General features: G+C 38.5%; 9 protein-coding genes and 1 long non-coding RNA gene across 43 annotated transcripts; 6 read left to right on the forward strand and 4 right to left on the reverse strand.

Moving 5' to 3' along the window:
• Positions 1-22549: 22549 nt before the first annotated feature.
• zbtb7c (zinc finger and BTB domain containing 7C) lies at positions 22550-58978 on the forward strand. Of its 4 annotated transcripts, XM_023792104.2 has the most exons (4): positions 22550-22680; positions 32203-34552; positions 53986-55218; positions 55746-58978. In XM_023792104.2, exons 3-4 carry the CDS (start codon positions 54002-54004, stop codon positions 56344-56346), a joined length of 1818 nt encoding a protein of 605 aa, XP_023647872.1. In that variant the 5' UTR covers positions 22550-22680; positions 32203-34552; positions 53986-54001; the 3' UTR covers positions 56347-58978. The 4 variants fall into 4 exon arrangements, with proteins under 4 accessions (XP_023647872.1, XP_023647873.1, XP_023647874.1 ...); XM_023792105.2 differs by lacking the exon at positions 22550-22680 and having other exon boundaries at positions 32201-34552; XM_023792106.2 differs by lacking the exons at positions 22550-22680; positions 32203-34552 and adding an exon at positions 41034-43055.
• An 18880-nt stretch (positions 58979-77858) lies between these two features.
• Positions 77859-80140, forward strand: LOC140592027 (uncharacterized). The gene is made up of 2 exons (XR_011992251.1): positions 77859-78794; positions 79055-80140. It is a non-coding gene; the product is annotated as an uncharacterized lncRNA (long non-coding RNA).
• Positions 80141-84734: 4594 nt separating this feature from the next.
• On the forward strand, positions 84735-88901 carry s1pr3b (sphingosine-1-phosphate receptor 3b). The gene is made up of 2 exons (XM_023792087.1): positions 84735-84968; positions 85613-88901. Exon 2 carries the CDS (start codon positions 85838-85840, stop codon positions 86894-86896), a length of 1059 nt encoding a protein of 352 aa, XP_023647855.1. The 5' UTR covers positions 84735-84968; positions 85613-85837; the 3' UTR covers positions 86897-88901.
• A 1164-nt stretch (positions 88902-90065) lies between these two features.
• shc3 (SHC (Src homology 2 domain containing) transforming protein 3) lies at positions 90066-137855 on the reverse strand. Of its 12 annotated transcripts, XM_023792079.2 has the most exons (16): positions 134560-134984; positions 134009-134159; positions 133176-133229; positions 125598-125762; positions 124811-125272; positions 120284-120354; positions 119230-119293; positions 118768-118887; positions 117055-117108; positions 115503-115554; positions 114915-115044; positions 105918-106074; positions 102050-102146; positions 99639-99830; positions 98554-98849; positions 90066-92016 (listed from the first exon to the last, which is right to left on the reverse strand). In XM_023792079.2, exons 3-16 carry the CDS (start codon positions 133191-133193, stop codon positions 91888-91890), a joined length of 2007 nt encoding a protein of 668 aa, XP_023647847.1. In that variant the 5' UTR covers positions 133194-133229; positions 134009-134159; positions 134560-134984; the 3' UTR covers positions 90066-91887. The 12 variants fall into 12 exon arrangements, with proteins under 12 accessions (XP_023647847.1, XP_023647845.1, XP_023647843.1 ...); XM_023792077.2 differs by lacking the exons at positions 133176-133229; positions 134560-134984 and adding an exon at positions 137722-137855; XM_023792075.1 differs by lacking the exons at positions 133176-133229; positions 134560-134984 and adding an exon at positions 135012-135111 and having other exon boundaries at positions 99669-99830.
• Positions 137845-181870, reverse strand: sema4d (sema domain, immunoglobulin domain (Ig), transmembrane domain (TM) and short cytoplasmic domain, (semaphorin) 4D). Of its 14 annotated transcripts, XM_072714617.1 has the most exons (22): positions 180793-180932; positions 168623-168713; positions 160816-160885; positions 156244-156345; positions 153567-153700; positions 152603-152748; positions 152292-152354; positions 151919-152017; positions 151739-151832; positions 151434-151550; positions 151089-151240; positions 150377-150552; positions 150128-150284; positions 148555-148777; positions 148075-148190; positions 147516-147685; positions 147278-147324; positions 145722-146075; positions 143540-143725; positions 141173-141385; positions 140897-140988; positions 137845-140345 (listed from the first exon to the last, which is right to left on the reverse strand). In XM_072714617.1, exons 4-22 carry the CDS (start codon positions 156252-156254, stop codon positions 140316-140318), a joined length of 2580 nt encoding a protein of 859 aa, XP_072570718.1. In that variant the 5' UTR covers positions 156255-156345; positions 160816-160885; positions 168623-168713; positions 180793-180932; the 3' UTR covers positions 137845-140315. The 14 variants fall into 14 exon arrangements, 13 of the variants coding, with proteins under 13 accessions (XP_072570718.1, XP_072570720.1, XP_072570714.1 ...); XR_011992412.1 differs by lacking the exons at positions 137845-140345; positions 140897-140988 and adding an exon at positions 143259-143381 and having other exon boundaries at positions 141253-141385; XM_072714619.1 differs by lacking the exons at positions 137845-140345; positions 140897-140988; positions 141173-141385 and adding an exon at positions 143051-143381.
• rad1 (RAD1 homolog (S. pombe)) lies at positions 180901-188628 on the forward strand. 2 transcript variants are annotated; one of them, XM_023828743.2, is made up of 6 exons: positions 185704-185817; positions 186276-186503; positions 186611-186719; positions 187376-187634; positions 187986-188084; positions 188199-188628. In XM_023828743.2, the coding sequence occupies exons 2-6, from the start codon at positions 186309-186311 to the stop codon at positions 188374-188376; spliced, it is 840 nt and encodes a 279-aa protein (XP_023684511.1). In that variant the 5' UTR covers positions 185704-185817; positions 186276-186308; the 3' UTR covers positions 188377-188628. The 2 variants fall into 2 exon arrangements, with proteins under 2 accessions (XP_072570722.1, XP_023684511.1); XM_072714621.1 differs by lacking the exons at positions 185704-185817; positions 186276-186503 and adding an exon at positions 180901-181031.
• A 330-nt stretch (positions 188629-188958) lies between these two features.
• Positions 188959-195714, forward strand: bxdc2 (brix domain containing 2). Its single transcript, XM_023828742.2, has 10 exons — positions 188959-189153; positions 189650-189761; positions 191683-191726; positions 191802-191872; positions 192713-192762; positions 192902-192975; positions 193292-193342; positions 193691-193792; positions 194902-195030; positions 195174-195714. The coding sequence occupies exons 1-10, from the start codon at positions 189007-189009 to the stop codon at positions 195414-195416; spliced, it is 1023 nt and encodes a 340-aa protein (XP_023684510.1). The 5' UTR covers positions 188959-189006; the 3' UTR covers positions 195417-195714.
• Positions 195715-197414: 1700 nt separating this feature from the next.
• dnajc21 (DnaJ heat shock protein family (Hsp40) member C21) lies at positions 197415-206619 on the forward strand. Of its 3 annotated transcripts, none has more exons than XM_072714623.1 (13): positions 197415-197870; positions 198277-198370; positions 199526-199649; positions 200549-200677; positions 201355-201659; positions 202247-202389; positions 203149-203239; positions 203340-203507; positions 203924-203972; positions 204088-204242; positions 204352-204436; positions 204586-204782; positions 206296-206619. In XM_072714623.1, the coding sequence occupies exons 1-12, from the start codon at positions 197774-197776 to the stop codon at positions 204736-204738; spliced, it is 1593 nt and encodes a 530-aa protein (XP_072570724.1). In that variant the 5' UTR covers positions 197415-197773; the 3' UTR covers positions 204739-204782; positions 206296-206619. The 3 variants fall into 3 exon arrangements, with proteins under 3 accessions (XP_072570724.1, XP_072570723.1, XP_023684412.2); XM_072714622.1 differs by having other exon boundaries at positions 206306-206619; XM_023828644.2 differs by lacking the exon at positions 206296-206619 and having other exon boundaries at positions 204586-205855.
• A 1605-nt stretch (positions 206620-208224) lies between these two features.
• agxt2 (alanine--glyoxylate aminotransferase 2) lies at positions 208225-219142 on the reverse strand. The gene is made up of 14 exons (XM_023828645.2): positions 218949-219142; positions 217504-217592; positions 217226-217416; positions 216240-216363; positions 215436-215530; positions 215154-215247; positions 214349-214442; positions 213476-213576; positions 213163-213255; positions 212711-212843; positions 211546-211634; positions 211218-211367; positions 210720-210818; positions 208225-208748 (listed from the first exon to the last, which is right to left on the reverse strand). Exons 1-14 carry the CDS (start codon positions 219046-219048, stop codon positions 208644-208646), a joined length of 1557 nt encoding a protein of 518 aa, XP_023684413.1. The 5' UTR covers positions 219049-219142; the 3' UTR covers positions 208225-208643.
• A 5020-nt stretch (positions 219143-224162) lies between these two features.
• prlra (prolactin receptor a) lies at positions 224163-241772 on the reverse strand. Of its 4 annotated transcripts, XM_023828650.2 has the most exons (10): positions 241583-241772; positions 233541-233623; positions 232795-232927; positions 232256-232425; positions 230244-230410; positions 229639-229780; positions 228131-228227; positions 227586-227655; positions 226721-227387; positions 226473-226640 (listed from the first exon to the last, which is right to left on the reverse strand). In XM_023828650.2, exons 2-10 carry the CDS (start codon positions 233605-233607, stop codon positions 226612-226614), a joined length of 1542 nt encoding a protein of 513 aa, XP_023684418.2. In that variant the 5' UTR covers positions 233608-233623; positions 241583-241772; the 3' UTR covers positions 226473-226611. The 4 variants fall into 4 exon arrangements, with proteins under 4 accessions (XP_023684416.2, XP_023684415.2, XP_023684417.2 ...); XM_023828648.2 differs by having other exon boundaries at positions 224163-227387; positions 241592-241772; XM_023828647.2 differs by having other exon boundaries at positions 224163-227387.
• Between the last annotated feature and the right edge of the window lie 11818 nt (positions 241773-253590).

The raw sequence follows: 253590 nt of genomic DNA on the forward strand, positions 1-253590 counted from the left end.
TTTCTTTGTTTGACAATAAGTCAGAGATTTATAAAGATGAGTGTTTATAGTGCAGCATTAATTTCACCTGTGACTCACACACTGCAGCCCATTCATGCCCAAAGCACTCCCAGCTTTGCCCGTGGTAGATACATCAGTCAGAAATGTCTCTGTAGATGACACTGCCAACTAATTAGGGTAAGTAGGTCCCAGAAGCTTCTTGAACACTTCACAGTGCTGTACAGGAACATGACGAGTTTGCTGCTCTTCTATAACAATGCTGACACAAAGCTGAAAAAGTCCTTTTATTTTAGTAGTTTGCATGCTATTGTATATTGAAATAAATGGGCAGAGAAAAGGCCGGGAATAATGGGCAGAGAAAAGGCCGGGAATAATGGGCAGAGAAAAGGCCGGGAATAACGGTCCAAAGAAATCCATTGCACATATACTACAAATTTGAAAAACATAGAGCAAGAATCTAGGCAGCTACTTTTTCATCCAGCCGTGTTACTGACACCTTGTGGTCAGACATTGTATGTCCAACATACCCATCCTAGAGTTCTCTATTGTAGAGTTCCTTTTTTACTTATGACCCAGACAAGGATAATCAGTTAGAAGATGGATGGATGGATGGATGGGTTGTTTTTCAAACACAGTCCAGTTTCAAAGATCAGCTATGAATGGATTCCAGTTGACTCTGGCTGGGCTGAATACCAAGGGATAAATAATTATTTTGGTTGAGTCTGGAGATACTGTATATAAGCCATGTTTCCAGTGTTTTCCAGTGTTTTCCAGTATATAAGCCATGTTTCCAGTGATGTGAGGTCTGTTTACGGAAAGGTACTCTGCACTCTTCTGTTTCTTTAATTGAACATGAAAATAAATTTGAAGATAAAAAAGCAATCCGAAATACCGGCCACATACACGGTGGGGTGACGGTATGCACTGGTGCCTCACGCCTCTGGGACCTGGGTTAAAGTCTCTACCACAGTTCCATGTGTGTAGGTTGCATGTTCTCCCTGTGCCGTTGTGGGGTTTCCTCTGGGTACTCTGCCCCCCCCCCTCCCCCCACAGTCCAAAGACATGCTGAGGCTAATTGGAGCTACCAAGTAGCCCATGTGTGAGTGATTGGCGTGTGTGTGTGTGTGTGTGTGTGTGTGTGTGTGATTGTGCCCTGCGATGGGTTGGCGTCCCTTCCTGGGTTGCTCCCTGCCTTGTGCCCATAGGCTCTCGACCCCCATAACCCTGAATAGGACAAGCAGTTACAGAAAATGGATGGATAAAGCGTAAGCAAGAAGCTTACATATATTTTGGCTAATTGCTTATAAAATGTTTGGCAATAGCAGAAACCTAACAGGCCCACATAAATATTGAATCTAACTCCTTATAATACGTTCATAAATAAAGTCTAGTAGGGCTTGATTGCAAAAATACTGGTGAAAACTGCAAGTAGACATTGTGGGTAAAATGTTTTTGCAAATGTCACAATAATGACCAGTGAATAAACTTGTAATTTAGTATGTAGTATGTTGACTTCCAGTGCAGTGAAATATTCTGGAAATCTGTTGAAGACCATTCTGGAGTCGCTGATATGAACTTGTTGTAAAGTGTACCCCCCCAGCTAAAAAGGAGAAGATGATAGCCCTTCTTCAGCAGTGCCCTCTAGGGGAGTCACAAATGTTGCTGAGGGAACTGAGTCAGTGAGGTGGGGGCCAGTTTCCGAGCAGCCCTGGAAAAGGTCATGGTGGTGCGACGTGAACAAGCGTGGGGGGAGTACTGCGACGCCCAAGGACGCCTGCCACCCACCCGAGGGCAGCCGTCTGATCTCCAGGAAGTGGCTTGAGATTCTGCACCCAATTTAGAAAGTAGGAGAACACAGCACCACATCCCGTCTGCCAGAAGTCCCTTAGCGTGAGCCCAACCCATGCTGTTCTCCAGCAGGGAGGGGCAGGTACAGCAGTTTATTCATTTTTTACTTGAAATAGGTGCTTTTCTGTTTTCCACAGAGACCAAAGGATTGTGGACTCAAAACACAACCTCAAAAGTATGAGCTATTCTTAGACTGATCCGTTGCCTGGGCCAAGTCAGTCACCAAGAGGTGGTCATGAACTCTGACCACAACTGTGCAGGAACAGCCAGTGCTCACGGCACGACGAGGGGTCTGCTCCTCCCTGGGATTGATGGGATATTATAAGATACACATTTGGCTGGGCTCAGGACGCTGAAGGGTCCACAGACAGAACGCGCCAGGCAGAATGGCAGGTCCAAAAGGTGGAACTGCAGAAAATGTGGGAGCAGAAGGCTATGGGGGTCTTGACAAGAGTACAAACCTTGACAACAACAAGGCAGGAACTGCTCCGGGTAAGGGACTGGCTGCTGATTTGATGGGATGCCGGTTTGATGGTGGCATCTGGCTGAGGGTGGTCCACAGGCATGGCTATTGTGGTCCTTATAGCTGCCACGCACCAGCCAATGGGAAGAACACTGTCAGGCTCTGGGCTGTGAACAACTGATGTCCCTGCAGGGGGGATTTTTCTTGGACCCATAGTGATAGTCAAGGGGCGTTCCCAGTGCCTTAATGGTGTGAGCAGATCCTGAGGCTGGGGGTGAGGTTTGACTATTATTTAGCTGCTGCTGCTTTTTAGGAGCCCTTTCCACTCTCTATCACTAGGTCATCAAAATGATTTAAATATTCGTTATCCTGTTTAATGGAAGCATTAGTGGATTCAAACCAGGAGCGCACGGCTAGGAAGACAGCTGAGATGTTGTTATCCAACTGGATTCCACGTCCGAGCAACCCAAAACGTATCCTACCTGAATAACGAAGGCCTTTGCAGTTGAACGAGCCTTTTAAACGTGTTAAAACACAAGAAAACCTCATTATATTTTAACTACATAATTTTGACTATGCAATTAATTTATTGATGCTGTTGACACTACATCTACATTTAATTTGAACGCTGCTTTCATTAATACGAGTTCCACGGAGCTTGAAGTGTCAGGGAGTAACACACGGCAGATGGCCTGATACTTTGGTTTTAAGTGTCAGATTCTAATTAGCCTTCATGGTGCGATCCACCTTCCTACAAGCACTTGCAGTCAGAAGCAACTGCTGAGCTCCCCATCACATGCCAGCAGCTCCCTAAATTACGGAACACCAGGAAACCCTCTGACCAGGTGTCACAATACAAGGCTGTTCTGAGACGTGCCTGCCTGTCTTGTGTAAGCTCAGGCCGTTCTTTATCGATCTATTAACAATCCTCTTAATCACTGGAGCTGAGATTTATGCTGCATGTTACGTCAAAATAGATCACGTCGGAAACAGTTACTGAAGTAAGTGCACTCATGTTTCCTTCCTCTTTAACTTCATTTAAATTTATCAGCTAACTGGGTTTCCCTTCATTTGTTTACTAGGGTGTAGAGTCATTTATTTTTAATAAAGAATTTTGCTTAATTTTTAGCAACCTAGAAATCAGAGGCAGTTCAGATATGGAACTATTTTCTATTTTCAAGTTTTCAAGATTTCCAGCTAGCCCCCTCAAAATTCGTAATCACTACTCCAGCTAACATATACTACAGATTTTTACTTCAGCTTTAATGTGATCTATAGCTCAGTTGGTTTTAAAAAATATGTTTGTAAAGACTTGCAGATGTTATCATTAAGCAAAATTCACTCCTGTAGGTGTGCAAAGAGTGAACTGCATTGGACTGGCTTTATAGCCTGAATATTCCTTATTTCATACACCTAAGTTAAAAACCGAACAAAACTGAAGTTACTCAAGTGCTTAATTTCACTGCTTGCAATTAAAAAAAATGACTGACAAGGGCTTCCAACATGCAAGAAAACTAAGGCTGAGAATCTGAAGACTTGTATGACCAAGCAGTTAACTAAAGAGGGGAGGTAACTGCTATGATTAAGCTGCTGACTTACAATCAGCATAGAGGATGTTAACAGTATATATAGTTAGTTATACAGAGGATATATTGAGTATATATAGCTATACAGAGCAGCCCAAATGTTCATCCCAGAATGCAATTCAGCGCACACTGTTATTCATCTGCTGGTATTTATTTGTTGTGCTGAGCAGTCAGAGTAGTGCTATGCAATACATTCAGTTTAACAAACCATAGTAAAAATTAATTTCTAGGGTGTATTTTATATTAGAGTAGTTTTACACTATTATGTACTAGGTGCAGAGTAAGTAAGAGGACACTACATGCAGCGCTTACAGAAAGTGGGACGCTTGCTTAATTCGGGAATAATATTGCAGATTTATTGGTCTCATAACAGAAGTACGTCGACAAGCAATGCGAATCTGCACATATCTTCCACACAGACATTTTCTTTTTATTAAGTGTCATAATTTTTTGACTGACTCATTCAGCGCTGCTGCCATTTTGCTATTCATTGCTCCCAAAGGGATACTAAACGCAAGTGTTTGGAGATTTATGTTTTTGCAAAGGTGTTACTAATTAAAATGCACCCAATGAGACTGCATATCAGTGAACTTTTTAATTCAGAACAGCTCTTTAAAACTATAATTAGGGTTTCAAGCTTGAATTGAATGGTTTACTGAAAACTATTGGTGATGTAATGTGATGTATATTTTTTGTAAACAAAAATTAATAAAGGAATGATTTTTATTATAAGATAAAAGAAATTTGCAATATTTTTGCTGAATCAAGCAAGCATCCCCAGGCTTTTGGTGAACACTGTAAACTGTGTTGTCAATTGGAAAAAAAAAAAACTAAAAACAATAAGATTATTTATGTCAAATCACAGGAAATTTTTTAATTCAGCTCAATTCATTTTATTTACATTACATCATCTCAAAGTGCTTCACATCATCCCTGTTCAAAGCCCACAAGACCAGCACATTCTGGACATACCAAAATCATATTTAATGTATTTCCGAGAATCACTCCCTGGGGCTGTCATTTTCATTGATTTTCCTTGATTTAAGTTACGACACTGCCGTAGCGTCTAAATCTCCAGATATTTCATAAGGGTCTTGAGCTACGAGGTACAAGTATATAACAAGTCATCAAATTACATGATCAAATTTAATAAAGCACAAGTAGCTTGTAGCTATATAGTTTAATGTTTCACAGTATGTAATCTTCTGGATGCTATTCAAGGTGTTAAAACCACTTTCCTTCAGACGCTGGGATAGCACCTCTCCATATGAGTGCTATGATTGAAATTAGACTCAACATCCTTAACTTGAGTCTTTCACTACTGTGCTGCAATATCCAGGCTAGAACCTCCATATAAAATCATAGCAGATGACTGGGGTAACTAAAGAGCTGTCCTGGTCTTGTTCATGTTCATGGATGCTTAGATGACATACTGCCTCGGCTGCAACAATGACACTCGAATCCACGTCTTAATCCATAGATGACAGGCTGGATATTCCATCGGCGGCGTAATGGATAGCTTGGCTTGAATTTATTCACTGTTCATGTTAGTCACAGGGGTGTATTGTCAGGGTTTACTGCATGGAGACACCATTAACGATGAACTTGTGACATCCAGTGTCAAAAAGAGTGGCAAGGGTGGAAAGGGCAACCATGGTAATAATGCTGTCATGGGTAATGTTGGTAAGGAAGAAGATCTGAAGACTTGTCTCTGGGCTCATGTACAGAGACAGGGCGCAGCAACTAAGCAGTGTCTTGTCACCATCTCATCTCATGTATTTGGGTTTCAGGTTTTGTAAACAGGCATCCATTGCCGAGCTGTTGCTTGAGGAATCAAGTGGCGGAGAGAGCTAATCCTCTGCTGTGCTTCTGCTCACTTCTCTGTCTCGAAAGTTCTTGAAATCCACCGAGATACAATTTTGGAGAAAGTTCTGCTTCCAGGATTGTTATCAGAGGAGGAATATTTTAGGCCATGTTAATGCCCCTTGCCTTCGAAAAGAAAGGCTAGATGTTTTTGACTGCTGATACTAGAGATCAGTGTTCCACATCTCTTTGCCTGACCCATGGCTGACACATTTAGCAGTGAGGAAATACCTTAGCAGGAACCTGCTCTGGAGAGCAAATTTAGCAACAACATCTAGGGTTCTGCATCCAGGCAGATATGGTACAAGCAGCATCAAACATATAAATAATATATATTTTATATGATATATAATGAATAGATAAACAAACAAATGACAGGTGAAGTTGACGCTCTAGATAATGGACATTCATAAAACAACCACTAGGATTATAGTTCATGTTTTAAAGACCACATGACTTATAGAATATAGAATATTTTAGGGAGACTTTTGTTATGTCTTAGCTCCCCAACAAGTATAGCATATCTCATCATTGAAATGTTTTTTATAATATTATGTTGCTCTCAGGCTCCAAGTGCATGGTGCTGTGCGATCTAGCCTAAGAATTCTCTGGTTACATACGAGTTGCTCAGGTTCCGAGAGAAACACTTGGAAGTTCATCCTTTGCCATGTGTAGTTTTTTCCTTCAGCAAAGCACTACTCCAGCATGTCTTTGTAGTAGCAAAAGACTGCTGTCTCTTCTCTGCTGTGTGCACTGACATTATCCCTGCTAACAATTTTTCATTCTAGAAATGTTTAGAAACGTTCAAAGTGTCCAATTTTCCCACCATTGTACCATTATTACAACTACTAATACAATAACTAAGACTTATAATGCATGAACTAGTCCAGTGTTTCCCAACCCAGACCTCGGGGAACCTTGGACACTCCACGTTTTTGCTTTCTCTCAGCTCCCAGCACACCTGTACCAGGTATTCAGTGTTCCTGATTGGCTGGGAGCTGGGAAGGAGCAAAAACCCGGAGTGTCCGAGGTTCCCGAGAACTGGGTTGGGAAACACTGAACTAGTGATGGACAAAATGAAGCTTCATGAACCATATGCTGTATTTTTTGACCCCACTAGATGGTGCTCTATGTTTAAAAAACACAGTGCAAATAATGCCCCATAGCAAACCAAGAGCGCCAGCGATTAAATTTGACACAAAAGGTGTCGTATACTGCTGGAATTAAGACTGACTTAGATAAAGTGCTTGTTATTATATATGTATATATATATATATATAGTACCCCTCAGATGTGTACATTCTTTTGTTACATTTGTCCCTCTTGCTAGTCTGGAGTTACTTTCATATAATTTAGTTTCATATTCTCTGGTCTCCCTCCACAGTGCAAAAACTTTCTAAGGTAAACTGGAGTTGTCAAAATTGCCTGGAGTTGTGACTGGTGAGTGTGACTGGAGAGTATGACTGGCGTGTGTGCCCTGCGATGGGTTGGCACCCTGTCCTGGGTTATTCCCTGCCTTGCGCCCGCTGTTTCTGGGATAGGTTCTGGACGCCCACAACCCTGCGTATGACAAGTGGGTTTGACAAACAGATGTATGGAAAGTGTGTTTGGAAAGTGGATGGATATACTGTAGTACTAAGATCATTTATAATTAGTGGCCAGTTTATCAGGTACACCTGACTGTTAATGCAGACAGCCTCCTCCTTCGAAACAGAGGATTACATTAGAAGATCTGGGTCCAGCACCTCGGAAACTGCCTCCATTCTGAGATTTTCACTGACTACGGTGTGTAGAGTTTACAGAGAATGGTGCAATAAACAAGAAACATCCAGTCAGAGATAGTACTGTAGGTGAAACACCTTGTTAATGAAACAGGTCAGAGGAAAATGGCCAGACTCGTTAAAGCTAACAGGAAGGTTACAAGTGCAAAAATAATAGCTCAGTACAGTAATGGTGTGCAGTGGTGCAGGGGGGACATGATCCTATCTGGTACTATAGTTATGTGCATCTAATATACTGGCTGCCAAATGTGTACCCTGAGATGAAAACCACAGTTCTTACTTGGCGGGTTTTAAACCTTGTGTTAAGAAGGCCTGCCAGCGTTTCTCTTAAAACAGGATTAAATCGTTTTGAAATATTTAAAACATTTCAATAGTGCTTATCATTCATCATATACCTTTCAATTGCATTGAACTAAGAAGTAAAGTCCCGCTGACTTTGAATGAAATACATTTTAATGATATTTTGACAATATTACTGTGATCATTTAAAAAGCGATATCATTACATTGATGTAATAAGCGTCAAAAGTGGTAAAAATCTATATTTATCCCCGTCTGCTTATGCCTCAATTAGTGCAAACTGTTTACTGCCACGTGCTCCCGCACTTAAAAAATGACACAAAAAAGACTTATACGGCACGTACTGTTATCAACAGTATAGGCTGTTTTGACCACAGTGATGTTATGATAATTGACTGAACACACTAGCGGAAATTATGGGGGTTGTAATCCCCACAATAATCAAAACTAGCCAATACAACCACCCCTCCCAGTGCTTACCCCAAAATAATTATGCCCTTGACTGAACATAAGCTACAATTCAGTGCTTGAACTGGGCCGGTACTTACCAGTACTCAGTACCAGTACCTCTTTGTGTTTCCCTTCAGAGCACTGTGATCGTTCTCTGCAATACTGACACCTCTCACAACAATCTAGTGAATAACGAGATGAGCATACGGGCCGACACCTGCTTTTTTGCACTTAAAGCACCGCTATGAAATTAACTGTAGTCCCTCCTACCGACAGAGCTTTCTTCCATTCTCTGCATAACGCTTTGTATTTACGTATATATTTAGCCTATATTACAGTCACACGGAAAAAAAAAACACTTATTGTAGGATTGAAATGTTTTAATACTTCACTTAATTCATGTTTAACACTGTTAATAACATTCATTTTCTGTTGAATTTTACTTTAGATACCGTGCAACAAATGAAAGTGTCGGTTCTATCCAAAAGCGGGGGAGTGAGTGGTCTGAATGCACTGGATTAAAAATAAACCTTAAAAGCACAGTACGTGGGCTGCTGAGGTCGTGGCAATTATAACATGCAGTGGGCATTAAAATCTGGCAGCGAGGGTGGGTCCCACCATGACACACAACTGGCAAATACAAAAGTGGATGAGCCAGCCGTGGGTGCAAGAGAGCGTTCCCATCACGAGAAGCTGGGGCCTTTTTGGTTGAGCAGACAAATGGGGTAATTCTCTGTCCTTGTGTTCTTAGACTTTAACTGTAAAACTGGCAACAGTGAATTCTGCTGTTCTTTTTTTCAAAAAATAAACATGAGACAAACCCCTGTAAAGCATAATGCTAATCATAATAGTAATATAGTTAAGAAGAAACATCCCTTCACTTAGCTTCTTCACAGTAATTAAAGAAAGCAAACACAATAAGTTCAGAACTTTCCAAAATTGTGAAGATTGTCTCTTTATAGTCACAGGGCATATAGAGCAAAATGATGGTTCTGCATTTCTAGCATGAAATTTTCTTTGCATAAACTTAAAACTCATCTCTGTTTTGATCCTTGTCACAATGACAAAGATAGTTAAAGCCTACTGTAGGGTACAGTGACAAAAGTATGAAGTGTAAAGCGGCAGTGATGAGAATCCAAATGTGAGACTATGGTACTCTCCAGAAAAGAGCAGGATGATCCTATCAGCTCAGGGGAAGAGTCTGTGAAAGTGAAAAGGAGTAAATAGCTTGTGGCCTTGTTCACGACTGATGATACAGTAAGAGTAAGTATTACACTGACAGGAGGATCTGGTCAATGACTGCACTTCTGGGGTTTATCAGTCAAACTAAATCCCTACCCTGCCAATGAAACTCATTAAGCCTTCTTGTACCCCGTCTTGCTCTCCTTTGAAACATACACATATGCACAGGTGAGAATGAAGCTTGGTGTGATAGCACAGGGTCCACCATTTATGCAGAAGCCCTGGAGTCAGTGGCCCAATGGCAATGTAACTATTCAAGGAAATACACAGCCTTCCGAATGACACCGGCAACCGCAAACCAGCTGAAAGATCTAGTTCTTTGGCAAAATGCATAATTCATGTTCCTGCCTGGTTTGGAAACAGGGCGTTTGCACATGTTTGGGAAACAAACAACTACTATAGTATAGAAACTCATGGTGCATGATACTGAAAGTCATTTTGTATGATTTTTTTTGTATGAGTTAAATAATAGAGTAAATGAAAATCAATTGAAATGTATTTGTTTACCTTTGATCAAACAATGCTACAATATAATGAAAAATTGAGTCAGTTTTATATTTTAGAAAGGGTGCTTTGGGCACTTAGTGGGGAGAATGACCAATTTTTAGTTAAGTATGGTCTCAGTTTTATAATTTGGTACTGTAATTTGGTAATGTAGGCCAGTAATTTGTGAGAAGGAGAAGATAAACAATCTTCTGTATCTGTGTGTGTATGTGTGTGTCTGTTCATGCAAGCACAAAAATATGTTTCTTTCAATAAAATAGTGCATGCGCCATAATTTATAAGTTCCATGTTCTGCTTTGATGAATTTACTGACTTTACTGAAAATGCTTTTTGTTTTTTTGGATGAGACAGTTAGAGGCAACTTGCGAGTGGGCTCCCTCATGTGGTGATTTTCAGGTACTGTCAAGGGCTCCGCAAGCATAAGTGTCCGTGCATGTGTGAGCACCAGTCGAGCGAGTAGGACAGTGAACTGGAAGGAAGTGGGAGTGGTGTGAAGAGGAGCCAGATGGACAGCAGAAGGAAGTTCTTTGACTGTTCAGGAGAGAAGAGCGTGAGTGTCAGGTGCACGGAAGGAAAGGGGCGGGGCACCCGTCACTGCGGAAACAAGAAAGGCTTCCTCTTAAGTTACAGTATCCAAGAAACTGCTGTATTCCCACGACTGTCACTGTGTTCCTTCTGTTTCCTGTCTCAGTTTCATTCTAACAATTGCTGGTAGTATGATACGCAGGACACCACTTTACCTCTGAAGGGAGGTCACCCACTTTTAATGTTTCCCATTAACCTCATTTCTGTTAAATAATAATGAAACTAATGCTTATGCTAATCATCGTCACCATCGTCATCATCATCATCATTACAGCCACTGTTTTGCATGCGTAAAGTTCTTAAGTTGTGAAAGGGCCCCCTCTACCACGTAAATCTGTAAATTCCTTGACTTTTGTCAATGGAAAACTAATTTCAATTATTTCAAGGAAGACAATTATCAAGATTTACAATTTCTCATTTTTCCATTTCTCCAAATAAGTCTGATTATTTAAACACCTGTTAAGTGACTTGTTTAGGCCTACATTAAATATTTTATTATCAATTGAATGCAATTGTAATAAAATAGGAAAAAGTTTTAGGTTTGTGTTCTACAACAATGAAACATAATAAACTATGTAACATTTAATGTTTGTAAATTCTGTTCTCGTGTAATTAGTTTCACCCATCGGACTATGATACAATGACATTTTAAGCTTTTATAAAGGAATCGGTTCTATCTCTTAACTTCAACATAGATCTTCTATGATCAGTTTAATAATGTGATAAAATGTTGATACATCATTTTGGAGATTGGGTATCTGGTTTAAGCAGTACTAAGACAGAAGATCATAAATCTGGCAAGGCAGTTTATAATATTAAGTATGATTATGTAAAACCTTGCGAGGTTGGGGGGGGTGGGGGGGGGGGTTAGTCATCAGAGAATGATCAAATGGAATATTATACTGAAACCACAATTATGTGGAGGAGATGTTTAATTAAACATTAGAAAGATCCCCTTAGATTCAGATTTGTGCCAGTTAGTCTAACTCAGTGGTTCTCAATCAATGTTCCAAGTAACCCCCCACCCCCCACCAGAATGTTTTTATTCCATCCCACACTGCTTTCAACTTGCTACATTCATTTTTAGCCTATTAAGCACCACGTGGGCCTGATTAAAGTAGGGTTGGAATGAAAACATTCTGGTGGGGGGGGGGGGAGCTCCAGGAACAGAGGGGTGTTCCACGAAGCAGGATCTCTCAGTTAGTTGGATTAAATTAAGATAGAAGTCATGATTGTCCTATAAGATTTCAGGCAGGGAGCATTCCTATTGGACAACCACGATCCTTAAGTTATCTCAGCTAACTGAGAAATCCTGCTTTGGGGAACAGCCCCCCCCCCCCCCCCCCCAAACTGGGCAGCACTGGTCTAACTGCATATTTCTGAACCGCGAGTACCCAGAGGAAATCCAGGTGACACAGGGAAAACATGCAATTCCCCCCCCCCCCACACACTCCACACACACACACACACACACACTTAGACATGTTTGTACTCATATCCTTGTGGGGACTTCCCATTCATCTCTATGGGCATAACCCTAATCCCAACAATGACAACCTTAACCCCTACCCAGCCCTAACCTTAACTATAAGTAACCACAAGACTTTTAGCATTTTTAGTTTTTTGTTTGCAGTCACAGATTTTTAGAAAATTGACCGTTGGTCATCACAGCGTTAAAATAACAGGTTTTTTTATCACATTGTGGGGACATTACATAAGCCCCCCAACACACACACACACACACACACACACATATAAACACACATAGAGGAGGGATTCAACCCACCCAGCCCTGGAAGTGTCAAGCAGCAGTGATGAACACTGCGCCCCCTGTTCTATTCGTATTTGCTACGTTTATTTTCAGTATCAGGATGTGTCCTGTAATGATTCTGCCAAAAGATGAAACTTGAGAAAAAAAGTCATGTTAACTATAATACATTTTATAAACAAAAAGGTATAATTAAATGTCACTTGATTTTAAATCATGATGGTTTGCCCATACATTGTCAGAGTTCTACAGAACAGAAGTGTTCACACTTTTATATAATTTTTGTTTTATTATCTATTGAATACACTGAATAAATAGTTGAGGTGTTAATGGAAACATTTATTGCACAATATGTACATTGTATGCACCACTCTGGCAGCATTTGACTCTGAGCACAATTATAATCTAAAAATACTTCCATATTCCACTTCCATATAGCTTATCTACTACAGGGTTGTGGTGAAAATGTTTATCTGTTTTGCAAAAAAAAAGATGTCCAGTCCATTATAGCTTACTGGTTTGTCCTTTTAAATAATTAAATGTTTCATAAATATGACTGTGATTGTCTGGTTTGCAAAATGCCTTTAGCAGATTTACCCAAAGAAAAGATGTTAAGTGTTATTCAATTACAATACAGCTTTCTCAAAGACTTGATGTTATTTCATCACATGGCATGATTCTGCAAACCAGAACAGGGTGTCTTGAATTAGTGGGTCTGCAACACTACTTTACCAATATTTTGTGGTCCAGACGAGACAGGGGAGGAGCCGTAGCATAATCAGGGTGGGGGCCAACACGGCCGTATTGGGGGGGGGGGGGCTCCACATCCATTTACACAGAGTTTAGTCATGATGCTTTTTACAACATGTCTTTGTTTGCAAAGTCTTCAAAATAATACAAGACTTCTGTGAAGAGTTCTTCACATCTTAGGCCAAAGGACATCCCACACGAATCTGAGTCTAAGGGGATCTTTCTAATGTTTAATTAAATCTCTCCTCCATATAATTGTGGTTTCAGTATAATATTCCATTTGATCATTCTCTGATGAATTACTGCGGCCGGGTGAAAGCTCTGAATATAAAATTATACGTGTGCATCTGTTGTACACTACTTTTGTGACAGCATCATTCTTGTTTGGTTTGTTGTTGATTTTTTTGTTTAATTTTGTGGTTTGAATCTATGAAAACTGCGCACTTCATTTCCCTTTAAAATAAATTTAATGCTTTCGTGATTCATTACTGACATGTTTGTCAGGCCTGATACTTGGACATGTCATTAGTCATGGAAAAATTAAGCTTTTGAAACTGCCTACTTTAACCAATGGGAACCAATAAAATAATAATTGAGAAGTCGTTGAAGTGATTCATTGAAAGAATAATTAACCCTTGTGTGGTTTTACATTTGTCTTATAGTGCCATTTTGTACATTTCTCATTGAAAACTCTGCGATCATCTGACATGCACTTTAAATTTACCTAGCAAGAGGCTTATATGGGAAACTGAAAATAAGGAGCCATGAGAAACTGTGTATTAACAAATCCACTGAAGACTAACACTAAAACGTAAAAAAAAATAAACAAATGTAATATAATGTAATATAAGAGGACTATCTCCTGACCATATGATAGAATGTAGTACCTTCCAGACCATACAGATGGCTTTTCATCATAGGGTTGTGTTTCTATAAGTTACAAACAGAAGGCTTTTAAAAGAAGCACCGGGGTGACAGTTTATGAGGCGCGTGAGCATGTGGTGCTGTGTTACATCAGCACGACATCATGTGCTCACTCCCCACGTCAGGACGCAGCAGTGCCCTGCCTACAAGGTGTAATCGAGCGGGAAACTACATACACACCTAAAACGTAAATGTGATATTTTGACTTAAAAGGCAATAACAAAATGATATAACAGTATTCCAAAATATATATGTGTTTTAGGCAAAGAGACTGACATTTTTAAGAAATACCCACTTAAACCAAAGAAAAATACATATAAAAGTATAAACTAACTTATAACCTGGCTTATGAAACAATTAAAATAGCTTTCACACCATTAATGTACCGTAGAATTTCCACAGCTCTCACCTCAGCTCATGTCCTGAGGGCAAAGCAACAGGTATCAGCCCTGAATCAGCCCTCACTGACATTCTATTAGAGAACAGGAGTCTGCGGACAGTGCATTATAATCCCCTCTGCGCCTGATTTACTGCCGTGCCACAAGGCCAGCACTGTGTAATTACCCACCACTGTTTAGATTTATTTATAAAAGACCTATCCTTCCTGCACTGTTTCCTGCTTTGCCCGTGTCCTCAGCTGAAACTGACCCTGGCTCATTTGCTGCTCGCAACCTGCAATTGTATTTAGGGCCAAATATAGGAGCTGGAATTCTAGGGTGGGCTGTGCATGTGTCACACAACAAAGCTCGCAAAAGGGTGTTGCCTGCTTTCTGACATCCTCCCCCACAACCGCCTATGCTGTTTGCATGGAAACGCAGCGATTGTGCCCCGTCCAGCTCCCCACCCTCCCTGAAAGAAAAAAAAGAGAGAAAAAAAAGTCAGCTCAATTTAGAGGTTTTCTTAAGCCTGGGTCCAGTGTGGGATAGCAGTCTGCATGCCTCGCAGTTTGCCAGTCACCCCAGGCAGGGAAGCAGGGGAAACTAAACTCCCAATTACTGCAACACGGGTCCTGGGCTGCAGTCCATTCCAATGCCTAAACTGACCATTCGGTGGCACTGTTCCATGGACAAGGACGTGTGCTGGACATATGCACCCAAACACAATAGAATTCATTAGAGCATCGTGTAAAAAAACACAAGGACCCACCATGGCAATACAACCTCTGGAAGAATATCACTTGTATGATATATTTGTATGGAATTAAAGTATACTGATAATTATTCATGTGATTACAATATTTATGACAGAATGCAGCTTTTCATATTTTTATTATTATTATTATTATCCAAATGTTTTATTTCAGAGCTTTGGAAGAAAACCAAAGGCAGTTTTCTTTTTCTAAACAAATTGCTTGATAATATTAGTTAGTATAAGTTATATATTATATATTAGACTCGTAATAGATGAGGACCAGATAATTATAGTATACTGAATGTACGTTTGTAATCCTTCTACTGCATTTAAGAGATAATAGTAAGATGAGTCATAGAGAGGACAGGCAGGCTTATTAGAGTGACACTGTATCTTGCAGACTGATGGCATTCCAAAACAACACAACCAGCAAAGAGAAGTTTTCATCTTCATTCAGAGAAATTTATGGAAAAGACAGTGATATACAGTATCTGGACAGTGACCAGAAAGCCAGCTCGGGTTCTAGAAGGATCTTTGCCATTGTGATCTCAATGAAGGCTCTTTATAAACACTCATGGTAACGTAAATAATGACTGTGTTCTACGTCCTTAGAGCTGTGTGTCTGTGAGTGTTTTGGATGATTTCACATACTTTAAATAAAAAAGTAAATGCATATTCCGTTCATACAGCCTTCAGTGAATATTTTCTTGTGTAGCAGTTGTAAAATTGAGTTGATAATGAAAATAAATAATAGTAAACAAAATAATGTAATTTAATATGATTATTGGTTTTAATACATTGGGAGTCTATTCAATGTAATCATTACTACTGCAAAATGTACTAATATTCAAAAATAATTTGAATTTAGTCAGGGTGAAGGACGTGTTTATGTAACCTTAGAATGTATCTTGTGGTTGTGCTTGTCTGTTTTACAATAGATAGAAAATTCTTTTTCAGTGGCACTCACATTTAGCATTTTTAACGGTAAAAGACAGCGTTAACTTTGATGTGGAACACTGGGCTGCACGGTTTTTTAAAAGAAAACTGTCAACAATAAAGTGGCGCCCGAGTCACATGTTATGCGGAGACTTTGGGAGCGTGCAGGTATGTTCGGGCCGCGAGATTCAGCGTCCAGGAGCAGCCAGCTGGTGCTGGAGCCCCAGAGATGTCTATCATGCGTGCGACCCTCGGCGACTCCTCTCGGGAGACGCGACCGGGCAAAGCGCGAGACGCCACCCACCGTCATTAATTTTCACCTTTTCCGCACTCTCCTGTCACAGCTGCTGGGGAGCGGTACTGCCTGTGCCACTAGCCCCCCCACCCCCACCCCCGTTGTAAAGAGAGCCGTTGCACGGCGGATGAAAAAGCATGAGAAACTTTGAACCCCAAGGTTGTAGTTTAGTTTCTGAAACAGAGGCCCTGCACTTCCACTGCGAGGTTAGCGCATCTTCATATATGCGCCGCATTTTAATCCTGAGAGTCACCAGCTGCAAAGCTAAGCCTGCGCTGGGACTAGCCGCGAAGATAATAAGTAAGTGCGGCTGAAGCAGCGCCTGTCTGCCTCATCAGCTGATGAAGTGTTTACAGCGGGCTAAGCTGCCTGGAGGGTGCTGGAACGCGGCTTGCTGCAGTAGGTCAGGGCGAGCGGTAATTGGGCGCACCAGAGAAAAGGCTTCATTACAATAACACATGCGCGAAACTGAATGTTTTATTACTGCTGTGCATTCGAATCCTCACTTAACTCTGGAGGCACATCGTGGCAAGGTGAGCCACTATTCAGATTCCTGAATTATAGAATCATTAGTGAGGTTAACTGTACGGCAAATTAGCATATATGCAGCAATTTTTGCAAGGTGGGAACAGGAGTAATTACTGTCACGGCTAAATATAAGGGAAAGTCAGCTAGGAAAATATGTTATGATTGGTAATAGCTTGTCTTGCTAATCCCTTTAATATTGTTACCTATTTCCTATATTTAAATGCTAAAAAAAAATGGTGCTCAGGTTTTTGATGAGTAAATAGACTTTTAAAATGATGTGGCATTAACTTTATGTCATATTGTTCTATTTTAAAAGCTTCTAGTGCAAATACAGTATTTGTAAAAAAAATCTTTGTTTGGGGGAACCGTATTTCAAATAGTGCAGTATTATGCTAAATATTATTTAAAATTTTCAAAATAATGTCATATAAATCACAATCTTTTTACATTAATTGCTCCTATGAGTAAGTTTTACTTTTTGTTAGTACCTGTAATTAATACTTGTTTTACAATGTTTAGCTTTATCTGGATGGACAAAACTTGAAATATTTATACAAATTTGTTACCAAAAAATCTGTTCTTGCATAACTTGAATACATGTTATTCTTGTAGTGAACACACACTTAAATTTGGTAATTGGGTCAAATACAAAATGTAGAATTATTCCCTCGTTACTGGATTCTTTGTCACTGTGGAACGCTTCCCTTGTTGTCGTGCCAGTTTTACAATAACGTCAGTATTCAGTGTTTTACAATGAGAGCTTATGTCATCTCTGTGTAAACCTGAGCCGTACAGTACACAACAAACAAAGGAGTCGCTGCTTTTCCTTCATTTCCTGAACACAATTAATTGTGGGGTTTTAAAAAAAATCATACAATCCCTCAATGTATATTAGATCCAATATAGAATAAATAATTTATCAAGTGACTAATTCAGGGAATGCCTCTTTAAATATTTTGGGTTTTAATAAATTTAAGTCCTGGAAATTCTTTAAATACCAAAAGCGTAACATTTTGCTAATTTTGCTTACAGCTTCACTTTTCTCAGAAATCTGAATTTCTGCATGATTAACAGCGAGTTGGTTCTTTTTAAAGATATTTTTGGGAGTTTGTGTCAGGAGTATCTTTCCTTTGGGGTCATTTCTAAACTCAGTTCACTGTCTTTCTTTCCCACAAGTGCTCAGGAAGTTGGAGCATGAAAACATGGAAATTTGGTGAGAGGTTTTGTTTTGTTAGTAGGTGAGTCTCAGGATGGTTTCCATTATTAGGAACTTTTTCTGAAAACTTGAAATATACCATTTAAATCACAACTGGGGAAGCTTTCAGTGATACTGATAATTTATGTGATTAATTTCTGGCAAGGAAAAAATATTGGCATCCATCTTAGAACTGTGCTGGTAAATTTGATCCATATAGTGTTTGTTTAAACAAAGCATTTTCCGTAAAGCAACAGTCAACTGAGTCAAGTGACCTCTAAACCGGTCATAAGACACAGGAAACAACAGAGCAAGTTTTTATCATTTTTGTTCCAATTCAAAATATAAACAAAAGAAATACCTGAAGCACAAAAGACTGGCAGTACTTTCAATGTAATCCCCAGTGCAGGAACTCAGAAAAACAGTATTCGCTGACACATCACGGCTTTTGATTGGTTGTAACCTGTGTTAACTTTGACAAGTTTAAGGGGAAGTTGTAGGGAAGTGTTTCTGTGACCCGTGTGTCATGATGACATTTTAAATAAAAGGATTAAAGATTAAAATGAGGGTGGGGTGTGGTGAAATGATATCTTACAGTGTATATGTCCAAAGAAAAACAGGGCAGCTGCTTTCAAAACATCTTATTAAAGACCACAAATTACATCAGCAGAAACAAAATGGTTAAAAAGAGATGGATCTTCAAAATTAATTTTTCCAGATAAATGCCTCCCAAAAGGAAACGTGCAAAGATATTCTAAGTTGGATGCATTCTCTAGCAAACTGAATACAAATAAAATATTAACATGCAATTTCAAAACTCTATTATGAACTTACACTAATCTACATATGACTTTAATTGTGGTAACAGCACACGATGTTTGTAAGATTTAGGAATATTTTTCAAAGTATGTAATGTAAATTTAATAAAATATTAATAGGAATTTTAAATATTTTAATACAGAGAAAAACGAAATATTTGCATGTTCAGTCAGTTTTGGTATTTTTATTTAAATTGCCTGCCCTGCACTTGTTTGCAAATATGACTTTGAATTTTACTGAATAACTGAATTTCATTAATAAGGACCCTCTATTTCATCTATGTTCCTGTTTAATCAAAGCACTTTTAATGAACAGTTAGATTTATTTATAAAAGTTAATATAGGCATGAAAATGTAAGTTTTCTAAGCATATCGGGTGATTTAGGTCTGTTAATAATGTTACTGTGAAGGTCTGGCGTGTCGTCCAGACTGTATCCGAGCCTCAGACTCTGTGCTGTCTGGGACAGGCTTCAGGCCCCCGTGGCCATGACCAGGATAAGCAGGTGGAAGATGGATGAATGGATAGGTGGAATAATATTAATGAAGTATTAAACAATAAACTGAAATGGCCTTTTACTTTTTGTACTTTACATTAAACACAAACATTAATATTAATGTGGTTATCATTTTCAGAATTATGTTAGTTCTCAGTGTTGCTTAAAATAATTGCCATTCTGTAGAGTTCCTTGAATAAAATTACGCACTTCTAGTTTGGCTAAATCATTTTTACAAATATCCTTAGCGTACCCTTTAGTGTACAATTTGACCAGAGTGTGCCGATGCAGTTTAATGAGGTCTTAGAACCCGAAATACTCCCGCCTAACATCTCACCTTTAAGAATAATCTAAAGAGGTCATCTCACAGAGTCACCTCATCAGCACTCTGTCTGTGTTTATTCTATGGAAACAAGCACTTTGGCTGTGGACAGACCATGTACGCCAAGATGACCTAAAAACCTTGTCTGCTTTCATCATCAAAGTCTACACATCCTGTAACCCAGCTGGGCATGTCACAGCTACTTCAGGCGGGCATTTTTAGGACTTTTATATGTACTGTATGGGTAGACGAGGGCAAATAATTGTCTAAACACTCCTAAACAAAACAATAAGCGTCTCTTTAAAATTTTGTCTCCACCACATAAACCATCTTTCTAAAACTTTTTTGTTCTTTAGAAAATGACGAAACCACTAAAATACACTGTATAAACGGTAAATAAATCTTTCCAACAGTCATGCTACAGGGGCAATTGGATTGTCGCAATTTGAGTGATATGAATACTGTAGCCACTTTTTTTCTATCAATTCTTAAGGATAAATAAATTCATTTACGTATTTTAGGCCTTTAACATTTAATTCCAGCAGGTCAGATTACCAAAACTCATTTTTAATCTATACAAATAAACAAAGGGTTAAAATCAGTCTCCATTCATCAGTTAAGCTCTGTATCCAGTTTTTGTGCTTGTGGCAGAGATAACGGTCTGCCCCTCCAGATAAGCCTAAATGCATTATCTGCTTCTGTTCATGATATGGGTGCTTTGTCAGCTCCAGCTTCTGACACAAACAGCATCTTTGATAAGTGGTCAGATCTGCAGAGTGCGATGTCAAACCAGCACTGTTCTGTTCATCTTTGTGTGCCTAAAATTAGCATCTTTGTTACCCATACATGTCGCCATGCGCAGTCTAAATAAAATGATGTCGACTGTGATTTTATCGTTATTTTCCCTGATATAATGGAATGCTTATCATGATCGTGTACTGGATAAGCAGTACAGAAGATAGATTATATGCGCCGCATTATTTAATTATAATTAAAGTATTTATTTTATTTTACATTTAGCAGAAGTTATCATTATTCTGTTTTTCTTGACTATTAAAAAGAAAGAAATGCAGGATATACACTGTTTTATTTTAACTGGATGGATTGATTGTGTCTGTGTGACTTTTTCTCTTAAATGTATAGCTGTTAATTAAAACTAATTAATCTGTTGATCTTTGCTTTATGCAAAATCCATGAATAAAAGGAAATATTATTTAAAATACTATATACAGTATGTGTCCTTTTAAATTTTTATTAAGCTTCTCGATTATATACAAATATCACCATCAAATTATTTCTTATGCTTAAAGTGTCGCAGTCTTTAACTTCCTTTTACATTTTCTGTCAGTAATAATTGGCTATGATTACGCCAAGGGGCAGCGGAGGTAGCTCGTAATCCTGAGCGGCTTTAAGTAAACAGAGCCGTAAGTTGGCTCATTAGCAGTAGTGTGTGAGTAAAGTTCCTCAGTGCAGGTAAACACGGAGAGAGGTGGTCCCAGGGAGCCAGGCAGGCCGCCTGAGCTTCAGCACAGCCCAAGGAGCCAAACTGATTACAGTCAGATCCCTGTAGCCAAATCCCAGTCTGCTATTTGTGGAGTTAAACAGGGTTAAAACAATGAAGAGTTAGATAAACAGTAGCAAAGGACAAGTATGAGTTTGCAACTAAATGTACACTTCAGTTTCTCCGCGTCAGATTTATGCCAGTTTTCAATCTTCCTATATTTAACGGAAATAAGCTCATCTTGTCATAATATAGTGAAAAAAATCACATTATTTTAGATTAGTTTTTCGTTTTGTTTTCACAATGGTGAAACGAAATGTATATCAACAATTTGAAATGTATAACCTCATGTGCATGTATATGGACCCTCTAAATGAGGTACCTAATATGTTTTAATACAGGTATTGAGACTGTTCCACTGTACAGTTCCGGGTGCACTGCGTTAGTCCAGTGTAATATGCATCATGTCCTTTAGAACAGGTCTCAGCTTTCCTGCAAAGTGACACAAAGTGAGACAATAAGCTCAAGTTATGTAAATATTCTTATTGCATGGCTTCCAATGTTTGCTAAGTCTGTTTACCAAGGATGTTGCCTTGGTCTCTTTTTCTTTTCTTTTTTTTACATAAGGCTGCAAGATTGTATTTCCATCATCATACACACTGATATATGCTGCGTTGCGGAATTGCCAGTGGTATAAGAACAAAGAGAAAACACCAAGTGAGCTGATTTTCAGGCAAAACTAGCTCACTGATATAATCGGCACAATTTTTCAGCATTATCTATTGTTTGCTTTGCAGGAACCCTGAATGCAACCCATAGGTTGGTATGATAAATCAAACCTGAATATTTTATTCATTTGAAGTTCCTTCCATTCTATTTCAGGTATTGTCCGAAAACCACAAATGTTAGAGGATCACATTAGTCATTTTACAGTTTTCGATATAGAACATAATCTTTAATAAGTACGTAAAGTTGACCATTGACAGCATCAATGAAAGCATCACAGAGATTTACATGTCTGGATGATTGCCGTTAAATATTAGTACTGCCAAACCAGCGACATATCCCCAGTATGAAAGATGATCTATCCTGAGTATGCAACACATTGGACTCACTGCAGAATTACAGATCAGTTTGCATAGGGCACATTGAGGAAGTAATATGCAAATATGATCTTAGCGCTCTAATGTCAGAAGCCCTCCCACTGCATTTCCTGTAAAGACAACCATAAGATAGCTGAGTGGGAGTTGTTTGTAAGATGGCGTCAAGGTGATTATCATCATTTATCATTGTGATCAAATTATTGACACTTTTTTTCCCTGTAAAATGCTTATCACCTCGTCAGTCAGAATTTTCTAGAACACCACTGCTACAGGCGTCCACTGATGACAAGACATGTAAGTAGCTTGTAAGAAACTAAGTAGCAAAATAAAGGGTGTAGTTACGGAAACACAAACGTCCTCTAATGGGTTAGAGTGAGGGCACATGCAGTAGGTGGACGATGACATTTAATTTAATCCTTTTTAATAAACGAGGGAAAGATTAGTTTGCGCTAAAATACTTCATCGCATGTAGGCCTCCTTTGTAGGTTTCACTAGCAGTTTTGATACATACAGGTCACCTGCATTACATTCATTTTCTTTAAAAATGCTAAGCATCATAGCCAGACAGCGATTAAAGACATTTTGGCTACAATCTGTTAAATACTGGTGCTACTGAACCCAGAAAAAAATACAGTATTTGCGTGTGCATGTGTGGGAATATACAGTACATCCTGTGAATACTGAGCACACAAATGTCATTATAATAGTTAATACTATATAACTTCTGATAGTTAAGTACTGAGACTGGAGACTTTGATTGTGATTTTCAAATATGTTTGACTGGAATTTTGTTAAATACTGTACAGTCTTGGCAGTGTTATTGTACTTTTACAACTGAGTCAGTTTTTAAAAGCACCAAATTTAGACAGGTAAAAACTGAATACTGCTGAGAAATAGCAATTACATTCATAAATCAAAAGAAAAATGGAAATATATGTGTAATATTATAACATGCATGGAAAATGGTAAGCCATATTACTAATTACCTTTGCTAGCTATTTGCTAAAGCTTTAATTAGCGAGATTTCATTCTTAGTTACACTTGTGTACTGTGCTCCGTTGGGTCCTTAGACTCCAGCTTCAAAAACATCTGAAACAAAGCATTTTTTCACTTATCTCAAATTTGATATCAAGTTCCCTGCTAGGCCACCTTGTAGTAAGCTTTGTCTGTGCTGGACACAATACTGCCAGCCCATGATATGGCTTGTGAGGAGGCTCAAGGGTGAATATATTTTCATTTCCATCTTTGCAGAATTATCTTAATGTTACTCGATACAACTGCTTTATTGCATTTAATATATAATTATAAATCGAGTTATAAATGTACATTTATTATTTAAGGTGTTGGATCCACAGCCTAGATGGGCCTCATTTGCATGCGCGTGTCCTAAAGAATGGATTGTGGAACAGAGGGCAGAACGATGAAGGGAGAAAGAAAGGAGAAGAGAGGGTGAGGGATGGGGAGCGAGCGAGTGAGGCGCGAGGTTGCCTCAGTGAGAGCAGCTGTACGAAGGACATGGTGGGCGGAAGTGGTGCAGCTCGTGGGAGAGCTCTGACTTCAGCTGCCAGCCGTCCACACAAACTTATGGACAGTCCATAAAAAATAGCAACATTTTACCACTATCTTTAAGACCGTTAACAAAATAGCTAAATTGTAGCTGATTTTCCCTCTACTGAGCATGGCCTGTGAGGACTTACCCTACATACATACAGTACACATGGCCTGTGAGGACTTACCCTACATACATACAGTACACATGGCCTGTGAGGACTTACCCTACATACATACAGTACACATGGCCTGTGAGGACTTACCCTACATACATACAGTACACATGGCCTGTGAGGACTTACCCTACATACATACAGTACACATGGCCTGTGAGGACTTACCCTACATACATACAGTACACATGGCCTGTGAGGACTTACCCTACATACATACAGTACACATGGCCTGTGAGGACTTACCCTACATACATACAGTACACATGGCCTGTGAGGACTTACCCTACATACATACAGTACACATGGTCTGTGAGGACTTACCCTACATACATACAGTACACATGGCCTGTGAGGACTTACCCTACATACATACAGTACACATGGCCTGTGAGGACTTACCCTACATATATACAGTACACATGGCCTGTGAGGACTTACCCTACATACATACAGTACACATGACCTGTTAGGACTTACCCTACATACATACAGTACACATGGCCTGTGAGGACTTACCCTACATACATACAGTACACATGGCCTGTGAGGACTTACCCTACATACATACAGTACACATGGCCTGTGAGGACTTACCCTACATACATACAGTACACATGGCCTGTGAGGACTTACCCTACAGACATACAGTACACATGGCCTGTGAGGACTTACCCTACATACATACAGTACACATGGCCTGTGAGGACTTACCAATTACAAAATTACTTCCCACTCATTTGTATATGGAACTTTTTGTAAACAAGTCAGGGATTATCCCTGAACAATGTAGCTTACTTTGTTGATTATTATAAGAGTATTTGATCACTACAGTACTTGATCACTACATTACTTTAAGATTACTTGATTACTACACTGTTGCAGGTGAATACTAGGGTGCAAGTGTTTTAGCAAAGTATGTTACAATGTTAGTAACATCATAATCTAATCGTTTACTTATTGAGTGAGGAACTGAGTGACTTGTATATTTGACAATGTTTACTTTAATAGTACATAATAATGCTAATATAATGCATAAGAATAATGATAGACATTTTTACATTCCCATTTCCTGCACTGCTTTTATTCAATCATTTTAGAGTCAATTACTGTATGCATATGCGGCAGGTCACCCTGCATTGGTGACGAACCAGAGCATCTGTCACTGCTAACAACTGGCATCGCCGCACAGTTGTCTCAGTTGAAATTTTTTAGCATCACAAAATTGCTACGTGGTACACGGAATCAGCAGTGTGTGTCCCCACTTGGTCATGATAACCGTAAACTAATGATGTAAGCTAAAGTAGACAGATGGAAGATTCAGAAAAAGAGTGCAGGCACATTTAGCTATTCTGCGAAATGTTCAGCAATCTGATAAAACAGCGGAATGCAAAATACTTGCTGTGAGTTTCCTTCAAAAATGCAAAGTTTTAATTTTCCTGCTCTGGGGCAGAATAATCCCTGTGTAGCTGTGCTAATTATGCTCTGTCTGGTTGTTAGTCTTTCCTTGTTGATAAAAATTATGGACCTTCACTGTGGTAAAACTGCCTAAACGTAACAATTAAAACCACAAGCTTTATTTCTTTGTGTTTTTTAAATATAATCTGATAAAAATTTCAGCACCACACTTTTCTTTTTTGATCATTAATGAAACCACTCTGGAAAAATCACAGGTCTGTTAAAAACAAAAAGAATACGACTTTGTATGATGTCAGGTACCTCTGTAAATTTAAGGGGAAATTTATTACACAGCTAGAATAATTTTTCATTTCCAAGTTCCGAGTTTATCAGTCCTGGAGCACTGCAGTAATGTTATTGATTGCAGTTTCCTATATCATAAAAAAGTTCTAATGCTGTTATGGAGATGGCAGTGGACAAAATAACAGAAAAAACTAAAATACATGATAACAATTAAAGCACTCATGTATAATGCATTATAGATACCTTCATAATGCTTTATAATGCATTCCGAAAGTATTACAAACATGGCAATAACTATTTATAAAATGTCATAACACATTATAACCATGTGTAATACTTATTATGCTTTATGAAGCTCTCATCTATATACTGCACTATAAATACATAATGCATCATACTGACCATTAAGGCGGGGGAGTGAGTAGTTGTCAGTGTTGACACACCACAGCACACAGTACACAACAACAAAATATGCCCTTTGCAATTAACCCATATGTGACATTGTGACATAGCAGAGGGCAGCTAATTCAGTACCTGGGGAGCAGCGCTTGGGGGCGGCATCTTGCTCAGGGCACCTCCGTGGTACTTTGCTGGTTAGGGAATCAAACCAGCACTTGTTCAATTACTGTACAAGTGTGTGTCCCTAGCCATTAGGCCACCACTGGCAATGTACCAATGCATTATGATGGTATCTATAGTGCATTATAGATAAGAGCTTCATTGAGCATTCATAATATATTATAAAAATGGTTATAGTATGTTATGCCTTTTTATAAATATAAATAGCTGTGTTTATAATACTTTATAAACGCATTATAAAGTATTACGACAGTATGTATAATGCATTATGATGACTGCCATAAGTAAAGCATTGCCAAATACATTAATATCAAGGAGTAGGGTCATCCTTGACCTCCTGAACGACTTAAAACCTTCTTAGAATGCTGTCATACAAATCCTCACACCATATTTATTGAAATATTGAACAATTCCTCGTATGTTGTTTGAGGGATGAAGAAGAAGGACCCCTACATTGTGCTCTGCACTTCTCAACTTCTTTAAGGCTTCAGTAATGTTCACATTTAGTAACTGGGATGGTCATGGAAGGTAGCTGACTTCTTGGTGTTCATAGAACCATGGGGAACAATGCGTGAAGCGAATGACTCCCATGAATTGGCTGCCCATACCATTATGGACCCCTCAGTTCTCCTAACATAAAGCTCTCCAAGTATGTTAAAAATGGTGAAAGGTGCCTCAAAAAGCTACAATACTGTTCTTCATTGCTCTTGTCTTTTTCTGCATTGGCCTTGGATGCAAGTGGATTCCGAATGGAAGCCATGCCATAAATTTCAGCTTTGTGAATCTCACGACAAACTGTTTTTCTCAAGAATGGGTAACAGATGTGCTGAGTCAGTTTGGGGGTAATATTTGAGGCTGTACTTTTGTGCTGTTTAGCAAGTATCATGTTAGGTATCCGTCTACCCTGTGTGTGAGCTTCAAATCTAAAGCACTGTTCCTGTGGCTTTTTTCCATGTGTGTCATATGTTATTACGGTTTTTGAGGCTGTTCTCTTTAACACGTTAAATAATTTTGTGCTTTTGTGACAAATGCACCTGCAGTCTCTGTGAAGCTTGGTCAGATGCATCAAGTTGCTTCGGGATACTCAGCTCTCTGAGTGGCGATATGTGCATTCGAATTAACATGACGAATTTTCATGCATTTTCCCCATTATTTATAGCTATAAAAACTGCCTTTTCATTCACTGATTTAAGGTTATATGATACTTCACCATTCTCAATGCTGTTGAGTTTATTTTTTAGCAACCATTATATGGTACAAAGGACAATTCACTATTAAATCTGAAAGTCCAGCAATCCTCCGCACGTCGTAATGTAAATGTGGCCTTCTCAGAGAAAGCGATGTCTTAGATCACAAATGGAACATCTGTAAGAATTTGTAAGTGAGAATTTACATGAGTGTCATAAAGAACAGAGCTTCCTGAAATAGTCTTACAGAGGTGTTCTGCATCTCCAGGTGGGTGAATGTAAGGTGTGGGGATCTGGCACAGTCCCCGATATAGTCCAGGAGTATGCCTTCCTACATGCCAAGAATTGCAGGTTACCGCCGCTCAGTGTGGAGACTGAAAGTATGATAAATAATGAGGGCGGCAGATCCTGAAATAGCGACCCCCTTCTTTTCTGTGGTCTGCTTTTGTGAAGCTTTCGTCCACCCGTGACTTTCCAAGTGAAGCAGCCCTTCTGCCTCCTCCGTTTTGGTTAACATCTCAGCTAAATTTGCCACAGTGCTCCTGTAATTAAGCTGTGCTGGGAGGCACCATACATTCTGGCAGCTGGATTTTTTTTTTCATTCTCACTGCTTCTGAAATGCAGTTAAAGATAATTTTGCCAATTATTTAGAGCCATTGACCCTAATAAGACAGCAGATTTTATACAAATGTGCAAAACATTAAAAAGTGTATATATATATAATTTTTCTCCCATTTACAGTATGGGTGAACTTAAGAGCAGAATTGCCGTGCAATTAGTATTAGTTGTTTCACGCATTATTGTTATTTGACCGTCTTACTAAATATGCCCAGAAGTAGAGGCTCGTGGTTACTGCATTGGATCCTTTTATTTTTCTCCCTACTACAATGAGTCATAATACTGAATTACATAATTGACCTTGTATTACACCAGACCTTACATGGGTGGCTGTTAAATCTTTTTTTGTCATACCTGTGAGGGGGGCCTTTTATTTCCTTAGTGCCTACCAGACCCTGGAGGCTTCCCTCAGTCCAGGCTGAGTCACATGAGCCTAGCTTGGAGAAATCAGCAGTTTCAGTCATATTGATTATATAAGACTATACACAGCATGGACCTAGATGACTGGGATCTGAATTAGAAAGGTCAACATCAATCTTAGCTTCCTATGAAAATAATCTATATGACACAGTGTTGATATCAAAGCCGTGCTGAAAGGATACTTCTTGACATACTCAAGACAAACAAGATACAATCTACTTTTTCAAGCTTGCTGTTTTCATCTGGTTAGTACTTAGAAGTAATCGTCCCCTGAAAAAAAAATCTTGTCTTTTCAATGGACTTGACCACTAGAAATTATGTGTCAAAGACCTATGGCAATGATGTACGCCCTTTGATTCTTCAGTGAGATAAAAGGGGCGAAAGCAGACATTTGTGTCAACAGGTGGTTAAGCAGCTCTTGCCCACAGCAATAGCCGTCTATGTTTTCAAACCCTTTTACAAAGGGCCAGCTATTTTAACAAATCCCACAGAAACCCACAAACACCCAACAACTGATCATTTAAACTTCTGTATAATTATTTTTGGATGCAAGCGGAGATGATTATGCACGATATTCATTATGCTATTGACACACACAGTTACTACAGCTTAAAATTTGTAAACAAGTAACCATGGTTGCAATCCAGAATCTCTTTCAAATTTTGAATTGTTTCCTTTGGAAAATTTTGCCCTTAAACACTGTACATTACGCATTTTATTCAGTCAACTCTTTTACTGAATAATAATAAAATAAATAAAATGTAACTAATGAGAAAAGTATCATGTTACTTAGAATTATGTATATATTGTTACTTAATTACCTATATAAATGTGATCAATCATTTAAAAAATAACTTTGCAAAGTAAATTAGTAAAATGTGAGGAGTTCACATGTCCTGTCCATCTTATGTGGGTTTTCTCTGGGTACACTGGTTTCCAGAGGCATGTATTTAGGCTAACTGGTATCTGTGAATTTCCGGCAGAGTGTGCCTGTGTGCCCCGTGACTGACAGGTGTCCCGGCCTGGTGTCCCTCAGTCCTGCTCCCAGTGCTGTCTGGGTTAGGCTCTGGCCCCTGCGTCGCCCTGACCAAGCTAAGATTGGTTGGTCACACTGTTTATGCCACAATTGATAAGATGCTCATTATAAAATTTTACATTTCCTTTAATGTTTAACATCTCCTTCCATATATGCAAACTGGACACACAGAGTTGGGGTGGGAAATTAGCGTCAGCTTATTAATTTCAGAAATATTATACATACTAATCAGTAAATAACTGGTGACATTTTTGCTGAGCCTATCTGTAATGGATTTTTAACTTTTTTAATGTCCATACCTTTACTGGGCAATCCTACTCCAGTGAAATTCTTTTTTGAGGGAAACACCTTTAATGGGGAGGTAGAATTCTTGCAGTTTACTCTTACAAGAAAACTACAATGAGACATTTATATAATAAAAAGCAGATTAATTATCATAACATTTTATGTGTTTTCAGATCAAATAATAACTTTCCATTTTCAGTGCTTAAAAATAAAAAAACTACTTGACATCAAACAGATACAAGGGAAACAACCAACAGAAGAATATTTTAAAAGAATGCAAACATAGTTACATTTAAAAATCATACAGAAAAAGCCATGATGAGCCAAAATGTGTATGTGTGTGTGCGCGCGCGCACGCATGTATGTGTGAGATTGTATGTGCGTGTGTCATGTATATATTTACTGTATATACTGTATTTACATGTATATATGGTTAAGGTTAGGGCTGGGTAGGGGTTAAGGTTGTCATGGTTGGGATTTGGGTTTTGTCCATAGAAATGAATGGATGGTCCCCACACAGTGTGTGTGTGTGTGTGTGTGTGTGTGTGTGTCTGTGTGTGTGTGTGTGTGGATTATGTTTATATTACATCGTGGGCACCAAATGTACCTCACAATGTGATAAAAACCTGTTATTTTGACTTTGTTAGGTCCATTTTCCAGGTCCCCACAATTATCTGTGAATGCAATCAAAAAACGAAAAATGCCAAAACTCTCGTATTTTGTTTGGTTACTTATGGTTAAGGTTAGGGCTGGGTAGGGGTTAAGGTCATTTTGTTAGGATTCGACTTTACGCCATAGAAATAATTGGAGAGTCCCCACAAAGATATAATTACAAACGTGTGTGTGTGTGTGCGGTTTAGGTTTGTATTACATTGTGGGAACCAAATGTCCCCCACAAGGTAATAAAAACCTGTTATTTTGACATTTTCGGGTCCGTTTTTCAGGTCCCCATAAAGATTTGCGAATGCAATCACAAAAGTAAAAATGCCAAATGTCGCGTAAAGAGTTTTCCCCATAGAGCCATAATGTACAATGAAAGACAATGGGCCGCCACAATTGGCTAGTTTGCCTATAAATGAGGTCGAATGTGTAAGTTTGTTTCAATCCTGTGCCGAACAGGTTAAATCCATAAGAGTAATAAAGCAGCTGCCCACCCCCACCTCCAGCTACCAGGGTGGGTAGGATGTATGTTGAGCGCGAGCTGTGTGAAACTGTGTAGGAGAGGCTAAGAAAAACATTCCGGCCTGGCAGCAATATTGTTGGAGGGGAGGCAGGGGGACAGGGAGAGAGAGAAGGGAGAGGTGAGGTAATATCTCTGGGAAAGTGTGGCTGGATCGCATTCTTCTCTCTGTCTCCGAATGTAGTGAGATGTGGAGGCTTGGCAGGGAGAACCGGAGGGTGGGGGGTGGGGGAGGGGGCGAGCCTGTACTAACCAGCCTGACAGCTCAAGGGGGTGTAGGCTTTGGCACTAAGAACCACCATTATTTAATCCCCCAACCTTTCCACCACGCACTTTCCGAAACACACACGCACGCTGGCTCGCTTTCGGCATGGCTTTGAGTGTTTGTTGGCGAAACCTCTTGGGATTATGGACGCTCTCGTGTCTCAGACTCCCTTTGTGGAAGGTAGACTCGTACCTCCACCACTGGCTTCCAACTCATCGCCTTACATGTCTGGGTACATTCTCCGGTCTTTGGCATCATATGTTTAAGACCAAAGACAAAGTGTCTTTCTAACTGCCCTAACGCCAAGTATCAAGGTTGGTCTGGTCACAGCTGTAAGGAACCAATGCTCAGATGCAAACTTGGGATTTAAAATGAACGTGCCAGATGAAAACAGCACCTTGACTGTGGTCCATGTGCGCATTATGTGACAGGACAGAGATTTTTAGCAATGATAAGTGCAGATAAAGTGTCCAAAATAGCTGGTCAGTATAGACCCTAGTTACTCTATATTGTTCAAAATAATTTCGGCCTAGATAATACTTCACAACTGCAACAATGTTACATGCATGTACTGCTAAATACTTCACAGATACTTTTCTCATTCAAGTAAGTGATGTATACCTACTGAATGCATCTATTCAACAGTGTATGACGTTTCCTCACAGTCTACATATAAGCCATAAAAAAAAGAGCTGCTAAAATTCTTAGCTTTAACAGTGATTAGGTTAATTAGCAGAAGTAGAAACCTGTGTAAAAGTCTATGGCAAAAAGATATCCAATTGGTTTTCAGTAATACTATTGTCTGATGCTTTCACCCGCAGATATGATGCAAAAGACAGGTAATGTTGTGATACTGCCGACGTACATTCAGAAGGAACAATGTTGCCCAATCAGTACGCCCAATGCTCAGAGTCAAAGGCAAGGGGAATGGCAGGTATGGTATATAGACATGGATAAGACATTCATTGAAAAGACCTGAGAAATACGACAGAAACATTGCTTATGGACAGAGCAGGTAGGTGTTTGTTTTGTCTGAAAGTGTCCAGATGTTCGGCTGAAGACAATAGCAGAGTTTACTTTAACAACCTATTATAGCAATAGAGATGACCTGACCATTATTAGAAAAAAAGATAGTGGTCTGTTATATACGCAGGAAGTAGCTGACTTCTGTGACAGCGGGAATTTTGTCCTGATATGAATTTCGTGCGTCTAACATTTGCCCGTTTTCTTGCTCGGATGTTTATATGCTAGAACCTAAGCATGCTCTGGGGATGATGTGAAGTCTTGGGCTCAAACTGGGAGTCACAGAGCAAGAGCAAAGATACAGAAAAGTGTGGGTGTAGTCTATGGTATTTGTCAAGTCAGCTAGAAAATAAAAGTTGTTCTCAAAAGATCCTGAAGAAAAAAAAAACTTTCCAAAATTTTCATTGTATCATTGTGCATCAGTATTTCTGTTTAGCATTAAGACCACTGTTTGTAGCACTTAGGAAAATTGTAGGAAAATTACAGAACTGACAGTCAGGTTGCAATTATTTCTCAGCAGCATATAATTGTTACTTGTTTGGTGAATATAGTAACTGATGGCCCTGTTTTTTCTGTTCTAATTTGAGAAGTATTTTACATATAGTAATGTTGCAAGAGAGGTGAGTATTTAAGCTCTCTATTAAGTTAAAGGTCTTTATACTGGCCTGTGTAATATCTGAAATTTTAAAGCGCCTTTTTTCTTCTATTTGATAAATTTGAATTGTGCCAACGAATTACCAGTTTTACAAACAGGATGGTACCTTTTCCAGTTGCTGTAATTATTTCAACTAACTTTGGAACTTTCATGGATTGGAAATACTACACTTTATAATCAACAGCAGGCAACAAATTTACTCTCAGTCAGGTCTACTGATAAAGATTAAGAAAAAGTAATGCTGTGTATATCGTGGCAGATGTTTATGGGTCCATTTGAGTTCTTATGTTATGTGGTACAGTGTATTATATGCCATATTAAACATTATGGACGCCTTCGAGTGGTCAGAGATCATGTATGTTGTGTTGTATATCGTATCATTTGACTTCCCCTGCCGGCCCCTGGAGGATGGGCTCCCCCTTTGAGTTTGGTTCCTTCCTTCTAGGGAGTTCTTCCTTGCCACTGTCGCCTCTGGCTTGCTCACTAGGGGCTTTGGGTGGAGATTCTATGAAGCGCTTTGAGACAATGTAATGTTATACCATAGATGAGTTACATACAGGAAATAATTTACTGTAGTTATAAAGATTGCACCCATAGCTTCCAGGATAGGCACTGGAACCCCGTGACCCTGAATAGGACAAGCGGGTAAAGAAAATGGATGGGTGGATGGATGGATGGATGGTCTTAAACATGAACTTAATCTGAATTATATGTATTTATAGCTGCCTCTGAAACTTGGATTGAAAAGTAACTTAAGATTGATAAATCAATTAAAAGACACAACAACACAAAACTGTACAGAATACGCTTTTAATATGTCAGTTTAATGTCAGAGTACACCAATATAATATTTACTGTTTTGTAATGTTACTTTTCAGATTTGAATTACTGATTCTCTGGCACGCTATTTTATTAAAATGTCTGCAGTCACTTATTGTTTGAACAGCAAAATATCGGTACATAAAAAGCATCACAAAAAGAGATCATGCATACTGCTAGTAACTTTTCCGTTTCATTTGATTGTGCCGGCATTTCGTGACAGAAATCACACCTTTAAACGGTCTTGTAGTTGTACAGCACCTGCTAACAGGTACAGAGTTGTAGGCCAGCGCACACTCCCTCCCACACAGCTCTGATAGCCTGTTAGCCTCTTCACACAGAAGTAGTACTGAACAGCCCAGAAGCAGCTTCACGGGCTCATCTGTGAGCTACATCATTATCTGTGCAGCAGCACAGGTGAATGTGCAGGGACCGCTGCCAAATAGTTTTGGTTAGGAGGGAGGGGTGCTCGGTGGTGGGTGTGTACTCTTTTCATATATAACCATTTGGTGGAACAGTTTGTTTCCCTCTTACGGGTAACTGACACACCTCCGGCAGGAAAATTGAGCTCTTCTGTCTTTCTCTCTCATTTTCACATGCCGCAAAGGATAAGACTCTGCTTCCTGACAAGAACTGGGGGCGAGGCGATTTGAAAAACGGCTATCTACTGAAAGGTCAGCAGTATTTATCAAAACATGATTCTTTTCCTGTGTTTTTACGAAGTATGACTCTATGAAGGGGTCAAAGGGTTTAAAGAGTTACTGTGTGCATGACATCTCAGGTTGTCTTTGGTGTTGAGATAAGGTCTCCAGATTGTTTCTGGATTGGGTGGGGCTAAAGACCACTGCAACACATTGTTAATGCCGTCTTTTTGCATTCCCAAAGGGGCTATCTGCACTTAACACCAGGTACAATGTGGGTAACCAAGATTACTGTAAACTTGGTTTGGGGCAGTTACATATTGGGAATTGTGCAGCAGTTGGGAAGACACAGCAGAGATATTTATAAGGATTTATTTATATATGTATTAATGGAAAGTTGTGTTTTTTTGCTATATTTCATATCACATTACAGTGTCATTTGTATATTTTATATGATGTTTTAGTTTAACAACACATATGATTAATATGTATAATATAGGATCACTTATATATGTAAACATTCACCAGGTCAATAATAATCATCATCCCCGCTGCATATCTTATCATCCTTGACATCATACATGGAAATGCCTTTTTAATGCACTAAAATATGATTCAATACATTTTCAGTATAGTTTAATTACAGCAGAATTATCATTCATAAAATCTACTTACAATGATAACAACCTTACATTTGCCATGAAGTACTCCTAATTAATTACAAATATATAATGCAAAAAATACAACTGTATGGTGAATGTGTGCTTCTTGCAGAATGTCAAGGCATTTAAGATTATTTCACAAAATCCTGTGAAGCATTGTTGGCTAATAATGTTTGGTATTTGATACGCAGGACTAAATATATACCACTAACCCACATACTGCTTTTATAGCATTTATCATGAGACATTTCAATGCAGAAATAATTTTTTTCATTGCTTGTCATTTAGACTAAGTTTGGGGCAGACTTTGTATTATGAGGATGATTACTAGGTCCTGGAATCTCATTTGTATTTTATCATGTGTGGCCATCGTAGTGAAATCACAGGGGATCACAGGTGCCTTTCTAGAGCTTTCAGCAGGCGATAATATTACAGTGCTGTAGTCATTCTTTTTTAACCAGGTGAAAATGAATTGATTTTAAATCAGAACACTGTGTTTGCATGTTGGGCATTTCTGTAAATAATTGACAAATAATGGTGAATTTTGTTCTGTTCATTTGAGCTTGTTCAAAGGGTTATTTGGGGATAATAGCCACACCCTAGTCTATTTAGTCAAAGGTTTCATTACCTTTGGTTCAGACATAGTTTATCAATGTTGAACCTGTTCCTGGGAGCTCCTTTGTTTCCACCAGGATATTTTTACATTGGCATATTCACAAGTATTTCTGCCGTAATTCCTATTATTTACTGTGAGTGAGAACACTTTAAGCACTGTGGTATTTAGGTTAGTCTGTACAAATAACACAAAAACCTGTTACATGTATACAAAATTTGTTCATACAGTATATATGCAATGTATATATATTTCAAAAAATGAGATTAAATTGAAATACAATTTTCAATCATGTAATGTTGTGTTTTGCATATATAACACAGTACCGATAACTATTTAAATACAAGTGCTTAGTATATATAATTAGTATGCATAATTTACTAAATATAGTTAAAATGTGACGCAGCAGAGGCCTCTTCGAGGGGTGCGACAACAAAAGAATGGCTGAACTGGTCACCTGAGCGGGCAGCTCAGCGTTTCTGCCGATCCTCTGCAGCTAAGCTGCCCCACTGCCGTGGTGTGTTCGTCCGTGCAAACGACATGGTCTATGTGTGCACACAATCCTCCTCCGTAGCAGCAGAAGCACAGGTTCAATGAGTAAGCGTTAGGCCATGGGTGGCGGAGCACAGATGAATAGAGGGTGGGAGGAAGGCCTGAAGAGGCTTTTCAGGGTGGGAGGCAAGATCCGTGCCAAAAAAACAAGTTTGGGGATTTGTGTACTTTGTGTTACTCACAACTCTTTTTGAAAGCTGTCAGGTACATACTAACACACCCAGAGGTCTTTCTGCTTAATATCAAGGCTGTAAAGAACACACGTCATTGTGCTAGGATCTCCACAAGCATGAGACCCACTATGTTCCAATCGCTACACACATCGTATCAATAATAGGAAATTGTAACTGTCATAGGCAAAGTGGTCTGTAATATTTAAGGTGAATGCATTTGTAAAATTAAACATCAACAAGCTACTACCTTCATACTAACAATATATATTGTGTGGCACGTACCAAACAGAGCCTGCAACTGAAATGGATGAATACCCATCAGCGGATACCTAGAAATATCATTGGACATTAAGTTCAAATGAAAGGCAAGGATCATTCAAGCCAGTGCAAATCAATGGAAGCCCTCAGATCGCGGTCTGTTCCACATGTGAACAAGCGATAGAGGCGGGGCCAATGAAATAGGCCGTTACAGCCATCATGTATTTCTGAATGAACGCATGTAGAGCTTTGAAAACAGGTCTGGGGGATGCATATTAATCTCAGAAATGTATTTTGTATTTTCTTCTAAAGATCATAGTTTTGAAAACTGGGTCCACCCACTGGTGTGAAGAGAAGAGGGATCTCACCATAAGAGAGAACTGTGTGGGTCCTATCTCTGAAAAGGAGGCCGCATTGATCCGCCTACGTGCTGAGGCACAGATCACTTTTGATGCGTGAGAACTGCTGTTGCTCATGCCGGACAGATATCAGGTACAGCCGTGACACGGAGACGGGAGAGAGCAGGAAGGGAATCCGGGCGAATGTCTGCCATTTGGCGCCCCAGCCTTTGCATGAGGCTGTCTTGACAGGCGTCTGTAGCCTCTGCCCTCCAGCCTGGCTGGTTTTAATTAGTAGGTGTTGGACTGCCGGAGGGCAGGCAGAGCCGATCTGACCGTCATCTGCTGGCCCTCATTATCACAGAGAGAAGGTGTCCTTGCTCACCCCGAGGTCCTAACCCAAACAGGGTAAACACATTAAATCACCCTCAAGGCTCTACTATAAATGTGGCTGATCAACTTGTTAAAGTAGCTACACTAAACAATCAGTACTTTACGCTCGTATAGCGAGAACATCAGTCACACAGATCTGGGGGTAATTAACAAACTTTTTTTTGTTGGTCTAATGCGTAAAGATCAGCCCTCCCCACTTCCCAAGAGAAAACCGTATATTGGAATTTGAAAACCTACTAAACAAAAAAAAAAAATAATAATATATTTGTCAGCTAAAAGTATTGTGACCCCTTCCTCCTCTCACCATGCGGAGTGTGTGCAGAGGAGCAATAATGACCTTGCTTCTGGAAGATTTGGAGTCGTGGGGGGTTGTCCTTGGAGGCCTGAGTGGAAGGTTTTCCCACCTAAGGAGGTCTGAGAAGCGTGGGCCTATCTGCAGAGGGATTTATTGGCAGGCGAGCAGCCGTGGGGGTGCCAGAAGCTTTCCCACAACCTCAGTCTTCCCAAACACCAGGAGAGGAGAAGGTGAGGACAGCAGACTTAGCTTACAGTACATGAGCTGCAACAGATACCAGTAGAACCTACAGCACAGGTGTCTAACTCCATTTCTAGCTGTCCATGTCTATGCAGCCTTTTGTTTCAAGATCCCATAATTATTTAATTTGTGCATTTTTTATAGATATTTTAGCCTGTTTTCAGGAACTACGCACTTAGGCGATATGCTAAGCTAGTATTTTAAGGTTTTTTTGTCCGCGTGCAATGAGCAAATTTAAGATAATGAGCTCCAACATGACCAAATAATTTCAATGCATGTAGAGTGTTCAGTTCTGTAGTTAATGTACTAGTTGTTCTGAGAGTCCCCAATTTTATTCTTCAGAATCGTAATGCTAGAGGTAACCCTCAGGTCCGACTGCTCAATGCCTTCCAACCAGAGCTTGTCCTTGTGCTGGGATACACATAACAGCGTTCAAAGTCCATTCTCAACATGGAGAGGTTTACTTGACCAAGGTTATGTGTCATCTTCATGTACTGTAGGAGAATCTTGACATATCTCCTAGGGTAAGGACTAATGTGATTGAACACAATCACATTAGCTTGCACTCGTTTTTAAGAAAATTTGTCTTGGCTAGATAAGCTGAGCAAATAGTATCAGGGAAACAACATGTTTTTAATATATACAGTTACGAAGGGGTTCTGTTCCCTAAGTCTGCCTTTACATCTGAACAATAATGATACAGTCATGTCTGCATCTACCATTGAGGGCATTTTGGTTTTTTGCATTTTTTTCCACTATCTTTTGTCATTGAAATTATTTTTCAAAATTATTATTGGCGCTCTCAGAAAGAGGCAAAAATTCACAAGTTACACTATAGTTTGAAAAAAAATTCTCGGGGGGGGGGTCATGCTCCTGAACACCCCTAGGAAGGGGTAACACTTTTGACCTCGGTATTTTTAAAGTCTTGGCAGCGGCCCTGAATACAGTCCATAATAATAATTACTATGTAGTAATAATAAAGTAACTATATACTGTAGTGTAGTGTATGGCGAGCCAACAAACCACTGAAGCCATTCAATGCTGTCATCAGCATCTCAAAGTAGTGCATGCATTCGCTATTACAAACCATTGTATTTAACCTAAATTTTTTATATAATAGGTAATAGTGATACAGAGTAGATAGTAAGGATTTTGGGTCCATTGTAGTGGTGGAAGCCTTTAAATTAGGGAGCAGGTTATAATGTGACTAAACATTTATGGTAATTTTAAAAGAATACAGAACTAAAGGTGCTTGACAGAGCACAGATCTAGTTGGATGCAGTGTTTTCTCTGGTTGAAAAATTGTAGGACAGGATGCAGCTGGCCTGACAGATTTCCTGTAAACTTGTTCCCAAATAGCGAAAAGATGTAGCTGGAGGTATCTTGTCGTACCCTGTCGAGAGGAGAGGAAGGCTATGGCGACACTCTGAGATTGTAACTAAGACCCTATAATTGACTTTTTAGATATACACTGGTCTCCACTCCATTCATCTTCGATAAAAACCTAACAGAGCAGGAAATTGGATATGGAGATGAATGCATGCTGGGAGACCCTGGCAGGAACAGCATGTGTGACAGCAAACAGGTACTGCAGAACTCAACACTTACTCAGCGTTCGCTTACAGGGTGCGACCGGGGCGCGAACAGACTGCACATAAACTTCTTTTAAGTAAAAGTTGAAAGATGTTAATGTAGAAGACTACATACTTGTAAAAGAAAACATGGCCAGCGATACCTTTTACAGTGAAAAAGTACTCTGGAAAATGGAAAGCAAATAGTCTGAAATAGTTGTTCTCTTATTTAAACTAGCGAACAGTGAAGCAAAGAAAAAAAAACAAACACTACGAAGGTATACATCATACTGAAAATATTTGGAAATATGAAAATATAAATATAACATAAGAAAACTTCTAAACGACAAATTTTAACGGCATAAACATAAAAGTACTATTATCAAAACACAAAGCTGAGTGAATGTTTACTTCATTCCTTTCCTCCGCAGGAGTGGAAACATGGTCATTTACTCTTAAAAGTATTCCAAATGCAGTTGGGGCTACTGAAACTGAATTATGGAAATAAGGAAATTGTTTTTTTTTTTTGGTTAAGATTCCAAGGTGGAAAGTCCATTAAATACATTGGGTACTTTACCTGCTAGAGGTCTTTATGACAACAAGCAGAACACAGTCCTGCAGTACTGAGGGCTTGTCTGGTCAACGACTGTTTAGCGGCTTTCTTGTTTGTATGTTCTCTATAAAATCTAATATAAAACTTTTAAATATAAAATCTTGCGCTTTTATATTAATAATATCAGATTATATATGTTTAAGAAGAAACCTGGAAGCTTTAAATGGAAATAATTCAATTATAATATTAATCCAATGTTCATAGCAGAATTCAAAGTAACAGATATTTGTATTGAATCCAAGGTGTGTGTGTGCTTTGTGCCTGCGTATCTGTTGTGTGTGGGAGTATGTAAAAGTACACACACACACACACACGCTCACACACATGCTTCTATATATGGAAGTTATATAATATGAATGGTACGGCGGTGCAGTAGGTACCATTGTTGCCAGGGTTCATAGTTAAAATTTGGCTCATAGAATTAGCGTATTCACAGGAGTTTCCTCCGGGTACTTCAAGTTTGTTTCATAATCCAGAGACTCGCACCTAAAGTGAAGAGATGAGTCTAAATCACCTGATTACAGTATGTGTCAGTGCCTAGTAATGGACCAGCGTCCTTTCCAGGGTTTGCCCTGCCTTCCACTCCATGAACTGAAGCACCATGGCTATAGTCACTAAAAGTACCTGATACGCAATAAATGCAAAAAGTGTACATCTCTTGGTATGTGTGCTGTATGAGGCAGTTGAATGAACGCATTACCCCTGTTGGTTTAATTTCAGTATTGCTATTCAGTAACATTGATACAAATGTATAACTTTTATTGCTGTGCATTATTTTCCCGTTTTTTTCCATTTCTGCCATAAATATATATTTTGGTAGACATAACACAACACTGGAGCTTGTAAAATGAGTTAAAAATCAGCGCAGCGTAACTAGGTCACTTCTTTACAGGGCCTGATCTACTTACTCCTCTAATTACTGCTGCTGTTAATTTTTTTGATGTTCTGTCCATATTGTTCCTGCTAGGTTCTTAATTAAATTTATTACATTTACATTTATCTTTATTTAGCAGCTGCTTTTGTCCAAAGCGACTTGCATTTAAGATTAATAGTACAAAACACACACAGAGTCGACTATGGATAAGTGCAGCCAGGCTGATCTTCTGAACGCCCAGTTATTAAAGCTTGTTTCTTCCTAATACCTAAAATGTGAAGAATATCCTGGTGGTTCTGTGTCATGCAATTTTATTAGTGTTTAATATTTTGTTTTGAATGTTTTTGTTATTTTATGACATTCAGCATCACTGCCATCACATTTCCTTATACTGAAAAGCATCAAGAAAATATGATTGTGTATTACAATTACTTTACATAAAAATTTCATACATTAATGCAAAAAGGGAATTCGCTAAAGCTGAAGTATTGAGCAGTGGGGTCTCACCATCTTTTTGGAAATAACAATACCTATGTATTATTTATATATTTAAAAAAAACTGATCACACCCAATGCAAGCCTTTAAGCCGAGTCTAAGGTTAATGAAAGTTCCTGTGGTCTTTTCAGGCCTCAGAATTGAAGCATGTGTGAAGCTGTTTTATAAAAAACGGGGATGTTATGCATTTTACCTGTTTTGTGCGGAATGTTGTTCATAATCCGGACTGAGAACCTATTTATCCATAGTGTTTACTGAGCAGTATGTGACTGTGTGTAGTAAATTGTGTGGTTATTGTCAAGTTTGTTTGGCTTTATTAACTTATCAATGAGGTTCAAGAAACCCACATGTGGCTCAGTAACCAGGCACTCTCTCCCTGTCCAAATTCAATGGTGATGTTTCACTTTCAACATTTCAGATGGTTTGGTTTTCGGTGACACACACAGACATGGTATCAGTACAGTCTATTCATTCTACATCATTAAATGAAAAATATGTTCACATTGCGCTTTTTCACAATTTTTAGCTTGTTTTTAAGGTACTCTTAGAAAATTACACAACAGAAATGATACATTATATTTACTGAATATAAAATGTATTGCTTTCCATAAGAATATTTAAATAAAAATATCATAGCTTCACTGACCCTAACCATCCAATAGGAAAAGCAGCTAGATGCAAATAAATTTAAAGCCATTTTCCACAAGAACAAAATCCAGCCTTTATTCAATGTTCTTAAACCTGGTAGAAACTAAAGTGCTTTTTATTTATCTGTTCTACTCTTGTGTAAAAATGATTTCATTATTCACAGTGACTCTGAAGTACATTCGTCAGCAGTACATATGTTCAGAAGCTACAGTACATCCATTGTTAACCTCAATGAATTTAATGAGGCCCAGTTTTTTTTTTAAATTATCAGTCAAAAGTGGTGGAGGGTATGTAACTAGTGTATCTAGATTTTATTTATTGTCTGTTTTCCATTACAAAATAACTCCTCCAACTGCAAGTAAATCTAACAAAACTAAAAATTCATTTCGTCTGACCTAAATCAAAGGATGTCTGTGCTATGAGCTTATTACACACTGTGCTTAACTTGTGTTGTGGAGGTGGATGGGTATTATTATCTCTCAGCTACCCACCCTGCTATAAAAACTAGCGGTGCGACATCGCAACAGTGCAGAGCTGCCGCTCTCCCTCCCGTGGTGCTACAGACAAGCCTGCCTCTCCAGAACACCAGCGTTCCTCATAAGCACATTTCCTAAAGGGGGGAGATTCAGAAGACCTCAGCACCTCCTCTCATTCCTGTTGTTTTCTGGATATCTCCGTGGCTCCTGAACGGGTGGCTGATAAAACGTGACTGTGAATGGAAAGACAGTTTCGTCTTGGTGGCGTGAGGAGATGAGAGAGGTCACTGCACATTGCCCCTTTGCCTCGGGATAAAACGTGAGGAATCACAAGGTGGGTGCTGATTACTGTGTAAGGATTTACTGTACCTGGTGGAACATTCAGGTGTGAGTACGGACATGTGTACAGAGTGTGGGAGGTCTTTCTGCATATATTTTGCTTTGTGCTAAGATATTCTCAATAGTTCTGAATGTAGAGGCAAATTTGATAAGTTATGTATCACAAAGTATCGAAAATGTAGGAGTTATATATAGATTATAGAGCAAAAAGTGTTTTTTAACATAAGGAAACAAAACCTTGTGCACTATTAGGTGCTTTAAGAAATGCAGTTAAACGTTGAAAGTTTTCTTCAGTTCTTTTTTTTTGCAGTGTGGATTTTTTTGGCTTGATTTACATTTGTGTGATGCATGAGCGGAGAGTTTTATTGGGTTTTGGCTATTTGGGATCATAGCATTGCACATAGAAAGTAAAATAATGGATTTTATAAATTGTATGTGATTTTCATAAAGTATTATCATAAGTGTAATGTAAATTTCATAATGTCGTAAGTGTAACATAAACTGCAGTTTCTATCAATCTATTTTGCCAGTTAACAAGAACTAAGAATAGCTACCCAATAGACAAAACATTACAAACCATTTTAAATCCAAATCTCTGAGCATGTGGGTTTGTTTACATGCCTTAAACTTTGGGTGAGGTGCCTTTTCCCCTCATTTATGATGAGTATGTCACCACACCACAGCAATGACCTCATGTCTGCTCACAATGCAGAAAAACAAATTAGCTTCTTTTAAAACCCTTTCCAATTCCATACTCAGATTTTTATCATATCTGAGACCTCTGTGTCTGCCTCTGGCTTTGCTGCTGCTGAGCATTCAGCACAAAAAGCAGTTTCATTAAGGGCAGTCAGTGTGGTGGCATTTCGCCTTACTACTAAATATACCTCTGCAAATCTATCCAATGCAGCTTATTGTCTTTACTTGTTTATGGAAGTGGGTGGTTTACTGTGGGACTGTAAATTAAAGCAGGACCCCCCCCTGGCATATGAACGTGTAACATCTGGATTACACGTCCAGGAATTTAACCATTATATCACTTTTTATATTACTGTACTTTGGCCCAAGCAGTATGAACTTGCATTATTTATGAATGATTTTGTGCAAATTTAATGTAAAACAGACAGCAGTGAAGGGTTACTTTACACTACACGATTAGCTAGAGATCTGGTATAGCGGTAATTAAAAATGACATTCTGTTGTTATTCATGGGACTCAGCCGACTTTGTTTTGTCTATACTGAAAATTTGTTTTCTTTAAGCAGGAGTTTAAAGGAGCTGTGTAGATGCTTTATATGTTCAGCCAAAATATGTTTGATAGTTCTTCATTGCGTTCTACAATTTAAAATTTTAATTAGTCTTGAACAGCAAATGAATGGAGATTGAAAAAATCTAATTCTGACTGCAGTGTACTGACCACATAGCAAATTGTAGATATTGATTTGGATATGTTAGATGCACAAAATAATTTGTCTATTAAAAGCATGCCATATTAATAGTATATTTTCATTTTTGTATAATTAGTTATTTTTTTCTATAAAGAAATTAAGATAATCTATTAAGATAATAGTCTGCATATGTGCTATATATTGTGCTATATATTATACATACTTACTCACACATTAAACAAGCAGAAATACAAGGACAGATGCAGAGGGTTTTCTGTCTAACCAAAGGTGGCTCTATAATTCAGTGCTTGGTGGCAGAAGTGCTAAACAGCACTGTTTTAGCCTGAGGCCTATAATGATTGTATTGTGACTGGGCTCAAGGCAAAGATGCAGTTTTCACAGATTTCTTGTGGGTGAAAAGTGAGTAAATTATGACTGAACTGAAGGATTTGGAGAGCTGAGCAATGGACAGTGAGGGCTGAAACTCTGCACTGCAGTACTTAATATTTTACCTCGAGGGTAAAGACAAGCAAACAGAAATATCACTCTACAATTATGTTGAGCCTTGACGCCCTTAATGCTGTCAAAAGTTGACGGAGAAAATTAGGTAAAAATCACATGTCAACCATGTCATGTGCAAGACAACAAAAATGTCAATGCTCAGTTTTCTGTTTTGGTTTATGAACGTATTGACTGAGTATTTTATATAACATTTTATAATGTTATGTATTTAAAGTTTCACAAATGTTTTATATTTGTATTAATTCCATTTGATTATATAATATTTGCATGTGTTACTTTTGCTGTTAGTACAACCTATACCAGTTTTTGTATGTAACGAAATTTGGATTTTGTTTTGTCACATGTTCATTATTCTAGGCTTTATCGGTTTCCTAGTAATCATTTTGCCACTAAACTTTTCCTTTTTCACTGGGGATTGCTCATATAAAAATGCCATTTTGTAGTACTTTAACACATCAGTAGATATAACTGATATTAAGAATACATGTGATTAATGCATGAACACAGAGGTCAGAAAATGCTTACAAATTGCAGCAGAGTCCACTGATGTTCAGCACATATTGTGACGAATGGTTCCCAATGAATTCAAAATGCTCAGGGCATGAATAGTTTCTGAGTCTTTTGTGGAGCACTTAAAGGTGATAAAGTAATCCATTAGCTGAAAGGTGACAGAGTAATTAATTACTTCATTCATTCAGTCAAGTATCTTCTAACTGCTTTTCCAGTGCAGGTTCATGCAAAGAATTATCTTCAGTGGTTTTGCGTGGTATTCCACATTTTAAATGATCCATTTTGTTGAAATAAACTTATACTCACAATTGCAGGGGAACATAGTGACTGTAAGCACTCAGCGTCTAAAGCAGAACAAGTTACAGCCTAAGTCACAACCCAGAAACTTGCGGTGGGAAACCAGTGCCCTCCTCCCCCTCTGTCTATGGCATATCCTCTTCAGATGGTCTCCACATTATAATTAAGAGTGCATTTAAGCCAACTAGGCAGTGAGTCTTCCCAGGGTGGGTGACTGACCACCATATAGCTGACCCCTCTTATCAAGGCTGTTGTTTTAGCCCAGCAGCTGTTTGACTTGGCTGAAGTTTCAAGGGAGGGGCTGCCTTGTTTACTCAGCTAGACATTAAAATGGGGAACTTTTTGGGCGGAGGATCCTTTTCTCAAGATCTGTCACTCTGTAGGACATCTGTGCCTTCACCAACTTTTTTAAAAATGATTATTTCCACAATACAAATGCACTTCTCAGCATTATTTTGCTCCTACTATCCTCCAGCTGTCACAGACACTGGGAGAATCACTCTGAATGGTGCTGTGGGGGTCAGATTCAGATACAGAGATGGCTGACTCAATGGAACAGTGCTAAAAGACTGAGCCCAAAACAAAATATGAGGTAGGTGAGATTATGGAAAACCACCCACAAAGGGCCTTTAGATGACAACCACGAATGCTTGACTTGAGGCAAAGAGCTACTCTAAGAGTGCCTCAGAGCTCTTTATCTCTTTACCTTAGATTGATCAAAGGTCATCTAAGTTGATTACAACTTTGCAACTCCCCTTTCAGGACCAGAGAGGTCGTAACAGCACTCCTTTGGGGCAATACTAGACACCAGCCTTGAAGGGTAAGATTGGGCCAAGGAATCTTAGGTTGTACTCACACTTGGCCCTGTTACCTCGTATCATGCCCGAAGATGACTGTCCCCCCTCTCCACTCCCCTGCTGGCCTGCGTTCACGTTGCTCTTAACATTGCGGCCTGAGCACGCTTTCATCATCATTTGCAGCTTCTTTGGAGTCGTTTTGGGTGCAATGACACACGACTCTCTCATAGATTTAACAAGACTGCAATGCAGCAATTTTAATTTAATCCTGTTTCACGTAAAAGAAGTCTTGTATTTTACCAAATATCTCTGAGTTACTGTGTGTTGCGTTCAGTTATTCCTGGATTCTCGTCAGCTGAAATTTCCAACAAACGCTGCAGATCTGCCATAGCCCAAAGTGATCCATTTGCCATAATGTTAAATGTTTGTTGCTACCTCATCTGTGCAATCTACCCAATCCGTTCCTTCTGGGTCCAGTTCACGGATAGTGTACATGTGCACACGTGTGGGCCATTCGCATCATTGACGTCATGTCTGTGTTTCATGCTCGCGCACGTTTACCGATCACACTAGACACATACCGTGCCCGAGTCCAACTGATTCGTGGCCAGGGCCACCTCTTCGAGTGCTACTACTCTAGTCAAACAAACTAGACTTTGGGGGTCAAACGTGCTTGGGCACAGTATGTATCTCATAGAGTGAGTACACCCTTAACATCTAGCAGGGCATCCCTTAGGCCTAAGACCAGCTTAAGGGGGTTAGGTGGTGGAGCTCAACGTCAAGTAATTCTTTAGTTCACAAGCGACACAATTTCTTAGCAGTGTTAATTCTGACAGCGATTGTTGATTTAGTTTTAGTCGTTTGTGGTACAATTAGTTTTAGTCTAGTTTTAGTTAACGAAAATGACAGGATATTTAGCTGGCTAAATCTACACTTCGTGGAGTCAATGAAGTTAACAGGTTTAGTCATAGTCTAACACATCGTTTCACATTTCTGTGAAAATTTCACTTAATTTCCTCTCTAGAAAAATAATATAATTTAGTGTCAAACAAAATACTTGCATGTTTTGCATTTTCATTCATATTATAAGAAAAAACACCAGTGCACAGAAGTCTAATAAAGAACTCAAGTGTCCTCTCTTAAAAATATAAACAAGTATCGGATCAGTGAATACCAACTGGGTTCTGCTTATTTGTACATCAAGTATAATTCATGACAGTGAACTTTTCAAACACATTAAAAGAAACATCAGCTGTTTGTCTCTATTCATTTAATTTGCTTCAAGTTTGTGGTGTTTTTCTTCCTTATTGCCATTGCACATGGGTTGCACTGAGTCTTGCCGTCTTTTGCAAAAAATGTTTAATCTATCTACATTTCTTCCTAGCTAAAGCTGGCTGTGGCATAGACTAAGCTTGGGAAGTATCTAATTTTTCACACCGTCATACTGTCCAGATATTACACAGAGGTAAATTGTATTTTGATGGTATTTGCAAAAACAAGGCTATTCCAGTATTTTTAAATTTTACTGATAAAATTCACCAAGCTGGGAGAGTCTCCCCATGGTAAAATGCACAAGCCGGTGGGGGGGCATAAATAATACAACTTGACCAAGTCTAGCACAAATGTAAGGAGTTTACAGACAGCCTTTAGAGATAGAACTGCATGGTTTACACACTTGAAAGCAGTTAGATGAACATTATCCAATCATGCGCACCTACAGTCAACACTCACTAAAGATACTACTTCTGATTGGATAAAATCTCTCTTCCTGACATTTGTTTCATTTTATTCATTGACAAAAGTGTCAGTACCTTTCATCATAGTTTTTGGCTTCACAAATTAATTATTTTATCATTGTCTCATTTTTGTCAGTTAAAAATCTTTGTTGTTGACAAATTTTTGCCACAGTTTTCTGCAACAAGATTAACACTGATTATTAGGCTGATTCCCCTTCCACGAAAGACTGCGTGTGGCTGATACTCCCTTAGAATTCAGAGGCCGATTGGCAGTATATACCAGGTGGCTCTTAATGATACAAGAAGCTGTAGGAACGGCCAGGGATGCCAGGGGTCTATGGACACTGGCCTTAAGAAGAACATTTCAAAAGTGGGCTTGATGCCGAAATGCAAGAGCAACTCAGCAGGTATGTAACCTGGTTCTCTCTTCGCTCCACTGCGAAGGAGCGATATTCCCAAGTGTCAGCTTACCCGATGAAACAATTCAGTTACATGAAGGCAGGTCCATTGGCTGGGACAGTAAATAGGTGCAGGTTTACCAAAACGTCTGGCCTGCTATTTTTGCACATGGTTGTACTGGGAAATCTGGCAGTGGGCACTTTGATTGAGCCAGTAGTCCATGGAGGGTATGATTGTAGTTGATAAACTCAAAGGGGAATAAGTGTGGTTGATACATCAAACAGCATTGAAATGTAGTAAGGCCTGTGGCTGGACCCAACATAAAATTGTGGAAATACTTCAAAGGAAGACAATCTTGCTGACTGCCCAAAATATATGTCTACAAAACTAGCTAGATTTCCTTGCTATTTCATTCAATCTAGCCATTTGTCTGAGGTTGATACATGGAAGAAAAACTGAGTCATAAAAGGTCTTCCAAACTCAATGTAAAAATGAGGATTTCATTCAGACACCGTGCCTTTTGGGATGCAGCAGACATGAAAAACGTGGTGGAACAGGAGGTCTGCCAGTAGGCTTGGCCGGTATTTATTGTTTCATAGTGTTATACCTTCTAGAGATTTCAGCCTGGTATATGATGGTATTTTAAAAATTAATAACTAAAAATCATATCAGCTATGGTAAACTCTAGAATCAGAGAGAGCCTGATCAGTGTGGAAATTAAATGCTAGAAAAGAGGAGACAACTCCGGAGCTTTAGATAATAGGCGTAAAAATATATCCAGACACTGGCTTTTTGGTATTATACAGACGTTTACTTACACCCACAATTTGATAAGCAGATTAATAGTATGCTTAAAATATTAATCAGAGGTGTATTATGATGCTAAAAAGTGAAGGGTTAAAAAAAATCATCCCAGGGTATGAACAAGATCTGGTCACTAAATCTGTTTTTAAGTCAAATTTGTAGGTAAGTCGGAAAATTAATAATGCGGTACATAATAATTCTAGTGTAATAAGAAAAGTAGCTACATACGGTACTATACTGTACGTCATGTCAACAAACTGCTGAAATCATGCAATGTTTTCATGTGCATCACAAAGTAGTGCATGTGTTCATTATTACAAACCATTGTATTTAACCCAAATTTTTTATATAATAGGTTTATGGCAGTACATTCGTAAGTACGAGTTGTCCAGAAGTTGGACGGCCTTAACCTGGGTACTGCCGGTATTGACCCCAATGTCAGTGCAGATCTGTGGCACCTGGCTGGTCTCCTGCTACATGTGCACTAGGTGTCACGTATGCTGCAGATGTTTCCAGCAGTTTATTGTGCATTTTGTTTTTATGGCATTAACCCATGCATGCATGCTATTCTTTGACTTTTTATCTTTTTAAGTGAGGCTCCAATTACTGCTAACGCTGTGCATTACAATATGTTCTCTCAATGCAGCATCTCCATATCACTTCAATAGAAAGTGGACCGTCCGTATTTTTGATGGTATTAAATATAATACCTTTGGGAATTCTAAATACCAGGGTAAATACCAGGGTATACTATAAAACTGTCATACCACCAAAGCCTACATTCCAGGTCTCGAACCGTGAGAAGCCTCTTGAGGGTTAAGACATGGAACCTCCCAGTCTTTGTCATAGATGCTATATAGTGCATCTCCTTTTCTGTCTTCTGTATCAGCTGGAAACGGAAATGGGTAAAGTATAAATCCCAGTGCACTTGCTTGGGGTTCAGTTGCTTAGCAATTTGGCGAAATTCCAGGTTCTTATGGTCGATAATTACTAAAATTGGGTATTTGGTGCCCTCTAACCAGTGTTTCCACACTTCTCAGGATAATTTCAGAGCCTGGTTTCATTTCCTCATTACAAATGTCATAATTAGCCTCTTTTGGGGTCAACTTGTGTGAGTAATAGTCACCCAAATGGAATTTCTCTGGGTTTCCATTGAATCAAAACGGCTCCTACCCCCACCTTCAGCGTATCTCAGAAGGTTAGTCCAGATCAGAGTGAACCAACATAGGAAATACCTTTGGCGAGCAAGTGATGTGCCAAAGGGGAAACCATCATGTAAATAGTAAGAGGGGACACCACAGTGCTGAAGCTCCTGATGAAACTGCCATTAATTAATGAAGTGGATGGATTTGTTGTACCATGGTAACAATAATTCACTGCAGCCAATGCATAAAGTTTTGGACCTTCTTACAATCCATATCGACTTTGGATAGGGACAAAACATACCCTAAAAATAAAACTGAGTAGGTATGAAACTCAAACTTCTGAAATATGCAGCCTTTCCTACCATATTCCATGGGTCCTAACCCAGCATGCTGTATGTGGGAGGTTACTTCCAAAGAATACACAAGTATATTACAACAATAGCATGTGTGGAGGCACATCATTAAGAAATGCTTGGAATTCCATAGGCACATCCACCAAGCTAAATAGCATAACCAAGAGCCCACATTTCCATTGGCTGTTTGGAAGGTTGTTTTACAATCATTTGCTTCCAAAATCCTGTGGGGTTCCGAGGCAGTAGCCCCCTCCCACATACCGAAGACCTCCTGGAGGTCCTGATATAGAGCTAGAATGATTCTCTCCCCCCCACCACGTACGGGCTGTGCATGACATTACTCTATAGCGTGAGGTTCTGGCACAAAGCACAACACACATCACTTCAGGGTACAGTTGACTATGGAATACTGGGGTTGTGGAGGTGAAGTCATGGCCAGCTTAACATAAGCAGGGTTTGAGGCAATCATAAACTATCTGCTAAACATGAGATCCATATATATCACCACAACTGGTTAGTAATTTTAGTAATGTTCTGGTATGAGTCTACTGTCAATAGCCCCCTTAGAGTTGTGGGAAGGCAAGGTCATAGAGGAATTCCCCACTGCAATGCTACGTGCCAGCGAAGTTACCTGCTTAGCTGGACTTTATTAGGTTGACAGAGAAATTTTCTCACCTTCCCAGGATACCTCCACCTGATGGGCAAGTGGGAAACTTGATTAAAAGGGAAAATAGTCTGACTCTTAAAGGCCTCGCCTTCACCTTCAATGTTAGAATTACGGGGCAATCTCAACAATCATGACTAGCTTTCCTGCAGAAAATGCTCCTGACTGGATAACTCCCATGCATATTTATGGGCTTCAGATCTTCAAAGTGGAAAGGACCTGGATTAGCTAGCCGAGTCATTTCCTAGGATGCTTTCTGTCTCGAATTTTGCATGTCACTGCCACGTTAAATGACAGATTCCAGATCATCCCTGCGTGCTAATTCCCTCTTCATAGATTCCAATAAGCTCTGCTAGTATGCAGTGATCGGGGAGACTTCACTGCAGTATCCCTTCCCTGCTAGAATGTGACACTGGACACATAATCACCAGTCAAACACCAGCCATCAATGCAAAGAGAGCAGGTGTGCTCTGGTATAGAGTCCAGATGCAGGGTGGTTAAAGATGGCCAAGAACTACTGTTAATAAGAGACCTCAATCCTGTTTCTCCAGACCTTCTAGGTCCCAGATGGTCATTGCAAATGCTATTCCTGAAAGGATGGAGATTATGAAGGAGAGTTTTGACCGGACCAAAGCCTACTTTTAGGGTCGGCTGGCAAACCCCAATGAACACTGCAGCAAAAATCATTGACGGCAGTCTCAGTGCTCATTGTATCTTTTGGGTACTACGACCAATGTTTCTGAGAAGGAACTGAACATCTGCAGAGGATCGGGTGATGGGAGGAACACTTCCCGTAGTGGAGATGTGACCTACATGTCTGGATGAAATGGAATTAAATCGTGCAAATTACTGTAGAAATCCTCACTGAAAATCTGAAGACTGATAGACATGTACTTTCTGAGTTTAGTATTTCAAATTATTTTGTGTATTGTCCTCATATGGAAGACAAAAACATTTTTATTCCGTTTCGATAATGCTAGTTATTTTTTAATCAAAATGTCAGAAACATTCAATAGTTCTACTACATGTAAAGTGAATGCTGTTACAAATTTGATTTCATACTATGCTGTGTAACATTCAGCAAATATATTCTTATCTAGTAGTATTTTCTGTTTATAAAGGCTTTAATTACAAATTTTCAAAATGGGTATCAGCTGATTTTTTAGCATGCTAGCAAGTCTTTGCACCATCTACGTAAACAGTAAATCAACGTTATTTTAATAACCTCTGGTGAACTCCAGTTACACAGCAAACCACAATTTCCAGAATACCACATGCTTGTTTAATTTCTTTAATCACCACTGTTTTTGCAGAAATCCGTGGTTTTAGAAGAAATAATAAGACCCCAGTTAACCTCGTCTGATATACAAAAACCGTGGATAATTTGGCGAAGACTTTCACTCTTCACATGACAGGCCCCCTCGGTGCTGTGATCTGCTGCTGTGTGAAGCTAACAGCCTGAGCCACAGCTGTAAAGCGTGGCCATCAAAATCACTGTATGAGGCAGCTGGTGTCGTACTTACACCAAATCAACAAATGGTCAGTCATGTGGAGTCAGGACATCGATATCCCAAAAGCTTGCCTATATAACCAAAATTTAAAAGAGAGTTTCAGTAGTACTGTTTCTTATATCTGGAACAAATTATTGTGAGTGATCCTTAAGAAGAAGGCGTATCTAGAGAGAAGCCTGGGGAAGGAAGGAGTGTGACAAAGAATGCAAGGTGACAAGGCTGCATCTTTTAGCTGGTTTGTTTATTGACCTTAACATGCTCAAATTCTTAGGGAGTAATGGACTGTAAGTAAGTGAACCATCTGTCTCCCAAAAATTTGTTCTACAGCTATTTTTCTATTAATGAACACAAAATTATTAAAAATTACATAAATAATTAAATATATATATATATTTTAACTGTGTTATGAATATATATATACACGTGTGTGTGTGTGTCTTGATTTGTATTTAATAATTAATAGATATTGTTATTGTTACTTTAGTGTTTAAAATTTATCAATATTGCTTTTTAATTGTAATGCTTTTAAATCCTATATTTTGCAATCTAATGCTAATTTTCATGTTACAAAAGTAGTTTTAGTGCAGTAATTTCTTAAACTGGTAACATGCCCCTGCCAAATAATGTTAGTCAGAATAAACTGCATAGATAATATTTTGTTTCCAGAACAAGTGCTTGATAAAGAAATGAGAGTTGAATTTGATCAGAAAAAAATGATTCTGAGTAACAGCATTTAAGAGCATATATATTATGCTGTTCGGGGAAATTTATTGAATCTTGGTTTTTATGCATCCTTTTGGCAGAGTCACTGGTGAGAAAATGGCCAACAGAGAAGACGACTTAATTGGGATCCCATTCCCCAACCACAGCAGCGATGTTTTATGCAGTCTAAACGAACAGCGCCGGGATGGTCTTCTGTGCGATGTCGTACTCATTGTTCGGGACCAGGAGTACCACACACATCGTTCTGTCTTGGCCGCCTGCAGCCAGTACTTCAAAAAACTCTTCACTGTAGGAATGGACTGTGATCAACACAGTGTCTATGAAATTGACTTTGTTGCACCTGAATCGCTTACTGCAATCCTGGAATTCGCTTACACCTCCACTCTCACAATCACCACTTCTAATGTGAAAGAGATCTTAAATGCTGCACAAATGCTGGAGATTCCCTGCATTATCCGAGTGTGCCTGGAGATTATGGACACGGGAAGGGAAGATGAGGAGGAAGATGAAGACGAGGAGGATGAGGACGATGTGGAGGAAGAAGGTGAAGAGTCAAAGGAGGAAGAACACGATGATAATGAAGCTGCTGAACAATCGATACAATCTTCTGCAGGTCAAGACCAAGATTGTTCTCCGAGTACCTCCCAGCAGGAAATAATTTCAAACAGACTGAGAACTGAGGTCACAGAGGTTTTCAATGAGAAACCCAGAAACAATGAAAATTTAGAAGGCAGAGCCCTGAAAGATTTTTCCATTGAATCCTTACTACAAGAAGGATTGTACCCAAAGTTAACAGGTATAGACAGACGGTCAGCTCTTCCCCCACTCCTTCCAGGGTTATTCCCACCCATGTGGCCCGGGGATTTCCCAAGCTTTCCTCAAATCCAGAAACCTAACCCTAGCCCCCTCCCATACTGCCAAGAACTTGAAAGCAGGCCACTGGACCTAGCAGTTAAGAAGGAGGGCATTAAGGAAGAGCTGAACGATGAGATCACCAGTAGCCTTTTTCACAGTGACTTTTTAAAAGACTTTATGGGCGCAGGTCTTGGTATGATACCTGAATCCCACCTCGGAACTATTAAGGATGAGTCAGATTTTAGGTCATACTTGAACTTCCTTAGTGCCACTCACCTTGAAAGCTTATTCCCCCCTTGGCAGCTAGAGGAAGAGAGAAAAATGAAGACCAAAGCATCCCAACAGTGTCCAATCTGTAACAAGGTAATTCAGGGGGCAGGAAAACTGCCTCGTCACATGAGGACACACACTGGAGAGAAACCGTACATGTGCACTATCTGTGAGGTCAGATTCACCAGGTGGGTAAAGAAACGATTCTCTTTAGAAATGAATGACACCTGACAGTCATGATATTAAGATGTACAGATATTTAAGATTTTGCTTCTAAATTGTTTTAGCATTGCATTTTTTGTGGAGCCAGCAAAACTGTCACATTCGCTGAGCTAGTTTTTTTTTGCATTTCATATTTTGTAACATTAAGAAATGACAAAGTACCTCATGGTATCAGACCACTTTCACATATTATGAAGCTGACTATCTATTTAGTTTTAATATCATAATTGTGAACTTTTCTACCATGAGTACATCTTTTAATTTGTCACTGACACTTGAGCAGTTGACTTTATTACAAAGCAAAAGTATTTGTGCTTTTTAGATCATTCAACATATTAGTTTCTGTCCATAAATACACAAGTGTGCAAGCATTTCTAAGATGTGTTCAAGGTTGCTATGATTTTACTAGTGGTATAATGTCAATTTAGTCAGAGATGTTGATAAAAATGGTTGTTCCGTATAAATAAGAATTTCATTGCTTTCACCATTGCAGGCAAGACAAATTGAAGATCCACATGCGTAAGCATACTGGAGAACGGCCATACATCTGCCTTCATTGCAATTCCAAATTTGTCCACAACTACGATCTGAAGAACCACCTACGTATTCACACAGGGGTACGGCCTTACCAGTGCGAGCACTGCTACAAGAGCTTCACGCGGTCGGACCACCTTCACCGGCACATAAAGAGGCAGAGCTGCCGCCTTTCTCGACCTCGAAGGGGCCGCAAGCCCGCTGCCTGGCGCTCCCCCAACTTCCTTTATCCATCATCCGCCCATCATGAAGATAAGGGCCTCAGCATCAACAGCCAACTGCTCTCACTTGGACACGGTGTCTCTGGTCCCAGGTTCTTAGAGAGACATCACTTGGGGGGCAGCAGCCTGAGCTTTGAGGACTTGGACAACAGTAGGGAGAGTCTTGATGTCAAATTAGACAGAAACCATGGTGATGAGATGGAGAGGAAGAAAGGTGTGTTTACATTTGCCCTGACCCACGACGATATTCTCTCCCATCAACCATTCTACTCTGCCGCAGCTGACCCCTGGGCAATGAGGCTAAACCACATTACTCCCATCCCAGAGGGGACCAAGTAAATCCTTCCAAATTAACAAAACAAGCCTCAAGAGCTACTCATATCTTACTGCAATGATCCTACTCATAGAACAGAAATTTATATTTAAGGTAAACACGTTTTGATATTCTGAAATCTCATAAATTCCTACATATTAGGGCTCATAGAATTTTCTGTTATCTCAGTTCATGTCGTACACTGCTGTAATAATAATAGTACTTAAAAAGACACACTAAAACTAATCAGGATTCCATTTTAGGTCTTTATAAGACTGTACTTTGTCAGTATGTGTAATTTGGGGGCATTTTGTTTTAAGAAGCTGAACATGGAGTCATTTATCACTCTAGTTAACTGATTTCTGAGGCTGACTTAGAATAATCGATATTTGTCATCTGCAGCGTTTATACTTGATGGGCTTTGAAAGACAATCAGTCGTTTTTCAAATTTCAAAATGCTAAAGTCAAAATAAATTTTACAGCAATTAATTAAATACTTATTTATTCCTGAATAATTAAGCCTCCTGACTTTAATAATGGTATTAGCATATTGAAAGATGTGATTATTTGATGACTTAAATAATCTGACCTTTCAAAATACATACAATGAAAATCATACTTTATACTTATATACGTGTATATTGAATTTCAAGGAGGAAAATTCCTCAGGAATGCTTAAATATATATATAGTACATTTTGAAATTTGTCAAATGACATGTTTTAATATGTATACATTTTTACATGTGTTAAATTTTAATTAAAATTTAATTGAAACAAAGACATTCATATAAAAAAAAGTGCTCAGTTACAGACTGTTTCCTGTGCATTACCCAGAGTCCACATTAATCTTCAAATTATGTTAATTGTTTACATGCTGTAAATCCATATATATAAGACAAAAATATTCTGCAGAACACGCTATGCTTTTCTTGCAAGTCTAAACTTTGAAGATGTACATATGTTTGACAGTAGATTTGGAAATTTGGATTTCAATTTGGATATTATGTCAAAATAATTTTAGCTCATACATATATGGAAAAATAACTATGTGATCAATCTGAGTATACAGATGTGGTTAGGTGTAACTTTTTTTTGTTTTGCTGTTATATTGGAATGATGACTGCAGACATAATAAATGGTCTGCCCATGAAATATCATGACAATGATAAAAGAGCTGCTTTTTAACCTCATGGAGAATTGCAACTATTCCCCTTAATTGTCTTTCATGTATTCTAGCAATATTTTTTTCAAAACCCTCATCTGTTGGACGTAATATGAAATATACTTGTAATATAAAATGTTATACTGCCCCCTACTGGCCAGCTGAGATTTAATATATTAGATACGATTTAATATACTGTATACTCTATACTGGGGTATAGATAACCTATAACCTTTCTTAAATTCAAATAAAAGTAGAACAGAGCTGGGGACGACTAATGCATGTTAGCATAACTATTCAGGAACTAAGTGAGGGCTTTGGTATTTTTCCATTTGAAATATATCCCCCTGAATATTTTTTTGTATTTTGTGTAAACCAATTGATAACATGGCATTTCACTGCCCGTGACCCTGACATGGTAAAGAATGGACCGATGGGTATATTTTTGTGTCCAAACTGCATAATTCTACCTATTTTAATGGATTTGCCCAGTTTACAAAATAATTAGATATTATGAAAGCTTAACACATACATAAATCAAACCTAGGTAAGTGTAAATATGTACATAATGTTTTTGTGTGACGTTTTTGTAATCTTCCAAAGATGTGGATAGCTAGAAATTGCATAAACCTGACAGAGCCTTGTTTTATGTGTTTCTTTAACAAGCTTTAATTTTTAAAATTATTTTGTATTTATTAATTTTGAAGATGCTGAGCAGATTGTTCTGATCAGTATTAGAAAAAAGTTTAAAATACAAGTGGTACACCAGTTATTTTGTAAATCAAAAGATATTCAAAAGGATATGATGGAATATTTTCTAGTTATTTATATTTTAAATTTCTTTCACTCTACTTTATCTTTAAAAGTTTTCGCTGAATGACTCAATCATTGTACCAAACTCCATAATCTAGAATTCTCTGTGTTCATTCAGTACAAGTAGGACAAATTGTATCTTCCAAATGATCTTCAAAAACTCATTCAAAACTGACAGGATGCCCTGTACCCTAATAAAATTTATAATTAGCTGCAAGTTCAAGTGCAAGTCCTACTGTTTCTTTTCACTTTAAAAGCAACCAATGGTCATAAAAAGCTTCTGTTTCCACTGATTTAGCTTGACAGACGCCAAACAGATGTCTTCTCAGTGCTTAACGTTTTGTATCTTTTGTATGTTTTGTACGAGCTAAGAGAAGTGCACGCAAATTCATACCTGTAAATATGTATGGAAATGTAGATCTGAGTGTATTTGCACTAATTGCTTTCGATGTTCAACTTATAATATACTCCTAAAATGGGAATATCTTTCAACAAATGCAGTGAACTTGCATAATGTATGTAATTATTCTTATAATTACATAATGTATGAAATTGATCTTTCACCTGAATTTCTCATGTACATACCTGTTCCTGATGGAGTTTTTTTGCCTGTTTTTAAAGCAGTTTATTATGAAAAACAACCTGGGTCAAGCTGTTGGTCGACAAAATAAAACAGTTTTTCGCAACCAAAAATTTTTCTAATTTTTCATGCTAATTACAGTTGAAAAATTGCTACTTAAGTAAAAGTACCGTTACCTCCAAAATGTGCTTATAGGCCCGTCAAAATAAATCTATAAGCTCAACATCACAGATGGTGGTGCAGTGGTTAGTATTGTCACCTCATACCTCTGGGACCAGTGTTGAAGACTTCACCAGGATTCCACATGTGTGGAGCATGTTCTCCCCATGTCACTGTGTGGTGTACTCCAGCTTCCCCTCCCACAAGTCCAAAAGCATGCTGAGGTTAATTAGAGATGTCAAATTGTCCATAGCTGAGCATGTATGAGTGACTTGTGTGTGAGTGTGCCTTGTGATGGGCTGGTACTTGATCTTGGGTTGTGCCCTCTGGAATAGGCTCTGGACCCCCTGCAACCCTGAAAGGGACAAGTAATTACAGAAACTGGATGGATTGCACAAAAGTTACATCAGCTAGAGGGATATTTGTTACAGTACATACAAATAGGCCAATTTAAGGTATACATAGAAAATAATAAGAAATGTGCACCAACAAATAAAAGAAAAGGAGTTAAATTAATGCAGGATTACTTCATGGGCCAAAACTACAATTTTAATTTGCATTAATTTTGACTGCCTAGCATTATAATACAAGTGCCCTTTTGTATTTTTGTTTTATGAATTTTGCATTTTACTGCAAGTGTTACATTTGAAATCTCAAACAAATACTAAACAAATCTATTCATAATGTGACTTTTTGCTGGTTACGTTACACTGCAGCAAGTTAACTTAATATCTCTCACACAAACAGTTGCACCGTTACAGCAGCCTATCAATAACAGTGATAGCCTACAATAAATCATTTAGCTAAAAAGCTACAAATAATATATTTTAACCTACTTAGTGCTATATATGCTGTTGCAAAACATGATAACATCAAACATCACCAAAGGTTTGTAGGTGTATAATATTCGTAGTTGACTGGCCTATCTAACAAGGTTGAAACGGCATGATAAGACCATAAGGTAAAAATACAACTGAAGTGAATGTGTGTAACCTCAGCGATATTAAAAATACCACAGACGTAGATAAGTGAGTCTTGACTGTAATGTTATGGCCACCTCAACCTCGCCTTCTATTTCAAAATGGAGGGCATGTGAAATGAGCGTATCGCCAACCGTAAAGACCAATCCACACTCTTCTCTGGTGCTTCGAGTGGCATGAGATACATCTAGTTATACAATTTAGTCTCCAAAAACGGTCACAATGTGACTAAATGGTTGCAGTCCGGAGCCCTGCCAAACAGTGATACAAAGTTTTTGAACGTACAACTGTCCACAAGTGTCAAATTATTTTAGCACCCTTCCAGTGGTTGACATGGGTCATTTTTTCTGTAGCCTTAGCTCTGTATGTGATATATAAACTCTGAAAATTTCAGATTGGGGCTGTAGAATGACTTTCACTCACCTAAAGGATTATTAGGAACGCCTGTTCAATTTCTCATTAATGCAATTATCTAATCAACCAATCACATGGCAGTTGCTTCAATGCATTTAGGGGTGTGGTCCTGGTCAAGACAATCTCCTGAACTCCAAACTGAATGTCAGAATGGGAAAGAAAGGTGATTTAAGCAATTTTGAGCGTGGCATGGTTGTTGGTACCAGACGGGCCGGTCTGAGTATTTCACAATCTGCTCAGTTACTGGGATTTTCACGGACAACCATTTCTAGGGTTTACAAAGAATGGTGTGCAAAGGGAAAAACATCCAGTATGCGGCAGTCCTGTGGGCGAAAATGCCTTGTTGATGCTAGAGGTCAGAGGAGAATGGGCCGACTGATTCAAGCTAATAGAAGAGCAACTTTGACTGAAATAACCACTCGTTACAACCGAGGTATGCAGCAAAGCATTTGTGAAGCCACAACACGCACAACCTTGAGGTGGATGGGCTACAACAGCAGAAGACCCCACCAGGTACCACTCATCTCCACTACAAATAGGAAAAAGAGGCTACAATTTGCACGAGCTCACCAAAATTGGACAGTTGAAGACTGGAAAAATGTTGCCTGGTCTGTTGAGACATTCAAATGGTAGAGTCAGAATTTGGCGTAAACAGAATGAGAACATGGATCCATCATGCCTTGTTACCACTGTGCAGGCTGGTGGTGGTGGTGTAATGGTGTGGGGGATGTTTTCTTGGCACACTTTAGGCCCCTTAGTGCCAAGATCTCCATCAACTGCATCATGCTATCCGATCAATATGGGCCAACATTTCTAAAGAATGCTTTCAGCACCTTGTTGAATCAATGCCACGTAGAATTAAAGCAGTTCTGAAGGCGAAAGGGGGTCAAACACCGTATTAGTATGGTGTTCCTAATAATCCTTTAGGTGAGTGTACATGATTTTGAGAAGAAGAAAATAATAATAAATCAGGACAAAAACAATACATGGAAACAAGAACACGGAAAGCTCTGACTATAATAAGGCATAATTCGCAAACAAATTACACCACAGCAGATTTCAAATACTGTCAGCATTTTTATTATCTGTATTAGTACGTGCCGGAGCATAGCTAGAAATTCTGTGCCCTCTAAGCTTGGGCCCAGAATTGGTCCCCTGCCATAGAAATTGCCCAGCCAGTGCTGGGCCCCCGAATCTGCCAGGCTATCCATGCCCCAGGTTACACGATAGTGATAACATTTATTTTATGTTTCAGTACAACAATACTTTCATCCAGGAAGCAACCAAAAAAAGAACCAAACTATGTCATGATGTTTGTTGCAAGTGGCAGAGGAGTCCTCTCTACAAACAGTGAAAGTACAAAATTCTAACTGTGGTTTCTACGCACCAATGTCAAAGGACTGTCACAATGAGATGCAGCTATTGCAAGATTAAACTAAAAGAGCATCATTTAATTGTTGCTCAGAAAGCTAAAAAATCCAGTCTTTCCAAGAGTTTCATTGCCATAAAATTAGATACTCAGATAATGCAAAAATAAAACTGATCGGTGTGCAATCAGAGGACATGTGTAATCTAAAAACTTTTTATAAATAAGTCTGATGGAGAAGTAGAGTCAGCACATGCCTTGGTGATTAAAATATTACCAAACATTCACATAACCCCTCCTGCTAACAATTATGTTTATAAAACGTCTGACTTACAACGGATATGCATCCATGGGTAATAGAGTTACTTACATATACATGTTACACTTTATAGCTGTTTACAGCTCACAGATCAGCTCTTCATGCTACAGAGGTGGAGATCATGAAGATGATTTAAAGACTTGCATACGACTTGCATTCTTTGTCCTCTGTCTTTTTATGACCAAACTTGTCATGAGGTAATATATAGTTTTGGAATTTATGATAAAAGGAATAAAACGTGATTGGGCCTGTGGAGGAATGTCTTATGAGGAGAGGTTAGCTGAGCTGAATCTGTTCAGCCTCAAGCAAAGGAAACTAAGGGGGGACATGATCCAGGTATATAAGATTCTAACAGGTCTGGAGGCTGTTCAGCCAAATGGCTACTTCAATATTAGTTTAAATACTAGTTTAAAACATGCTGAGGTTATTTGGAGTTACCAAATTGCCGGTAAGTGTGCATGTGTGTGTGAGTGTGTCCTGTGATGGGTTGGCGCCCCATTCTGAGTTAATCCCTGCCTTGTGCCAGTAGCCACCGGGATACGCTCCAGACCCCCATTACACTGAATAGGGCAAGTGGTTACAGAAAATGGGTGGGTGTCTAGGATAGATTCCTGTGACCTTGACCAGGAATAGAGGTTAGTGGATGGATAGGATAGCGTAGGTAAATAATTGTGCATTGTGCATGGACCTTAGACAAAAATTGGCAATGGTCAAAATAGGTGTTCCTATCTGTAGCCACTTGAACCTGTCAGGACTGCTTCCTGTCTTGCCCTGTTCAATTGGTCTTCCCCTGTTTGGTCAGCAGGTGTCACTGCCTACCCTGTTTCTCTAGGGTGGCATTTTTCAGTTCCCTAGAGTGTTCCCCTGCTCCCTGGGCCACAGTATAGCTAAATTGGCTGTGTGTGGTTTAGACCTGTGCTCCCTTTCCGTTCCTAGCATTGAGGCTGGAGAGAGGCCTGCTTTATTGGACATTTTGAGTTTTGATTTCCCATTGTTTTTGCATTCCTTTTACTTCTATTGGTTCTTGTTTGAGTCAGCAGCCAAGTCACTGGCACTTCAGGCTAGATAATCCATCTGAAACTAAGCAGGTTTGGGCCTGGCCAGTACCTGGAAGGGAAACCAACTAGAAAATCCAGGTTGTTGCTGGAAGAGGTGTTGGTGTGGCCAAGAGGTTAGCCCATCCAGGGGTCGGTGTGGATCCCAGTGCAGTGACTGGGACACTGTGCTGTAAAAATGGTGCAGTCCTTTGGATGAGACATACAACTGCGGTCCTGACTGTCTGAGGTAATAAAAAAGATCCCTGGGCATCTTTTGAAAGTGTAGGTATGGAATCACAATGTCCTGCCTAAAACTGCCCACCATGGTCCTTTTTTAATCTGGCCTCCTTATCATCCTCAATATCTAACTGGTGAATTCTCCCCTTCCCATTAGCTACTGTGTGGTGAGTGTACTGGCATAGAATGGCTGCCATGGCATCATCCAGGTGGGTGATACATAGTGGTCGTTGAAGGGGCTATCTATAGGTTCTGCACAGTGCTTTGGGTGTATGGAAAAATGCTATATAGATGTATGTAACATTCATTCACATGTAGCTACATCATTCACACAGCATCTTCAGGCTCTTGGCCTACCCAGAACAAAAGGAGAACACAGACAAATAGCAATGATTCTCCCCCTCAGTTGCAGCAGTAACACCACCAGTAACTATGCCTTACATTCATCTTTGCATTTGCAAGTGTCAAAAAGCTGAGACAAGGATTTGAAGGTTATATCTGTGTTAGCACTATGGGTAGGGCTGGGCGATATGACCTTAAATCAATATCACGATTAATTGAATATTTTACCTCGATTATGAATGAACAATTTATTTTTTTTGCCCTCGTCTTATTTCACTAACAAGGTTTGTACTTTAAATATGCTCAACCATTAAAGCGGAGATATCTTTTCGTTATGATTTTAAAACAATTGAAGGAAACACACAGATGAACCATTTATGGTTATTTATTTATATATTTCGGTATAGAACTACATATCCCAACATGCTTCATCAAGTGAGAATACCAGGAAGGTATAGGCCTACTCGAAAGTGGGTTCGGGTTTAAATCTGAACTCCAACACCACAGTAAGGTTAGCTTTAGATGCAGTTTTCTCGCTATAATATCTTTCAACGTTTATAATATGTTTCAATGTTTGTGTGTGCACTTCACGTTCACTAGCCCAGCTGTCTTGCTTAACGTCAGTGGTGGTGAATAGAGACGGTGGAATTATGTATTAAAACACATATTAAAGTTACATGGTGTACCTTGTCCCCCACAGTTTAATGCATAAAGCACACTTACAGGACATGTCTGTTCTATTTTGTTATTCTTGCCATCACGTTGCAGCAAATAACAAGTGGGCAAATGTAGTGCCATCGCAAAACTTTTGCGAGGGAACGTAGAACTATTTTCCCACCCTGACCTCTTAGGGGCTCCATAATAAAAAGACCAAAATGAACACTGTAAGGGGACTACTTGGTTACTACAAGCAAATTATTTAAACAGTGTCTGCACATTAATTATTCTGTCCCACAGTTTTTGATCCATATAAGCGGCTGATCACTATAAAATGGAAACATGTTTAAATAGGAATTAACCCAAGACATGTCCTTCAAAATGAGTCACATCCTGGGCTGTGCCGAGACTTTTTGAGAGGCAGGTGCTTAAAGGTTTAAAGAGGGGCGCTCGATACCTTTAAAGCTTGCACACAAGTTCACATTAAATAGTTTGGACAAAAAGGGCAGGTGCTGAATGTGTCTGCTTGCATCTATATATACACATCTATCTATGTCATTGATCTTGCAGCTGCCGATCCCAGGCAGCCTAGTGCACAAGACTGGGGATGGCATCCAAGGCACACGATACATCACTCACTATTGGCACTATGGGCAATTTCTCCTAACTGTGTGTCTTTGAATTGCAACAGAAAACCAGGGATTCCCAGAGAAAAACCACATAACATGGAGAAAAAAAGCATCTTCAATTCTAATTATTTCAACTTTAAAAAGACTTAAAATCCCTGATACATAATTAGTATAGTAAATCCCTGAAAAGAATACCATCTGATACATATCCAACGATCATTTAAACACTACTCAAAAGCTGATATTTTAAATGCCCATTTAAAAACACCCATAATGATAAGGCAGTCAAAATTTGTAACAATTAAAAACAATAAAGGTGCAACACCTTTCAGAAGAACAACTAGCAGAGATGTATGAAAACTCCTCAAAACTGCTCTCCTGAACCAGCTGCCAGTCTATCACAGAAGGCGGAATTTAGAGATACCCATTCAGATATCACGTCTGTGGAGTTTTTGTGGAAACCAGAGTACCTGGACAAAACCTGTGAGACAAACACAGGAAGATCATGCAAACTCTACACAAACTGAGCCAGAGCTTGCTATCTGAATCCGAAAGAGACACGGAGCAGACAGTTAAAGACAAACATAGCTTAAATCAGAGCAGCCCAAACCGGGGTCATCCATGCATACGAGTGTTTAGAGAAAGGCAGGGGCAGGGGCAGGTGTATGCAACATGACACCCCCTGTAAAGCAGGGAGCTGCTGGTGAGCCACACACGTCTCAGTTCATACTAGTATCAATTGTTTTACACAAAATACAAACATCTTATTTAAACTTTTTTTTTTTTTGCAAAAATTCTAAAGTTTGTGAGAATGACCCATATTTTAATGTTTGTTTAATGGTGAAACTTAAACTTGTGATGTACAGATTATTAATTTCCAACAAATATATTACTTACCAGCTTGTTCTGCTACACAACTGCAGGTGATTCAAAATGCACGTCTGGTTCTTATCCAAAATGCAGAGCTGCCACAATCAATCATATTAACAATTGCATGACTCATAATTTCATTTGGCCAATTAATTGAGTATCCATCACTCATACTCCTTAATCCCAATTTGGGTCACAGGGGGGACTGGTCCCAGGAACAATGGGCACAGGCAGGAACTAATCCTGGTCAGCCACCAACACACTGCAGAGTGCACACACTCACAGGGCCAATTTAGACTCACCAATCGACCTGCACTGCATGCGGGAAGAAACCCACACAAACACAGGAAGACCGTGCAAACTCCACACAGACATGAACTACACCCGACCTGGGGACCAAACCACAGACCTTCTGACTACAAGGCAGCAGCGCTAACCACTGTGCCATCATGCTGCACTAATAATACATATATATATTAAATATACTAAGTATACTTATATGTAATATAAATTGCAATTGGCCTGAGACAGACTCCAACCCTGGACAGGCCATGTCAGGGTATGCACCCACTCACTTGCACATACGTCAATAAGTCACGCTAAACATCTGTGCTGTCATCGGAAATGAAACTTGGCAAGCTTTGCTCTTTTAATGATGGTTTTATATTGTACATGTATCACCGTTACTTTTTCGTGTACTTTCCGAGCCAATTATAATCACTCGCTCATAGACTGTGGTTTGTTTGTGAGAAATTTAACAAAAATGACTGAGGAGGAGAAAAGAAAACAAGAACTCATTGCAAGCAAGATGGAGTCTGCCAAAAAGAGAATTTCTCCAATGAGGGATCAATAAAGTGTCTATTATTATTTTAATGTGAAGTGCTTCAACAAAACTGTGATTTTGTTTGTTTGGACTCTTATCCACTAAGCGGTCTTCCTTCCACCTTTTAATTGATGCTTTAAAAAAAAAAAGCAAGTAATCCAGTTTAATCTAGTAATGTTAATTTCTACTTTCATGTAACACCCCTGCTTGTCTCTCTAAAGGCCCTTGTATGAGACTCAAATGCTTGGTGCAGGCTTTCAGAGCGGCTAACGGCACTTACCTCCATTAAGCTTCTAATAAAAACCTTCAAGATCCTCTGCAGTCAGCAAGCCAAGGCCACCGCGTGAAACAAAAGCCTAACTCTGGACATTTATCGTCTGTGGTTTCTTGATGGTGGAATCCCTGCTTATTCACTTCAGGTCAGCAGAAACCCAATCGGCCTTCAAGAAATGGCTGAAGACACGTGTTTTCCAGAGCACCTCAAGTCGCTCACCTGATGATTACCCTGCTCTGTCTATCTTCTATCCTTTGATTATTTCAATTTCAATTTGAATTTCAAAAAACTTTATTTGTCCCCGAGGGGCAATCTAAAAGGCATAGAGGAGCAACGCACACAAATAACAGTAGTAACATAATAACAATGGACACTTTTTTTATTAGACACACATTAGAAACAACAGATGACACACAGACACACAATAAACTATGAACATAATAAATGACTTAAAGTACAGAGGCAATAAGATGCATGATGATGAAAGTGGAAAAAAAAAAGAAAAAAAAGTGAGACTCAGATCTGAGGAGGTCTGGATTGTAGGGGGGAGGGGCAGGTGGGAGTGTGAGGTGATAATGGTGGGTTTGGGGGGGTGTCAGGAGTTCAAAAGAAGGACAGCTTGTGGAACAAAGGTGGCCCTCCTCCTCTGTGTCCTGCAACCGCGACAACGGAGCCGGCGTTTGGAGGGGAGCCACTCAAAGGCAGAGTTCAGCAGGTGTGAAGGGTCTTTAATGGTTTAGAGTGCTAGCCTGTGTGTCTGCTGGTCACAGATGTGCGATAAGGATCTCAAGGGCAGACCAATAATCTTAGAGCACACGCTGACAGTGCTCTGTAGCCGATTTCTGTGCTGCGTGCTGGTGGAATGGAACCAGCAGCTGATGGAGAATGAGATGACATTCTCTATGAAGGAATAGTAAAAGGACCATAAAATGTCTTTCCTGACTCCAAAGGAATTCAGCTTCCTAAGGAGGTATTGCCGCTGATGACACTTCTTGAGAATCTCCTCTGTGTTGGAGGAGAATTTCAGCAGGTGGTCAAAGATGGTGCCCAGATATTTATACACCTAGACTAGCTCCACTGGTTTACCATGGATGAAGGTGGTAACTGCTGCAGCCAGGTCCCTCTGATTGTTGGTGTAAGTCACCACCATCTCCTTGGTTTTACTGACATTTAGTTCCAGACATGAGGTGTCACACCAGTCCACAAACTTCTGCAGAGCCTGACCATGGTTGTGTGAGGGGCCTGACAGCAGAGTCAGGAGGACGGAGTCATCAGCGTACTTCACCAGATGGCAGTTGGGCTGTGTGGTTCTGCAGTCATCCGTGTATGAGATGAAGAGCAGAGGAGACAGCACGCATCCTTGGGGCGACCCGGTAGAGGTTTAACGAAGGTCAGAGAGAGTATTGTTTGCCAGTACTCTCTGTGATCTGTTGGTCAGGAAGTCCAATATCCACAGGATTAACTGGTTGTCCAGATGAAAGTTGAGGGAGAGTTTAGTAGCCAGGATGTGGGGTTGCAGAGTGTTGAAAGCTGAGGAAAAGTCGGCAAACAAGAGTCTAACTGATGAGTTAGGCTGCTCCAGATGTTTACGCATGGTGTCTATAATGAATGATTTTGCGTCGTCAACACCTCTGTCTGTGCGATATGCAAATTGAAGCGGGTCCATATGGGGGTTAGTTGTTCTGATGATGTGCTGTTTTACGACCCTCTACATGGCTTTCATCACTAGAGAGGTGAGAGCCACGGGCCGATTGGACTATTGGATGGTCTCTCATCGTGTACTTGTCTCATTGTAACCTAGTCCTTAGGATTAAATATCTCTTCTGTTTTTTATAATGTGTTTAGCTATTGATCAATTCAATGCACTCTCTTTAATGAAAAGGGTGAGTTTTAAGATTGTTGTGTATGTACACTGACAAGGCGACATGGGAACTTACTATAAAGCCTCTCTTGCAAATATGCTACCGACAAAGTAGCATACATCTTACAAACCTTATTAAAAATAGCATACGTGTTGAACATCCGCTTACAAGAGCTAGCCACCAATAAGAGTGATGCCTCTACAGCCTGAAACTGACAACACGTAGATTGGAAAACAGTGGCTAACCACACACAAGCATGTTCAACTTCAGGCCTGTATATTCCCACACACATGGAGCCATGGTGGAGACTCGAACGCTGGTCCCAGAGGTGTGAGGAAACAGTGCTGACCACCCTGCCACATACAAACCAACTAAGGTTTACTCTATTGTTTGATTTGACAAAAAAATAACATTGGATTCTATATGGCCTTGAAAATATTTGAAAATGGGAACTTACCAGAGAGGAACATACTACTTCAATATCATTTTAATATAGTGTTGGCTTAAAAAGAAGGCAGCATCTTCTCATGACTCCCTATTATAGCCTCTCCACCACAAACCTTTAGTCATAGATTCCAGAACACAGCACAAAATTCCAGGCATGTTGTAACAAGGAGTAACATGGTAAAGGCAGGTGAGCTGTACATCATGCATAATCTAGATACATGCCAGGAATCTTGTTGCTGGGGATTAAGCAGAAGTTTACAGGAAAATTATGATTATCCATGACACAAGCAACTGCTGCAAGTGAACTCATGTGGAGAGGTGATCGACAGGCAAATGAGAGGGCAGTATTCAGGTTTTTCTGCAGATACAAAATGTAGGAAGAATGGCATTGCACATAGAACTGATGCATTATAATGGCAGCGTTCATTACACTGAAGTGCGAACATAAACACTTTGTTGCAGACATATTGAATGCATATGGTGTATATTTGCTTTGTTACTACAATTGCAAGCTGTCTTCCTGATTGGTAAGGCATATTTATAGCTAAGGTTTAACATAAATGAAAAGAATTCTAGATCATTCAGCAGGTACGGATGCATTTAAAATTAAATAGTAATGAAGATAAATGGCACGGTGGAGGAAGGCACTTTGTCCTACTGACACAAGCTCAGCAGCAGCTTGTCTAACCACAGTGTTTCCTTCAAATAATTTCTCACTTGCCGTGCTTCCGGATAGTGACACGGAACAAAAGTTACTCATGCAGAGATGGGCAGCATTTCAATTAAATGCATTTAACACACGCACTTAATTACTTTTAAGTATTTTGTCTGATGGAAAAAAAATACATTTAAATTTATAACAAAATACTTTCAGAGATTGTATTTAATTAATTAAAAATACTGTGGCGTCCGGCGGACTGAGGCATCGCAGGAGCAGAGAAAGACAAGAGACTTGCTTGCCAAGGAAAACACGCTCTTTAATCGCAGTCCTATTAAAAGGACATTAGGCACCGAACGAATAACACACTGGACGCACAAGGTTGCACACACGGAGGAAGATTGACGCAAGCTAAATAGGTGCAGTGGTGCACCACAGGTGCAGTGGTGGCTTGATGGTTAGGGAAGCGCACTTATAATCGAAAGATTGCAGGTTCGAATCCCCCACCAGCCAGTCACCACTGAGGTACCCTGAGCAAGGTACCGTCCCCAAGCACTGCTCCCCGGGCGCTGAATTAGCTGCCCCCTGCTATGTCACGAAAGTCACATATGGGTCAAATGCAGAGGACACATTTCGTTGTTGCGCACTGTGTGCTGTGCTGTGTTAACAATGACCACTGATCTATTAAAAATACACGGGAGGATCGGACAGCGTACACGGGCAAGCACACGCGCGGCAATACGGAAATGTAACCATTAACAGCTCAAGGGCTATTTACACATTACAATTACCCGCGAGGCATGCTGGGACATGCGCCCCGTCGGTGCAACGCTATTTTAAATTCTTAATAAAATGTCGTTTTGTCTATTTTTCTGTCATTTTAAGAACCTTCATCACCAGGCTTACAGACTTAAATATCACCGACTTTGGCTAGATGCGTGTTAATCACGTAACACGTCATGTTGGGCCCAGCTTGCTTGTTGCTAATCTTTTCACAAGATCAATAATCCAAGGAAATAAGGTGCTTTGGTGCTCGGTGCAGATTGCTTTAAGGTAAAGTATGTAGTAAGGTATACTATCAGGTACTGCTCACTGAATATCATTATAGGACAGAAGAATAGAGCGATTAGCAAAGAGCAGTGCTGTGCTCTGGAATTTGTGAATTAACTTGCTGTCCTGCTAGCGGCATTCTAGCTGATTTCAGACAGGCTCATGCAGTGGCAACTTGTGGATTGTCATATATTAAATACTCCATTAGCGATAAATCGGGTTACCTACTTTTTTTTAGGACAAAATTAATTTCTATCAGCTAAACTTAGGCGTTTTATAAGCACTGAATGTATAGGAACGCGAGACGCGACCGGTGAACTTAAAGTTCCGCTTTTTTTGAGCGTTTATCTAAACGACAGCTTCTTTTTTTTACGTTCATTTTGGCATTTTGTTAGAGCGCGTTGGCGTGCCTCCTTTCGCGTGCACACGCATGCACGGGTATTACACCACATTTTGTGACCGTCGTAATGTGTGAATCCAGAGGCGCCGTTTTACTATGGGAGGTATTTTCTGCAAAAAATAAAATTAAAATGATAAAAAATACAAGTCTCCACTTTGCCATTTAGTTTCCAAAGTCTGTGCGCAAAAATTGAAATGAAATGGCACCATTTGCATTTTAATTTTCCACTCATCTTTAACTATTAATTTTCAAGTTCACTACATGCAAATATGTTAATCGGGGCGGTGGGCGGAGCTATGGATCACTGGGTGCGTTCGACTTCATGCAGCAGCTTACAGCGCTGGTTTAAAGCAATGCATTCTGGTCCTGACGCAATGCTCATGGTTAGATTTTTTTTTTTTTACTTTTTTTTTTTTTTATTAACTCAGTGCCATGGTTAGATTTTTTTGTCCGACTAGCCGGCGCTGCAAAACGTCACCATGTCACATGGTACAAAAACCTCGCGAAAGCACTGAGATTTGAGAGACTTTTGGAGACTTTGACATGAAAGCATGTATCGTTCTTACTCTTCTCACCGTGCTACTGTGGGCTCCTCGCCCGTCCCAAAGCGCTCACAGGCGTCCGGTCCTCTCACAGCAGGCCCGCCCAGCTGCAGTCAGAGCAGATGTTTACCCCTTCCGCGTCCAGACTCCCAAGGAATCGCGCATGTGCGAAGCCGCTGGCTGATCCTGCCCTAGTTAGGGCGGGATGTTAATGTAAAATTTTCTTTGTCTAAAATAAACGACTGTACTAAAATAAATCACCGATTTGATTCACACAACCTGTCACTTACCTCGTTCACCGTTTGTGCGCCTCTCTGTGACATAGGCTGAACATTCATCATGTCTCAGTCTAAACTGTACTCTCAGAAATACAGAAAGAAGTCGGAATTAAACCCTGAATTCAAAGGCTGGTTGAAGCCGTTTATTGGAGATGCTACACGTGCATACTGCCTGTATTGTAAGGCTGATTTCTATGCCAAACTTAGCGATGTAAAAAAACACAGGACAATTAAAAAACATACTCAAAAGGCAAACCCTTATAACAGTTATCATTACAGTAATAGCGGTTATCCCTATTGCTTGTACACTTTTTTCTACCACATCTTTTCCTTCCCTTCGCCTCTCGATTAATGTGCTTGGACACAGAGCTCTGTGAACAGCCAGCCTCTTTTGCAATGACCTTTTGTGTCTTGCCCTCCTTGTGCAAGGTACGTGTCAATGGTCGTCTTTTGGACAATTGTCAAATCAGCAGTCTTCCCCATGATTGTGTAGCCTACAGAACTAGACTGAGAGACCATTTAAAGGCCTTTGCAGGTGTTTTGAGTTAATTAGCGGATTAGTGTGGCTCCAGGTTTCTTCAATACGGAACCTTTTCACAATATTTTAATTTTCTGAGATACTGAATTGGGGTTTTCATTAGTTGTCAGTTATAATCATCAAAATTAAAAGAAATAAACACTTGAAATATATCAGTCTGTGTGGAATGAATGTATACATTATAAAAGTTTCACTTCTTGAATGGAGTTAGTGAAATAAATGAACTTTTTGAAGATATTCTAATTTTATGACCAGCACCTGTAGCTATCACTGAACGCTGTTCTATACTGGCATGTGATCACATTGGGGAAGCATGTAGAGCTGCTTTCTCACACTCCACTGCTGCTACCCACTTCAAAATGCACAGGACAAAATGATTAATGGTGTTCTAGCACCAATCTTTCTAAAAAAAAGTTGGTCGCAGATGTGGGCGAGTATCGTTTCAGCCTCCTCCTCGATGAGTCCACAAATGTAAGTGTTTCTAAGTACTTGGGGATTGTGAGATAAGGTACTTTAGTGACACCAAGCAGACAATTGTCAACATTTCTGGGGCTTCTTGAGTTGGAGGGACTGACAATGCCTCTGTTCTGAAGGGGATTAACAATAAGGTCCATAAAATGTTGAAGGAGGAGTATGGCCTCAAAGATCTGGGCCGGTATGCATAAAACTTCCTAAGAATGGTCTTAAGAATGGTCGTACACTTTGACTTAGCAAAAAGTAGGACCTAAGAGCATTGTATAAAGCTGCTGAAAGTAACTTTCAGCAAAGTCTAAGCCCAATTCCTAAGTGCTGACGGAGCCAGCATTTAAGTGTCGTGAAATGAGGACTACAAATAAAATCCCGCCCCAAATACTGAGTTCAACCAATAGAGGAGCTGCACGGTGAATATATCAGTGACATTAAACCGTTAATGTAGAGCTTTATACAACATACCTTTCTGTGATCATACTTTTAATTGGTTGTACGAAAATCTACCTAGCACATCACCAATCAATTTCCACTAATAGATGCACATGTAGTATAAATTATGGGTTAAACGCAAAACTCATAGCAAGACATTGGATCCTAAAAGAAAACCAAACTGGACGACAAACAAAACGGTTCTTTTGGCACAATTGGTGCTTAAGTGGAAGGAGGTAGTGCGACGAAAGTTTGGCCCAGCTGTTAAAAGCACGGACAAAAAAAGCTTAGGAGGCTATTGCAAGCCCCGTAAATGCTGCGTCACCACGGACAAGGCGTTCAGCAGAGGAATGTGAAAAAAGGTGGTATAATGTTCTATTGACCTGGCGAAAGGAAATCACAGTTTATAAAGCAAGCATGCAAGCTACAGGTTTGTTTCATTACTTATATTGCTCTTATGACCCTCGCTATAATAGATGATGATAATAATAATAATAATTATCATCATCATCTATTATAATAATAATAATTATTATTATTATTATTATTATATTTTTCCAGTTGCCAAAAACATAGCATCATTATCACCTTCAGTTCAACTGTAGGTGCATTTTTAGGTGACGTAGGAGATTGTATCCGGTTCCTAATTAGGTCGGTAACAAAAATAATGCCTTCACAATCAAGCCTGTACCTTTTTATCAACTTATCATCGTAAATCCGCTGTACGTCCTTTCTTTGACGGAAAGTGCGCGGTCTCCGTCTGGGTGCGCGTAGTGCAGCTGCCATCATTCAACTCCTAACTGGCTTAGGAGTCCTCTCTAGCTCTCTTAAATAATTTAGGAGCTGAGACAAAGTCTTAACACTTAAGAATGTTTATGCATGCCACTTATTCTTAAGTCTGGGAGTAGGAGCAAAATCACGTCACTCTTAGAATTGTGATGCATTTAAGAGTGAAATTTTACTCTGAGAAGTTTTATGCATACCGGCCCTGGTTCTTATTTGCTGAGTGTGCCACTCTCTGCAGCTTGCTGTAAGTCATGCTTCCAATGACACCCTCCCCCATAGTGTGGAGTACTTGGTACGAGAGACTTATAACTGGTTTTCAGTGTCTCCAAAGCGCAGGGAGGCCTACAAGGCCATATATATATAGAAACCTTTACAGATAACCAAGGTCTGTGCCACACGTTGGCTCTCCATTGAACCCGCGGTTTCACATATTTTGGACCAGTGGGAGGAGCTTAGTCAGTTCTACTGAACAGTGCTACATGGCTGAGGTTTTATGCTCCATGTACAGTGATCCTCAAAACATCTCGTATCTCACTTTTTTGAAGTCTGTGCTGGGTGAGGTACAGTTGGCCATCAAGGCTTTTGAGGGAGAGCAGATAGAACCTCTTAAGCTACTCGACAGCTTAGTTAGCCTGATCAGGTCTGTGAGCAGCAGGATGCTGAGTCCGCTGATAAATGTTGATGTACTCAAAGGGCCAATAGATGGATACATCAGTCCCAAACCGTACCTTGGTTACCTTTTTGAGTTAAAAGCAGCTGAGCTCCACCTTGCGCCTGAGGATGAAAACAATGTCAGAAAGCGGTGTGTAGCCTTCACCATCTCCCTTACTAATGAGTTGAGGGTGGGATTGCCAGACAACATTGCAGCACATGTCAGTTTTCAATGTGGAGGAAACTCTAAAGCACAATAAGAACCCTGGAGAAATAGTAAAAATAGCCAAGCTCCTTGCCTACTCCCCTGTAGAGATAGACAAGATTGCCCAGCAATGGTGTGCAAATGGAGTGAGACAAAAAAAACACACTGGGCTTCTGGAGTGAGATATGTAAGTTCAGGGATGCAGCTGATATCAATCCGTTTCACAAACTTGCCATGGCTGCTGTGTCTGTGTTGTCCTTACCCCACTCAAATGCTGAAGTGGAGAGAGTATTTAGCCAGATGAGTGTTGTAAAAAGTAAACTTAGAAATTGGATGTCCTTGCAGAGCCTTAACTCCATCCTGTTATGGACTGAAGCTGTCTGGTGAGGCTTGCTATGAGCACCAACTGCCTGATGATGTTCTACACCTTTTTGCTACATCAGCTGCTTACTCATTTAAGTCAGCTCCCTCAGTTGCTGAACCTAACATAGAGAACCTTGACCAAAATGATGATGACCCACTCTTTCTGTGAGCCAGCACAGCCTTTGTGTATGTGGAGGGTCATTATTTTCTTACAATGCCATTGACAGTTTTATTTCTATTGTCCTTTTTTGGTCCGTTCAGATTGTTAATGTAGATTTTATACAAAACAATGTTATGGTTAATGCACAAAGAAGTGACATTACAATAGCACAAGCCACCTACCTGCGCTAGCAGAAAACACGAAGGTAACAATGAAAGCAACAAAACCGAAGGCTGCAGCTATAGAAAGCTACACAAAAATCACACAAAAAATAAGAATGTAAAAAAAAGACACAACACCCTAGTTAAAACAACAACCTACCATACTAAATGAAAGCCACGCCAACAGCTAGGAGGGAAAGACGCCCTAATAATACATGGGAGACGATTACCCATAATCCCACAGCGAGAGAGAGAACCATCGGCTCAGTCGTGATCACGTGACGCTAGGCAGACAAAGCGTTTACGTTGTACTCGTATTGCTCGTTTATCAAGTTAAAATTTATTAGGAAGACAGACAAACACCGCCATCAATACGACGGCGTATTATTAGAGCCATTGTATAAAAAAATTAAATGGGGTTGGAAAGGGGGGTAAAAATACGGAAAAAGTCAGAAATTCTGAGATTGTCATATATTTGCGTGAAAAACCTCGGATATTCTCTGATATTGCAAAGTCATGAATTTGCCACAATAAAGTCCAAATTTTCAAGATTAAAAACGTAAATTTACGAGAAAAAAACTCGGATATTCTCTGATATTCTAAAGTCATACATTTGCGAGAAAGAAAACTCCAAAATCCTCTGAAATGTAAGTAGTAAATTTACGAGAAGAAAAAGTCGGATATTCTCTGAGTTTAAAGTGACAAATATACGGAAAAAAACCCCCACAAATTTACGAGGAAAAAAGTAAGATATTCTTTGAGATCAGAAAGTCGCAAATTTGCGAGAAATGTCAGATATTCTCTTAGATTTTAAAGTCACAAAAAGGACGAAATCACGGAACCACAACGCCTGTGTGAAACTTCGCCAGTGGGCGCTACACACGGAAGCACGCGCTCACAGCGAAGAGTTGGAACATGGCGGAATCAGGAAAGTTTACCTGTGTTGAAATGAGATGCGTATAGTCGGCAGGTTATGTTTCATGTCATGTGTATTACGGTAGATCACGTTTGTTCGGCGGAAGAAGTCAATTATATAACCTCATAGTTAGCGCTTGTTTCATTAATTATGGGAAAACAGTATTTTGCACATAAAAACCACAGTAAAACCTCGGATTGTGAGCATAATTCGTTCCGGAAACGTGCTCGTAATCCAAAGCACTTGTACATTAAAGCGAATTTTTCCTTTAGAAATAATGTAAACTCAGATTATTCGTTCCACAACCCAAAAATATTAATTAAAAATGATAAATACAAAATGTAAAGTAAAAATACATACAATAAATTAACCTGCACTTTACCTTTGAAAAGAATCGTGGATGGTGTGAGGGAAACGAGAGAGAGGAGGGTTATTTTGTAGGACGACTTTCACTATAACTAACGGAATTACTGTTATCTGTTGGCTCACTGGAATCTTTTTTTTGTGCGACATTAACAATGAACCTATCCAATGACAGCCGCTTTTGGCTCCTTTTCGATTTCACGGAAATGTGGTCATTGCATTGTCGTTAAACAGATTCATCGCTCACACTGCTACGCCGCCCTTATTCGGGTGGTGCTTTTCTACTAAATTTTGACTATGCGAGTGAGGCTCGCCGACTGGGACCGAGCATGGCAGACGATTACCCATAATCCCGCAGCGAGAGAGAGAACCATCGGCTCAGTCGTGATCACGTGACGCTAGGCAGACAAAGCGTTTACGTTATACTCGTATCGTTTGTTTATCAAGTTAAAATTTATTTTAAAAATTTGCTCGTCTTGCAAAACACTCGCAAATCAAGTAACTCGCAATCCGAGGTTTGACTGTATTTTCTTATCCTCCTCCATGCCCCAGTATGAGCCTGTATTACTGAAAGTTGACATGCTGATAAACTTAATGTAACAGGACATTGATTACATTAACTAATGATTATAGTCAGGCAAGATGAGATTTTCAAAAGGAAGATTAACCTAGCCTTTTTCATGTCCTGATTTGTGTCATGTGAATACAACAGGTAGACTTTAATTAAGGTATTTTGCACAAATGCTTATTTTAGGTTCTTTTGTTTTTTGGCCATCAAGGAATCTCATCATAGACTGCCCCTTGCCGTGCATTATGCCTGGCATGGATGACCTAATAAAATTCTACTTTTCTGTTGGATTTACCAATAGTGAAATACTCATTTTATTAGCACAGAATCACCATATTATGCTAAGCATCCAAACTTTGAAGATACATTGCCGTGAGCTAGGACTGTTCAGACGAAAGCAGCATTCTGATTTGAGCTTTTGTGCATCAGGAACTACAACGCAATGGACAGATGCAAGGATATCGCTGGTTACATCTTCGTGCAATTCAGAGGGGATTAGACAGTACAACAGTAAAGGTCCCAGCGTTCTTTGGCATATGGACTCCTTTGACAAACTGAAGCCCTATGGTATAGGGATCAACAGATACATCAATGGCTTCAGTCGTTTTGTTTTATGGATGTAAGCGTACACAACAAACAATGACCCCAAAGTTGTAGCTGACTATTATATTCAATGTGTCACACATTTGGGTTGGTGTCCAGAATGGCACTGAAAACGGACATGTTGCCAATATGCAAGTGTTTCTGAGAAGAAACCACACTGACAATTTTGCCAACAACCACAGTTTCATTTATGGATGCAGTACAAGCAATCAGCGCATAGAATCCTGGTGGGGAATACTAAGAAAACAAAGCATTCAGTTCTGGATGAACATGTTCAAAACCCTCCAAAATAATGAACACTTTTCTGGAGACTTTTTGGATAAAAGTTTAATCCAGTTCTGCTTCCTCAACTTCATTCAGGTACCACGTAATATGACTTACACACTCTCACTCCTGCCTCTCTATCTATCTACACACAACACATTAAGCTATTGTTTTATATGTGGTCTATTCTTTATTTACCCTTCCTTTATCCAAGATAGGCTCAAGGCAAATATTAATCTCTGAAGTGATCTCTAAGTGAAGGACAAAAATACAGTACCCCTTATAGAATACATACCATATCAAGTGTAGTAATGTTTCTCTTGTAATATGCGTACTCTGTATATACTCTGATTTAGAGAGACGTGGATGAAGTGGTGAGAACATGGAATTCCAACAAGATCAGACCCAGGCCAGGCCAAGGTGTACATGGAGGTCGTCCAATCCTCATGTATACAGTCCCACAGGAGTACAACGCCGAGGACAAGCTCAAAACAGTGGGTCCTGGGGAGGTAGCTGTGTGCAAGGAGGAGTGCACAAGGAGTGCTTTACGTTCGTCACTTTTTGAGGTCCCCCTGAAACATTTCCGTTGTGGTGCCTGCTATTTGCAGCACTTTTTTTGTGCTTGCAGCACGTTTTTTGTGTTTGCACCGCGTTTTTTGTGTTTGCACCGCGTTTTTTGTGTTTGCAGCGCGTTTTTTGTGTTTGCACCGCGTTTTTTGTGTTTGCAGCGCGTTTTTTGTGTTTGCTGCGCGTTCGTGTGTTTGCAGGGCGTTTCCGTATTTGCAGAGCCTGTGTTGTCAAACTGATGGAGACGTTTTCTTAATTTGTTGTGTTTTTTTTATGTTTGCATGTGTTTTCTTGAAGTTGCAGCGTGTTGAGCTCTCTCGGCCACCGTAGGCACCACATGGCAGGACAATGTATTAGACAGAAGGATTTAAAAACACAATTTCTAAGGAAAATCAGAGAATGGGATCAGAGCCCTTTAAAAAAAACAAATGTAGAAACTAGCAAAAAGCCCACAACTGAAAATATACAAAGCAAACTAAAATTACTTCAGCTAAACCATGTGTCCTTTTCCCTATGAACACATTTTAAACTCCTTAATCTGCTTCATTCCATAAACTCAGCGCTAACCAATAAGAATGCCAGGGCCTCTCCTCTCTTGTGGCATTGTGAAAGTGTAGAAGTGGTGCTGTTCATTACTGACCCTTTATTCCATCCTGCAATATAAAAAGATATTGATTCTCTCTGCAATAAAAAATGTAGGCATCTGTCTTGCAACAGCAGTTAAAATAATCTGCAGTTAACCAGCTAGACAAATTGTATTGGAATCAATCCAACCCCCCCACACACTCTTACCCTTTACACTACTTTTTTAGGTTGCCCATCCATGATACTTTTCTGTAATGGTCTATATTATTCAAATAAAGAGGGTGCAAGAAGGTTCCTGCTTTGACTACCACTGCATACACGTACACTAAATAATTTCTCCAGAAAACATAGCTAGCGGTGAAAGCTACACGCCTTTACCACTAAGTAATGTAAATCCCTGATGCAGCAAACCAAGATGGCTATTTTAAAAGCAGATTATAACGTTCATTGCACTGGTTTCTAGAACATTCATCTCTGTAGACCAGATTGTTTCATTCCCTGCTCATGATTTCTGTTATATCATTCACCTTTCTAATCATTATAATACAGAGAAAAGCAAATGTGTGGAAGGAAAACGAATACATTTTCACAATTTTGATTTGTTTCAGTGAATATGGAGTATAATTAAGACTAGAAGGTCAGCCATTCCTGGGAGCAGTTGGGGTTAAATCACGCTGTCAGTCACAGGGTTTTAACCACCAACTTTCTGATCACGGCATCCAAACCCAAAGGGCTGTACACCAAGCAGACTGAAACTAACAGGCCCGAGAGCAGTCTTCCATCAAGCAGTGGGTCATCAAGCAATCTGCAATTCATCTCTCTCTTTAGTATTCAGTAGTCTGCTGAAGTCCATTACTGAGCAGAAGCTCTGCCTGTGGTCTGCAATATCCGTGGCATGAACTTAGCAGATTTCCACCCCAGATACAGGGCAGTTGCCTATGTGGAGGGGGAGGGGCATCAGTCCAGGTGCTGATAGGTGGCTGATGAGAGAGCCAAACAGACTAGATAGCAGCATGATCATTTGCTATGGTGGCATTATTTATTGTAGTAATGGGTCTTAAATACTGTGATTCTTGGGTCATCCCTCAAATACATCAGCAATAATATTAAGTGAATAACATTGACTATCTCATTACAATGGCACCCGTCACTGGTGCCATTACATATTAGGCAAGTGAACAGTCAGTTCTTGAAGTTGATGTGTTGGAAGTAGGAAATATGGGCAAGCATAAGGATCTGAGTGACTTTGACACAGACCAAATTATGATGGCTAGGAAACGGCAGGTATTATGGGGTGTTCCTGGTATGCAGTGGTCAGTACCTACTAAAAGTGGTCTAAGGAAGGCCACTTGGTGAACTGGCGATGACATCATTGGCGTCCAAGACTCAATGATGCACAGGGGGAGGGAAGGCTAGTCTGTCTGGACCGATCCCACAGGAGAGCTACTGTAAAACAAATTGCTAAAAAAGTGAATGCTGGCTATGACAGAAAGGTGTCAGAACACAGTCCATCGCAGCTCACTGCATATGGGACTGTGTAGCCACAGAGCAGTCAGAGTGCCTATGCTGACCCCTGTCCACCAGCCCACCTACAATGGGCATGTGAGTGTCAGAACTGGACCATGGAGCAATGGAAGAAGGTGGCCTGGTCTGATGAGTCATGTTTTCTGTTACATTATGTGGACAGCTGGGTGCATATGTATTGCTGGGGAAGAGATGGCACCAAGATGCACTATAGGAAGAAGGCAAGCCAGTGGAGGCAGTGTGATGCCTAGGGCAATATTCTGCTGGGAAACCTTGGGTCCTGGCTTTCATGTGGATGTTACTTTGACATGTACCACCTACCTAAACGTTGTTGCAGATCAAGTTACACTCCTTCATAGCAACGGTATTCCCCGATGGCAGTGGCCTCATTCAGCAGGATTTTGCACCCTGCCACACTGCAAAAATGGTTCAAGAATGGTTTGAGGAACATGAAAAAAGGTGGTTTTAATGTTACAGCTGATTGCTATATGCAGGAATGATGTGTGTCATTGGTTTTACATGTTCAGTCTGACAAGCAGACAGACTGACCATGTAATCAGACGTCATGGAGAGGCATTAAAAGAGATGCAACATGGTTGCATTTACTCCTTCAAGTCTGCTACTGCATTTTCGACCTATGTAAATCACGTTTGCGCAAGTACCACAAGCACTGCTACAGGAAATGTTTTTATAGCTTTCCCCAGTTTTGTACCTCCTTATTTTCTTATGCTCAGCTGCTTAGAGAACCATGGTTGTTGAGTGTTCGTGCAGTGTCCAGAGAAGTTGGTAGGGTCAAAGAATTTAAGCACTGGAACTGCAGGGATTCTCTTCTTATCGTTTGACCAGTTCTATACTCTCCACTCTATGGTGTCCTGGTGCCAAGTGCACATATGAATACCCTTATGATTGAACATGGTGTTCATTATGGACAATCCGTGACGAGCACAGAAGTCCAATAACAAAACATCACTCAGGTTCAGATTGGGGGGAGCGTTCCTCCCAATCACGCCACTCCAGGCCTCACTGTCATTGCCCACGTGAGCACTGAAGTCCCCCAGCAGAACAAGAGAGTCCTCAGGAGGAGTGCTCTCCAACACCCCTTCCAAGGACTCCAAAAAGGGTGGGTATACTGAACTGCTGCTTGGTGCATAAGAGCAAACAACAGTCAGGACCCGTCCCCCCACCCGAAGGCGAAGGGAGGCTACTCTCTCGTCCACTGCGGTAAACCCCAATGTAAAAGGCGCCCAGCCTGGGGGCAATATGTATGCCCACCCCAGCTCGGCGCCTCTCCCTGTGAGCAACTCCAGAGTGGAAGAGGGTCCAACCCCCTTTGAGGAGACTGGTTCCAGAGCCCAAGCCGCGTATCGAGGTGAGCCCAACTACATCTAGTCGGAACCTCGCAGCCTCGCGCACCAGCTCAGGCTCCTTCCCCATCAGAGAGGTGACATTCCATGTCCCAAGAGCTAGCTTCTGTAGCCGAGGATTGGACCGCCAAGGTTCCCGCCTTCGGCCACTGCCCAACTCACACCGCACCCAACCCCTATGGCCCCTCCTACAGGCGGTGAGCTCATTGGGGGGGGGGACCCACATGCCTTCTTCAGGCTGTGCCCAACCAGGCCCCATGGGTGCAGACCTGACCACCAGGCGCTCGCCATCGCCATCTTTCTCATCATTAGGGGTCTTGTGAGCTGCACTTCATCTGGTTCCTCACCCAGGACCTGTTTGCCTTGGGTGACCCTACCAGGGGCATAAAGCCCTGGGCAACTTAGCTCCTGGGATCATTGGAACACGCAAACCCCTCCCCCACGATAAGGTGTCGGCTCCAGGAGGGGGTAAAAGACAACCCATCAGACAGTATTGTCAGGAAATACTCCTGACATTAGATTGAAGGACTTTTTGCTTTGATTTTGGATACAAACAGCATTCATTTGGTAACCTTGCTGAAAATGTTTGTGAAGCACAGAATGTACAGTATTTTTGAGTCTGAGGTGTTGATTCAGTTTTTTAAGTTGTACTTTTGTAGTCTTTAGTACTACTGTATACTGTTAAATGTCTAAACACTACATAAGTATGGCTTCAAAATGAACGTGGTGGAGGTGTTTATGTGCCTCTGTGATCCTAGGAGCTATGGTGTTGAGGGTGATTGGCCTTGGTAGGGTCTCCCATGGCAAATTGGTCCTAGGTGAGCAGCTAATCCCCTTCAGTTCGGAGCAACTCCTAAAGCGCTTCATGGGCCTGTACTACAAAGCGGGGTTACTGGCTTATCGGGGTAAATTGTATGAATTACGGTAGTCTGGGCAAAATCTAAAGAACGAATATGAAGTCCATTTAAACGGTGGTACCTTAAATCTGACAACTAACCCTGATAAGCCAGTAACTCCGCTTCATAGTACAGGCCACAGGTGTGACACAACAGTGCCAGCCAACACTGCTACCCCATACTGCCTTGTAAAATACTGTAGCGCTGGCGAGTTGCCTCTCGCTAGTTGAGGTAATTTACATGTTCCCAGTGCATTTTGGATGTCTGTTGTAAATAGCCCCTGTACGCTGTCACTGTTAATTTCTGTGCCATATTCTGTGTGTCGCGTGTTCCCCCACTTGGAATGTCATGTGTAGTGACTAGTGTTTGTAATGTTAGCGTAGTGACTAGTGTACCCACTGTGTGTGAGAACTATCATGTGTCATGGGACCTCCATGTGTTTCCAACTGTTGAAAGCAGAAGGTGTGGGTTGTTGGGCTGATCTATTGTGAGTCCATTTAAGGTTATCAATAAAGGAGCTTCCTGTGTGTGAAATGGCTGCCTTGTTTCTTGCCTGACTCTCCAGGGCCTGGGTCTGCAGGGCATCACAATACTTGTGTGGAATATTTAATGTGTACTGTATACCTAATTTGAGATCCATTTAAGGGCATTTGGGCTTTGCACAATATACTTTACATTATAGAGTCAAATAGGTTGTAACTCCAGTGATGTACTGACATCTTCCAGGTAGCTCACTAAGTAGTTTAGTCTTGGCTATGCACCATTAAAAGCCATTACATGCGCAAACACACAGCATTTCAGACTTGCTCTTTGAATAATTTTTAATTTAATTTAATTTAATTGTTTATTGGATTTTGAGTACCTAGGTTTTAGACTGTTAGAAAATGAGTATTGATTCAATATAGCCTCAGTAGATTAACAAGAAAAAAACAGATACATCTACACACAGTAATTTGAAAAATGGAATTACTTAATAAAAAAAAAGAACTTCATATTGCCATACAAAAGCGCTCTAAGGCACATCCTTTACAAATAAGTCTGGCTTCATGTCAAAGTTAAGCTGAGGCGTGCGTGAGCATCCGCCTTTGCCAGAGAAGGAAGCGAACTTTGAGGAACACACGTAAGTTTTTAGCTGGTCGAAGCTGGAGGGAAGTCGGAGAAATCAAATGTGGAACGTCATAAAATATACATCAAATACAGAAAACTGTAGATTTAATACATTTGTTAGTGTTATATTTTAATTCGATTATATAAAGAGAATGAAAAAAAAATCACGCTCTCGTACGTATGGGTCCGATGGAACGAAGCGGTTACTGACGCCTAAAAATCAAACGGTAAGTAGCCTACATATTCCATTTTGATAATCTATTCGCCAGTATACTTTTATCATGGTTACATACGGGAAATTGAAAAGGAAAAAGGAAACAGTGTATATTATATATAATTATATATATAGCTTTTCGGTTGCAAAGCATACTTAATTTAGTTTTATAACCGTACCAAAGGAAAAGGGAAATCCGTAACTATTATGCGATAGTGAGACAAAACGTTTTTATCATAAAGGCAGCACAAATTCAGCATAGAATTTAGCCTCACTTCACCTTTTTATGTAAAATAACGGAATCAGGCATCGCGACCTCTTTTTAAAGTAAATAATCAATTAATTTTCAATGCGATTAAACTGCAAATGTGACTTTTTATATTTCCGAATCAAACTTATAATCTTAAACACTGCACTGACATGTTTTACACTTTGCTAAAATATTTTGCATGCATATAATATTTTTATGATTGTGTGTTTTCAATTATGATCCTGGATGAATACTATCTACCACGAATTCTTTTATTGGATGGAAATTCTACGATTTCATTTTACAAGTCATTACATTTTACAGAATATTACATTGAAACTAAGTCATAGTCAAAATATTACTATTGAACAAAAATAAAAATTAATAACATGGGTGTTTTTTTTTAGGTGTTGGCACTAACAACCAGTAAAGACTAAGCTCTTCAGTACGGAATAAGGACGTTTACTCAGCACTGTGCCCCTATAATTTTATGCATAAAGCTCACAAATCCAAATCGGCTCGTGTTAAACAAGTGGAAAAGGGATTGTTAGAGCTCTTACGGACTGTTACAGTGTTAAGGATCTGCTGTACCTCAGGGAAGTGATTTCCAATCCTAGACTGCCCTCTGCAGGATGGAGAAAAACCTAATTATTATTCACTACAACTACACCGGGAGGTTATTCAACCTCAGTGAAAGCGCGACTGGTGCCACAATCGCTGAGAAAGCGATCTTTCTATTCATATGCAGCTTCATAGTCCTGGAGAACTTGATAGTACTAGTGGCAATATGGAAAAACCACAAGTTCCACAACCGCATGTTCTTCTTCATTGCTAATCTGGCGCTTTGTGATCTGATGGCTGGAGTGACCTACGCAGTAAACTTGCTGACGTCAGGGGGGATGACCTTCCGTCTTTCCCCATACGCATTCTTTGTGCGGGAGGGAAGTGTCTTTGCGGCACTTTCCGCATCTGTCTTCAGTCTGTTGGCAATTGCAATTGAGAGGTACATGACAATGATTAAAATGACACCTTACAATGCCAATAAAAGATACAGAGTGTATCTCTTAATTGGGACATGTTGGCTGATTGCAATTTCTTTGGGATCCCTGCCTCTGCTTGGCTGGAACTGTCTGGACAATCTTCCTGACTGCTCAACTATCTTACCTCTTTACAGCAAGAAATATGTGGCTTTTTGCATTATCATTTTTATGATTTTGTTGCTGTCCATCTCTGTACTATACGCTCGTATATATGCCCTGGTCAGATCTAGCAGCCGCAAAGTCACCAAGCACAGTAACTCAGAGCACTCCATTAGCCTCCTGAGGACAGTCATCATCGTTGTCGGCATCTTCATCATCTGCTGGATGCCTCTTTACATCCTGCTGCTAATCGACGTGGCCTGTGAACACAAGCAGTGCCAAATCCTTTTCAGCGCTTCCTGGTTCATCATCATGGCCGCCCTCAATTCTGCCATGAATCCCATCATCTACATGCTATCCAGCAGGGAGATGCGGCAGACGTTCCTCAGCCTGATCTGCAGTTGTCTACTTGGGACTAAGACAGGAAGTGTCCTAAAAGTAGAGCAAACCTCAGAGAACAGCAAGAGCAAGTCCAGCAGCAGCAGCAGTAGCAGCCATGCCCAAAAGGCCGTGGTCAAAGAATCTCTTGATGTTGAAAGTACTGTGGAATAGTCCATAGCCTACAGCTGCAAAAACTGGACAGCTGGATATCCAATATTCTTTATTAGTTTGAATTCTGGAATGGACAGAATAGTCAGATGCTTTCCTGGTGAAACATATACATCAATTGAGACCTGATTAGAATACTTTAGAAAGAATGGAAATTCAGAATAAACTGCCTATAAATGTGATGAATACTGAAATTTAATAATTTTGAAAACTATTACATTTCTTTAACAATACTGTATAATTTATGTATCTATTATTGTCATAAAAATTGAAATGTAAATATGTTCAGTTAGCAGTAAAATTGACCTGCATATTTAATATTTCACAGTGTAAAACAAAGCAGCATGAATTATTGTACCATGTAAACTATTGTATTCATTGTTCTTTACATCTCTCTGAACTATGCATATCAGCTTGTCCCTTATACATGTCAAAAACTAAATTTTGGAAAACTAAAAATGATACCCCACCACAAGAAAAACATACAAAAGCCTTTCTCTAACAGATGAATGAGTTCCATTTACTTATTTAATATTAATACCGGAAGTCATGTCACAACTGCATTGCAAAGCAGACATCTTTGTATGCGAGCATGTTAGGACAGCACATTAAAACAAATTTTAACAAAATTGCAAAAACTTCACTTTGTTTGAGCATACCCTAAATGCAGTCTAAATGATGTGAAATTTTGCACGAAGTACTTGAATGAAGGGATGAGTTCTGAAACTTTCAAAAGTCGAAAAATAAGGGACACCCTAATGCGTATAGATCAGAAATGATGTCAATATAAAAGGAGATTGCTATATCCTTATTAATATTTTCATGTAATACACTTTTGCTCTATAACAACATTAATAATTTAGATTTTTAGAACATTTAAACTGGGGCGGCACAGTGGTGCGCACTGTCGCCTGACAGCTCTGGGACCCGGGTTTGAGTCTCCGCCAGGGTTGCATGTGTGTGGAGTTTGCATGTTGTCGTCGTCGTGGGGTTTCTTCCAGTTTCCCCCCCACAGTCCACAAACATGCTGGCTAATTGGAGTTACCAGGTTTCCTGAGTGTGCCCCGTGTGGAGCTGGCACCCCATCCTGGGTTGTTCCCTGCATTGCACCCATCGGCTGCAGATGCCCCACAACCCTCAATAGGATAAGTGGCTACAGAAAATGGAAGGAGGGAACATTTAGATTTAAATTCCAAATTAAATAAAACCAATCAAGTGAAACTATAAATTTCCTGATTGTAAAACAAATCTAATAAAATGTATTATCATCGCTGGTGGTTCTATTAGGAGACTTCAGTGTTCGCATGGAAACATTGGAGATGCCTGGAGGACAATAAGCCATAGCGATGATCTCCTGGATCTAAGAGAACCTGTTCATGAATGGTAAGAAGAAACATGGCAGGTGGATAAGTTTTGGTTACTGCAATTTTGCAGGAACTGAGGAAATTTATGCTGATAAAGTGGGAAGTTAATCTATGTTCCTGTCCTGACCTATGGTCACAAAAAACGCATGTCAAAAAGAAGGACCCAAAACGACAGCAAAGGCATGTCTCAGCTACATATTTTCCCAAATATTTTCATAGTATATTTCATTATATTGAATTTAAAATAGAATTTTTTGCTTCAGTAATACTCAGTTAAGTCAAGCTACCTTCTGGTGAATTTTGCATAGATTCTTTTCTATGCTTAATAACAAAGTAAGAAACCAATATATCTGGATGACATTGTCATTTTAAACAATTTAATTTCTAATTAAAAATAAAAGCCTTTAAATTATTTTTCTTATTGTGTTTGTTTATTGTTTGGGTGTCTTTTGAAATCAGAATGGCAGTTCTCAGATTTTTTTTTTACCACATTGTGAAATGAATGTGTTACAAGCCATTCTGATGAGCACATGACAGAAAGGACGTAATAAATGTATTAAATAAGTTTCCACTTATGGAAGTTTTCTGCAGTAGTGTATGTATACCTCATAAATTCAATTTAATTGTATTTTAAATATACAAAACATCCTTTGTATTCTGTCATTTTTCATAATCACAAATAAAAGTTGTACAGATGATTAGGAATATTTAATTAAACATAAATGTTGTGACGTGAAAAATTTAACTTGACTTTAAATATACTTAAGATTCTTGGTAACACTTTACTTAAAGCCATGTTTTTAGCAATTTATAAACAAATTCATAGCATGCATTCATAAAGTATTATAAACATGGCTATAAATATTTATCAAAATGCATACCATATTATAGCCATGTATATTATGCATTATGACTACTTTATTAAGCTCTCATCTATAATGCACTGTCGACACCTTTATCATGCATTATAACGGTCAGTATAAGCATTAAGGATGCTTTGTACTGCATTATAAAGGTATCTATAGTGCATTATAGATTCATAAGGCAGTCATGTGTTATGCCTTTTTATAAATATAATATTCACAGCCATGTTTATAATATCTTATGAATGCATTATGAATGTGTTCATAAATTACTAAAAACAAGGCCTTGAGTAAAGTGTTACCAGATTCTCCATAATAAATAGTATGTATCATCACTACAATGTGCATGGTAATTTAAAATATTTTTAGCAGCATAACTGATGAGCATGAAAATTCACTTGATGAACTTCTATGCCTGGTCAAATTTTAAAATGGGTTACTAATGCACCTACTAGGATTATTAATTTATTTCTTTCCAAATAAATTCAGTGATTTACCTAATCAAGATATTCTGGAACTAACACAAAAAATGCATGCAAGACTATGTACCTGGTAATTAAATAAACTGTACTTAAAATTCCCCACAGTGGAAAGTGTAATTTTCTAGGAGGATACAAAAGAATTATTAATTTTAGTACTAGTGGGATAAAGAAACTGGAATTTTTACTGGACATTTACTCTACCTAAGGCACCTTCCCTTTTTGTCTTCCAATTTGTTTAATAGTTGTTACTTTCAGTGTAAGAGTGAGGACTTGCACAACAGAAAAAATGGACACATTACAAATAATTCTAATTAACATTCTGTTCCGTCTTGCAGTACCTGTCTGCTAATTCTGCATGCCATGATAAACAAATTTAAATCAATAAATGTGCCCAAACAAAAGTGTATCACAGCAAAGACAATAATTTTTGTCACAAGTTAATAACTGATACAGTATTTCAAAGTGTGAATGAACTTTTCTTTAATGTGAAAAATATTACTGTCTATAACTTGCCAAAAACAAAACAAGGTTATTGTTTCACTCACTGTACACCAAAGGACATTTAACCTGTTTCAGTTAAAAGGATGCATAAAAATAAAATATTTCAATACTTAAATATATGTGTCTGAAGTCAGAATAAAAGTTGAATTTTTATTTTTTTGTACTTTTTTTAGAATACAAAAAAAGACCCCAAAAGCTTGCCACAACAACTACCACATACTCCTATCTAGGGTAATACTTAGCAGTAAGACCCAGATGGACAACGAAGGGGCAGACAAATAACTCCGAAGTTTAAAGTGTTTTGTTATGCATACAACTTACTCACTGTAACAATGTCAAAGGCATAAAATATACTGTGGTTTTGATGGAATAAGAGCAAGTTGTACAAAAGTTAGTACAATGCAAAATATTTTCAACTATGATGTGTATTAAATAGCTCCTAGTTTGTTTTACATTTTGTTTAAATTACCCAAACCTTTTATTAATATTTATTCCAAATCTAATACTGCCCCTAACCCCAAACATTAAGTTATGAAACAAAGTGTATTGCATAGCAGCACTACTGGATACTTAAACAGGAATCTTTTCTAGTTGTCCAAACTATGACCTTATATATGTTAAACTTTATTTAGGAGCCTAGAAACCCAAGTTTTCCCCAAGATACAAGTGACTGATAGACCGTGGTTCTCAATAATGCCGTTCATGTGCGCATTTTAAAAAGAGTGAATTGATATTGCATTTCCTTTTAAGGGGTACATATATTAAAATTATGCAAACAATTATGTAAAAATACATTACTAAATATAGACCATTTTTTGGTCTTTTTTTACAGTAAACACATATTATGCTTTGATTGTGCTGTTTATTTGTGAATATTTGTGAAATAATACATTTCCTGTTCTAAGCTCACAATTCATGAGATCAATATTTGCAACATTAATTCAGCCCTGACCTAATTTACTACACATCCTTTCAAATTTATAGGAATTAAAACCAAATAACAAGATCGTTTAAAGCAAATGTATTACATTATGAGCATACGCAAGCACCTGTCAAAGGGTTAAAGGTCTACAAACAATGACCACAAAAACAGTTTAATTTCTAGTCATGCGACTGCAGTGACAATTTAGTGTACTTAATAGAAAAAATTGCAGCTTTTTAAAAATCACATCCACAGCATTGGGGGCATACGATTTTATCCCAAACTTCTGTGGCTACTGAAGAGCAAGCAGTTACACTTTCCTCTTTTAAAGCAGATCCACCAGTGATTTGATAGAATGTTACCAAATTAACTGTTACACTAGCTTCAAAAGAAGATAATTTCAAAAATACTGCAATACTATCTGCTTTTTCTCTGTTTTCTCTGACTCTTACCAACAACTGTGTAAATCTGTTTGTGCTTAATAGACAAAACTAGAACATTAGGTTACTCTAAAATACTCTTTGCCTCCTTGAGGATAATTTTCAGTTCATCTAAACAATTAGCAGTAGTTTTTTTGTTTTTTCTTTAAAGACGCCAGATCAATATCTATTCATCAACCTCTTCTCAAAAATATAGAATTTCAATAATCACAACAAAAAAATAACAGTTCTATAAATCAAGTGTCAGTTGAAACAAATCTCTCCAAGTCTGCCAGAGCAGCCAAAAGGTGCGCAGAGAAGTTCAATGATGCTTTCATCTTTAGTAATCTTTGACCATAACATAATCTGTCATCTTCAAGTTTTTTAGGTGTGCAAGCGGTAAAAATGCCTCCCTCGTCCCAGCAATTCTCAAATGGAGCACGTCACTGTTTTCTTGCTACAGGCTGTTTGAGACAGAGTTCACTTCCAGCAGAAACTATGGGCAGGCCATTCTCACGGTGATGTGTGATTAGGTGGCTGATGCTGTCGAAGATGTGATCTTTTGTCCGTACCTTTAAGGGAGAGAAGAAGAAATTAAGGAATTAGAAGATTATTTTGAGGTGTCATTACCACCTACTAAGGATTTTTTCCTATTTGATGTTATTTTTAAAAGGTATTATAATTGTTTTGACCATATTAGGGCTGGAGATTTTCAATGGTTCAAAAAGTAGCTCTAGGGTGGCACTGAGTATCAGTGAGTAGCACTGCTGCCTCACACTTTCAGGGTTTGAAGGTCTAATCCTGTGTGTCTGCAGTTTACATGCTTAGGGTGTTGCATGCGTTTCCTCACAGAATCTGAAATCATCACCCGTTATCAGTAATAGGAGAGTAAAGCATCAATGCATCATGATGAATCGATTATTATGGTGGGGATTCCGCTGCATCAATTTGTAATGCCAGAATCGATTAAAGATAATTATATTCCTATTTTGAGGTTGCGCGCTGTTGCATTCACGTGCTGCAGGTAAACACGCAAAGTAGTAGTGCTGGCACACAAATTTTTTAAATGTAGGATGTCGGGGGAAAGATTATTAAAGCAGGAGTTCCTCGCTTTAAGATGATTCAACTTTACTGTGGTGTGATTGTGATGCACATTCAGAAGTCACCAAAATTTTTTATCTGTTCCTGGGTAGAAATATGCCGTGAAAATACTTTCTGCTGATGGTCACATCCATCCAGCACTGTAATGATCACAAGTGTAAATATCACATACAGGGGTCTATTCTCCCATCAAGTGCTTAAGTCAAAAAGCACGTTTGAGTTACATGTATGCATGGAAGTAGACTACTACACTATATTTGGTCATTCTCACAAACATGAGAATCCTTCCACAAAAACTAAATGTTAGTGAAATACGGTGTTTGAATTTTGTGCAGAGCAATTCATATTACCTTATTAGTTATATTAAAATGTAATTTATAGTTTTATATATATATATATATATATATATATATATATATATATATATATATATATATATATAAAAAACTATAAATGTATGGATAAATGTATGGATAAATGTATATATATATAGGACCACTATTGCTCCTAATTTACATTAATGATATTGACACCAATACATACAGTAAACTGGTTAAATTTGCAGACGACACCAAGGTGGGTGGTGTAGCAGATACTGATCTAGCAGCAGAGAGGCTACAACGGGATCTGGATTTAATTAGCAACTGGGCTGATACTTGGCAGATGAAATTTATCACAGATAAATGCAAGGTAATCCATGCAGGGAGCAGAAATATAAAGTACAGATATTTTATGGGTTCCACTGAAATAAAAGTAGCTGATTACGAGAAAGATCTCGGTGTGTATGTTGATGCTTCCATGTCCCACTCTTGCCAGTGTGGGGAAGCAATAAAAAAGGCCAATAGAATGTTGGGTTATATCTCTAGGTGTGTGGAGTTTAAGTCAAGGGAGGTGATGTTACATTTATATAATTCCTTGGTAAGACCCCACCTAGAATATTGTGTGCAGGTTTGGTCACCATACCTTAAGAAGGACATTGCTGCCTTAGAAAAGGTGCAATGCAGGGCTACGAGAATGATTCCTGGTCTTAGAAGAATGTCTTATGAGGAGAGGTTAGCTGAACTGAATCTGTTTAGCCTCGAGCAAAGGAGACTAAAGGGGGGACATGATCCAGGTATATAAGATTCTAACGGGTCTGGATGCTGTTCAGCCAAACGGCTATTTCAATATTAGTTTAAATACTAGAACTCGTGGCCATAAGTGGAAATTAGCGGGAGAACATTTTAAAACAAATTTGAGGAAGCACTTAGAGTATGGAATAGTCTTCCTGCTAGTTTAGCGAAAGCTAAAACCCTGGGTTCCTTTAAATCAGAGCTAGATAATATTTTAACAACTCTGTGCTATTAGTTAAGTTCTCCCCAAACGAGCTTGATGGGCCGAATGGCCTCTTCTCATTTGTAAATTTCTTATGTTCTTATTTAATGATGACAACTATTTTCCTGAAATAGGCACTACCAATGCAGGTTTAAAATCAAATATCACAAAACTACATAAAATGTTTTAAAATCTTTCAGCTTTATTGCAAGTAACATACAACAGACAATTTGTATAATAAGATGTACGTTCATTTCTTCATGTTCTGTATCGTCACTTGTTTTTCTCTGCAACTGACTGACTACCCCAGAGGCAAAATCTGCATTTTATACCATAATATAATGTGCCTCTGTCAGCAAACTAATTAAAATACAATTAGAGAAAACTTTTGTTATTGTAGTGATTTTGTGAAAATTATCCTTATTTTGTTTAAAAACAAATCCATCTACTGTTTTCCCCTTTTCATTCAGGACTGCCGCAATTAGTCGGCGTAGTCGATGACATCAGCGCTGAAAATACATCGACATCAATATTTTAAATCGATGCATCTATTTTATTATTTTAATAAAATTACCTTTATGATGTCTAAAACGTTTCATTTCATTATAATAAATGTTTTCCTTTAATATCAATATGTAATTATGGAAGCAGTTCAAATTATCACAAAACAAAAATGTGGTTTTACACTGTGCGATGGCATACCACAGTGGCATTAGCGCTATGCAGAGAGTCTGAAGAGAAAACGCAGGATGATGGACCACAGGAGGAGGCAAAACCACCACAAGTGCTGTTTATTCATGTTTATTAAATTGGCATTAGAAGGGAGAGCTTTTTAATATCTTTTGTCATTGTAGTTCCCAAATACACTCATTATTAAAGCCATAAAGTTGTCTGCCTGCTACATTAGAATCTTCATTGAATAAGTATTTATGAAAATGTTTAGGCTAATATCTGAGCTTATTCTACATGGACTGACGATGCCAGTGTGTGCGTTCGTGTGCGTTGCACTAGGGACCAGTGTTGTTATCGTAAACTAAAACTGAGATGAAAACAGACACTAAATTAAGGAAAATAATAATAATTTGTGAACGGAAATAAAAACGAAAAACATATTTAAAAAAAAAATAGTGGCCACACTAGCAGTGTGTTTTTACCTTGTTTACCCAAAGTATGTCCTCTTTTAAAAGATTGTGGATGCTGATCTGTCCCTTCCTTCATTGCGACTTCAGTGTGTATTGCTTGTGTCACATGAGGTGTGCTCTGCTAACTGAATTTAATAAGCATGGGAATACACCAAATCTATACAGATTACTACCTTTTGGGCATCACAATATGCATCTCATTAAATTTTTAGGCATACTACTACCTGCTTATTTTGGACGAAAATAATGCGCGTATAGTGTCAAAAAGCCAACGTAAATTATCTAAAGCCCTGCAATGACATACAGTTTGTTGTTGTCAAAATAAAATTGAACGGTCAAGTTGATTTTCTGAAAGCAAATGAGTTTAGATTTAGATTAAGCAGTTTAGATTAATTGACCAATCAATAAAAGTCAATATATTAATCTATAGAAAAATAGTCGTTAGTGGAAGCCCTAATTCAGAACGATTCTGTAATTCATAGTTCAGAACAAGGCTGAAACGTATTATTCCAAACCAACTGCCAATACACTGTTACCAGATCAGAGCTTGACAGTTTATTCTGTCATTATAATAGTAGTTTTAAAGTGCACTTGCAACTGAACATTCATTGGAAACTCAACTTAGTGCACTTCTGCCTGGTCGACTCCTCGACAGCACGTAAATGCAAATGTAGTACTATATCGCAGTTCTTGCGATACCTCTGAAATGTGTATCATGGTTACAACTGTAACCGGTTATGGTAAAAATATTTCCATATTAACCTTATTTTCATGTATTTACTTTTCAATTACTGGTATTTAGTTAGTTACAGTAATTATTGATTATATCAAAGAAAAAAGGGCCGACGGGTGGCTTAGTGGGCTAAATCTCTATGCCTGTGATCAGAAGATCACCCGTTCAAGCCTTGGCCTCCCTCGGCAGAACAGTCACATGTCCGTGGGCCCTTGAGCAAGGCCCATACGGCACGTTGGCTGATGACTCCCAAGCTATGGAGAGCAAGATGTGATAGGTGAAAAGCAGAATTCCAATGTACCTGCACTCGTACTTGTGCAAATGGCAAATAAAAGTTTTTATCATCATTCACCATCATAATTTTTTTTATTATTCATTATTAGAAGTATTACACATCGCAATGTATTGATGCATTCCCAATAACTTGGAACTTGAAAATTTCCAACCTTCTACTTGATAAAATGCTATAGAACAGCTGAATGGAATGAAGTCGCAATGCAAACGTATGCAAGCAAATGCTAATTCAAGTAGCATTCCTACAGATGTGCTAGTGGAAATTTGCCCATCATGTATATCATGATATACACTATGTGAACAGTAAATAAGTGTCTCTTTGGTTTAATGTCACTGTTGCTCTCCAAACCCGGTAATGCCTTTACCAAGTCGACCCTTCTGCAGTGGAACATCGAAACGAGCTGTAACCGTGCTGTAAGTAGTGTCTCTGAGTGGTGTGGATCAGGTACTGCCTGGGTAACCGTGCTGTAAGTAGTGTCTCTGTGTGGTGTGGATCAGGTACTGCCTGGGTAACCGTGCTGTAAGTAGTGTCTCTGTGTGGTGTGGATCAGGTACTGCCTGGTTCCTGTTTTCCAGTGGAAAAAGCTCTGTTGACAGAGGTCTCTAAGTACTGTGCCGTGACATGTTTATCATTCATTATTAAATCTGGTCTGCAAATCAATCTTTCATTTTCCACGGAATAAAAAATTATGTAACATCAGTCCACTAATCTGCACCAGCAAGCTCAGCAAGTTTCACTGCTGGTTGCCCCTGCCCCCTATTATTCAGTAGTTGACCTTCTGACAATTAACACTGGCCTTTCCTCTCTGTTTAATAATAACATTTTTAATAATGTAATTAAGATTATATTTCCTTTGCATTCCATTAGCAGTAGGTCATTCACATCCCATGGTAGTATCTTTGATGTTTTTTCTTGGTTTAGTTAAAAAGGTATTTAAATTAGTTTATCAAAATAATCAAATAATCAATTAACTGAATTGAACCATGATAAATACACATTTCCGATGCATCGAATTGTTCCCTCAGTAATATTCCTCGAATTGAATTGCCTTGTGGCCAATGATTAACACCCCTGGCAGTTAAGCTAATTGTTGGGTCTAAATTGACAGTACAGTATGATGTGTGTATGTGCGCTGCAATAGACTGACGTCCCAGCCTTGTGCTTGCCCTTGTGACAATGACCAGCAAAAGTAGTTAGAGGATGGATGGAAAAAATTATAATAATAATAATTATAATTACAAGGCACACAATAAATGATTCTTGCAGGGGCGCAAGATATTAACCTCAGGTTACCATAATACTGCAGTCTTATAGACAGAAGGATCAGTAAGACAGTCATTCCTATGGTATGTACGTGATCAGCTATGGTGTAAATCGGGACAGTATTTTTTTGTGTATCCCTAGTAAGAAATGATGCTTAATCCAGTAAGTCTATTATATACAAACATTTAACACTATATACCCAATGTATTTGTTTGTGTAGCATTACCCTTTACTCTAATTATAAAATAATTAAAATGTAATAATTCTGACTGAATAATTAGATGCGTTTCTGCTGTGGAGCTCGAGTAGGCTTCAACAGAACTTGTCTAAACCTGGAGCTCAGCTTCTGACTCCGCTGTAGAGTCAGGGCCTGGAAACCAATAATCCTGCGTCATAATGAATGAGTGAAGTTTAAAGAAAATGTCTTCTAGGTGAAAACCCACTACATTATCACATGGTGTGGCTATCATGCTGGTTTTTGCCTTGTATATTGAAATAAGTTGCACATTTTATAACATCACAAACTATACTAATGCAAACATTTTCTAAATTGAATTGGCATTGTTACGTATCTAAGTTTTTAAAGGTTTGGGTTTTTGTCTTGTGTGAATTTCCCATCATCATGGGTCAATAGAACTTCTATGTTAACTGACATATATAACAAACTTGAAAATGCAGCAACCACCTTTGTCAGTCATTTATCTAGAAACGGTAATTGATTAAGAAAATAAGATCGGGACAGCATGGTGGCTTAGTGAAAAGCGCTGTTTTGCCATGTGTTGTACTCAAATATGGAAGCATTACATTTCCACAGAAACACTTAAAATTCTCCTTTACATACATATATTAAGTGTAATCTACAGTTCTAAAAAACAGTATCTGGCAAAAAAGCAGAAAGGAGATTTAAAAAATGAAAAAGTAGTTGCCTTAATGTAGTTTTCTGCTGGAAGAAGTGATTTGGGTACACATCATTCAGTGTCACGGAGTAACACTTTAAAAGTTAGCAATTTGCAGAAAATACTTACCCCACCTGTGCTTCAAACTAAATGAAGGTGTTTTCATTAGAGTACATTATCCTACTGAACATTTACCTAGTGATAAAGAATAAAAAATGTTTCTGAAATCCTGGAATCTTGCATGTATGCTCAATGTATGCAAATGGGATATGCTTTGGCAATCGTACTTATGGCTTGCATCTCTGAAAAGTACAGTACAGCTTGTTTAGTGCTTAAAAAGCTAACATGCTATGATCCATACTCACTGTGCCTTCAGGGTCCACCAGTAACAGGTGCTTGGCTACACCGTTGTGCATGCCGGTCAAAACATAGGAACCTGGGTTGGTACTGCTCTTCCTCACGAGGAAGTCTCCATCGTCATGCAGCAGCTTCTCAGCTTCCTTCCGGTTCATCTCCTGATGGTACCATGCCTGCCCCTCCAGTTCCTCATTTGCTTTAAACGCTGCCGCACGAACCAGCAGAGGGCTGGAGTTATCCACCGATGACATTTTTTTCAGGGCTGGGACTGGAGTCTGAGTTAAGATGGCATCTTCAAAGGGCTCTAGGGATACAGATATATAAATCGAACATTAATAATTACGTATAAAATACAATAGTGAAATTATATATGTATACTGATCAGTCACAAATGCACAAATAAGTTTCTTCCAAGCTGGAATTACGTTTTCCACATTTTAGCATTATTATAATGTGTAGTCATGTAAGCATTTGTATGGACAACCACCAGTCATCCAAGATCTGTAACCTTTCTGTGCAATTCACAGCAAGGCAGAGAACCAAAGGTAGTACTTTTATTTAAAAATAAATAAATAAAAATATTTATAGTAATTTATCACTGTCACGATGCAATGCCACAATACAAGAGAAATCAGCCACCATTCTTGTCAGTAGTAGTCAACATTCTCAAACTATGTCTAAACATGTTTTGCACATTGTACATTTTCATTGACTTAATACTACTGTTTGTTCTTATTTCTTTAAAAGTGCAGTATACAGGTATTTTATACGGCAATGGCCCAGTTCAATAACAAACTACGTCATAGGGTGGCTGTCCTTTTCTCTTTCCCTGTTAAATGCTGATTGGCCAAGACTCCTGGTCAATCACATAGAATGAATATTTGTATTACCATTCAGTCGTAATTTTTTACTGCTGCTTTTCCTAAAGTAGTATCAGAGTTAATAGCTTTAATAATTAGAGTTGTATATGCACCATTATAAGACCTAAACTTAACCCCAAAAAAGGATCACGACTCTACCTATATATCTTTTACATGATGAAACGTTGGATGAAACAATTAATCATGAGGGTGATGTTGATAATGTTTCTTACTCATATCAAAAATGTCTTTCCTGGGGCTACCTTTGGGCACCCCGCTGGGCCTGTCCGTCACATTGTCAGCTTCTCCTTGCAGTGCCGCCAGCACACGGACATCCATGTGCTGAGTGTTCACATAGGTAGGGGTATTGGCTGTTTTTGCTAATGGATTTTTCCCCTCAGGCAGACTGTAGATGTCACTTGATCCTGATCGGAGAAATGAAAAATAACTATGATAATTACATACATACAATACACATGGTTGCAATGCATGATATTAGCAAAAGACCTTTTTAGGTACCATGTAAAACAGAATTCAACAGATTTTTAAGCCATTTTATGGTCAACAGTTATCTTGTCATTTGGGCTGTCAACTAATCCATGGTGACAGGAATTATTTCACTCCATACAGGACACTTATGTCCGATAAGTCAAAGCCTGAATGGTCATGAAAATATGCCCTTGTCATTAACATACTAAACATACACTGTCCCCAAATACATTTATATTTGCTGTTGGGTGGGTAGCACTGCTGCCTCACATGCACAGGGCTGAGGGTTTGAATCTAACCTATGTTGTGTGTCTGTGTAGAGTCTGCATGTCCCTCTAATTCAAAAGAGGGTTCCTCTGGGTACCCCAGCTTCACCCTGGAGACATGGACTTTAAATTGGCGTCTCTAAATTGCCCGTTGTACGTGGGTGTGTATAAGACCTTTCATGGACTGACATTGACAGCCCATCCAGAGTCTGCCCTGTTGTTTGTCCTCTTGTGCAAGTTAAACCTATATTCAATGGTGTTAAGTTACTGGATGTTATGAATGATTCTCTGATTATAAGCTCTCAAAAACAAGTGCATTGAATTTTATAATAATGACACGTACAACAAAATCCTGCTACATATACTATACACCATTATTTTTAAATTATGAATACATGTTTCCAGGGGTTATATAATCATTTAACTTTTTGCTAGCCAATACTATAAACTATAATAACTGAACAAAAGTAACCACAAGTCTTAACTTAGACCAAATCATTTTCATTGTTTATAAGAAAAGCAAGTACAGCTAGCTAGATCACCAAATTGTGATGAAAGTTTGGATATAGATGCTTCAGAGACATAAGGACAAACCTAAAAAATGAAAGGCAAATATTGCAAGTAAAAAAAAATAATTGGTCTTCCGCATTCACTGTGATGACAGAAACATGTTCTTGTTAATCAAAGCACAACTGGGAATCATTCGTTCATTTAAAACGTAAACCTCCCTAATAGGGGTAAAAAAAAAAACACATGATTACACTTGATAAGTTAAAGATAACAGCCCAGTGACCAAACCTCCATAAGCAACAACTGTATGTACTGAATGTACTGCTGGCAAGGTGGTAAAGTGCCCGCAGGAAGTCTTGGGATGCTCGCTTAACTCAGAAAAAATATTGCAAATGTATTGGTTTTATATAAAAAAACATTACTTTATTCATTTGTTTACAAAAAAAATATGTTACGTTAAAAACAACCAGTAGTTTTAAGTAAAACAGTAATTTCAAGTAGTAATACACTGAAACCCAAATTATAGTTCTAAAAGGGCTGTTCTAAGTTAACTCTTTGGGTGCTTTTTTAATTTAGAAACACCTATGCAATAACATAAAACACCAAACAGTTGCGTTTAGTATCCCTGTGGGGGTAATTGACAGCAAAACGGCAAGAACAGAACTGAATGAGTCAGTCAAAAAAAATATGATACTTGATAAAGAAAATGCAGAAGTGCAGATATGTTAAACAGACATTTTGTTATGAAACCAATAAATTTGCACCATTTTTGCAGAATTAAGCAAGCATCCCAACCCTGTACATTTATAATGTTGTTTATATGAAGGAGGACCTCAGGCTTTTTTAAGCATAGGATGATTCAGCATTTGATGTCAGTTGCAGATGTTGCTTATTTTAAAAACTAATTTGGTTAAGCCTAAAATGCCATTTTTGAATTACAGCTGATATTCAAGTTTTATCTTGATAAGGTCTTAATGTTCCATGGCTTTATTTTGTGACAATATTAAGGCTAACATTGACTGCATCCCTTTAAATGGACTAACATTACACAAACAAATAGTCTAAGCGTAGCATACTTTTACCTTTAATTATTGCTTTATTATGCGGAATACCCAGTGACTGAGTGTGCAGTACTGTGGCCTGACAGCTCACTGTGTTAGTCTGTATTTCCACAGGATACTGCAGTTTCCTCCCAATGTCTGAAAATTGGTGGTTAGGTGAGCTGGTGTCTCTAAATTGCCCTGTGTGTGAGGCTCCTGGTTCATCCTGACCCTGTACTACATAAGTGGTCATAGTAGATGGCTGGATGGATGGATGTTTGTATAAATGTTATGTAGCTCCTAATACTTTAAACAGAAGGGAAATGTGAAAGAGCTAACCCTGTCGTACTGGAACAGGCCTCCTTTCCTCTGTCCAGCTCTCCCCACAGTGCCTTCCTTGGTAATAGGTTTGGTCTTGTCCAGCCACTGGGCTTGGCTAAAGAGAATACAATATAAAGCACTGTTACAACGAATTCTGTTAAAGGTAATAAAAACAAAACCAGAAAAGTCACACAGGTTTTCTACACAATTGTCTATAATTAATTAGCAGCTTTTTTATTTCAGTATGGCTAGATTAACTGTTTGCAGTTAGTAACCAATGACAAAAAATAGAAACTACCCATCTTTAATATATTTTCACTGTGCAACCAAAACTGCTTTAAAACACTGATGAGCACTTTCATAAAGTCATTACAGACATATATAATTCAACATAATTTACTGACAAATATAAAACAACAGTAAATATGAGGAGTATAATTGCGGTGTTGTTTACTCCATAAATAACATAAATTGCATTTACATGATTTGCAGCTTCAAATGTTAGTGAATATTGATATTATAGTACAATTGGAAATTTTATTGGCTAGTGGCTAATTATATTTCATAAGAACCTAACAGCTGAGGAGGTCAATCCTGCATTCTAGTCTGTAATCTAAAGACCTCTAACTCCCAAAATTCAGTACTTTGATATAACAGATGGTGACTTGAATTTTTTTATAGAATAATATTGCAAAAGAAAGCATAACTAAAATGCAAAAAAGGTCTGGTGGTGCAAATGAGGTAATCTTAATGCCCATATCAAAATATGCTCATTTGCAACATATATCATAAAGTTGGTTAATTTAATTAATTTACCAAATATTAATCTCAAGCTGATAAAAACATAAAATTGCTCATTCAATGATGATACTGCAGGAATGACATAAAACGCAGACACCACTAAATATTCTGGCCAAATCTGCTAGAGTGCAGAAAAGTCATGTAACATCAATAAAAGGACAAGGCCAGATCATATTATGGGTTCGAGACAGAAATTGTGCAGAACATCTTATTATTTATAGATCTGGGAAGCAATGTAAAATATGCTCAGTGAAGTCAAAAGGTCAAGGAGATGGTGCGGAGTGTTTGTTGTTGGATATTTGTTTATTGTTAAACAGTTGAGATCCATTTATAGCACCACAAAAGGCATACAGTGATGTGAAAATAAGTATTCCATTATCTGCTGCTCATCAACTACAACTAGATTTGGTGCTGTTGGAAACGACAGCATTGCATTCCCCAGACCTCCCTGTCATTTGGTCTATCCAAGCCGTTCTCATCCAACAGTGTTTAGTGGGACCGGCCCCCGACACCTGTTGGTGGCATTGTGTGTTACCGCTATACATAGTTTGAAATTTAGATTCTTTTAAGTAAAATAAGCTTTCTACCATCTTCAGATAACTGGCGCTAAAGGGGAGGGTCACTTGATAGTTCAGCATCACCATAACAGCTTTTCCAGGTTTTTCTCTTCTGCAGGTAAGTTTACGCCAAAAACACTTACTACCTTTGGTGGCTGAGAAAAAGATGATTCTATTGGTGTTATTACATCTCATCTGCAAAGTAATAAGCAGTGGTCCCCATTATTGATGGTTTGTTACCTGCACTCAACCACAGTCCAAAAATATTAAATAGAAATTTCCAGAAATAATTTATGAGTTTTAAATTCCGTGCCATTTTGAGTAGCATGACGCTATCCACCCATTAGTCACACTGCCATATTGGTTATCTGGCACAGTATCGCAGTACTTATGTTCAAAGTTGCCCTTTTCTTATAAATACTTCATTTTATTATTAGTCTTATAGTGTGTAATGTAAAAATGTAACTATCATAGATATGTAAGTAGATGAAAAAGAAGTTATATGTAGCGTTCAATAATGTCTGCGGCTATCTGCAGCAGGTGTTAGAAAATATCCTCTGCGAATACTGGGGCACTACTGTATTCACTTTTGCATCAAGAACAGCAAGATGGTGGACAGAAAAAGAAGTTTTATTAAACTTTTTTGTTAGGTTTGCAGTTTTATGGTTACTCCGGTGTATTGTACATTGTGGAAAGTGTCACTCTACTTTGTCATTGACAGAAACTGCTTCAAGATAGCTAAAAATACAATGGACAAAGCCCAGAGCAATGTAAATAGTTTGAAAGAGTGCTATTTGACAATTGTGCTGCTTATTGCTTCTGCTTGTTTTTGGGTGTTAAGCTACAGGAGGACTGTTGACCTAATACTAAATCATGCTTTGGAAAAGATTGGCCAGATTTTCTGTTATCATGCTGACAAGATCCAGTGTCTAAGCTGGCCTTCTCTTTGCTATCACTATGAGGTGCTGCTTCAATTTTATTTTGATTAGTCTCAGAATTTCATCAGGTCCAGGTCTTCAACCGTACAACATGTCTGCATACGCTGAAAAAGATCTGCCAAATACTTTTTTGAGTTATAGCGCTAATGAGATCAAAAACCTGAAACCACTTTTTTTTTTTTGCTATCGCTATGTGGCGCTGCTTCATTTTTGGGTCGATCTGCCCAAGTTTGAAAAACAATCCATGCAATACTTTTACAGTTAATGTGTTCACAAGACCAAGTGTCTTCTACAGCTGCAGTTTCCTTCCTTCGGTGCCACTTAGCGCTCCTGCTTCATTTTTAGGGCAATATGTCTGAAAATTAAACTAGGTGTAGATCTTCATCCATATGTTCATGTGGAGCAGTTGTGGTAGAAAAATCCATGATTATGCAATTCCAATATAAATTCAATCAGTAATTAATAATGAAACTTATAACACTGATTCATAACTGATTCATAAATTCATAATGATTCATTTCTGATTTGAAACATTTAATGTGCTAAGCATATAATGCAAGCTTGCTTAAGTAATATGTTTTCATTATTATAGGTAAGAGGAACAAACATATTTTGGCATAAGAGCTTGTTTGCAAAAGGTCAAGGTACAGACCTGATCCGAGAAGTAAAGCTGCTGCAGTAAACATTTATAAGAAAAATGTCTGTATTGGGGGTCAAGGTTACATGAAAAGAGAACTAAGGAACAAAAAGGGAAGTGACATGAACTTTTTTGAGCAGGGTGATGTAATCACAAGTGATCATGAAAACGTCAACCCTGCCTTTACCTGATAATGGATCAAGTTTAACAAAAGTAACTGGTGTCTACAGATATCTGACCCCTCCCTAAACTGTCTGTAAACTGTCACGTTTTTGGCTATAAAAGATGTATGCACTTCTTGTTCGGGGAACAGATATGCATGAAAGACTGCTGAGTGTCTGTTCCCCCAAAGCTTTGTGGTAATAAAGTTTTGTCAGACTCTTAAACAAATCGACTGCAGCAAAATTTCTACCACACAGTAATAAGATTCAATAGCGTAATACCTTTTGACTTATAACATTTACAAGGTCGAATGTCATCCACATTCACCCTTCTCTATGCTGCCACTAAGTGGCGTCACTTCAATTTAGGATGATCTATCTCAAAATATCATCGGTTCCACTTTGGCATCCTTAAAATGCCTCTGCAAAGTTTGAAAAAGAGTCATCAAAAACTTGACTTATCACCTTACTGGGATCAAGTGGCAAAACACCACTTTTTTGCTATCACTATGCAGCACTGGTCAAATTTTGAGGCGATCTGTCTAAAATTTTAAATCAGTGTTATTTCCAAACCCATGCAGCGGAGATGGTGTACCGACGCTAAAACCATACGTATTCTCCAAAGGCCGGTAAATCTCAGATAATAAACACAAAACAGATTTCACTGTCATTTGTTCAACAAAACGTAAGCCAAAATGCAGAAACCATGTGGGAAAGGGTAAGTACACCCTTACCGCTTCCACAAACAATAAGTGAAACATCACTATATTTATAGCATGTGAGATGTCAGACCCGATGGCTCTCTCCTTGGCCAGAATTTTGGTTCTTCAGCCTTGTGTCAATGAAGCCCCCTGGAGGTGGCATTTTCCCCGGTATGTTGTTGTAGTAGGGGTGCTCTGTAGTTTCCTCTTCTTCCTCTGTGCATGGAGTCTCCTCCATACTGAGCATGCTTAGAAAGAAATGCAGAATTTGTGTTACATACCCACCCCAAAGAATTGAACCAAACTCAGTACAAGCTGTACCCCAGAATGCAATAATTTACCAATATGGCATTACTATATCGACATCAGCTGATATCACATTAAAATTAGATATTAGAACTAGTGACAGTACAACTAGCCTACTCTCTCCATTTCAGTTCCCTCTAGAGCAGTCGGCGCCAACCATTTTTACACTGGGGAGGTACCACAACACGTCAGTAAATCTTGCTGAACAAAAAAGGTCTCCCTTGCTATATTTTGGTGGGGGGGTCGGTGAGAGTCTGACTGTCATAACTGACTAGGAATATCACACTGTCAATTGAAATTGACTGGTTGTCAAACAGTGCTCTAGCATGTGCTTTTGGCAGGCAATTAAGATAAGTTATTTTGGTTTATACAAAGAAGCGTACCTAAAAAATTCAACAACATAGCTGATGGCAAAAAATAGCTTATATTCAATATTTTAATAAATACATTAAAATATTATTAGGGCTAGGGCTGGACGATTTATCGATTTGAAATCGAATTGGCAAGTCGCAAAAATCGCGATTTAGGATATACATTATGCAGCACATCGGACCCAGGGTTTAAAACTGCTGTGAGAAAAAAACTGCTTTGCTTAGCCGGACAACTTGTAGGATTTAAGATACCTCAGTTTAAATGGTCTTTATCTTCGTTCACTTACAATTAGCCTGAATTACCTTAAATCCGACAAATAATCTGACTAATCATGAAATCCAATTCTAGCCCGGTTAATTGGTAGCCATTCAATTCAATTAAATTCTTTTATTGTCATGTGTACAAGTACGAGTACCGTGTACAATGAAATGCTTGCTTGCATGTGCTCCTGCAGACAGTGAACATAGACAACAAGATGGACAGACAACAGGATGACAAGTGAACGAATGATAAAGTGAATTATAAATAAGTAAATAAATAAGACCAAAATCACAGGAATAAATAGACAGAGACAGAAACAGAAACATATGTGTGGGTAGCAGTGGAGGTGACACAGGTTACTGATTGTTCATGAGTCTGATTGCAATTGTTAGCAATATCAGTTGATAACATATTACGCGCGGTGCTTCACGTATAAAACTCCATAGCAACATGTCCACAGATAAGTTGGATGGTATAGTGTGTGCGACCGATTTAATAGCCACAAATGAGAAGTAGTGCTTAAACAGGAAAAAACTACAACTTTCCCTTCTGTTGATAAAGGGCGCAGCCATCTTGGATTCTGAAGTTGGGAACTTGGGATCCTCTGTGCTGTCCGAGATATTTCTCGGATCTCCGAGTAACGGGAGCACGCATGTCGTCACTTCCGGCTTCAAAACTCGGAATCCGCGTTCCGAGGGCAAATGCAATGCAGCAATAGTTTTACAAATTCATGCCGTGATCCCTGTGTGACAGTCATTCTCACCAATCACAAGCGCCGTGCTTCTCGCGTGCCAGTCATGCTCACCGATCAGAAGTGGCCCAAGAAGGCGTATAGGCCCACAAACACCAAACATGTGAAACCCAAGGAAAATGTTACATTCGCAGAGCGTAAAAATACTGATTCCGCTGCTGAGCTATAAGTGAATTGCCTTCCTATTTCATGGTCCGAAATTGTTTCAGAAAGGTCCTATCATCAATAGAACCGGCGAGCTCCTTTTAAACACCAGCTGCAAAATACTTCAGCGTATCATACCTTTGGTTTTTGTTAATAAGCAATAGCATTAGTATACAGCTAACCCATCAAAACGACGAGACAGTCAATAATTCTCACAGCAGCGGAGTCGGTGGCCTCCAAAAAAGCCGTAAAACCCACAATACAGTCGTGTTTATGTCATATGTTTTTGTGCTTATTAAATTTAAGTGTTTCCAAAGATTAATCCCACAACAGTAATAAAATAAAAGTCTTGCTTTAACATATATATTAAAAGAACAGGTTGCTATAATCGATATTACAGTTGGGTATGGGCACGCGGTCTTATTTAGAAAACACAAAAAGAGACGCATATAATGTTCAATCATTTGTTTTGTATTTGTCCGAGTAACAAAGCAAAGGAATGATAAGCTGCTTCAGTCGAAAACTGCATTTTACTTCACATTTAAAATAAAATGCAGGATTGGCAACTTTGGTCAGCTGCATGGAGTGAGACTTTCTGTTCTCTGTTCTGCACACACATTTACATGTATGTAAGTTTTATTACCTTGTAAATAGTCTGTAGGGTTTGCAAACTGCCGTAACGTTTTTCATGCAGCTAATTTTAAGTTCAGAATGGAATATAGATTTGCCGTAAGAAACTTCGACCAACATGAAATCACCAATAAACTTCTATTTATTCAACATTTTATAAAATGCATACTATGTTTAAAAATTTCCAGCTTTACGATTTCAGGACAGAACAGCCACTCGGTTATGAACATTACAGTTTTTTGAGTGTTGTTAGTGTTAATAACAGCAGCTAACAACACAATAGTGCAAACAAAATGGCCGCATACACCGAAGTAGTTCTTGCTTGTTCATTGGCGTGGGAAAAGGCGGTTCTAGTGTTATTAGGAGGGTAATAAGCGGTAAAAAACTGTTGCAAAAAAAGGAAGCAGCGCGACTAATTTATTCCAGCATGTAAAGCAGAGGCACGCAGCGGAGAGGGAGAAGTGCCACTCCCAGCGAAATGAAAATAGCCGCAGCACCAGCACAACAAACAAAGTTAAGCAAGCAACCGTCCCTGACACATTTTCGAACTATGTGCCATATGATAAGAATCGGGCACGATGGAAGACGATAGCAAACGCTGTCGCGATGTATAGTGCAAAAGACATGGTGCCCATACATACTGTGGAAAAGCTGGGATTCATTAACATGCTAAACGTTTTAGACCCGAAGTACGTGCCTCATTTTTCTTAACACTGGCAATTTTTCAAAAGCTTTCTTTTGCACTATGTCAAGCCCAATGGCATAAAGTATTTACTTAATACCAAGCTGACATGATAAAATTGTGTTTTTTTTTCTATTATTATTACAATATTACTTATATTTATAAGTTTGAGGGCGTATTGTGTTGTTGCCAGTTTGAAAATAAGCTATAGAGAAAGCTTTCTAAAAGTTTTTACAAGTTTCTAAAATTGTTTACAATGGTGTGGTCTGCCATCTCACTTACAAGTATCTTATGGCTTGTCAGATTGCACTTTAACCCTAAAGTTTTTTAAAAAAAGCTAAATAAAGTTAAAACTTGTTTTGAACCATTTTTGTCATCTGTAGTTTGATTTTGAGTAGGGGAGGGGAAAATCGATTGAAATCGGAAATCGGATTTTTTGTGAAAAAATCGGAGATTTTATTTTTAGGCCATATCGCCCAGCTCTAGTTTTCATTATTACTTTAACTTGACACATCACATCTTTAAATTCTCATCCTTGCATTAGAATATAGACCAGTTAATACTGATGGTATCTCATGCTGCGTCATATGTTTTAAAATTACTACACACTGAATCTTGAACCGAATCTTGACATAAAAAAATTAAATTGCAAATCAAATGGTAATCGCAATTTCTGTCAGAAAAATCGCAATTCGATATTTTCCCCAAATGCGAATCAATTTGAAAATTATTAATGGCAGTTTTCTGTGATTAACCGTGATTAATCACACATAAAACTGAAACTTACAATAGTAAATATTTACAGACTAAATCCCTAAATTAATGTACAATTAACAAAGTGGAATAAATGGGTCATTCTTACAAACTCCTTCCAGTAACATATCAATTTTCACTGATTTTTTAAATTAATTTCTGTTAAAATCAAATTACACAACTTCATTGTTTAAACCAGAGTTCCCTAATTCTGATCCTGAAGCAGACTGTATTGTAGTCTGGCCCTCCAAGACAGGAACTGAGGAAACCTGGTTTAAGCTATCAATTTTGCCTCTGGCAGTTCATGTTTTGTTATATTACTTTTACAAAAGTAAGACAAAAGTATAACATCAAATCCAGGGCAAGAGTTACGAAGATGAGGGGAAAAAAAATAACAATGCTAACCAAAAAACTGAGCTAAAATATACATTTTATCATACAAATTGATTGTTTATTGTGGGTAACATGCAATGAAGTAGAAAGACTAAAAACACTGTATCTAGTTGTATCTAGTGTGAGCCCTTAACCCTCGGCACCAGTGGACCACAGGTTTGTCTTCCTTTTCCACTACCGCATACTTCTCCCTGTACACAAATGACACCATCACTGGTGACCCATCTGTACAGCTCCTCAAGTTTGTGGATTACGCAATACTAATAGTCGTCATCTCACATGCCGATGAGTCTACGTACAGACGAGAGGTAGATCTTCTGTCAGATTGGTGCAACCCCAACAACCTGGACCTCAACATTAAAAAAACAAATCAAATGATGACAGACTTCCGGAAACAGCCACCTACTCATCTACCACTGGAACTGATTGGCTCATTTGTCAATACAGCTGAGTCATTTAAGTTCTTGGGTACTGCACTGTCACAGAACCTTGAGTGGGATGAGAACATCACATGCATCATAAAGAAAGCTCATCAGAGGACATTTTTCCTATGCTAGCTGAAAGAAATTCAGTGTTTCACAGGCAGTGCTGGTCTAGTTCTACACAGCCATCATTACTCTACACAAAAACAAATACAGTGGTACCTCAGTTCTCGAACTCATTAGAACTTGAATTTCTTAAAAGTTCGAAAAAAAAATTACCTAGAGCTCAATCTGAATCTCAGAATTCAAACCGTGAACGCCGACCTAAGATAACTTGTACGCGCAGGGAAATGAGTCATGCGGCACGTCTCTCAGCAGAAACAAAGGGTAAAGCTTCAGTCTCAGCCTCGCATTCGCTGAGATAGCACCGTGCATGTTTACACTAACTGAATACATATATTTAGACAGTAAAAATACATTTAGACAATGATAGACAGTAACAGTAATTATTATTATATAATAAAATACATAAAAAAAAATTCTTATTCGTTATTTTAATATTAATAATAAACCATTAATACGTTTAATTATAATAATATTGTTGTGCCAAGCGGGGACGGAACGGAGACAAAGGCGCAAACGTCAGGGTATCAGGGAATACGGGGTTTAATTACAGGTAAGGCAGGCAAAACGCAGACGGACAATACAATAATCGGACTGGGGAAACAAACTGAAATGCGGACTAAATACTGAGGACTAATGACAACAACCAGAAACAGCTGATCACACGGTGATACCACACGGGGTTAACGAGGGGGCGTGGCACACGGAAGGAGCGGATGATTGTTTGGATACATTTATTTTCTCACTTTACAAATTACTGTTTTGATAAATGTGCTTAGATGTGTTTAGTACAGTATATGATCTTATTGTTTTATCCGGTTCATTTTGTGTTTAAATGCTAAAAAAACATATTTAGGTGTAATTTTTTGGGGCCGGGAACCAATTAATTGGTTTCCCATTATTTCTTATGGGGAAAATTTGATCACAACTCAAACTTTTTAGGATTCTATCCAGAGTTCTGAACGGATTAAATTCCAGTTCTGAGGTACCACTGTACTGTATTTGCTGTAACATTTTTTTTTCTACAAAAATATCTCAAGTTCATGAGCATGACCCATATTTTAATATTTGTTCAATGGTTTAACTTAAACTTGTATAGGTTATTCATTTCCATCAAAAGTCAACAAAAAATACTACTTGCAAGCAAGTTCGAGCTGAATTACAGTGCTTACAAAAAGGCTTTGAAAAAGCATACACCACATGTACATATAATCACAGGTACTCAACAGGTGGATCGACACACTATTTAATTCTGATCACGTGATCGATATAAAATCTAAAACCTATTTCGCAAATGGCACTAAAGACAGAAGCACAACAACCACAGAAAGTATACCTAACCTGAAAGATCATAGGATTTTAAGGTATAAGCATTCTATAAAATAAAACAAATACTGCAAATTACAATATCTTTATCCTATGTAAGTAACCTCCATCTGGCAAATTTCTAAAATGAAACACGTTCCCTGTGAGATACTAAATGAATGTTATCATTTTAGCTTTGAATTCTGAGATTCAGTGCAACATCATACCCTAAACTCTCATGTTGCTTACAACTAGGAAGGAATATTGTATGTCTACCTCTCTTTGATCACACTATTGCAGGGGTCTCCAACTCTGGTCCTGGAGAACTACTATCCAGTAGGTTTTCTATCCTACTTGGCTTCTGATGAGCCACACCTGGCCCTGGTATTTACTTGAGAACAGGGCCGGTATGCATAAAACTTCCTAAGAATGGTCTTAAGAATGGTCGTACACTTTGACTTAAGAGTTAAAGAGTTAAGAGTTAAAATCTTAGCAAAAAGTAGGACCTAAAAGCATTGTATAAAGCCGCTAAAAGTAACTTTCAGCAAAGTCTAAGCCCAATTCTTAAAAGTGCTGACGAAGCCAGCATTTAAGTGTCGTGAAATGAGGACTACAAATAAAATCCCGCCCCAAATACTGAGTTCAACCAATAGAGGAGCTGCACGGTGAATATATTAGTGACATTAAACCGTTAATGTAGAGCTTTATACAACATACCTTTTTGTGATCATACCTTTAATTGGTTGTACGAAAATCTACCTAGCACATCACCAATCAATTTCCACTAATAGATGCACATGTAGTATAAATTATGGGTCAAACGCAAAACTCATAGCAAGACATTGGATCCTAAAAGAAAACCAAACTGGACGACAAACAAAACGGTTCTTTTGGCACAATTGGTGCTTAAATGGAAGGAGGTAGTGTGAGGAAAGTTTGGCCCAGCTGTTACAAGCACGGACAAAAAAAGCTTAGGAGGCTATTGCAAGCCCCGTAAATGCTGCGTCACCTCGGACAAGGCGTTCAGCAGAGGAATGTGAAAAAAGGTGGTATAATGTTCTATTGACCTCGCAAAAGGAAATCACAGTTTATAAAGCAAGCATGCAAGCTGCAGGTTTGTGTCATTACTTATATTGCTCTTATGACCCTCGCTATAATAGATGATGATGATAATAATAATAATAATAATTATTATTATTATTATATTTTTCCAGTTGCCAAAAACGTAGCATCATTATCACCTTCAGTTCAACTGTAGGTGCATTTTTAGGTGACGTAGGAGATTGTATCCGGTTCCTAATTAGGTCGGTAACAAAAATAATGCCTTCACAATCAAGCCTGTATCTTTTTATTAACTCGTTATCATCGTAAATCCACAGTACGTCCTTTCTTTGACGGAAAGTGTGTGGTCTCCGTCTGGGTGCGCGTAGTGCAGCTGCCATCATTCAACTCCTAACTGGCTTAGGAGTCCTCTCCAGCTCTCTTAAATAATTTAGGAGCTGAGACCAAGTCTTAACACTTAAGAATGTTTATGCATGCCACTTATTCTTAAGTCTGGGAGTAGGAGCAAAATCACGTCACTCTTAGAATTGTGATGCATTTAAGAGTGAAATTTTACTCTGAGAAGTTTTATGTATACCGGCCCAGGTGTGGCTCATCAGAAGCCAGGTAGGATTGAAGACCGACTGGATAGTGCCTCTCCAGGACCGGAGATGGAGACCCCTGCACTATTCCCTATCAAAATACTGCACATGTTAATTTGATCAAAGAAATAACAACATATTATGACTTTAAAATTAATGCTATGCATTAATGTAATAAATTTCCCAGCCCTAGTAATTATAATTCAAATTCATAGACAATCTGATGGAAAAATGCCCAGAAGCAATTTTCCCATTTTGGTGGGCTCATTAATATGTTGATGAGCTGTGCTCTGATTGGCTGGTTTATAGTGAGGTACTCAGATGGCTCACAAAGAACCAGCATCACTATAGTCATGAATCGCATAATGACGTTTCAGTCAATGTTGGACCGCACGATGGTGTTCCCACAAGATTATAACAGAGCTGGAAAATTTCTATTGCCTGGTCACACAGTAGTGAAATGCATTACTCACATGGCCATGGTGATATTGGTGTAAACAAACCTACTGTGCTGCCAGTTGTGTAAAAGTATAACACATGCATTTACGTACAGTATATAATGATTGATAATGAGGAACAACTATGTTACTGGTTTATGTACTATACTATACTTTTCATCCTTATTTTAGAGTGCACTCTTTATATTTTGCCACACACATAACTAATACTATTTCAACCTAGGTGCAACATTAGCATAGTTATAACTTTGTTTTTATACTTGTAACAAGGGCATTGTACAGTAATTATTTTGCATCTTAACCAAAAAATGATTTTAAGATGCTAGCTTCGTCATGGAATTTTTATCAGGATCTCCAAAAAGCAAGCTCACAAATGTGTCGTTTGTAATGAATGTGGACTTCTGCTTTCATTTTTTTTTACTTCAGTATTGATTAGATATTTGTTTAGCTAACCAAAAGTAGGGTAGAGGCAGTACAGAAGCTTCCAGTGCTAGTATCACAGACTTCGTAATGTTGTATACTACCCTACTGCCAACCAGGGGTATGTCTCCCAAAAACATGGTTGACTTACATAATTGGAACCATGCATCTGAACGGTTACAACTATGCAAGTCGCCAGTGGAGGCTTTTGGGAAGTACACCCAAAATATATACAACCATCCGATAATTTGATAGATGCATTTGACTAAAAATGGGTATGTACAGACCGGAGATCCATTGCCTACATTATAATGTAAGTTTACATTATTAAGCTTATCAAAGGTCAGATTAACCTAAATTTAACTTTCGGAAATAGACGACTTCATTAAAACAGAAAGTTAAACACTGATTCTTGGTGGACTCACCCGTCATGGGACATGGGAAGTTTGCTGGAGGGACACTGTAGATACTGCTGGAAGCGAAGATCAAAAGCTTGACCAATGGTGCTAATTACACTCTGAGCCAGACCATCAGGGCACTCCAGAATATGACATGCTGTACAAGACAATGGGGCAGACCAGTGAAACAACAGCAAAATGAAGAAAAGCTATTAAAAAAGTACAAAATCTATATCACGTGAAGTCAGTGTCATTTCACCGAAAAATTCTGAGAATAAATCCCAGTTTGATTCCAATGAGGTACCAAAATACAATCTGAAAAAATTCCAAAGGGAATGAATAATTTTATAGCTGATGTAGTAATTTTGAATAAGGTCAGTACTATAAACAAACAGTAACAGTAAATATCGAGTAGCATAAATAGGGAAAATGATGTTTTGGAGAAAATCTATAGATCATCATCCAAACAATATAAATAAAATCTGCATATGCAATTTTCCACTGAAACATACCAGTAATCGGACTTGCTGCTTGGAGAAAGCTTTGACACATTCTGTAAAATGTAGTTAGTATTATGTTTAACAGCCAAGGGTATGAGAAAAGAAACATACATACCCCTGCGATTCACGGGGTCTTTAGCTACGTACGCGACATAATCAGTAGTGTCCTGCAAGTGAGAAAAATAAGTGAAAACTCTTATAGCGTATCATCACTACCTAACACTGTGAAGACCATAAAGTAAAATACAGATTTTAAGTTAGGAATGTGTTATCTGTCACATAAATTAAAATCTGAAGTTAAAAACAGAAAACAGTATGATGACAGTAAAAAAAGTGATTTTTGACAGATGGAAAAACATACAAATATGATACCTGCATAGCCCTAGCATGCCTTTCATTGGAATTGCTGAGAATATTTAATAAAAACCAAACTAATTTAATAACAATCAAACAAACTGCAGCTGTGGACCAAAATACCACTGGATGGTTGAGTCAGTCTCTCAGGTTTATAAATCACAACCTTGGTATTGGGATAAGATAAATATTCTGACATCCTGGTTTTGTCATTGTAATAAAACCCATTACTCATTAAACAACTTTGCGTTGTTGACGAAACACAAATCCAAGAAATCTGTCTAAGCATTTTTACATCAATTATAAAATAATTACATATGTTACAATGAGACTATATCAATAAACTATAGAATAAATCACAAAATTATCATATTACAGAGATGCTTTGTGAAGATGTTTTTAATGAATTAAGAATGTTTAGTGCAATAACCTGTTTTGTTGTATAATTAAAGAACAAAACCTATACTGGAAAATTAGCCTATTTCAATGTAACAATTGTAAAAAGAATACACATTGAGCTCAGTCCTTGTGTATGCACATTTCCTTTGGATACTAGCCACCTCACGAAACACAAATATAATGCCCCAAACAGAGTCGGTTTATTTATATACTGTACACGTAGATGGGAGTGGCTAAATCTGTACACATGGATGTAGGAACAACCAAGAGAACATATCACAAAAAACCCTAAAATGAAATAACTAGCTAGTAAAAATCCTATAACAAAGTAGCATTCTGTGCTTTAATGGTCACATTAGATACTTTGAATTCAGCTTTTTAAAAAATTGTACAGGTTGTCTTAATGACATAAAAAAACATCATACCAGAACTCATGGGACATGCACACTTAGAATAGAAATTTACAGTATCTCTTGCATTTGACCTTAAAAGCTTTCATTTCTTCTCTAATGCTGGTGGTAACCTGCTCCAGTCCGTTGAAGTGTACACGCTGCTTAAAATTGAGGAGGGCCACTTTAGTCTTGCTCTAAGTCTTTCTAATAATCCAGAATGTTGTATAGAGTGAATATGAATAAAGTGCCCACTACAATGTGCTGAAAACCAAAATCTGTACATATCTCTTAGCATGGCTGTTTTGCTGGAACAGGACATTGATGTAATCAGTCATAGGTGTCCCATGGGTGTTGGTAGGATATTGTGTATGATGTAACAGGAATACAAATGATGTAACAAGAATCATATTCATACATATCTAATCTGGATGTGCTAAAGAGGATAAAGCAAAATAGGACAGGGCCTACATGCATGCGCAGAGTTAATTAAGCAGCATAATTTAGCATTTAGTAGTGTCTTACTGGGTCCCCACCAGACGCAAAGGAAATCGACTGCATATGATGATTTGCTATTATCTGTGGGAAGCAATAGAAACATTGAATGTCAGCTAGATTATTTTTTTGTCCTGAATGAAATTAACATTATCATATTTTTCTTGTAAATATCTGGTTAGCAGGTACTCAGATTCAATGTTCATGAAATTTGAATGCTTAACATTACACTATTATATTAATTGATCTGTATGATTAGGCAATAAGAAAAACAGTAGATAAACCAAGTACAAAAAAAAAATGAAATATGATTTTATAGTTTCCTGAAGATTATCCCAATATGCCACTAAGTACGAAGAACAATCGCTCTGACCTTGCTAACTTTGACCATCTTTTAAAATATCTGATAGCCATCATCTTGCAAATCACTGCAAACATGCAGTGAGGAATAACTGCAAATTTACTTTTATAGAAATAAAAAAAGTTTAAAAAGCACAATATGTAAAATGCACAATATGTATACATGGCTCTTGAGAGTCATTATTACACAGAATAGATGTCATTCTTATAACTTAGTGATTGAGTTTATCTTTAAAAACATTAAAAATGACAAGCTTCTACAAGTTGTATTTGATTACTCAAAGTCGTAAATTACATACGCTAATATTCAACAGTACTGTAGTTATATAACTTGGTATCCCTGCAGCTGTTTAAGTTTGTGAACTTTGTGATCAGCTTAATAAACAGCACAGTAAAACAGCTAGCTGCATCCCTGAGAGTAGTTCTTCCAAATTCAAAATTATTTAAAACTATAACTATCATTTAATTATTGCATTACATACTGTTAATGTTTTCTTATATATATATTTTTTCATTTAGTTTCACACATTAGGATGTATTGCCATTTATTCTTGTGAGGGGGGGGGCATGAATCCTGTTTCACTTACATATAATACATGAGTGATTCAGCCAGAAGTGATTCATGTGCAGCTTGCTATCGATCGTTTGCATGCATAATAGCAACTGTGTGTCATTGGCATACATTTACATTTTACCTATATGACATGACCAGTGACGCATAAGCCAAACAAAATTGGCCTTGGTATTACCTGACATGGGATCTTTGCTATATAGCTATCTTGCTTTTTGTTGATTAGGTAGCCTATGATCTCATGTCATTCAACAAATTTGAGTTATTTTTTAATGATAGTTCTAATTTCATAATACAGTTCACATTCACTGAATTTCTCATTTTTATACTGCATTTTTATTTGCTAGTGAAAAAGAAAATCTGTGCAGTGTTACAAAATATTTTTAGAAGAAAAAATATGTTGCTACAATATTTAAAGAATGATCCTATATGTCTGTTAGAAGATTCTCTCTACATACATGAAGTACTGGTTTCAGTACTGAGATGTCTTTTTTCCAGTGCTAGTTTATTTGATTTGTATAAAAATATCAGCATGATAATGTAGTATTTTTAGAAATAACACAAGGCATGCCAGAAGGTTTGTTTACTTAGTTACTTAGTCACACATGAATGCCTTAAACAATAATAGCTGATTATTAGAGCATAAACTATGATGTTAAAATTATGACATCCTAGATTTGGAACACTTTTTTATTGGTGATTTCTTAGATTGGAAGAATTGAATTTAAACAGGAAATATCTAAGTAAATTACACCATTTATGATATGTGAATGTTAAGACTAGGACATTGTTTAACATTATGAGAAATGTACCTGTTTGGAATCTAGTGTCATCAGGTTCAGGCTGCTGGTGGAGATGTTCAAGTTTATGCTCATTCCTGCAAACTGTAGGTTGCTCTTTCCCAGAATACTGGAGAGAGCTTTAGTGGGGGGCTGAAGAGAAAAACAGATCTGTGTTAATACCTAGCACACATTTACAGTGATAACTTGGCATAAGAATGAGTTTCATAAAGCACCTGTGGTAACTGACTGGCTTAGAAACAGATGCAAGATCACTTATGGAAAACAAACTCGATAACCCCACATCTTAAGAACATAAACATTTCAAAACATAGCAAGATCCTGAATCCAAATTCTGTGATTAGTTATGTTCTGCACTGTGTGAGTCAGTGGCACACTGTGTACATTCCCAGTCTGAAAAGTTGTGGGCTGTATCTACACCCACACAGTCCCACCCCTTGCAGAACAGCATGCTGTGTCAAAATTGCAGTGTACCTTTCTCTTACGAAACACTCCTTTTGTCCCTGGGACAGCCTCACATACCATACTTATTGCTTCCCTAAAAAAAAGAGAGATACAGCAAGTCTTTATATTCGGGTGCAAAATAACTGTTCATAAGGAAATTCATGAGGCCATACTATCAGTATTTTATCTGTTTGTGAAGATACACTGTACATGACATGGCAACAAAAATCTACAATGCTATAACATATAACAATGCATTGCTCTCTAGCCTCCACTAAGAACAATTTCCTCCAGAATTTTTTGTTCTCCGTACAGTAGTATGTGCTGTTTATGAATGTATAAAATAAACCATTTGACTCAAGCCAGCTTGATTGTCAGATGCAATAGCTAACACCCTTCAGCAAACATAACTGTACTATAGGGGCATTTGACCTTTTATTTAAGCTGAAATACATAATTATTCTGGGTTAATAGTAAGGGCATTTGAATTTGACATATAAAACTTCTTACAAAGTATATCATATGCATAAATGTAACAATACAAGTATTATTTATTTAACATGTCATGAATCACTTGATTCTGATCAAAAACAATGGCATAAAATACTCACTAGTATTAAATTTAAAAGTCATTTTAATGTCATTTAATGATTATGCCAGTTTTATTCTTAGAATCCTTCTCCGGTGACTACAACAGATGAAAGATAATTTCATATTTTCATGTATTTTCTCATAATAATTACTTAAATTCAACCATGAGCAGAGTTTCAAAGACTGCCACTGTGAAAAGGAGATACTGGAGAAAGGGTAACTCTACTAAAATCAAACGTCTGGCCCCATTCTGTACAATCGATGGAAAGCCACACTGTGAGACCCTGCACACGTCAGTAGTCCTGACACTCATAAGTCAAGCATGAAAAAAATGGACCTGACATACTGTGTAGGCAAACCCTGCTGCCTCAGTACTGCCCACATTGTTTTTCAATAAAAATCCAGGACAAACAAAGGCATAAGCATTGTGCTGTTATGCAGTTTAACTTCATTTTTCATTTATTTACAAAATAAGCCTAGGCATTTTTCTTACCTTGTTATTTGAGATCTTGTGTTGAAGTCCAAAGATCTCATTGAGCGAAGAACTTCTATGCACCCCAAGTACTAGAAGACAAAAGAAGAATTCATATTTAATTTCAGGTGCTTTCATGAATGAATGATTGAATCATCATTTGATTATCATATGGGAAGTGTAATAACTGCACATGTCCAATTAATGTGAGGCTATTCCTCTCATGGGTAGAGGTAGGATATATACTTATTGTTCATGCATTAAATGGGAAACATGAAATTTTGGTGAATGTCATACAGCTCATTTATTATTTTATTTCAAACCTTATAAAGTGAAAAATATGCATTGAACCACCATAAATGCCATATACCACAAATAACACACCATATAACACAGGTTACAGAATAACATACAACAAAACAATATCTAAGTGTTATTCATGCTTGTAATACACTTGTCTTTATCATCATATTATGAAACACTGCTTGCAAGATATTTTATGAATAAAGATTAAGCATTTAGAGATGTACCACCTGTATTGGCTGATACAGCAACGATAGATGGTAAAAATTGAACCGATATATTGGTATCGGCCAATTCTCCTTATCGATACATCACTATAAACAACAATAATGCCCACACTTCAGCATTTGCAGCTCTAAATATCTATATACTAAACACAGGCTCTTGTTGAATAACATTTAATGAATAATACTATTAAAATTAGATAATGGTTGATTTTAATCAGGACATAGTAATGAACTAAGGTAGGGTGATACTAAGTGAGGTACATAGGATGGTATAAGTATAGTGACTTTAGAAATTAGTGATAATTTGCTTTTGCTGAGACTCACCTGTCAGTGCTGTATGATCCAATTAATGAAATTGTATTCCTATCCTATCCAGTAAAATCACCACCCACATAGTAACCCACATCTGACTAATGACGGATCATTTTGTCCTGAGAAAATAAAACATATTTCTCTCGTCACAAATAAACAAACAAAAAAATTATAATGTTGAGCCTTAACAAAACGTACCCAAATATTAACTAAGCAGACCTTTATGGCATAGAAGATGATTCACTTCAATTAACTTACTTGTAAAATGCTTTATAGAACGCAATTAACCATTTCATTAATTCAGATACTATAGGCATACTCACATTAACCCTTCAAATTTGGAGCTCAACTTATTAATAAATTACACTGAATTTTGAGGGCTATACATTGTTGCTGTTTTTGATTTATCGTCCTAAGAAACAACTGTGATGTTATTATAAATACTAACATCATATGTCAATTATCCTTGACATGATTTACAAGATCCAGGCTGGAATTCATGTCCTACTACGTAACTGCTACTTTCTGACTTAAACTGATGCATTAAAAACTTCAGGAAAGTAAAGAATCAAAATCAGGGCTTGAATAGTGTAGCTTCATAGATCCAATTCACATTAAGCAAATTGATCATTTGTGTTACACAAATTATTATGAGAATTTATATGTAAAGTTCTATTAATGCTTATTCTATTAGTGTTGATATGATAATATTGAAGAGGTAATGATGATTGGATGTTTTAGTTTTGATATTATGTAACTAAACATATTTTATGAAAGCTGGAAAAGTATACTAGTTCTGAGATAAAGAAAATACTCTACCATATGCTGTCTGACCGTCAGGTTGAGCCCTTAACCTTTACTAACATTAATACTACTAATTTTTATTTAGAAAATATTTTACTTGTGACATTTGAATTTTAATTAAGGTTTATAATGTATTTGAGGTAAAATACGTCTCAACAAAATTATTTAATTTCTTTAAAACACATTGAAATAATAATACATTTTATTATACAGCTTTTACAAGATCTCATCCTCCTGAATAAAGTTAAAAATAAAGATATGGTTTTACGAATATTATTATATTGCATTTAATAAATTTGAAATATACTAAATAGGTCAACACCAATCCCACATTGTCAAATGTGTTTGTGTGTGCATAAATCATGTATATATTACATTTTGGGGACTAGAACTTTGGACAAACTAATAATTTTTCGGTCCTCACATGGGGAAACTAAATTCTATAAAAAAATCTGCAAGCAAAAAACTAAAAATGCCAAAAGTCTTGTACTTTGTTTGGTTATGTATGGTTTACCTTAGGGCCAGGTAGGGATTAAGGTTGTAATTGTTGGGATTACGGTACTTCCTTTAGGAATGAATGGATGGTCCCCACAAAGATATAAATTCAAGCATGTTTGTGTGTATGTATGTGTATGCGAACAGATATATACAAACTGTGACTAGGCACATCAGTCAAACTACCCATTAACAACTGTTGAATGCTATCAGTATATTATATAGATATACACACACATACACACGCACGCACACACATATTTTTATATATATATATATATATATATATATATATATATATATATATATATACACACATACACATACACACACACACACACATATACACACACACATATATACATACATACATACACACACACACACACATACAAGTGTGTCTATAATAAACTGAAAAGGGATTTCAATAAAGCTTTCACAAACCTTCACGTTTATTCATCTAATGTGATTATGAAATTAAGGAGTGCTGTCTAGTGCTGCATGACAGATATGGACAGACATTTTTATTTATTGCAATTATATTAAACAATTATATTAACTAGTAAACAGGTTCACAAACTTACTAAAGTAACATTAATGTTTATATGAACTTTTGTAGTACTTGTGTATGTTTAACAAAAGTGCAAAAATTTCTGTGTGATTTTAGAACATTTATAATTACATATTTTATGAAGACATTAAGTCATTATGAACATAAGAATGATTTTGAAACATAAATGATTATTAGGATGCAATTAATATGAAATATTAGAAAATTAGACACTTGTGATGTCATTTGTCAAACTACAAGTTTAGGTTTACATGTTTGACATGAAATATTATGTGTACAAAAGGTCCAACATGGGTTACCATGCAGCATGTCATCTACTGAGTAAGATCCTATTACAATTAATAATACTAATTGTTAATTCTTATTAAAGATGAGCCATTAACTGTTTTGTACAATCTAATAATTTTAGGCAATACAAACAGTTCTCTTTTTGTATCAGGTCATGTGTTTTTACTGACAGAAATTATGTTATCAAGCATTTCAGTGTATGTTGCATAAACACTGTAAAAGATTTCAAAGGACAATTTTCCGTCATTTACAAAAGGTCAGTTTCAATACAGAAACACTCATAAAACAACAATAAAATACACAAGTCTATGTAAATTACAAAACAAACAATATTTTTTAGTGTAAAGAACAGAAACTAAGTAGCATGCTAAAAATGTCATTGAAGTTCTCAAAGCTAACGTTAGATATGAGTATATCAACTTCCTCTGCCATAAGAATAGCCTAATTTTCATAAAATGTGTCACTTGCCATCACTGCCTTCTTATCCAAGAAGTGCATATAGTGTATACAGTGAATGACTAATTAAAAAAGCCACAAGCAGAATTTCTATTTGAAATAAATACATGTCTACTTAGGAAGCTGGAACAGAGCTTGCACCAAAATATCCAGTTTCAATGTAACGTTTGATCATACTGCACACATACTGCTGTGCCTGGCTGTTAATATTGTGCGATTTGCTGGATTATGTAGACAGGGCTTCTGTACCATCCATCTTTCATGTATATATAAAAAATACATAACACATGTATGCTGATAATCATTGAATATATTTTCAAGGTAGGCCACGGTTCAAATTTAAGATATGTATTTCAGATTGCTGAAATTTCATCATGTCACAAAAAATTAACAACCTTATCAAATTTTATGAGAAATATTTCACTACAGAGTCAAGGATATATATGAATAGTATTCCATAATGCCAGAGAGTCAGCATATATATATAAAACGTAAATTGTTTAGTTGCTGAAAATTACATGCATGTATCATGAGTTTCTTGTGGTACAACTATACTGTATATATATTCATATTTTACGCAACTGTGATATTGCTTTGCATATATGGTATACATGAATAATGGCAAAATACATAGGCACTTGCTTATAGGTCTCACCAGAGCGTGAAGATGGAGAGAAGCATTATACTGTCTTATATGAGCACTCTGAAGCAGAGAAGCCATTAGCTTAAAAAAATCCACTCTATACCTTTTATATTTTTATAGCACAGGCAATCAAACATACTGCATGCAAATATATCAAAACCAGAGAAAGGTATTTATCAAAAGAAAAGACAGACAAAATATAAAAATACAAATACATTAAAAATTAACATGCAAGCTTTTGCTTTACATTCTAGATTTTTCTAATTTTGAACTAATGTCCTTCTTTGTTGTATGATTTGCCAGGCTGCAGCCTTGTCTTTCTTTAACAACCGCAATATCCCTTTATGTCTTCTCAAACATAAGAGCATAATAATGCAGCTGTATTTTTATCACACCACACTCATTGAGGGAAAAGACAGAATGGGGAGAAAAGGGAGCCAAAGACCAACCTTTACAATGTACGTCACACCGGGTCCAGAGATCTTGTCGGCGGAGTGAAGCCATCCTCTGGAGGGTTTATTTACCACGCTGCTGGGATTCCAGCTCTCTCCCCCCAGGTGCGTCTCTTCCAGCCTGCCCTTCTTCCCAGTGCTCATGCCAACCGAGTCCTGTTGCACGCACAGAGGACCGGTGGCAGAGTGGCAAAGGGTGTCGCTGGGAGCTGCTGTGGCACTCGTGGAGCTAGCAAAGCCCGAGCCGCTGCCCCCTTGTAGCTTGGACACGGCCAGGTCTTTGACGGCTGAGGGCAGGCTCTTAATGCCTATCAGGCTGCCGGTGTTGGTAAATTTTAGGTTGGAAACCTTATTGATGAGGGTGCAGAGGGTGGTGCCGCCATCCTCGGGTTCCGCGTGGAGCGCGTCGGCTGGCGAGGGGCAAGGGGGCTCGGCCGAAGGTGTAGGACTTGCCGAAACCTTGGGGTTCATGGAGAGGTTGTGAAGAAGATCATCGACAGATGTCACAGACTCATTCTTGAAGCGGTTGTATTTGGTACGGTGAAGCATGCCCTTCTATCTGCCTGCCTACAAACGAACTGGCAGATGTGATGCCAAGCTAATTATCCCCTCCTTTAGCATAGCAAATGCCTTGTAGCAAAAACAAGCAATCCAGTGTGATATTTCTGTTGCAGTAATGGTTGTTGTACTTGTTGTTATGGTAAGCCACAGCTGCAATCCAGGTTAAGAGAGAGGAATCAGACAATCCATGAAAAAGCACATACATCTAAGAATAAAAAAGTACCAGGATAATCTCTTCCACTAGTGATGTCCAGAGAGCAGGCGACGGTAGATGGCTGAGATCCCGAACGCTCTTACAGTTGCCTATCCTTTCGCAGCAAAAGCATGACTCACAGATCTGAGAAGACCCTTCCCAACAAAAGGCTGACTGAACACAGCAAATCACTTCCTGTAGCAAAAAAAGAAAAAAAATCCTCCCACTTACAGCACACTAGAACCAATCAATTCTCAAATATCCCAGACTGATATTTCCTCTCTACTAGAGGAATGCTTTTCTTTCTTATTCCATCAAAAGAAAATAGACAAACCAAATCAGACTCAAATTGTCATTAATATGAAATCATTCTGCATGTTTTCTTTCACGTTTCTGTTTTTCTGCTTACTGATAAATTCCCCTCTGCTGTAACATGTAGGTACAGCTTACATTAATTTCTTTTACAAAATTTAATTATGCATAACAATCAAGAATTGAGGAGGTTACTACTAAAATATATTTTAAAAATTTAAAATTTTATTTTACTTGAACTAGATTAATGGCTAACTAGGCTAACAGAAAAATATATAATATGCCAAGCATATCAGAAAAATATAAATATACATCTCTTGGTGCGGGTAATAATCAAGTACATAGTTCAGAGCTTTCAGGTTAACGCTTTCTCTGACCCCATCTAAGTAAAACAGAAGCACTGAACTAAAATCACATAAATTAGCAACAGAAACAATATTAATCACATTTACTGTAAATTCAGCAGTGACGAGTCAATATCAGCTGATAATAGATAAAGGAAATATATTCATATACATAATTCCAACAAAGACATTACGTCAATTGTCCTTATGGTAGCAGATCTAGAAAATCCTCATTGAAAAGGCTATACGTTTTACAGTATTGTAACCAGTCTCAAATCACTGTCTTTAGACAAAAAAAAGAATAGCAAAACAGCATAATCCTCCCTTAAATTTTACAGCTCTCAATTTGTTATCATTCTGCAGCAAAAAGAATACAAATTTGCTCTAACCTTTCTGATGCAGATGTATTCTTTAAATATTGCCAACCTAATTTATATTCTGTCTGGAAATACGGTACTGAATACACAATTAAAAATATCTAACAAAATATACACAGAAAAAAATGAGTGCTACCACGAGCTTATAATAAATGTACATTATCAGAAAACATACAAATACCTAAAACAGTCTATATAAAGAGCAAAGCCATTCATAAAACATGTCCAGGCGACTGTGTATCGGATGATTGACACTCATTCATAAGCCTTCTCTCATCCTGTTACAGATTTCGCACTGCAGTCCCTCTCAATATCTTGTTAAAAACTGCCTTCCTGTCTGGCAAATACAGGAGGAAAAAAAACACGCTTGTTCTTTCCTTGAATATGAAAGCAAACACAAACCGATGTATGAAAGCTCCCTGCTCAGGTCAAGCTGGTGGAAAAAGGAAGAAAAGATGATAAAAAAGACAAATCAAATGATATTTTTGTTTTATGTGAATGAAATTGCAGGCTTGCATACCAATGTTTCTGTGAATGAAGCGAGGCCTCTCTGCCTCTGCAAGGCAATCCTTTGGGATCGAATGGTCGTATCCAATAAGAAAAGAGCTGGATGAGTCATTCAGGGAAGGTTAGAATAGTGGAAGATTCCATTCCTTTTGCAGGTGCCATTTTTTTTTTTAACACAATGCTTTCAAATATATTTCAGCACTCAGCTAACTATACATTTAACATGTATTCTCTTTTTATTTAATATAAATTAATTTTAAAAATACTTTGTTGTTTTGATTAATTTTAACATATTTTTATTTCTCCCTCCTCTCATTCACTTTAAATGCAGGTCATAGGAACATACAGCCTTTTTTCTTCATGAATGTACTGTCTGTCAGTAATCTGAGATAAATTATCTTAATTGTCTATACCATTAAGGATGTGCATTTCTGTTTTTTTTCTACATGTAAAGATATATATTGCATAACTACATATTTTCACCCATGGAAAATAGGGTATACCACAAAAATGTAATCTGGACATATTTCTATACTTTCTACAGTTATTTTCTCCAGAAAAATGCCATGTTTTATTTCATATGTATAAAATTTAGATTAAATTTAATTTAGATTTTTTTTTTTTATTAAAAGAAGGTTTGTTTAGACACACACACAGGTTTGTAATTATATCTTTGTGGGGACTCTCCATTTATTTCTATGGCGAAAACTCTAATCCCAACATGACGACTTTAACCCCTATCCAGCCCTAAATTTAACCATAAGTAACCAAACAAAATACAAGACTTGTGCCATTTTTAGTTTTTTGATTGCATTCACAGATATTTGGGGGACCTGAAATTTTTTTCCCACAGCATCAAAATAACAGGCTTTGGTCTCCACAATGTAATATAAACATAATCCACACACACACACAGCCATATAGCTTTTATAATGTAACAAACTGTGGCACAAACATGTTTCAGCTTAATAATGATTTTTTTTTATTACCCATGAATCTATAGGCTTCATTCCTATTCAGGCAGGTCAATATCTTATAACTATTTATTGACATAATACTATTAATTTCCATTTTACAATTGGAAAAAACATCATTTGCATTACTCATATAAATATAATGCTGTAAAAATACACACATAAAGCTAAAAATGCTGCACCATTATTAATAAACCGCTACAGATATGTAAAAATATGTATCGTGATAATATCTTTGTTCAAAATACTAGCTTTATAGAGGAGGAAATTCCTAAGATAGTGTTATATATAAGGAGGTATCCCATGCAGCATTCAAACCATTTTGAAAATTTTTGTTTCGTCCAAATCCAAAATCATTTTCTAAATAAACCCTAAATAAATAACTAAATAAATGTGTTTTTAAGTATATTTACTGATTGGGGTAGAGTTGCACAGGTCTATAATGTAACTACAGAATCAACACTATCATAAAATTGACATTATTGTTTGTGCCAGTATGGCTGGCAGGATCATCCATCCATCCATCCATCTCTCAAATGATTATCAATTACAAGGTCATGGGGAGACAATTATCAATTACAAAGTCATGAAGCCTATCTCAGGCCAAGGGGATTATTATGGCATGGAAAGTACAGACTGGTTATATCCCACAAAACAACATGTTCAAGCAAGCAGTGATCAAGAGTAAAGTTTACACCTCCCTTGGACACCAAAACCTCATTCTTCTTATGACTTTAGGGCTAAGGCAAACAGTCAGCCACCCTTACGAGGTGTAAAACAGTACAGTGTACGTTATAACAAATGAGTGAAAATTCGACCACAACCTCAGACTAAAGAAGGCATTCTGCTTTTAACGCATCAACAGCACCACTGCTGTCAGTCTCACTGATGTTTCTCAGACAGCAACCTCCTAAGGATGGCATGAAAAGTAACTGCTTTCCATTATTTAATAGCACAATTCTGCAATGACAAATGTTATTTATGTTCCACAGCAGGTGGTGCAACGCACCTGCCACGAAGTTAGAGGGAAAGTGTTGACTGGTGCTTCATCAAGGTTATTTAAGCCAGGATATTGATACCTTCAGATAATGTATGAATACAGCTAGAGTTTGCACAAATATATAATAAAACTACAGAATCAACACAATAACATAGATGCTATTGTTTAGCCATTATATGTGTTGATTCACTACCAGAAATTAGTTTACAAATTGCAGGCTACTTCGCTATACTAGCTGAATCAATATAGAAGCAAAGTGTTTTGCATTTGACAGCAAAGCAAAATTCAATTCAGGGACCACAAAATCAAGAGATATTACTCAGAAAATATGCCGTTTATCACACCATGATTAGTCCTTCTATGTAGTCGAAGATGCTGGCTTAGAGTGATAACAGAACTGTAAGTAATAATACTTGAAATATGTAACTGAATGCAAATACAGGATTTTGAGTTTATTTGTATTCCAAGTGTTGTTAGTTGCCACTATAAAAACACAACAGCAACACCATGGCAGGTTTTTTCCATTAATTTAAGTAACATAGTTATTTGATATATGTAACTGAAATAGGTAACAACGCAGTTAATGTTATAAATATATAAGATATTTGGAGTGATAAAATATAGTACTCCAATTGACTATCAGTATTGGTCAGAAATTTCCTTATCAGTGTATCACTACTAATATAGGTAATATTTTAGCAATAGAACAGAAAATGGACTAATAAAAACAGGCACACACACAAATGCTTTTTAGTCTGAAGTGAAAAAAGACAGCATTTTTGTTTAAAAAAGCACTACAAAGCCCAGAGAGTTCATCTACATAATCGTGACTAGTATCTGTCAAACTCTCTCCAGTGATAGCTAATTAAGGCAGCGGGAAGTGCTGAAGACTGGGTGTAGTGTAAGTAGGTGTGGGGAGCATTTCTTTCAGCCAATCACTGAACAAAGACGACAATTCCTGCAATCTTGCTCGCTCACTACAACGTGACTTGCACCATAATAGATACTTTCAGCATCCATTGACAGGGAAAAGGAGAGGTTCAGGCTAGGGCTGGTAAGTATTAACGGAGTTACTAAAAACAAGCCTTGACCAAAAAACAATGAGTAATTATTGAATTTTCCAGTAGCGACATTGTAAATATCACACTGCCAATGTCCATAAATGTGAGCAGTATGCATATATGGCACAATAAATAATGTGTCATTTTTTGGGTATTTGGAGCACATACTTTTTATCTTTTGGTTAAATGATTCCCAAATGGGACATTAGCAGGGCCTAGTATAGCAAATGTCATTATATTTAATATCTATCCACTATACATAATTTTTACAATTTAAATACTTAGAAGGAGCAAAAATAGTAAAATACAGTGAAGAAAATCATTGCTGTGTACAGGATGCAATGATTAATATGTTTATATCTTAATATTACATCTGTTACTTGTAAAATTGTATATATACACATTAATAGCTATATATACACATATTAATGCACACCCGCGCACGTGCACACACACACAGGCATAGAAACGCCATGCAAAAAAAAAAAAAAAAAACGACAAGGACAGGCATATTGCTCAGTACCAGGTCCAGCAAAGCAACGGTAGCTGAATGGTCTGTATCAGGTGTTTATAAAGCCGCCTGTGTAGAGGCCATGACCACATTAAACCTTCAGTCATAACTCATTTATATTCTCAATACAGCTGTATGGTAAGACTGTATTCTACAGTTATACAGGCCTCTCAAGATCATTTATGGTAATTTAAACTCAGGTTTTGTTTTTAGATAATGCTCCATTGCTATCAGATTATCATTAAAGGTTGTGCCAGTAACCATGGGAATCAGTGCTCACTGTCACTGAAAAAAACTTATCAGCGCTCAAAATATTCTATTTCTGGTCCATTGTGTCTGGAATTTTGTTGAAATTGTGCAATTCATGTAGCAAGTACCTCACAGAATAGCTACAATGCATTGTGAAAAGTATATGTGAAAAGCAGATATAGATATGGCATGATGATAGACATACATGCTAGATGTCCACTAACAGTAATGAGTACACACCTATTTAAATTGCTTCACTTTTAAAGGTGAATAGATGGCAATGAATTATCAAAATATATATCACATATATGACAATGAAACTGATTAGTGAAAGAAAAATATTGATTTTAAATTAGCTGTGGTGCAAGAGCTTTATAATTTACTATTGAATTTTCTCACTTCCAAATAACCATTATAGCCATATAGACAGTACAAATAAATATGAATTTGTAATAGACAGCAGGGTAAATTGTGTACAATTTAAAATTGTTTACCAAATAAATTTAGCTATGTATTATAATCCTGAAAATACTGTGCAGCCAACATTGATCTACTCATGGATGGTTTGTGTTTTAACTGCAATTGGTAGCTTTGCCAACAACAAGCCAGTATGGAAATAATAATAAATCTAATAAAATATTATATGTTTCATTGACACTTATCCTTTTAAGGAATCTCAGGAAAACGATTTAATGTTTCAATTCAAAAAGTAGTAAATCTCTAATGACTGGACATAGAAATGAGATAAATCAGGGCAGGAAGATCATTCCCTAAAGGCACCTTTATGGTTACCATAGTTTCAAACACAGCATAGCAACAAGAATGGGGTGAGGGGGCCGGCTTAAGAGATTGACAGTCTAAACCAGGCAAATATCTTTCATGGTTGAAAGACACACTGGAAGCATCCAGATGTAACATGTCATGTCTAGGTATGTGCTTTTACCTGATTTATCTATGTAATGCATAGGGAAACTACCATTCGGTAATGACCTAATAGGCTACAGCTGACAGATGTTTTAGTGTCATGCAAAACCTTAAGGAACCTATGAACATTGACTATTAAAGTGTATTGCAAAATCCTTCATTTATCTGCATTCCTATTTGAATTTTTGTGATCACTGTAGCCTTGCTTCAAAAAAAAAAATCTATTTTAAAAATCACAATACTGCTTCTTTCATAAAACAAATCACACTCTTGGTAATTTCATAAAACATAACCCCTATAATCCCTCCTGCCCATACAATGCATATGAATATCATGTGTAGAAATAGAAAACTCATTTTGATGTAAATTATAACACAAGAAAAGTTTAGGAAATCAATCAGTTCTTAATGCAAATGTACTTCACATCTTAGTATATATTAGTTCTCAGCTATTAGAGTAATTTGTCTATTTTCAAATATAAGGCATTATGTTCTCATTGTCATCTGTTACAAAATGCTTCACTAATAATGGACTGAAATGGAATAATGGAATGAAAATATTTGGTTGTTCGATATATGAAACCGTAATAAAACATTATTGCTATTTGGCAAAAATGCTATTTTCAAATCACTTCTGAAATGTTCAATTTAAAACAAAAAATAAAGTAAATGATTTACTTATCAGTGGATAAATGGGTTAACGTTTACACATTTTACACACACACACTATATGTTCATTTTATTTTATTTGTGGGGAAAAATATAAAAAATATAAATTGAGTATTATTCTTCAGATTAAATTAGTTCATAATTTAACAATCAACTTTGTCTCTACAATACACTGAAAAGCATGGCAATTATTTAAACTTTCACAAAGGTTTCGAGAAATGTATAAAAAAAAATAAAGATGCAACATAGATAACGTGGTATGACCAGTAGATGGTGCACAGTCGTAAGAGACGGATGTGTGTCTGGGACAACTATACTACATCTTAAGCTGATTGTCGCATTATATTTGTGAGTAACAGGACTAGAGGAACAATTTCTATGGATCAAATGCATGTGACTATGTTCATACAGTGTCATTCCACTGAGTAGACCAGAACTGGACAAATGTGCTCTGTCTAAACATCTGTTCTTTGCCATTTGAGAAGCTGTTACCTAACCCAGTGCAATTTTTTGGCTGGTGGTTTACCCACAGGACTGCTCCAACACTTTGGATCCATCAAAGCATTTAAGTCACACTATATAATATTTTTGAAGCCATGACAATCCCAACATCAGGAGAATTATGACCCAGCATCAACTTCAACCAGCTTCAACAAAAAAAGTAAAGAACAGTAGCCTTACTGTGCAAATGCATGACATCACACTATAGGTCTCTTCTCACCTCACTTCTGATATCTGCAGTACAATAAGCAATAAATTCATAAGATATCTACAGTACAATAAAATAAGGCTATTTACAAAACAACACACCCTTTAAACCTTTAATCCACTTGAGGCAGGTTAGAAAAGGAGCTTCATCTCTCATGACAGCCATCCCAACAGAGTGACGCCACCCTTTTCAACATTTAAGGCAGTTGATTTTACTTTGCCTATAACTACCAGACTTTGTCTCAGGCAGAAGCCTGAATGGGAGAACTGGAGATTATAGTGGATTTTAGAGTTGCACTCGCATAAAACTAATATTTTATGTTAAATGTGGGGCGGGGTCCCAAACGAATAATTATGAAATGTGAGGGGGGACACGTCCCCTTCAGATTTAATGGTGGCGACACCCATACCACCTTTACAATTATCCAAATGTAATTGGTTCCTAGGAACAGCTCAAACAGCACAAACCCCAATATCCAGAAACTATTTCTATTATTTCTTATGTAGAATATTGAAGGTTCATCCAAGAAGCCCAAATCAATCTCCCCAAAATATCCGTAACATTCAGGCAATTTCAGTCAAAATAAAGAACATTTTAAACATAAATTACTAATTATCAAACAGTTAAAGAGGTAGCATTTGTGTGTATGCAAAGTCTTTTTTTGCAGTACCTTAGTAATAGCAATGGACATTTAATAGTCACACAAAGAAACAAGAAATTAAAACAATATAAAATAGGGGGGAAAAAATGTAGCTACTGAAATGGGGCACCTGTCACAGTAACGATTTGTTACTGGGCTACTTACCAAATGAGCAGAGATGAACGGTTTGTGTGAATGGAAGATGTATGACTCAGTTGTCATTGGCGATAGTGGGCATGACTTTCTTTGTTGTCTCCAATTTCTTGCGACTCTTTGGCAGGGGATGAGGGTATGGGAGAGTGTTTTAGTGGAGGACCTGAAGACAAAATGACAGGCACAGGACTGTTAGTGTTGTACTCAAGGACATTTTTAACATTTTTTTCTGGTGTACCACAGCTGTGCTCAGATGGCAAGGTTTTTTTCACTTGGATATCCAAACACTGGAAGCTTTAATACTGGAGTATAAGTGTACTGCACTTGGAGTAAACCACGCTCAGAAGTCCAAGAAACCCTTAATACCGTGTGATACAAGTAAAGACAACCATGCCAATCATCCATAGGTGCCAGGATAAGAGCAGCCAGCAACAGCCATTATCGCTATTCCTCTTTGGGTTTCACCAGTGATTTTAGCGCCTAAACCACATGGATTCTGGGGGTTCTCCATTGATTATCAACAACTGAATAACAAAAAGGAGAGTTTAAATAGTTCAACTCACATCAGTTCAGTCTCAGTTCTTGGATATATTTTGTCAGTCAGCAATTCAAGTTACTATTACTATTTACTGGATATACTGTAACTGAATCCACTGCACAATAGATGAGACAATGAGCGGTGCCACTACTCATTATATTAATATTGTTTGTATTTCAGATATAATATGCTGCACGGTAGGTACTTGCATTAAACGGTTTTTAACTTGCTATGCAGAACAGAAAGTGGAGTTTACTCCACGTTTTATAAACCATGGTAAAGTAAGACGGTATATTCAGCACACGAGCCCACTCCATCAGATAAATCAGATCATGTATGATTCTGTGTGGTATCATGGTATGTTTAAAGCCCTTGCTACCCTTCGTTAAAACACATAATGTCGCAGAACCGGCGGGCCCAAAATTCATGTTTAATAAAATACATTTAATCTTATAAACTGATTAATTGCATAGCTACCTCAGCTTGCACGGGAACGGCGTCGACATACGTGCTGCCGTTTGAAAATTTGGGTCACGTGGTCATGTTTGTCCAATCAAAGGCGTACAATTCGTATTACTAATTCAAAATTAGCTCGATAAACGCTAGGTTGTCTACATACTTTTAATTTCTATGTAAATATAAACTTTCCGAGAAGGAAAATATAGCGATAGCATCAGTGATAAAAAAAAAAATGTCTCACAAACAAATCTGCTGTTCATATCAATACCATGGTGAACATTATGAATACATAGCTAAATTACTAGCATTATCTTTTCACTAATATCCTAGCAAACATGAATTATATTATTTAATAATATTACTTACCAAATATAATGTTGTTTGTTTTATTACAATATCGTTTAACTTACAGGCACACTTATTATAAGCATGACAGGATTTTGTGGGCATTTGCTAAATAGGATAAAGATTTTTGTTTCTAGTCGTGTGGGAAATCTATTTCGTAAATGAGTTTTCGAGGACACTGAGTTCACCTTTTCAGCTAAATATTACTTGCAGAAACTATACTGCTTCTGTAGTTCGTCATCTCACTTCGTTACCGAACCACTGAACACGAAAGATTGCTGGCAAAACAACTGAAGATAGGTCGTTTTCTCAAACTCGTTCTTAAGTACTGTATATATAATAAGTCTTGTTTTAGACATGTTATGCGGTCACGCGCACTAGCAGAACAAGTACCATCGTGACACTTCATGTCGGAATATGAGAGGTGTCGTACTGCAGAGAATCGGATGGGGGCGCAATCCACGAACCCAGGCTTCCTCATATGGTTAACTTGCATTGTAATTAACCTCACATTGTCATGTCTTGCAATGTAGAAAGTGCTTTATGATATTATTATTATGGTTACCAACTGTCACGTATCAGGGTGACACGCTTTTAGACTCACGTTCATGCAAGATATTTTACGGCAAACCCTGTATTATTCCATTATAAACTTAAAATTAGCTACATCTAAAGCGTTGGGGCAGTTTGCAAACCCTACAGACTATTTACAAGGTAATGAAACTGTTACATACATGTAAATGCGTGTGCTTGTATGTGTAAACTTGTCTCGAATGGAAAAACTCACCTTAGCCAGCTGACCAAACTTGGCAATCCTTTATGAATGATTTTATGATGTTGATGAAAAATCTAAATGTCCTGTTAAATATCATTGGGTTAATCTTGTTTTTGGTAGTATTAAGTATTCTTGTGTCACTATGTGCAAAGCTAGATCTCTTTCTCAATAAATTCAAGTAAGGTGAATTCAAGTAACAAACTTTAGTAAATTGTAATTCAATTAGACTTTTAAACAAGTAAATCACCCTAACGAAAACAAAACATAGCTGTCCAGTTCACCCTATTATATTACAACTTTTGGCACAAGAGGGTGCCATAATATAAACTGAATAGAATGAAAGATTTGAAATGCTATAAAAATGGTACAGGCATCCTGTCCTGGGTGTACCCCAGACTTTTCCTGTGCTGTCTGGGATAGTTTCCAAGCCCCTCTGTAACCCTGAACAGCATAACAGTAATAAGATGGGTGGATCCGATTGGTATTATCTTCAAATACATTGAGGTGTATTATTCCTAAATCTATGTGGATACAATTTCACACATTTCAGTCTTTGTGCTTTAAAGACATTCATCCACCATTCATCTTTAGTGTGGAAAAGCTCGCAGGAACTCCCAAACTTCAAACAGAACAGGATTACCCACTCCATGGACGACTGTATTTTGGCTACAGACCTAAACAGATTCTATACTAGACTTGATATTCACACTTTCCAGGACCTTAAAATTATCTAGAAAACACAATAGCGGATGTACTCCCGGTTGTAGCTGAAATTCAACCTTCCACAAACTAGGAGTTCCATATAGTCATCATTCTAAGATCCATTCTCATGATACGGATTTATATTAGAGGATATCTTTGATACAGTGGGAGGGAGTGGTGGCTCTGAGGCTAGGGATCTGTGCTAGCAACTAGAAGGTTGCTGGTTCAAATCCCCTGAATGCCCAGAGTGTTTCTACTGTACTGGGCCCTTGAGCAAGGCCCTTAACCTGCAATTGCTTTGTCCTGGGTATGACGTTAATCTACATCCAGCCCTATAAGGAGGTCCAACTTACAGGGAGTAACTTGGGGGTTGGTAGCAGGATTGGCACTACAGCCACTGGGAAAAAAAACTCACACTGGTCCATTTGGACCAGTGTGAGTGCTGAGGTATCGCCTGCTGCACTCAGGTTCTCATCCCTGAGGTGGTTTGTTGTGTGGTGGGTGTGGTAACGCACTGTAATCAGTTCATGCTCCTTACTTCTCCTCTTTGATACCATTGTTGAATGTAATAATATGATGTGGAACAATTGATTATTGTGTTTTTCACCAGCATTTCCCAGCAAATGAAAGGCATGCTGAGGCACATGGTGGGGTGGTGTCTCACCCCTCACTGCCCCTTCCACTAGGGAAGTGCCATTCTGCACCAGTACGCTCACCACACAGTAGCTAAGGTGGTGAAGGGGCAGGAGAGAATTCACCAGATAGGGGATGATTAAGGGGGCAGATTTGACAGGGCCACAGTGAGCAATTTTAGCCAGGAGATCTGGGTACCACCCCTATATTCTTTCAAAAGATCCCTCTAAATTGTCCAAAGCATGCAATAGTGTGTGTGTATATCTCTGTTACCTGTAACCATGCCATATGCTCTATGCTGCCTGGGATAGACTCCATGTCCCCAGACCCTGGTCAGAGTAAGCAGTTAGAAAACAGATGGATTAAAGATGGACAAAAAGCAGACTTCTTATTAAATCACTTTTCACTAAATATCTTTTGTTTATATATCTTTTATACATATCCAGATATCCACAACACTCCATACTAGCACAGTATTTGCACATCATTAATAACAATGCAAACATGTTTTGCAGTGAGATTGTGTAGAACTTTTCTAAAGGCTATTTCTGGTGCTAGCTCACCTATTAAAAAGTATTTTAACATTTATGATAAGTTCCATTACCTTTTATAATCACATTATACTTTGGCTATATATAATCATATCTAGAAAGGTTCCATAGTATAAGAGGTTTGCTATGTGGAAAAAAACCAAAATGTGTTATAGAAATAAAATATAATTTATATATACAGTGGTACCTCAGTTCTCGAACTGACTAGAACTCGAATTTCTTGAAAGTCGAACAAACCAGTTTGACCTAGAACTCGATCTGAATATCAGAAGTCAAACCGGGAACGCCGACCTAAGATAACTTGTACGCGCGGGGAAATGAGTCACACAGCACGTCTCTCAGCGGAAACAAAGGGTAAAGCTTCAGTCTCAGCCTCGCATTCGCTGTGATAGCATCGTCCATGTTTACACTAGCTGAATACATATATTTAGATAGTAAAAATACATTTAGACAACGATAGACAGTAACAGTAATTACTATTATATAACAAAATACATTTAAAAATAAAGATTTCTTATTCATTATTTTAATATTAATAATAAACCATTAATACATTTAATTATAATAATATTGTCGTGCCTAGTGGGGACGAAACGGAGACAAAGGCGCAGATGTCAGGGTATCGGGGAATACGGGGTTTAATTACAGGTAAGGCAGGCAAAACTCAGATGGACAATACAATGACCGGACTGGGGAAACAAACTGAAACGTGGACGAAATACAGAGGGCTAATGACAACAAGCAGAAAGAGCTGATCACACAGGATTCCACACGGGGTTAACGAGGGGGCGTGGCACACGGAAGGAGCGGACGATCGGGGCAGGACATATTTAGGTGTATTTTTTTGGGGCTGGGAACCAATTAATTGGTTTTCCATTATTTATTATGGGGAAAATTCGATCAGAACTCGAACTTTTTAGGATTCGATCCGGAGTTCTGAACGGATTAAATTCGAGTTCTGAGGTACCACTGTGTATTATATATAATGCAAACTCACCTGTCTATTATGTATGTAACAAGTCTTTTAAATACTAGAGCTGAGTAACAAGCATTCACATTTGTAACCCTAATTATCAGCACTTGCCCCTCAGTTTTTAATGTGCATTATCTCTCTGCTGATTCCTCACGCAAGTTGCGCATAAATAAAAATGTAAAATTTCACACTAGTTTAAACAATGTTACAATTTAAAGATAAGCCTTCATTTCAATGTCATTCTTTTAAAAGCAAAATGCTGTTTCTAATACAAAAGTCTGATAAAAAATATTTCATTATACAAGTGTCAATGGTACACTGTCCATTGAAAGATTTCATATATATATATATATTCAAGTGTTGTTACTGGTAAACAGCATCTCGCAATCAATATTAACAAATACTAGAAACACTGTAAATCTTTTCCCTTAAGGCAGCAGAAGTTTCAAGGAGTATTAATGAACTTTTCTGAATTCAGGAAGTTCCCAAACAATGAAATGCATTTCATTGAAATAGTATTCATTAACAGCGCTTTAAAGTCAACCTGAGGTATAAATTTAATGTAATTTATTGTCAGCATCTATTTCCTTATTACCCCAAATGAGGTGATTTTTAATCTGACCTACTTTTCTTAAACATTTTATAATTCATATTACAATGCAGCAATGTATTTCAGAAAAATGTCCAATACGCAGACAATGTCATCACAAATGCACAATATATAAAAAATTATGCATTTATAAAGACATGTTTCAAGTACTTACACTTGAACTGATTTCTATTGCTTCACATTAAGAAGTTATTCTTAACTATTCACTGTTGTTTTAAAAAACATCAGACATCACATTGTCTCTAAGAATAAATTTCAATTGAAGTAAAACAAGTAATTGAATGTGCCTTCGCAATTTATAGTGACATTTCAAAATTATTCTGTATAAATGTTATAAATTAAAAACTGTGATTAAAGACAAAATGTAAAACCTGCCAATACTACATCATTAACAATTCTTATTTACCGAAATGCTGTATGTGTCATCAGTAAATGTGCAAGCAGTATGCACTCACTGTAAATTGCATACACCCTTTCATTTAGTAAAACATTCCTTTACATTTATCAAAATGGACTTTCCTGGCATTTCTCCAAAAACACCATCTCCAATATGACAGAAGATACAGGAAAGCCTGTGTCAGCAGTACAGCCAGCTAGACACCACAGATTATGGTGTCTCTCCATCCTTGTTTCAATTAGACCTTGGACCAGCAGAATCATCCAAGTGACCATCAGAGTAGGTTCACCTCTGGCTGACACAGGTAGACATGCCATCGCAATGACACGTGTCCTTTCAGAGAACACCATCTTCTGAACAGCTTTCCTGAAGAGAAGCAAAACATACGACATACGACAAACATTTCACCTTATTCATTCAAAGCTGTTGAACAACTTGGAAAATCACATAAACATGTGTTTTTTGTTTTTTTTTACCATAATACCATCTTCCTAGTATGAAAAATGTTGGGCTTGGCTATAGTTTATATAGATACAGAGAACTCTAGGTGCTTGAACAATCAAGAACCAAAATCTGTTCTAAAAACAAACAGATGGAACCACAAGGTAACCTGCTTGTATAGTAGACAAAAAAATGAACTGTGATAGAATGCAATGTTTGGCTCTTGCCATTACTTATTTTTTAGTTCCTCTCAAATGCTGATGTTTTTTGGATTTTCATTTAAAGCATATAAAATAAACAATGCTAACTAAAAGTTGCTATGAGGAAAATGTTGTTATCTCTGGACTAAATCTCAGTAAATTTCATCAGTCACATATGCGTAAACAGAACAGAGCCATATAAGTGAAGGTCTTTGAGGAGCTCATTCAAAATGTGGCAAAGGAGGAAAAAAACTTGAGCAATGCAACCGAGCGTACCCAAGCTTTCTTCCAGCTCTGCAACAGCTTTTCATGGTGGGACAGCGCACTTTTCCACTGGCTCAAGGCATTAGCTGGAGCACTGTCCTCATCTATTAATAAAACGGAAACAAGAAAAAAAAACCAACAGACAGTTCTGAAGTTTTGAACTGCTAGGCATGACAGGGCATTATGCAAGTCTTTGCATAGCTTGGCCTAGATTTGGCACAGAAAACAGTTCCTAATTTTCGTATGTATGATTTGATACAAATGAATGCAAATAAACAGTCAGCCTACCTCTGCTGCTGAGGCTGATGACAGTTTTAGTGGTTTCATTCCCTACATGGGATGTGGCAGTGCACTGGAACTCGGAGTCCTTTTCCAGCACCTCCTGTCTCAGCCAGCTGCTCAGGAAAACTTCCCACTGTGTCACACTGTGCCTGTACTCTTTGACAGGTGCTTCTAGCCTCTGCCCGTTCACCTGCCAGTGAATGTGAAGATCACTCGGACCTGGAGAATAAATAGCGCTTAAAAATAGTATTGATGCTTAATTTCATTCATTTTCATACCTTTGCTGCATATCCAGTATAGGGTTGCAGTGAGTCTATCCTGGGAAGTCAGGCCATCACAAGGCATTCATGCTCACAAACACACACAGACACACAAACCTAACAAGTCAGACACCAATCCAGATTAGTTTGAAGCTGCTGGCTGGTCTAAGTAATTGCTCACAATTTTATAGTCTGACACCTTTCTTTTTATAGAAACTATACTATACCTTGTGAATTCTGACTTTAATGAAGCGCTTATTGAAGGTAAGTTATTTCACGGAAGAAACACGGTCTACTGTAGCAAGACTGCCTGAAATACCAGTAAGTACTGAAAAATTCAACTGTACTACTTTAAAAAAAAAAAAAAACAATATTCCTTTTGACTTTCATTTACATTTCAGTTCACACATATATTACACACAGTAGTTCCTGACAAGCTGAATCCAAGCCTTATTCAGTTCATCCAGCAAACAAGGACATTCTAGTTCTCATGCCCCATCAAAGTATGTAATGTGAGAATTGTGTGAATGTACTGAAAGAACACAGAGACTTAAGCCAATCACCTGATACAGCCAGTCACTACTTCTGTGAGGCTACCAAGGCCTATCATCAGCATTGATTCTATCTTTAATGTAGAACAAGAAAAATAAACAAGACTTGAAGTTTTACATTTTAACTAGCTTGCTACTCAAAGCACCAATAAAGTGAATTTAAACATGTATTTTGCTAGTTATGTTGTTAAATGGAAAAAAAACTAATAATTTTACAGTGCAAGCAGGCACAAGATATGTATATTCACAGTGAGAAATAAACTAATAAGACAATGTGCAGTATCTTACTGGACAGTTGGTTTGTATTTGTTCAAGAAATTCTGGGATACGATTATGGCAAAGAAAATGCTAAAAAAAAACAATGTGCAAACTTTATCTGGGAAAAATATAACATAGAATTAATCTTTTAAGAGTCTCGTGTAACAGTGGCTCTGGAAGCGTTTGTGGTCTCTTTCCCAAAAAAGCACCTTCCCCTCTCGTATGGTCTGTAAAATGAAACCTTCTGAGATTAACCACCTATAAAAACTAATTTTACTTAGGGGCAGCGGCAATAGTTATTTTACTCTGAAGCCTAAGGTTGCAATAGCGGCTTAAATTGCACACAAGGGAGAGATCCTATGCAAATTTCAAAATATACATACCTTTTAGTCAGAGGAGATTAATTGTTGAATATATATGATAATGCAAGAACATTTTAGTTCACAGAATCCAAATGTGTATTCTAAAATGAATGATTCAATAATTTGCAGCTCTTACCTAAAATGGACATAATTAAATGATTCTTATTTTAAGAACCAAACTAAAATGTGTAATCAACACGAACCTCACCCAAATCTCTCATTTTAATCAATACTGGAAAATATGTATTTGTGATTTTACATTTTGAAGCAACATTAGATTATAAGCATAACATCAATGAAACATCTGTTGAATTTACAAAACCATTGTCTGCTGTATTGGGGATTTACTATGTTCAGTTGTCACCTTTCTGCACTGATTGTGTTACTCTTCCTCCTGTGCACCACCATATCTGATGAAGGGGATACTCGGTAAATAAACAATATTTAACACAATTGGAATTACAAAATTTATTTGTCCTACTACCAAAACCAATCCAAAAATGTTTAAAGATTTATATACATTTTGCAAAATATACAGAACAAATATTTACACTGTACACCCACATGCTGTGGTAAGGTTTGTAGCAGAGTTAACTTTTTATGGATCAGGCAGGTTGCAAGGAAGAGAGGGTGTGACATGTATAGTAAAACACACACTTACATTGTTTTCATAAAAATATTCCATGCTTTTTCAATTATACTTTCTTTGAACCATTAAAATAAAAGGTATTTTCTTCTGACTTAGTCCGTGTGGAGTTAACTGTTCAGTCTTGTTGCATCCGAACTGGGAAAAAGGATGAAGAACAAAGGAGAGCAGAGCGCTGCTCACAAGGAGAGGCTCAGGTTGCGACACTGAAGACTCCTTAGTGGGAGAGGAGGGTGGGGTGGGGGGGCTGCATGCAAAACACAGCTGGGCAGGGGGTGTTCACAGGCACCACTTACCCAAGGCCAGGCAGAAGAGCAGGAAGGCCTCCTGGGCATGAATCCCAACAGCCTGGTCACTCAGAAGAGGGGGTAGCAGCCGCACCCCCAAGGAGGAGGAGGAGGAGGAGGAGGAAGGGAGGGAAGGAGGGCTCTTGGGAGGTGACGGGGATGAGATGTCGGCAGGAGAGGGTGATACAAGGGGTGCTGGGAGCGGAGATGGTGCGAGGCCCAAAATGGGAGAGAAACAGGAAAGTGCACTGAGGACAGAGGTCATGAACTTCACAAGGATGTGAAACAGAAAGGGAAGGAGCGGTCAGTGGAGGATAAGGGGGCTGACGAGGCTGCCTCACTCAAGCAGAAGGATCAACCCACACACTACACATAAGCTGTTCTTTCCTTTTACAAGTACAGGATGATCTACATCAGGGGGAGGCAGCGCTGATCCTGGAGTGCCAGCGTCCAGCAGGTTTTTCTATCCTACCTGGTCTCTGATGAACCACACCTGATGTCAGGCAGATAGCAACTCATCAGGTAGGATGGAAAATACCGGCACTGCAGGATCAGGGTTTCCTACCCGTGATCTAAAACTTAAATCATATATACACTCACATCATTACTGGTCCTTAAAAAAAAAAAAAAAAAATGTTCTGGAATGTTAGATCAATACACTGGAACCTCATGTTGTGGTTAGACAGGTTTGCCCAGTATTTTGGTCAGACCAATCACATCCAGCATTTTCTAACAGTAACACGCAAAGGTTATAACAACCACAAAAAGCATTGTACATGGTTAAGCATTGTGATGCAATGTCCCCAACTGCAAGGCAGTCATTAATGTGTATATTAAATGTCACTTGGGGGGATTTTGGGCATTTAAATTCCAGATTTCATTTTCACAGGAATAGAAATCTTTTCAGTCACTTGTCTCCAGCATAATACTACATTTCTACACTCATCATTTATTTAGACGTCATAAATCATGCTCTAAATCACCCCAAGAGTATGCAAATGCACTTCAGCGGCTCTGAATTAACAGTTTAGTGAATCACAGACAGAAAATAAAAGATCAAGTACATCAAGATCCCTGAGAATTACAAAAATAAAATGGAAAAAAAAAATAGCAAGCATTCAGCCTACAAAAAATTCAGCTTAAAGTACTGGTCATTCTGACTGCACAGACAGCTTGAAGTAATTCCTTCCCCATACTATAAAACACTACAGAACTTCAATATGGTAAACATCTACCAACTTACCAATTTGGTAAACTTTGTTTCCAATTTGGAATAAAAACTGAACTTACTGATAAACAATGTTGGTTTAAAATATGTTTGCACCACTGTAAGAAATTAAGTGTTTAGCATACCATTGACATTTAATCAGAAGTGGTATGAAAAACCAATTTAAAAGTAGACAGTGAAATATACAGCAAAGTCCTTATCAAGACTCATAAAATTATTTTCTGCATGCAGAAATGCATGTAGATACGTGACTATCTATAGGTAGGGGTATGTGCGACAGATATTAGGAACCCATATATTAGGTACATTAAAATTTACAACAATTTTTGAAGGATAATGCAAGTATTTATCAACATGGAGCATCTGCATCAGCATATTCAATGGGCTGGGATTCACAGACAACATCAAAGGGCTTGTCTACTGATAAGCCCTCATCTGTACACTCTGGCAAGAGTGTGTTGCCATTACTGCAGTCTGGCTCCGTTTCATAGCCCGTGTCCCTGAGAACCTTCTGCCGAGCTCCATTCTGGTGACACTGCTCCGTGGAGTCCAGCTTCTCCATCACGTGCTCCATCAAGCCTGCCTCGCAGGCCGCATACTCCGGCTGGGACTTTCTCTTCCCCACCAGCAGAGCGGCTCGCACCTTCAGGCACGGAGCAGGGAGGAACTGCATGTAACAGTTGTAGCTGACAACGATCAGGAAGAGGAGGAAGAAGAGGAGGAAGAGGAAGAGTAGGGCATTGCTGTTGTCATGCAGTAGGTACTCGGCAGAAGGGTCACGTGGCTCCAGATCATGGGTTGCCAGGTGTGGAGGGCCAGTGCTGGGGAAGAAATGCTTCGGCGAAAACTTAACCGTACTGCTGGGTGACGGTGTTAGTGATGTGGCAGGCCGCGGTGGCATGATTAAGGTAGTAATGCTGGTTGCAGCGGTGGTTAACGCAGGTTCCGTAAACTCGCCATTACCTTCAGTAGCTGTAGAAGACTTATGGGCAGCACTGGAGCTAAAAGTGCCGGAATAGGATGTGTTCGCGAAAGATTCCAAAGTCAAGACGTAGCCCGCGACCAGGCGGGTGAAATTCCGTCCCCCGCCCCACTCTATGGACCAACACTCATAGAGGCCTTGGTCTTCATTAGCCACGCTGTAGATCAGCAAGCCGCTCTCGCTCATCAAGTAGAACCTGGAGGCGTCGGTTAACATGCTGCCATTGACCTTCCAAACAGCCTGTCCCAGGTTAGACCTGATGAGGCATGGTAACTCTACAGAGCTACCTGGCTTTACTGAAATGCGGTGGTATTCCTCCTTGGAGAGCATCTTTACTGTGTTCATGAGCACCAGAATGTGAAAGAATTGGAGAATGGGGGAGAGAGAAGGAAGTCCCAGTTAATCAGCCAGTCATGTAAGATGTATAAACCCCGCCCACTCCCCCCTTAACCTCCTCCGTCCCACTGCCCACTGTCAAGACACAGGCAATATGAATACAATCACCGAGTGAAGATCAAGGCTGGCAAAGCTAATTTATAAATATTAAAAATAATACAACCAGTACATAACTGTAGAGCTATAGGAACAGCAAGCCAAATGAATAAGATATTTTGCATTTTACAAATACATAAAATCACACTAAAATTACTTTATGGATTTGAAAATTCAATGCATTAATGCGTTGCATTATTTTTTCAGCTTTATTGCCGGTAACCCACAATAAGCAATCAAGTTGTATGACAAGATGTATATTTTTGCTCTATTGTATTTGTTAGTTTTATCTTTTTTTCCCTCATCTCAGCAACTCCTGCACTGCTTGATGAAATACTTTTGTTTAGTACAGAAATAAGGTTACACCCCAGAGGCATAACCAGCATTATAGATAATGAACTTGTATGTTTTCAGTCTGTCTTCAAATGAATTTAAAAAATTAGTGAAAATTAATGTTACAGTAATGAGTGTGACCATGACCCATATTCAATGTATAAATATTTAGTATTATAAACTTTAATAATCGGTGTGATTCATCGCTATTAATCACAGAAAACACTGCAGTTTTTTTTTTAATCCATGGGTAGGCAATGTTATCCATAAAGGGATGTTTGATATGTGGGTTTTCACGGCAAATCCCTAATTAGATTACTAATTAGGGGACTGATAGGTGTGAGGACACTTCAGCCAGGGTTTGATGACCTAAAAGTTATCCCAAAAACCTGCATACACGCTGGCCCTTTGCAGATAAGATTGGCCACCCCTGTATTATAGTGATTCACAGCCCTATTTAAACATGTTATATTACGCTCTGCTAACAAGGAGAAATCATTGAGAAAGCATCTATAATAATGACTTTCAAAAAGTACGCAGTATTGGAGGGCGTAAGTAGCAGGTTTTCAAGTCATAAAATCTTATTCCTGTTTTGTTGCTGATGACAAGGCATCCGTTCTAATACCAAGACATTTACAGAGACAAACAGTCTCGTATATTCGTGATTTTTCTAAAATCTATTGTATACTTTTAGCTAAAATCGAAGACATACCTTTAGGACAACTGTCAGCATCACCATTAAGACTCTGTACCAGGCTCCTGTAAAATATATGTTTTAGTACATAGCAATGTTTATAATAAGCAGAGTTTCATCAGCTTTTCCAAAAAGTAGATTATTGTATCAAAGTAAAAGAAACCTTTCATTCCAATTAAAAGAATAAAGTTAAACTGTAAATTGATTGGTTAAGTCTAACTTTCCATCATGTTTTTACTTCAATTAACAAATATACCATTGTGCTGTGTTCAGCTCCTGGAATATGTTGACACAAGCCATGGCATCGGTGTCCCAAGCGCAGTAGGGGTCCCGGGCCAGTAGACAGTCCTCACAAGAGGAATACTTCTCGCAGAAGGCCGTGGGGGCTTGCACTACCCCAGTGTCAGAGCCGGCATACAGGAATCTCTGCAAATAGAATTTGCAATTCAGCATTCTCTTTCATAAACACATTTCACACATACACCCCAGGAAAAAATAAGCGAGTAAATGGTTCTCAAAAGACAATTTTGGTTCCCGTTCTGAGCCAGACTTGGTGACCCCACTTCAAAAATCCCACGTTTCACATTTAGCAATCATCCTGTTCAGCAAAATATGAATCATACATCTTAATGATTATTTCGATACATTTCATTCTTAAAATTCATAGTCTATACCTTCAAAGAACTTATAATTTAAATTCCACAATGTTCAGTGGGCTCAACTGTACATTTTAATCCCCCATCAAAAAGGAAGACAGGCCTTAAAATAGTACAAAAATCTTTTTAAAAACCATACAATGTAACATCTTCACTTACCCCCTGAGAAGAAAGCAGCAAAGTCTTTATGGGTTCAGAATTACGGAGAAGCTGTACTTCTTCAACAGTATGCACTTCGTTCCCGTAAATTACAGATTTGTACAAGAATCCTTTATCTATGGCAAACCAAAAATGAACGATTTGTACAAACACTCAGAAAATGCACAAAAAGCCAGATGATTAATTAATATTTCTCAAGTTCAGCAAAGTTACATTCTCACATTGCCAATCAACCAAGTTCTTACACAGCGTTGGGCTTTTCAGGTCCAGAAACTACAAATCCAGACCAAGATTTTGTTTCTACCAACCAGGTGAGTTCTCTGTGACTGTGACTCTTTATGCTCGACTGATTGGCAGAAATAAAATCTAGGTCTGGATTTGTAGCTCCTGGACCTGACATGTCCAGCACTGTTCTTGTACAAAATAAAATTTTTACTACTAATACAAACCAAAATACTAAAACAGTTGACAGTAACTCACCAGTTGCAGTGAAGATGACATCATACAGGTTAGTATCCAGGGCCTGCACCCTCTCGACAGCAATCTGGGTGTAGTTCACGTCCTTGGCAATAAGCCTGGGTCCGTTCCCTATCGGAAGAACAGGGTCTTCTAACAGTGGGTGATCCTTAATGAACTGTAATGTTTTATCTGGCAGGTGAAGAGAGCTGTTGATGTTCTGCATTCGATTATTATTGTTGATACACTAGAAAAAAAAAGAAAAATTCATGAAGTCTCCATATATATATATATATATATATATATATATATATATATATATATATATATATATATATAAAAACTAGACACCACTGCCGAAACAAAATTCTAAGTTGAAAGGAAACCTAAAGCAATCACTACTAGTCTTTAATTAATCAAATGCTTTATAAAACTTTTAAAAAAACTTTTTCATATACATTCATCCATGCATGACTAATTAAAACCACAAGTAAATTACAGAAGTACATAGAAAAAAAAAATGAAAAGAGATTTTTCAGATTCAGAAAACTTCTTTCTGAAACAGCTTTAGGTTTCATACATTCCATCAGTCCCCCAACATGTTTTCCGCTTCAGATTTATTTTCCCCCCACATTACATCACTGTTTGCAACATTACATGACTGCCCTTCATAGTAACAGAGAATATAAGAATTTAAGAGAGAATCATGGCATTTTTCCACTGACATACAGGAACTGAGCCGTACCGTGAAGAGAGACTAGTTACAGACTAGTTAGGCTCCAGCTCGCTTCAGTTTTCCACTGCAGGAGGATCAATAAAAGCGCTGCCGGGTTTGGGGAGCAACCGGAGAGACGCTTATCTACTGTTCACATGGTGTACATCGTAATTTCAGTTGTTCTATAGTACTTTAAGTAGGTAGTCAGAAATTTTCGAGTTCCGAGTTATTGGGAATGCATCAATACATTGTGATGTGCAATACCACTAATAATGAATAATATATAGAATACACTCTTTTTCTTCAGATAATCCATGTGCAGAACACCAGTATCTCCGTGCATTTCAACCAATCAGATGGCGGGTACGGCTCAGACAATTTACAATGGAAAACCGTCAGTTCGTGGTACGGTTTGGTTCTTAGCGGCAGTGCGAGTGTAAAAGTGCCAATACTGTCCTGACAAACAGCCAATGTTAAAATTTACACTAAAAGACCTTTCATCATCTTGTTTTCATTCCACTGATCTCACTAACATCATTTGTTAAACATGAGCTGTGTAGCAACCTGGCTATATTAACTGACTGAAACTATAATTACTCTTGCTAATGAGTATTCCACCATGCATGAACAAGCAAGTTGTGTGGCTTAGAGCCATATTGACCCTCCCAAAAAAGGTTTTGTTGACCTGACTTTGCCTTACCAATTTGCTAATGAATCTGGTTTGTGAAGTGCTATTTTACTGCAACTGAATTTGTGTGTGTCTGTGTGTGCGTGTAGCATGAGCGTGTAGCATGAGCGTGTAGCATGAGCGTGTAGCATGAGCGTGTAGCATGAGCGTGTAGCATGATTATAGTTAAATATCACAATGCATGAAACTCTTACCGCCCCAGGACGAGGACTTGGAGTGATTCCATTAAATCTCACCCACTTTGTGTGGGACTGCTCCACAGTCGCTTTTTGCATGTACTTTCCCTTTGAAAACACATCTTCTACTGTTGACATGTTGTACGCGCACACTGCCGACAAACCAACGTTTCCCCTGATTCAGAAGAAATGTTCCATTAGAAAGAAATAAAAAAAAAATCTACAAATCAACATCCTTCATCACGTTCTCACATTGACACTACTCACCACTGTGATGTGAAAACGCCATAAATTATGCTCTCTTTCCAGTCGTCCATCTTCAGAACAAACACGTCATGGACCACGTTGAACACAAAGTTGAGCTCAGGCATGGAACAGACCAATTTAGCCTTTAGGAAAGTTGTCCACTTCTTCTGCAATGTTCTCTGCCCTCCAAGATCACCCTGCCATAACAGGCATCATAACAGGCAGTTTGTTTATTATATTTATCATAATAAACGGCCCAAAACAGGACAAGCATTAAAGACGATGGAATAATCACTCGTGATTTTTACAGTGGGATAAATCCAGATAAGTTTCAATGGGCAGAGTGGTAAATACAGGTAAATACCCAGGTTACAAATGAGTTCTGTTTAAGTCTAAGTCAAACTCGTAGGCAAATCAGAAAAATACAGTACACAATAATAAAATTATTAATAGGTGTATTATACAATAGCAAAAGTAACTACATAGGTTACTGTACTGTACCTTGAGCTGACCTACCACTGAAGCCACACCATGTTTAACGAGGGTCACGAAGTAGTGCGTGTGCGTTCGTTATTATGAACCACTGTATTTAACCTGAATCTTTCATATAATAGGCTTTCTTAACCCAGGGACTGCCTGTACATGTGGAAATATACACATTTCTACTCCATTATTCAAAGGTAGCCAACCAAAGACTTGTGAGCAAGGCATATGACCAGTGACACGTCCTGACCTTGCAAACCCGAGCTATCCTTGGTATGAGCAGCTTGCCAAAGAACTCGTACTCCACAGACACCTCTGTGAAGAAGTAGTAGATCTTGTCGTCATCACCATCCGGACTGTTCTTTCCCTCCCTAATAACATCCGCGTAAACAAAACTGGGCTCTAGACAGAAAGGCAAAAAAAGGGTTAATTCCCATTCCTATCAGTGCACAAAGCTGCAGCAGCGATTCAGCCAAGATTAGGAAACACTTTGTGAGGTCTCACACATTGGTATAAATGCAGACCTTGAGACTTTCCCCATTGCAAAATCCCCACTTAAAATTTCACGCCCCTAACTCATGGCAAGGCCTCCTACCATTTAGCCAGGATGTTGAGTACTCTGTGCGCAGCAGACTTTGAGAATGAGAATATCTGGAAATGATTGGTTCACTTCCCAAAAAGTTGTATGCCGTTCCAGAGTACAGCTCTCCATCTAAAAATAAGACAAACAGAACTTACTAGTTATATTCTAAAGTCTCCTAAAGAAAATCTGGCAAGACTGACAGAGAACACAATGGCTTGCCTTGTTTTCTCGTCTCCCCCATCAATTAGTTTTGCCTCGGACATATTTTCATTACAGGCATTAAAACAAGCTGAGCTGACACAGAGAAAGCAACTTACCAACCATAACCGTAGTAAAACTCTGCTCGGGGTCAAAGGGGCATTTTCCTCTGCCATCCTCTTGTTTCTTTTGCAATTTAAAGTCTTTGAGAGACTAACAACGGAGAGAGAGGACTGTTCAAGAGAAATGTTCAAGAGAAAAAGGAAACGCCATCTAGGATAATTTCTCGGAGAGGTTACCAGAAAGTCGCAGACAGGCTGAAAAGCATGTGTCCCACAAACGTAGAGGCTGCTGTCATCGAGCATTTGGAGAACGCGAATGTAGTTAAGGCAGTCTGTCTGCAAGATACACAAATACACAACACCCTTAAGATGTCTGTTCATATTTTAACCAACTCTCGCACCCACCGTACTGACCATGTAAACTGAAAACATACCATTTCAAATACATTATCAATAACAAAAAAAATATGAAAAACAGCAACAACATGGCAGAAAGGGGCATGCTAATGAAAGAAAACATCATTAAAAACACTGCCACTTCTCTTCAGGTCTCTGCATTTTGTTTTTAGTTTCTCGGATTCATAAAATGTTGGGGAAAAGGGGAGCGTACCTCTTTAGATTTTCCTTTTTGAATACACATAGTCATATGCGTGTCTGGGACCTTCCATATCACCTGCAATAAAAAACCTTTTATCAAATGTACATAAAATTCTCATACCAAATGTCAACAAAAATCAAAGTGTTATCTTCATTGACTATCAGTATTATCATATGCATATATATATTTTTTAAATTTATACACACAAAGAACTTGAAAGGTATAATCTGCAGTGTGATGTAGAACTGGGGATGAATATGACAAAAGTACTGCTTGGCAAAATTTATATTCATTTCATATACTAATATCAGAATAAATCACACCTTATTTTTCTTGACGGACACATTTCTCATGCTTAGTTCGAATACGGCCTCCCGCGCTCCCACATAAAGCACTGCTTCATCTTCATTCAACAAAAGGGTGGAATAGTTAAAAATCCCCGGTTCCGAGAATTCTATTAAATCAAGTTCTGTCGAAAAGGGGGAAAAGAAAAAAAAAAATTCTTCTATGAAAACATTGATTTAACAGCATATTTACACTTTGTACAAAAATAACCTTCCTCCCCCACCCAAAAATACACAAGAAAACAAAACAACTAAATGAGGAGCAGCCCTGTACTCAGAGAGAAATGAAGACAGGTCAAAAACTCTTCTATTACACATGTGCTTCTGGTTGCCAGGCAGCAGTCGTCTATTCAGCCTGCGATTGTCTCCATCATTATACCCTTTTCAAATCACAATGATTTACTGCGAACCTGCTGAAAGTTTTCATCTGAACAACCGGTAAGCAGCAGTCACTGAGATTAGCAGCGAAAAGCCTGAGCTGCAAACACGCGCATGTAAACTGCATCACTCAGACTGAAGCTGTTCGTATACGATATTTACTGGTGGTTTTGTTCTTAGTCGCATTATTCTTCACAGTTCTTAGAAATCCACTATCCTTTTTCCAGTCTACGGTCAGCGGATATAGCCGCATAATCAAAACAACATAAATTATAAATTTGTTCCAAAAACTTTTAGACAGAGATTAACAGCTAGCACTGTTATAACATTTAACCAAATGTGTGAAAACCTTTTTGGCTGGTTTAAGAAAAACATTTGGTCAACCAAGAAGCATGTCATTAACTGCATCACATTTAATGAGCTGAAGCACAAAAGCAGGACTGCTGAACCCAGTGTACAGGCATACTGTAGAAAATTTATCACACTGTCATTCTATTTTCCTTCTGTACCAATCTTTCATTATAGATATTTCCTACAGAAAAAAACAAGAGCGTTCTCTTTTTACCTTGATGTTTCCATGACATCCTGGGAACACTGGAGGGTCCGTGCGTTGACACCTCCAGCAGTAACCCCAGGAACACCCCAAGGACACCAAATGCCATATTGGACTCTTGGATTTTAGGCACTGTGAGGTTTCCTCTGGAAAAAGAACACAAACACGCTGATACAGAGTAACAGAGAGAAGCGGAGAACGTGACAGAGGGAGACTATTTCCCTCCTACACTGGAGACAGCAACAGAAAGAGCAGATTTTGCAGAAGCACGAAGGGAACCAAATCAGCTGATTCCGTCTAGCAAAAACCCAACCAGAAATCTAGCAGAAATGCTGCTCAAAACTACCCACTAAACAATTATGGAAAGCTATTCGGTTTACTTAAATGTAAACCTTCAGAGAATATTAAAGAAAATAAATCTGCAAGAAAACATTATTAAGGCTAAGAAGGTTCAAACTTTAGTCCTACAGGGTGCAACACATTTTAATATTTGGTAGATTTTATACAAACTGATGTATACCCATGAGACCATTATAACCACCCCCATGCGAAGCGAATAATGACTCTTCTAGAAATGGTGCACGTCAAAGTCTGTGATAGATTAGAATCAGATAAGCTAATATTTGGTACTCGTAGTGAACAAACTGACTGCTGAAGGAAAGAGCAGAGGTACTGATCTGGCAAGGGCCAAATCACTGTGGGCAGATAACTGGGTCAGAGCAAGGCTTGTGTGGTGCTCAGTGCTCGCGGTCAGACCTGGGGAGTAAGCCTACCTACTGAGAGGTCGGAGGAGGGAAAAACCACAAACCGCTGACAAGTGTTGGGCAGCCAAGACTCGTCAATGGGGGATGAGAATGAAGTCTATCCAATGCGGTACAAATAAATAGCGAAGCAACAGAAAATGGCAAATTTTGATGGTGGTCACTGGAGGGATGTGTCATGACATGCAAGGCTTCCAGCGCCCCAGAGCGTGATCACCCCCACCAGCCTTGCCGTCTCGGAGATGCTCTAACCCAGTCGTCTGGCCATAACGATTTACCCCTTACAAAAGTCAGTCTTCTCTTTATCCCTTCTTCTGTATTCAGCATATTGACGATGAGTACCAAATGTTGTGAAATCCAAGTTCACGGAAAACAGACGCTCTAAGGAAAATGCCCACGGATTTTAAACTTCGTTCATTTTATGTGGCACAAATTAAATACTTCAGAAATTCTAAGAACGTATGTATCACCTTTGACCTCCCATATAGAGATATTCAACCATGAATTCTTTTCACTTTATGGCCCACAGCTTGAGTGTTGCAAGCAGAGATAAGAACAAAAGCTTGTGATATGACGAGTGGTTTTATTTCCTTTGTGAAAATCTTCATTCATACATTTGTGCCATTTTAATGCTAATGTTCTTTTTAGCAAATAACTGGCGCACCGCCAAGGTAGTACACTTCAAGTAGGTACTGTATGACGAGAAAACATGTATAGGACTATCGAGTAGATAAATGAAAGCTCAACATTTAACACTGGCCTGGTGATCTCACAATGATTTTCAAGACTACTGGGCCAGCTTATCACCTTCACAAAATGATCCACTTATACCAGAGATTTTAACCACCCCCCACCTCACCCCCCAAATCGGACAGAGTCAATGGAATTGTCTTGCACTGGTGAGACGTGCCGCCTCCTATTCTGATTGTGTGGGGATAGCCATTCACCATACTGGAAAAGCAGCAGCAAGAGAACGTCTTTGCAACATTCTCCACCTGGTAATGAGACTTGCGTTTGTTGGCTTGTTGCTTTCAACCATAACTCAAACGATCAAACAAAATGTAGAAGAAACACCTTTTGTCTTTTAAATAAATGCATTGCATTTTTACACTAGAAAATTCAAACTATTGGAAATACAGTGGTACCTCAGTTGTCGAACTCATTAGAACTCGAATTTCTTAAAAGTCGAACCAACCAGTTCGAAAAAAAATTACCTAGAACTCGATCTGAATCTCAGAAGTCAAACCGTGAACGCCGACCTAAGATAACTTGTACGCTCGGGGAAATGAGTCACGCGGCACGTCTCTCAGCAGAAACATAGGGTAACGCTTCAGTCTAAGCCTCGCATTCGCTGTGATAGCATCGTGCATGTTTACACTAGCTGAATACATATATTTAGACAGTAAATACATATTTAGACAATGAAAGACAGTAACAGTAATTATATAATAAAATACATTTTAAAATAGAGATTTCTAATTATTTTAATATTAATAAACCATTAATACATTATAATAATATTGTTGTGCCGAGCGGGGATGGAACGGAGACAAAGGCGCAGACGTCAGGGTATCGGGGGATACGGGGTTTAATCAGATTAATCATGATGGACTAATCCGCGTTAACACGTTAATTTTGACAGCCCTAATATATATACATATACACATATACATATATATACACACACACACACACACACACACACACACACAATTTCAATTGGAAATGCGTGTTTGATCTAAACTGTGAAGAAGCTGAGTCCATACCTGCATGATGTGCCATCATTAGTTAAATATTTTTAGCAGGTAAGTGGTAAGATTGTATGTAAATATTAATCAAGAATAACCAACTAATAAAGCATTCATAGTGTATGCAGCAATCTGCCTCCCTTTATTTAAGTCATTAAATAGTTAGCGCAGCACGTTTACCTTTTCCTCATGTTAGAGACGAAAAGCCATTTCTGTTCCCATAATGCATGCCCTTCCCATTCACAAATGCCTCTGCTAAGACCTGCAGATTGGCAGAACAAACTCCACAAAAGGGAATTATAAGACTTAGCACTTTCCCAAGCAATGCATGTCACAGGTCTTACAAAGAGCATGTGAGGCTGTAATAAGCCTTACATACAGGAAATACAGGAGGTCGATTACCTCCCGTTACCAAGCTTAATGGCTCGCTGCCTCCCTCTTCTGCTCCATTTAGGGCAAACAGTCGCTGGCCAATTGCCCCTTTTCAGGTGCTAATTTACATGCCAGACTGGATTAGGAGAAGGCCAGAACTTTAAGGATTAATCAAGTGACCGCTCCCAAAGCTCAAGTTCATTATTATTAAGTGTCTGATGACTTAATACCTCGATAATATCTATTTTTTAAAGTCATATTCATCAATTAGTATTAAATCACTCGCATCTGTCAGCATATCCCACTGCATGGTTTTATCATATCAACAAATGTCTCTGCCATGACATTCTTTTGTGTGTATGTACGTATATACGCACATTACCACACCCATTTATCTTTCCTCAGTCCCAGATTTTTATTTCCCGGTAGGTACTCAGGCCATGTGCCAACTTCCCAGCCTGAGAGAGTGTGCAGGATCAAAGTGCTTCATCACTAACGGGATTGGCTGTCGGAGCACATGCTGGGTGACCATGTGTCAGCTTCGGAATTCAGCACCTGGAGACGCCTCCCACTTGCTCTAACTGGTCCCTATAACCTCAGCTCACTGGCTGAACTTGGTAGTGGCGCTCTCTCCATGTCCTTACATCACGCTCATCAAGGACACATGACAATTAACCCCTATGTTCCCTGCCCTTATGCTAATTACTAGCAAATTATTTCTGCATATCCCTGTCTAATAATTAGGGTCAGGGAAGCTTCATGGAATTTTGCTCGACATTCACACAAATCTTTACCACTCAATATAATAAATGGCAATGGCCACACAGCAGTTGTAGATTTAATAATTTGATTTAGTTTCACTTCATTAAAGTGAAGAAAAAAAAGTTAACAATATGGCAGAAAACCAGAATTAGGAAGAATGGTATCCCTACATTAGACAATCGTTTGAGCCCTGCTCGTCACTCAGAGCAAGTCATACGCCACATAATGAAAAAGGTCCTCAGCCAATCAGAAGGCTCTGTGGCAGAGGCAATCTATAAAGCAGACATGGGAAGCACCAAGCAAATCCAAGAGTAAGAAAATAACACAAAATGGGTAGCCTTAGACATAATTACTGCATGTTATATAGATGCTGAGCTTGCATGTTAACCTAAAGTGCCCACACTAAAGAAATTAAGGGTCAGCAGTAGTACAAGGATATAATTAACCAAAAATCAAAAAAGCCACACAGCCCTTGCAGGTCAAAAGATGTAGGGAAAAGCACAGACTGTAAACAGTTTTAGTACATGAATGACTCCCTCAGCAACATCTGTAATACAAATGCTGGGCTATAAACTGAAATGTTGTTTGAAAGATTGCAAAACACACGTTTAGAGACCGAAGAGATTTCAATATAACAAATGAAACTAAACCAAACTAAAGGAGAAAAGACATTCAAAGCTTTCAATAAGTCTTTCTACTGCGATTTTTTTAGGAAAAAAAAATAATTAGTAAAATTTTGCTCACCAGAAAAAACAAACGGGAAGCAAGATCTCGAATGACCCCTAATCTATAATGCAAAAATCGAAGAAGGAATCTCTGATCTATTTCAGGAGACATAAAAGAGCAAAGGCAAATTTAGGGCCTTATGGTGCAGTTGCTGGTGATATCCTGAGACAGGTGTCTGGATGACCAGTGTATACAGACATTCACAGCAGAGTATCTAGTTTAACCTTGGTGAGTTGGATCGCTTACAACCACCTGCTATAATCCCACTGCAACTGCACAAACTCCAGATGCATACGTGCGGGGAAATAATAACTACGGGATTGTTGATGTAATGTTGTATAATGTTTTTCATTTAGAAGTACTTTCCGCAAAGAATTCACAAGAACTAAAGTGAGGTAAGTAGTTCATGGCCACAATCCCACATTCTAGCAGCTTGTCACTGGACCAGAAAGGTCCAGCGAAGCCTCCTTATTGTTTCTGCAAGCTATCTTTAGACATGGCAGCAATTTCATGGTCTCATTTAGTCTACAAAAGTCTTTTTGAAAATGGACACCATTTACTGGCACTCGAACACTTCCCATTCTTCACTTGTTAAACTGATTTAACGTCAGATACACACATTCTACTTATATTGAAAACAGGGAATCATGCCAAATTCTGGGGGGAAAAAAATGCATGATGCTAATATTCACATATCTTTAAATAAGTATCTGTAAAATATTTATACCTGGAAAATGTGCAGATACTATACTTATACATTACAATACTTGCATCTTTACAGTACAGATTTATTTCACTGGATTATTTCAACCAACCTTAATGTTGACTTTTGGTTGTTTAATGATATCGCTGCTGTTATTTCCCCAGAAATGTTGTTCATTAAAATTGAATGAATTAAAATCGACATTTATTCCCTCCACCCATTTTTATTTTTAATCAATTACTACAACGTGAATAACTCTTCATTCTTCAGACCAATCTATTCTTCATATTTACTTACAGAAGCACCGTCACTTTAGGTTGTAATGTACGATGGTTTACCTATATAGTCTAGCATAGTAAAAATAAGAGGTTTGAACCCTCCAAAGTCTTGCTGATCAAGCATATAGCCAGGTAGTAAAATTATCAGTCTGAACCCCCTCGAAATTCGGCAAAAGCTCCTAGGGGGACCAATCGGTAGGATTGCAGAGCCCATCCACCAAAATTTATTTCTGGCTATAGGCCATAGGTTTAGCAGTAGGTGAGACTGATTGATAAGCTACCGAAACAGCTGCAGAAAGACGTGCCAGTGTGTTACAGATCCCGGGTGGGGAAGGTGAAGATTGGTGTCCATTTGCCTTTGAGGGGTCATGTTCCGTCATTACGCAAAATAATACCTTACAAAACAAACCTCACATACTCCACGGTCAGGGTGCATCTCTGATCATGACGTACTATAAGTTCTTCAAATATACTGTAATGACCCAAGTATATGACATCTTGCATCATTTCTACTTTATATTCAGATTTTTAATGATCAGCAATATAAAAAGGCAAAATTTCAAATATCAGTTAAATATGGTCACATACATAGAGAAATATTAAGAAATTAAGTAGCTCAAGAATCCCATACCACTGTTCTGAAAAGCCAGTGCCTTATAGGTTTTACTTCAGCTGTTGCAAAAGCTACATTTACAGACCCAAGTGAGAGAATGAATTACAGTGGCAGCTTATTATGAAAATCCAAAGCCGCTGAAAGTCACTTGACATAATAATGTAGGAGTTGGCAGCCTTAGGCTGCCATACTGCCTTCTGTCAACTTAGAGAATAAATAAAAGTTAAAAGGGGTTTAGATCGCGATGTGTTTCATGATACTGTATTAAAATTCTCAAATACACAGCATCGAGTTCTAATAGTTTACATGCAAAGATTTGCGGCAGACAGTGGTTCATTTTGTGTTGTTTAAACCCCCCACTGCTAGATAGATTACAACGCTGCTATGTTCAGCCATTTGACTCTTCCACTACGACGTAACAATGTAAACTGAAAACTATGAACCAAGATGGCGGCGCGCACAGGCGCAACAGCCAGGAGCTCTCCTGTGCCACTTTTTTTGTGCAATATCCCTTTAACAATAGTTTTTTGCCTTATTGCTGGCATTTTATTCTTTATTTTAGGTCTGTGTGTGTGTGTGTGTGTGTGTCTTTCCTTACCTGTACTCTTTTTAGTTTCAGCCTTAACTTGACATCTAGAGGCTTGTTCCAATCATTGTATTCGTACAGTGACAAAAGGTAAACTTCTTAACTCAGATTTTCTGCATATGGTGGTGTGCTCTTTAAACTGTGACAGTTTTCCTAAAATTAAATTTAAAAAATTGCAATATATCACCTTGCTTAATGTAATATAGTGAATCATAAGCCCTGTTTCATAAGACACATTGCACTGCCAGATTCTTGCCAATACACAACCCTAGTTATAAGATGATCAAATAATAGCAGAAGATGCTTACTTGGGGTAGGGGCGTTGCAGGAAGGTGATAAATGTATTATGTCAAGCACTCTGATGTTCATAAAATGTTATATGGGTATAACACTGATTGGAGGGAGGGTGAAAAAAAATATTACAGAATAAACATTACAAAATATTGCTATGGTACAATATTCAATCAGTCAGTAATGTGTTGCGTATTTGAATTATGAAAAGTCCAAAAAGCAGTTTTCTATTGGATGAAAAGCCTTAAAGCAAACAAAATAAAGACTGATCAAAAATCCAGAAAAATGATTTTAAAAATAACAAAATTAAGAAATAAAAGCCCAAATGAGAAATTAAGCGGCAAAGAATTGGGTTTAAGCATGCAGCTTTCACAGAACGACATGCGTGCATGCATGCAATGGGCTGAACCGTTATTCTGACCTGTTGCTCCTCCACGAAGCCCAAATAGATGGGATACTCTTCTTTCAGGGAGAGCTACAAAATTGTCAGGCTACAGGAAACACAAAATTAGAAATACGTTATTGCTGCATTTCTCTGAGAAGAACCAATGGCAGATTGTGAGGTTTAGCAGTACGATAATACAACAAATTTTGTTTCAAGAGTGACCTGTATCCGGTCATCAACTTTTGTTAAACATAGCAGAACTAATACAATGCCAAATGACAGTTGTCAGTCCTTACATACACAAGAGGCACAAATGAAGGATACAACAGTGGAAACAGCACATCAAGAATAACATAGAAATCTAGTTGTAACCAATATTATTGAATGGAAAGAAGACCCAAGAGGCTTTATTTCACAGATGAACATTACAAAATACAGATTAAATTAATAGGACAGAGTGAGTGCAGAAGGGCCTTAAACTCATGCAAATCCCACTGTGGAATCGATAGGTCCTATTTTCCACCTGCACAAAGTGCGACGCAAAGTGGTTTTGCTAGTTTCATACCAGCGCATTACTCATTTTCACACCATGAGCACAAGTTGTCAAAATAGTAAATGACTTTGCACCCACTTTTCACAGTGTTTTTTAAATCAGGTGTGGCCGGGCACATTATGGGCGTGTTGCTATTATAAGGCAGCAAAATGACATCGTGCTTTTGACCAACAAAAACCACATCCAAAGTCAGGGCTGCACTGCTAAATAGTGTTTAAGTATCGCATTTTAGAAACATTCTGGTGCAAGTACTTAATATTTATTCTTTCATTTTAACAGATCTAATTTTCTGACGCATAAATATGGAGATGCTAGACAAAAAAATATTAATGAGTTAACTGTAATTGAGGTCCAAAAAAAATCCATCTGCTCAATTTTTACTGTGCTACTTCAACGCTGGTGCTTATGTTCAACCAATCAGTAAGTTATCCCTGTAAAGAACCTAACTAGTAGCTTGTCTGGAGTAGAGACTAAGAAAGGGTTCCGGGAACTGGGCAGAACTCCTACAGTGTGAACACAACACAAGTTCCTAGTTCTGGAAAGAAAAAAAAAAAGTCCTTTAGTGTGAAAGCGCCTATTCTTTCTTTCCACTTTAAAGGCAGTTTTTTACTCCTTAGCAAAAGTTGAAGAAACCAGATGGCTAATTGTGGTTTTAAATTAAATGTGACAAACACTTACAAAACATTTCACAAATCTGAGATTGAGGCTGAACAGGTTAATTTTAATAGGTGCAAACAAAACAGCTCTGCGGGCATTCTTCCTAGCATTTCCGAATTCTCTGTGGATTATTACTGTGAGATTTCTCATGGACTGAATTTTACTGGATTACCCTTATTGGACAGGTTGCTTTGGACTTACCTGCTGTTGCTGTGAGTTGCTCGGTTGGTTTGACTTTTGTCTGTCTGCCCTATTGCATTCTCTTATTTGTTTAAGAAATAATGTTTTTACGGCAGTGTCTGCACTTGTGCTCCATTGCCGGTCCTGACAAGCAGTCTCTTAGTGCTTTTCCATCAACGAAGAACTGGTACCTTTCCGGTTCGTGAACCAGTTCAGTTCAGATCCAGATGCCAAATAGGAATGGGCCCACGTTTCCACCAATTTGTATCTCAGCAAATTGCAGTCGGCACCATCACATCATCAGTGGTGGGTGAGTACCTGAGTAGCCAGAGTTTACATTTGCCTCTACACAGAGGTGTTTTACCGTATTTCAGTAGGTTTTTTCCAAATTTGTATTCCAAAGATACAACTTTTACTGTCACTTCTCTACATTTTAGAGTGAAAAAGCAACTTTTTACTCTGACACATTCCGCATGAGACTAATGTTGCACACCCAATAATAATAAATTAAAATTACCGATACTGCCAGCCGATAGTTAAAGTGTCAGTATTCAGAGCAACACCAGAACTAAGAACAACCAGTGAAATAATAGGGATCATTACAGTGGATGAGCAGCCATTTTCCATAGTGGATGACAAGGGCTTTGGTCAGGTTACTCACTACTTCAGAGATCTTACCAGCCCATGCCAAGTTTATAACTTTATTAAATCTGGTACGTAGATCAAATCTTTTGTTCTCAACATTTTCCACCACTGTCTCCATGTTTGCATTATGCCTGGAGGTTAAACAGTACATGCCCCTTCATGATGGCATCACGGTTCCCATTCAGGATCCAACTATTTTTTGGTCTTCAACAGAAACTGGCTTTTGTGGCTCACAAAGTTTTTATTTTGGTGGCAACTTGCAGAACCATTCCAAAATAGGTTTGTGAACCACAGAACAGAACCGGTTCTTTGTCAGGGGAAACAAAAATAGAAAAATGGATGCATCAAAGTTTCATCAAGCATTTGCTATATTGATATTTTCCTCGATCACGATAATTACCCATTTTCATTACCCAGCCCTACAACAAAGGTAATGAGGCAATTCACTTTGGACTGACAACACATGACCAAGATGACCGCAGACCCTACTGCAGCCTAATATGACCGCAGACCCTACTGCAGCCTAATATGACCGCAGACCCTACTGCAGCCTAATATGACCGCAGACCCTACTGCCGCCTAATATGACCGCAGACCCTACTGCAGCCTAATATGACCGCAGACCCTACTGCCGCCTAATATGACCGCAGACCCTACTGCAGCCTAATATGACCGCAGACCCTACTGCAGCCTAATATGACCGCAGACCCTACTGCAGCCTAATATGACCGCAGACCCTACTGCCGCCTAATATGACCGCAGACCCTACTGCCGCCTAATATGACCGCAGACCCTACTGCCGCCTAATATGACCGCAGACCCTACTGCAGCCTAATATGACCGCAGACCCTACTGCAGCCTAATATGACCGCAGACCCTACTGCCGCCTAATATGACCGCAGACCCTACTGCCGCCTAATATGACCGCAGACCCTACTGCAGCCTAATATGACCGCAGACCCTACTGCAGCCTAATATGACCGCAGACCCTACTGCAGCCTAATATGACCGCAGACCCTACAGCAGCCTAATATGACCGCAGACCCTACTGCAGCCTAATATGACCGCAGACCCTACTGCAGCCTAATATGAACCCAGACCCTACTGCAGCCTAATATGACCCCAGACCCTACTGCAGCCCATCCAAAGACCTGATGCTTGTTTAGCTTCCTGCTTCTTTGGCACAGCTGAAAATGGCTGCCCCCACCCCCCATCCTTTACTAAAGCCCCAATACCCTTCTTCCCATCCCCTTAAGTGGTTCTGTTTATCATCCCACCTGGAGCCAGGATGTGGAAGTGTGTGTGTGTGTGTGTGTGCGTGGGGGGGGGTGTTGGTGAAGGTGTAGAAAAGCCCTGCTTTCTGTCGCATATAAAAATGGCAGTAGGCCACCTTCCAGCACCAGTAGGAAAGATAACATTACCACATGCATACAAATGTAAGCATAATGCTTAAAATGCAAGGAGTGCAAGTTCCCTTGTATCACAGCTCTAACTAGAAGAGTAAGTGGGATGGGGGGGGGGTCATACCACACAATCTGCTTCTTAAGATATCCTTACCGGTACGGAGTCACCTAAGTGTGTTTCTGTCACAGATATATGGAGGCCAAAATGGGTCAACATAAATGGGAAAATAATGTTGCGTATCTCCCATTTTGCATTATAATCTTTTTAAACCAAGGCCTCCTGTGACCAGTTTTTGACTTCCGTGCTCTTTACAGGCCTGTTTTTCCATGCACCTACAATTGTTTTGAATTTCACTGAAATGTGAAACATCTTAATCTGGTTTTCATTATATATATATATAAAAAATAAAAAAAATGAATAAGCTACAAGCCACGGTTGGGTCCCCTTCATCTCTTCTTGGAATGAAATGGCGAATAATGAGAGGCAGGACAGGACATCACACTCTTAGAAACTCAGTGACAAACGGCCAGCCCTCTTTTCACAACACTTTCTTTTTGCCTATGTGCTTCCCCACGCAAAATTAAACTCCTTCAAAAGGATGAATGCATTTCATTCAAAAGGAGACAAGAGACTATGCCCAACACTTCATTTAACAATCGAGATTCGCACCAATTTCTCTCACACGAAAATTACTTAGGAAATCATTAAAATTTTAAATGCTACTTACCAGATGTTTTTGTTTACGTTTCTAATTATGAGCCTTAAAGAGAACCTCAAGTGTGCTATATCGACTGCTTACCAGAAACAGTAAATAATAATAATTAGAAAATATATACATGCATGCTCAGAAATCAGAACCGAGCACAGAAGTTCAAAAACATTGGAACTGTTTTTTGAAACATAACCAACAAAATAACAGCCCAATTCATCAATTAGGTTACAAAAGCCTGAACTGAAACTTTAAATAATGAATAAAAACAGCAACAATTCATTACGATTGTACATGAAAGCAAAAGTGAACACGGTCTGCATTCAAGTGACACATGACTATGAAATACCATTTGCCAATTAACAAAACTGAAAGAGACACAAGTCACATAAAATGGCAAACAATCTAACCACTAAAATATTTATCCTGAAAGGCTTTATAAGCAATAGATTGGTTTTCTGGTCTTCTTAAGCAGTCCATTAAATAAATGCTACTTTTCCAATAAACAGAAAGGCATTTCATATGAGAGTTATAAATTATTTATTTACCAGGTATAATTTGAAAAATGACTACGCAAATGTTCAAAGGTCGACATCTCCTGAAAAGGAAAAGTAACACTGGCATATCAAAAAGTCTCAAATACCACTGCAATTTTCAAAGAATTTGATGAAAGTTTTTTTTTTTTTTTTTTTTTTTTTAAAAACATTTATTATTTTATTTCCAGTTCTGTTATGTTACTCTGTTTCCAGGATATTCTGTTATGTACTGTGTAGTTTTAAAACTTGGTGACAAATAAGCTTAGTACAAGCCATATGTGTACATCTCATATCATATATTATCGTATATCTTGCTCCATCTTGGCTTGTGTGATGTTTTTATGCACAATTGAAGTACCTCGCTGCTATATCTAGCCTACAAGAATTTCATCTGAGGATCAATAAAATTTCTCATCTTAAAAAGCACCAAATGTCAATTTTATTCCAAATAAACTTAATTACACACTTAATAATGTATGAGTGCTGAAGTGAATGGTGACTCTTTACAAACCAGGAAATGAATAATCCATACCATTACCTACACACCCAATTAAATGTGCAAATACCACAGTACTAAAACCTATTTAAAATTCCATCTAAAAAATAAAAAATAAAAACTGTATTGGAGCCCCTGAGTGTGAATGTCCGGAGCACGACTGAGCTGCAGTTAAGAGAGATCACTGTGGAACAATGTGTGTCAGCTCCCTGTGACACACTTGAAACTTATGCTTCAGAGTTCTTCTCCCAACATGGGGCAATAGGCTTGGTGGATGGGGAAACGCCACTCATGCGGAGCCCTGTGATTCTCCCGGGGAAGACAGCGACTCTCCACATTCTGCTGCTGACTATCATGGCTCTCATCTATAAACATCCCGCTGCTGTGACAGGGCTTGGCAGGGGGGTGCACTCCGTGGGGGAGGGGGAAGCAACAGCAGCTTTGTCAAGCGCTAAATGCGAACACTTGCAACATCCCACAGCTGATCTTTAGTCGTGGAGGGCTTTCCGTTTAAAATATTCTTTTCACGGAGGTTAAGAAATGCTTCGCTTCATTGTTGGCTTGTATTAAATGTCTGTTGCTAACCCCTTTTCACAGGCAATGTTGTATGTTGTACATTGTACACAAAAAGCCCATCAGGCTTGTAAACTTACATACCGTTTATGTTTAGCTCATATCTGCAACTTATAATGTAAATACTGGCTAATTAAACAATCAGTTATGCTATTTTTCTTTTTCCCACAAATGTGAAATAAGGGGCGGGGGATGGGTGAGAGTCCAATGTATTCATGACACAAAATGTGACAAATGAAAGCTGTCTTTGCAACACGGAGAAAAGGATTACAACAGCTTGAGCTGCAAGAAAGGCAATCCCTGCGTTCCAAAGAGCCATTTCTACGATCAGAACCAACGGCATTCTTAAAAGTGTGAGAATCTTTAATGTCGTTTCTTTGCCAGGGTAGTTCTTTTCACAGTGCCATCCCTAATGACCAAATTCCAGTCTTTATCATGTCTAATTAGAAAGGTGAAATAAGTGACTGGCTGAGCGGGATGCAAACCACTGCATCAATGTAGGACTCACCCAGGCTGCAATTTATCAATACATGTCCAAAAAAAAAAAAAAAAAAAAAATTCTTATCTAGTTTAACATTCAGTAAACAAATATGACTTGGGAAATGTTTTCTTGTGATGTATTCTTGAATATAAATACTGTATATTTATAAATATAAATATACACACACAACTGCACAGAGTAGAATAAAAAACAGATTGGAGATATCAAATTGATTGGGGATGACGTGTGCAGCACAAGCCACATGAATCTTAAGCAGTACTGCGCTGAGGGCCGCATTGTTTTGTCAGCGACAGGATTGGTTTCTCCAGTTTTCTTCACTTCCGTTTGGCAGGACATTTATCATTCTTCCAGGCAAACAATTGTGCTGCAACACTGACCAGCACTGACTGAACAATGCACAACTAAAGCAGGGCCTCCCCATCACCTCTTTCATGGTTGCTAGCATACTTCTGATCCTCAGGGCAGCCCGTCAGAATACTCATAACTTATTTAAAATGCATCTGTGGAGAAAATTTGTTTCTGCTTTGTTTGACCTTGAAGTATGTAAAAATGTAGTTGGATGTATGACGACAAGAATAGGCATCAACGAGCAAAAATACATCTTAACAGTTAATTGTGCTTAATGAAACCGATGTGAAGGTAAAATGGTCAAATTATCTTGCGAAGCGCTTTCTCTAGGCTGTCCTTAAATCCTCAAAAGATGCAAGTAAAGTTCTCAGAGAATATTGGCTTTACCACAAACACAAAACCATGACTAATCAATGGTAGGATTTCTGATACTTTAGATCAGTGTCTCCCAATCCGGTCCTCGGGGAACCACAGTCGGTCCATGTTTTTGCTCCCTCCGAGCTCCCAGCCAGTACACATTTTTGTTCCCACCCCGCTCGATAACATGGATTGTCTGTGGGTCCCCGAGGACCTAGACTGGGAAACACTGCTTAAGACAAGTGCCACTGCATTCAGCCATCACCGTTTTCGTTTTCTTTTTCTTTTTTTTTTTTGCATGATCCTGGTAACAGGTGCAGCTCAGCGAGCCGCTGGCAAGATGGTGCAGACGGGGGCTTATCACAGCCAGCCACTGAGAAATGCATCACTGGCCGTGCAACATATAATCAAGTTTCATTCCAATACCCCAGACACAAACACTGAACTACGAATGCAGACTAACAAAAGCACTCTAATGATATGCCAAGTTTAAGCCTAGCTGCCGGTATTCTTAAGACGAGCTTATGTTGTCACTCGGGCTAAATATCTCCTGCGATTATTTTTTACTGTTTACTGTGTGAACACCAGCTCCCCGAGCTGGGCTAAAAACTGGCGGAGAAATAATAACCCCAACGGCAAAACAAAAGGCAGCCAGAAACAGCTACAAACATACCGGAGAAAATGAGGATGCAAATGAGGCCCGATGCAAATCGCATGTCTCACAGAGACACTTTGTGCGGCCTTGATTTTAGTGTCAGCAGGGCTTTAATAGCGGAGCATGAGGGGCCAAACAAACATGAAGAACCAATTCACTCAAGGTCACCTGGCAATAAAAACACAATACAAACATGTGTTCAGATCAAGCAAATAAATTGAAACTTACTTGTCTGTCATGGTGTAAAAAAAAATAAAAATTCCTCCTTGGTCAGATAACGTCAGAACGGAATACGCCCCAGGATGAAGTACACCTATATCTGTGAAGGGGGGATGGAGAAAGAGAATTAGCTGGGATAGATTGTGGCGGACAAATTGAAAAAATAAAAATAAAACAAAATCACTCAGTGACATCAGCTTTCAATGAATTTCTGCGTGTAAAAGCTCCTTATAATTCCTAAATCCAGGTTTTTGTTTCAGCACAAACACACACACACACACACACACACACTCGTATCTTTGTAGGGACTGTCCATTCATTTCTAACCTTAACCCCTATCCAGCCCAAGCCTTAACCATAACCAAAACATAATATATACACATGCCCACACACAACATGCAAATAAACATGTCCACAGACCAAAAAGGGCGTATTTTTGCATTTGCAGAAAAGCATGCATAAAACCCTCACAATTACCAGAATTATGAACCAAATGAGGAAAGAGTGGACACAAATCCTGGGATAACGTTGCTATGGTAACCAAATGAGCAAGAAGAAAGTGCCTGCATGGAAAAACCACTACCGACAGTATGAAGAGTAACAATAAAATACTTCAGATACTCAACCCTCCATCAACCCATGCATCCATCTATCCATTTAACTCAGGGGTCAACACCACAACAAATTCTGATGGACATTTTGATCAAAATGCAATTTTTACCCCGGACTTGGCATTTAAAATGGTAGCATAAATAGTTTTTTTCCTCTCAATCAAAATATTTTGCCACCGACATAGACGTGCGTGTTCATCGGTGTACAAACATGTTTGTCCAAATATAGACAGACTGAAAATTTAAATGTCCCTGACAACAAATTAGCAATAGGAATACATTTTTCAGAAGGATAACCTTTATTTCCTATTTCATTTTGTAAATATGTATGCTATATCATCCATCCATCTGTACTTCCCCTAATTTTCATAAAGCCCTTTACAGGATAAAGGCCACCATAAATACGTCGTCTTGTATTTGAACTGCACTCACATATTGGCTTCTACTCTACAAAATGAACAAACAACAGGGCAAACTTTGAGAGTGTGCTCATGCATGTAAACAAACATATAAAATGCCTCAATTTGCAAAATACCTGGGTTTAAACCTTTAAAAGCCTCCCACGTTTTACACACATGCCTCAGAATTCAGGAAGAGGAGGTACCATTTTGCCTACGGGACGATGACAATGACAATTTGATCAATTGAGAGAACAAGAGAAGCTGGACGAATGAGGTCCTTCCCAAGCTACTGAAAGAAACAGATATTGTTGGTGATACAGCTGACTTGCCATTTCAGTATTTCACCAGGTAAAACACCTCTGGACTGGCAAACAGGGGGGTGGTCCCCATTTAAAAAAAAAATAAAAAATACCAGAAGGTTGATTCCAATTGAAAGGAGGGGGAGACATTTCTCAGCCACTTTGGAAAAGTCCATGCCAGAACACCAGAGGAGACTGATGGCTGAACCTTAGATTAAAGAGGAGAAAAAGCATAGTTTCTGGACCAATGCTAAGGCATACAGTTCCTGTATGGTCATAGCAGGAGCTGCATCTGCATACTTGGCACGAAACTGGCGTCGTGTGGAGTGTGTGCTGGTCTCTGTCGGGGTGCTTCCTGCTTGTGATTTTCACGGAGGGGATGTCAAGATGCAGCCGTGAGTGGAAGGGAAACTAGAGATAACATTTCTGCTTTTTGTACATGGTGCTGTGCTTCCGGCATCATCCAATCACAACCTCCATCACTCGATGCAATTCAATGCAGAGTAATGCTGCGTTCCATTTGAACTCTTAACTCAGAAATGCTGAATTCCTAGTCAGAAATTTCTACTGGAAGCTGGAATTCCGAATCTACACAACCCCAACCTCAGAATTCAAGATGGCTGTGCCCTTCATCAACAGAAGTTAAAGCTGTAACTTTACTTGTATTTACAAGTATTTCTTGCTTAGCCGGATAGCTTGTTGAATTTAAGGCAGTCTGGGCGAAATGTAAGTGAATGAAGATAAAGGCCATTTAAACTGGGGTAAAGTAAATCCAACAATCTGGCTAAGCAAGAAATCTTGCTTTTTGAAACAAGTCCCTGGTATTGTTAAATGGCTTCCTGACTTGTCGTACTGAAACATGGTTAACTTGTGGTTGACGACAATCATAGTTCCGACTTCCGAGGTAAATGGAACCCAGTGTAAGAAGCAACTGGGATCAAAATCACTACCTTCCGGGGGGGGTGTCAACCCTTTGTGAGAGGGTTTCAATGTTTCAGGATCTTGTTTTACAAATAAGAGGGAACACGAAATTAACGGGCAAACAACATTTACATTTATCTAACACACGCTTTTGTCCAAAGTGATATACAATTTTGGATCAGCGAGCAGTGTCAGTCAGTGTCCCCGGAGAAAATGGGGCTAGGGGCCCTGTTCAAGGGCCCAATGCACAGAGCCACGCGCCACCCAAATAAGCTGAATTAAAAACCTTTGCCACAGGCAGACATACAAGAACTGCAATTCAGAATACTGGTTTTCCATGAACACTAGTAACAAGTCAATTTATTTTTTCAAAAATCATAATACTAAAAGCTTCAATAGTAATTTGTTAGGTAGGATAAATTTGCCATGATCAAAGGCAAGCAGTGTTTCTACAAAGCCAACAGTAAGATATGAAATGTCAAACCACATTCTTCAGAGTGCATGGGAGTTTACATTGGGCTGTATGAATTTTACAAACTGGAAAAATATATATGCGCAAGAGGCCAGCATCAGTGACAATAAGGAGCCCTTCTGGATAAGCCGCTCCACTGGGAGCTGCCCTCTCACCCACTGGCTTACTGGTGAGGCAGATGAGCTACACGCTTAAACCTGCAGATACATTCATCCAAATAGGTGTCAGACATAAGACAAAAAAAAACAGCAGCTGCTGCTTTTTAACTGTTGTATCTACTAACATTTTATTGTCATAATTTCATTATAAAAATCGAGTTCAAATACTGACATTGAAACATGACAAAATCCAGCTCGCTGCCTAATCAAGTTAGACGTTCCTGGGATACGTATTAAAACTGAAATAAAAATGCATCCCTCCCATTTTTTTTGTTATATAAAGAGCACAGCAAGTTCTTAGAACGTCTTGATTCAACAACAGAAGCTAAATGTTAGAAAGGAGCTAAAGAATTCTGGCTGTGAATTTGACCTATTAATAATATTTTTTATTATTATCATCATCATCATCATTATCACCATCATCATCATCACCCAAGGATTTTGTAACCATATGAGGAAAAAATGAACTGTTTTAAACTGAGATCTGGTAAAATGTCAACTAAAATTGAGAAAATGACATTGACAAGAAAGATGGGGGAGGGGCCGTCACAAGAGCCCCTCCTTTAAATCAACAACGCCTTTCTGTTAAAACGTAAAGCCCTAGACACACTTCTTGAACCTTCCAGATACTGAGAAACACGTAACTCTGACATCTTACTCAGTACCACATTTTGCCTTGTAAATGGAATTCGGCCTGCTGTTCACAGGCTGCTTTATTACTCTGTAAACGCTGTCAAATGTTGTGGTCAATGATACACATTAATACAAACATACACATGAAATATTTATGTACTTAATGAGGAGGCCACTGAAGACGAATTCATTATAATAATTATGCATTGTGCCAAGAACCCAAACATAAATGTTTAATTCAGACAGCAAATGTACATAAATTATGTAAAATGAGGTTAACACGTGTAGGCCAGAATTTTTTTCTTTCTAATGGTTTTACTTTGGAGTAAAATCAAAAAGTGAACCAGAGAACAATCATAAAGGTTTGAAAAAATTTTGTGAAAAGTCTTAAGGGAGAAAACACACACACACTGTAATAGGACACAAAGCATTCAGAAAGCTGTGACATCACAGGTTTTTCCGTTTCTTTAACAGTCAAGTATGATATATATTGAAACAACTACACTAAGCACTTTGGATGCAAAATGGAATTTGTCTTTTTTTTTTTTGCAAAAACTTCCCCACCTTCACAAATAGTTTGACACGCTAAAATTCTGTAAAAGTGCTAAACCACTTAGTGGTGTTCAAATAACACTTTAAAGACAATAGGGTTGTTATAAATTGCACCACAGTGAGTATAGGGAATTGAGAGCTGCCAGACAGTAATATATAGCTTTTAAAGCTTGGTGATAGCATTTGAGGAAACATGTCAGCAAGCTTTGATCTCATGCACAAATTCCATGGTTACTGAACGCATGGATCAGTCTTACACATATACAAGGCTCACAAGCAAGTGTTTACAGGCCATCGTCTGTCAAGGACAGCCAGACTGCATAAGAAAGAAAACTTAGCCGCTATCTGACAACAGTAAATGCTAGCAACGACATTTTGGCGGACTTACTAAATTACGCTCTTCTGACAAGACTGTCAGTCATGATCTGCTGCCAGTTCATGCTTCAAGAGTGTTTCATTATTAGTCAACACAACATACCAAAGAAGGAGAAAGTTGGAAACCACACAAAAATGCTTCCCCTATCTCGGATGCATACAAAGTATGTTTATGCATAGGATAGAAATTAACTGTTACATTCGTAAAGAAAATTTATAATAGAAAAAAAGAAATAATAGTAATAATGATACTTTTTTACATCGCTAAAAGGAGTATAATAGCTAAAACTGTCACTATTGCGATTGACTATTGTCACTATTGCGATTGAATCATTAGTGTGGGGGAAAAACTGCAGTTTACTTAAAAAAATATATATATTTTAAAACCTTTAGTAATACAGAATGGGAAAAAATTCACAGAATTTCAGAACCAACCGCTGAGCACAAACTTCACAATGCACCAGCCCGGGAATCCCCAGACAAGTTTGCCAAATATCTATATTAAATCAGCAGATCCATCGCAGGCACTCAGAAGACAAGCATCATATAGACGATAACACTTTACCTTCTCTTCTGTATCCTCCCAGCAAATACAAAAAAACCAAATGCAATCAGGATGGCACATTCTAACCAAAAACTGCAGGATTAAAAAACGCTCCAAATCAGCATTACATTTTTTTTTTTAAATCCGCTAAAGGTACTGGGGCCCTTTAAGAGCAATAACGAAAACAGTGAGGAATTAAAAAAAAATAAAATTTTTCTTAAATCAGACCATCTCTCTCCCTCGCTATCCACCGCTCTCTGCCACTGTCAAACAATCAATTATTAAAGCCAGTCCGCCACAGGCAGCGAAGAGGAGGAGGGGACAGAAAAAAAGCGGATGACATCATATTCGGCCCGCTGTGCCCATGGCGACAGCGTCATCTTGAGCAGATGCCAGCGTATGATGATGGGCTTGGTTTTGCTGCGAGCTTTGGGAAGCAAACATGGTGAAATATCACCCCCGGACATCAATACACACAACACTGGGGGAGGGATGTAGATATGGGGGGGCGGGGGGGGGGGGGTCTATTGTTTTCACGGCTCCACTGGACTCCTCGGCAGATTGAATGAAACGCTGTATTTCAAGCAGCCCCCGTTTCAGGGGTGTGGTAAATCACATCATAGCCATAAGGTGTATGACTGTATCCTTGCCCCAGGGGATATACTGCAAAATTCCAGCTTAAACTGCACAAAGAAAAATGTTTAGAAGCTTAGGTAAAAACCTTCAGTTTTCCCCGGAATAGGGAAAGAGAGCAAATTTGTTATCCACTGTTAAACAGAGAAGGATTACAGTGCGAACAGAAGTATTCAGTCTGTACTCTGATGAAGTACTGAGGTTCTACCACTGGCTTCAGAAGATAATCTGAAACTGGTTACAAGAGAAACATTTACAGCAATTTTGATTACTAAGTACCATCAAATTGTTTTTCCAATTACTATATGTCAGATGACATTCCTACTCCTGTGGTAGGTTGTGAAGCTGGGTATTGGCATGTTACAGTTGACTGGTTTACCTCTATAGAGGTGCTTCCAAATCTAGAACTGACATCAGGTACACCAGTTCAGTATTCCTGATGTATGCATTTTTAGCTGATAATTCTCTCATATAGGCGTACGTATTAATTTCCCTTTTTGCAATGAAGACTAATTAATAATTAATGTAAAAATGAAACAATACTCAACCTAATTTAAAACATAACTAAATAGTTGGCTATGCTATAGAACTTGAATATAGACCAGATTTTAAAATTGCTCCCTATTCCCTATATAGTACACTAGACAGTGCATCTGCCATTATGTAGTGTTGATCAAATTCTCATGGCCAAATCTGGCTTACTATATAGCTCATGATAAATACCCACAATACTCCGCAAACTACCATAATGCAATGTGAAAATGACGTCTGTCGTCAATGAACAATAAAGCAATTGTAACTTTGTATATAAAGGTAAGCCCTTCTTCTTAAAGAGAACAGCAATCTCTGCAAAGAATGAAGCTGACATTTCATTTTTTAAATAAAATAAATAGCAGTAGAACATGTTTTAAAATAAATTATAGGTTTATACATCCATATTCACTTTATCGCTTAGATTCCATTTATGTTGTAGCTAGACTTTGAATTCACAAATGTCAGCTGTCAAAGGTTGCCTGGATACCAACACAGAATGTCTTGGAATGTAGTGCCTGAACCCGCTGTCTTGTTTCACTGATTAATTCCCTATATAGTGAACCACATAGATTTGCCTATGCAGGGAGTGAGTGAAAGAGTAAACCATTCTGAATACAGCCTGTGTCTTTCTGTGGAGGTAAACCTAGAGAATAAGATAGTTAGGCTTCTTTTTAAATGTAGCTAATGCTTTTAAACCTGTCAATTATCAAACCCTTACTTTTTGTGCGTTTCAATGAAATAAGCGACAGTCGTACTATTTCTGCTCATTTTAAATAGGTTAGCGTGTGTGTGTATATATAAAGAGAACTGACCAGCTTACCGTCAGCCTTGACCCTGGGAGGGGGGTATCAGACCTGCTTTTACCCTCATTCACTTAGTTTTGACTGGTATGATAAGGGAAAATGCAATAGCCCTCCCTGTGTCGCAGTACGTGACTAGTCTAAATTCGATACCTGTTGCTAGTCAAAATGCATCGCATGGCACAAATATCCAAGGAACTTCTGACGTGCAAGTCGCATGCTAAATATACCAGCGTACTCCAACATTCATCTGATCTATCAGCACAAATTTCATTCTTAACGCATCTATAAGAAGCATCTTGTATTGCCATACAATGAGAGACATGCATTAGCTTTACATAACCTTAGGTGGTCTTTGATAATTCTCTCTAAAACAGACAATATTGCATGTAATTACAAAATTGAGCAAGTAAAAACAAAGCTGTCCCACTGCAGATGAGATTATGCGAAATGCAGTGTTAATACGAATGTCCCAAAGGACCTCAGGACCACATTTAAGGATCTGCAAGACCTTCCTTGCAAATTGTCCATCTTCATAGTTCATGGATATGAGGCAAGTCAGACAGAAATAACATTTATCATAGGAAACCTTTGCCCTTCAAAAATACCGCTGCTCATATTAAATTTCAAGAAAAAATTACCTGGATGGCACCATTTGTTTGTTTTTTGGAGAACATACCTTGGAGTCAAATCTTTTGGAAGCAGTGGATGTCCAGTGGCGAACCATGAATTAATATAAACAGGACATTCTAGAGGAGAACCTCAGATCTGTGTGTGAAGTGTGAAGTCACGCCTAAAAGTTGTACTGCAGCATGACTAAACATTCAAGAAAATAAGCCAAAAACGAGTAGGGTTCTATAAGCAAGATCATGTTCACATTACTGAATGTAAACGATCACCAATGCACAATGTGTATGACTCTTCCGAAATCGTGTTTTAAATAACAGGATTGTGGGCCTTATTTGGGTCGTCCTCAAAACCATGTGACTGACTACATACTGTAAGGAGTGCAAAAGGTTGACTTTGCAGTAGCAGAACGTGGTTTTCATGCTCCGCTCCATTTTTGTTTTTTAATTCATCCAAAATTAAGCTAACAAGATTTGACAGACATATCTGTGTGTGTACATATAACGGTTAAAAGCTTTTTAGGTGAAACACAGAATCTACGTTTTACAGGCCAGTTTTTAAATTTTCTGAACACCTTTGCCAATCTAGTCTGATTTATTCCAGTTCTGTGGTTTACAGATACGCTGCATTTCAGCTGCAGAATTATACCAGACTCATGGATAAAAAAAAAGGACAAAAAGCTGCATCTTAATTCCTGCAGCCCCTTTGAAGAAATGACAGAAACAGACATGTTCCAGGGTTGCATTACACTTAATTGCTGGGGATTGAAACCCCCCATTTTCCCCTGTTGACCAAGCTTAATGTCTTGCACTGTATTCTGGTGGAGGTAGACTGTCACAAGATCCGTCAAGCTTTGCTTCTCTTTTGCAAGCCTGAAAGCCCTTGGCAGGTGTAAACAAGGCTTCACTGTATTTGTTCTGTGGGAAAGTGCCGTCTAACACCCAAACCCGCTAGCATTTCCCAATCCGTACGCTGGATATCCACAGTCTATGCTGTATTTTTTCCCCCCATTTCTAGTGGTTTGCTTCATCTTCCACAAAAAACATGTTAAACATAACATAGATCTAAACAGACTGTTCATCCACGCATACATCTTCTAACCTGGTTATCCTGACCTGGGTCAGTGAGAGGTCATAAGGCTGGGATATACTGTAGACAGGATGCCAGACAGTCCATCGCAGGACACACACACACACACACACACACACACACACACACACACACACTCTCTAAGAGTAGCCTAGCTGCATGTCTGTGGACTGTGATTGGACACGCTCATGCACATGCTCACTCAATAGGCCCTGCAAAGCTACCCTGTAAAAAAAAAAAAAAAAAAAAAAAAAAAAAAGAGCTGACATTTGAAATCCAATGACAACGATTTTAGCTGCAGATTGTTTTGGGTTTCACTTTATAAGTTTCCATCTATAAAAAGTTACTCTGAAAATAATACAAATTACTGCAGCCAGTCCATTACTAAGTTTCAATCTCCGAAGCGGACGAAAGCAGCAGCCAGTGGACATGGTTCAAGCGGAAGGACCCTTGCTGGGCTCATAGAACATCAACATGACCCGCTCACTAATCCCCACCCACTCAAGAACCCAGGTCAGAACCCTCCAGGAGGAGAGGAACAAGGTAGGTGGTCAGCTCGAGGCTTGACTCAGGGAAGAAGACGCCCCTACCTTGCATAGTCTGGTGAGCTGTGCCGAACAACAAGGCAATTTTCATGATTGGGCACGGGACACAAGCTCAGGCCAAATCACCCTGTAGCCGGCCACCTTTGATGAGGGTGTCTAGTGTTGAAAGGCCGAAACACCCTATGACTCAAAGGCACACTACTGATGATGTTAATTTCGGGACACATCATCCCCATGTCTGAGATACAGCTCCCGTTCCTCTCAACATCAAGGGAAACCTCATGTGTACCATCCATTGGCACAACGGACAGTTTAACATCACGTCCCGTGTTTCATGATTCTTTGTTGTCAATATGGCAGATGAAAAAAGGTGATCAGTGACAGAGATTGACCAGCAAGTCTCAGTCTTCTGCTAAGCAATGCCAAAACCACTTCTGTGTACTTCAAAGTGTTTATTATTTTAAGGTAGCCATTTTATTAGATAAGCAGGCAATACTTTTAAGACCGAAAACAAACTTCATAACTGCAAGCTATAATGTGGGCAAGTAATTCAGAGTCCATACAACCAACACTATGCTTTTTTGGGCTTTCCGTCCCATGCAAAATTAATGAAATCATAGCAGCAAACCAAGCCATCATTCTACATCATGTAAGGAAGACCCAAAGTCACCTTCAACTCTTCCGATAATGGCAGTCTTTCATTTCACTCTTCCTAACAAAGCCATTACCTTGGCATTGAGCCAAGGGTCCTGGGTCGAGCACATCTGATCCTAAGGCAACAGATACAGACTGCCTGAAATGCTTACTGTTATTTTGCATGATAAGAAAATAAAGTTCTCTACCAAAACTGGGGCTACCAATGCATATCGGGTTACCCACATAAAGCAGGTGGTTGTGGGTCAGAGAACCAATGCAGTATCATTACATAAATATACAGTAAATATGAAGTACTGCATTTTTTCTAACGATACAGTGCAGTGTTTCACAACATATAATCTGCATGTTTTTTTTGTTTTTTTTTGGTGCATTGTTCTAACTGAAAGGCTCTCTTTCCCGTTAATATGCAACCACAAATGAAATGTGAAATAGCCTATTTTGCAATTACACCTCTTATATTAATCCAAATTATAATCCATGCATTTGAACACAAGACAAGCCGGTCGGTATTTTTAAACGGACTGGACAATCCCAAGCAGTTTTTTGGCGATGTTTTGCTGTGTGGTTTCAGTGATTCTCACAATGCTTTATGATACCTAACACTATTGTTTGCAGATAGCATTTGTTTGCATCTATGCAATTTCATTGGTTTCTCTTTGGAACGAAGGATCATGTCAAAGTGTTGCAATGTGAAGAGGAAACACTGGCTTTCATCAAGGGTACATAAACGGTGAGATGTATTACTCAAGCCCCGTTTTGTTTAAACAGACACTAAAAACTATCTGGCAAGTTATTTTTTTTTGTTCCTTTTTCCAGGTTTCCATCTGACAATTTCACAGGCATCAAGAGACAGCGAGAAGATCTGTAGAAAGGAACATACCCACTAACACCATCTAACACCAACATTTGTAACATTACCTTTCCCAAAACTTCCATAAAGTTCATTTTACAATTGCATTTTTTGCTATTTCACAGATATATGGGTGAACTATGTACTTCAGCAAGAACATTACATTAACCAATGTAAAGTAACACCATAATAACGCTGTCGCATTCAATGTCAATGTACTTCAATATCTCCCATGTGGATAGCAGGCCACTACTGACACTAAGCTGAATTCCCACTAATTATCAAGTTTCCCATCCAAGATTAAAGCAGAATGAAGCTGTTACTGGGTAAATCTTACAATCTGAAAGCACCTAAAGTGTTATTTTACATATACGTTATTGTTAACCATACAAAAAACAAATCTAACAATAATTACAGCCAATATTATACAGAGCAATCACCATGACAAAGACTATATGATTGTCTACATTGTCTCTGAGTAGAGCCATATCAATAAGGAATTTAGAATATGTTTAAAGGCAGACAATACTTCCGGACTAAATTTTACAAGTGACAGCAATTCGGACAGACAGCTACAAAACTAAGAAGACAGACAAGGTCAATGAGGTTGCCATTCAGTCAAATCAGAACTAAGCCAATTTAAGAAGATAAATTACATATTAATGCCTCGACGAAAATAAAGTGAATTCATTACAAGTACGAAAACAACTGAACATGTTAACTAGTTACTTTAACATTAAAACTTCTCCTGTGATAAGTAAACAATCCATTCAGATTTCTGTATGACTTCCAAAGTCTAGCACAGATTTGTCTGCCGCGGTTTAAATATCTATGAACACCAGTGAAAAGAAATAGTTTGCTGTCGGGATCCGCTTTAACCTCAGACGTGAATCGAGCTCCTTGCGCAGTGTCACGCTACTTTTACTTTATATTATGACGGTGATTTAACACCCTTTTAGATTAAAAGGTTTTAGAGAACGTTTTAGCATGAATGGCCGTCCCTATGACACCCCAGTTGCCCGTGTACCTATAAAATACCGGGAGATTAATTCTAGAAAGTTTAGAAGCAACCTAGTAATCTTACGATAAATTTAAACTGCGGTGATTCCCGTGCATTCCTCAACTTTTACTCAAGCAATATATTCTGTAACACAAGATAAAACATTGGCTTCTTAACAACTTGGAAAAATAAAACGTTTAAAACTAGTTTCAAAGCTATTCATTCGTCATAAGAATGCATTCTAGTTAATATACTAATCTGGTTTAAGAAACTGCAGAAACTACGCACGCTATTTAAAAGACGGATGAAAAGGAAAAAGACGCGGACTAACCTGTAGTATCTAAACAAGTGCATGTCCAAACTTCAGCTACGGACACCACACAAACGTAAGATTGGGATTGTTCCAAAGCCATTGTTCAAAAACTTTTCAACAACTACCATTACACATAAGCTACACAGCGCAATAAACAAAACTTACATAACAGTGGAGCTTTTTTCCCGGTTGATCCTAGAAAATGAATAAGGCAGCAGTTTGAGCGTGAGAAGTTTCTCTCAGCATGGCGGCTGCAATGCTCTTGCTGCTCCTGTTAAAAGCTGGGATTTGAACACTGAGCAAAGGAGGGACGGGATTAGGATAGGATGGGACGGCACGGCACGGAACGGAACGAGACGAGACGGGACGGGACAGAGAGGAAAGGTATCTGCGATCCCCCACAGGCAAGCATTCTCCGTTTCTTAGTGTTTCAGCGTCATGACATTGTGGAGTCTCACGCACACTTCAAAAGGCTGCATTTCCGATCGATTGTGTCTTACACAACAATATTTACTTTTGTTTGAAGTAGCAAAATAAATACTAGATGAATGGACAAAGGATGAATGGAAATTCAGTAGAAAAATAATATTTTTAAATGTTAGTATGTTAAAAGGCATTCATCATTGGTCACCATTAATCATTTTTGACATTAGTATTATAAAATTTACATGATAGTGATGTGTTATAAGTATGGGCTCGCAAACCCTACCCAAAATGCTTAAACAAACTGATAGGATCTTTGGCAATTTTATTGTTTTTGAAATCTACACATTCAAGAAATAAATGTACAATTTAAAATGACTTGATTTATAATATTTTCAGCTTGCTTCAAAAACAGTTAATATGGATATTATATATTACATATTGCTATTTAAGCAATGCACAGAGATTATTTCCCGAAACTAACAGAAACTTAAAGAAAAACTGAGTGATAATTTGGTAAATGGTAAATCTCATTACAGTACCTGCAGTTACTTCTACTTGGTTAAAAGAAAACTAGTCCAATTGAAAAGCCTTAATTGCTTAACATTTCATTGCACGTTAAAAAAATTAGAAAATATAAAATGACAATAAAATATCCTGAAATGAGTGGACGCCCTGTTGCCGATTACTGAAACCTTGATCGTGGACGGATTGTCAGCAAGTCCAACAAGTATCTCCAAATTGTATTATCTTGTTCTGTAAATCCTATGATGGCGTTTTAGAGAGAGCCTTGTAAATGGTTCCAAAAGCATGTCGGCCAACTGTTTGAAAGCTAATTGTGCGGTTATGATGTAATAAAGTGTGCAATATCATTCCAGGCAAATGCATAAGCAATGCTACATGGAGTTAAAAGCAGCTCTTTCCATGGTGGGGGGGGGACTATTTCAAGTGTGTTATCGCACAGCATTACATCTTTAAACTGCGGTGACCATGACTGCCTTAAAGACTCCAGTCATGGGTACTGCAAGAGACCATTCAAAAACACTGAACCGTGACATCAATCCACGAGTCCTGTATGACCAACCGAAATGTACGTTAACTCCTACAGTGCTTGATTTTTGGGGTGAGGCAATCTTCTTACTCTCCACAAGTGTTGCTAAATGTCTGTGAAGATTCTCAGCCAACCTGAGACTGAGTCAGACTGAGAATATCCACAAGTGCCTCTTAAAAGTGCTTAACAGCAAGTTTCGCCTCCCTTTCACAAGCCTGAAATATTCAGGTAATTGAAAACAAAGTATGTTTCATATGTGGAAGTAAAACGAAGCCACAGTGGGAACAAAATGTTAACACAAACATATTTTTATACATCAGCGGTGTGAACATAAAGAAGAGGAGACATGATGAAACTGTAACTTATCGCATGTGTCATGCTGCTATGTTATAGCTGGTTTAGGGCATTTTGTTGAATTTATGTAAGTCCAGTACATATGGACTGAGATCCTCAGTTTGATTAGTTCCATTTTTAGATGTGAACCTGCCCCCCCTTCTTCAATTGTCGGGGAAGCAAGTTTAACCGAATGTATAACACACAACTTTCTCGAAGTAAATATCAAATAATTTCCCTCAGGTTTCTTTGCATCTTTTGTACTTCATTATTGTGTTTTTCCCCCCCAAATACTACGGTAATAGTCATCACTATATTACCTGCAATTTCCGCATGTGATATTCATGTGAGAACATGTCATCCAGTGTACTGCGTATTTTGTCTGTATCTCACCCAAATCTTTAAGGTGTATTATCACCTATTTTTTATCTTCAAATGGTTAGGGCTTTTGAGCACTACAGATATTACCAGTTTGCCATTTTTTTTCACTGAATAATATGAAAGGCTTCATAAATGCACAATAAGATCTAGACAGTAGTAATCATAATTGTGGAGATACAGACATTTTTTCAGTGAATGAAGTTATTTTTAATCACTTGCGTAATGTTGTATCAATATATATTAAATAGAATCCATCCATCTTTCAACTTCTTATCTAATGTAGTGTCAGAGTGAACCTGACGCCTAACCCAGGAAACGTAGGGCACAAGACAATGGAACACCCCCGAAGGGACGTGAGACTAAAGCTAGCATGGAAAAAGCTAAAAATATATATTGAAGGGGGAAAAAATACACATTGTTTGTTTTTAGCAGTGTCTAGTCTTTAGCTAGAACATCATTCTGTTTGCCACCAGGTCCTTGAAGTATTAAGTAAATAACTTTTATAAGCCTGTAACAAAAGTTACAGTTAAGTGTCGGATGTCACTGTATGGATTTACAGACAGCCGGTATGTGCAGAACAGGAATGCGTGCTCCAGAGTCAAAGACATGAGCGAAGACAGGGGCTATATGAAATATACCCTGGAGTATTGTACACATACTCACAGGACCCTGACCGTACTGAGGTGTTACTAAAGCCTAGGGATTTAACGTACTTATACTGCTGTAAATTACCAAATGTCAATCTCCTCAGAAAAAGGCAAACAAGTCATGATGATTGACAGTAAATTAGAATGTATATGATTGAATTATGCACCCCAGACACAAATGCTACCATTATTGCCCATCTGTCTATAGCTAGTATATATGGTAATGCGTTATAGCCAAAGGGTTATATTATTTATCAATATTGGATTAATTTGAAAACTCATTATGTTTTTGAACAACATAAAGTTATTTATAATAAGATATGTGGTTGGAAAATTAATTTATTGTTTACATGCCTTTGGCTTCTGATGGGTGATATTTCAGTCACTTTGGTGTATAACGCAATTGTGATAGGTATAGTACATGTAAATGTGCAAAAGTGCATTGTTTCTATAACATGAGCAGCGCCTTAAGAGAGTCTTCAACAGTATGTTCCCTGCTCTCAGACTGGAATCAGTTACAGTCATTATAAATAGTTTGCTGCTAGAATTATGCCACAGTCACTCTTGGTATCCCAGATATGAACACAATACCAGCGACTGATGTCTGCATGGCTGCAGTCATGTTATGTCTGAGATTTCCAAAAACAACAATCTACGATGGAGTATTCATTTTGGTACACATTCTAACGGTAATAAAGAAGAACAATCACATTAAAACAGACATGTAATAAACAATTCTATTATATTGTTGAATTGCATTAATGTCCAAAAAGAACCAAGTAAGAGCGTAAAATCTGTAGACTTAATCTAAAGGAGGTTTGGAATTTTTTTCTGGCAAGACAGAGCATATTGGAGGAAGAAACTAAGACATACCTGACAACAACTGTACATATATTTATTGCATGTATGAGAGAGAAGAAGTTGAAAGGTTGGAAAGAAACCATGACGATTTTGTCAAGAAATCTGCAAAGAACTGAATCCACTATTCCCTCTAGTGGCAGACTTTTGTTGCAGATGGTGCCATCTGGACAATGAAACCTGGGATATCAGTGATCCTAGCTGTAAAAAACTAAAAGAAAACAGTGGCAGCCAAAGCATATGTGGCACTCTAAATCAAGCTTCCGGGATTGGTGACAGTAAATCTTGTCAACTGTGGAAAGTTGGCACCTCCACAGAACATGCCGCCCTCGTCAATTGTGCATCTTGGCCTTGCCAGAATCCACCGCTGAAAAAACCCCTGCAGTTACAGAGCTCCAGCTAAGTTTAATTTTGAGTCTGAAAAAAACTAATTTCCTATTTTATTACTGCACAGATAGAGATCTTAAACCAAATGGGAAGAACATTTGGGAAAATGTATCCCTATCTTCCTGAACTTCAACGTAAAGAAATTAAGATATTTCATTTATTTGCCTTGTTGCTATAATTAGGTTTTTCAGAACATTTCAGCAAAAAAAAAGAAAAGAAAACCTGATAATGGAAACCTACTTTTATAATTTTACACTAGAGAAGATTTTGACTGCTACTGCAACCCTCAGTTGCCTATTAGGGTTTGCGGTGATGCCGGATAATAATCCTAATTGGAGAGCATGATTCCATGCCAGATTTCCAGAGGAAAATACATTACAGATGTACAGTATGCTAATAAAGTTGACGCGAAAGGCCTACTCAAGCATCATGTCTGCAAAGCACCAACTCAAAAACAAGCCCATATTTCAGCAACACTGTGCAAATAATAAGATCGACAAATATATCAGTACCTCACAAATGCAAAGTGTGTTACTTATACAACACAAAGGAACTGAATAAACGCCATACTATGATACTACTATGTGATGCTAATCCGTGTCAACAAAGAATGACATTTTCTATACATTCTGTTCAGCGATTACACTCACATTTTTGCTAAGAATAAACAATCCAAAATATATAAGAAGATACAGAGGAAAAATACAGACATGCATCTGACTGTAAAGCTACAAGAAAAACAACTCTTGTATTACTGTATCGTCACATCAATTGTATCTCATCTGCAATGTGCAATAAAAGTCTGGGCTGAAATCTTGCGCATACCGAGATTCTGTACTGCGTAAGTGGTTATATAGGATGGATGAAATATACGATTTTTTACCCTAACGTCTTTATATGTAAAGCAGTCGTGACAATTAATTATGCTTTATTGAAAGAAATGCATATAGCCTTAGAGGCAGGACTTTTATTTTGTACAAAAAAAAAAATCACCCTTCAAACGGAAGTACTTCATAACCGAACGTCCGGTGGCGCGTACCATCGATTAGATGAACGGTGGGAAAAAATATTTATTAGGGTACCTTAAAATAGTATTCACGTTTATTGCGAGTAAGTAAAATTAATTTTCGCTTTTTTTCTTGTATTTCGAGATGTAGTTTTGTGGTAAGATTTTATACCAATTTGTATTCTGATATAATTTAATTGATCTGACACAGGGTTGCCAACTTTGGTCAGCTGGCTAGAGATTTTTAATTCGAGGCTAGTCTATACACACAAGCACAGGCGTTTAGATGTTTGTAACACTGTTATTACCTTGTAAATAGTTTGTTTATAAAGGAGTAATAATAATTTTCCGTAAGATTTCTTGCTTGCGAGTTTGAAAGCGTGTCACTGTTAACATGGGGAACTACAGCATTGAGTGGCAATATATAAAAAGCATGTAGGATACCTACACAGCCAAATTTTGACAGCAAAAAAAAACAGTAGTTGTACGGTTATGTGTTGCTGCCGCATTCACCCCACAAGCTATATCTTGCTATATGAATAACATTATTCTTTATGCACAGTTTCTCATGCTGGGTTAGGGTCACTAGTGGAGCATGCCCCTGTCCACTCAGTCTGACCAGGGTGATGGGCAGTACGTCCTGGTCGCAAGTTTGGACAATGTCAGGAACCTTTCCAACATCTTAAAAGCCATCGCCTTTAAGGATCATGCCCTATTTAACGCTACACCCAACGGGTTAAAGGTCACAGTGGAAGATTCCAAATGTTTGCAAGCCAACGCTTTCATACAGGTCGGTATTAAATCAACAAAATGGATCAGAATGAACGGCTGCCCATCGCTCTTGTTTTCAGAATCACTGACTGGAGAATTATATTACATGATTTATGTCTTTTACAGTCAGAAATTTTCCAAGAATTCACCATCCAGGAAGACTCAGTGAGTTTCCAGGTTAATCTGACAGTGCTTCTGGACTGTCTAACCATATTTGGAGGAAGTACTGTACCAGGTATATTTAAAAAATACAAAACCAGTATAACAACAAAATGCATACTCTCCTTGTACTAAATATATAACATTTACGTAAAAGGTTTTATATTTTTCCCCAGTTGTAGATGCTCTCATAAGGATCTTTTATCAGATTCTTTGTGTATTTGTATGTATTTTTTAATGTGCACTCAGTGGCCAGTTTATTAGGTAAACCTGCCTGTGAATGCAAACAGTCTGCTCCTGAAAACAGCAGGCTGCAAATGAATACATGTAGCACATAGATCAAGAGGTCTGGTTACTATTTGACTAAGCATTAAACCAGCTGAAATCTGTGTGATATAGCCTCTTTTTAATGCGGTGTTATTGTTGGTGCCAAAAATGTTGGTTTCAGCATCTTCCTGGGATTTTCAACGCTACAGTGTGTAGGATTTACAAAAAATGGTGCAATAAACAAATGGAAAAAAAATCATCAATCGGGCAGTTCTGTGGGCAAAACATCTTGTTAATGAGAGAGGTCAGAGAAGACTTAAGCTAGAGGTTTTGGAAGCATAACTGAGTCCTACTCAGTACTAAATAGGTGTACCTTATTAAGTGGCTACTGAGTGTATCTATTGAACAAAAGGTTTCAGCATTTTTAGTGTCAGGTTTGATTGTTCTTATTTTTTTGTATCAAAGGAGTCACGACTGCCCTGAGGCTGTGCTACAATGGCTATGGCTACCCATTGAAGCTGTTTCTTGAAGAGGGTGGTGTAGTTACTGTATGTAAAATCAACACACAGGAGCCCGAGGAACCAATAGATTTTGAGTTCTGCAGCACTAATGTCACCAACAAGGTGATCTTGCAGTCTGACAGCCTGAGAGAGGCCTTTTCTGAGTTGGACATGACAAGTGAAGTTCTCCAGATCACCATGTCTCCTAGTCAACCCTACTTCAGGTTATGCTTTTTTCTGTAGTAACCTCTGCTTTGTGTTATAGTTTTTGGACATTATTGTGTGTGTGTGTGTGTATGTGTGTGTGTGGAATTTTTCCTGACTACAGCTAACCAGTTTTGCAATGGGATGTTTCTGAGCATTGCACAGCTGAACTGAGTGGAATATGGTGTTTAAGAGCAAAATGATACTTACCCTGACCAAAGCAAATATCCTTTTTTTTTCACAGCGCAATTAAAAAATATAATTTTTCTAGGCAGTGTACTTAGCAATTACAGAACTTAGGTTGTACAGCTACAGTAGTATGTGAATTTAAAAAGTTTCATCTTTTTTTTTTATTTGTCATCTGTCTATAGACTTTCTACGTTTGGAAATTCAGGAAATGCTCACTATGACTATCCGAAGGACTCTGACATGATGGAGCTCTTTCAGTGCACAAAGACTCAGACAAACAGGTCAGTCACACATTTTTTCCTTATTAATAAAGGTAGATTTTTCTGTCACCAATCTAGTAACTACAACCATAACCATTTGCATGGTTTTAATAGCACTGTTATTCCACTTTCCAGATATAAAATGTCTCTCTTGAAACCCTCAACGAAGGCATTGGCTCTGTCCTGCAAAGTATCAGTACGGACAGATAGCCAAGGATTCCTGTCTCTGCAGTACTTGGTGAGAAATGATGATGGACAGATCTGCTTTGTGGAGTATTATTGCTGCCCAGATGAAGATGTTGAAGAAGAATAATCATTCGGTAAAGAATAGTTTGTCCTAATAATGAACAGATACATTTTTTCTTCTTGCATAATATTGCACATAGGATTTATATTGAAATATAACAAAAATTTAAAGGTTATATGTGTTAGATGAGGTCGTGCTATTTTTATGTCCTTGGAAATGTGTACGGACTTTCCAGAACAGCTATACGCTGCATTTCACTGCAATGTATATGTTTGTTGTATTCTGAAGTGTTTTTTAATAAAATCCAGAAAACATAAATTGGGCGTAGGTTCATTTATTTACAATTGAAAATTAGGTTTCCTGCTTAGTTTGCTTTAAACAAGAATTTTCGAAGACCATGCTAGGAGGAAAGAGAACGTAAAAACAAAACCGCAAAAAAAACTTTAAATGATGTGATGTTAAAAAAAAAATAGAATTCATAATTGAAATAACATTTAACGGTGCTCATAGGCAATGGTGTTGGAGAGAGATACTGGAGGGGGGTGGACAAAATTTAATTATTACAAAGGAGGGTCTATTTATTGGGGGTTCCCGCGGCCTCCAGGACGCTTGGTGGCGCATTCCTACGCACTGGGTCTTCATAAGTATCGCAACGTGCTGCTGTTTCCACCGTTCCACGTGAAGCGGTCTTTCAAGATGTCGCCGTTCAAGCGAAAACGTGGAGGAGGTAGCAGCGGTACAAAAGCTAAAAAAATAAGATTTATAGAAAAGGTAAATGAAAACACGTCTGAGGCAGAACAAAAGCAGGAAAATGAGTGCTACATCCCGGCACCGGTGTCAAAGGTAAGTGAATCGAACTGCTTAATGTGATGATCAGTGGACGTGTTTCAGGGTGTGGGTATTTACCAGTGTTTCTTCAAAGTTTATAATGTGACATTCATATTTTAGTGGTTTGCGCTCTCTCATGTGCAGTCAGATAGTTAACTACAGTTTTCATTTGTGGAAATTGAGGAAATGCTAGCTTGCAAGCATAATGTACTAACAAGCGTTTCACTATATATGTTTGGACATAGTTTCCCCCCCTCATTACGTTCTCCCATCTCCGAACAGTAATGCCTAAAAAACCCCGTGAGGCAATCACGTTTATGAAGGTCTGAAAGAAGCTTTGCGTAGCTACCTGAAAACATACATACATAACCACACGCACACATATATACATACATATATTAGTTATTCTTATCTTTGTCTAGTCTGATTTTACATTGTGAGCTGAAATAGATTATTATTTTTTATTAATATTGTTTATTCATGTTAATATCTCTCCCTTTTCGTTAATCAGGGAAAATGGAAAAACAAAGAGAGGGTGCTTGTGTTCTCTTCCCGAGGTATCAATTTCCGAACCCGGCACCTCATGCAGGACCTAAGGACCATGATGCCTCATTCCAAAGCAGGTAGCCTAGCCTGGTATGCATTGCCCGTAAGGCGTACGTCGCCTCCAGCTGACCCTGGTATGCATTGCCCGTAAGGTGTACGTCGCCTCCAGCCGAGCCTGGTATGCATTGCCCGTAAGGCATATGTCGCCTCCACCCTAGCCTGGTATACATTGCCCGTAAGGCGTACGTCGCCTCCAGCTGACTCTGGTATACATTGCCCGTAAGGCGTACGTCGCCTCCAGCTGACCCTGGTATGCATTGCCCGTAAGGTGTATGTCGTCTCCACCCTAGCCTGGTATGCATTGCCCGTAAGGCGTACGTCGCCTCCAGCTGACCCTGGTATGCATTGCCCGTAAGGTGTACGTCGCCTCCAGCCGAGCCTGGTATGCATTGCCCGTAAGGCATATGTCGCCTCCACCCTAGCCTGGTATACATTGCCCGTAAGGCATACGTCGTCTCCAGCTGACCCTGGTATACATTGCCCGTAAGGTGTATGTCGTCTTCAGCCGAGCCTGGTATGCATTGCCCGTAAGGTGTATGTCGTCTCCACCCTAGCCTGGTATGCATTGCCCGTAAGGCATTCGTCGTCTCCACCCTAGCCTGGTATGCATTGCCCGTAAGGTGTCCGTCGCCTCCACCCTAGCGTGGTATGCATTGCCCGTAAGGCGTACGTGGCCTCCAGCCAAGCCTGGTATGCATTGCCCGTAAGGCGTACGTGGCCTCCAGCCAAGCCTGGTATGCATTGCCCGTAAGGCGTACGTGGCCTCCAGCCGAGCCTGGTATGCATTGCCCGTAAGGCGTACGTGGCCTCCAGCCGAGCCTGGTATGCATTGCCCGTAAGGTGTATGTCGTCTCCAGCCGAGCCTGGTATGCATTGCCCGTAAGGTGTATGTCGTCTCCACCCTAGCCTGGTATGCATTGCCCGTAAGGCGTACGTGGCCTCCAGCCGAGCCTGGTATGCATTGCCCGTAAGGCGTATGTCGTCTCCAGCCAAGCCTGGTATGCATTGCCCGTAAGGTGTATGTCGTCTTCAGCCGAGCCTGGTATGCATTGCCCGTAAGGTGTATGTCGTCTCCACCCTAGCCTGGTATGCATTGCCCGTAAGGCGTATGTCGTCTCCACCAGAGCCTGGTATGCATTGCCCGTAAGGCATTCGTCGCCTCCACCCTAGCCTGGTATGCATTGCCCGTAAGGCGTACGTGGCCTCCAGCCGAGCCTGGTATGCATTGCCCGTAAGGCGTACGTGGCCTCCAGCCGAGCCTGGTATGCATTGCCCGTAAGGTGTATGTCGTCTCCACCCTAGCCTGGTATGCATTGCCCGTAAGGCGTATGTCGTCTCAACCCTAGCCTGGTATGCATTGCCCGTAAGGCGTATGTCGTCTCCACCAGAGCCTGGTATGCATTGCCCGTAAGGCGTATGTCGTCTCCACCCTAGCCTGGTATGCATTGCCCGTAAGGCGTACGTGGCCTCCAGCCGAGCCTGGTATGCATTGCCCGTAAGGCGTACGTGGCCTCCAGCCGAGCCTGGTATGCATTGCCCGTAAGGCGTACGTGGCCTCCAGCCGAGCCTGGTATGCATTGCCCGTAAGGCGTACGTGGCCTCCAGCCGAGCCTGGTATGCATTGCCCGTAAGGCGTATGTCGTCTCCACCCTAGCCTGGTATGCATTGCCTGTAAGGCATATGTCGTCTCCAGCCGAGCCTGGTATGCATTGCCCGTAAGGCGTACGTCGTCTCCACTCTAGCCTGGTATGCATTGCCCGTAAGGTGTATGTCGTCTCCACCCTAGCCTGGTATGCATTGCCCGTAAGGTGTATGTCGTCTCCACTCTAGCCTGGTATGCATTGCCCGTAAGGTGTATGTCGTCTCCACCCTAGCCTGGTATGCATTGCCTGTAAGGTGTATGTCGTCTCCAAGTCACCCTTTTCTCTCTCTTCACAGATTCGAAAATGGATCGAAAAGATAAACTTTTTGTCATAAATGAGGCAAGAATAATCTTTTATGGCTGTTATTTGTCTTAGAGCTAGTACTTTTAGTGGTAATTTTTGTTTTCTTTTCAGGTATGTGAGATTAAAAACTGCAATAAGTGTATATTTTTTGAAGCAAAGAAGAAAGAAGACCTCTACATGTGGTAAGTTAATCACACAAAGTTTATTTGGTCATTTTTGTGCACATAAATCAAAAACTCAATCATAAGTTTTGATTCATAGTGTCTATTTCTATAAATAAATAGTGATTAAATAGGTACATTTAAAATGAATGATTGCTGATAGTCAATTACTGAATCTGGCATATCAGTTCCTGAGATGCCATCTACAGGGAACTTAATGAACTACACGTAGCAGAATAAGAACACCATTTGAAGTAATTTCACCTAGTTACTGAGAGATCCATTGAGTTTAAGCAAAATAAGGTGCACAGTATTTATTTGATCTTGAGATGAATATAATGTGTGGACGACTTGGGTCAAGAACATTACTGCAGTTTTAAATGAACTGAATACCTTGTAAACAATCGCTAACCAACAAATACTGTGCAGTTATTGCTGCAAAAGGGGGTCACACCAGATACCGAAATGAAAGATTCAGATACTTTTGCCACTGACAGATATGTAATATTGGATCATTTTCCTCAATAAATAATTGACCAAGTGAAATATAATTTCTAATTTATTTAACTGGGTGTTCTCTGTCTACTTTTAGGACTTGTATGAAAATCTGATGATATTTCAGGTCATATTTATGCAGAAATGTAGAAAATTCTATAGGGATCACAAACATTCAAGCACCACTGTATGTGTTACGGTGTGTGTGTGTCTGTGTGACACGCAATGGAGTAGCATCCCATACAGGGTGCCCCCCCCCCCCCACACACACACACACACCATCCAAACTAGGATGTGTTTAGAAGATTAACAGATTGGTGGACGATGAAGTTAAGTGATTTAAGTGATTCTGCTTTTCTTTCGTAGGATTTCTAATGTCCCCCATGGGCCTTCAGCGAAGTTTTTGGTTCAGAATGGTGAGTTTTTTTGTTTTTTTTTCCAGTTACGATTTAACAGTAAATGGTTTGATAATTTGAACAGCAAACATTAGTGTGAATGTTATATTTTGAATTTTCTGTCGGAAGATGTGTATATATATTTTTTTTTTACTCTAAGTTCATACACTGGCTGAACTGAAGATGACGGGAAACTGTCTGAAAGGCTCAAGGCCTCTGCTTTCGTTTGACCCTGTAAGTCACATGTCTGATTCCTGTCCTTTATACTGGGTTTTTAGTCTTGCTAAGAATAAGGGTTGTATGAAAATGTTTCTCTGATATTCATTCATTCAGTTGAGAAGAGTCCACAGGTGAAATTTGTATATACATTACTTATCTTGTTCTTAGAGTTGTGAGCATGTTGTGTTTAGCACAGGTGAAGTGATCTTATATGATTTGTGTACTGATACATGTATGGTAATTTTTTTTTGTGGCAATGTGGTATGTTTCATATATAACAGTGCTTTCGCATATTATGTTAGGTGATAATTCCTATTTTTCTTCTGTGCAGAAATTTGACAAGGAGCCCCACTATGCGTTATTGAAGGAGCTTTTCACCCAGGTTTGAGGAAATTATTGCTAATACCTTTGTTTTCAGCAGATTTGCATTGGTTATTTTACACAAGGCCGTCTGCATATGCTGGGTTGTAGTTTGTGCCAGAATCTTGTCCTCTGTGAATAGCAGAGTTGCTTTCTAATGTAGTATTTTCCTCTCACTGTGCTCTGAAAGTGTATAAGTGAGCTGGAGAACCAGCGAGAAGTATTAAACTGCACTGCAACAGGGTAATTAAAGTTAAATAGCAGGTTTGCGTTCCGGAGTACCATAACTGTGATAACATATGTATGCTGAACTCTGTTTACAGAGTAAAAGGCTTGTTCAATTAAATTGTGTGTTTTTTTTTCTTTGTAGATCTTTTCCACGCCTCAGTATCACCCTAAGAGCCAGCCTTTTGTGGACCACATATTCACATTCACGATAGCAGACAACAGGATATGGTTCAGGAATTACCAGGTCAGCGGTCTCCCTCCTCTCCTGTTTAGAAGACCATGTAAATAACATGTCGGTGGTCCTTGAGATTAGGGACATTAGGTTTTGATTGTCTTAAAAAAAAAAAAAAAAAAAAGATTTTTGTCAACGTCGTCAGACACATGGAAATGTCTAAAATTATTTTGAATTAACTTATAGATATTTGACTCTTAGCAGTTTTGGTTGTTTTAATTATGCACACCTGTTTTCAAATTCTTTTTGAAAGTTAGATTAGTCGTCTGACAGAGATGAGAAAATACTATATTTCCCGTTTTTCCACAATAGCCATTGTATTTATCCTCGGTTGCTTGTGACATATACAATGTAAATTTTTAAATTCAATTACCTAATATTTCACACATTTCTGGCATATCAATGATTATGGTATTTACGCATTATGGTTGTGACAACGTATTAACAAAGGTATGAAATGAAATAAATATTAACTTATCAGAGCTAGAGTGATCTAAAAGCATCTAGAACAGTGTTTCCCAATCTGAGAGGAAGCAAAAGCGTGGACTGTCTGGGGTTCCCCGAGGACTGGGTTGGGAAACGCTGATCTAGAAGAACAAGAAAGTGCAAAAGGGGTCCTCAGAGTTTTAGCTACCCACAATAATTCTTTTTTTTAATTTTTTATTTTTATTTTTATATATTAAAAAAAAAAAAAAACTCTGGTGTTGACAACTCGGACACAAGTTCAGTCAACTAGAAAGTATATTAAAATTCTTAATTGTAACTTTTGATACTCATGAAATTTACTAAACTACTTATACATTGTAATTATGATGTCTAATGTTACCTTTTTGATTCTTTTAAGCTATTCTAACAGAGACTTGCCATACGGCAAGGGCTTTTCAGGCACAAGTCACATATTGTATCATGTAGAATTAAACAAAACATGAAATCATATTTTGATATGCTAACATTATCCTGTTTTGTCTATTGGTTATTTGCATGAATAATAATGTGCTATTTTTTTAAACCCTCTTTATCTGGCACGCATGTTTTGTCCCAAATCTCAAGAGGCACTGATTTGTGAAATGCAACCTTTTCTTCCAGTGACTTATTTTCATGGTTGCTCTTGTGTCCCACAGATCATTGAAGAAGATGCATCTCTGGTGGAGATTGGGCCTCGTTTTGTCCTCAACCCCATCAAACTGTTCCAGGGTAGTTTTGGTGGGCCCACACTCTATGAAAACCCTCACTTTCAGTCTCCTAATATGGTAAGATGAGAATAATGTGATTTCTATAATTATTGTATTCTTCATTTCATACCATATCTACTCTGCTTTCAGTGAGGTGTTATTCTTTAAACAGAACTTTGCATTCAATTTTTAAATCTGCTTTTCACATTAAAATCGTCCAGCACCGGCGCTTGATTCGACTGGCCACAGCTGGTAAGTTGCGGGAAAAGCAGATGGTGAAGGAACTGCAGAAGGTGAGGAGGTTAGAAGAAAAGCAGCCGGTGACCAGAGACGTCACAGATGAGGTTTTTGCGACGCCTGCTGAGGAGAAGCCTGTTGAAATTGAGCTGGAGGCCCCACCTCCTAAAGCAGCAAAGAAGAAGGAGTTCAAAAGAAAAAGGATGCAGAGGCTCAAGATGCGGTGAACTCTTGGCTTTTGGAGAACAGATTTTCTTGTAGAGAAGATTGCTGGACGGAATGCATGATGGTCATTTCACCTGTCCCTAGTACCTTCCATCATGTTTAAGCTAAATAATGTGCTTTCCTGAAAAGAATGGAGGAGAGCATCTCATTTGTGTTCAGCTCCTGTCATGTCCAGTATCACTGAAGTGCCCCCCCCCCCACACACACACCTGACTACACAAAAGTTTTTGTCCCTTGCAAATATTTTTTAAAATAAAAGTTTCCCAATCCCATTTAAAAAAAAAAAAAAAGTTGTAATTGAATTTTTTTTATTTTTTTGTATTTTTAAACATTTGTTATACAAAAAGTGCTGGGTCTATACCAGACGTCACAATCTGTATCACATGCATACACTCACTGGCCACTGTAGGTACACCTGTTCAACTGATCTTTGAAGCAAATATCTAATCAGTCATGCAAATACATGTCAGTTCAGTTAATGTTCTCATCAAACACTGGAATGGGGAAGAAAGGTGATTTAAGGACTTTGAAGGTGGCATGGTTGTTGGTTGCAGGTGGGCTGGTATGAGTATTTCAGAAACTGCTGGGGTTTTCATGCACAACCATCTCTAGGGTTTATAGAAAATGGGCCAAAAAAGAGAAAACATCCAGTGAGCACCAGACCTCTGAGAAAAAAATGCCTTATTGATGGCAGAGAAGAATGGAACTCAACGGTACAACCGAAGTAAGTCTCGATTTCTGCTGAGACATTCAGATTGTAGTAACAGAATTTGGCATGAACAACATGAAAGCATCAATCCATCCTGCCTTATATCAGAAATTCAGTCTGGTGATGGTATGGGGGATATTTTCTTGGCACACTTTGGACTCCTTAGTTCTAAGTAAGCATAGTTTAAATGCCATAGCCTACCTGAGTATTTTTGGTGACCATATCCACCACAGTGTACCCAGCTTCTATTGGCTACTTAGTGCATAACAGCACACCATGTCACCAAGCCCATATCATCTCAGAGTGGTCTCTTGAACATGGCAATGACTTCACTTTGCTCAAATGGCCTCCAGTCACCAGATCTCAATCCAGTACAGCATCTACGGGATGTGGTGGAACAGGAGATTCACATCATGAAAGTGCGACTGCCACATCTCCAGCAAGTGCATGATGCTATCATGTTGTCATGCACCACAGTCTCTGAGGAATCTTTTAAGCACCTTGTTAAATGTTTGCCATGAAGAATTAATGCAATTATGAAGGCAAAAGGGGGTCCAAGAAAGATGTACCTAATAAAACGGCCAGTGAGTGTATATTCAAATTAGACGAAGCATATATAAATTTGGAAAGTACGGAAGTATAGCCCTACTGAATAATATGTAACTGAGAAGTGACTTACGAGCAGGCGATATTAACTTTAAACTTATCTGATCGGTAGTGCATCATCGACTTTGTATGACGCACTTGTTAAATCGTGGTCTATATATTTGGATGTCCCTTAAAGAATATTAAAAATTACACTTTTCAATTAGTTTTTTAATAATAATTACCCCCTTATATATGTTGTTTCTTCTGAGGGTACACTATTAACAAATCATCACCCGCAGTTGTAACCTTTACTTCATTGATGTTTCGATATTACATTTTAACATACGTTCTCCTCTTTTTTCACCTCTTTTTTTTCGACATCATTCATTTTTATTAAACTTGAAATAATCGAACAAACCCTATTCTGGAGAATACCGTAATATTTTAAGTCCTACGGTAAAGATTTGGTTGCCATGGATACTGATTTGCATGTAATAGTGAGTAACCCGTATAGATTTTTTTATTGAATGATTTTAAACAACCAAATACAGGATACAAATTGTACATGCTGAAAATCAGATAAAGGAAGAAGAATTACATGATGTTGCACCCGTAAATATACACCAGTATAGAATTTACTGGAAAATGGACTAGGCGAATGACGCGTAAAACACGTAAATGTGACGCTTTGGCCGTCGCTCGGATATGACGTCATATTAAAGTGCCGGTGTAACGGACAACCGGTCCGCATTGCCGGCTGAACGCAGAAGCGTGATATGTGGAAGCTATACGTTTCAGATATCTGATTCTTGTTCGTGTCAGTTAGTTGCTGCTATGAATAAACCAGCAATGATATCTGAAATTGCTTTGAGCTTTATACGATAACCATTTAAATTGTTCAGTATGTTCATTACTTTGTTGTTATAAAAGCACCATATCGATGTAATCGTCAGCTTGTTGGTTGCAGTGTTTCTGTGTTCTTAGCCAGCTTGCTGTTTTTTTCCTGGCGTATTAGGCCAAATTCTTTGGTAAATAAGGATTCTAGCTTAAGTATCCGTCGACATGAAGTGCTATTACGAAGTGCTGGGAGTTAAAAGGGATGCTGTTGATGACGATTTGAAAAAGGCCTATCGGAAATTAGCTTTGAAATGGCACCCAGGTATTGAATCTCATCTTTTATTTAGACCTACACGCTTCAGGACAATGGTACTAGATCATGTTAAGGAACATGTTTACTTTTAAAGATTTCACGGTACTTGCTTACAGTACAAATGGTGATTTTTGGTTATGTTTGTTAAAACGTATTTCTTCCAATACAGTGCATCATTTGTTAAAGGGGAGTTAAAGGAATAGGATTTTGCTTGAAGAAGATTTTAGACTGTGTTACATTATGACTTTCACAGATCTGTATGCTGATCGCACTTCCAGGTGATTCCTTTGAATCACTATACGCTGAAAATACACACCTGTCCTTTACCTAAGTCTGCAGTTTAAATTCTGTATTCTCTTTCATTAGTAACATTGGAGAGGAGTATATCAATATACACCCCCTTTTTTCTTCACAGATAAAAACTTAGACAATGCAGAAGAAGCTGCAGAACAGTTCAAGTTGATCCAGGCAGCCTATGATGTCCTCAGTGACCCACAGGAAAGAGCCTGGTAATCGTTCAAGTCATTTTTCCCATGTTCTCTTTTAGAAACTTCACAATACAAAATGTACTCAAACAGTGACAGACATATTTCATATTAATAGTCCATTTGCACCACCAGTAAGATCTCTGGCTAATTACGTTGTTTGTGGTTTGCATTTAGCTAATGACATATTTGCGGTGTTAAGCACATTTGGTAGAATTTCACCATGAAATTAAGTTAATCTTAATGTTAGTATCTCTTCCATACATGAGTTGATACTTTCATGTAAAATAAAGGGAGAGAGAGATGCTGCCTTTGCTCCTGGCCCACATCCCTGTGTGGATGGAGTTTCGCATGTTCTCCTTGGTTTTGCTTGGGTTAGGTGATTTTCTGTGTCAGAATTGTCTTTAGTCTGTAATTTTGTATCTGTGAAATGGACTGGCATTCTCCAACATCAAAGCAGCCCTGCGTTGACTGAGCACTAGTGGAAAATGGACAGGTTTCCAACTTAACTGGTGGAACCTGGAAAATAAGTGGCTTTTAGACATACAACTACATTGTTGAATATTTTGTATGAAAAAGTTTTCTTTGTACCTTTTTTAAGCACACAGTCACACACTCATATGCAGTAGTTGTATATTCCTTTGTGTATCTTTGCCAAAAAATACACGTTGGGTTTAGCAAGCCATATTACATCATTAGCATCACAAGAGTTTCTGCTCTTGACTAGTCAGGCATTTGAAAGAATATCGTGCAGAAAACAGCCATAACAAAAACTCAAGCTTTGTATATGTACTCATGAGTGTAAAAGTTTTTTTTAATTTTTTGGTCGAGTGCTTAACTTAGGTGACACCACAAGTGACTTGTGTGACTGCCTTGTAACTCCATGGGTATGGGTTTGATTCCTGTCCCCAGCTCTGTATGTGTGAGTCGAATCCCATCCAGAGTATCCCCTGCTTTGTGCCCTCACTCTGGCTCTGTACTGGATAAATGTTAAGGACAAAGGATGGATGCTTAATTAATTGTATTTGATAAGAATAATGTACAGTATATTACAAATTATTTAGATTAAGGCGGCCAAAGTCCAGGCTTTGTCACATAGTATCAGTTTACTGTCCTGAACAGGCCAGATTTAAGGTGCTTGGGGTAAATGTTGAAGCTACTGCTGTGTCTGCACTCCAGGTATGATAACCACCGGGAGGCGCTGTTAAAGGGCGGAGTCAGTGGAGAGTATGCAGATGATAGTATTGACCTGCTTCAGTATTTCACTGTTACATGTTACTCCGGGTATGGAGATGACGAGGGGGTAAGTGAATTTTCATTTGGTGTTAGCACACAACTGTGGTCTAATTGGTTTAATTTTGAGATTTAAAAGCCTTGGCTAATACATATTTAGCATTTAAATGAAGCCGTTGTCTGGTTTTAATGCCACGTGACTGTCAGAGGTCCAGCTGAAGCTACCTTCTACATGTCTTTTGCCAAAAGCTCTAATTGGACTTTTCATGAATAGACTTTTTCCTTAAGTAATGGGCTGTAATAGTTTTCGATTATTTAATGTAATAACAAGACGGTGAACCGTTACATAAAAAGCATGCAGCTTTTAGTGACAGGTGATTAAACATGGAGGAGAGGAATCCAAGGTATCTCCTCTTTACTGTCATGATCTGATAAATGCAGATGTATGTCATTTATATTTTATGCATTGGTATAAAATGAAAGTATTCTTGGTAATTGTCATGTCAGTTATTCTGACAATTATATAAATGCTTCTAGGGAATTTGAATATCGTGCTCATAAATTATTGTTGTAAATTGCAGTACTTTAGCCTTCAGTGCTTGCAATGTGGTGCATATGATAGCAGTAATGAGGTAAAACCTTTTCTCTGGACTTTTGTGTGGTTCTTGTGCAAAAATGGTCTTCACATTAAACACTCTTATGCTGGAAAATTGTGAAGTTTATGTTACTCTGCTATTTACCTCTTACCCCTAGATGGGAGAACAAAGTGAAGCTTTAACAGACATAGTGAGAACAAAATAGGGTTGGAGGTTTGATCAGACTGGTTATTTAACAATTTGGCGATGCACTATGAAGCAGATGGAAATGTAAGAGAGAAAGGGACCCTTTCAGTTCACCCGCTTATGCTGACAACGATTACCTCCATTCCTACTCATCACTTCCTTCTGTTGTTGTCTTTCACTCCCATAGGGATTTTACACTGTTTACCGGACTGTGTTTGAGTCTATAGTGAAGGAAGAAATGGAGCACTTCAAAGAAGAAGAGGAGGATGAATATGAGTTTCCCACGTTCGGGGACTCTCAGAGTGATTACGATACGGTGAATTCACCTTTACTGTTATCTGCTGAACTGATGATCAGTGATTTCATATCCCACTTGTCTCTGTAGCTTAGGGCATAGTTTCTGTGACGACTTTCATTACCTAGTTAAAATCCTTGACAAGTTAACAAGTCATGTTATAATAAATAATCTGTGTAGTCATGGATACTATTCTCAACAAACATCCTCTGCTTATGAGGTTTATTGAAGAAACAGAATTTAGCTTCTTTGCCTTAATACACTGTTAAATGGTTCTGTTTTGTCATTCACAATAATGGAGCTTGAAGTACCAAAGGAAAATATACTTTAGACTATATAGCTTTGTTTTAAAATGTCATATTTTAATCTCACGTTAAATGACCCACCCAGGGCGTAGTGATAACTAAATCTGTGGACAGGCACAATTTCAAAACCACACACAAGACACAAGGCATACACATACCGAGATATTAATGCTCTTGAAACTTTATGTAACTATTTTATGTAATATTTAAGTGAAGTAAGCAGTGGCAGTGTTAAATTTAGCTAAATGACTAGCTAGTTAACATCAGCCAAAAAATAGTTTGCTAGTTGTGTTCAAAATACGTGACATGGATATGGAAAAGGCTGTGTTGTGTTGGTGTTTGTGGCTAGCTAGCACTTTACATAAAAACTTGTAAACTGCTCTGTGCACGCAGGTCGTGCATCGCTTTTACGGCTACTGGCAGAGCTTCTGTACCCGCAAGAATTTCGCCTGGAAGGAGGAGTATGACACGAGGCAAGGTTCCAACCGCTGGGAGAAGAGAGCCATGGAGAAAGAGAACAAGAAGACGAGGGAGAAGGCGAGGAAGAAGTACAACGAACTTGTCCGTGAGCTGGTGGCCTTCGTGCGTAAGCGGGACAAGAGGGTCCAGGCCCACAAGAAGCTGGTGGATGACATGAACGCAGAAAAGGCCAAGAAGGTGGAGGAACTGAGACGTAAACAGAAACTCCATCAGGCGAAGTTAGTGACGTCATAGCGGATGGGAACGACCTCAGCACCTTCTTTTGAGCTGTGTATCTGCTTTAATTATGGATTAACGTGGTCTCTACCGGATATGTGCAATAAGAAAATTTATCTGTATACCATGCAATATATTTTTCTCTCTCTTCATCTTAATCCCACCCTCATCTGCTGCTAACATTATTATTATTATCATCATCATCACTGTGTCACCTTCTAATGCCTGTTTGCACTGACATTGCTATGTGTTAGTCATTTTGTGAAGTTACTGTACATATTTATAATTCATGCTGATGCTCTCATTTGAGTCTTGTATACACAGGATTTTTTTTGAGAAATGTCCCTTGACATTTGCACTTCATCCTGTAGTTTTAATTTTTTTAATTTAGCTGTACTTTCCACACTGAGGTTAATGTGATTGACAGTCATGTCTGTGACTCTCGATGCTGCTGTTTCTGCTGCACGTTAAAGGCACAAGAATTTCCCTCGGAATCAAGCTCGTTCTTATTTTGTTTTTAGTTTCTAGTTTTTATCTGAAGGTAGTCTACCATCATCAAAATGAAAACCTTCTTTGTGTCTGCTGGCAGGTTGGCTGAAGACTACAAAGAGCAAAACTGGGTCTCCATGTCTGAGCTGGAGAAGGAGCTGAAGCAGATGGAAGCCCAGTATGGAGAGGAGTTTGGAGATGCATCAGAAAGTGGGGAAGAGGATTCAGAAGCACAAGATGGAGGTGACTGAGGCGGGGCGGAGAAAAGTATCGGGACATCTGGTCATCCTATGAAGTGGGATTGATATGCAAACCAAGACATTTTAGACAATTCCTTGTTTCCAACGTTATGGGAACAGTTTGGGGAAGGCCCTTCTCCGTTCCAGCATGAGCCAGGTGCACAAAGCAAGGTCTATAAAGACATAGTTGGGTGAGTTTGGTGTAGAAGAACTTAACTGGCCTGCACAGAGCCCTGACCTCAACCTCATCAAACACCTTTGGGATGAATAGACATTGCGAGCCAAGCCGTCGTGTCCGACATTCCACCACAAACACATTATAAACTTGTGGAAAGTCTTCCCAGAAGAGTGGCAGCTGTTACAGCTGCAAAGGGGGAACCAACTCCATACTGATGCCTATGGATTTAGAATGGGATGTGATAAAAGTTCCTGTGGGTGTAATGGCCTGGTGTCCCAATTCTTTTGTCCATATAGTGTATAGGGTTGTCCTATAGGGTCATGCATACATATTCTGTTTGTAAGAAAAGTCAGTTACTGTGTGGGTTTGAAGCTTTTTGCACAGTTGGTAGAATGTGGATTCTAAAATTACTTCACCAAAAAAATACAATTATGCATTAAAAATACTTTCATTTTACTTTGCAATATTTTATAGCACAATCAGACTTTCGTTTGATAGAAAATGGGTTCAGGATTCATTGTCATTGTACAAATAATGAGAATCGGACTAAAGGTATATGAAACATATATTTCATGTACTTCACAGAGACGCTGACAGATGGGCCTGAAGAAATTGTGGGATATTATGATGAGCTCTACTGCCCAGCCTGTGATAAGTTCTTCAAAACGGATAAAGCGTGAGTTCGGTGCCTTTGACGATTCAGCCATCCCACAAAAAGCAGTGTGACATACGAGCGCAAAGGTAATAACAGAGCATGCCTTTTCTGTCCTACACAGCATGAAAAACCATGAGAGGTCTAAGAAACACAGAGAGATGGTTGCATTGCTACGACAACAGCTTGAGGAGGAGGAAATTAGCTTAAATCCCAGTCCTGTTAAAAACACGGAAGATGATGAAGAGGATGAGGAAGATGAGGAAGAACAAGAAGAGGCTTCAAGAGAAAAGTATTAACTAATACTTAACAACTCATTCATAAACTGTATAAAGTCATATATAAATATGCAGGATTACTTAATGCGTCACAAACAAGATGTCAGTAAAGTATTTTTGTGGCAGTAGCCAAATGCTAACATATAATATCCTCCTGAGACCCGACCCATTCATTTATGTCCATTGTAGTGGACATTGTATTTTTGCATTTAGTTTTTCACTGATGTTAGGAAACATATTTTTTTTTTGCACTAAAGAGGACATGCTGCGAAATTAAAAATAAAAATAAATTTGAAAAAATCTAAATTGTAAGATGTCTTATCTCCTCCAAAGTCAAATAACCTAAAATTGAAGGACACTTTTTTCCTTGGGTCTCAGGAGGATATAAAAGAATCACCAGTGTAAATTTAACATTTTTAAACTTCTACAGGCTATCTAAAAAGCAAAAAAAGAAAAAGAGACAACAGAAAACTTTGAATGTGAGTATTATCCTTTAGTATTTGATGTAATTGAAAGATCGTGATAATCCTTAACCTGAAATGCTCTTGTGATGTGTTCTCAATGTGTTCTTTTTTAATCCCTTCTTTCCTGCAGAATCATTCAGAAGAGGAATTGGCACCTGTCCTCACACAGTCCGTCCCCGAAGACCCTGTCCTGTCTCATTCAGAGAATCCGCAGACCTGCGCAGACGTGGCCTCTGAGGACACGGTGAAGAGCACGGCTGAGCCAGCAGCTGCGGACTCAAAGAGGTGGCCTCCCTGCCCAGAGTCTCTCAGAGCCATTTTTAACCAAAAGCGATGCTGTTCGCTGTTTCTCCGGCACTAAAGTTTGCCGTTTTCTGTTATTTTTTCCTGGCAGCTCCGTAAAGATGAAGGGAAAGAAGGGTGGAAAGGATTCAAAGAAGAACATCAAAATCCAGGGTGCTGTGGAGCAGGCGACAGAGGTCTGTGACTTTACCTTAGCTGGAAATTTAAACATTATCATTATCTGTAGGGGAGCATTTTTTCGAATGAAATTCAGCTAAATGGCAAAATGATGCCAGGGGCCTGACTGGATGCTAACACTTCTGTCATTTGTGTTTTCCTCCAAAAGAAACTGGATCTGCATTGTGTGACCTGCCAGTTCGAATTTACGTCAAGAAACAAACTGTTTGACCACTTGAAGACGACGGGACACGCCACTGCTCTTTCATCAGGCGGCGCTGCTGGGGGAAAAGCGAAAAAGGAAAAGAGGAAGAGCAGATGACCCCTGTAGTGCAGTGCCGTCGTTATCCCAGTTCTGGGAATACAGTGGGTTTGGCCTAATTAAGAGATTATATCAGTCTGACTGCTTTCGGCAATTTCATTCAGATTTTTGTACAATCTGTTTTATAATGATACTGTAAAGAGCCTTTTATTGAATTTATTCAATATGTCATGCTTGTTTATTTATCAGACGACGGTGTAATGTCCTACTGGTTTATGCTGAACAGTTTGGATTTTGTTTGAGTTATTTCTCATAATCTGTAGCCAGATATTGTTCTTATGGACTGACTTAAGCACTTGCTGCTTTTCACCTAAACTGACATCTTATGCAGGCACTCAACAGCTCAGCTGTAGTAATAATAAAAAGAACTGCAGCAACAAAGTCATTGATTGCTTCAAAATCAGTAAAAATTGATTTGCCACACAGCCAAAGTGTTTTATAATAAATCGACATCCGAAAAATATGGAAAAGGGTATTTTTTAATGAAACCATGAACTGTTTTCTTTACTGTATTCCTTTCACCGTGTAAATACTTCTAAGAACTTGTGTAATCTGACACAGAATCAAAATAGAATTTAAAATTAAACAAAATTCAAATATGCTATCATAAATGTAAATTTCTTAAAATATGAAATTAAAATCATATATATATATATATATATATAAACACACAAAATATGAATCCTGCACTGTTTGTTTACATAAGACCATTCTATTCTTTGGTTTTTGTATACACCTTTTTGGCCTTCTACAACCCCAAATCCAATTTCCAAAAAAGTTGGGACGCTGTGTAACATGTAATTAAGTACAGAATGCAATTATTTACAAATCATATAAACCTGTATTTTTGATTGAAAATAGCATATAAAGGCAACATATCAAATGTTAAAACAGAAATTTTATTGTTTTCTGACATATATGCTCAGTTTGAATTTGATGCCAGCATGTTTCATAAAAGTTGGGACAGGGGCATGTTTACCATGTTTACCACAGTGTTGCAGCATCTCTTCTTTTAACAACACTGTGTAAATGTTTGGGGACTGAGGAGACCAGTTGCTGGAATTTTGAAAATTAAATGTCTCATTCTTGCCTGATATAGGATTTCGGCTGCTAAGCAGTTTGGGGTCTCCCTTGTCGTTATTTTCATGGTGCACCAGATGTTTTCAGTGGGTGACAGGTCCGGACTGCAGGCAGGCCAGTCTGACACCCAGACCAGGGGTGTCAGAAGCATTTTGAGTGGGGGGGGGGGCACACTGGCATAAAACTGATATTTTATGTTACATTTGGGGGGGTCCAAACGAATAATTGTGAAATGTGAGGGGGTCACGTCCCCCTCAGATTTAATGGTGGCGACACCCATGCCCCAGACTCTTCTACTTCAGAGCCATGCTGGTGTAATACACATAGGATGTGGTTTGGCATTTTCTACAGAGATTTCTCCAGATTTTCTGAATGTTTTAATGATATTATATACCAGAGAGATGAAATTCCCAAATTCTTTGCAGTATTACATTGAAAAACATTATTATTAAATTGTTGCACTATTTGTCCACACAGTCCTTCATAGAGTGGTGAACCTCCCTCCATCTGCACTTCACAGAGTGGTGAACTTCCCTCCATCTGCACTTCACAGAGTGGTGAACTTCCCTCCATCTGCACTTCACAGAGACTCTGCCTCTCTGGGAGACTTTTTATACCCAATCATCTCACTGACCTGTTGCCAGTTAACCTAATTAGTTGTGAGATATTCAACCAGGTGTTTTGTTTTAGCATCACACAACTTTGCAAGTCTTTCGTTGCCCCTCCTCCAACATGTTTGAAATGTGTTATTGGCATTAAATTCAAATTTGTCATAAAACATTAAATTTCTGTTTCAACATTTGATGTTGCCTTTCTTATATTTTCAGTGAAATATACAAATTTACAAATCATTGCATTCTGATTTTTACATTTTACACGCTGTCCCAACTTTTTTGGAAGTGAATTAGGCTTAATAGATCATTGTTACTGCTTTTGCCATTTATACTCTTTTTTTTTGTTCGATACCTTCAGGTCTAGTATGTGGCTGTGATGTTTGTTGAAAATACTATATTTTATTAAGAACTATTATCCTGGCCACTGAGAATGTTTTTAGCCCATTACTTTGGTACTCCCATCTTAATTTTTGCAAATTTACAGTTTGGAGTATGCAAACACGATTGGAGGATTGTATCATGGTAACTACACACATGCCAGTATATGCAATATTAAAACATACTGAATGGAAAAATAATGGCACTCAAAAACAACCAAATTTCCACATATTTCTGTGCAAGGCAGAAAAATACGGATAATTAATATGCAAACATTCAGTCTTAATTTCAGAAGCAAGTTAATCTTCAGCACTGGCATCCAGTCGGTGGAGTACCTCAGTGCTATGCCACGTGAGATGCCCGGCAGTCCCCACCACACCTGACCAGGATAAGCAGTTAGAAGCTGGAGAAAAGTTAACCTTCATATAGCATAAGTGCACATATCCAGTAGAGGGCAATAGTGGGTTTCTTAAAAATAATCATGAAACACGTGCAAATTTGGGAGAACATTTAAAAAAGGATTTGAGAAAGCACTTCTCCACACAGCGTGTAGAGAGTATGGAATAGTCTTCCTGTTAGTGTAACACAAGCTAAAACCATGGGTTCCTTTAAATCAGAGATAGATAAGATTCTAACAACTCTGAGCTATTAGTTAAGTTCCCTCCAAACGAGCTTGATGGGCCGAATGGCCTCCTCTCCTTTGTAAATTTCTTATGTTCTTAAATTGGAAATTACCATTTAAGCGTACTGAGGACAGCAGTAGTAATAGATTAATGTTACTACTTAATTAATGTCAGATTTTAGAAACTTGTTTGAATAAAACGAGCAAACTTAATCCTATCAGGTATTTAAAGATGTAAGAGAAAATGTAAATTTAAAGTGAGAATTTATTTGTGGCTATAATTAGCATAAGTACACAATTTGTATTGATTTTCCAAGGCTTTTCCTTCTTTGGGTCTTTGACTGCTTTACCTAATTTATAAACAATTTTTTTAATGAGTTGTAGTTCTGGTTGCAGTTTTGGGAACTTATGTTTGGATAATGCTGTATTTGATGTTATATCTATAACGTTCAGGTTTCCAATCTTATATAGTATGTATATTTCAGATTATTGCAAATCTGTTTATCAGCTCTGCTGATAAACAGATTTGAACTTGTGTCCAACTTGAACTTGTGTCCAAATGAATTATTAGCCTTCCGGTGCCGTTGGCAGGAAAGGCTGAGTTGATGATGGAGTTGTGGTTTAACCAGCTCACCAGAGCTTTGATTTTGGGAAGAAGCAGGAATATCCAAAGGGCACCTGGGCAAATGCACAATGAGGAGGCCATTGCAGAGGCATCCATGCACTGTACACAACCAGCGACTGCACTACCCTGGTTTTATTTGGCTTCCTATGGAAATAAAATGCGCAGACTGCAAATTATTTCATGTTTATTAATTTTAGCTGTCATAATTTTGCTACATTATACATTTTACACAACTTTATACAGGTGTAACAACTGACAAGTATGTAACATAACTCAATGTATGTTTTGTATTGCATGTGACCATTCGGGAATTTTCTGGCATGCAGATGACACTGATAGTTGTATAACTGGTTAAAGGAAACATTAAACTGACAAAGTCAGTAAAAAAAAATAAAAATTAATGTGACCTAACTAGTAAGACACTGGTTTATGTCTACCACTCGTTATCCTGGAAGCTCTGGGCTCAGTATGTGTACAATTAAGTTAAAAGTGATATTATTTTTAATCAATGATGTTTCTGTAATGTGATTGTTCTCTCAGCTACTTGCAGTACTGCTGTGTGAAGGGAATAGTCAAGATCCGCTCATTATGATGTGAGCTCAGCATATTTCTGTATGACATGACTGAAGACGGCTAAGAAGAAGTCTGCATCCTCCTTGGTGATACACATTGGTGGCTTGATTCGGAAAACCTGTGAGTACAAGCAGACAATGAGATTTGTTTCACTCCGTTTATACAGGGACATGATGGCCTGCAAAAACAGACCCCGTACCTCATACTCATGAAGCCCCCCCCCCCCACAGGACCCCCGAGGGACACGGTCGTATGTCTTCTCCCAGCCACAAAACTTGGAGGGTCCATGGGAAAAACTCCCATGAACCCTCCAATATCCTTGTGAGGGCTGGTCCAGTATTCTGCGACCAGGATGGAATCTGCATTGTCCCTCCTGGATCTGAGGTTCAACCAGTGGATGGACCCTCCTCTCCAGTACCCCAGCATAGACCTTCCCAGGGAGGCTGAGGACTGTGAACCCACTAAAGCTGGAACACATCCTCCAGTCCCCTTTTTTAAAGACTGGGTCCACGACCCCAGTCTGTCAATCCAAAGGCACTGTCCCCGACGTCCACGCAATGTTGAAGTGGTGTGTCAGCCAAGACAGCCCAACAACATCAAGAGCTTTCAGGAACTCAGGGTGAATCTCCTCCACACTCACAGCCTTACCACCAAAGAGTTTTTTGACTACTTCAGTGACCTCAGTCCTAGAGATGGGCAAGTCCCTCTCTAGTCTCTCTTCTGTGTCTTCCAGCTCTACTTCCTCCAAGGAAGGCGCACCAGTGGGATTCAGGAGGTCCTTGAAATACTCCTTCTACCACCTGACTATATCCCCATGTGAGGTCAGCAGTTCTCCCTCCCTGCTGTGATCAGCATTGGTAAAGCCCTGCTTCCCCCTCTGGAGTTGCCAGGAGGTTTGCCAGAATCTTTTTGAGGCTGATGGAAAGTCCTTGTCCATGGCCTCACCAAACTCCTCCCACCCCCGAGTTCTTGCTTCAGTAACTGCCAAAGCTGCATTCCGCTTGGCCTGCCGGTACCTGTCCGCTGCCTTCAGCTCTGCAACGGCGGCTCAGCAGTGGAATCCCAGAACATGCCCCATTCAGGCTCAATTTCCCTGACTCCCTCCGGATGCTGGAGGTGTGAGTGAAAGATCTTCTGGACAGGGGCCTCCGCCAGATACTCCCAGCACACCCTCACTATTCACTTGGGTTGACCAGGTCTATCTGGCATCTTCCCCGCCATTGGATCCAGCTCACCACCAGGTGTCAGCCCATCTCCTCTGACACATACAGACTCAGATCTGACAATACGACTACAGAATCGATCACTGAACTGTGGCCTAGGTTGCCCTGGTGCCATGTGCACGTATGAACACCCTTATGTTCAAACATGGTATTCTTTATGGACAAACAGTGGGTAGCACAGTCCAATAATAGAGCAGCACTTGAGCTCAGATCAGGCAGGCCGGTCCTCCCAATCACACCCTTTCAGGTTTCACTGTCATCATTCATGTGAGTGTAAAAGTCCAGCAGCAGAATACTGGTGTCTGCAGAGGGGATGCCTTCCAGAGAAGAAGACTGGATCTCACTATCTCCCATACCAGCTCAGGCTCCTTTCCAACCAGACAGACTACGTTCTATGTGCCTAAAATCAGATGTGGTCGCTGATGATCGGTCTGCTGAGGCACACAAACCCCCCCACCACGATAAGGTGATGATCCATGGAGGAGATAATGAATCCAAAAACCCAATTCATAGCCCAACTTTAATTTAGCACAGTGTGTCACCAAAGTTTTCTTAGTAATTTGTGTAATAATTTAGGAACTATTTAATTACTCTTGGGCATACAGTGGTAGTACCATACAGGATAGCAGGATATAGCTATAGCCATTATCAAAATATGGAGTGAAAACTAAAGGGCACCAAATTATTAGGAAATAGTAATTATAATCATCTTTTCAAGAAATATTTACAGGTGGTAAAGTTGCTGCACTTTGATTGTATGCACTGTAACATTTAAGAGTATTAGGTGTGACAGCTAATAGCCGAATCCCAATGACAGTACATTAACTGGGGGCACTCCTCCAGCAGTCTAACGCATAACACCCTACCTGTCCAAAAGTTCCACCTCTGCCAACAAGTATTCCCATGTCCTTTATGTCTTCAAAGATCTGGCTCAGGGTCTCAGCAGGGAGGGGCCTGCGGCTCTCCTGCGGGGGTGTGAGGGGGACATGTTCAGGCATCCCTATGACTCAATAAAGAGGAACATGCGGGCTGCAGACGTGCCCAAGCACATGCAGCCAATGGCATGGAAAACGTCACGCCTGAAGGAGAATATGTATGTCAGGCCTGCATTTCTTAGAAAAATGTACTTCCAAAAATTTACTTCAAATTATAATAAAATTAAGATCTACCTAATATCACAACACAAGCCAATAGAAGTACAGACATAACTCTTTTGTAATATTTAATTTTAATTGTTATTTTACTTGTATACAGATTCAAAAATATTCTCTGTAAATCAAGCTGTAACCTTGATACTATATTTGGTTAATAGCATTATTACTATATAAAAGTTCTGCTTTTTCAGTGTGGCTGCACTGCCTCACCTTGTCCTTGACCATTTCCACTCCAATTAGTAGACCTTTCCCACGGACGTCGCCGATTATCTCGTACTTATCTCGCAGTTTGGCCAGCTCTGTCAACAGATATGTCCCAATGGTGGCACTGATTTGCTGTGTACCATCTTCTTTAATAGTCTAACGAAAACAATTTCAGCAGAAGATATTTTCAACTCTCCTATCCCAAAAATTGCGAGAAATTGTGCAAATAATCTCTAACAAGCAAAGCAGCATTTAATGCATTTAGCTTCTCCCAGACGTGCCGGGAAGAAGCTGTATGCCATGTTTCAGAAATCTTTCCCAAACGAGAACTTACGTCCAGAACAGAAGAGGCAATCGCACATGCCAGAGGGCTGCCTCCAAAAGTGTTGAAGTGCAATCCCTTGGCAAAAGATTCAGCGATCTCTGAAAGACGTGAGAAAAAACACCGGAACTGTAACACGGAGAAAATGACTAAATGGTTTTTAGAAGTTGCCTCCAGGTGGTGTTGGAAGGGGACATGAAGCAAGTGAGGCAATCCCCAGTGTGCCTGAGTCATGAGGCTTCTGTCTTATAGTGAAAAACATTCAAATATTCTTCATAAATGCATGGATCATGAGCCTCACAAAAAAAGTAAAACAATTATGGGGTAATAATAATGCAAGACATAAATTCATCTGATGGGTCCTTGCCCTGTTTACAAACAAGAGTTATACACATTCCAGCATCAGGACAACAAAACTCTGTTTCAGACTAATGTGTCTAAGTGGGTACATGTGCACACAGTGTGTGTGTGTTGGGGGGGGGAGGGGGGAGCATACATCACAGCAGAATGTCTGAGAAATGTGGTAAAACCTTTTGGATAACCACAATTTTATAAAAATCTGTGACTGCAATAAAAAACTAAAATAGGCAAGAGTCTTGTATTTTGTTTGGTGACTTAGGGTTAGGGTTGGATAGGTTAATGGTGTTGTGATTGGGATTAGGGTTTTTCCCATAGAAATAAATGCAAGGTTCCCATGTAGATAGGTATGGCAAGCGTGTGTGTGTGTGTGTGTGCATGAGCGGTCCCCATAAGGATATGTTTACCCTACATGTGTGTGTGTGTGTGTGTGTGTGAGACAGAGCGATAAAGTCTGCAACGGAGGATCCACACAATTTGTCTTCTGCTGAACTGATCTATCCACTTTTATCCCTCTAGCAAAAGTACTGAGTCACTACCTGAGTACGAGGAAAACAAATATTAAAATGGCAGGCAACAGGCTAAAAGACTGGTATACCTACTCTACTAAAATACTAAGACTAAATCTAGTACTACTAATATTTCTACTACTGGTATTAATAATAATAATGACGACAACAACAATTATATTAAATAATCCATAAATATCCAGTTTCCAGAGAAGGCATCATTTACAGGTCCTGGCAAATATGACATACAAAAATATTTCAGTGATTGTATGTATTGTTAACCATTTATAGTACATGGAAGACTGATTTACCTTTTGTTGTGACAACAGCACCCATGGGGTAACCATTAGCAATACCCTTTGCCATGGTAACTATGTCTGGAATAACACCATGACCTTGAAATCCCCAGAAATCACTTCCTGTACGTCCAAATCCAGTTTGAACCTAAAGTACAGAATTCATAAAGAAAAGCAGTCTGCCACTAATTTGTCTTTTCGAACATAATCTGATTGTAATTGTTATAATTTTGCATACTTTCTAAATCTTTCTTTCTTTGTACATTTCAAGCAACTATTTTCCAACAATTTAATTCACTCAGCAGACTAGGACACTGTGCCTGTGATCAGAAAGTCATTGGTTTAAATCCCACATTCAGTGGTACTTAACCCCCAATTGCTCCAGGGATTGATTGTTTTCAATAAACACATCTGCTAAATAAATTAATAATGTCTGTTGAAGAATTGATTAGGTCACCATATCTGACCTCATCTGCAATGCAGAGTCCACCGCTCTGCCTAATTAAACGGTAGGCCTCTTTCAGGTAGTTCCTTGGGTATTGTACGGCACCACCCACACCCTGTAATGACATTAACACCAGCAATTAAGAGGCTTTTTTTCCAGTGATAACGAGGAAAGTATCAACATGATTATATAATATCTCACAGTATTTTATTTAGTTAAATTTACATTAGACTCTAGGGCTCAGTGGATGCTTAAGTGGACAAATGAGCAGAAAAAAGGGACATTAATGGCCTGCTCTGCTTCTGTCTCACATTATTCTTGCATGCATGATATACCTGTAAAGGTTCTCCGAAGAAGGCAGCAATGCGACATGGGACACTGGAGGACAGTACTTCTTTCAGCTCTTCAATATACATGTCATTGGCGTGGCAACAGCCTGTTTAGAATTAAAAGGGTTTAACCGAACTTCTTTTCCAGGCTAAAGATTGAGAGTATTCCAAGTAGTAAAACTTACTACTTTTCTGTGATACTCAGTCAAATGGCTTAAAGATTTTACAAGACAAAGTAAATATTTGCCATGACAAATGACTTGGACCGTGGACATTTCGTTGACTTTTCTGTGCACTTCTTATACCAACTTTATTTGCCCATTTATGCATGCTGGAAACTTTGAACTGCAAGAATGTTAAGTAAAAGATGAATAGGCAAGAAATTTAAAATTCCACATTAACCATGGAAAAAAAACACAAAGAACCAAAAAAACTGATTAAAAACCGAGCATTCAGTGAATCTTTCTGTACACCGCTGTTGTACTGAGCTTCCTGTTAGCTTTAATGAGTCTGGCCATTTTCCTCTGACTTCTCTCATTAACGAGCTGTTTTCATCCACAGACCTGCCCCTGACTGGATGTTTCTTGTTCATTACACCATTCTCTGTGAAAATCCCAGGAAAGTGGGTGACGCTAGAACCATCATGCATGACACCGTGTTCAAAATTGAGTCAATCAGGCATGTTAGCTGCTCCCATACTTAGCCACACAGTAACTGAACCTCATGACCCTGACTGTGTGCTGTTTGCATTCAGCTGCAACCTCACGATTCCCTACTTGCAGGCTGTGTGCATTAGCAATCAGGTGTAATAAATTTCTGTGAGTAGTGATCACCATACACTACTGTGAATAGAGTAACAGAATAACATTGCATGTTTACCTGGAGCACAGTTACAGTCTCGGACAGTTTGAACAGGGGAATCTCTGCAGTTTTTTCCTCCCCATGGTCCCTTGAACACATCTGGACACATAGTCTACAGAGAAATGGTGCAAAATTACAATTGGTAGTATACTTTTAAACTCTGCATTAATACACTGAATGGTACTGAAGAATAATTAAAACAATTAATTAAAACAATCCATTAATGGCAGGTAACATGGGCAAATAAAGTGCCTAGTATACTATCCATAAGTGCTATGTCTTAAGATGGCATGTGAAGATCAGTGATTTTAAGATAATGTATCATACTGCCTTAGAAAGGGTTCAACGTAGGGCTACATGAATGATTCCTGGAGGGGATCCTAAGGGGAGGTTAGCTAAATTGAATCTGTTCAGCCTCAAGCAAAGGAGACTTAGGGTCGACATGATCCAGGTATATAAGATTCAAACAGGTCTGGATGCTCTTCAACCAAATAATTACTGTAATATTATTTCAAATGAAAGAACTCATGGCCGTAGGTGGAAATTAGAAGGAGATCATTTTAAACTGGATTTTAAAACGCACATCTTTACACAGCGTGTAGTTAGAGTAATAGTCTTCCTGTTGGTGTAGTGCAAGCTAAAACCTTGGGTTCCTTTAAATCAGAGCTAGATAAGATTTGAACAACTTCAAGCTATTAGTTGAATTCTTCCCAAGCAATGTTTGATGAGCAGAATGGCCTCCTCTCCTTTGTAAAATTCTTATGTTCTTATGAATCTACCAGGCTGTCCATGTCCCTCTGATGACCTTGCATATGGTACTTACATTATGGCAGCCAAATCCATTGGCAATGGGGAACTTGTAGGCTGAATATGAGGTCAAGCCCAATGTCTGAGGACTGCCACCATGATATGCACCCCTGACCAAATAATTGGTGAATGGGATCAGCAATGGGTAAATGCAAGGACTTTCCAATATAGCTGGTTTTTTACAGAAATAACTTACACAACTACGTATCATTCCTGTGACCCTGACCAGGACAAACGGTTGAAAGATGCTGCGATTACATAGCATGAACAGCCCAATAATAAAGAATCAGTTATTTACCTGAAGGATATGATATCATAGTTTCCTGTGTGTAGTCTTGCCATCAGCATGGCCAAGTCATTGGCCTCAGAGCCACTGTTAGTAAAATAAATGACCTATGGAAAAAGAAACATGCCATAATGTATATTTGCAGTATGCCATAAATGACTGCATCCTCTTGCAAATTCCCCTGTACTCACAGTAGCGCTGCATCCACTGACAAATACTGCACCACCAATTAGCTACCATGTAGTGTCAGTCTTAGTATTCTTTAATATTCTTTCTATTATGCATTAGCATTGTGGTGTTTTGTATGTGTGAGCTACTGGATGCCAAAATTTCCTTTGGAATCAAAAATTGTTTGTTTCTATCTATCTATCTATCTATCTATCTTTCTATCTATCTATCTATCTATCATCTATCTATCTATCTATCTATCTATCTATCTTTCTATCTATCTATCTATCTATCTATCTATCATCTATCTATCTATCTATCTATCTATCTATCTATCTATCTATCTATCTATCTATCGCCTTCTCTGTATGGTCAAATATACCAATTGCGCATGACTTTCCCAAGATCAAATATTGAGAAGCTTCATAGCTTTTGTTTGATTACAAAGTAAGACGAGAAGTGATCATAAAATATTCCTGAGATGGTCTGATAAACACACAACTAGTGAATTTGAATTTAGCCTCTTCACATTTGATACTGTAACATGTTAGAGACATTGGCATCTATAAGCCATATGCAAAAAAGTATTTAAGTTTATAAAAACGATACTTTCCCACAGAACGCGAAGAGCCAGAGATGATTCCGTACCTTGAGTGGATCAGGAAAACATGCTGCTAGCTTCTCCACATACTCATGAGGTGGAGAACTCATGTAGATGTTAGTCGTGTGCCAAAGGCTCCGCAACTGCTTCTCAGCAGCTTCCGTCACTTTTCTAGGGCAACACGGAATTTCAAACACTGTTGTTATCTTCATCAAAAGAACCAAATAGTTTCTAAACGCCTTCTTCAGGTGACAAGATCATTCAAATTTGCATTCTCTGCATGCCTCATGGATGTATTACTCCAGAGAGTATCTGTCTGTAACCTCTGTATCTTAATAACACAGTTCATCCATTATAACAGATCCAATATAACAATTAGACTTCTAAGTGGGAAACACTTGCACCACTACTTGCTGAGGCTCACATGAGGTTTTGTGGTGTACCAGAAGCCAGTCAAGACTAATGCGATATAACAATACTCAAATTTTAATTTAAAAATGTGAATAAACAAAAGATACTTTTCATGCAGACAAATGTGGATAACGATGTCTGATAAGTGAAAAAAACCATACAACAGATCAGACCTCAATTATGGTTCTACAGCACATTATTAAACATTTAGCAATTGGTTTAATTAATTATACCAGGGATCACAGTTGTTATGTGAAATAGCACCAACCCTGTGGGACAACTGCTATATAATCTCTGATTCACAAGATATTGCGTAATAAACAAATGCAATTCTTTGCCCACAGAACACAAACACCCACAGGTGGTTTCAGCTTAATGAATTGTAAGCTGTTGCTGAGCAGAGATGGTGATGATTACTGCAATGTGTTCATCCGTCAATTCCCACATGACTCCAGTGTTCAGGTAAAAATAGGGAGACTCACAGCTAGAGATTTTGGGCCCCGTGACGGCATATTATATTGGGCCCCCAACCCAGACCAAGCCAATTCCAAATTTGACAGGGGCCCTTGGAATCATCCTAAGACCCCCCGACCTCCCCCCCCTTTACAAAGCCCCTGCTTACGGGTGACAGTGTCCAACACTGACTGTGGCAACCCCTGCAAAAAAATCAAGATAGCGACGCCCATCTGTGTCCCACAGCCACTGCATATAGCCCTGATGGATGTAGACTGGCTGTTTGTAGTATGTGGCTTTCAGTGTCATGGGATTATAGCTCTGCTTCCGAATTTCTAGTATTCGGTCTTTCGGCATTCCCTGCAAAAATATTAAAGACGGGGTTAAACTTTGGGTTCTTGGCATCTGTTGATGAAACAATCCATCTCAAAAGCTGTGGCAACTGACCTTATACTGCACTGGTTTAAAGTCACAGAGGGGCATCGTGGGTAGATCGAGAGATGGGTATTTTACAGTGGACCTTTGACAAAATGCACCTGCCCAAAAATAACCCAATGTGTTAATGTAATATTGAGCCATTTACCAGCCATTAACCTTTACACACAAGGGCATAGATGTGGGTATGGAGGGTAGGGACATGTCTCTACCAATCAGGGCTAGATTGCTCTTTAGGTGACATAGGCGACTGCCTAGGGCACCATTTGATTAGGGGACCCAAAAGATCTAGTAAAAATAACAGAAGACATACTTCTGGTCCTCAAATTTTTTTTTATACTAGTTTTAATATTAGCAGCCAGATGCCTGTGTTATTGAAATGTTTTTCATATCAATAAATTGACAAAAGTTGTTTTCTGCTCTGGGGGTTAAGGTTGGGGGGTGCCAGACCACCCTGGCTGGGCCCTGCTACCAATATTGGTAGATTGCCAATTGTATTTAGGGGGGCGGGAGGTCCAGGACTGATTTGTTCCCTACCTGACCTATGCCCTTGTGTACATAATGTATGGCATCTCAAGGCAGCCAGTGACCACTAAGGTATATTTACACTCAGCAATCATTATTACTTTTATATAACTTTAATATTCACATTGCAGTTTGACAAGCAAAGGCATCAGATATGCTCAAGAGGATCTTTTATTGACCACTCTGTAACACCATTAATTTTCATGCAAATAATTTGGAATTTGAACTAAAAGTTTAATTGTCTTATTCCTACACAGGCTTAGACAACAATTGTATAAAATTAAAGAAAGAATAAAAATATCAGGACATAAGTTTAAACTTGTAAGCTATGTAATATACTTTGGATATGACTTCTGTTACATCTAAACATCTAATTACAGTAGTGGGGTTACTTAAAACATTAATAGTACGGTAAGCGGTTTCAGAAAATGGATGGATAGATGGATGGATGGATTAAATACGCGAACCGGGTTTTTAAAAATCATAGTAATCAAGGGAGAATGTACATCTTATCTGACTGTGGGTACAATTAACAAGGTGTTTTATTCTAGCGGCTCGTTAAGAACTAATAAAGCTTCCAGCCTACTTTGACTTGATCTACAGTTTTATGTATTTAAACATTAGAAAACAATTATGTTTCATTTTCATTCACTGTAGAATCGGAAAACCAGTACTGCAACAAAAACAAAACACAAGCAGTACTATGTAAGGGCGTTTCACTCAGAAGTGAACACCAAGGGGATTCTGACGGACATTTTTTTTTTATCAAAATGCAATTTTTAAAACCGTAGCCAACGTTTCTCAGTTAACGCACTTTGCCACGGACACCTTTGTCCGTCTGTAGACAGGGTGACGGTCCTGGTCTCACTCGTTTCCGTTTTAAAACCTGATGTGAATTTCATCGCTACCCGCTCCTTTAGCAGGTTACTTACCACATAGTCGGTGAAATTTAGCGGAGAAATCGGAGAATCCATAAGGGCGATTTCTCCCACCCAAATACCGAAAAATATTTTTAGAGAAGCCCCCATACATTTTCGTTAATTTCACAGTAAAATAACTTCACTAGTGCAACGATACGCCCCACAACGAACTTTCTTACTTTTTCTTACTTTCTTTGGAGGGTGGGGTACAATACCGGCCAATAGAAAACAGGCTGTAACTCGAACTTCTAACAGAAGTAGATGATTATTAGTCTCCATTTCTGTGGACGGGCTGCATAACACATGTCGTTCAAAGTCTAACCCGGTCTATGTGCGGTCTATGCCAGTGTTTCACATCTTTACAAACGGCGCAGACATTTCTCCTTACAATTTCATCTCAAGCTTCTTGATAGATGCCCTCATGGTTCTCAACCGGGGGGGACTCAGCGAGGACCGGGGGGTGCACTTAACTTGAAAAGCGTAGAAAACATATATAACATTTGTCGATATATTTTCAAAATGAGATATAGGATGACAATTACGTTTATATCGATATACATTTCTGTGTTAAAATTGGGATGTTGTTAAAGATTTTTAATAGAAACTAACAGTATTAATTCCTATTCGGTCGTGACCTTACACAGAATTCACAGCTGAAATCAAAGTTAGTGGCGTTTAATGGATGGGAAATGCGATGTTACTTTATTCATTTCATTTCAAGATGTCGTCATTTGCAATATTTGTTTTATTTTGTTGGAGGCTAATATCTTTTCAGTAGGCCTATTAAGTTCACGTGTAATGGTTGTCAGGCTTCTGATATTAGAGCCATTTGCCAAAGAGGTTTTAGATTTAGTTTTCGGTTCATAAACATTCACCTTCTATTTTGAGAGCAATGTCATAAACTGTAAAAAAAGAAAGCGTTGTCGGACATAGTAGAGTGAAACCTTGAATCGTGTTAGAAGATATTACATTGTTGCCCTCACCTACAGAGAAATTACGTTGAAATTACATTAGTGGTGTAACCGAATTAAAATGCTTACATTAATAAGCATTATTCATTGTTGTCATCATTGCAGTACATAATAAAGAGAAACAATCTCATTACCTGTGTAGGGGAGGCCAAGCGTTTTCTTGAACACAGGGGATCCTTGGAAAAAAAAGATTGAGAGCCACTGCTTCAGCGCGAGCCCCGCCGGCTTTCGCGCGGTACCACAAGGTGGCGCATAAATACGTTCCAATGGACACATGCATTTTACTGTGTTCCATTTTCAATTACTTTAATCTTTAACTTTCAAATAAATGTGGCAGACACTGAGAATAAGGCCAAAGTCAGGTTGAAGTCGCATAGTAATTATGCGGACCGATGCGGGAGAGCGGACGCTAAAGTGGTACCTATATATTTTTTAGTGTTTAGCTATAAGTAACTGTACACATTTTATCTGTTTAGATCAGTTTAGATGCACTAAACCAACTACCTTAAACTATCCAGCTTTCTATGGATTTTGTCTATTGTTTGCTTGGTTTCCATTTTGGCAAACCTACTGAACCTGTAATCTTCATCCTTCTCATTCGGGAGATGTGAGCTGCGCTCGGAAGAAACAGGTAAGATGATGAGTGAATCCAGAAAGGCAACACAACCACACAACACAGAAACAACAAATCCAGATCGTTCCATAACAATGTTATGATATACATTTATTTTACCAACAAATACATTAAACTTTTTAAAAATGCATGTAATTTTTTATACTTCAGAACAAATATTTTTAATACATAAATAACTAATTATTCTGAATATAATACTGCATTTGAACACAGGGGCGCCGCTAAGGGGGGGAAAGTTGGGACAATTCTAAGGGCCCACGCCCTTTAGGGCCCCCCAGAGATCTGCTTTATTAATAATAAGTTACCGTAGGGGGGCCCAACCTCATATTTTGTCATAGGGCCCAAAATTGCTAGCGGCGCCCCTGTTTGAACAACATATAGGCATTTAAGAGTTATGGTTGCAGTCAGACCTTAAATTGTTTTCTTGACTTTAAGGTCTTTTGTGCAACTGTTTGATGAACTTCAGGGGATTCCTTAAGTATAAGACGCGGCTGTCGTGGGAACGTGGGGCCTTGGCTCTTCTGTGCTCTTGGGGGGCTGTGGACGCCTTGGGTCTCCTGGGCCTGTCTCCGCTGGCCTCTGGCTCTTGTGGGGTGGGGTTGCGGCCCCCCGCCCTTGCTATCAAGTACATTCCATGGAGAAATTCACACGCACCCAACACATGTATACGTGTTCACACACATCCCCCACACAGAAGAACACACATGCAAACCCACTTCCACACTCCCTTCCAAGCACATGCAACAATTTTGGATGTCTGTATATCTGTTTTATTTTCTTTAATTCTGGTTGTGTCTTTGTATTTGTCCATTTTTGGTTGTATTTCAAATGCTGTTTTTTTTTTCTTTTCTCTCCTCTCTCGCCTCCTTTTTAATCTCTCTCCCTACCCCTTTTCTTCACTATCACTCCCTTCCGGACAGCTCGGCAACTGGAATATTTTACATGTGTTAAAAATAAAATACAATAAATATACAAATAAAAAGAAATTGACCTACATGAAGGGCCTATACAGAGTCTATAGAGCCCCTTATGGCAAAGCAAATATGTCTGACACAGCAGTGCATTCAGACCATTATTATGCTTGCTAAAGCTGCCGGACAGGACACATTTTAAAAAAAAAAAGATAAGGAAAAAAACTGAAATACTTAAGTGAACATTTTAAGGAAAAGACTTAAGGGTGTTGTGTGCGACCGATTTTATTTTAAGGAAACCTTAACTTGAACTTTAAGGGAAATCTTAAGTTTTGTGCATCTGGCTCCTGGCATCAGTCAGTGAGGACCGGTCCACTCATTTCAGGAACTGGCTGTGAAAATATTTTAATTAGCATTCAGGTAGGTTTGACTGACTTGAACCCCATTGTCCCCATACGGCCTCGCACAAACGAAAATAGCTCCATGTTTTGTGGGCGTTTCTACCCGGCCATCGTGATCACTGACCCGACGGTGCTGCCGCTAGCGCCGTTTCAGTTTGCCGTTCAGGCGCACCTCGGTTCGGATTACACCTCGGCCACGTAGCCGGTTTGTAATCTGATCATACGGAACTGAATCTTTTGTCGTGCCTTGAATCTGGTTGACGATTTTGGCGTCAGCCCTTAATGACAGAAGAGCCCGAATCTCGTCATTTCTCCAGCTAACCATGTTCGTTGAGTCTTCTTTGTGTAAATGTTTTTTATTATTCGCCCGCAGACGTTTGTATTTTTCGGTTTTCGCGCCAGTCGCATGATATAAACGTCATCAACACGCCCACTCACTCGAGGCGATCCTGCCCCATTCGCACATGGCAGTTAATTGGAAATTTTACTCGAAGTTTGTACAAGTTAGCTAACAGGGTACAGTGCGTTAAATGACTATTTGGGATGTTTGCGGAAGGTTCAGGTTGGCAGTGCATGTCGGAAAGAGGCTTATGAAATACCGGAGATGCTGTTGTTGGTTTGAAGGCTGAGCCGGAGGCAGCAGTTTTACTTGCCCATACTGCCTCCTTCCAATCCCGAGATCCTCTTTTGAAGGAAAGCCTCCTTTGACCAGGGCAGGTGTTCAAACTGATTTTTTAAGTTTTTAGGGAAAACCTCCTTACCCCTTCCTATATGATTCTTGTGTCTGTGTTTGCCAAGTCATGGATAGAGATGGCTTGTTACTGTTATAAAAATGTATTTTACATGGAAGGGAATTTACTGTTTTTGCTTGTTGGCAGTTTACATTTTTACTTTTTTCCCTGTCTGAAATGCCATATAGAAGGCTTAAAGTTTTGTGATATGTACTGCTGTTCTTGTGTTTTTTTATGCATGAACCTTGAAACCAGACATGCTCAAACAAGTAGAAATAATAGGAGTAGTAATAGAAATACCACTAAAATAGTATAACACAAGTAATATTTGATTGTTTAGATGCAAAATCTAAACACTGGTTTAACACTATTGTTGAAGCGGTACTAGTTGCAGTGCAGTGTATGTCATTACAGAATACAGAAAATAATCCAAATTTTTCTCAACTCCTTTAGCTAATGAATATGATGGATAGCTTAAGGTGTTATCCAGATTAATTTTTTCCATGTTTATTTCTTACAGTATCCTGCATTATTCTCCAAATTAAAAAATAAAAAATCAAACTCTTAGCATGCAAATCTGGCAAACCTGACAGATGCTGAAAGCATTTACACTAAGCGGTGCACTGAGGAAGTGTGCTGGAATGAGGAATTGATGTGTCACAGTGTTATGCAATAACATAAATCCACCTCTGTAGTCTTTAACATAAACATGCATGACCATAAATGTTTTTAATCCTTTGTCAAAAAATACTTTACCCCACAAGAGAGCCACGCAGTTAAATATTATATATTTTTCATTTTAATATGTATGCAATTCACATATTTCTATTTCTACAGTTAAAGAATTCTTCTGCTAATACCAAACAGTAAATATATTTGTTTATCTAAATAACTACCTTTTGATGCAAAGTATTTTGATACTTTTGTTTGTTTTATGTGAATATCTTAAACCATCAGAAGTGAAAATTTTGGTAGTTATTATTTACTACATAAAAAGGTAGAATAAAACTAGTCAACATCTAAAGCTGTCTTGGTTTAGAGCAGTGCTTCCCAGTCTGGTCCTCAGGGGCCCACAGACGGTCCACATTTTTGCTCCATTCAGCAATATGTCCTGTCTGGCAGGGACCTGGGAGGGAGCAAAAATATGGACTGTCTGGAAGGGACCTGAGAGGGAGCAAAAATGTGGACTGTCTGGAAGGGACCTGAGAGGGAGCAAAAATGTGGACTGTCTGGAAGGGACCTGAGAGGGAGCAAAAATATGGACTGTCTGGCAGGGACCTGAGAGGGAGCAAAAATGTGGACTGTCTGGCAGGGACCTGAGAGGGAGCAAAAATGTGGACTGTCTGGCAGGGACCTGAGAGGGAGCAAAAATGTGGATTGTCTGGCAGGGACCTGAGAGGGAGCAAAAATATGGACCATTTGTGGGTCCCCTGGGGACAGGGTTGGGAAACACTGGTTTAGAAAATACATACTCAACTAGTTTTGTTTCTTTTCCATGAAGAACCAGTATGAAAGTGTCTTAAAAACTGATTATGAGGAATTTGAGTGCTGTTACAATTACATTTTGTATTTTTCAAATAACTGTAATTTATTTATTCATTATTATTTGAACCATTATATAACAACACTGCTTTTGAACAGTCTGCTAACAGCTGCATGATACATTCAGTGACCACTTGTTGTGTACACCTGCCAGTTAATGAAAACGGCCTGCTTAACCAAAAGAGTCAGTCATGAGGCTGCAAATCAGTCTAAGGTACACACAGACAGGGTCAAGAGGTTCATTACAACTTGGCTAAGAGTTAGAATGGGCTACGTGAGCCATGTAGTGTGATAACCAAGAACACATCCAGTCAGTGGCAATTCAGTGGGCAAAAGCACCTTGTTAATGAGAGAGGTCAGAGGAGAATGGGCAGACTCATTAAGGATAAGTGGAAGGCCTGAGGCACATAAATAACTGTGCCTGAAAGGCATAAGGCATGTTGGGAAGCACCAGCCTTAAACCCTGAACTTACTGAACTTTGAAGCAGTTCTGCAGGTACATGTGGTCGCCACCAGGTCCCAGGTAGATGTAACTCACAAAGTGGCCACTGAGTGCATTTTCACATATATATATATATACCGGTATATGATTTCATTACATATTTACAGTCATACATCTATCTATGTCTATTACAGAGCAGTAGTGAGTCCAGAGCCTATTCCAGGGGCCACAGGGATGAAGGGGGCCAGTACATCATAGGGCAAATACTCACACAGACCATGAGTCATTTACAAAGTTTTTCCACAAACAAAATATAACCACCCGTTTGTGAGGAAACTGCAGTGTCCAGTGAAAACCTGTGCGAATATGAGGACGAAGTGCAAATTCGAGGCAGGGCTGGGTGCAAGAACAGAGCCCACAACCCAGGTGGTATGAGGCTGAATTTGTCAGTTAAATTTCTCCACTTTCACATTTATGGGATTTCAGCTCATGCTTGATATGTAATAGTAATATAAGCAATATTTGATTGGCACCCACATTGTATATTAACATTGTAGTTGGCAATAGTCTTTATATATTTATTGTATTTTTTTTGTTTTACTTGCATCTATAAAACCATATTCTATGTCCTAGCCCAATAAAAATATATTTAAAGTAAGTATTGTTTTTGATTACTACATTAGATAATTGTTTAATCAATATAAAAACTACATTTTTATACAATATGACATCACTGAGGTACTGGGACACGGTGTTTATAATCCTAATTTTATAAAGAAATAAAACATTGCTTGAATATAATAAACACTGTCACAATAAATGTCTGTACATGCACAGTAAAAACCATTCATACTCATTTGGGTATGAAATTCATTCCTTTACCAGTCCCAGATCATGATTGCAGTTCAATAAGAATTTTTTAAATTACATGACTATTAAGATAGGATTTTGTTTCAACAAAATCATTTTTAACCAGAATTCTATTAATTTTAACTACAATATAATTTCTGTGCACCCACCTCCCACGCACTCATTCTGGACTGGGTCCATGTCTGTCCCAGGCAGTCTAGGTCATAAGGCAGAGGTGTGTGTTGGACAGGATGTCAGTGCATCAATGAAATATCATTTCTGGATACATTTAAAAGTACAGTACCAAAAGTATAAAATAACTACAAATTATAGTAGTGTTATAGTAGTGAGTAGTGTTTTATCAGTTTCTGAACTACAGTGCTCTCAGAACATCTTGGTATACTTGCTTAATTCAGTAAAAATGCTGCAAATTTATTGATTTTATGTGTTTGCTAAAATGTATGTTTCACATTAAAAACAACCAGTAGTTTTATGTAAAACATTGGGTGTTTTTAATCAGTGACATGTTCATCATAGCATAAAAAAACCAAACATTTGTGTTTAGTATCCTGTTATGAGTCAGTGACTACAATTGCAAATAATAGCAAAATGGACAGAGCAGAAATGAATGGGTAGGTCAAGAAATATGATGATAAAAGTAATTTATGTGTGGAAGATATATGAAGATATATTAAATATTGCTTGTCAATGGAGTTATGTTATGCAACCAATGAATTTGGAACATTTTTACAGAATTAAGCAAGTGTCCCCAGCCATTCTGTGAGCATTGCATATCCCAGCTGAATATCTGACAAAATCTGTGTATTTGTACTACTTGTGTACCTAAATCCATGTGTAATTATTATTAATAGGGGTAGAGATTTGTTACCTCGAAATACCCAAAGGTTCCCAAACAAAACAACAATCTCTGTGCAAACTTTTATAAAATTTCATATTTAGCTTTAAAAGAATATTTTTGGGCATTTGTTAATATTTGTTAATATTCTGACAGACAGCGGCAATAGTTTGTGACACGATGCTTATTAGTAAGTGGACATTATGGCTGTTGTGTCCACATAGCCATTAAGGGTTATGTGCAGCCCCTCTTGTGCTAAGGCTACCTGCGGATGGACTGTTGGCTTTCCAGCCGTCTGTTGAGTACAACTTTCCAGGGCATTCTCCTCCTCCTGGTAATCACCGAGGCACTGAGAAGCTGCCTCTCTCTGAATGAGAAGGACATTGTCACAGACCATCCCGTTAACCTTGCTGTAGTGATGTTCCGTCATCTCCCGACGGAACTGACCGTGCTCCTCCTGGGCAATGGCCTTTAGTATCAAGGTGTTCTCCTGGTTGACGTGCTGAACCTCCACATACTCCACGAACACAGGCTGAGGGCTTGTAGGCTCTGCGTGTGCAATGCCGTTAATGTTAATTTCGCTGTAAGCCTGAACGCAGCTGTAGCCAGTGTAAGGATTCTTCTGGTCAAGTTCTGCTGAGGTTTCCCAGTAGTCCTGTTGTTGGGTGAGAAATAAATGGCTGTCCAGTACACAGTGCTGCTCAGACATTTCAGGAATACTCTGGTAGCAAGGTTTTTGGTCATGGTGGTAATAAGGTGAAATCATGGGCCAGGTTTGTGTAGTAACATCAGCACATTCGGCGGCATGACTGTCATCGTTCACCCTTTGACTTGCCTCGCTAATTTTGACTTGAGATATCAAGGTCTGATCCTCTCTGGACTCGCTACATTTCTCCATCAGCAAACTGTGACTATCACAACTGCCTCTGCCAGAATCAGTGTCTGAGGAACTCTTGGACTTCAAGCCGCCTTCTTGGTCCTTCCTGTCAAACACTAACTCTTGTTCTTCATTATCATATACCTCCAGATACTCCACCAGCAGATCTTCATAATCTGATGGTGGTGGGAAACTCTGGACCACCAAAGTGCTAAATATCTCATCTGATTTTCCACTCTGTGTTAAAAAAGAAAAGACATATGAGGAACATCAACTATATCTTCTATATATCATCAGATTGCTTTCTTCTTAAGCAGCAATTACTTCTACAGTATATAATAATCACATTATTAACCAACAGTCTTTGCATTAATGTGATGTTGTGAAATGGGTGAAATGCATTTAGCAGGAATGTATATAACATCTGTACTGTACCTTGAGCTGTTGCGTATCAAATCCTTTGATTTTTGGTCCAGGTACAGGGGGCAGAAGAAAATGTTTCACACTAGAACCAAAGAAAAACCAAGGAAGAATAAATGTCCACGTATTCATTAATGTTTATTGATCATATTGCTACTATTGAGTGAAAATGAGATAACACACCAAAATGAGAGATAACAAAACAAGCATTTCGCAGAATTATTTTAAGCTGAAATAGTAATGATTGTGAAGGAGCCAGAGGTCAGTAAGATTTGCACTTTGCCATTATATATTAGCTTTGTGGGTGTATTCCTGCTTTTTGAAGTATGCAAATATTGGAATTAGTACACTGATTATTTCCATAGTTGTAGCATTTAATATAACAATAAGTCAAAAAACCATGAAATCTAACTTATTCTCGATGTCATCATTTTTACCAAATTCTTATTTTTATGAGCAAATTCTTCCTCATTTTTTCCCTGGAACACATTTTTCTAAAAGTTCTGAAAGAGAATTTTGCATCTCAGTGCTGTCTGTGATAGGACGTAAATATATATGACCTGTTTCTCTTCATGTGGGCAGTCCAAACGAAGACAATGCAGATCAACGCCGAGAAGGTAAGGATCAGAATCCAACTGGACATTTCTCTGGAAATATCTGAAAAGAGAAAAACATGCAGCACATACCTTAAATGGCAAAATGACAGGAATAACTGATGACCGTGTTTAACCTTTTTTAAAAACAAATTTTCATTTTTAATTAATCATAATAAGATGAACTTAAAGATAAGATGGACTTTATTAATCCCATGAAGGTAAATTTTGAATTTCAATGTGTCATATTGAAAATATTAAAAAATCTTTAAATAAAAATGGCATAATATTTACATTTCAGAAATTATCGATGCGTTGTACTGAAAATATTTAAAATCAGTACCCATATGTCAGTTGTATTGTATTATGATATCCAACCCTGTCCTCAAATACACAATTTGAACTGACTCATCAGTTTTATACGTACATTCCACATCTAAGTCAAAGAGAGAAATACAGTCATTTGGGGATGCATGGTGGTTTCCCTTGATTGTGAGAGTTTCCTTCCATAGTTGAAGGATATACAATTACGGTACTGTCCAGCGAGTAAGGCACTGGCATCCCGTAGAGGGAGCATCCTGGCTACAGGCTCCAGTCTCCACAAACATGTGCTGGGTTACGCTTATGAGAAATGGGTGGGTGATCATGTTTAACAGCTTATAAGAAAATATCAAATATATATTGGTTGTTGCACAGCTATATCGGTAATGTTATTTACACTAGTCCTCAAACTGCAAAATCATTTTTCAGTTGGCAAACCCGTTGGGAAACCATTAGGAAATTTTTATTGTGGGACTCCCCCCCCCCCATTTGGTGCATATTATTGCATCGAAAGGGGTCACGAGACTTGACCAGTGTTTTTGGACTCTCATATCGAGACAAGTCTGCACACACATGCACACGCATTTACATGCATGTAAGCATTTTAATTCATTCAATTCAATTAAAAAAACATTTGTTCCCTAGGGGCAATTAAGGCACACAGGGTAGTTGAACAAAGACACAGTGATGTAAAGTGCAACAGTGATTACAGTGTTTAGAAGAATTTTATTACCTTGTACATAGTCTGTAGGGTTTGCAAACTACCCCAGTGCTTTTGGTGTAGCTAATTTTAGGTTGATTATGGAATAATATAGATTTTCCGTAAGATTTCTTGTCTGAAAGCGTGAGAGTTAACAACCCTAACATTATAATAGTATAATCATTTGATCTTTGTTAGCAATGTACTGTACATTAAAGGTGTTCAGGTTTGTTAGGATGTTAAGGTATACTTACATGACGCTTATGAATGTTCTATGAATGCTTTATGAAGGTGCACTGAATGTTCTATGAATGCATAATGAATACATTATGTTGGTGCCGTTAATGTAAATCGTTACCCAAAATTGCAGTGAGTGAATGCAGGTGTTGTTCACATGTGGCAGGATCGTTTCTCAGTGCGGTAGTGTGCAGACGGTAAGTCAAAAGGAGCTTACAGTCAGGGACTCTCACGTAGCGGGTGGTGCTCCACTCGCTCCAAAAGCCGTGGTCTGGTTTACAGCGCACCTTCACCATGTAGACCTCCCCAGAGTGCAGGCTGAAGATGTTGAACTGTTTCTGCTGACCGGCAAAGTGTTCCTTCAAAAATACAGGCAAGTCATCACGCATCGGGAGTATCCAGAGATCACTCCTATTTTCCATGTTAGCCTTTTGTGAAATATCTTACGTAAATCATACATGAGGAATTCCTAAATGAAGTGTAAATGTACTAATTATTTATGCTATTTAAATATCTGAAATAATGTGTTTTGTTCTGTAGGTCTGTAATCTTTAGTGTTCTATTCAGTATTAGAATAATGTATAATTAACAGCCCAGACCTTGGTCGCAGAGGTAAATGATTAAGTCAATATTTGTTCTAAAAATTTAAACTAGTAGAAAAGAAGGACAATGCTGCCCTAAGAGATTAATTCTATTTGTCCAGGTCTGTAATTATATTCTACGACTCTGCTTGTCACTTGTTCAGCGCTGTATGCTCCAATGGAAAACCGACACTATTTATAGCACAACCTGAGCAGCAGCATGACATTGTGCCCCGTGTACCTCCCACTTGTCATCTTTTTCCAGTTTGACACGCAGCTGGTAGACGAGCGTGATCCAGCCGGACCGGGTGTCCGCTTTGTGGGGGGGCTCCCATGTCACCAGCAGGAAAGGGTTATCCTCCGTCCCCTCCAAAACAACACTCACATTCTCAGGCGTGTGTGGCTGGACTGTTAAAAAACATTTTTAAAAAAGTGCATGAAATTTAGCTGTTGTTTAATTGTTCTTATTAATTTACATAAAATAAAGAATAAATTAGCATTCAAATTAATAAACAATTTTTTTTCAGGCCTGCATAGTTAGGTGTTTATTTCAAAGCACATTGTGAGAAGATCATTTAGAGTGCCATGCAAAGTTTGCAAGAAAATGTGTGAAGAATGTTTTTTAATGTCCATGGTATTGCACTTCTGTGGCAGATGGAATGCATCCGACTCGAGTTCAAGATGTTCAATAAACACGTTAAGTGCATATATATTCCCTTTTTTCTTGAGTCTGTTTTCTCATGCAAAATGAAATGCGATTAATGTAGACTAAAAATGAAGGATATTTAATTGTGATTAATCAAAATTAATCCACAGCAACCCTGTGATTAATCTGATTAAATTTTTTAATTGTTTGTCAGATTAGGGCTGTCAAAATTAACGGGTTAACTCGGATTAATCCATCATCATGATTAATCTGATTAACATTTTTAACGCAATTAACCCATCTGCAGCGCAGAATGACTCAAAATCCCTGAAATGTCTCTGTCAACCCATTTAGGGCAGTTTTAGCGCGTTCCATTTGCCCTGGGAACTCGTATTCCGAGTCCGATTCCGAGTTTTGAAGCCGGATGTGACAGCATGCACGCTCTCATTTCTCGGAGATCCAAGAAATATCTCGGAGCAGCACAGAGGATCCCGAGTTCAGAATCCAAGATGGCTGCGCCTTTTATCAACAGAAGGGAAAGTTGTAGTTTTATACTGTTTAAGCACTACTTCTCATTTGTGGCTCATTAAATCGGTCGTATTTGTGGACGTGTTGCTACGGAGTTTTATACGTAAAGCACCGCGCGTAATGTGTTAACTGATATTACTAACAATGGCAATTAGTGGGGCTAGAACTGGATTTCACGATTAGTCGGATTATTTGTCGGATTTACGGTAGTTCGGGCTAATTGTAAGTGAACGGAGATAAAGACCATTTAAACTGAGGTACCTTAAATCCGACAAGTTGTCCGGCTAAGCAAAAAATCTTGCTTTTTGATATGGGTCCATGGTATTGCACTTCTGTGGTAGGTGGAATGCATCCGACTCGTGTTCAAGATGTTCAATAAACATGTTAAGTGCATATATATTCCCTTTGTTCTTGAGTCTGTTTGCTCATGCAAAATAAAATGCGATTAATAGAGATTAAAAATGTATGATATTTAATCGTGATTAATCTAAATTAATCCACAGCAACCCTGTGATTAATCTGATTAAAAAATGTAATCGTTTGACAGCACTAATATATATTATATTATATAATTATATATATTAGTGCTGTCAAATGATTAAATTTTTTAAACTGATCTTTGCACATTTGTAAATATTTTCAGGAATTAACTATTGCTTAATGTATTAATTGCCCACTAATTAAATTTTTGTTACAAATAAATTACTGATTATGTACTTAGCAGTAAATTGTTCAGCTTAGTGTTAACATAAAATATAACCATCACTTTATAGTGTACATAGTCATTATCTCCCTACTAAATGTTAGTAATTATATAACTGAGTCTAATGAACCAATAAGTAGGTTTGCGGCAGTAAAAACGAGACTTATCTGTTAGTTCTATTAATTAATGTACTTTGATCTCATGTTTGTTCATCATTAATGAATGATTATTGAATCTATGAATCTTAACAGATTTATTTCAAGCAATTGCTGTATTTGTTGCTATAGCTGCTAATTCTATAAACCTTTGTGAACTACTGAAGAAACAGATATTGAATACTACAAAAAGTGAAATACTGATCTACACAAAAGCTCACCAATGTACATCACATCAACATCCACAGAGTCAGAGAAGTTGCTTCCTAGGGAGTTGGTTGCCACCACTGTAATGTTGTAGTTCACCCAAATCGAAGTATCATTCTTGCTGAAAAAGCAGGAATTCTTTCCCGAAGTGTGGTAATCCGGGCACTCATAGACAATTTCAGAGCTGTATGGGTACAGAGCAAAGGCACTTACAATGTGTGTGATATATGACAGACATACTGTATTGACCAAACGATGGAGACATATAGACATCCTGTAGCATTTGGTATATAGCTATTATGCTGCTTGAATAAGTATTTTGGCACATAATGAGCAGCTGCTTCTATCTGTCTAATTACATGTCATTTTGGTAGTACCTTATCGTATTGATCATATTAAAATATTTATTGTAACTTATACACAGTATCTTAAACACCTTCAGCTCTGCATTATAATGATCTGACTAAATTCCGCTAAAATATATAAATAGCTGTACTGTTTATAAACATAATACAATAAATATAATAAAACGTAATGAGTGGGCAGCACTGACTTCTCCTTGCGGTAATACAGGGAGTAATTGGTGGGCAGTCCTCCATCCGAGCCCGGCTCCCACCAACAGCTAAAGGTCTCTTTCTCTGGAGATCGGCAGCTGGTGAGCTTGGGCTTCCCTGGGGGAGACTGACCTAAAGCCAGGGCAGCAGTGAAGGATGAGCGCCTTTCCATTCTGACTGCGCTCCAAGCTGCTTACCTATTATTGGGTGCTCGTCAAATTTTAAATACAGACGCATTATGCGTGTGTGTACATAGAATGTTATAATACATACCAGGTTTAATTTTATATATATCCGATTTCATTGTATAAATATATCAAGTTTCATTGTATATCTATCATCTTTGATGATTCGACATATATTGGTATTCATTCCATACATATCAGAGGTGGTTAAATATTTCCTGTTTGGTATGCCATTGTACATACACACATGCATACATATATATGTATATACATACATAAACACACACACGCAGATATATACATATGTGGTACAAGCCTTTTCAAAAACCCTTTTTGAGAGCATTGAAATTCAGCTTGTACTTGAAAAACATATATGAAATTGATCATATGTCGATGATAGTTGGATGGATTACGTTTAAGGTAATGACAAGGTTCTAACTTTTTGATTTCACCCAGTGATTAAACAGCTGTTATCTGTGCATACATTCCTATAAAGTAGCACTGCATAGTACACTAAAGAGGTTGGTCAACAGTTAATCATACATAAGCTGCGTACTTACAGGTAGCCCCCAGTAGCCTGGAGATCAGCAGTGACAGTATCAGTGAAGCTCCAGTTGTTCCCCTCATCGTGTGAGAAATCCTCCTGGATGCAGACAAAACTTTTGAAAATCAACACCCAAAAAAAAACTGTTAGCTGATAAGATCCTTTCTACTTACCGTTAAAGCAGGTTAGCAATAACAACAGAAATAATTATTAAAACTTGCATTTTTAACCTATAATGAACTATTTACCTGAAGGCAATGAAGGATATTTTTCTTACACAGTAAGAAAATCCATAAATTCAAATGCATATATTCAATGCTAATTTTATTTCCTACAGAAGAGGTTCAAAGGGACCTGGAGCTAATGCCAGGAACCACAAGGCACAATTATAGACAATTTAAAGATATCAGCCCTAGAAATATATCAGCCCTAGAAGTGCAACCCAAATAGCCCCTGAATCAATAAAAGAAAACAATAAACAAAAAAATTCAATTTAAAGATAAAACACTTATCCTAATATGCATACCTGGCATCAGATAAGATAATCCTATACTTCAGCTGAATTTGACAATATAACATAATAGAATGTTGCAGTGAGTCAGTGACCTTGCACTTCCAGAGTTATGGCTTCAGTTCTTGCCCAGGCTCTGAGCCACAGTGACTCCCCCCCCCAATCCAAAGACACTTAGCGTATTAGATTATTGCCGCCTCTATGGGGGAAATGTCCTCTGTGAGTGTGAATGTGTGCCGTGCAATAGACGGGCATCAGCATTATACCATTTTAATATTAATGTTACTAATGCGTGAAGGCCACTGTCCAAGATTCCATTCAGTTCCATTCTATTTGTACCTTTCAAGCCATCTCTTATGAAGGCTATCATTCTTACTCCTCTCATTTGACATCTCTTTTAAATGACTGACAGGATATGGCACCTGATGATGTCACCATCATAACATAATATTTTCTCAGTACAATAAATGGGAACAATGTACTATTACGTTAATATAACAGCTTGTTCATTTTCCATTTTCATTTTGACAAAATACTCATTGTACTGATGGAACTGGCATTCCGTTTGTACCAGATAACCTACAGTAGAGATGAATACAGCTGTATACACTGAATCTACTTTAAGAGTGCAGATTTTTAAAAATCCTACCATTAGTTTCTGGTCAATTGTGAATTGTGAAGAAAGCTGTACTACATTGTTACATTGTGTGAAATGAGAACTATGAATTGTTGTATCATCATCATCATCATCATCGTTCCATTTCAATTTCTCAAAGAAAAATAGGGCATACTTTCTGTCTGATTAAAATCATCCCATAATATACCACTGAAGTTCATAAGCAGGACATAAATGAAACTGCAGAATATTTAACATTTCATTATATGTTGATTTAACAAATTGAAAAAGGCATGGATTTTATGGACGCATGACCACCTTCATCGACAGGTCTTTATACATAATTTATCACGTTATTCCCCACAAATTTTATATCATAACATTAAAAGGAATGTCAAGAAACCCTTGGCACATAAGAAATTAATCTAGTCCAAAATCATCAAAAGAATGTTACTCTTCACCAGAATAACAGAATCTAATTATGTGGGACTTAAATGAATTAAAATCCATGGCAAACATGTTCTCTGACCATTTAAAAGGTAGGTTTTACTTGCTTTTACTTATTCTACTCTACTCTTACTCATGAGAAACTATGATGAATAAGTGACCAGAATATTAATTCTGTAAATAAATCTTCTAAGCCTTACAGCTTATGGAGTCTCGCTCAGTGCCAAAATCTACAATAATTCATATTTATATGGATTACAGATGATAAAAAGATTAATTAATCTGGTTTCTGGAGCAACATAATTCCTTCTTTGACAAAAGTGAAACGTTATATTTCACTGATAATGAATATTTAATTTTTAATGAGGTCGCAATCATATGCGGAGTGGGGGGGTATTGTTTCATTTTTCAAGGCCATGTCATAATAGTGTAGAGTTCTTCATGTGCTCGCATGTCAGGACAGTGGTTTTCCTTTTATTTACTACTACTTCTGCTACTACTACTTCTGCTACTGCTACTACTACTACTACTACTACTACTACGAATAATAATAATAATAATAACTATATCTTGTTCGCAGTACTGTTATATCCATGGGACGCAAACATAGGGTCAGGATGGGTAACATTAGGGCAGGGCGATATGGACCACAAATCATATCTTGATATTTTTTAGCTGAATGGTGATATACGATATATATCCATATATTTCCCATCAACTAATAACAATAAGTCAGTTCCAAGTCACACAGGCATTTTTATTAACAGACAGCTGTATATGTGCATGAAAAAAATGACTCAAAAACAAACTACCGCCATATATATTTTACCAACCAGCTCCGCATCGCTAGCTTGCCTCGCGTCTGTGTCTGTCTCCATGCTGTCACTGCATGCAAGACTTGTGAGTGGGGGGGAGGGTGCAGATGTGTGAGAGACAGACAGGGAGAGGAGAAATAGGCAAACTGGCGGTATAAACTATATCGATATAAATTATATTGTCTCATATCGATATATCATCATACAAGATATATCTTAAAAAGTTGATATATCACCCAGTTCAAGGTAACAGCTGTTGCTGCAGATGGCCTGGTAGCATGTAACCAATTACTTTAGCAAAATAATAATTGCATGTTGTCACAGATCATATGGAGTCCCTCTATGTGCCATTGCTAGGCAACACTTGTAAAAGTAATAAATTAATTTTCATTTATGTGTTGGTCACATAGAAATAGCATGTCAAACAGAATTACTGACACTCTGCCTTCATTTCTCCATAATATGGGAGAAAACTGAAGCTCTACTATAGTTAATAACTAATTATCAACTCTATGCATAAATGACTTAAACTGTGCCAGCATCAATATTCACAATTACGCATCTTTTTTAAAAGTAATTATTTTAATACTTTATCTAAGACGTGCCTAATAGATGAATGACTGAACTAGTTGATTCAGATTAGACTCCTATATTGGTTTGCCTCTAGGGGGGATGAATCACACACTGAATCCTACAGCAAATGAAAAATGCCTCAACAAGAGTAGTGAATAGACAGAAATATGCTCATATTGTACTTGTTCTGAAATGCCTTCCTATGGACAGAACATGCCCCAGCTTGCACTTCCTGTCATACATAATAATTTGTTGTAAAGCCTTTTACCTATAAGGCTTGTAGATTACGGAATAATATGGAACAGTAAAAGCAGATGCCCAATGAATCTCAGTATTTAAGTCCCAATGTTGTGTGCATGTTATGCTAATTTACCTTAGCATTTATAATTCTGTGTGTCCGTCTTTGTCTTGAGGCAAGACCTTTTTTGAAGACTAAAAAATGGCTTTTGAATGAGCAAAGAGCAGAGCTGTCATTACAATTTCTGACTAGGCAGGGATACTAAGAAATGATGACACACAGTCCTCAGAAATGTAACGGCGCCTTTGACTTTTCTCATATGCAAAAGATGGAAGACGCTACTTGAAAATACGACCGAAGGCATGCCAGTCCATGACAGGGTGCACACTCACATGCTGCGGGCAGCGTAGAGGCATCGTGGGAGGAAATCCACGCAAGGACAGAGCACCAAGGCAGGATTTGGACCGACAACCTGGAGGCCACTTAGTTACCTACTGAGCCAACTTACCACTCTGGGTTTTAACACTTTTAACTGAGAAAAGAAAAAAAACACTGCAGCTCGGTTGCCATCTAAAGCTAATTTGAAAGTCGCACATGTGCAGCAGGGTGATTTTGTCCATGCTGAGCACTTAAGCTTTATTTGTTCAAAGATTAATATTCTACTGGAGAAACTCATGACGTGACGCTTGCATGTAAAAGACTATAGCTGATGTAAATCACTTACGTATGATTTTGTAGGTAAAGGCTTAAGAGATATCTGTGAAAATTACAGAATATTTAATTTTGTACATGAACCCAGCGAGGGACTGGCATCCTGTTCAGGGAGTAGCCCAGCCTTGTGTGAAATATCACGTGGGACAGACACCAGGCCCCCCTGTAACTCTGAGCAGCTTAAGCGGTTAGTAGATGGATGGATGGGTTTTTTTTAATTTGCAGTGTAAATGTTATCAATCTTTTAAATGTATCTTTTGTAGTTACACAATGCAGACGTATGATATTCACAGAGCTCCTGCTATCACAAGGTAGCTATTGTTAATTTCTCAACTGCACATTGATTTAAAAAAAAAAAAAAAAAAAAAACGTAGACATGATCTAATAATTGGTCTTAGAGCTGAAGCTAAGGATTGCTGCATATAACCATCTTACGTAATGCTGCATGGATTAGTCCGGAAAGCTCAAGCCGATAAGCCAGAAAGGCCGATGACCAACAGCTAGGTGCTGCAGACAGAGAACTAAATTAACCCAATATTTATATACCAAAACAAGACAGAATATTCTACAAGTTGGATTTCCTGATAAATTCCTAGGTGAATACATGTATGTGTGTTATACCTTTTGACACTTTATTGTCTATTGTAACTCTAGAGAAAAGGAATCATTCACATTTAAGACTTTCATGCTTATCACACTTACTGTAGCATTTATATTTGTTTAATAATTGTTAACGGCACGTTTTCTTCTTTGCTTTGCTTATAAATAGTCTGAAATCCTTCCATCTGCCACTTTCATATTATTCTTTCCCACAGGTAACAGATTTCACAACATAATACTACATTAGCAAAAAATGGTGCTCTTTCAACTGACCTTTATTTAATGAACAATCATGTATCCCGCTTTTCTTCAGCCATATTTCTTAATAGCTTTTTTTCAGCAGTAAAAGTCTAATTCTAGAACTAGTTAAATTATTCTTCAAAGCACAAAAAAGAATATAGTTATTTAACAGTTTAGCTCATACCAATGGTATTCAATAGGAGGGAAAAACAAACAAACAAATTGATAAATGTTAATTCCACGTTCATTTAGAGATATATTGTGTTAATATTTATGATTGTAAGATTTAATATTAGGTGCAATTAATTAGTTATTTTTAATTTTATTTTATTGATTCACAGCCGAAATATATAGTATTTGCAGCAACTTAAAAAAAAAAAAAAAAAAACACTTAATTTTTGACTATTTGCCTTTCTCCCTTTTTCACTTATTTATTTAATAAATTGAGCTAGTGGTGAAATTTAGTGAATGCATGAAACGGCTGAGGTGCCCCTGAGGAGAGGTTTGGGAACTGAAGCTGTGATCTTCTAGCCATACAACAGGATATCAGTAACTTTTTGTAGAACAGAATTCTTGTTAGTTTTTATTGTGTTATATATTCAAACACAAAGGACTTTTTTTTACGATTTAGTATGAGCAATGTAATCCCTGTCAATACAGTCATGTTTCATTAATAAATAATGTGGTATTAACAAGGGAGTTTACTTTGCAACATTTTATATGCCAAGACTTTTAAATGGCAATACTGATGGGCATTTTACATTTAAACTATTTTCCTACGGTGTCATCCTGAATCGTTAGAACATTGCCAATGTGCGACAAACAAGAATTAATGAGTTCTGGGCAACAGAAGCTGCTTTGACAACAGTTAACATCGTGTGGCTGGATTGAGAAGGTGCTAGATCAGGTGTAGAGTAGCAGACTGAGGTGGCGGGACACTGTAACATGATCTTGGGCTGGTGCCAGCTGATGCTTTGAGACAGACACAGTACATCACTTACTGCTGCCATAATGAAAAATTAAGGGCTTTACATTATTAAAGCACTGTGGTCTGATTCCTTCTAGATATTCAATTGCAGAAGCAGGCGTTGAAGGTGAGAAAATGCGGCCCTGCTGTAAGCAGGGGCGTCGATTGAATTTCATGACGGTGTTTGTTAGCTGTTAAAAGACGCACCAATTGCCAAAGAAGCAAATCAAATACCAAGGACATTTGGTGGCTTACTGTACACATCGTACCTCCACTATTATAAATAATGTTATAAAAGTATGTTTATGCCATTTTGCTGAATAGTTCAGTGAAATCTAAATTCCGTGAAAAAACTGCTGTTTATATAATTAAGATCCTATTAACTTTATGACCATTGTATGTACGTAGTACTGAGCAGCAGAGCAAACAGTCCAAACTGTAATGAGGTAAAATGGTTAGAAAAGAAAATGAACTGTAGCAGAACTATAGTGGCAGAACTACAAACAGTTAATATCAATCAGTTTGTATATTGAGAGCCACTGCCTTATATTATATGTAAATGATAAACCATCTGTAAAAGAATTCTTCTACAGAAGGGAAAGATGTCCCAAGAATTTTAGAAACTGATTGCTGTACGACATATTATATAATAATCTGTTAATCTAATATGCTGAAAAAGTTCTTCTCATACCTTTAAGGTTAAGTTCTGAGAACTAGCTGTGCATGCGATTTTAAGACAGCATTCAGCCTAGACAGGCTCACATGCTTCAACACGGTTCAAAGGTCTTACGAAAGTTAAAATGATAATCTAAGATAACAATGACCACTTCATCCAAAATATTTTCCATAAAAGTATGGTCGTAACAATCCATTTCATACACTCTCATCACTTTCATAATTTTTTATTGACATTTTAAAAGGTTTCTAAATGGGATGGCTCATGTCCTGAGGTATATATGAGTGGGCTGTTAAGACAAATCTTTAAGGGAAGAGAGCGAGACAGACAGACAGACAGACAGACAGAAAAACAAGCTAATAAGCAAACAAGCATAAAATCCTTCACTAAAGTCCTGAAATATCTAGGTTTAAAACTTATATTGTGCAACAAAAACATCTATGAGAAAATCCATGGTGACTTCAGTTTGTGTGCTTTGTTCTGCTTTAAGCACAAAAAAAAGTGCAAGAGTTTCATGACCCATACCAGTAGATTTTAAGCTACATACACACAGACACACAAAAAACTATATTTTACAATGTCATAGCTTCACTAAACACAGCAAACATAATTCTGGGCTATTTATTGCCAGGTTAAAGAAATGCAGAGATATCCCATATGGACATTCTCTGGATTAAATGTCAGCAAGTAACAATTGGACTAAAGTCCTTTTTAAAGAATTCTAATAAATTGCAACACGAGTGCAGGATGTAGGATGTATCGGACAAGGCGGTCGTATATTCACTGTCACCATATACTACAGATGATAAAGTAACTGAATTTCAATATTGCAAGAAATAATTTTAGCACGCGAAGTTAAATGATATTTTTTGTTGCATACTGATAATAGTTGTTTCGGTGAGCAATGCCGGAGACGAGGATGCAAATGTATTAAAGTTCTTCTTTATTTATTCTTAAACTGCAGCAATAACTGGCCTTCTTAGACTTAACTAAGAACGGCTTAACTTCCCTAATTGTGGTGACACATACGCACTACTTCCCCACTAAATCCCATTAGGCCTACATAACGCGCAAATATATTAACAATTTTTTACCTAGTTATAAAAACTGTTTATTAAGCACTGCCCGCTGTTAAGGCAATATATGTTGTCATTCTTTGCCCTTTTTAAGTTTTAAATGTTTGGTGTTGTTAAGGAACAGTAAAATCTTTGAATACGGTTTGCATTATTTATAAGTAAATAGATAACCAAGAGCCATTTTACTAAAACTGTATTCACTGTCTTTGTCTTATTGCTACTGTACGTAATTCATTTTGCAGTAGTTTAAGGTTCCACGCACGTAAAAAAAACCTCCATTCACCATGGAAAACTGTAGATTAATTCGAGTTTTAACTTTTTCATTTATTTATTTAAATCAATACTGGAAAGTAAATTTGCAGCAGCTACACCTGGCAACTGGAATAAAGTCCTGGAATAAGCATGTAACACCTGTAAGGGCTGAATTATATTCGTTTTCTGGATGCATACCAAAGACAATAAAATAAACAAACAAATAAAAATAACACTAGATTGAATAGGCAATATACCCAAAACAGTCGAAACTTTTTACTTAAAGTCAACGGCTATCTATAACATGGACGGGAGCAAATCCGCAGTATCTCTTACCTTTCTTACCTTAAGGTAACAATTCCCCCAGATTGTTCAAGAGGCTTCACCTTCCATACCCACAGCACGCTGGACAGCAGACCATTAGACTTTATCGCTGTTTGACCAGGGAATCAACGCACTGACATAAGCAGGAAGCGTGGATCGTGAACCTCGAAAGCAGTGAATTAAACGCCGTCGCCCGTCGAGCCGGTCTCTGCGTTCAGGTTCATAGCCCTGCCTCCTTTCCACACAGAGCTCCACCCCCCCCCCCCCCCCCCACCAGCACAATCTGCTTCGTTTCTGCCTTTTAGGGTCTTGTTTTGACTCCACTTAGCTGATTTGAGTAACAAAGCTGAATGTGTGTTCAGTTGTAGTAGTCTACATCATTTATTTAATTATGAATATTGCTTGACTTGATTATTGCTATAACTAATTGCTTAAATAAACTGAGTAGACTGGTTTCATTTTGTTATACAGAACAATGTTACTTTATCATCTGTAAATAACCGAAGATTTGATTGACAAGAACTAAAATATCAATTAGGAACAAATCTGCAGTCATTTGAAAATGTTGTTTGCAATCACTGTAGCTACAAAGAATAACTAGTGGGATTTCCACCCTTTCATCCATTTCCCATACCTGCAGTCCAGTTCAGGGTCATGAGGTCCAGAAATTATTCTGGAATCTACAGGCACAAGGCAGGGAATAATCAAGGATAGGGCACCAGCCCATGGAAGGGTGCACACACACACACACACACACACACACACACACACACACACGTCAGGTAAACATACCTTTATGGGGACCGCTCATTCATTTCTATGGGAAAAATGCTAACGCTAAGTATGACAACCTTAACTCCTACCCAGCCCTAATAGCCATAATCATAAGTAGCCAAGCAAAATACAAGATTTTTTGCATTTTTAGTTTTTTCATTGCAGTCACAGACTTTTATTAAATTGAGTTCTTCCATAAGGGAAAAAAAACAGGTATTCATCACATTGTGGGGTATACCTGCTCTCTCTCTCTCTCTCTCACACACACACACACACGCACGTGCACACACACAAATAAAGTTTTTAAAAATTAATTGATTAATGAATATCAGAGTAACAGGGCTCATCATGAACTGCATTGAGCCCACTACCATGGGCACCTGCAGTTGTACACCTGAATATCCTGTGTGTATCCTTGGCATTTGGACTTATTATTATTTGATTCATTTGACTTTTTTGCCTTGTTTTGTCTGCAACAGAGGAGTATAGCTGCACGATTCTGACTGATATGTGAATCCCTGAGTGACAGGGGCCCTATAAGTTTGGAGCATAATTGGATTTGTCTGGGTTGGGGGGCTATATAATGTGTTGTAATGGGCCCAAAGCCTCTGGCTGCACTCCTGACCAGAGCTAAAGACACAGCGGTTGAAGTAACGGTGAGGATTTTGTTAGCCGATCAGTCATTTTCAGCTGAAGGGGACCTTTTCCTCCTGTTTAGAAAAAAATGACCGGCTCTCCCCCCAATTGGTCAAGGCAAGAATGTAATTCATTAATAGAGCCGCCAGCCCACTACAAAATTAGTGACGTCTGGTAAATAGTTTGGCTTTCTTGTGCAGTTGTGGTGATGTGGGTTCAGTCTTACAGGCCGTCCATCAGTCTGCATTTGTCAGCGATATATGAAGCACCAGTGCCGTTTAAAGCTTTTTCACGGTTCGTTTCGACTCAGTCTTACAAGTGAAACCTCCTAGTCCTACTGTGTCTCTATCTTCTCAGGTGTGGCGATGGATATATTTTCACATATTTTGAAACCTCCATGCTTCAAACTTAAAATTCAACCAAGATCGTCTTTCTCAGAATATTACATATGTCATCAGTTATATTATTTTGAATAGATTTTGCTTCTTATTTAAAGGAATACCAAATATTTACATTATTACATCATTTCATATCTAAGTATTACACAGCTCAGGTTAGTGAATGTGGGATTTTTTTATTGTATCAACTGTGAAGCAATAATTTAATTTTCATTTCAGAACATCTTGACCAAATTTCTAGTTTCTTGTCAAATTTTTTGTTTCTGACAAATTATATGCAAAACCTCTTCACTTATTTCCTCAGGAATGTGTGTGTATATATATATTTCCCTTATATGAAATGTATAATAACTGCATCTTATTACACTGATAGACACTTCACAGCAATGTACAGGGAGTTCATACCTCATTCAATGATATACAAATGGTTTTTCTCTTTTATTTAGAAATATAAAAGTTATTATTATAATGTAAAATGTAAATACTTGTTTCTTTTTTGTGATACAGTAAATTAAAGTTTCAAGAAATCAAATTAAAAATACCAGCCAATTGTCACGCCCACGAGGGTGGGACCATGCACTGACAGGCAATCGTCAGCTAATTGCCCCACTTCTTAAAGCTGTCTAAGACCCAGGTTCATTGCGAAGTATTGTTGCCATTGTTCTAATGTGCCATACTGAGCACTTTTCTGTCTGTTGTCTTCCCCGATCGCCCTGCCTGCTGTCCTGCCCTGCTGCCCTGCCTGCCCTGCCTACCTCGCCTTTTCCATTCACCCGCCTTCTCCTGCCTGCTCCATCCTGCCCTGCTCCTCCATCAGCTTCGTGTCTCCCTTCCCCTCGTCGTCTTGTCCCGTCACTCCATGTAGGACTGACCTTCCTGGACATCGACCCTTTGCCTGCCTCACTACCATGACTTCGCCTGCTCCCTTTAACATTGCTTATTGCTGGCTGGAATATTAAATCAGTTGGACACTGCATTCCGGGGTCTCCTCTGTCGCGACCGCCCACCACACCAATAAACATGTCTGTCTGATTACATTCATTGTTGAGAAAAAAATAGGGTTTTTGTTTATATAAAAAAATATGTACTATACCACTAGTCATTTTATCATGACTGGAGGAGGAAATCACAGTGACTTCTTGTATTAGCAGTTTACAAGAGTGGTTTGTGATTCAGTGACAAAGGTTAGGAAATGGCTAATGTGTTACAAATACCCAAAACAAATGAGGCAAATTGCGCAAATTTGCTGTCAATGAGATGCTTGAGCGGATGCAAAACATGTGTGAGATCCCCTGTGTGGATATGGGTCAATCTGTTTGTTAAAAATGCCCAAAGTGGGAATTTAAGGTTGGATAGAAATATCTAAACTATGCTCCAATGCTGGGGCAGCACAGTGGTGCACTGGTTAGCACTGTTGCCTCACACCTCTGGGACCTGGTTTTGAATCTTTGTCAGGGTTCCTTTTATGTGGAGTTTGCATGTTCTCCTTGTGTCATTGTGGGGATCCCTCTGGGTATTCCAGTTTCTCCCCCCGCCACAGTCTAAAATCCAGCTGAAGCTAACTGGAAGCACCAAATTGCCTCTAGGTCTGAGTGTGTCTTGTGATCAGTTGGTGCCCCATCCTGGGTTGTTCCCTGCTTTGTGCCTGTAGCCTTTAGGGTAGACTCTGGACCCTGTATGACCCTTAATAAGATATGTGGTTTCAGAAGATGGATGGGTGCCCCAATGTTTCATTCTTTCAGTGCCAGCACACTGCTTAACAGTAAAGCTCCAATTTAGCATGACGATCACTTGTTGTTGAACTTTCTCATTTCATTCAAGTATGGAATGAACAACTGAATGAGCATGTCTACTCTATCTGGCATTTGCATGTTTGTATATAACACAAATTTCCTCTGGATCCTCCTTTTTTTCTTACACAATTCAGAAATACAGCTCTGGAAAAAATTAGGAGACCACTCTATATATTTTTTTAAAATCTGCATTTATAAATGTGAGGCAGGCTGCTTCCAGGCTCAAAGTTTCTAAGACATCAGTGAACAAGGTGAAGCAGGAGACACTGGCAATGACCAAAACCCAGCCAGGTAGAGGGCTAAAGCAACTTTCTAATGCCAGAGATGAATGTCAACTTATCCAACAGGGCTGAAAAAAATCAGAGGATGACCTCAAGTGACCTTCAAAAGGAATGGGAAACATTAAGTGCAGGTGTGAAATGCACTGCTAGGACAGTTTGTATCAGGCTCCTAGAAGCAGGACCGAAGACCCATAAACCAAGGAAGAAGCCCTTCATTAATGAGAAGCACGGAAGAACCAGGCTGGAGTTTGCAAAAAAAAATGTGCATTTTCCACAGGCGCATGCCCATAAATTGAGAAATGGGTGAAACTGAAAATTTTGCTATGGTAATTTCTTCCAGAGCTGTATCTGAGTTCGGACCTGATTATTGTTTATATGATTGCGTTGCCACAATGAACTGCCAACGAACGGAAATTCAACGTTTGAAAACATTTGAAAAGGGATAGTGTGGTGTTTCAAAAGACTTCATCTGGACTTTCTCACACAGGCCAAAGACATGCAGTTAAGCTAACTGGAATCTCTAACTTATAACTCATACTGTATGAATGTGTGTGAGTATGCTGCTTACGCATCCCATCCAGGCTGTTCCCTTCTCCTCTATACTGCCTGGAAGAGGTTCTAGTCCCAGTGTCCCACTACCACCACCCAGACCTGAAAGTTAGAAGATGGATGGATAGATATTTCAAGATTACTTGAATACACAGCTTGTCACAACTTGTGGTAGTTAAATAAGTGACATTATTGCCATTTTGATCTCCAAGTACACCAGAAATTCAAATGTCATGAATGCCCGAAATATTTTTGGCAGTAAAATATGTTTAGCAACCCTAAATTTATGGTAGTGAATTATTTATATAATAGTGTGTTATTGTCCTGAAAACTGCAGGTAATTTATCCATGGTCTAAGACAAACATTGTAAAAGCTTTTGAAATTATTCTCCCACTGAAAGTATAACAGGTCACTTCCTATATTATTTTTTATGCTTCATCTGTTTCTTCCTGGTGCAACAATTAAAATGTTCTGGTCTCCTAGAAACTGATTCAGACAGACCACATTGCAAAACAGAAAAAAGCACATGGGGTCACAGAGTCCTATTGAAAGGAATCAATATTTATTCCACTTACTTTCACAAAGTAAAAGGTTATAATTAATTGCAGATTCACTCTGATGGGTTGGAGGGATCTGCAGATAATGTAAATATTAATTAACAATTTTGAGATTTTGAATTTCTATGAAAAGATTGGTAAAGGTGATTCATTTTAGGTATTCTGACAGCATGAGCGATCTTGCTGCTTCTGCTGCTCACAAATGCTTTTTTATGTTTACCCCCCCTCCCCCCCAAGCATATCAAATAGGTCTTAATTTGAAACATTAATGGTTTACCACATCTCCCATTTCCTTTTGCTGCCAAGTTCATTTTCCCTTCTTACCCGCTCTGTATATAAGAACACACAGTCCAAGTCCAAATATATTACAATTATTTTCTTAAGTTCACAAGTAAAAACAAAATTTTTCTGACAGATGTCAAATTCTGTGCATTGTGATGTAAAGATATTTTATAGGGCTACAAAGAAATTGTAACTTCTTGATTATAAGTGAAATTAAAAAGTAAAAAAGACACAATTCAGAGTGAATAATCACGGCTGTAGAATAATCAAAAATGGGAAAAGGCCAGCGGATGTTGGGTTTTAAAATGTTGTACTTGATGGGGTCTATAAAGCTCATATAATACGTGTGTCATATGTGGTGTCTACTTTATAAATGTTGTTTTACAGCAGTATTTTTCTGTGCCTACATAAAGTATTAACTGAGTAACATCCATAAGCATGGATGTGTGTAACAGGGCAATGACCTCAGGCGGCGGAATCTAACTGAAAACTGATGTCTATAAAGTCAATAATTTAACTGATGTTAATTTCCTTGTGATAAAATCTTGTTCCTAAATCTTCAGAAAAGACCTTTTAGGCAAATATTTTTTGATATTTGTGAAATTCTAAAATAAAAAATCCGTTTTTAATTTACGTCTCTCAGGTCAGCTCAGGTTAGGTTGGGGAGGATACGCTGGTACAGCACGTTGCCACGCCCACCACACGACAAAACACTTTGGGATTCCGGTTGGCGCCCAACCAGACCGGCATGCGGTCCAGTCCCACCCTCCGTAAATGGCCATCTATCTGCCGCAGCCAGGTGTACGGTGGGTGCCCCCTTGGCCTGCTCAAGCCGTTTGGATCCCCAGCAGTGAGGATCCTGGAAGTCGGATTGCCCACAGGGAAACGCGCCTCATGGCCATAGTCCCATAACTGATGCTCCTCACAGTGCAGCTAATGTGCATCATTCAGGAGTAAAGTGGTACCCAAACAGTCTCCAAAGAGGAGCCCAGTCTTCATCTCAAGTCAATGGAAAGCATCCATGTTTGGACTGTCTGCATTGCTTCACATTCTTGCTTCACATTCTTTATTGTCCACTAAAGAGTGGCTGAGCTACATTTTAAATCTGATTGTGGATTGCATTTCCACATGTGAGTCAGGTCATGTCAATGCAGTTAAATTTGATCTCAGTATTATGCAACCAAGATACCATAGGCTTAAAGTCTTTACGTATGACTCAGATGCTTTTCTCCAAGATAACAGTACTAGTTTTTGTAGCCCGGTACTTATATATTTGCATACGAACAGCTGTCTGTTTATTTGTCAGCATATTTCTCTTTTAAATCCTTAAACTCTGGTCTGGGCAACGAATAAGCAGGGAATATATAAATGTGTATTCTGGCAGGATGCTGTGGAACATCTAAGCCAGAATGGCCTACAATTTATCTTCACTCACAGCAACAGATTCTGCAAGGTTTCTATAACAACCATTCTCAAGTGGAGACAGTTGCCACAGGAAACAGCTCAGTGTGCGTAAGATTTACATTGTTTACTTTTTCAAGAGCATATAATTTCTTCAACTATATTTTAACTCATCTTAAACAATTTAATAAATAAAAAAATATTTTCCTTTTGATACTTTTAATACATATTGTTGTGCATGGAATTGTCATTACTGGAAAGTGGACAATGTAAAGTGCTAAAAATAATGTGTTTATATTTTAATTCTCACTGTAATTTAAAGATATAGTTTTTGACAGATCTTATTAAATTAAAAAGCAAGACTTTCAGAGCAATAAGAATTAAAAACTGTAATTTCAATAGTAAGGAAATGTTGTTATACATTTATAATTTTAACCATCTTTGGAAATAAAGTAATAGAATTATCCACCCATTTTCCATGCCCAGTGGACCTGTGAGTACTGGTCCTAGCTGATGTTGTGTCCCAGGTGAACATCATCACTAGCGCCCTCTGACTGAGGCAAAGTGAAACTGGCTGGCAAGTTGATGCCCCAGGCGGCAAATTAAATGTCATTGTAGGATTGACCGGCCCTGGGTCCTCTGCAGATACACAGGGGTCCAGAGCCAATGCAGGGTATAACTCAGGATGGGGCACCAACCCATCGCAGGGCACACACACCATTCACAGTTTAGCAACTGCTAACCAGAGAAGACCCTACAAAGACATGGGGAGAATATGAAAAAAACGCAGAGCCAGAGTGGAGATGCAAACCTCAGGTCTTCAGAGGTCTGAGGCAACCGCGGCAACCTCTGCACTGCCATGTAACAGAACTGCATTTGAAAATAATTTAATTGTAATTTTTATAGTGTTAGAATGATTTTTAAAATTGGCTCGGTATTCAATGCAAAGCCATGTCATCACACCAAGACATTTTGAGTTTGAATGAGATTCAATAGCACACAATTACACAAAACACATTATTACAGTATGTACTGTACCTCATCCTCTTGCACATTAATCTCAGTAAAGATACCCCTTGTTAAGTATGCCATAAGCTGAAAACCTAATATGCCGAAATGACATTCAATGCTTGCTAAACAGGAAGATAAAAAGTCTAAATTGTCCTGAAGCATGATTCCCATGGGTCATGTAATGCATTTTGCTCACATTAATAGGGCAGAATGTTTGTTACATTCGTTCTGGAGTGTCACTGTTTCATTGCTACGTTGCACTCAATGTTCCATCCCGGAAATTAAGCCTGGTGTAAAAGTTTCGGCAGCATTGCGGCCAGGGCTTAATGCAGAGAAGAGAAATTTTGTAATGCATGGTTGAAACCATGGTGGTTTGATCTTACACCCCCAGGGTTGGGGGTCCTGGCTTTGTGCACCTGGAACTTGTGTGTCCCCCCCTGTTTTTGTGTAGGATGTCACCAAGTACTCTGGTTTGGTCCTGGTCTGAGCAAATAATGTGTGTAATAGGCTGGTATTCAGAGTCTTTCCAGCATAGTACTTCTTGGGAAAGGCTATGATCCTCTACACCAGGGGTCCCAAATAATTTTTACCAAGGGCCAAATTCCATCAACAACACAAAGCCAAGGTCCATCATTCGGGGTGTGTGTGTGTGGGGGGGAATCAATGAAATGGAGTCCACCAGTGAACACTCTAGACTATGACCCTGTATTGGATAAGGAGTTACAGAACGTGAATGAATGGGTTGGTGATACCTGCCACAGTGTGACACGTACTCAGGGTAAGGCTTATTTTATTACTGGATAAGGGGAAGATGTCCCACCTCGCCCGATGTCCCCACAAAAGCAAGAAGTATATGGTGGGAAATTCAGAAATTCAGAATAGAGTTTATTGATGAGCTTAAAGGAAGAGGAACAAAGGTTCCATGTTTCCCCTGGTAATATATTTCACCTCAAAGCACTGATAAGGCATAAATAACACGCCATTATAAATCTTCAACACTTCTCTATGAGACAGTGTGACTACGATATGTGCATGACTGTCTTGTGATGTAATATGCATATATATTCCTTGATTATCATATAGTTATGAATTATGATTATTAATACTTAGGAATAATTCATCTGAAAATTATGTTCCTGGCAGAGTTTGAATAATTAGTTTGGAAAGCATATAAATTTCTTGGATTATATTGACGGCCAGTATCTGTATAATCAGAGTCGGTTAAAAAACATTTTTGTTGATAGCCCATCATTTATAGAACCTAATAAATTTACCTTGAATTGGTCAAATTCTATGTATATTCTGTATGTTGAACAAATATTTTAGCTCTGGGGGTCCACTGGTTTGGTGGTATCAAAGCTTCCAGTTTTTGGAGGAAAACATTCTGCATTTATTCCAGTATTATGCACTGACAATTTTTAACAGATTTTACGTGCATTTTACCTCTAAACCAAGTTAAAATATCTACTACTCAGTTACTGATTGTGGGTTTTTGTGAGGAGTTTAGTAAAATACGATCACTTTTTTCATAAAGTATGAAAAGAAAACCTAGAGGTTAAGAGGTCAAATTAAATAAGCATATGTTATGTTTATATTACTGATTTAATATAATTGGCATATATTGTGTTTATTTTATATTTTATTCATTTTATTTTCTCTGTATTTTGTGTCCTTCCTGTCTTTTCTTTTTTCCTTCTTGCATCAGCAAGGATAGTCTTCTAATTTTGTTGTACTTTGTGCAATGACAATAAAGGCATTCATTCATTCATTCATTCATTCATTCATTCATTCTACTTATTACAGCTGTTTCATGCATAATTGTAGAAAGCTTGCTAAAATCTGCAAATGTTGATGATAGATGTCTGCTCACATACTCCATGCAGATGAATGTTAGGTAATCAGGCATTTCTCAATATCCAAAAATGCCACAAAATTAAATTAAAATAACAGATTCTCATCAGTGCGCATGTGGTGATGGTTTTGCACTCTCCCTTAATCATTGACCTCTTGTTGTTTGTTTTTGGCTGGTTTTTAAATATTCAGGGACAAAATTACATATTAATAGAGGCGTTATGGTTCTAGATGTTTTGTTACTTCAGTTAGACAGTGTGATCTGACTGAAGGTGAAATTGCTTTTTTCCTATAGCCTGGCACGTGCCTTTCCGCTCTGTGCCTAATGCTATAAATCAAGACCAATTTTGCTTTGACTGGACTAACTGAACTAATGCGAAGGTAAAGGCCAATGGCAGGCTGGGAGCGAAGGGGAAACTGGAGAGAAACGGTATCTCATTATAAACAGACCTTGTGGCCGGGATATTGAATAGCTGCTTGATTTGGTTTTACAGAAATAAGAGGCAGCAGATAGTTTATTTTCTTGTACTTTTATTTGTGGCCGTCACTTTCTTAGGAAATTGCCCAAAACTGTCATTGACTGTTATTGATTTATTATGTGCTTTCTGCAAATAGATATGTCGCACAAGTTATGTTAATTTAGTCATTATATTGATAACTAGATAAGAGGTATTGATGGACATTTTTTTTTTTTTTGGCAATTTCTAATATAAAATCCTGTACAAAATGAGAAGTATGACTTCCTGAGAAACAGACGGCCCATGCATAGTAACTCATTTAGTTATTCAGGTGTACAGTTTCAGTCATTACAAAAAATAACGCTCTAAATCACCTTTGCTAAAGCTTTGACAATTTAGCAAATTAAATGGTAACTTGTCATGACTTTTTACATACATTTTGATGATATAAATCATCCCTCCATCCATCCATCCATCATACACCACTTATCCTCTTTGGGGCACTGGGTGCTGGAGCCTAGCTCAGGCAGCATAGAGCACAAGGCTGCAGGATACTCTCTGAACGAGATGCCAATTCATTGTAGGGCACACAAACACATAATCATAGACTCTGGGTAATTTAAAGATGGCAATTAACAGTCCAAAGACAGTGATTAGGCTCACTGGCATCCCTAAATAGCACATTGTGTGTGTGCAAAGGCCTGGCGTCCTGTCCAGGGTGTATCCCTGCCTTAGTGCCCCCGACCAGGATAAGAAGCTGCAGGATACACATTGACTTCATGCTCAATTTTATTTGCAAATTACACATGTATAAATTTGTATTTAAGTGGGCTTCATATTTCATTATTTCCCTTTTCCTATATCCAGTGTAAATTATGTATATTTAGTAAGTACTGGAAGATGGTATATTTCTGCACTCACTGACTGAATTTTTGTGGGTTCCATAATTTATGAAAAAAATAAAACAAAACTGTTATTGCACTCAAGCTTTTTTCCTCAATCAGACAGTTCCTGTTTGAAATGGCAGAAAAAAAAAATTATTAGACGTGTATTATTCTGTTATGTACAGTGTTTGGAAGACATTAGAACAGGCTGTTCTTTATGAGCAAAAACAAAGTTGGCTATAATTATTAAGTCTTCTAATAAACTGTAGTTGAATGTTATAAAACATGTCACTATTACTATGTATGAATTGCCCATGAACCCAGCTCACCATTTCCAGTGAAAAGCATGCTCTGGGGTATATAATTGCTGCCATTTTCATCTGAATAACAAATTATGAAACCTTTAATTGTTCTATCTGATCTCATTACAAAGGTTGCTGCATATTAAATCAGTACCAGAAAATGAAGCAAAAGCACAAACAAACAAAAGGACACTGACACATGTTCCATTGAACTTTGTTAAAAGATTGACAAGCTGTATGCAAAATGGGCTTATTGTCTCTTTTCAATTATCTTAAAACACTAATTATGCAATGAACTGTATTAACTGGTTTATTGCCACTTTATGCACAGAAGTTAGTTTGTACATATACTTAACTCATAAAATGCAATTAAACTAATTAGGATGAACCCAGTGAAACTGGTGAAACACTTTTAGTCATAAAGGCTTAGAAGCTTTGTTATTTATCAAAATGGAGAGTTATTTTATGGTGAAATTTATCTTTGGGACTTCAATCAATTTGTTGATAGTAATGAATATTTTTTTGTCTGATTTATAACCATTGGGCTCATAAAGGGGGGGGGATAGAAGATGATTTCAAGGGCCCCTGAGTTACAGGGGCCCTAAAAATGTGGAACATAATTAGATTGGTTTGGGATGGGGGGCAGTTTGATACGCTTTTGTAACTACAGAATGGATCATATATTTTGTCATAACTATGCAGTCTATAGCAAAATGATTCAAGGTCAACTTGCAGTGAAGGACATTGGTCATTGTAATTTTGAGTAATTGCGTCAAAACCAAAAACAGCAGACTCTTTTTTATCACTTTCAATAAGCACCTTCGATTAGCGGAAGTATTCCA

This window comes from Paramormyrops kingsleyae, chromosome 7 (assembly GCF_048594095.1).
Source record: "Paramormyrops kingsleyae isolate MSU_618 chromosome 7, PKINGS_0.4, whole genome shotgun sequence".
Taxonomy (NCBI): Eukaryota; Metazoa; Chordata; class Actinopteri; order Osteoglossiformes; family Mormyridae; genus Paramormyrops; species Paramormyrops kingsleyae.

Excerpts from the sequence above, each read along its gene's own strand:
- sema4d (XM_072714615.1), bottom strand. Across the intron at positions 151,833-151,918 it reads AGCCTGTCTGCGACTTTCTG|TCTCTCAAAGACTTTAAATT; the intron begins GTAACCTCTCCG and ends CTCCGTTGTTAG. Across the intron at positions 146,076-147,277 it reads TGCTGACAGTTGTCCTAAAG|TAAAGATGCTCTCCAAGGAG; the intron begins GTATGTCTTCGA and ends TCATGAACACAG.
- zbtb7c (XM_023792104.2), top strand. The coding sequence starts at position 54,002 with ATGGCCAACAGAGAAGACGACTTAATTGGGATCCCATTCCCCAACCAC. Across the intron at positions 55,219-55,745 it reads TGTGAGGTCAGATTCACCAG|GCAAGACAAATTGAAGATCC; the intron begins GTGGGTAAAGAA and ends TCACCATTGCAG.
- s1pr3b (XM_023792087.1), top strand. The coding sequence starts at position 85,838 with ATGGAGAAAAACCTAATTATTATTCACTACAACTACACCGGGAGGTTA.
- dnajc21 (XM_072714623.1), top strand. The coding sequence starts at position 197,774 with ATGAAGTGCTATTACGAAGTGCTGGGAGTTAAAAGGGATGCTGTTGAT. Across the intron at positions 197,871-198,276 it reads AGCTTTGAAATGGCACCCAG|ATAAAAACTTAGACAATGCA; the intron begins GTATTGAATCTC and ends TTTTCTTCACAG. Across the intron at positions 203,973-204,087 it reads GACAACAGAAAACTTTGAAT|AATCATTCAGAAGAGGAATT; the intron begins GTGAGTATTATC and ends TCTTTCCTGCAG.
- rad1 (XM_023828743.2), top strand. The coding sequence starts at position 186,309 with ATGCCCCTGTCCACTCAGTCTGACCAGGGTGATGGGCAGTACGTCCTG. Across the intron at positions 186,504-186,610 it reads AAGCCAACGCTTTCATACAG|TCAGAAATTTTCCAAGAATT; the intron begins GTCGGTATTAAA and ends TGTCTTTTACAG. Across the intron at positions 187,635-187,985 it reads CCTAGTCAACCCTACTTCAG|ACTTTCTACGTTTGGAAATT; the intron begins GTTATGCTTTTT and ends ATCTGTCTATAG.
- prlra (XM_023828648.2), bottom strand. The coding sequence starts at position 233,607 with ATGAGGGGAACAACTGGAGCTTCACTGATACTGTCACTGCTGATCTCC. Across the intron at positions 227,656-228,130 it reads GCCCACATGAAGAGAAACAG|TGTGAAACATTTTCTTCTGC; the intron begins GTCATATATATT and ends CTTTGGTTCTAG. Across the intron at positions 227,388-227,585 it reads TTGATACGCAACAGCTCAAG|AGTGGAAAATCAGATGAGAT; the intron begins GTACAGTACAGA and ends TTTTTAACACAG.
- bxdc2 (XM_023828742.2), top strand. The coding sequence starts at position 189,007 with ATGTCGCCGTTCAAGCGAAAACGTGGAGGAGGTAGCAGCGGTACAAAA. Across the intron at positions 191,873-192,712 it reads AAAGAAGACCTCTACATGTG|GATTTCTAATGTCCCCCATG; the intron begins GTAAGTTAATCA and ends TTTCTTTCGTAG. Across the intron at positions 195,031-195,173 it reads ACTTTCAGTCTCCTAATATG|CACCGGCGCTTGATTCGACT; the intron begins GTAAGATGAGAA and ends AAAATCGTCCAG.
- agxt2 (XM_023828645.2), bottom strand. The coding sequence starts at position 219,048 with ATGTATGGGGGCTTCTCTAAAAATATTTTTCGGTATTTGGGTGGGAGA. Across the intron at positions 214,443-215,153 it reads ATGGATTTGGCTGCCATAAT|ACTATGTGTCCAGATGTGTT; the intron begins GTAAGTACCATA and ends ATTTCTCTGTAG. Across the intron at positions 210,819-211,217 it reads TGGAAATGGTCAAGGACAAG|GAGAGCCGCAGGCCCCTCCC; the intron begins GTGAGGCAGTGC and ends ACACCCCCGCAG.
- shc3 (XM_023792074.1), bottom strand. The coding sequence starts at position 135,040 with ATGTCGACGCCGTTCCCGTGCAAGCTGAG. Across the intron at positions 125,273-125,597 it reads TAGTGGAAGAGATTATCCTG|GTTTCGGCAAGTCCTACACC; the intron begins GTACTTTTTTAT and ends ATGAACCCCAAG. Across the intron at positions 117,109-118,767 it reads TGACACTAGATTCCAAACAG|ATAATAGCAAATCATCATAT; the intron begins GTACATTTCTCA and ends TGCTTCCCACAG.